At 39.3% G+C, this 288,358-nt stretch overlaps 6 protein-coding genes, 1 pseudogene and 3 gene segments (V, D, J or C); 2 read left to right on the forward strand and 8 right to left on the reverse strand.

The window, feature by feature from the left end:
• Positions 1–214, reverse strand: part of LOC127546380 (probable non-functional immunoglobulin kappa variable 6D-41) — a 571-nt gene extending 357 nt beyond the window's left edge. Inside the window, 1 exon segment of the V gene segment in view lies at positions 129–214. Within this exon segment, the coding sequence occupies positions 129–177 (49 nt within the window).
• A 4,748-nt stretch (positions 215–4,962) lies between these two features.
• LOC127546382 (immunoglobulin kappa variable 3-15-like) lies at positions 4,963–130,992 on the reverse strand. The segment is given in 3 exon segments: positions 4,963–5,200; positions 130,525–130,717; positions 130,935–130,992. Coding segments are annotated over 3 exon segments (480 nt in total).
• Positions 27,400–29,274, reverse strand: LOC127547529 (RNA polymerase-associated protein RTF1 homolog). Its single transcript, XM_051974453.1, has one exon. The coding sequence runs from the start codon at positions 29,257–29,259 to the stop codon at positions 27,415–27,417; it is 1,845 nt and encodes a 614-aa protein (XP_051830413.1). The 5' UTR covers positions 29,260–29,274; the 3' UTR covers positions 27,400–27,414.
• Positions 130,993–132,469: 1,477 nt separating the features above from the next.
• Positions 132,470–145,635, reverse strand: LOC127546383 (immunoglobulin kappa variable 3-11-like). The segment is given in 4 exon segments: positions 132,470–132,563; positions 144,153–144,462; positions 144,640–144,773; positions 145,577–145,635. Coding segments are annotated over 4 exon segments (597 nt in total).
• An 8,945-nt stretch (positions 145,636–154,580) lies between these two features.
• Positions 154,581–155,163, reverse strand: LOC127546384 (immunoglobulin kappa variable 3-11-like; annotated as a pseudogene).
• A 37,229-nt stretch (positions 155,164–192,392) lies between these two features.
• On the reverse strand, positions 192,393–192,710 carry LOC127546385 (vacuolar ATPase assembly integral membrane protein Vma21-like). Its single transcript, XM_051973520.1, has one exon. It carries the CDS (start codon positions 192,708–192,710, stop codon positions 192,393–192,395), a length of 318 nt encoding a protein of 105 aa, XP_051829480.1.
• Positions 192,711–213,564: 20,854 nt separating this feature from the next.
• Positions 213,565–224,940, reverse strand: LOC127547533 (zinc finger protein 184-like). Its single transcript, XM_051974454.1, has 5 exons — positions 224,792–224,940; positions 223,040–223,113; positions 221,008–221,134; positions 220,367–220,465; positions 213,565–217,712 (listed from the first exon to the last, which is right to left on the reverse strand). Exons 2-5 carry the CDS (start codon positions 223,070–223,072, stop codon positions 216,883–216,885), a joined length of 1,089 nt encoding a protein of 362 aa, XP_051830414.1. The 5' UTR covers positions 223,073–223,113; positions 224,792–224,940; the 3' UTR covers positions 213,565–216,882.
• Positions 224,941–229,533: 4,593 nt separating this feature from the next.
• LOC127547526 (zinc finger protein 883-like) lies at positions 229,534–245,568 on the forward strand. Of its 3 annotated transcripts, none has more exons than XM_051974445.1 (5): positions 229,534–231,030; positions 233,829–233,926; positions 238,255–238,381; positions 238,931–239,029; positions 242,055–245,568. In XM_051974445.1, exons 2-5 carry the CDS (start codon positions 233,894–233,896, stop codon positions 243,971–243,973), a joined length of 2,178 nt encoding a protein of 725 aa, XP_051830405.1. In that variant the 5' UTR covers positions 229,534–231,030; positions 233,829–233,893; the 3' UTR covers positions 243,974–245,568. The 3 variants fall into 3 exon arrangements, with proteins under 3 accessions (XP_051830405.1, XP_051830407.1, XP_051830406.1); XM_051974447.1 differs by lacking the exon at positions 242,055–245,568 and adding an exon at positions 240,008–240,900 and having other exon boundaries at positions 230,945–231,030; XM_051974446.1 differs by having other exon boundaries at positions 231,028–231,109.
• Positions 245,569–254,291: 8,723 nt separating this feature from the next.
• Positions 254,292–263,537, reverse strand: LOC127547524 (zinc finger protein 260-like). Its single transcript, XM_051974441.1, has 4 exons — positions 263,449–263,537; positions 259,894–260,020; positions 259,282–259,380; positions 254,292–257,321 (listed from the first exon to the last, which is right to left on the reverse strand). Exons 1-4 carry the CDS (start codon positions 263,479–263,481, stop codon positions 255,370–255,372), a joined length of 2,211 nt encoding a protein of 736 aa, XP_051830401.1. The 5' UTR covers positions 263,482–263,537; the 3' UTR covers positions 254,292–255,369.
• Positions 263,538–275,770: 12,233 nt separating this feature from the next.
• LOC127547528 (zinc finger protein 883-like) overlaps positions 275,771–288,358 on the forward strand; it is a 14,778-nt gene continuing 2,190 nt past the window's right edge. The window contains exons 1-5 of one of the 2 annotated variants that reach the window (XM_051974452.1): positions 275,771–277,052; positions 278,016–278,376; positions 282,387–282,478; positions 285,464–285,590; positions 286,110–286,205. In XM_051974452.1, coding sequence (XP_051830412.1) covers positions 278,343–278,376; positions 282,387–282,478; positions 285,464–285,590; positions 286,110–286,205 — 349 coding nt within the window. In that variant the 5' untranslated portion in view covers positions 275,771–277,052; positions 278,016–278,342. Of the gene's footprint in view, positions 277,053–278,015; positions 278,377–282,386; positions 282,479–285,463; positions 285,591–286,106; positions 286,206–288,358 lie in introns of both variants that reach the window. The other variant, XM_051974451.1, reaches the window with a different exon arrangement.

Raw genomic sequence — 288,358 nt, forward strand, 5'->3', positions numbered from 1 at the left:
CCTAGACTTTCTATTTAGAACGAACAAGGAAAAGGGAATAGGCCGAATCTCCTTCCTCTCTCCCAACCTCCCCCAGACACATCCCAGAGAAGGCCAGAAAGCAATAGAGCATGTGCAGGCTCCCTCACCTGAGATCCAGAGCAGCAGAGAGCAGAGGAGCTGAGCCTGGGCCCCCATCTCCTCTCCTGGCCTTGGATGCTACCGAGCAGAGACCTCACCCATGATCTGGCATTTATCTGGGTCTGAGCCTCTGGGGCTGTCCCTGGGGAAACATGCAAATCAACAGATGGGGCAGGGGGAAGTAGAAAGGCAGAATGATCTTAAGAGGGTTCCTTTAAATTAACTGGATTATTGACAATTTCATCTCATAAAAGACATTCTAATCCTGTCTTTTCCCTCAAAACAGTGGTGTCAGGCTAATGTTCCCTATCAGTTGTATAGTGACTTAGTTCGTTATCAATATTTTATTGTAATTTTTGTTAATTATGTTTACTTTTTTTAAAGCTTTTATTCATTTTAAACTTTAATACCTACAAAAACAAAAAAGGAACATTTTTTAATGTATGGGACACACCAGGAAAACGAGATTCAATACAACATGGATTTCTCTTCAACAGTTTCCCTTTTTTTGAAACTTTAATAAGCATTACACATTGTTTTCAAAGCTACCCGGTTTTTCTGCATTTTCTTTGAGTTTTCCTCTGTTCTCTGCTTAGCACTATGCATTTTTTCTTCTCTTTCCCTCCCCAACTCACCCTCCAGAAAGCTTCCATTAAACTTAAGTATATGTATGTAAGTGTATATATGTGTCAAACCACAAAATATGTATTTCTGTTTATCAGTTTTTTATCAGGATATGGATAACAGTGTCCTTTATAGATTCTTTGTTGTTGATATGGGTAAATGTCTTAGTTCAAAGTTTTCCCTAGAACACTATTGCTCTTACAGTGAACAATCTCCTCTTGCTTCTGGTCATGTCACTCCATCATTGAAAACAAGTCTTTCAATATTTTTCTAGAAACAGTATGATTGAGAAAAATATAGACTCATTTCTTATATCCCAGTAACTTTTCATCAAAATCTCTATCACAACTCAATGAGCCATAACCCAATTGTTGCGCATCCCAACTTCCAGTTCTTTCCCACCACAAAACAGCTATTACTATATTTTTGTATTTAATTTTAAAGTTCTTTTTTTCCTTTTCCCCTTTGTACCTTGCTCTACAGATCTAAGAGAAACATTGCTGCCTCAAAGTGTCTACACAGTTTTATAATTTCTTGGGAACACTTCCAGATTGCTGTCCAAAATTGTTGGATCGGTTTATTGTTCCACCAGTAGTAAGTCAGTGTTCCAATTTTTCCCAATTCCCTGTCTTCCAACATTTGTCATTTCCCTTTCACTCATGTTAGCCAAACTGAAAGGTATTTGCTGATACCTCCAAGTGGTTTTAATTTCTTTTACTGAAATTCTCTTCAGACTGAATTAGGGTATTTTGTTATATGACTGCATATATTTTTCTTACTTCAATGAAAAAATGCTTGTTCATATCTTTGACAACTTATCAATTTAGGAATTACTTATATTCTTCTAATTTGTTTTTTCCTTCACACTATTTCAGAATGCCAAAGTATATTTGCCTACAAGGTTATTGTACAGAGAGCACACACAAGACAAGATCACACAGAGAGATAAGACTGAGCAATACAAGGACATTGTAAAGGTCTCTGAAGATTTGTACAATCAATCGTGAGACATGAACAGGATCACATGGAAAGGCAGACTACATCAAAGAAGGCACTCTGCTCTATGAGCAAAGCAGTGTGGGGTAACTCAACTAGTGTGAAGTCTGATAATGTACCATCAGTGCGGTGCCAGACTTCAATACCAGCTTTCTCCTTCTGGAAGACATCTGATGATGTTACTAAAAATAGGATGCTACAAAGCATGGGAGAACACAGAGCTACTTCCCTCTGTTGATGACTGGGAAAGCAGGAGAGTATCATCCATTATCCAGACCCCACTCGAGAATGCCATCGTGAAAATGGCACACAACGTTGATGATGTTCTCTGAACAACCGCATTTTGTCATGATCTTTCATAGGGCCTCATGCCTGAAATACCAAAATCCTGGGTCAGATTGACAAACATGGTGTACAAACCTGTTCTGCTGCTGGCATTTCTTCTGCTAGTGTTGAGCTGAATTGCCCATTTCTTGGCCCTTTCTGGAAGACAATTGCTCTCAGGTATATGACCAGCTGCCAGGTGAAGAATTATCCCATTAAGGAGGACTCTGGTGGTAATCTTGATGGCGATGACTGAGAGAGAAGACCCTCTCTTCTTTCTGTCTCTGTCTCTGTATGTTTCTGTCTCTCTCTTTCTCTCTGTTTCTGCGTCTCTCTCTTTCTCTCTATCTCTCTGACTGTCATTTTGATCCTAACTATATAAGGGAAGATTTTATTGTGAATGCATTATTAAAGGTTGACGCACACTTGACTCAGGCAAGCATGTACTCTCTCCATCTTGGTTCTTTCTATCACTTCTTTCTCTTTCTCTCTCTTTTCATTTTTCCTCTGCTTTCTCTTTCCAAAATCCTACCAAGGGTAAATGTATCCATTTTCTATCCAGATTATACACACACACACACAAACACTCACATACTAACTACAAACTTGGGGAGTGATGTGGTGTTCTTTAAATCCCTTCACTTATTCTCTAAGGAAAGAGATCAGTTTGTATCTTGAAGAGAAAAAATAGTCACTAAGGTAGGGTAGAATCACAAATTTTACTCATTCCATGTAAGTAATTACACACCTTTCTTTATTCACCTAAAATGAGGTTTAGATACCTTAATCCAAACTTAAAACATTTATGAAAATGTATGTCTTCTTTAGTACTTGGCAACCTAACTCACCATATTTGTTCTCAGCAAATGCATATTTAGATACCATCTCCCCTGTTTCTTTTTTGTGGACACTCCCACTAATATTAACATTGCCCAATCTTGTTTGCTTCTTTTCCTTTCAGACCAATGGGAGAAGGGCTGAGTGGCAGTGAGTAAGAAAGAAGAATCAATCAAACCAGTGATATTCTTTTTTGACTTTTTAGGATTTTCAGTGCTCTTTAATTCTATTAATAAACCATATGGCCTTTAATAATAAAATTTTCAATTCTCTTAACCTGAAGGATTATTTGCTAAAGGAATGAAGTGACTTTGTCAAATCGGGGCTTGAGAAATTGAAGAAAGATTTTATATTTGTGTAATTTGGGGTATGTTCATGTAATCCTGGTAGACTTAAGTTGAATCTGAAGTGACTTGAATTACTGGTTCAGAGGAAGTATTTATGTTGTGAAATGAATGGAGTAGGCTTTTAGTATGTATCTGGACCACCATCTTATACCCAAGTCATATACTATACCACCTCAGCTGGTTCACTGATGCTAGAACAATGATGGAGTAATATTTTCCAGATGGAAACAGGGGAATGAGACAGGAATCGCTATGTTTATTATCAGGTGACCATTTACAGCTAGCACTCACCAATAATACCTTCATTACATAAATTAGCATCAAAACTCTAGATCAGGAAAGGAGCTGAGAGGCCATTTTGACCCAAACTTTCTCTGCTCCTCCTTCCTTCCTCCTGTTGAATTATTGCTGCTTGAGTATTCATTCTTCTACTCTCTTCTTTTGTTTTTAGTTTCCCCAGATCAAGCTTCATTCCAGGGATGAAGCATTCAGTTTTCTTTTGATGTTTTCTTTTCTTTTTTTCCATTTACATGATTGCTGTCCTTATATGTCAAGCTTTCCTAGTGGTGCTTAGAGAAGTCAGTGGAAAGGCATATGTCAGCAAAGGACAAATGGAAAGAACGAGTTCATAAGAAGGGATAGAATAAAGCACATCATCCCAAATGGAGGCTCACAAATACGGGAGGAGCCAAGAGAATGGGACAACTGTTGGATGATCCATATGCTCCACTGTGTCCTGATGATGTCCAGAAACATGGAGAAGAGCCCCATTGGTTTGACTGGTGTCTTCTCAGAGAACTTAGCAATGACAAAAGGGGTCTCATAGCATGAGCATACGTGGCAAAGTTCTCATCTGCAGAGCTGGAAGCCCCAGACGCCAGTGAGTGACTGACAGTCTGTGATGATCTCCTGGTGTTCTGTCTTAATAAAATCGCAGACAACAGAATCCAATAAACTAAATCCACAGAATAGCCGTGCCGGACATGTTTGTCTCTGTCCTCTCTGTCCATCCCTTCTCTGTCAGGAGCTGGGTAATTCCCTCCTAGGTCCCAAGCTGTTCTAGGCTTGCCCTGATTGGAGATCCCTTGGAATCCTGTTTTCCCTCCTGGGGATCCCATGGGAGAAAGGCCTGAGACAGGCTGGTGTCCAGGCAGAGGAGGCAGCCAGGATGGGGAAAAGGGCCAGAGGCCCAGAGACAGGAAGCTCTGGAGGAGCCAGGGAGGCTGAGCTTGGGGGAGGACCAACATGGGTCATGTTACAAGCAAGCATCCAAATGCATGTTACAAGGATGGGGAGAGACTTGTTCTGTACCAAAGCTTAGAAAGGTAAACAGAGAGTGAAGTGCAGAGAAGCCGAGTTTAGACTGAGTGTAACAATAGACTTCCTGTCACTGAGAACTATGTAGAAAGGTAATTGATGATATGGCACTGGAGGGAGAAATAACTACGTTTAAACTCAGGTCTTCCTGACAACATGACTATTCCCCAGAGCTTTGAACTCCCTCCAGGGGAACAGCCTCTCCCCCTGCACTGGAGTCTCAAATAAAGGCAATAAGAACATTGGGGAGGATTTGGAAAAGGAAATCTCAGGTTTGGGTCAGAGAAACCCACCTTTGGGGCACCATCTAATTATTTGTATTGTGTCACTCCATGGTTCTTGGCTGGGAAAGAAATCAAGGTCAGAGCTCATTACATCCCCAGCATCTTCCTCAGATCTAGAAACGTCCCCCTGAGGCAGCCCAGAGAAGCTGCCCCCAAACCAGCTGAGGGGAAGCAGAAGCCCCTGGGGCCCTGATGTCTCCCTCAGCATCTGCTGAGCAGGTTTTTGTTTGGGGCTGTATCACTGTGGGAGGATAGTTATGCCACTGCTGACAGTAATAGACTGCAGCGTCCTCAGCCTCCATGTTGCTGATTGTGAGGGAGAAATCTGTCCCAGAGCCACTGCCACTGAACCTGGCAGGGACTCCAGGCATCAGAGTGGAAGCATGTTTGATGATGTATTTAGGAGCCTGGCCTGGTTTCTGTTGGTACCAGTGCAGGTTGGTGCCAATGCTCTGACTGGCCCTGCAGGACATGGTGACTCTCTCTCCTGGAGATGCAGCCAGGGAGGCTGGAGACTGGGTCATCACAACGGCCCCTCGGGCATCTGGAATCACAAACACAAGAGAAACAGTGAGAACAGCGCCGGGCCATAGTCACAAAAACAGAAATGTCACTTCCATCAGAATACATCCTCAAACAGTATCATTGTTGAGGTATATAATGATCTCTTGGTTCTGCTCATTTCACTTAGCATCAGTTCATGTAAGTCTCGCCAGTCCTCTCTGTATTCATCCTGCTAGTCATTCCTTACAGAACAATAATATTCCATGACATGCATATACCACAATTTACCCAGCCATTCTCCAATTGATGGGCATCCATTCATTTTCCAGTTTCTAGCCACTACAAACAGGGCTGCCACAAACATTTTGGCACATACAGGTCCCTTTCCCTTCTTTAGTATCTCTTTGGGGTATAAGCCCAGTAGTAACACTGCTGGATCAAAGGGTATGTACAATTTGATAATTTTGGGGGCATAATTCCAGATTGCTCTCCAGAACGGTTGGATTCGTTCACAACTCCACCAACAATGCATCAGTGTCCCTGTTTTCCCGCATCCCCTCCAACATTCATCATTATTTTTTCCTGTTATTTTAGCCAATCTGACAGGTGTATAGTGGTATCTCAGAGTTGTCTTAATTTGCATTTCTCTGATCAATAGTGATTTGGAACACTCTTTCATATGAGTGGTAATAGTTTCAATTTCATCATCTGAAAATTATCTGTTCATATCCTTTGACCATTTATCAATTGGAGAATGGCTTGATTTCTTATAAATTAGGGTCAGTTCTCTATATATTTTGGAAATGAGGCCTTTATCAGAACCTTTAACTGTGAAGATGTTTTCCCAGTTTGTTGCTTCCCTTCTAATCTTGTTTGCATTAGTTTTGTTTGTACAAAGGCTTTTTAATTTGATATAATCAACATTTTCTATTTTGTGATCAGTAATGGTCTCTAGTTCATCTTTGGTCACAAATTTCTTTCGCCTCCACATGTCTGAGAGATAAACTATCCTATGTTCCTCTAATTTATTTATAATCTCATTCTTTATGCCTAGGTCATGGACCCATTTTGATGTCATCTTGGTATATGGTGTTAAGTGTGGGTCCATGCCTAATTTCTGCCATACTAATTTCCAGTTATCCCTGCAGTTTTTTTTTTTATCAAATAATGAATTCTTATCCCAAAAGTTAGGATCTTTGGGTTTGTCAAACACTAGATTACTATAGTTGACTATTCTGTCTTGTGAACCTACCTTTTCCACTGATCCACTAATCTATTTCTTAGCCAATACCAAATGGTTTTGGTGACTGCTGCTTTATAATATAATTTAAGATCAGGTACAGCTAGACCATCTTCATTTGATTTTTTTTTCATTCATTCCCTTGAGATTCTCGACTTTTTATTGTTTCATATGAATTTTGTTGTTATTTTTTCTAAGTCATTAAAATATTTTCTTGCAAGTCTGATTGGTATCGCACTAAATAAATAGATTAGTTTAGGGAATATTGTCATCTTTATTATATTTGCTCGGCCTATGCAAGAGCATTTAATATTTTTCCAATTATTTAAGTCTGACTTCATTTGTGTGGAAACTTTTTTGTAGTTTTGCTCATATAATTCCTGACTTTCCTTTGGTAGGTAGATTCCCAAATATTTTATGCTATCAACAGTTATTTTGAATGGAATTTTTCTTTGTATCTCTTGCTCTTGGATTTTGTTGGTGGTGTATAAAAATGCTGAGGATTTATGGGGATTTATTTTGTATACAGCTACTTCGCTAAAATTATGAATTATTTCTAATAGCTTTTTAGTAGAATCTCTGGGGTTCTCTAGGTATACCATCATATCATCTGCAAAGAGTGATAGTTTGGTTTCCTCATTGCCTACTCTAATTCCTTTAATATCTTTCTCAACTCTTATTGCTGAGGCTAGTGTTTCTAATATGATATTAAATAATAATGGTGATAATAGGCAACCTTGCTTCACTCCAGATATTACTGGAAAAGGTTCCAGTTTTTCCCCATTGCATATGATGCTTACTGATGGTTTTATATATATGCTCCTGACTATTTTAAGGAAAAGTCCATTTATTCCTATGCTCTCAAGTGTTTTTATTAGGAATGGATGTTGGATTTTATCAAATGCTTTTTCTGCATCTATTGAGATGATCATATGGTTTTTGTTTATTTGGTTATTGATATACTCAATTATGCTAATAGTTTTCCTAATATTGAACCAGCCCTGCATTCCTGGTATAAATCCTACTTGGTCATAGTGTATTATCCTGGGGATGATTTTCTGTAATCTTTTTGCTAATATTTTATTTAAGATTTTAGCATCAATATTCATTAGGGAGATTGGTCTATAATTTTCTTTCTCTGTTTTCAGCCTACCTGGTTTAGGTATCAGTACCATGTCTGTGTCATAGAAGGAGTTTGGTAGGACTCCTTCAATCCCTACTTTTTCAAATAGTTTATTTAGCATTGGAGTTAATTGATCTTTAAATGTTTGATAGAATTCAGATGTAAATCCATCTGGTCCTGGGGACTTTTTCTTAGGGAGTTGATTGATAGTTTGTTCTATTTCTTTTTCTGAGATAGGACTGTTTAGGATATTTACTTCTTCCTCTGTTAGTTTAGGCAAGCTATATTTTTGGAGGTATTCTTCTATTTCATTTAATTTGTCGAATTTATTGGCGTAAAGTTGGGCAAAGTAACTCCTAATTATTGCTCTAATTTCCTCTTCATTAGTGGTGAGTTCTCCCTTTTCATTTTTAAGACTAACAATTTGATTTTCCTCTTTCCTTTTTTGAATCAGATTTACTAAGGGTTTGTCTATTTTGTTGTTTTTTTCATAGAACCAACTCTTAGTTTTATTAATTAATTCAATAGTTTCTTTACTTTCAATTTTATTGATCTCTCCTTTTATTTTTAGAATTTCAAGTTTAGTGTTTGACTGGGGGTTTTTAATTTGTTCCTTTTCTAGCATTTTTAGTTGCAAGCCCAATTCATTGGCCTTCTCTTTCTCTATTTTATACAAATAGGCCTCTAGAGATATGAGATTTCCCCTTATTACCGCTTTGGCTGCATCCCATACATTTTGGTATGATGTCTCATTATTATCGTTTTCTTGGATGAAGTTATTAATTATGTCTATAATTTGCTGTTTCACCCAATCATTCTTTAGTATGAGATTATTTAGTTTCCAATTATTTTTTGGTCTACTTTCCCGTGGCTTTTTATTGAATGTAATTTTCAATGCATCGTGGTCTGAAAAGGATGCATTCACTATTTCTGCCTTACTGCATTTGAGTTTGAGGTTTTTATGTCCTAATATATGGTCAATTTTTGTATAAGTTCCATGAACTGCTGAAAAGAAGGTGTACTCCTTTCTGTCCCCATTACATTTTCTCCAGAGATCTATCATATCTAATTTTTCTAGTATTCTATTTATCTCTTTGACTTCTTTCTTATTTATTTTGTGGTTTGATTTATCTAATTCTGAGAGTGCAAGTTGAGATCTCCCACTATTATAGTTTTACTGTCTATTTCTTCTTGCAGCTCTCTTAATTTCTCTTTTAAGAATTTAGATGCTACACCACTTGGTGCATATATGCTTAATATAGATACTGCTTCATTATTCATTCTACCCTTTAGCAAGATATAGTGCCCTTCCTTATCTCTTTTGATTAGATCAATTTTTGCTTTAGCTTGATCTGAGATCAGGATGGCTACCCCTGCTTTTTTGACTTCACCTGAAGCATAGTAAATTTTGCTCCAATCTTTTACCTTTAACCTGCATGTATCTCCCCGCTTCAGGTGTGTTTTCTGTAAACAACATATTGTAGGATTCTGGCTTTTAATCCATTCGGCTAACTGCTTCCTCTTTATGGAGGAGTTTACCCCATTCACATTTATGGTTAGAATGACCAATACTGTATTACTTGCCATCTTGTTAACCCCGGTTTATGCTTTTTTCCCTTCTTACCCCCTTACCCCTTCCCAGTATTAAGCTTGTGAGCACCACTTGCTTCTCACAGCCCTCCCTTTTTTAGTATCCCTCCCCCCCTTAGAGTTCCTCCCCCTATCTTACCCCTTTCCCTCCTAGTTACCATATTCCCTTCCACTTAGCTTATTCCTTCCCTTTTCACTTTTCCCTTCTCACTTTTCAATGAGGTGGGAGAAGCTTCACCATAGATTGAATATGGCTAAATTTTTTTCTCTTAAAGCCAATTCTGAAAGCAGTAAAATACTCACTATATTCATCCCTCTCCATTCTTTATCTCAGATATAATAGGTTTTCTTTGCCTCTTCATGAAATGTAGTACCCCCACTTTCCCCTTTTTCTGGTACAATGTCCTTTACACATCTAGTTTCTAGAACAAGGTATATCTGTATTCTTTATACATCTTTATAGCCGAAATATAGTTCCCAAGATTAATCTTTACCTTTTTAGATTTCTCTTGAGTTCTGTACTTGTAGATAAAATTTTTTGTTAAGTTCTGGCTTTTTCATCAAAAATAGGTGAAATTCGCTTACTTCGTTGAATGTCCATCTTCTTCCCTGGAAAAAGATGCTCATTCTCGCTGGGTAAGTTATTTTTGGTTGCATCCCAAGTTCCTTAGCCTTTCGGAATATCATATTCCAGGCCCTTCAATCCTTTAATGTGGATGCTGCCAGATCCTGGGTGATCCTTATTGTGGCTCCTCGATACTTGAATTGGGTTTTTCTAGCTGCTTGCAGTATTTTTTCCTTCGCCTGAGGGTTCTGGCATTTGGCCACTATATTTCTTGGTGTTTTGATTTTAGGATCCCTTTCAGTGGGTGATCGATGAATCCTTTCAATGTTTATTTTTCCTCTGTTCCTATGACTTTTGGGCAGTTCTCTTTGATAATTTCCTGGAAAATAGTGTCCAGGCTCTTTTTTTCATCATACTTTTCTGGGAGTCCGATGATTCTCAGATTGTCTCTCCTGGATCTGTTTTCCAGGTCTGTTGTCTTCCCCAGAAGGTATTTCACATTCTTTTCCATTGTTTGATTTTTTTGGATTTGCTTGACTAATTCTTCTTGTCTCCTCGAGTCATTCAATTCCATTTGTTCGACCCTGATTTTCAGTGAAGTATTTTCTTCCCTCACTTTTTAAAAATCTTTTTCTAATTGTCCCATTGAGTTCTTTTGTTCTGTGGAATTTTTTTCCATTTCACCAATTTTGTTTTCCAGTTCACCAATCCTATTTTTCAAGGATTTTACTTCTTTATCCACTCTCTCTTTAACTGACTTCTCCAGGCTCTTTTGCCAAGCCTCCCTCTCCTTTTCCCAAGCTTCCCTCTCCTTTTCCCAAGCCTCACTCTGCTTTCCCCATTTGTCTTCTAGCTCCCTTGTGAGAGCCTTTTTAATTACTTCTATGAGGTTCATCTGTGCTGAGGAACAGACGATCTCCTCCTTTGGGGATTCACCTGGGGACTGCCTGTTTTTAGTCTCCTCAGGATTTAGAGTCTGCTCTCTATCTGTATAGAAGCTGTCAAGGGTTAAAGTCCTCTTCAGTTTCTTGCTCATTATGTCTAATAATAAGAGACAAACTACCAAAGGAAAATAGAAAAAACTGGAGTCTTTCTTTGGGGGAGGGGTTGGGTATGTTATCGAGCTTCCTCTACAGACTGAAGGAGGTAGCAGTGAGGCACTAGCAGGACTGTGTGTGCCTGTGCTCTGAGGTCCCAGAACGTGCTGAGTCACTGTGGGGAGGGGGGGGGGAAGAGGGGCGGGGGGGGGGGCGGCCTGGTCCCGAGAGACTCCAGCTGTTTGGGGTTGTATTCTTCAGCCCCGGTGTTTTTAGCTTCTCTGCTGGGCTGCTGACTTGCTGCCGGAGCAAAGTATCCAAACCTGTAGCGAAGCTCTCCCAGCAGAGACGGCTGCGATCACTCCCCACCCCCTCTCCAGTCTGCTCGCGTGCTCTCACTGCCGCTGCCCGCCACCTGCGCCCGATCTAAAACCGTCCCAGCCCTCAAGTAAAGACAGACCTTTCTTGGCGGATCTCAAGGATGGCTTCTCTTGGTAACTATTTGTGGGTTTTTTTTCAGTCAAGCATTAATTCAGAGGCTTGTAATGAAATGGATAGTGAGAGAAAACGCGGAGCTACACAGTTATGTGCCTCCTCTGTGCCATCTTAACCGGAAGAGGAAAATTAAATTCTTTATATTAATTCACAAACATATCCCAGCTTATTCTACTCAGTAAGACCACTTTTTAAGAAAAAAACTAAATTAGAAAGAGGGAACCATATTTATAGATAGTTTTTTTCAGCAAGATGTAGATGTAAACATAATTTGCACATTACAATGACTTTATTTTGACATAAATTTATTAGTATCTTTTCTTTTACATTGAATTATAGATTATATATCTCTGCTTGGTCTTATACTCAAAAGACTATGACAAATAATAAAAAATTAAAAAGAGTGAGGAACAGTTCAGTAAAACCGACAAACAAATTAACATAATATAACATAATAATAAAGAGGAAAAGATCCGATTTCTCAACTCCTTTCCTGGGTCAAGCAGGGTCATTGCAGGGATAAAGCATTTAGTTTGGTAGAAAGGATTTGTTTTCATTTACATCACTGCACTCCTTCTATGTCTTGTTTAATTAATGGTGCTTAGGGAAATCAATGGAAAGGCATCTGGGAAGGAAGAACAAATGGAAACAAAGAATTCTTAAGAAGGGGGAGAATACAGACTCATCCAGAATATGAGCTCACAGATCTGTCAGGTGGCAAAGCAGCTATTGGATGATCCATAGTCTCATGCTATGTGCTGAGGATGTGCAGAACAATGGAGAAGGACCCCACGGGCTTGGGTGGAGCCCTCTCAGTGAGCTTCAGAGCATGTGATAAAAGGGGTCTCACAACATGGGCGCCCATGGCTGAGTGGGCTTCTGCCCAGCTGGAAGGCCCAGACTCCGGTGAGTGTCTGACAGACTGTGATGCTCTCCTGATGTTCTGCCTCAGTGAAACAACAAGTAAACAGAGTCCAACAAAATGACTCTGCAGAGGAGCCGCACCTGATATGGGGCAGGGAGTGACGGCCTTCAAGTATCAAAAGGGCTGTGACAAGGAGGAGGGGGTGATTTCTTCTGCCTGATACCGAAGTACAGAAAGTGATGAAAGCGGGGACGGGGCAGAGAGGCCGAGTTTAGACTCAATCTAAGAACAGCCTCCCTGGCAGAGAGAACTACGTAGAAGGACAATTGATGATCCGGCCCTGGAGGCGCCATCGTAAGAATAATAGCTCAAAGTGTCAGGTGCAGTGAGAGGCACTTTACAGTCATCATCGCAAGTTATTCTCTCAACAACCCTAGAAGACTGAGACAAAGGTTAAGTGACGGGTCCAGAATCACACAACGGAAAAGGATCTCAGGGTGCAATGGAATTCAGGGCTTCCTGACAACGAGGCTCGATCCACCGCATCAATGAGCTCCCTTGGGGGTCCGGCCGCCCATACTAGACTTCTTCCAGAAAAGGCTACAAGAACACTGTTTGAAGATTTGGAAAGAGGACAGATGGTCACATATGGGTTAGACAAGCCCTACTTTGTGGGGGTGGGGGATTATTTGATTGTGTCACCTCATGATTCTTGGCTGGGAAAGGAATCAAGATCAGAACTCGTCACAGCCCCAGCATCTTCCTCTGAGACACAGAAACCTCCCCCTGAGGCAGCCTAGAGAAGCTGCCCCCATCCCAGCTTAGGGGAAGGAGAGGCCCCTGGGGCCCTGATGCCTCCTTGAGCAGCTGCTGGGGAGGTTTTTGTTTGGGGCTGTATCACTGTGGGAGGCCAGTTATGGTTATGCTGACAGTAATAGACTGCAGCGTCCTCAGCCTCCATGTTGCTGATTGTGAGGGAGAAATCTGTCCCAGACCCACTGCCATTGAACCGGGCAGGGACCCCCGACTGCAGGGTGGTTGCATACCTAATGAGGAGCCGAGGGGGCTGGCCTGGTTTCTGTTGGTACCAGTGTAGGTTGTTGCTAATACCCTGACTGGCCCTGCAGGACATGGTGACTCTCTCTCCTGGAGATGCAGCCAGGGAGGCTGGAGACTGGGTCAGCACAATGGCCCCTCGGGCATCTGGAATCACAAACACAAGAGAAACAGTGAGAACATTGCCAGGCCATATTCACAAAAAGAGAAATGTCTCTGACAATCAATGAAACCTTGAGGAGCTGGGCCCTGCCCCCATGACCCCGCACACAGACATATTTTCTCTCTGACCCCCCAAATCCCAAATTTCCCTAGAGCGACAAAAGACAGGCCTGTCTATGCTCTTCTTCACTCACCTGGGATCCAGAGCAATAGGAGAAATAGCATCTGAGCCTGGGACCCCATCTCCATGTGCCTGAGCTCTGAGCTGCCCAGCCCCTGCTTCCCCAGCTGCCGTTTTATAGTTGTCTCTGCAGGAGCTTCGTGGGCTGGGAGTGAGCTATGCAAAGCAGCCCAGGGAGGGAGGCTTCTGCTCAGAGGCAGGACCAATGATCTCCCCTCCTGGCTAGCCCAGAATCCTGAGCTGTATCAGGGGAGCAGTCCCCTTCTGGGACCTTGGGATGGGGATATCCTGGGAGATTAGTTCTTATTCTGTCCCCATGGACCTGAAATTATCAAAACTTCCAAGAAAACTCAAGACCAGTATGGTACCATCCTGGAAGAGATTCACATATATGACCCGTTACTTCAAAGGGGGTCACCCTGCCTTGTAGCCTGAATCGCCCCCCCCCATCCCTCATAATTCTTATGAGATTCCCCACCTGTTCACAGAAATAACTACATGTGAATGTCAGGAAGAACTTTGTAGCATTCCAATCAGTATAAAAGAAGGGAGTCATTTCCTTCTCCTGATATATATAATATTGGATTTCCCCCTCACTGCATGACTGGCAGAGCCACTGAAGGAAGTCCCTGCTACCAAAGTCCTTGGAAATGTCAACTGATTCAGCACCTGAAATGGATCTCATTTGATTAGAAGAAATGGCTTTAATGAAGAGAAATTACTATCACTTTTTCCTGTACCTGGAGAACTAAAGGACCTCTCCCTCCAACCTGCATTGAAATCTCCAACATGTGACAACTCCCCTCAGTCCTCTGTGAGCTCCTGGGGAGCGGGGACCAGCTTACTGTTGCCCTTGTGTCTCCGGTCCTTAGCACAAGGCTTGGCCCCTAACAAATGCCTAATCTGTATTTTTTCATTTATTAATTTATTCATTAATTAAATAGACTGTATAAGAAATCAAGATTTAGGTGGGCCGATAGGCCCCTCTTCACTAAGAGAAACTTTTCTTCCTCATTGCCTCCACTGTGGAGATCAGCTTTGGGAACTTTGGTATTTATATGAATTCCCATTCAAATAGAGTAGCCACAGGATCCTTTAGGAGGAATGGAAAGTGAACTGATGCTAAGTGAAATGAGCAGAACCAGGAGATCATTATATACTTCAACAATGATACTGTTTGAGGATGTATTCTGATGGAATCTCTTCGATAAAGAGAAGTAATTCAGTTTCAGTTGATCAAGGATGCACAGAAGCAGCTACCATGTTTCCCCAATAATAAGACACTGTCTTATTATTTTTTTTTGGACAGAAAAACCCCAGAGGGCTTATTTTCAGGGGAGGGCTTATTTTAATGAACATTGACAACAATTTTAATAAACAAGTAAATGTGAACAAAAAAAAGTACCTTTATTCAATAATGATCATGTCATCTTCTTCAACAACATCCTCATAAGTGTCCATACCCCGAATTCCATCCTGGATGTCTTGCGCCTCTATTTCCTTTGGAAGAAGTGGACCCAATCTGTCATGTCCAGCAATATAGCTCTCTTTAAGTGAACATGTCCTGTCCAGGTAACCTGCTCATAGTGCCTTGGCGACACAGCTGTCAGTAATTTTATCCCATGACTTCTTCACCCAAGTCACGGCTTCTTGCAGACAGGGCTTCACAAAGTTTCCACACTGATTTCTTTCCATTCTATTTTCAATATAGTCATTGACTTCCATGTGCAAATGGTCCTTGAATGGCTTGTTTATTACAATATCAAGGGTCTGGAGATAGGCAATCATTCCTGCAGGAATCATTACTCGATCTATTCTTCTCTCTGCAAGGAAGTTCTTCATTTCTTTAGTGCGATGAGTGCTGGCTGAGTTCTTCCCCTTTTATCCTCCATCATGCCCCCTCACTCCCTCTTACATACCGGGTTTTTATGTTGTCCTGACTCAGCTCTCCTCCGCGGCACTGCTCTCAATGGCGCCAGCAAGCAAATCACTGGGGAAGAACAGGATGTTTTGATCCAGCAGTGTTTCTACTGGGCTTATACCCCAAAGATACTAAGGAAGGGAAAGGGACCTGTATGTACCAAAATGTTTGTGGCAGCCCTGTTTGTAGTGGCTAGAAGCTGGAAATTGAATGGATGCCCATCAATTGGAGAATGGCTGGGTAAATTGTGGTATATGAATGTTATGGAATATTATTGTTCTGTAAAGAATGACCAGCAGGATGAATACAGAGAGGACTGGAGAGACTTACATGAACTGATGCTGAGTGAAATGAGCAGAACTAGGAGATCATTCTATACTTCAACAATGATACTGATTGAGGATGTATTCTGATGGAAGTGGATCTCTTCAATAAAGAGAGCTAATTCAGTTTCAATAGATCAAAGATGGACAGAAGCAGCTACACCCAAAGAAAGAACACTGGGAAATGAATATAAACTGCTTGCATTTTTGTTTTTCTTCCTGGGTTATTTCTACCTTCTGAATCCAATTCTCCCTGTGCAACAAGAGAACTGTTCAGTTCTGCAAACATATATTGTATCTAGGATATACTGTAACCTATTCAACATATAAAGGACTGCTTGCCATCTGAGGGAGGAGGTGGAGGGAGGGAGGGGAAAAATCGGAACAGAAGTGAATGCAAGGGATAATGCTGTAAAAAAATTACCCTGGTATGGGTTCTATCAATAAAAAGTTATTTAAAAAAAAAAAAAAGGAAGAACAGGATAATGTGCTCACTGCTGCAGCTCTGATTGGATGCAGCTTGGAACGCGGCTGTGCATTTCACCGGGGGGAAGAGGGGGGGAACGGTGCATACAGAGGGTACCGTAATGTAGCATGTAGTGTAGGGGATCACCTTCACTACAGTAGCAATCTCAATAGGCTTATTTTCGGGGGAGGGCTTATTATCGGGGAAACATGGTACACCCAAAGAAAGAAAACTAGGAAATGAATGTAAACTGTTTGCATTTTTGTTTTTCTTCCCGGGTTATTTCTACCTTCTGAATCCAATTCTCCCTGTGCAACAAGAAAACTGTTCGGTTCTGCCCACATATATTGTATTTAGGATATATTGTGACGTATTTAACATACAAAGGACTGTTTGCCATCTGGGGGAGGGGGTGGAGGAAGGGAGGGGAAAAATTGGAACAGAAGTGAGTGCAAGGGATAATGCTGTAAAAAATCACCCTGGCATGGGTTCTGTCAATAAAAAGTTATTATAAAACAAACAAACAAACAAAGAAACCACATAAAATAGAAAAAAGAAGAAGAATGTAAAGGCAGCTCAGTGCAAACAGACCAGTCTTAGTGACAGGAAGACCTGAGTTCAAATATGAAATCAGACTTTTAGTAGATGTGGGACATTGGGTATATCCCTTAACTCTGATGCTCCCTTTGCCTGAAAAAGGTCCACATGACTCCCAAGCTATAATTTGGTACAGAAGTGAAAGGAAATGTCTCTTCCCTAGCCAATCATGTTTCCCATCAGTCCCCAACACTGTCCCCAGACACATATAGAGGCTCTGCCCTTGCTGGATCCAGCAGGGCCAGCCCAGCTTCTCTCCATCCCTGCTCCTTCCCTCAGGGGTCACTGAGGCATGGTCACGGCTGTGCTGGGCAGCTGTCCCCCATTGCTCCTTCCCATCACTGTGTCCTGTCTCTATCCTCCCCTGCACACGGCCAGGCCGTGTTCTCAGCTCACAGGAAATAAAAGCCACTGCCACAGATGGGCCCTGAGCTCTGGCTGCAGCCCTTCTGCCCTCCACAGCCTGCGGGTGGTGTTTTCTCTTCTGCTCCAGAATCAGACCTTTTGCACTGCTGGGTATTGGAGTAAATAGTGAGGCTACATTGACAGATAAGACAGGTGGAGGTAGCTCATAGGAGATCCATTGTTAAAGGATAAATGACTTGGCAACAAGTGGCCTATCTGCTCTGACTGTGAGAGGATAATCAAGATTCACAGTCCTGTTGGGATTCTGGGAGATTGTATGGACAGAAAGTAATAGGAAAGCTTGGAACAGAGAGGGGCAATGGAAGGGGAGAAAACAGATGTTTTCTCATGCAGGAGTGTGCTAGTCCAGTGTAAGTACCATCCCACAACTACATGGAAAATAAAATCAAAACAGGAATTAGCCTTTTTCTCTGAGGTCGAAAAATCTTCCCCTGAGGCAGCCCAGAAAATCTGTATCCTAACTCAGGGGAAAAGGCTCAGTTATATCTTTCATCCAAAGTATTTAAAACTTCTCTATTCCACTAAAGGTCAGTTTTGTTCCCTGCATGATTAAATTTAAGATTGGCAGACTAAGATATTCCTGATTTTAATATTATTGCATTATGGAACATTGTTTTTCCAAGATCTTCTCTGGAGTTTACTAGATGCTACTAGTCTTTTGTGATATGGAGTCATTCCTTGTGCCTTGAAATGCTCCTTTCTGGGATTTTACCACATTTTTTTCTGTCCTATATATGACAAGAGTGTTAGGCATGGGGTTTCTGGAACTTTTCCCTTACCCTGTCATCTGAGCATAAGCCTACAGGGAATAAAATAGTTCTTCAATGAGATAGAAAACTGTCAAGTATTTTGGAGGAATAGAATAGAAATTAAATGATTAGCATATGAAAAGTGCTTTGCAAAAATTTAAATGCAACATAATTTCTCATTAATATTATTAATATTAAATTCAGATAGTTTAAGAGTCCTAGTTATGCTCATAGAGGCAACAGAACTAGGTTAAACACATTTCATAAGCCTCAAGACCAGTGATCTCTCTACCAGGAGATCCAGGCCATTGAGATCTCTTTCTAACTATTATCCACAGCTGAGATGTGGGGTGGGGGAAGGCAGTGAGAGATAGGAAGAGTTCAGGATGAATCCTAAGGTCAGACCCTTAAAGATTTTAAGGGCAGTTGTCGCCCTCTACAGCACTGAGACAAGTAGGAGAAGAGGAAGGTTGGGCCAGAGGGGAGACAAGTTTTGTTTTGGACATGTTGACTTTAAGATCTACTGGACTTCCAATTAAGTTGTCTGAAAGGCAGTAGGAGATACCAGTTTGGAGGGTGGCAGAGAGATAGGGACAGGAGAAGCAGGTTTCCAAATTGTCAGGAAAGCAACATGAATGAAATAAGTGGGAACTGTTGATATCACCTACTAAAGTGATACAGAGGGTGAAGAGAAGAGGGGCCAGGACAGATCCCTGAAGGGTACCAATACTCAGGGGACAGGATCTGGGAAAGGATCAAGAAAAGATGATGGAGAAACTCTGACCAATATAATGATCCAGACAATCATGTCTCCAGAGGAACAATGATGAAGTGCTCCACCCACCTTCTTTTTTAAAAAAACATTTAATAGATGTTTATTGTTTGCATTTGGAAATGTCTAGAGGAAAAATAAAATATCACATCCATTTGAAAGTATTCTCATTAAATAAGTGTTTCCAATGTTGATTTGTGTATTTTTTAATTGCAAGATCATCTTACTTCTTTTATTTTATTTTCTTTTATTTTATTTTAAAATAACTTTTTATTGATAGAAACCATGCCAGGATAATTTTTACAGCATTATCCCTTGCACTCAATTCTGTTCCGATTTTTCCCCTACCTCCCTCCACCCCCTCCCCCAGATGGCAAGTAGTCCTTTACATGTTAAATAGGTTACAGTATATCCTAGATACAATCCTGAATTGGATTCAGAAGGTATAAATAACCCGGAAAGAAAGACAAAAATGCAAGCAGTTTATATTCATTTCCCAGTATTTTTTCTTTGGGTGTAGCTGCTTCTGTCCATCCTTGATCAATTGAGACTGAATTAGCTCTCTTTATTGAAGAGATCCACTTCCATCAGAATACATCCTCAAACAGTATCACTGTTGAGGTATATAATGATCTGGTTCTGCTCATTTCACTCAACATCAGTTCATGTAAGTCTCGCCAGTCCTCTCTGTATTCATCCTGCTGGTCATTCCTTACAGAACAATAATATTCCATAACATTCATATACCACAATTTATTCAGCCATTCTCCAATTGATGGGCATCCATCCAATTTCCAGCTTCTAGCCACTACAAACAGGGCTGCCACAAACATTTTGGCACATACAGGTCTCTTTCCCTTCTTTAGTATCTCTTTGGGTATAAGCCCAGTAGAAACACTGCTGGATCAAAGGGGATACACAGTTTGATAACTTTTTGAGCATGGTTCCAAATTGTTCTCCAGAGTGGCTGGATGTGTTCACAATTCCACCAACAGTGTATTAGTGTCCCTGTTTTCCCACATCCCCTCCAACATTCCACATTATCTTTCCCTGTCATTCTAGCCAATCTGACAGGCGTGTAGTGGTATCTCAGAGTTGTCTTAATTGGCATTTCTCTGATTAATTATGACCTGGAGCATCTTTTCATATGTCTATAAATAGTTTTAATTTCTTCATCTGAGAATTGTCTGTTCATATCCTTTGACCATTTATCAATTGGAGAATGGCTTGATTTCTTATAAATTAGAGTCAGTTCTCTATATATTTTGAAAATGAGGCCTTTATCAGAACATTTGACTGTAAAAATGTTTTCCCAGTTTATTGTTTCCCTTCTAATCTTGTCGGCATTTGTTTTGTTTGTACAAAAACTTTTCAATTTGATATAATCAAAAATTTCCATTTTGTGGTCAATAGTGATCTCTAATTCTTCTTTGGTCATAAATTCCTCCCTCTTCCACAGGTCTGAGAGGTAAACTATCCTATACTCTTCCAATTTATTTATAATCTCATTCTTTATGCCTAGGTCATGAACCCATTTTGACCTTTTCTTGGTGTATGGTGTTAAGTGTGGGTCAATGCTTAGTTTCTGTCATACTAATTTCCAATTTTCCCAGCAATTTTTGTCAAATAATGCATTCTTATCCCCAAAACTGGTGTCTTTGGGTTTGTCAAACCCTAGATTATTAAAGTTATTGGCTGTTTTGTCCTTTGAACCTAACCTATTCCATTGATCAACTAGTCTATTTCTTAGCCAATACCAGATGGTTTCAGTAACTGCTGCTTTATAATATAATTTTAAATCTGGTACAGCTAGTTGGCTTAAGTCTCTCAAGCAGGGTCATTGCTGGGATAAAGCATTTAGTTTGGTAGAAAGGATTTGTTTTCATTCACATCACTGTACTCCTTCTATGTCTTGTTTAACTAGAGATGCTTAGGGAAGTCGATGGAAAGGCAGGTGGGAAGGGAAAATAAATGGAAACAAAGAATTCTTAAGAAGGGGGAGAATACAGACTCATCCGGAATAGAAGCTCCAAATATGTCAGGTGGCAAATGAATGGGGCAGCTGTTGCATGATCCATAGCCTCATACTCTGTGCTGATGACATGCGGAACAATGGAGAAAGACCCCATGGAATTGGCTGGAGCCCTCTCAGTGAGCTTAGAAAGGATGTGATCAAAGGGGTCTCAGCAGGGCGCCCATGGCTGAGTGGGCTTCTGCCCAGTTGGAAGGCCCGGACTCGGGTGAGTGTCTGACAGACCGTGACGCTCTCCTGATGTTCTGCCTCAGTGAAACCACAAATAAACAGAGTCCAACAACCAGCAGAGGAGCGGGGCCTGATATGGGGCAGGGAGTGACGGCCTTCAAGTATCAAAAGGGCTGTGACAAGAGGAGGGGGTGACTTCTTCTGCCTGATACCGAAGTATAGAAAGTGATGAAAGCGGGGACGGGGCAGAGAGGCCGAGTTTAGACTCAATCTAAGAACAGCCTCCCTGGCAGAGAGAACTACGTCCAAGTACAATTGATGATCCGGTCCTGGAGGCGCCGTCATAAGAATAATAGCTCAAAGTGTCAGGCGCAGTGAGAGGCACTTTACAGTCATCATCGCACGTGATTCTCTCAACAACCCTAGAAGACTGAGATAAAGGTTAAGTGACGTGTCCAGAATCAGACAATGGAAAGGATCTCAGGCTGCAATGGAATTCAGGGCTTCCTGACAATGAGGCTCGATCCACCGCATCAGTGAGCTCCCTTGGGGTCCGGCCGCCCATACTAGACTTCTTCCAGGAAAGGCTACACGAAGACTGTTTGAAGATTTGGAAAGAGGACAGACGATCACATATGGGTTAGACAAGTCCTACTTGGGATGGGAATTATATGGATTGTGTCACCTCATGATTCTTGGCTGGGAAAGGAATCAAGCTCAGAACTCATCACAGCCCCAGCATCTTCCTCTGAGACCCAGAAACCTCCCCCTGAGGCAGCCCAGAGAAGCTGCCCGGTCCCAGCTGAGGGGAAGGAGAAGCCCCCGGGGCCCTGATGACTCCTGGAGCAGCTGCTGGGCAGATTTTTGTCCGGGGCTGTATCACTGTGGGAGGAGAGTTATTCCACTTCTGACAGTAATAGACTGCAGTGTCCTCAGCCTCCATGTTGCTGATTGTGAGGGAGAAATCTGTCCCAGAGCCACTGCCACTGAATCAGGCAGGGACCCCAGTATGCAGCTTGTTTGCTGCATAAATTAGGAGCTTGGGAGCCTCCCCTGGCTTCTGTTGGTACCAATTTAAGTAATTACTAATACTGGAGATGGTCTTGCAGTTAATGGTGACCCTCTCTCCTGGAGACACTGACAAAAATTCTGGAGACTGAGTCACCACAATGGCCCCCCTGGAACCTGGAATCAAAAAGAAAAAACAGAACATGATCCATATGATTTCATTGTCCTGGACTTTCAGTTCAGGAAGAACAAGGAAAAGGGAATGGGCCGAATCTCCTTCCTCTCTCCCAACCTCCCCCAGACACATCTCAGAGAAGGCCAGAAAGCAATGGAGCATGTGCAGGCTCCCTCACCTGAGATCCAGAGCAGCAGAGAGCAGAGGAGCTGAGCCTGGGCCCCCATCTCCTCCCCTGGCCTTGGATGCTGCTGAGCAGAGACCTCACCCATGAGCTGGCATTTATCTGGGTCTGAGCCTCTGGGGCTGTCCCAGGGGAAACATGCAAATCAACAGATGGGGCAGGGGGAAGTAGAAAGGCAGAATGATCTTAAGAGCTTTCCTTTCAAGTAACTGGATTATTGACAATTTCATCTCATAAAAGACATTCTAATCCTGTCTATTCCCTCAAAACAGTGGTGTCAGGCTAATGTCCCCTATCAGTTGTGTATTGACTTCGTTATCAATTTTTTTTGTAATTTTTATTAATTATGTTTACTTTTTAAAAAGCTTTTATTCATTTTAAACTTTAATACATACAAAAACAAAAAAGGAACTTTTTTTTTGAAACTTTAATAAGCATTACACATTGTTTTCAAAGCTACCCGGTTTTTCTGCATTTTCTTTTGAGTTTTCCTCTGTTCTCTGCTTAGCACTGTGCATTTTTTCTTCTCCTTCCCTCCCCAATTCACCCTCCAGAAAGCTTCCATTAAACTTAAGTATATGTATGTAAGTGTATATATGTGTCAAACCACAAAAATATATATTTCTGTTTATCAGTTTTTTATCAGGATATGCATAACAGTGTCCTTTATAGATTCTTTGTTGTTGCTATGAGTAAATGTCTTAGTTCAAAGTTTTCCCTAGAAAACTATTGCTCTTGCAGTGGACAATCTCCTCTTGCTTCTGGTCATTTCCCTCCATCATTGAAAACAAGTCTTTCAATATTTTTCTAGAAACAGTATGATTGAGAAAAATATAGACTCATTTCTTATATCCCAGTACCTTTTCATCAAAATCTCTGTCACAACTCACTGAGCCATAACCCAATTGTTGCACATCCCAACTTCCAGTTCTTTCCCACCACAAAAACAGCTATTACGATATTTTTGTATTTAATTTTAAAGTTCTTTTTTTCCTTTTCCCCTTTGTACCTTGCTCTACACATCTAAGAGAAGCATTGCTGCCTCAAAGTGTCTACACAGTTTTATAACTTCTTGGGAACACTTCCAGATTGCTGTCCAAAACTGTTGGATCGGTTTATTGTTCCACCAGTAGTAAGTCAGTGTTCCAATTTTTCCCAATTCCCTGTCTTCCAACATTTGTCATTTCCCTTTCACTCATGTTAGCCAAACTGAAAGGTATTTGCTGATACCTCCAAGTGGTTTTAATTTCTTTTACTGAAATTCTCTTAACACTGAATTAGGATATTTTGTTATATGACTGCATATATTTTTCTTGCTTCAAAGAAAAAATGCCTGTTCATATCTTTGACAACTTATCAATTTAGGCATCAAACTGGATTCTCTGGCTGAGAATTGTAAAGGACCTGACATGTTAACTCTGTTACAGCTGTTCACTCTGGGGTTATCGGGGGGAGACTTGCTCTTGCCATATGAGTCCTTACATTTTTCTAGTTTTATTTTGGGTTGGTCAAAATTATGGGGCTAAGACTTTCTGGGTATCTAGAGGAAGGTGCTAATATTCAAAGGTTTGAATATTTAGGGGAGAGAGTATAAAATGTTATGCCACAGTTCTCTTTAACTGTCCTGACTCAGTTTCCCTGCACTAGTTTCCCTTGTCTCAGTTTCCTTAACTATTCTGTCTCAATCTCCTAAACTGTATAACTCCCCTCCCCCTCTGACCCATTAAGACTGAGGACTATTTCCTCTGAGGTTATAAATTAGCAAGATAAACAAGAGAGTAGACCTCTTGATTCTTTTCTGGTTCTGTTCTGGTCTGTTTGCTAGCAATCTGTGGTCTCAGAATAAAACCCGATGGGTTTAAAAGTTCTGAGACGGGTATTTTCTGGGATGCTGGAAAATGTCCTCTGGGTATGTGTTATATGTTTGTTTAATGTTCTAACTATGTAGTCTGTGTGATGTGTGTTCTATGTTCTGTGTGATTTGTCTGTCTGCTTTGTTAGTTAGAAAAAATTTTAAGAACAATGTTGCAACTGTGCTTAGTAAAATGGAGCTCCAAGTGTGTCTGTGTGTGTCTGTGTTAAAAGTTAGCAAGTTTGTAAAAGATTAGAATCCAGCCTCTATGTTGCAGACTTAGAAAATATCAAGAAGTTTGAAAAATCTTTTTCTCTCCTTCTCTCTCTGGCTGACTGCAGCAGCCTGTGAGAAAAAGAGAGAAAAGGGAGAGAAAGGAAGAAAAAAAAAGAATAAAAAATAGATTGAAAGGGATTTGAAAGTTCAGAAAGTTAAAATATGTATATAGAAGAGCAGTGTGCTAACATTTAAAGGAAAGAAGTTTGAATGGAATATCTAGGCATTCTCTGTGAAGGCAGAGAAAAGCACTAAATGGGCTTGGAAGTTCACAGAAGCCCCTTTGGATTCTGAAAGGGAAAAAGGGAATTCAAGGTGAAACAAACTTCTCTCCAGGGGTGGAGTCCTGGAAAAAGCCCCTAGTCTGTTTGCTGATTTAAGAGCTTTGTTAAGTTTTAAGAACAATGATTAAGGAGAATTTACTTTTGATTTTAAACTTTTTTAAGGAAAAGCCTACTAGAGTAAAGAACAATAAAATTCAAGCTTAGCCTGGCCTGGGCAATAAAAAGCTCTGGAGATAAGATGCTAATAGCTGTTAGAAGAAATGTGGCGGAAAAGAAAAAAAAAAAAACTTTTAAAAACAGCTGTGTTTAGTTTGATTCAGTTTGTTACCTTCTGAAATACTTTGAGTTATGGTTAATATAAGTTATACTTTAAATCCAGCTCGGCTGGACATGTGTGGGTTTTGTGGAGGTTTAGGCTATTCACTATAGTGTGAATCTTACAGGTTTTTGAAGGAAAAAGGAAAGAGGAGTGCAGGTGACTTAGGAAGGACTGATTTGTAGGGGAAATTAGAGGTTTGCATGGTTTTAAGAAGGTGAAAGGAAGACTTTTGGGAGTAGGTGAAGAGATGGGGGAGGGAGCCACCCACCCCCACTGCCTTCTCCAGTAAAGTATTACCAAAGGAGCTTCTGGTAGGAAAGTTCCTTAAGGAGAATGTTCAAGTATTTAGCCAGGGAGAAAGATCAAGTTGGAAATGGGTGGATTTGGGAAGAAACCTGATGTTGGGAAACTGATGGGCTAAATCTTGAAAAGGATCCCCATGTAGGAAATTGAGTAGGGAAGTTTTTTTCTAGGGGGCCAGGAGTGGGGGAAGGGTGGCCACATGGAATCCTCTCCTCCCCTCCCCTCTCTAAGTATGTTCCTGCCGTTTTTTTTTTTTCCTTATCTGATTACGGCCAGTGCAGCAAGCTGTGATTTTTAAGGACATGCTTACTTTTGGATTAATTGATTGACTATTTGTTTCTTGATACATAAATGTTTTCTTGGTTAAGAGACATAGTCATAAATGTGACCCATACTTTGGTAGGAATATTTCTAAAAGTTTAATTGCTATTTTAAGAAACTTCTTGAATTCTTTTATGTGGAATTGGGTCTTTTGTATAAGCTTTAATTGATTGTATTGGGTCATCCTGGGGTTATTTAAAGAGCCTCTGAAAATAATAGTTTTTTTCCTTGTCCTTTTGAAAATGTTTTTCTTATGGACAATATGCAATTTGGGATGTTTTTCTATGTATTGGGTATTTTAAAAGCAAAATGATTTGTATGTATAATGTTCACTCATGTAACATCTACCTGGATTTGATAATTGTTCTAAGTTGCGAACTTACTGAGACAAAATTTCTTTCTGTGATTACTATAAGGTTATCTGCTGAAGGTTGAGTTTTAACTGCTTATGTTATGTTATAGTTATGTTCTTGCATTTTTTCCTTCTGTAACTGATCTCTCTGATCAGAGCAATGGTCAATAGAACTGTTAATGCAATTCAATTATGTCATACCTTGCTATTTTCAGTCTGGTTATATGTAATCATTGTATCCTAAATGCTTGGGCAACTGAGTATTTCACCTGGTCATCTGTCTGTTACTGGATATTTGTGTTTTGTTTAAGGTTTCTACATGATAAGAGGACAGTTAATAATGGTCTGTAAGACTGCAGCCCTTTGCCTGGCCTATAAAGCACACTCATTTCTTCACATAGGAAACAATTTATTTTGGCCTCCTCATGTTTTGAAGCAATCTGGTGAACTGAGTCTTTCTATCTAAGACTGATCTAATCTTTCTTTGTTAGTGAAAAATTCTATTCTTTATATAAATACAAAAAGGGGGACCTGTGGGGAGCTGGCACTAATCTACAGGTGATAAAGCCACATTCCTAAGACTCCTCTAACCTTGAACAAACAGACATCTAGACGCCTCCTGGAGCTTCCCCATCATCAAAGGCCCCTGATCAACTCCTCTTTCACTCTTTGTCTAGGGTCCCCTCTGTGCTGAGTTTGCACAACCCCCATTCCCTTACAAACCACCATAAATACTTGTACTTTTGCCCACAATAAACGAGACTTGATCAGAAAGCCTGTCTTGTCTCCATTCTCCGCGTCTCTTGTCCCACCCTTTCTCTTCTTTCTTCTCGGGGCCTGCACACTCTGTCCAGCAGGCCTGGACAATTCTCCAATAGGCCAAGTAGTCAAAGGATATGAACCAAGAATTCTCCAAAGAAGAATTTCAAAGTATTCATAACCATATTTGGTGTTAAATGACTTAGGTCCAAGTTCTAACTCAATTATCACTTGTATGACCTTGAGCAAATCACATAACACAGTTTTCACATCAATCCACAGGTATTTATTAAATACTTATTATATGCCCAACAACATGCTAAGTGTTGGGGCTTCCAAGACAAAAGGGAAAGTACTTTTGTTCAATGAGGGAGATATAATATACATCTATAAGTGTTGGAATCTTTACGAATTGCTAACTCATCAGAGTTAATGTTTTGTCCTTTCCTTGACTTGTTCATCTCCTTGGAGCATCTGGTAATGCCCCAGAGCCATATTTTGCATTCAGCTGAGCAAGGATGGCAGCTTGAACAGCAGGGTCTCTGGAATTGGAGACAAGAGTTGGTTTGCACTGCCTCCTAGTGAAGGGGTCCATCTGTTGATTTTTCATGTTGTGACTTTCAGCCGCAAGGGCTTTCTCAGACTTGACAATGTTCCATTCCCGATTTCGTTGGTTGATGTAACTGATGACAGAAATAGTCTTTGTTCGTTGCCGATCTAGGGCCTCTGCCCTTTCCTCCAACTCATTCAGTTGATGTTGGATTTGTTTAGCCTTGTCTTGGTCTCCCAAATCTTCTGCCATGGCCTTCTCCTCCAGAAGCTGCATTTTTTTCATGGCATAGTTGGGTGGAGCTTTTCTGAATCTCTCTTTCTCTTTTACAATCTGGTCAATATCCCGATCATTGAATTTATAATTCAAAGCTTCTTTAATGGATACTTCCTTCCTGCTGATTTCATCCAAGGTAGGGAGCTGCATGCCAGCAGAAAACATCGCTTCTTTCCATTTCATAAATTCACTTTCTGTGAACTCTTGGTTTGAGACAAATTCCAAGCAGAATACTCGCTGGGCATTGCCATGCCTCAACTGCAATCCTTTATTTGTCCTAGTGCCACCCAACTGATAAACCTTGGCTGTTTCCACCACACCAGTGATCTCAGCAACCCGATAGACAGGTTTACTGTTGTGGTTCCCGATGCCAATTCGTACAAAACATCCTGTGACTGTCTTAGCAAAGAAAGGCATGTGACACCACCGTTCCAGCTTGTGCCGAGATAACCGCACTCGGTTCAACTCTCCAGGCAGAGAAACTGGCTGTGATTTTGGAGGAACCTTTTCCTTTTCCTCCTCTTCATCAGATGATGTCATCCTAGATGAACAATCTCTCTTCTCACTGAACTTCTCATCCTCCTCTTTCTCTTCATTGTCAGAGTAAACTCCACTTGTTTTTAGTGGCTGTTTTTTGGCAAGCAGCTCAGCTGTTCTAGTCTTCCGTTTTTCTCTCTCTGCTTTCAGTTCTTCCATGGCCTGAGATTTTTTGTCTAGTTTTTCATCCCGCTTGCAACGCCGCTGCTTATTATGGGACATGACCTGGGACTCTTGAATTTGTGTAAGTTTTTTCTTTTCTTGTTCTTGTTTTTTCTTTTTTTCTCTCTTTTCTTTCTTCTTGGCTGATTTTAATTTCTTCTTAATTTCAAACCTTCTCTTCAGCACCTCTCTCTTTTCTATCCTGTTAAACAGTTCCTGTTCCCTCTCCTTCTCTGTCATTTGTTCTAAACGGGCCCTATCTTCTTCATCTCCCATGAGGTCTTCTCCATATCCATCATGGAATTCCTCATCCTCAGAAGAAGAATCTGAATCTGAGCTGGAGGAGGAACTGTTACTGTCCAAGTCAAATACTTCAACTTCTTCAGGGGCTGAACTCTCAGCTGAGCTGTCTTTGTCAGAGCTAGCTGAGGAAGCAGCTTTTTTTGTCTGTTTTTTCATGGTTCCCTTCTTCTCTATCTTCCCACTTTTTCTTTTTTTCTTATTTTTTGAGCCTCCAGCTGTCCACTTATCATCACTGTCTGATGTTTCAGAGTCCAAAGAAGCTGCAGGCTGATTAGCAGGTTGCTCCTTCTCCTCAGAGTCACTACGTTTCCGTTTGGCTAGAGGCAAGAGCTCCTGATCCATGTTCTCATCACTGCAGCTGTCCTCCATGTACCAGTTGATCACAGCACGGCTTTTCCGCTTGTTGACCATGATGGCACCCCAGCTCCTGTGCTGGACACCGCCGCCCGGACTTCCCTCTTGCCCGCCAGCCATTGCAACCGCCACAAATGTTGTCTCTTTTTCTTTATAATATAATAGTTCTCTCTGCGAAAGAGCAGGTTTCTCAGGGGGTTTTCTGGAGGCAGCCTTAGTTGCAGATGAAAGTAACAATCACTCCAAAATGAATCCAGGTGATAAAAGTTCAGTTCTTTTATTGCCTCCTATATAGCCTGATTAGCTTAGAGGCCTCTCTCTCTGCTCGGTTCCAAGAGCTCCCTCCGAATGTCTCCAAATCCGGAGGTTTGTCCTTCAGCCTCTGCCTCCAGCCAGCACAAAGATGGAATGAATGTCTTGTCTCCTTCACTTGGGGCTGGGCAGCTTTCTGGCGAGTCTTTCAGACCAGCTTGGTCTCAGTGGGGGAAGTGCAGGAGCCCGGCCACCACAGTGGCAAGAGATTAAGATGAATCTGTGCCTCTGAAAGAGGGCTTCTCCTCAACTGAGCTGATGCTCCCTTCTCAATCTTCCGCTGAACTCTCAACTCGGAGCTCCTCTCTCCGTGTAATTCAGCTGAATTCTGCCCACTAGGCCTCTGCTTTCTTCTTATATACCAGAGAGGGAGGTGTTAATTCACAGAGTTACCAAGTTTACTTTGTGAATCGCCCAGACTTGTCACCTCCAAGGAGTAAAGGTGTGAACACAAGCATTGTACTAATTAGTTCTACTTAGTACCTTGCCTCAGGTTCTGGCCCAAAACATCAACTCTGATGAGTTAGCAGTTTGTAAAGATTCCAACATATAAGTATATCCATAACAAATGCAACATGGACACAAGGGGAGCTAAGAAGAGACTGAATTAGCACATAGAGAGATTAGAAAAGGCTTTATGTAGAAAATGCATTTGAGCTAAGTCACCAAGGAAACAAGAGATTCTAAGAGGTGTAGATGAAAAGGAAGTATATTTCAGAGATTGGGACAGCCAAAGCCAAATAGATTTTGACTGGGTGCTTAATTCTGTGAAGTTTCAGACTGCTCTGGGTCAACAGGGAAAGAGAGAGGGAGTAAAAGAGGTGTCTATATAATCCTAAACTACAGAACACTACTCAGCATTTTACCTCAACTTTATCTTTTCATTCAATATGTACAATGGACTCCAGACAGTAAAATATATGCTTAAAACTGAAATTTTCCTCAAAGTTCAAATTTTTATAAAAACAATTCACCAAAGTCTTGGCTATTTTCATCTAAGTTGTTTTAGGAGATTTAAATTCATTTGTGATCACATTCACTACCATATTAGATACAAAATCTCCCAGGAATCATGTTGAAATTTGTCCTAGAGCAAAATAATTCCCTATTTCTCCTCCCTTAGCTTTTTCTCATTAAATTTTGGAAACAAAAACAGAAGCAATTCGAAGTGATAGGAGTCTGGGGGTGAGGAATCAAGGGGAGATACTTACTCAGCATGCTTATTCATTTTCTCATTTTTTACGAATGCCATGAAGGCACAATTGACAATAACAGTGCATATGATGAACATGCTGAATAATGTGAACAATACTGTTAAGGAAGACATGAGATAACATGTAAAGAACGATAAACAGGAACACAGTCAGCTCAGCTCCCTTTAGTTCTTGCTCCTTTGTTCCCATGCAAGTTCTTCCTGGAAGCTCATGCGCTGTAAGGCACGGCTTAGGATAAGGAAGGTGTCAAGTCAGCCTGTCTGAGCTGACACTGCTTCGGTAAACACCTGTTCCCAATACATTTGGGGCTTGGACACAGGATCCAAACTCTGTCTAAGGATCTCAACTGTAATCGGGGTAAAAAGAGGAAAGTGGGAACCAGAGCTCATACACATACACAAATATGTGGTACAAGGAAAAGGAAGGAAGGAAGGGAAGAAGGAAGAAAAGAAGGGAGGGAGAGGGAAGGCAGTAGGGAAGAAGGAAGGAAGGGAGAGAAAGAGGGAGGGAGGGAGGGAGAAAAGGGTCCAAGATTAAGCTAATACCATAAGAGTGTGGTGCTTCCTTGTACTAATGAGAACTGTCTAATGAAATACTGAAAGTACATTCATTACTCTCTAAATCTTATACCCCAGGGCAAAGCTTTGATTAGTCTATCCTAATTTTAGTTTAGTTATTTGGCTAGCCCCTTGTTCTGAGTACCATGTCCATCTTGCTGGCATCCTACAAATGTCAGCCTGTAACATTCACCATGTGGTTAGCCATTCCTCATGTCTCACATGGTGTCACTGTTGGGGCCCTGTCTAAAGGCAAAGTCAATTCCACTAATTTTTCCCATTGTAATGTTCCCACTCCCTTATCCTCCTTATTCCCACAATCACTCTCCTGCCCATCTGATGGAATCTTTACAAACTGCTAACTCATTAGAGTTGATAGATTATTGAGCTGATCTTACAAGGAGATGTTTTGGGCCAGAACCTGAAACAAGGTACTAAGTAGAACTAATTGATACAATGCTTGTGTTTGTACCTTTACTCATTGGAGTTGACAAGTCTGGGAGACTCACAAAGTAAACTTGGTAACTCTGTGAATTAACACCTCCCTTGAAGCTCTTAGGGCCAGAGAGCACTATGGGAGAAACCTAAATCCCTCTCTCTCGCATCCCACAATTCCTCAAAGGGGCCAGTCAGGTGAGTTTTCAGAGGAAGAAGCTACGAGTGGAGAGTTCAGCTGAAGATTGAGAAGGCTCTCTCAGAGGCAAGACAGATTCAACTGTGCTGGCTCTGGAGGCTGAAGAAAACAGAGGCAGAAGCAAAGGACAAAGCAGCAAGAGCTCTATAATCTATCAACTCTAATGAGTTAGCAGTTTGTAAAGATTCCAACACTCATCTATCTGAGAACTGCACTTCCTCCCCTGGAATAATGAAAGCCCCCGTCTGCCTGTGTTCTCTTCTCTCATGCTTTCCACTAGCTTGATCCTCCTTCTCTTCATCAAACTCTATCTCTCCTTGGAATAAAAGAATTGAATTTCTAAAAAGCAAAAAATAATACTCTTCCTAAATCCAAAAAATTTCAGTGACCTCCAACAATCCTCCGGAAAAAATAAGGAGGATCCCATGGGCTAAAATTCTATAGAAAAAGTCAACCTAGAATGAACTTTTAAATATATAAGAGAAATAAATCTGATAAATAAAAATGAATAAAGCCTAATGCAGGTGCATGGGGAACTGATTAATTAACTTCATCTTCTAAAAGATGGGCATGGAAGGTGGAAACAAAGACAGAGAACATGGGACAAATATATGTCATGTGGACATGGCAGGATCTGTAAGAATAGTGTTAGAACTGCTAATGTCCAGAATGATCTAAGAAAAGAAGGTCATTTTTCTTTAACTATATCAGTGAAGAAAAAATCAAGGAAAGGATGGGACTCTCTGTTGAGATGGACAGGACAAGGACAACTATCAGAAAAAAAGCAGAGCTTCTCCATATTATTAATTTTTATTTTCTAAGCCAAAGAGAAAAATTATTGGAAGGGAAAAGACAGGGGAAAATAGCTAGGCAACTGATAGCCTAGAGCAGAGGCCACTCAAAATTCCCAGGTCCTCCCAGAATCCGATTACAATGTCACTGGGAATGGTTAACGAAATAAATCAAAATGCAATGGTAATTTGTGGTTTTCGAAATCAATATGCAGCTGCAGGGATCTGTTTCTCTTTGAGTTTGACACCACTGCTCTGTCCCACAGTTTGGGGAGTTGGCCCCAAGCTTACTTGACTTCATTTACAACTACTCTCCAGACTTCTTCAAAGCTGTCTCCTCCTCACCAACTGCCAAGGATTCCCTCTGCTCTCTGTTGTCTTCCTCCAGGAGAAAATCAGCTCTTTTAGGGAGAGATTGTCTTGTTTGTTTATATTGCTTAGCTCACTGTCTAGCACATGGTAAGAGCTTTTTTCATCTTCTCCCTCACTCTTTTTCTCCCTCTTCTCCCTCTTCTCCCTACTCCTTCCCTCCCTTTCTCTTCTCTCACTCCCCCTCTCTTCTTCCCTCTCTCCTTCTCTGTAAAAAAAAAATAATAATAACAACAACACCTAGATAAAAGATTATAGTTGTAAAGTTCAATTTTTAACCCAACTATAAAATTTTGTATTTGTAGAGTGTAAGATTTTATATTTATATTTATCTCATGATGTTTAGCTCAACATTCTGAATTGTCATGACCTTTTTGGACTGTGATAATTAACGCATGCCTTAGTGATGGCCCATAATTTTGCCTCATCTGCGAATTTTCTAAATATATCATCAATGCCTTTATCCAAGCTGCTGATCAGATGTTAACTAGCGCAGTGCTAAGGACAGATCCTTGGGATATTTCAGCAGAGCCCTCTTTGCAAGCTGATATCAAATCATTATTGGGAGCTAGCCAATCAATCAATTTTGATTCCACCAGGATAAAATATCATCTTGTTCACATCTCTTCCTCAAAAAAAAAAAAAAAAAGCTTAAGAGTCTTTGTCAAACACTTCAATGCAATTTATGTAAACTATATCTATAGCATTTCCCTGACTTAAAGCAATCTACTACTATTGTCACAAAAAAAGGAAATAACATTAATTGGATGTGATTTGTTTTTGATGAAGGTATATGGAATTTTGGTGATACCTTCTTTTCTAGATCTTCCATAACCATTGCCTTTAAAATTTGACCTATTTTATTCTGTGAAAATCAGAAACATTTGCCCTTTTGCCTATCCATGCTAAATCTACCATTTGGTACCAGTGCAGGTTGGTGCCAATGCTCTGACTGGCCCTGCAGGACATGGTGACTCTCTCTCCTGGAGATGCAGCCAGGGAGGCTGGAGACTGGGTCAGCACAACGGCCCCTCGGGCATCTGGAATCACAAACACAAGAGAAACAGTGAGAACAGCCCCCGGCCGTATTCACAAAAAGAGAAATGTCTCTGACAAAGAATGAAACCTTGAGGAGCTGGGTCCTGCCACATGATCCCAGCACACAGCCATGTTTTCTCTCTGACCCCCCAAGTCCCAATTTTCCCCAGAGCAACAAAAGACAGGCCTGTCTCTGCTCTTCCTCACTCACCTGGGATCCAGAACAACAGGAGAAAGAGCATCTGAGCCTGGGTCCCCATCTCTATGTGCCTGAGTCTGAGCTGCCCAGCCCCTGCCTCCCCAGCTGCCTTTTTATAGCTGTCTCAGCGCTTCCTGGGCTGGGAGTGAGCCATGCAAAACAGCCCAGGGAGGGAGGCTTCTGCTCAGAGGCAGGCCCAGTGATCTCACTGCCTAGGTAGCCCAGAATCCTGAGCTGTATCAGGGGAGCAGTCCCCTTCTGGGACCTTGGGATGGGGATATCCTGGGAGATTAGCTCTTATTCTGTCCCCATGGACCTGAAATTATCAAAACTTCCAAGAAAACTCAAGACCAGCATGATATCCTCCTGGAAGACATTCACATATATGACCACTCACTTCAAAGGGGGTCACCCTGCCTTGTAGCCTGAATCGCTCCCCCCCCCATCACACATAATTCTTATGAGATTCCCCACCTGTTCACAGAAATAACTACATGTGAATGTCAGGAAGAACTTTGTAGCATTTCAATCAATGTAACAGAAGGGAGTCAATTCCTAGACCTGATATATATAATATTGGATTTCCCCCACACTGCATGACTGGCAGAGCCACTGAAGGAAGTTCCTGCTACCAAAGTCCTTGGAAATGTCAACTGATTCAGCACCTGAAATGGATCTAGTTTGATTAGAAGAAATGGCTTTAATGGAGAGAAATTATCATCACTGTTTCCTGTACTTGGAGAACTAAAGGACCTCTCCCTCCAACCTGCACTGAAATCTCCGACATGTGACAACTCCCCTCAGTCCTCTGGGAGCTCCTGGGGAGCGGGGACCAGCTTACTGTTGCCCTTGTATCTCCGGTTCTTAGCACAAGGCTTGGCCCCTAACAAATGCCTAATCTGTATTTTTTCATTGATTAATTTATTCATTGGTTAAATAGACTGTATAAGAAACTAAGCTTTAGAGGGGCCCCTCTACACCAAGAGAAACTCCTTTTCTTCCTCATTGACCCCAATTTGGAGACCATCTCTGGGAACTTTGGAATTTGTATGAATTCCCATTCAAATAGAGTAGCCACTGGATCCTTTAAGAAGAATGGAAAGGCAGCTGCTGGGCAACTCAGTGCATACAGACCAGTCCTAGTGACAAGAAGACCTGCGTTCAAATATGACATCAGACTTTTAGTGGATGTGGGACACTGAGCATGTCCCTTAACTCTGATGCCCCCTTTGCCTGAAAAAAGCCCAATGATTCCCAAACTATAATTTGATACAGCAGTGAAAGGAAATGTCTCTTCCCTGGACCATCATGGTTCCCCCACCCTCCCCAGAGACACGTAGAGGCTCTGTCCTTGTCTGGATCCACCAGGGCCAGCCCAGCTTCTCTCCATCCCGGCTCCTTCCTTCAAGGGTCACTGAGGCATGGTCATAGCTGTGCTGGGCAGCTGTCCCCCATTGCTCCTTCCCATCACTGTGTCCTGTCTCTGCCCTCCCCTGCACATGGCCAGTCCCTGCCCTCAGCTCATAGGAAATAAGTCACTGTGCCACAGATGGGCCCTGAGCTCGGGCTGCAGCCCTTCTGCCCTCCACAGCCTGCGGGTGGTGTTTTCTCTTCTGCTCCAGAATCAGACCTTTTGCACTGCTGGGTATTGGGAAGAATAGTGAGGCTACATTTACAGATAAGACATGTGGAGGTAGCTCATAGGAGATCCATTGTTAAAGGATAAATGACTTGGCAACAAGTGGGCTATCTACTATGAGTGTGAGAGGAAAATCAACGTTCACCATCCAGTTGGGATTCTGGGAGATTGTAAGAACAGAAAGTAATAGGAAAGCTTGGAACAGAGAGGGGCAATGGAAGGGGAGAAAATAGGTGTATTCTCATGCAGGAGTGTGCTAGTCCAGTGAAATTACCATCCTATAACTACATGGAAAATAAAATCAAAACAAGGAATTAGCCTCTTTCTCTGAGGTCTGTAAAATCTTCCCTTGAGGCAGCCCAGAAAATCTGTATCCTAACTCAGGAGAAAAGACTCAGTTATATCTTTCATCCACAGTACTTAAAACTTCTCTATTCCATTAAAGGTCAGTTTTGTTCCCTGCATGATTAAATTTAAGATTGGCAGAATAAGATATTCCTGATTTTAATATTATTGCATTCCGGAACATTGTTTTTCCAAGATCTTCTCTGGAGTTTACTAGATGCTGCTAGTCTTTTGTGATATCGAGTCATTCCTTGTGCCTTAAAATGCCTCTTTCTAGCGTTTTGCCACATTTTTTTCTGTCTTATATATGACAAGAGTGTTAGGCATGGGGTTCCTGGAACTTTTCTCTTACCCTGCCACCTGAGTATAAGCCTACAGGGAATAAAACTGCTTTTTAATGAGATAGAAAACTGTCAAGTATTTTGGATGAATAGAAAAGAAATTAAATGATTAGCATATGAAAAGTGCTTTGCAAACATTAAAATACAATATAATTCCTCATTAATGTTATTATTAATATTAAATTTAGATAGTTTAAGAGCCTTGGTTATGATCATAGAGGCAACAGAACTAGACTGAACCCATTTCATAAGCCTCAAGACCAGTGATCTATTTATCAGGAGATCCAGGTCATTGAGATCTCTTTCTAACTATTAGCCACAGCTGAGATTTGGGGGTGGGAAAAAACCCTGAGAGATAGGAAGAGTTCGGGATGAATCCTAGGTCAGAGCCTTAAAGATTTTAAAGGCAGTTGTCGCCCTCTACAGCACTGAGACAAGTAGGAGAAGAGGAAGATTGAAGGGGGGAAGACATGTTTTGTTTTGGACATGTTGACTTTAAGAGCTACTGGACTTCCAATTAAGTTGTCTGAAAGGCAGTAGGAGATACCAGTTTGGAGGGTGGCAGAGAGAGAGGGACAGGAGAAGCAGCTTTCCAAATTGTCAGCAAAGCAACATGAATGAAATAAGTGGGAACTGATGATATCGCCTACTAAAGTGATCCAGAGGGTGAAGAGAAGAGGGGCCGGGAAAGATCCCTGAAGGGCACCAGTAGTCAGGGGACAGGATCTGGGAAAGGATCAAGAAAAGATGATGGAGAAACTCTGACCAATATAATGACCCAGACAATCATGTCTCCAGAGGAACAATGATGAAGTTCTCCACCCACCTTCTGACAGAGAAGTCATAGATGCGAGGGACAGAGACTTATGTTTCAGGGCACAACAATTCTGTGGATTCATTTTGTTGGATTCTGTTTATTTCTTACAAGGTTTTGTTTTTTTTCTCTTTCATTCTCTCAATTTTAATTGATGAAGAACAGTGAGACAGATGAGAAGCAAGTAGGTTTAGCAATAGTGGTGAAAGATTGGGGAAACAACATTTTAAAAAATGTCTTGAAGAGAAAGGAAGCACTTTGCAGTAGAGTAAAGAAACACAGAAGATTTAGAAAATGAAATATACGATTTATCATATACTTTTTTTAAAAATCAAAGTGTATGAAATGGAGAATCAGATTTTTATGCAGAATACTTTTTTTGTATGTTCTGTTGGGGTGAGTGGAAAGGTTCTTCTTTAAAGATTTAAAAAATTTTAAATTTAAATTTAAAAATGTTTTTTTGATTCTTTTTTTTTTTAAGCATGGCTCTTTATATATGGTCAGAGAGCTTCCAATGATTTGAATTCTTCCTTTGTCGACCAGGTCTCATTCAAAGAGGGTCGCTCAGGCACTGGTGAAGTCATGAACACTTTCATGTTTAAATCACACTTCTCTTCGCAATTCCATGTGGATTTATCAGGATATTCCCATTTTGTCCTTTCTCCCTGACCAAGTGGACATTCTCTATGTAGGGGATATGTCTTGTGTGGAATGTTATTTTTTTCCAAATAAGCTATATAAATATTTCTCTATGCCATGATATGACTACTTTACTTAATTTGATTTAATCATATAGATTTCTTTTTTATTTGCAAAATATTTGCATAGATAACTTTCATCATTCATCCTTGCAAAACTTTTTTTTCCAAATTTTTCCCTCCATTGCCTTACTCTCTCCCCTACACAGAAAGTTATCCAATATACATAAATATGTAATGTTAAAATTAAACTTTTTATAATAGTCCACAGACATATTCTACTCAGTAAGACCCCTTTTAAAGACAAAAACGAAATTAGAAAGACAGAACAATATAGGTAGTTTTTTTCAGCAAGATGTAGATGTATCCAAAATTTGCACATTATGACTGTATTTTGACTCGAATTTATTAATATCTTTTCTTTTACAATGAATTACTCACATATCTCTGCTTGGTCTTGCACTCAAAGGACTATGACAAATAATAAAAAATTAAAAGGAGTGGGGAACAGTTCAGTAAAACCTACAAGCAAATAACATAACACAACACAAAGAGGAGAAGATCCGATTTCTCAACTCCTTTCCTGGATCAAGCAGGGTCATTGCTGGGATAAAGCATTTAGTTTGGTCAGGAAGGTTTGGTTTTCATTCACCTCACTGCACTCCTTCTATGTCTTGTTTAACTAGAGGTGCTTAGGGAAGTCAATGGAAAGCAGGTGGGAAGGGAGAACAAATGGAAACAAAGAACTCTTAAGAAGGGGGAGAATACAGACACATCCAGAATATGAGCTCACAGATCTGTCAGGTGGCAAAAGAATGGGGCAGCTACTGGATGATCCATAGCCTCATTCTATGTGCTGAGAATGTGCAGAACCATGGAGAAAGACCCCACTGGCTTGGGTGGAGCCTTCTCAGTGAGCTTAGGAAGGATGTGATAAAAGGGGTCTCACAACATGGGCGCCCATGGCTGAGTGGGCTTCTGCCCAGCTGGAAGGCCCAGTCCTTGTCCGACAGACCGTGACCGACGGGTGATCTATCTTAGAGAAACCACAGATAAACAAACTGAATCCTCAGAGTAGTCAGGTCTGGGGTGTGTGTGTGTGTGTGTGTCCTTTTGGTCCATCTCTCCTCTGTCAGGAGGTGGATAACTCTTGTCTAGGTCCCAAGGTCTTCTACATTTGCCCTTGTCAGAGCTCCCCTGAAATCCTGCTTTCCCTCCTGGGTGCCCCGTGGGAGAATGGCCTGAGGCAGGCTGTGTCCAGGCAGAGGGAGGCAGCCAGGATGGGGAAAGGGCCAGAGGCCCAGAGCCAGGAAGCTCTGAAGGAGCCAGGGAGGCTGAGTTTGGGGGAGGAGCAACATGGGGCATGGAATAACTGCAAGCCTTCTGAGGGGCTGTGACAAGGATGGGGGTGGGATTTGTTCTGTCTGGTACCAAAGCCCAGAAATGAGAGCAAAGGGGGAAGGGGCAGAGAGGCCGAGTTTAGGCTCAATCTAAGAACAGCCTCCCTGGCAGAGAGAACTACGTCCAAGTACAATTGATGATCCGGTCCTGGAGGCGCCGACATAAGAATAATAGCTCAAAGTGTCAGGCGCAGTGAGAGGCACTTTACAGTCATCATCGCAAGTGATTCTCTCAACAACCCTAGAAGACTGAGACAAAGGTTAAGTGACGTGTCCAGAATCACACAACAGAAAAGGATCTCAGGCTGCAATGGAGTTCAGGGCTTCCTGACAACGAGGCTCGATCCAGCGCATCAATGAGTCCCTTGGGGGTCTGGCCGCCCATACTAGGCTTCTTCCAGAAAAGGCTACACAAAGACTGTTTGAAGATTTGGAAAGAGGAAAGACGATCACATATGGGTTAGACAAGCCCTACTTTGGGCTGGGAATTATTTGGACTGTGTCACCTCATGATTCTTGGCTGGGAAAGGAATCAAGCTCAGAACTCGTCACAGCCCCAGCATCTTCCTCTGAGACCCAGAAATCTCCCCCTGAGGCAGCCCAGAGAAGCTGCCCAGTCCCAGCTGAGGGGAAGGAGAAGCCCCCGGGGCCCTGATGCCTCCTTGAGCAGCTGCTGGGCAGGTTTTTGTTCGGGGCTGTATCACTGTGGGAGGCCAGTTATAGTATTGCTGACAGTAATAGACTGCAGCGTCCTCAGCCTCCATGTTGCTGATTGTGAGGGAGTAATCTGTCCCAGAGCCACTGCCACTGAACCGGGCAGGGACCCCAGTATGCAGGTTGTTTGCTGCATAAATTAGGAGCTTGGGAGCCTCCCCTGTCTTCTGTTGGTACCAATTTAAGCAATAACTAACACCCGAGCTGGTCTTGCAGCTAATGGTGACCTTCTCTCCTGGAGACACTGACAAAAATTCTGGCGACTGAGTCACCACAATGGCCCCCCTGGAACCTGGAATCAAAAAGAAAAGACAGAACATGATCCATATGACTTCATTGTCCTGGACTTTCAATTCAGAACGGACAAGGAAAAGGGAATAGGCCGAATCTCCTTCTTCTCTCCCAACCTCCCCCAGACACATCCCAGAGATGGCCAGAAAGCAATGGAGGATGTGCAGGATCCCTCACCTGAGATCCAGAGCAGCAAAGAGCAGAGGAGCTGAGCCTGGGCCCCCATCTCCTCCCCTGGCCTTGGATGCTGCTGAACAGAGACCTCACCCATGAGCTGGCATTTATCTGGGTCTAAGGATCTGGGGCTGTCCCTGGGGAGACATGCAAATCAACAGATGGGGCAGGGGGAAGTAGAAAGGCAGAATGATCTTAAGAGCTTTCCTTTCAAGTAACTGGATTATTGACAATTTCATCTCATAAGAGACATTCTAATCCTGTCTCTTCCCCCAAAACAGTGGTGTCAGGCTAATGTCCCCTATCAGTTGTATAGTGACTTAGTTCATTATCAATATTTTATTGTAATTTTTGTTAATTATGTTTACTTTTTTAAAAGCTTTTATTCATTTTAAACTTTAATGCCTACAAAAACAAAAAAGGAACATTTTTTAATGTATGGGACACACCTGGAAAACAAGATTCAATACAACATGAATTTTCCTTCAACAATTTCCCTTTTTTTGAAACTATAATAAGCATTACACATTGTTTTCAAAGCTACCCCGTTTTTCTGCATTTTCTTCTGAGTTTTCCTCTGTTCTGCTTAGCACTATGCATTTTTTCTTCTCCTTCGCTCCCTAACTCACCCTCCAGAAAGCTTCCATTAAACTTAAGCATATGTATGTAAGTGTATATATGTGTCAAACCACAAAATATGTATTTCTGTTTATCAGTTTTTTATCAGGATATGGATAACAGTGTCCTTTATAGATTCTTTGTTGTTGATATGAGTAAATGTCTTAGTTCAAAGTTTTCCCTATTGCTCTTACAGTGGACAATCTCCTCTTGCTTCTGGTCATTTCACTCCATCATTGAAAACAAGTCTTTCAATATTTTTCTAGAAACAGTATGATTCTAGAAAAATATAGACTCATTTCTTATATCCCAGTAACTTTTCATTAAAATCTCTGTCACAACTCACTGAGCCATAACCCAATTGTTGCGCATCCCAACTTCCTGTTCTTTCCCACCACAAAAACAGCTATTACTATATTTTTGTATTTAATTTTAAAGTTAAAGTTTTTTCCTTTTCCCCTTTGTACCTTGCTCTACAGATCTAAGAGAAGCATTGCTGCCTCAAAGTGTCTACACAGTTTTATAACTTCTTGGGAACACTTCCAGATTGCTGTCTAAAACTGTTGGATCGGTTTATTGTTCCACCAGTAGTAAATCAGTGTTCCAATTTTTCCCAATTCCCTGTCTTCCAACATTTGTCATTTCCCTTTCACTCATGTTAGCCAAACTGAAAGGTATTTGCTGATACCTCAAAGTTGTTTAATTTCTTTTACTGAAATTCTCTTCATACTGAATTAGGGTATTTTGTTATATGACTGCATATATTTTTCTTGCTTCAATGAAAAAAATGTCTGTTCATATCTTTGACAACTTATCAATTTAGGAATTACTTATATTCTTCTAATTTGTTTTTTCCTTCACACTATTTCAGAATGCCAAAGTATATTTGCCTGCAAGCTTATTGTACAGAGAGCACACACAAGACAAGAGCACAAGAGAGATAAGACTGAGCAATACAAGGACATTCTAAAGGTCTCTGAAGATTTGTACAATCAATTGTGAGACATGAACAGGATCACATGGAAAGGCAGACTACATCAAAGAACGCACTCTGCTCTATGAGCAAAGCAGTGTGGGGTAACTCAACTAGTGTGAAGTCTGATAATGTACCATCAGTGCGGTGCCAGACTTCAATACCAGCTTTCTCCTTCTGGAAGACATCTGATGACGTTACTAAAAATAGGATGCTACAAAGCATGGGAGAACACAGAGCTACTTCCCTCTGTTGATGACTGGGAAGGCAGGAGAGTATCATCCATTATCCAGACCCCACTCGAGAATGCCATCGTGAAAATGGCACACAAGGTTGATGACGTTCTCTGAACAACCGCATTTTGTCATGATCTTTCATAGGGCCTCATGCCTGAAATACCAAAATCCTGGGTCAGATTGACAAACATGGTGTACAAACCTGTTCTGCTGCTGGCATTTCTTCTGCTAGTGTTGAGCTGAATTGCCCATTTCTTGGCCCTTTCTGGAAGACAATTGCTCTCAGGTAGATGACCAGCTGCCAGGTGAAGAATTATCCCATTGAGGAGGACTCTGGTGGTAATCTTGATGGCGATGACTGAGAGAGAAGACCCTCTCTTCTTTCTGTCTCTGTCTCTGTATGTTTCTGTCTCTCTCTTTCTCTCTATCTCTATGTCTCTCTCTTTCTCTCTATCTCTCTGACTGTCATTTGGATCCTAACTATATAAGGGAAGATATTATTGTGAATGCATTATTAAAGGTTAACACACACTTGTCTTAGGCAAGCATGTACTCTCTCCATCTTGGTTCTTTCTATCACTTCTTTCTCTTTCTCTCTCTTTTCATTTTTCCTCTGCTTTCTCTTTCCAAAATCCTACCAAGGGTAAATGTATCCATTTTCTATCCAGATTATACACATACACATAAACACACACATACTAACTACAAACTTGGGGAGTCATGTGGTGTTCTTTAAATCCCTTCACTTATTCTCTAACGAAAGAGATCAGTCTGTATCTTAAAGAGAAAAAATAGTCACTAAGGTATGGTAGAAACATAAATTTTTACTCATTCCATGCAAGTAATTACACACCTTTTCTTATTCACCTAAAATGAGGTTTAGATACCTTAATCCAAACTTAAAACATTTATGAAAATGTATGTCTTCTTTAGTACTTGGCAACCTAACTCACCATATTTGTTCTCAGCAAATGCATATTTAGATACCATCTCCCCTGTTTCTTTTTTGTAGACACTCCCACTAATATTAGCATTGCCCAATCTTGTTTGCTTCTTTTCCTTTCAGACCAATGGGAGAAGGGTTGAGTGGCAGTGAGTAAGAAAGAAGAATCAATCAAACCTGTAATATTATTTTTTGACTTTCTAGGATTTTCAGTGCTCTCTAATCCTATCAATAAACCGTATGGCCTTTAATAATAAAAGTTTTAATTCTCTTAACCTGAAGGATTATTTGCTAAAGGAATGGAGGGAGTTTGTCAAATAGGGGCTTGAGAAATTGAAGAAAGATTTTATATTTGTGTAATTTGGGGTATGTTCATGTAATCCTGGTAGACTTAAGTTGAATCTGAAGTGACCTGAATTACTGGTTCAGAGGAAGTACTTGTGTTGTAGAAATGAATGGAGTAGGCTTTTAGTATGTATCTGGACCACCATCTTATACCCAAGTCATATGCTATACCACCTCAGCTGGTTCACTGTGGCTAGAACAATGACGGCATAACATTTTCCAGATAGAAACAGGGGAATGAGACAGGAATCGCTATGTTTATTACCAGGTGCATCATTTACAACTAGCACTCACCAATAATACCTTCATTACACAATTAGCATCAAAACTCTAGATCAGGAAAGGAGCTGAGAGGCCATTTTGACCCAAGCTTTCACTGCTCCTCCTTCCTTCCTCCTGTTGAATTATTGCTGCTTGAGTATTCATTCTTCTACTCACTTCTTTTATTTTTAGTTTATCTAGATCAAACTTCATTCCAGGGATGAAGCATTCAGTTTTCTTTTGATATTTTCTTTTCTTTTTTTCCATTTACATCATTGCTGTCCTTATATGTCAAGCTTTCCTAGTGGTGCTTAGAGAAGTCAGTGGGGAGGCATATGTCAGCAAAGGACAAATGGAAAGAACGAGTTCATAAGAAGGGATAGAATAAAGCACATCATCCAAAATGTAGGTTCACAAATACGGGAGGAGCCAAGAGAATGGGACAACTGTTGGATGATCCATATGCTCCACTGTGTCCTGATGATGTCCAGAAACATGGAGAAGAGCCCCATTGGTTTGACTGGAGTCTTCCCAGAGAACTTAGCAATGACAAAAGGGATCTCATAGCATGAGCATACTTGACAAAGTTCTCATCTGCAGAGCTGGAAGCCCCAGACGGCAGTGAGTGACTGACAGTCTGTGATGATCTTCTGGTGTTCTGTTGTAATAAAATCGCAGATAACAGAATCCAATAAACTAAATCCACAGAATAGTCGTGCCAGACATGTTTGTCTCTGTCCTCTGTGTCCATCCCTTCTCTGTCAGGAGCTGAGTAATTTCCTCCTAGATCCCAAGCTGTTCTAGGCTTGCCCTGGTTTGAGAACCCTTAGATCCTGTTTTCCCTCCTGGGGATCCCATGGGAGAAAGGCCTGAGGCAGGCTGGTGTCCAGGCAGAGGAGGCAGCCAGGATGGGGAAAGGGCCAGAGGCCCAGGTACAGGAAGCTCTGAAGGAGCCAGGGAGGCTGAGCTTGGGGGAGGACCAACATGGGTCATGTTACAAGCAAGCATCCAAATGCATGTTACAAGGATTGGGGTGAGACTTGTTCTGTACCAAAGCTCAAAAAGGTAAACAGAGAGTGAAATGCAGAGAGGCTGAGTTTAGACTGAATCTAAGAATAGACTGCAAGAAAACAGATGTTTTCTCATTCAGAAGTGTGCTAGTCCAGTGAAATTACCATCCCATAACTATATGGAAAATAAATTCAAAACAGGAATTAGCCTCTTTCTCTGAGGGCTGAAAAATCTTCCCCTGAGGCAGCCCAGAAAATCTGCATCCTAACTCAGGAGAAAAGACTCAGTTATATCTTTCATCCAAAGTACTTAAAACTTCTGTATTGGAATCCTAGTGTTAACTCAACTTGAAACAAGGTGATAACTCAAGGGAGATGTTAGAATCCTAGTGTTAACTCAATGGAATTACACAATGCTTGTGTTCACACCTTTAGAGAGCTCATATAATCAAGAACTATTTAAGTACTCATTGGAGTTCACAAGTATGGGAGATTCACAAAGATAACTTTGTAAATTTGTGAACTCACACCTCCCTTAATCCCGCCTCCAAAAGGAGTCAACCTTTGGGAAATCGTATATACAGAATCTCTTAGAGCTTCAAGTTAGTGAGTTCGGAACATTGCCAAGAGTCAGAGAGAGAGAAGCATTCTGGGAGATTGAGAGCCAGGAGCACTCTGGGAGATACAGAAGCCCACAGACCTTCTCTCAGAGGAAAGACAGATTCATTCCATCTTTCACCTTCATGCTGGCTGGCGGCTGAAGAAAGCAGAGGCAAAGGACAATTGCAAGAGCTCTTGGAACCAAGCAGAAAAATAGGCCTTTAAGAAAACTAACTGGGCTATTTTGGAAGGAGAAAATAAACATTTGAACTTTTATCACCTGGCTGAGTTTGGGTGATTATTAGTTTTAACTGAAACCAAGGCTGCCTCCAGAAAACCTCCTCAAGAAACCGGCTCCCAGAGAGAACCATTATATTATTATATTTTAAAGAAGAAAAACCCCACATTTTGGCACTGGAACAGGGACTTGAATCCTGGACCCTTAGTTAACTTTGTGAATCTCCCATACTTGTGAACTCCAATAAATACTTAAATACTTCTTGATTATATGAGCTCTCTAAATGTGTGAACACAAGCATTATATCAATTCCATTGAGTTAACACTAGGATTCTAACATCTCCCTTGAGTTATCATCTTGTTTCAAGTTGAGTTAACACTAGGAAGCCAACACTTCTCTATTCCATTAAAGATCAGTTTTGTTCCCTGCATGATTAAATTCAAGAATGGCAGAGTAAGATATTCCTGATTTTAATATTATTGCATTATGGAACATTGTTTTTCCAAAATCTTCTCTGGAGTTTACTAGATGCTGCTAGTCTTTTGTGATATGGAGTTATTCCTTGTGCTTTGAAATGCTTCTTTCTGGAGTATTACCACATTTTTTTCTGTCCTATATATGACAAGAGTTTTAGGCATGAAGTTCCTGGAACTTTTCTCTTATCCTTCCATCTGAGTATAATCATACAGGGAACAAAATAGTTCTTTAATGAGATAGAAAACTGTCAGGTATTTTGGATGAATAGAATAGAAATTAAATGATAAGCATATGAAAAGTGCTTTGCAAACATTAAAATACAATATAATTTCTAATTAATATTATTATGAATATTAAATTTAGATAGTTTAAGAGCCTTGGTTATGATCATAGAGGCAACAGAACTAGACTGAACCCATTTCATAAGCCTCAAGACCAGTGATCTATCTACCAGGAGATCCAGGCCATTGAGATCTCTTTCTGTTAGCCACAGCTGAGTTGTGGGGTGGGGGAAGGCCCTGAGAGATAGGAAGAATTCAGGATGAATCCTAGGTCAGAGCCTTAAAGATTTTAAAGGCAGTTGTTGCCCTCTACAGCACTGACACAAGTAGGAGAAGAGGAAGGTTGGCAGGGTTGGGGGAGACAAGTTTTGTTTTGGACATGTTGACTTTACAATCTACTGGACTTCCAATTAAGTTGTCTGAAAGGCAGTAGGAGATACCAGTTTGGAGGGTGGCAGAGAGAGATAGGGACAGGAGAAGCAGATTTGTAAATTGTCAGCAAAGCAACATGAATGAAATAAGTGGGAACTGATGATATCACCTACTAAAGTGATACAGAGGGTGAAGAGAAGAGGGGCCAAGACAGATCCCTGAAGGGCACCAGTAGTCAAGTATTTGCTCTCCCTTGCCATACTCCCTCCCCTAGACAGCAAGTTATCTAATATACACATTTATGTAATGTTAAAATTAAATTCTTTATATTAATTAACAAACATGTCCCAGCTTATTCTACTCAGTAAGACCCCTTTTTAAGACAAAACCTAAATTAGAAAGAAAAATATAGGTAGTTATTTTTCAGCAAGATGTAGATGTATCCAAAATTAGCACATTATGGCTGTATTTTGACTTAAATTTATTAATATCTTTTCTTTTTTACATTGAATTACAGATAAATCTCTGCTTGGTCTTATACTCAAAGGACTATGACAAATAATAAAAAATAAAAAGAAGTGGGGAACAGTTCAGTAAAACCGACAAGCAAATTAACATAATACAACACAAGGAGAAGATCCTATTTATTAGCTCTTTTCCCCAGTCAAGCAGGGTCATTGCTGGGATAAAGCATTTAGTTTGGTCAAGAAGGTTTGGTTTTCATTCACATCACTGCACTCCTTTTATGTCTTGATTAACTAGAGCTGTTTAAGGGAGTCAATGGAAAGGCTGGTGGGAAGGAAGAAAAAAAGAGAAACAAAGAATTCTTAAGAAGGGGAAGAATACAGACTCATCCAGAATAGAAGCTCACAGATTTGTCAGGTGGCAAAAGAATGGGGCAGCTATTGGATGATCCATAACCTCATGCTATGTGCTGAGAATGTGCAGAACAATGGAGAAGGACCTAAAGGGCTTGGGTGGAGCCCTCTCAGTGAGCTTAGGAAGGATGTGATAAAAAGGGGTCTCAGCATGGGCGCCCATGGCTGAGTTGGCATCTGCCCAGTTGGAAGGCCCAGACTCCAGTGAGTGTCTGACAGACTGTGACGCTCTCCTGATGTTCTGCCTCAGTGAAACCACAAATAAACAAAGTCCAACAAAATGACTCTGCAGAGGAGCCGGGCCTGATATGGGGCAGGGAGTGACGGCCTTCAAGTATCAAAAGGGCTGTGACAAGGAGGAGGGGGTGACTTCTTCTGTCTGATACCAAAGTACAGAAAGTGATGAAAGGGGGGAAGGGGCAGAGAGGCCGAGTTTAGACTCAATCTAAGAACAGCCTCCCTGGCAGAGAGAACTACGTCCAAGTACAATTGATGATCCGGTCCTGGAGGCGCCGACATAAGAATAATAGCTCAAAGTGTCAGGCGCAGTGAGAGGCACTTTACAGTCATCATCGCACGTGATTCTCTCAACAACCCTAGAAGACTGAGACAAAGGTTAAGTGACGTGTCCAGAATCACACAACGGAAAAGGATCTCAGGCTGCAATGGAATTCAGGGCTTCCTAACAATGAGGCTCGATCCACCGCATCAATGAGTCCCTTGGGGGTCAGGCCGCCCATACTAGGCTTCTTCCAGGAACGGCTACAGGAACACTGAAGATTTGGAAAGAGAACAGACGATCACATATGGGTTAGACAAGCCCTACTTGGGATGGGAATTATTTGGACTGTGTCACCTCATGATTCTTGGCTGGGAAATGAATCAATCTCGGAACTCATCACAGCCCCAGCATCTTCCTCTGAGACCTAGAAAGCTCCCCCTGAGGCAGCGCAGAGAAGCTGCCCAGTCCCAGCTGAGGGGAAGGAGAAGCCCCTGGGGCCCTGATGCCTCCTTGAGCAGCTGCTGGGCAGGTTTTTGTTCGGGGCTGTATCACTGTGGGAGGATAGTAATTACTCAGACAGTGATAGACTGCAGCATCCTCAGCCTCCATGTTGCTGATTGTGAGGGAAAAATCTGTCCCAGAGCCACTGCCACTGAACCGGGCAGGGACCCCGGATGCCAGCCTCTTAGACAAGTAGATGAGGAGCCTGGGGGCCTGGCCTGGTTTCTGTTGGTACCAGTTCAGGTAAGTGCTAATACCCTGACTGGCCCTGCAGGACATGGTGACTCTCTCTCCTGGAGACGCAGCCAGGGAGGCTGGAGACTGGGTCACCATAATGGCCCCTCGGGCATCTGGAATCAGAAACACAAGAGAAACAGTGAGAACAGCCCCGGGCCATAGTCACAAAAAGAGAAATGTCTCTGACAAAGAATGAAACCTTGAGGAGCTGTGCCCTGCCACATGATCCCAGCAAACAGCCATATTTTCTCTCTGACCCTCAAAATCCCAAATTTCCCCAGAGCGACAAAAGACAGGCCTGTCTCTGCTCTTCCTCACTCACCTGGGATCCAGAACAACAGGAGAAAGAACATCTGAGCCTGGGACCCCATCTCCATGTGCCTGAGTCTGAGCTAAGCAGTCCCTTCCTCCCCAGCTGCCTCTTTATAGCTGCTCTCAGCAGGAACTTCCTGGGCTGGGAGTGAGCCATGCAAAACAGCCCAGGGAGGGAGGCTGCTGCTCAGAGGCAGACCCAGTGATCTCACTGCCTAGGTAGTCCAGAATCCTGAGCTGTATCAGGGGAGCAGTCCCCTTCTGGGACCTTGGGATGGGGATATCCTGGGAGATTAGCTCTTATTCTGTCCCCATGGACCTGAAATTATCAAAATTTCCAAGAAAACTCAAGACCAGTATGGTACCATCCTGATGACATTCACATATATGACCACTCACTTCAAAGGGGGTCATCCTGCCTTGTAGCCTGAATTGCTCCCCCCCTCCATCACACATAATTCTTATGAGATTCCCACCAGTTCACAGAAATAACTACATGTGAATGTCAGGAAGAACTTTGTAGCATTTCAATCAATATAACAGAAGCGAGTCATTTCCTAGTCCTGATATATATATATATATATATATATATATATATAATATTGGATTTCCCCCTCACTGCATGACTGGCAGAGCCACTGAAGGAAGTTCCTGCTACCAAAGTCCTTGAAAATGTCAACTGATTCCGCACCTGAAATTGATCTGGTTTGATTAGAAGAAATGGCTTTAATGGAGAGAAATTATCATCACTTTTTCCTGTACTTGGAGAACTAAAGGACCTTTCCCTCCAACCTGCATTGAAATCTCCAACATGTGACAACTCCCCTCAGTCCTCTGTGAGCTCCTGGGGAGCGGGGACCAGCTTACTGTTGCCCTTGTGTCTCCGGTTCTTGGCCCATAACAAATGATGAATCTGTATTTTTTTCATGTATTAATTTATTCATTGATTAAATAGACTGTATAATCAAAAGTATACTTCATATGGAATTAGATGTATAGTTTTCATGGTCTTTTAATTTATTTGTCTCTCTGTGTGCGTGTGTCTGTGTGTGTGTGTGTGTGTGTGTGCACAAGTGTGTGCACATATGCACCCATTTGGGAGAGAGGAAAGTAGAATCTTCAATGACCATATGAGATATTTAAAATATGTAGAATGAAGAATTTCTGAATAAAGATTATAAAATCCTGTAATACTAAATAAATAAATAAATAGACTGTATAAGAAACTAAGCTCTAGAGGGGCCCCTCTACATCAAGAGAAACTTCTTTTTCTTCCTCAATGGCTCCACACAGATCATCTTTGGAATTTGTTTTTTTTTTTAATTTTTATTTAATAATTACTTTATATTGACACTCGTTTCTGTTCCGATTTTTTTCCCTCCCTCCCTCCACCCCCTCCCCTAGATGGCAAGCAGTCCTTTATATGTTGGATATGTTGCAGTATATCCTAGATACAATATATGTTTGCAGAACCGAACAGTTCTCTTGTTGCACAGGGAGAATTGGATTCAGAAGGTATAAATAACCTGGGAAGAAAAACAAAAATGCAGATAGTTCACATTCGTTTCCCAGTGTTCTTTCTTTGGGTGTAGCTGCTTTTGTCTGTCATTTATCAATTGAAACTCAGGTCTCTTTGTCAAAGAAATCCACTTCCATCAAAATATGTCCTCATACAATATCGTTGTCGAAGTGTATAATGATCTCCTGGTTCTGCTCATTTCACTTAGCATCAATTCATGTAAGTCTCGCCAGTCCTCTCTGTATTCATCCTGCTGGTCATTTCTTACAGAACAATAATATTCCATAACATTCATATACCACAATTTACCCAACCATTCTCCAATTGATGGGCATCCATTCATTTTCCAGTTTCTAGCCACTACAAACAGGGCTGCCACAAACATTTTGGCACATACAGGTCCCTTTCCCTTCTTTAGTATTTCTTTGGGATATAAGCCCAATAGAAACACTGCTGGATCAAAGGGTATGCACAATTTGATAACTTTTTGGGCATAATTCCAGATTGCTCTGCAGAATGGTTGGATTCGTTCACAACTCCACCAACAATGCATCAGTGTCCCAGTTTTCCCGCATCCCCTCCAACATTCATCATTATTTTTTCCTGTCATCTTAGCCAATCTGACAGGTGTGTAGTGGTATCTCAGAGTTGTCTTAATTTGCATTTCTCTGATCAATAATGATTTGGAACACTCTTTCATATGAGTGGTAATAGTTTCAATTTCATCCTCTGAAAATTGTCTGTTCATATCCTTTGACCATTTATCAATTGGAGAATGGCTTGATTTCTTATAAATTTGAGTCAGTTCTCTATATATTTTGGAAATGAGGCCTTTATCAGAACCTTTAACTGTGAAGATGTTTTCCCAGTTTGTTGCTTCCCTTCTAATCTTGTTTGCATTCGTTTTATTTGTACAAAGGCTTTTTAATTGTATGTAATCAAAATTTTCTATTTTGTGATCAGTAATGGTCTCTAGTTCATCTTTGGTCACAAATTTCTTTCTCCTCCACAAGTCTGAGAGATAAACTATCCTATGTTCCTCTAATTTATTTATAATCTCATTCTTTATGCCTAGGTCATGGACCCATTTTGATCTTATCTTGGTATATGGTGTTAAGTGTGGGTCCATGCCTAATTTCTGCCATACTAATTTCCAGTTATCCCAGCGTTTTTATCAAATAATGAATTCTTATCCCAGAAGTTAGGGTCTTTGGGTCTGTCAAACACTAGATAGCTATAGTTGACTATTCAGTCTTGTGAACCTAACCTTTTCCACTAATCTATTTGTTAAACAATACCAAATGGTTTTGGTGACTGCTGCTTTATAATATAATTTTAGATCAGGTACAGCTAGGCCACCTTCATTTGAATTTTTTTTCATTAATTCCCTTGAGATTCTCGACTTTTTATTGTTCCATATGAATTTGGTTGTTATTTTTTCTAGATCATTAAAATATTTTCTTGGAAGTCTGATTGGTATAGCACTAAATAAATAGATTAGTTTAGGGAGTGTCATCTTTATTATATTTGCTCGGCCAATCCAAGAGCACTTAATATTTTTCCAATTATTTAAGTCTGACTTTATTTGTGTGGAGACTTTTTTATAATTTTGCTCATATAATTCCTGACTTTCCTTTGGTAGATAGATTCCCAAATATTTTATAGTATCAATAGTTATTCTGAATGGAATTTCTCTTTGTATCTCTTGCTGTTGGGTTTTGTTGGTGATGTATAAAAATGCTGAGGATTTATGGGGGGATTTATTTTGTAGCCAGCTACTTTGCTAAAATTATGAATTATTTCTAATAGCTTTTTAGTAGAATCTCTGGGGTTCTCTAGGTATACCATCATATCATCTGCAAAGAGTGATAGTTTGGTTTCCTCATTGCCTACTCTAATTCCTTTAATATCTTTCTCGACTCTTATTGCCGAGGCTAGTGTTTCTAATATGATATTAAATAATAATGGTGATAATGGGCAACCTTGCTTCACTCCAGATCTTACTGGAAAAGGTTCCAGTTTTTCCCCATTGCATATGATGCTTACTGAAGGTTTTAAATATATGCTCCTGACTATTTTAAGGAAAAGTCCATTTATTCCTATGCTCTCAAGTGTTTTTATTAGGAATGGATGTTGGATTTTATCAAATGCTTTTTCTGCATCTATTGAGATGATCATATGGTTTTTGTTTATTTGGTTATTGATATAGTCAATTATGCTAATAGTTTTCCTAATATTGAACCAGCCCTGCATTCCTGGTATAAATCCTACTTGGTCATAGTGTATTATCCTGGGGTTGATTTTCTGTAATCTTTTTGCTAATATTTTATTTAAGATTTTAGCATCAATATCCATTAGGGAGATTGGTCTATAATTTTCTTTCTCTGTTTTCAGCCTACCTGGTTTAGGTATCAGTACCATGTCTGTGTCATAAAAGGAGTTTGGTAGGACTCCTTCAATCCCTACTTTTTCAAATAGTTTATTTAGCATTGGAGTTAATTGATCTTTAAATGTTTGATCGAATACAGATGTAAATCCATCTGGTCCTGGGGATTTTTTCTTAGGGAGTTGATTGATAGTTTGTTCTATTTCTTTTTCTGAGATAGGACTGTTTAGGATATTTACTTCTTCCTCTGTTAGTTTAGGCAAGCTATATTTTTGGAGGTATTCTTCTATTTCATTTAATTTGTCGAATTTATTGGCGTAAAGTTGGGCAAAGTAACTCCTAATTATTGCTCTAATTTCCTCTTCGTTAGTGGTGAGTTCTCCCTTTTCATTTTTAAGACTAACAATTTGATTTTCCTCTTTCCTTTTTTTTTAATCAGATTTACTAAGGGTTTGTCTATTTTGTTGTTTTTTTCATAGAACCAACTCTTAGTTTTATTAATTAATTCAATAGTTTTTTTTACTTTCAATTTTATTGATCTCTCCTTTTATTTTTAGAATTTCAAGTTTAGTGTTTGACTGGGAGTTTTTAATTTGTTCCTTTTCTAGCATTTTTAGTTGTAAGCCCAAATCATTGGCCTTCTCTTTCTCTATTTTATACAAATAGGCCTCTAGAGATATGAGATTCCCCTTATTACCGCTTTGGCTGCATCCCATACATTTTGGTATGATGTTTCATTATTATCGTTTTCTTGGATGAAGTTATTAATTATGTCTATAATTTGCTGTTTCACCCAATCATTCTTTAGTATGAGATTATTTAGTTTCCAATTTTTTTTGGTCTACTTTCCCGTGGCTTTTTATTGAATGTAATTTTCAATGCATCGTGGTCTGAAAAGGATGCATTCACTATTTCTGCCTTACTGCATTTGAGTTTGAGGTTTTTATGTCCTAATATATGGTCAATTTTTGTATAAGTTCCATGAACTGCTGAAAAGAAGGTGTACTCCTTTCTGTCCCCATTACATTTTCTCCAGAGATCTATCATATCTAATTTTTCTAGTATTCTATTTATCTCTTTGACTTCTTTCTTATTTATTTTGTGGTTTGATTTATCTAATTCTGAGAGTGCAAGGTTGAGATCTCCCACTATTATAGTTTTACTGTCTATTTCTTCTTGCAGCTCTCTTAATTTCTCTTTTAAGAATTTAGATGCTACACCACTTGGTGCATATATGTTTAATATAGATACTGCTTCATTATTCATTCTACCCTTTAGCAAGATATAGTGCCCTTCCTTATCTCTTTTGATTAGATCAATTTTTGCTTTAGCTTGATCTGAGATCAGGATGGCTACCCCTGCTTTTTTGACTTCACCTGAAGCATAGTAGATTTTGCTCCAATCTTTTACCTTTAATCTGCATGTATCTCCCAGCTTCAGGTGAGTTTTCTGTAAACAACATATTGTAGGATTCTGGCTTTTAATCCATTCGGCTAACCGCTTCCTCTTTATGGAGGAGTTTACCCCGTTCACATTTATGGTTAAAATGACCATTTCTGTACTACTTGCCATCTTGTTAACCCCGGTTTATGCTTTTTTTCCCTTCTTACCCCCTTACCCCTTCCCAGTATTAAGCTTGTGAGCACCATTTGCTTCTCACAGCCCTCCCTTTTTTAGTATCCCTCCCCCCCCCTTAGAGTTCCTCCCCCTATCTTACCCCTTTCCCTCCTAGTTACCATATTCCCTTCCACTTAGCTTATTCCTTCCCTTTTCACTTTTCCCTTCTCACTTTTCAATGAGGTGGGAGAAGTTTCACCATAGATTGAATATATCTAAATTTTTTTCTCTTAAAGCCAATTCTGAAAGCAGTAAAATACTCACTATATTCATCCCTCTCCATTCTTTATCTCAGATATAATAGGTTTTCTTTGCCTCTTCATGAAATGTAGTACCCCCACTTTCCCATTTTTCTGGTACAATGTCCTTTCCACATCTAGTTTCTAGAACAAGGTATATCTGTATTCTTTATATATCTTTATAACCGAAATATAGTTCTCAAGATTAATCTTTACCTTTTTAGATTTCTCTTGAGTTCTGTACTTGTAGATAAAATTTTTTGTTAAGTTCTGGCTTTTTCATCAAAAATAGGTGAAATTCGCTTACTTCGTTGAATGTCCATCTTCTTCTCTGGAAAAAGATGCTCATTCTCGCTGGGTAAGTTATTTTTGGTTGCATCCCAAGTTCCTTAGCCTTTCGGAATATCATATTCCAGGCCCTTCAATCCTTTAATGTGGATGCTGCTAGATCCTGGGTGATCCTTATTGTGGCTCCTCGATAACTTGAATTGGGTTTTTCTAGCCACTTGCAATATTTTTTCCTTTGTCTGAGGGTTCTGGCATTTGGCCACTATATTTCTTGGTGTTTTGATTTTAGGATCCCTTTCAGTAGGGGATTGATGAATTCTTTCAATGTCTATTTTACCCTCTGTTTCTATGACTTCTGGACAGTTCTCTTTGATAATTTCCTGGAAAATAGTGTCCAGGCTCTTTTTTTCATCATACTTTTCTGGGAGTCCGATGATTCTCAGATTGTCTCTCCTGGATCTGTTTTCCAGGTCTGTTGTCTTCCCCAGAAGGTATTTCACATTCTTTTCCATTGTTTGATTTTTTTGGATTTGCTTGACTGATTCTTCTTGTCTCCTCGAGTCATTCAATTCCAATTGTTCAATTCTGATTTTCAGTGAAGTATTTTCTTCACTCACTTTTTAAAGATCTTTTTCTAATTGTCCAATTGAGTTCTTTTGTTCTGTGGAATTTTTTTCCATTTCGCCAATTTTGTTTTCCAGTTCACCAATCCTATTTTTCAAGGATTTGATTTCTTTATCCACTCTCTCTTTAAGTGACTTCTCCAGGCTCTTTTGCCAAGTCTCCCTCTCCTTTTGCAAAGCCTCCCTCTCCTTTTCCCATTTTTCTTCTAGCTCCCTTGTGAGAGACTTTTTAATTTTCTCCATGAGATTCATCTGTGCTGAGGAACAGATGATCTCCTCCTTTGGGGATTCACGTGGGGACTGTTTGTTTTTAGTCTCCTCAGGATTTGGAGTCTGCTCTTTATCTGTATAGAAGCTGTCAAGGGTTAAAGTCTCTTTCAGTTTCTTGCTCATTCTGTCTAATAATCAAAGACAAATTATCAAAGAAACAGAAGAAAAAAACCCTTGAATGGAGGCTGCTTTCTTTGGGGGAGGGGCAGGGTAGCCATGAGGCACTGGCCCTACTGTGCTGCGCCTGTGCTCTGAGATCTGAGAGCGAGCTGAGACACTGTGGGGGAGGGGTGGCCAGTTCAAGGATTTTACTTCTTTATCCACTCTCTCTTTAACTGACTTCTTCAGGCTCTTTTGCCAAGCCTCCCTCTCCTTTTGCCAAGCCTCCCTCTCCTTTTGCCAAGCCTCCCTCTCCTTTTGCCAAGCTTCCCTCTCCTTTTGCCAAGCCTCACTCTGCTTTTCCCATTTTTCTTCTAGCTCCCTTGTGAGAGACTTTTTAATCACTTCTATGAGGTTCATCTGTGCTGAAGAACAGATGATCTCCTCCTTTGGGGATTCACCTGGAGATTGTCTGTTTTTAGTCTCCTCAGGATTTAGAGTCTGCTCTCTATCTGTAAAGAAGCTGTCAAGGGTTAAAGTCCTCTTCAATTTTTTGCTCATTATGTCAAAGGATCAAAGACAAACTAGCAAAAAGAAAAAAGAAATCACCCGTAATTTGGCATCTGCTTTTTGGGGGGAGGGGCTGGGTGGTGTTACCGAGCTTCCTCTACAGACTGTGGGGGCAGCAGTGAGGCACTAGCAGGACTGTGTTGCGCGTGCGCTCTGAGATCCCAAAGCGTGCTGAGTCACTGTGGGGGGGGAAGGGGGGGGCGGCCAGGTCCCGAGAGACTCCAGCTGTTTGGGGTTGTATTCTTCGCCCCATGTTTTTAGCTTCTCTGCTGGGCTGCTGACTTGCTGCTGGAGCAAAGTATCCAAACCTGTAGCGAAGCTCTCCCCGCAGAGACAGCTGCAATCACTCCCCACCCCCTCTCCACTCTGCTCCCGTGCTCTCACTGCCGCTGCCCGCCACCTGCACCCAGTCTAAAACCGCCCCAGCCCTCCAGTAAAAACAGACCTTTCTTGGCGAATCTCAAGGATGGCTTCTCTTGGTAACTATTTGTGGGTTTTTTTTTCAGTCAAGCATGAATTCAGAGGCTTGTAATGAAATGGATAGTGAGAGAAAACGCGGAGCTTATGCAGCAGTGTGCCTCCTCTGTGCCATCTTAACCGGAAGAGGAAAATTAAATTCTTTATATTAATTCTCAAACATATCCCAGCTTATTCTACTCAGTAAGACCACTTTTTAAGAAAAAAACTAAATTAGAAAGAGGGAACCATATTTATAGATAGTTTTTTCAGCAAGATGTAGATGTAAACATAATTTGCACATTACAATGACTTTATTTTGACATAAATTTATTAGTATCTTTTCTTTTACATTGAATTATAGATATATCTCTGCTTGGTCTTATACTCAAAAGACTATGACAAATAATAAAAAATTAAAAAGAGTGGGGAACAGTTCAGTAAAACCGACAAACAAATTAACATAATATAACACAAAGAGGAAAAGATCCGATTTCTCAATTTCTTTCCCGGTCAAGCAGGGTCATTGCAGGGATAAAGCATTTAGTTTGGTAGAAAGGATTTGTTTTCATTTACATCACTGCACTCCTTCTATGTCTTGTTTAATTAATGGTGCTTAGGGAAATCAATGGAAAGGCATCTGGGAAGGAAGACCAAATGGAAACAAAGAATTCGTAAGAAGGTGGAGAATACAGACTCATCCAGAATATGAGCTCACAGATCTGTCAGGTGGCAAAAGAATGGGGCAGCTATTGGATGATCCATAGTCTCATGCTATGTGCTGAGGATGTGCAGAACAATGGAGAAGGACCCCACGGGCTTGGGTGGAGCTCTCTCAGTGAGCTTAGGAAGGATGTGATAAAAAGGGGTCTCAGCATGGCGCCCATGGCTGAGTGGGCTTCTGCCCAGCTGGAAGGCCCGGACTCCGGTGAGTGTCTGACAGACTGTGACACTCCCCTGATGTTCTGCCTCAGTGAAACAACAAATAAACAGAGTCCAACAAAATGACTCTGCAGAGGAGCCGGGGCCTGATATGGGGCAGGGAGTGACGGCCTTCAAGTATCAAAAGGGCTGTGACAAGGAGGAGGGGGTGACTTCTTCTTCCTGATACCGAAGTACAGAAAGTGATGAAAGCGGGGACGGGGCAGAGAGGCCGAGTTTAGACTCAATCTAAGAACAGCCTCCCTGGCAGAGAGAACTACGTAGAAGGACAATTGATGATCCGGTCCTGGAGGCGCCGTCATAAGAATAATAGCTCAAAGTGTCAGGCGCAGTGAGAGGCACTTTACAGTCATCATCGCAAGTGATTCTCTCAACAACCCTAGAAGACTGAGACAAAGATTAAGTGACGGGTCCAGAATCACACAACGGAAAAGGATCTCAGGGTGCATCCTGACAATGAGGCTCGATCCACCGCATCAATGAGCTCCCTTGGGGGTCCGGCCGCCCATTCTAGACTTCTTCCAGAAAAGGCTACAAGAACACTGTTTGAAGATTTGGAAAGAGGACAGATGGTCACATATGGGTTAGACAAGCCCTACTTTGTGTGTGTGGGGGGGGATTATTTGATTGGGTCACCTCATGATTCTTGGCTGGGAAAGGAATCAAGATCAGAACTCGTCACAGCCCCAGCATCTTCCTCTGAGACACAGAAACCTCCCCCTGAGGCAGCCCAGAGAAGCTGCCCCCATCCCAGCTTAGGGGAAGGAGAGGCCCCTGGGGCCCTGATGCCTCCTTGAGCAGCTGCTGGGGAGGTTTTTGTTTGGGGCTATATCATTGTGGGAGGCCAGTTATGGTTATGCTGACAGTAATAGACTGCAGCGTCATCAGCCTCCATGTTGCTGATTGTGAGGGAGAAATCTGTCCCAGAGCCACTGCCACTGAACCGGGCAGGGACCCCCGACTGCAGGGTGGTTGCATACCTAATGAGGAGCCGAGGGGGCTGGCCTGGTTTCTGTTGGTACCAGTGTAGGTTGGTGCTAATACCCTGACTGGCCCTGCAGGACATGGTGACTCTCTCTCCTGGAGATGAAGCCAGGGAGGCTGGAGACTGGGTCAGCACAATGGCCCCTCGGGCATCTGGAATCAGAAACACAAGAGAAACAGTGAGAACAGCTCCGGGCCATATTCACAAAAAGAGAAATGTCTCTGACAATCAATGAAACCTTGAGGAGCTGGCCCCTGCCCCCATGACCCCGCACACAGACATATTTTCTCTCTGACCCACAAAATCCCAAATTTCCCTAGAGCGACAAAAGACAGGCCTGTCTATGCTCTTCTTCACTCACCTGGGAGCCAGAACAACAGGAGAAAGAGCATCTGAGCCTGGGACCCCATCTCCATGTGCCTGAGTCTGAGCTGCCCAGCCCCTGTCTCCTCAGCTGCCTTTTTAGAGCTGCTCTCAGCAGGAGCTTCCTGGGCTGGGAGTGAGCCATGCAAAACAGCCCAGGGAGGGAGGCTTCTGCTCAGAGGCAGGCCCAGTGATCTCACTGCCTAGGTAGTCCAGAATCCTGAGCTGTATCAGGGGAGCAGTCCCCTTCTGGGACCTTGGGATGGGGATATCCTGGGAGATTAGCTCTTATTCTGTCCCCATGGACCTGAAATTATCAAAACTTCCAAGAAAACTCAAGACCAGTATGGTACCATCCTGATGACATTCACATATATGACGAGTCACTTCAAAGGGGGTCACCCTGCCTTGTAGCCTGAATCACCCCCCCATCCCTCATAATTCTTATGAGATTCCCCACCTGTTCACAGAAATAACTACATGTGATTGTCAGGAAGAACTTTGTAGCATTCCAATCAGTATAACTGAAGGGAGTCATTTCCTTCTCCTGATATATATAATATTGGATTTCCTCCTCACTGCATGACTGGCAGAGCCACTGAAGGAAGTCCCTGCTACCAAAGTCCTTGGAAATGTCAACTGATTCAGCACCTGAAATGGATCTCATTTGATTAGAAGAAATGGCTTTAATGGAGAGAAATTATCATCACTTTTTCCTGTACTTAGAGAACTAAATGACCTTTCCCTCCAACCTGCATTGAAATCTCCAACATGTGACAACTCCCCTCAGTCCTCTGTGAGCTCCTGGGGAGCGGGGACCAGCTTACTGTTGCCCTTGTGTCTCTGGTCCTTAGCACAAGGCTTGGGCACCTAATAAATGCCTAATCTGTATTTTTTCATTTATTAATTTATTCATTGATTAAATAGACTGTATAAGAAATCAAGATTTAGAGGGGCCCCTCTACATCAAGAGAAACTTCTTTTTCTTCCTCATTGACCCCACTGTGGAGATCATCTTTGGGAACTTTGGAATTTATATGAATTCCCATTCAAATAGAGTAGCCACAGGATCCTTTAGGAAGAATGGAAAGTGAACTGATGCTAAGTGAAATGAGCAGAACCAGGAGATCATTATATACTTCAACAATGATACTGTTTGAGGATGTATTCTGATGGAATCTCTTCGATAAAGAGAAGTAATTCAGTTTCAGTTGATCAAGGATGCACAGAAGCAGCTACCATGTTTCCCCAATAATAAGACACTGTCTTATTATTTTTTTGGACAGAAAACTGCCAGAGGGCTTATTTTCAGGGGAGGGCTTATTTTAATGAACATTGACAACAATTTTAATAAACAAGTAAATGTGAACAAAAAAAAGTACCTTTATTCAATAATGATCATGTCATCTTCTTCAACAACATCCTCATAAGTGTCCATACCCCGAATTCCATCCTGGATGTCTTGCGCCTCTATTTCCTTTGGAAGAAGTGGACCCAATCTGTCATGTCCAGCAATATAGCTCTCTTTAAGTGAACATGTCCTGTCCAGGTAACCTGCTCATAGTGCCTTGGCGACACAGCTGTCAGTAATTTTATCCCATGACTTCTTCACCCAAGTCATGGCTTCTTGCAGACAGGGCTTCACAAAGTTTCCACACTGATTTCTTTCCATTCTATTTTCAATATAGTCATTGACTTCCATGTGCAAATGGTCCTTGAATGGCTTGTTTATTGCAATATCAAGGGTCTGGAGATAGGCAATCATTCCTGCAGGAATCATTACTTGATCTATTCTTCTCTCTGCAAGGAAGTTCTTCATTTCTTTAGTGCGATGAGTGCTGGCTGAGTTCTTCCCCTTTTATCCTCCATCATGCCCCCTCACTCCCGCTTACATACCGGGTTTTTATGTTGTCCTGCCTCCGCTCTCCTCCACAGCACTGCTCTCAATGGCGCCAGCAAGCAAATCACTGGGGAAGAACAGGATGTTTTAATCCGGCAGTGTTTCTACTGGGCTTATACCCCAAGAGATACTAAAGAAGGGAAAGGGACCTGTATGTGCCAAAATGTTTGTGGCAGCCCTGTTTGTAGTGGCTAGAAGCTGGAAATTGAATGGATGCCCATCAATTGGAGAATGGCTGGGTAAATTGTGGTATATGAATGTTATGGAATATTATTGTTCTGTAAGGAATGCCCAGCAGGATGAATACATAGAGGACTGGTGAGACTTACATGAACTGATGCTGAGTTAAATGAGCAGAACCAGGAGATCATTCTATACCTCAACAGTGATACTGTTTGAGGATCTATTCTGATGGAAGTGGATCTCTTTGATAAAGAGAGCTAATTCAGTCTCAATTGATCAAAGATGGACAGAAGCAGCTACACCCAAAGAAAGAACACTGGGAAATGAATGTAAACTGCTTGCATTTTTGTTTTTCTTCCCGGGTTATTTCTACCTTCTGAATCCAATTCTCCCTGTGCAACAAGAAAATTGTTCGGTTCTGCACACATATATTGTATCTAGGATATACTGTAACCTATTCAACATATAAAGGACTGCTTGCCATCTGGGGGAGGGGGTGGAGGGAGGAAGGGGAAAAATCGGAACAGAAGTGAATGCAAGGGATAATGCTGTAAAAAAATTACCCTGGTATGGGTTCTATCAATAAAAAGTTATTTAAAAAAAAAAAAAAAAAAAAAGGAAGAACAGGATAACGCGCTTACTGCTGCAGCTCTGATTGGATGCAGCTCGGAACGCGGCTGTGCATTTCACCGGGGGGAAAAGGGGGGGGGGGAACGGTGCATATAGAGGGTACCGTAATGTAGCATGTAGCATAGGGGATCACCTTCACTACAGTAGCAATCTCAATAGGGCTTATTTTCGGGGGAAGGCTTATTATCGGGGAAACATGGTACACCCAAAGAAAGAAAACTGGGAAATGAATGTAAACTGTTTGCATTTTTGTTTTTCTTCCCGGGTTATTTATACCTTCTGAATCCAATTCTCCCTGTGCAACAAGAAAACTGTTCGGTTCCGCACACATATATTGTATTTAGGATATATTGTGACATATTTAACATATAAAGGACTGTTTGCCATCTGGGGGAGGGGGTGGAGGAAGGGAGGGGAAAAATCGGAACAGAAGCGAGTGCAAGGGATAATGCTGTAAAAAATTACCCTGGCATGGATTCTGTCAATAAAAAGTCATTAAAAAAAAAACAAACAAACAAAGAAACCACATAAAATAGAAAAAAGAAGAAGAATGTAAAGGCAGCTCAGTGCAAACAGACCAGTCTTAGTGACAGGAAGACCTGAGTTCAAATATGAAATCAGACTTTTAGTAGATGTGGGACATTGGGCATATCCCTTAACTCTGATGCTCCCTTTGCCTGAAAAAGGTCCACATGACTCCCAAGCTATAATTTGGTACAGAAGTGAAAGGAAATGTCTCTTCCCTAGCCAATCATATTACCCATCAGTCCCCAACACTGTCCCCAGACACATATAGAGGCCAGCAGGGCCAGCCTAGCTTCTCTCCATCCCTGCTCCTTCCCTCAGGGGTCACTGAGGCATGGTCACGGCTGTGCTGGGCAGCTGTCCCCCATTGCTCCTTCCCATCACTGTGTCCTGTCTCTATCCTCCCCTGCACACGGCCAGGCCGTGTTCTCAGCTCACAGGAAATAAAAGCCACTGCCACAGATGGGCCCTGAGCTCTGGCTGCAGCCCTTCTGCCCTCCACAGCCTGCGGGTGGTATTTTCTCTTCTGCTCCAGAATCAGACCTTTTGCACTGCTGGGTATTGGGGAAAATAGTGAGGCCACATTGACAGATAAGACAGGTGGAGGTAGCTCTTAGGAGATCCATTGTTAAAGGATAAATGACTTGGCAACAAGTGGCCTTTCTACTATGAGTGTGAGAGGATAATCAAGATTCACAGTCCTGTTGGGATTCTGGGAGATTGTATGGACAGAAAATAATAGGAAAGCTTGGAACAGAGAGGGGCAATGGAAGGGGAGAAAACAGATGTTTTCTCATGCAGGAGTGTGCTATTCCAGTGTAAGTACCATCCCACAACTACATGGAAAATAAAATCAAAACAGGAATTAGCCTTTTTCTCTGAGGTCGAAAAATCTTCCCGTGAGGCAGCCCAGAAAAATCTGTATCCTAACTCAGGGAAAAGGCTCAGTTATATCTTTCATCCAAAGTATTTAAAACTCCTTTATTCCACTAAAGGTCAGTTTTGTTCCCTGCATGATTAAATTTAAGATTGGCAGACTAAGATATTCCTGATTTTAATATTATTGCATTATGGAACATTGTTTTTCCAAGATCTTCTCTGGAGTTTACTAGATGCTACTAGTCTTTTGTGATATGGAGTCATTCCTTGTGCCTTGAAGTGCTCCTTTCTGGGATTTTACCACATTTTTTTTGTCCTATATATGACAAGAGTGTTAGGCATGAGGTTCCTGGAACTTTTCTCTTACCCTGTCATCTGAGCATAAACATACAGAGAATAAAATAGCTCTTTAATGAGATAGAAAACTGTCAAGTATTTTGGAGGAATAGAATAGAAATTAAATGATAAGCATATGAAAAGTGCTTTGCAAAAATTTAAATGCAACATAATTTCTCATTAATATTATTAATATTAAATTCAGATAGTTTAAGAGTCCTAGTTATGCTCATAGAGGCAACAGAACTAGGTTAAACACATTTCATAAGCCTCAAGACCAGTGATCTCTCTACCAGGAGATCCAGGTCATTGAGATCTCTTTCTAACTATTAGCCACAGATGAGATGTGGGGTGGGGGAAGGCTCAGAGATAGGAAGAGTTCAGGATGAATCCTAAGTCAGAGTCTTAAAGAGTTTAAAGGTAGTTGTCATCCTCTACATCACTGAGACAAGTAGGAGAAGAGGAAGGTTGGGGAGAGGGGTGAGACAAGATTTGTTTTGGACATGTTGACTTTAAGATCTACTGGACTTCCAATTAAGTTGTCTGAAGTGCACTAGGAGATATCAGTTTGGAGGGTGGCAGAGAGATAGGGACAGGAGAAGCAGATTTCCAAATTGTCAGGAAAGCAACATGAATGAAATAGGTGGGAACTGTTGATATCACCTACTAAAGTGATACAGAGGGTGAAGAGAAGAGGGGCCAGGACAGATCCCTGAAGGGTACCAGTACTCAGGGGACAGGATCTGGGAAAGGATCAAGAAAAGATGATGGAGAAACTCTGACCAATATAATGACCCAGACAATCATGTCTCCAGAGGAACAATGATGAAGTGCTCCACCCACCTTCTTTTTTTAAAAAAACATTCAATAGATGTTTATTGTTTGCATTTGGAAATGTCTAGAGGAAAAATAAAATATCACATCCATTTGAAAGTATTCTCATTAAATAAGTGTTTCCAATGTTGATTTGTGTATTTTTTAATTGCAAGATCATCTTACTTCTTTTCTTTTATTTTATTTTATTTTAAAATAACTTTTTATTGATAGAAACCATGCCAGGTTAATTTTTTACAGCATTATCCCTTGCACTCAATTCTGTTCCGATTTTTCCCCTCCCTCCCTCCACCCCCTCCCCCAGATGGCAAGTAGTCCTTTACATGTTAAATAGGTTACAGTATATCCTAGATACAATATATGTGTGCAGAACCGAACAGTTCTCTTGTTGCACAGGGAGAATTGGATTCAGAAGGTATAAATAACCCGGGAAGAAAGACAAAAATGCAAGCAGTTTATATTCATTTCCCAGTATTCTTTCTTTGGGTGTAGCTGCTTCTGTCCATCCTTGATCAATTGAGACTGAATTAGCTCTCTTTATCAAAGAGATCCACTTCCATCAGAATAGATCCTCAAACAGTATCACTGTTGAGGTATATAATGATCTCCTGGTTCTGCTCATTTCATTCAGCATCAGTTCATGTAAGTCTCGCCAGTCCTCTCTGTATTCATCCTGCTGGGCATTCCTTACAAAATAGTAATATTCCATAACATTCATATACTATAATTTACCCAGCCATTCTCCAATTGATGGGCATCCATCCAATTTCCAGCTTCTAGCCACTGCAAAGAGAGCTGCCACAAATATTTTGGCACATACAGGTCCCTTTCCCTTCTTTAGTATCTCTTTGGGGTATAAGCCCAGTAGAAACACTGCTGGATCAAAGGGGATACACAGTTTGATAACTTTTTGAGCATGGTTCCAAATTGTTCTCCAGAGTGGCTGGATGTGTTCACAATTCCACCAATAATGTATCAGTATCCCTGTTTTCCCACATCCCCTCTAACATTCCACATTATCTTTCCCTGTCATTCTAGCCAATCTGACAGGTGTGTAGTGGTATCTCAGAGTTGTCTTAATTTGCATTTCTCTGATTAATTATGACCTGGAGCATCTTTTCATATGTCTACAAATAGTTTTAATTTCTTTGTCTGAGAATTGTCTGTTCACATCCTTTGACCATTTATCAATTGGAGAATGGCTTGATTTCTTATAAATTAGAGTCAGTTCTCTATATATTTTGGAAATGAGGCCTTTATCAGAACATTTGACTGTAAAAATGTTTTCCCAGTTTATTGTTACCCTTCTAATCTTGCCTGCATTTGTTTTGTTTGTACAAAAACTTTTCAATTTGATATAATCAAAAATTTCCATTTTGTGGTCAATAGTGATCTCTAGTTCTTCTTTGGTCATAAATTTCTCCCTTTTCCACAGGTCTGAGAGGTAAACTATCCTATGCTCTTCCAAATTATTTATCATCTCATTCTTTATGCCTAAGTCATGAACCCATTTTGACCTTATCTTGGTGTACGGTGTTAAGTGTGGGTCAATGCCTAGTTTCTGCCATACTAATTTCCAATTTTCCCAGCAATTTTTGTCAAATAATGCATTCTTATCCCCAAAACTGGTGTCTTTGGGTTTGTCAAACCCTAGATTATTAAATTTATTGGCTGTTTTATCCTTTGAACCTAACCTATTCCATTGATCAACTAGTCTATTTCTTAGCCAGTACCAGATAGTTTCAGTAACTGCTGCTTTATAATATAATTTTAAATCTGGTACAGCTAGTTGGCTTAAGTCTCTCAAGCAGGGTCATTGCTGGGATAAAGCATTTAGTTTGGTAGAAAGGATTTGTTTTCATTCACATCACTGTACTCCTTCTATGTCTTGTTTAACTAGAGATGCTTAGGGAAGTCAATGGAAATGCAGGTGGGAAGGGAGAACAAATAGAAACAAAGAATTCTTAAGAAGGGGGAGAATACAGACTCATCAGGAATAGAAGCTCCAAATATGTCAGGTGGTAAAAGAATGGGGCAGCTGTTGGATGATCCATAGCCTCATGCTATGTGCTGATGACATGCGGAACAATGGAGAAGGACCCCACTGGCTTGGCTGGAGCCCTCTCAGTGAGCTTAGGAAGGATGTGATAAAAAGGGGTCTCAGCATGGGCGCCCATGGCTGAGTGGGCTTCTGCCCAGCTGGAAGGCCTGGACTCTGGTGACTGTCTGACAGACCATGATGCTCCCCTGATGTTCTGCCTCAGTGAAACCACAAATAAACAGTCCAACAAACTGAATCTGCAGAGGAGCTGCACCTGATATGGGGCAGGGAGTGACGGCCTTCAAGTATCAAAAGGGCTGTGACAAGGAGGAGGGGGTGACTTCTTCTGCCTGATATCGAAGTACAGAAAGTGATGAAAATGGGGACGGGGCAGAGAGGCCGAGTTTAGACTCAATCTAAGAACAGCCTCCCTGGCAGAGAGAACTACGTCCAAGTACAATTGATGATCCGGTCCTGGACGCGCCATCGTAAGAATAATAGCTCAAAGTGTCAGGCACAGTGAGAGGCACTTTACAGTCATCATCGCACGTGATTCTCTCAACAACCCTAAAGACTGAGACAAAGGTTAAGTGACGTGTCCAGAATCACACAACGGAAAAGGATCTCAGGCTGCAATGGAATTCAGGGCTTCCTGACAATGAGACTCGATCCACCACATCAATGAGCTCCCTTGGGAGTCCGGCCGCCCATACTAGGCTTCTTCCAGGAAAGGCTACAAGAACACTGAAGATTTGGAAAGAGGACAGACGATCACATATGGGTTAGACAAACCCTACTTAGGATGGGAATTATTTGGACTGTGTCACCTCATGATTCTTGGCTGGGAAAAGACTCAAGCTGGGAACTTATCACAACCCCAGCATCTCCCTCTGAGACCTAGAAGCCTCCCCCTGAGGCAGCCCAGAGAAGCTGCCCCCATCCCAGCTTAGGGGAAGGAGAAGCCCCCGGGGCCCTGATGCCTCCTTGAGCAGCTGCTGGGCAGGTTTTTGTTCGAGGCTGTATCACTGTGGGAGCATAGTAATTGCCATACTGACAGTAATAGACAGCAGCGTCCTCAACCTCCATGTTGCTGATTGTGAGGGAGAAATCTGTCTCAGAGCCACTGCCACTGAACCGGGCAGGGACCCCAGGATGTAGTTTGTTTGTATAATGAATTAGGAGCTTGGGAGCCTCCCCCTGGCTTCTGTTGGTACCAATTTAATTGATTACTAACACTCGAGCTGGTCTTGCAGCTAATGGTGACTTTCTCTCCTGGAGACACTAACAAAAATTCTGGAGACTGAGTCACCACAATGGCCCCCGTGGAACCTGGAATGAAAAAAAAAGACAGAACATGATCCATATAATTTCATTGTCCTGGACTTTCGATTCAGAACGAACAAGGAAAAGGGAATAGGCCGAATCTCCTTCCTCTCTCCCAACCTCCCCCAGACACATCTCAGAGAAGGCCAGAAAGCAATGGAGCATGTGCAGGATCCCTCACCTGAGATCCAGAGCAGCAGAGAGCAGAGGAGCTGAGCCTGGGCCCCCATCTCCTCCCCTGGCCTTGGATGCTGCTGAGCAGAGACCTCACCCATGAGCTGGCATTTATCTGGGTCTGAGCCTCTGGGGCTGTCCCTGGGGAAACATGCAAATCAACAGATGGGGCAGGGGGAAGTAGAAAGGCAGAATGATCTTAAGAGCTTTCCTTTCAAGTAACTGGATTATTGACAATTTCATCTCATAAAAGACGTTCTAATCCTATCTCTTCCCTCAAAACAGTGGTGTCAGTCTAATGTTCCCTATCAGTTGTATAGTGACTTAGTTCGTTATCAATATTTTATTGTAATTTTTGTTAATTATGTTTACTTTTTTTTAAAGCTTTTATTCATTTTAAACTTTAATACCTACAAAAACAAAAAAGGAACATTTTTTAAGTATGGGACACACCAGGAAAACGAGATTCAATACAACATGGATTTCTCTTCAACAGTTTCCCTTTTTTTGAAACTTTAATAAGCATTACACATTGTTTTCAAAGCTACCCGGTTTTTCTGCATTTTCTTTTGAGTTTTCCTCTGTTCTCTGCTTAGCACTATGCATTTTTTCTTCTCCTTCCCTCCCCAACTCACCCTCCAGAAAGCTTCCATTAAACTTAAGTATATGTATGTAAGTGTATATATGTGTCAAACCACAAAATATGTATTTCTGTTTATCAGTTTTTTTATCAGGATATGGATAACAGTGTCCTTTATAGATTCTTTGTTGTTGATATGAGTAAATGTCTTAAGGTTCAAAGTTTTCCCTAGAACACTATTTCTCTTACAGTGGACAATCTCCTCTTGCTTCTGGTCATTTCACTCCATCATTGAAAACAAGTCTTTCAATATTTTTCTAGAAACAGTATGATTGAGAAAAATATAGACTCATTTCTTATATCCCATAACTTTTCATCAAAATCTCTATCACAACTCAATGAGCCATAACCCAATTGTTGCGCATCCCAACTTCCAGTTCTTTCCCACCACAAAAACAGCTATTACTATATTTTTGCATTTAATTTTAAAGTTCTTTTTTTCCTTTTCCCCTTTGTACCTTGCTCTACAGATCTAAGAGAAGCATTGCTGCCTCAAAGTGTCTACACAGTTTTATAACTTCTTGGGAACACTTCCAGATTGCTGTCCAAAATTGTTGGATCGGTTTATTGTTCCACCAGTAGTAAGTCAGTGTTCCAATTTTTCCCTACTCCCTGTCTTCCAACATTTGTCATTTCCCTTTCACTCATGTTAGCCAAACTGAAAGGTATTTGCTGATACTTCCAAGTGGTTTTAATTTCTTTTACTGAAATTCTCTTCATACTGAATTAGGGTATTTTGTTTTATGACTGCATATATTTTTCTTGCTTCAATGAAAAAATGCTTGTTCATATCTTTAACAATTTATCATTTTAGGAATTACTTACATTTCTCTAACTTGTTTTTTCCTTCACACTATTTCAGAATGCCAAAGTATATTTGCCTACAAGGTTATTGTACAGAGAGCACACACAAGACAAGAGCACACAGAGAGATAAGACTGAGCAATACAAGGACATTGTAAAGGTCTCTGAAGATTTGTACAATCAATCATGAGACACGGACAGGATCACATGGAAAGGCAGACTACATCAAAGAACGTACTCTGCTCTATGAGCAAAGCAGTGGGGAGTAGCTCGACTAGTATGAAGTCTGATAATGTACCATCAGTGCGGTGCCAGACTTCAATACCAGCTTTCTCCTTCTTGAAGACATCTGATGACTTACTAAAAATAGGATGCTACAAAGCATGGGAGAACACAGAGCTACTTCCCTCTGTTGATGACTGGGAAGGCAGGAGAGTATCATCCATTATCCAGACCCCACTCGAGAATGCCATGGTGAAAATGGCACACAACGTTGATGATGTTCTCTGAACAACCAGATTTTGTCATGATCTTTCATAGGGCCTCATGCCTGACAAACCAAAATCCTTGGTCAGATTGACAAACATGGTGTACAAACCTGTTCTGCTGCTGGCATTTCTTCTGCTAGTGTTGAGCTGAATTGCCCATTTCTTGGCCCATCCTGGAAGACAATTGCTCTCAGGTAGATGACCAACTGCCAGGTGAAGAATTATCCCATTAAGGAGGACTCTGGTGGTAGTCTTGATGGCGATGACTGAGAGAGAAGACCCTCTCTTCTTTCTGTCTCTGTCTCTGTCTGTTTCTGTCTCTCTTTCTCTCTGTCTCTGTGTCTCCCTCTTTCTCTCTATCTCTCTGACTGTCATTTTGATCCTAACTATATAAGGGAAGATATTACTGTGAATGCATTATTAAACGTTGATACACACTTGACTCAGGCAAGCATGTACTCTCTCAATCTTGGTTCTTTCTATCACTTTTTTCTCTTTCTCTCTCTTTTCATTTTTCCTCTGCTTTCTCTTTCCAAAATCCTACCAAGGGTAAATGTATCCATTTTCTATCCAGATTATACACATACACATAAACACACACATACTAACTACAAACTTGGGGAATCATGTGGTGTTCTTTAAATCCCTTCACTTCGGGACTTCCTGGGCGGAGCCAAGATGGTGGAGCAGGCACACAAGACTCTCTAAACTCCTCTCCTTACCCTCATAACAAACTATTTAATCCAGCCTCAAAAATAACTCTTCACTGCTTAAATTCATGAAGATAAGAAGCACTACAACTTACCAGCCAATCTGGAAGCTCGCCAGGAAAGGTTTGTCCTGAGGAGCCAGGAACAGACTAGCACAGGCAGGGAGAGGCTAGGGTCCTGAGCAGACCAGGGGCGGGGGTGATCTCTGTGGCTAGAGAAGTTATAGAGATGACTCTGCTATAGGCTAACTGCTCTGCCTTGATTACAAAGCAGTAAACTGACAGAGAAATTAAAGCCTAAAACAGGGGGTCCTCTAAAAAATGCCAGAACCTAACGAGATCTGGCTGTAACCTCTCAAACCCGGAAGTGACTCAGGCAGACTGTAAGGCAGCCCTGCAGCCACGTCCTGCAGTTCGGGGCTTTTGCAGGGGCAGTTATTAATCTGCACGACAGGGGGGCACAGCCTGGGCAGCCTCTAATCGTCAGTGTGGGGGGCTCAGCCTGGGGCAATAGAAGCTCCCCAGCTGACTGCGCTTCCTGGGGCAGACACTTCCAGTCCCTGCAAATCCATTCACTGCTCAGCTGCTAATACCCACAGCCCCAGGGCAGGGTTTGGCTTGGGGCTGTGAACCTCTCACTGCTAAGTGTCTAGCCCCAGGGCAGTCATTATCTCACACAGCTGAGGTTCTTTGAAAGGCACTTTCCCAGCCTGGCCCTGCAGGCCTGAGTTACTTGCAGGTGGGGAACTCTTTCCCAGAGCACTCCAAGTACCTCGCTGCTTTTTGTAGCCGGTTGGCAGGACAGCTACCCGTCCATATACCTTTCACTGCTCTGCAGAGGAAGCTAGTAATCTCCTGGCTCTGAAGGCAGACCTTACAGGCTTTAACAAAATGAGTAAAAAAATCAAAAGAACGATTGATAGTTTCTACACAGAAAGAGAACAGCTTTTCAACCCTGAAGAGACTAATAGCAGACAGTCTCCAGACGATTGTTGGTCTCCAATACAAAAGGCTGTCCTAGAAGAGACTATTAAAAACCTTAAAAGAGAGCTAGAAGAGAAATGGGGAAAGACACATAGCTCACTAAAAGAAAAAATTTAATAAAGTGGAAAAAGAAAACAACTTCCTGAAATGTGAATTGGAAAAGGTAAAAAACAGAGTTTGCGAATTGGAAAAAGAAAATGACTCATTAAAAAAAAATAGTGAAATGGAAAAAAATTCCATAGAGCAAAACAACTCAATTGGGCATATACAAGAAGAAGTTAAAAAAGCTAATGAAGAAAATAACGCACTAAAAATTAGAACTGAACAAATAGAAATGACTAATTCATTGAGACATCAAGAATCAGCCAAGCAAAACCAAAAAAATGAAAGATTGGAAAAAAATGTCAAATATTTACTTGGAAAAACAACAGACCTGGAAAATAGATCTAGGAGAAATAACCTGAGGACAATCGGACTACCAGAAAATTATGATGAAAAAAAAGAGCCTAGATACTATTTTGCAGGAAATCATCAAAGAGAACTGCCCAGAAGTAATAGAACCGGAAGGGAAAATAGGCATTGAAAGAATTCATCGAACACCTTCTGAAAAAGACCCTAAAATAAAGACTCCAAGGAATATTGTGGCCAAACTTCAGAATTTCCAGACTAAAGAAAAAATTTTACAAGCAGCCAAGAAAAAACAGTTCAAACACCGAGATGCCACAATAAGGGTCACACAAGATCTGGCTGCCTCAACATTAAAGGATCGAAGGGCCTGGAATCAGATATTCTGAAAGGCAAAAGAACTTGGAATGCAGCCAAGAATAAACTACCCAGCTAAGCTGAGTATTTTTTTCCACGGAAGAAGATGGACATTTAATGAAATAGAGGAATTCCGTCTGTTTCTAAGGAAAAAACCAGACTTAAACAAAAAATTTGATCGTCAACAACAGGAATCAAGAGAAGTAGAAAAAGGTAAAAGGAACTCTTGAGAACTGTATTTCTGTTGTGATTATACATAAAAACCATATGTATAATTTGATTTTACCGATATAACATAAAAAAGGGAAGTAGAAATGGAAAGAGGATAGTGTCAGAAAAAGGAAAGAAGGGAGATAAAAAGAGGGAAACTACATGCAACAATGAGGCAAAGTAAACCTGTCGTATATGAGGGAACTTAGAGAGGAGGAGGAACATTGTGTGAATCCTACTCTCATCAGAGTTGGCTCAAAGAGGAAACAATTGACATATTTGTTTTACACAGATTCTTCTCTCACTTCATTAAAAAGTGGGAGAGGAAAAGGGAGAAGGAAAAAGAGTAATAAGGGAAGGGTACAAGAAAGGGGAAGGGATTCAAAGGGAGGAGGGAGGGATACTAAAGAGGGAGAGCTGCGCGACATTAGTGGGACCAATAGGGAAGAAGGGAAGTAGGGCAAGAAAAAGAAAAGTATAATCTGGGGATATTAGGATTGCAGGAAATGCAGAATTGGTTATTTTAACTGCAAATGTGAATGGGATGAACTCTCCCATAAAGAGGAGGCGGATAGCAGACTGGATCAAAAGTCAGAACCCTACAAACTGTTGTTTACAGGAAACACATTTAAAACAAGGATATACATACAGACTAAAGGTAAAAGGCTGGAACAGAATCTATTATGCTTCAGGTGTAGTCAAAAAAGCAGGGGTAGCCATCCTTATCTCAGATCAAGCAAAAGCAAAGATTGATCTAATTAAAAGAGATAAGGAAGGAAATTATATCTTGCTTAAGGGTACTATAGACAATGAAGCAATATCAGTATTAAACATATATGCACCAAGTGATATAGCATCTAACTTCCTTAAAGAGAAGCTAGGAGAGTTGCGAGAAGAAATAGACAGCAAAACTATAATAGTGGGAGATCTCAATCTTGCACTCTCAGATTTAGATAAATCAAACCACAAAACAAATAAGAAAGAAATTAAAGAGGTAAATAGAATATTAAAAAAATTAGGTATGATAGATCTCTGGAGAAAACTGAATGGTGACAGAAAGGAGTATACTTTCTTCTCAGCAGTTCATGGAATCCACACAAAAATTGACCATATATTAAGACATAAAGACCTCAAAATTAAATGCAGGAAGGCAGAAATAGTAAATGCTTTCTTTTCAGATCACAATGCAATAAAAACTACATTCAACAAAAACTTAGGTGTAAATAGACCAAAAAGTAATTGGAAACTAAATAATCTCATCTTAAAGAATGATTGGGTGAAACAGCAAATTATAGACACAATTAATAATTTCACTCAAGATAATGACAACAATGAGACATCATATCAAAATTTATGGGATGCAGCCAAAGCAGTAATACGGGGAAATTTTATATCTTTAGAGGCTTACTTGAATAAAATAGAAAAAAGAGAAGATCAATGAATTGGGCCTGGAACTTAAAAAGTTAGAAAAAGACCAAATTAAAAACCCTCAATCAGTTACTAAGCTTGAAATTCTAAAATTAAAAGGAGAAATTAATAATATAGAAAGTAAAAAAACTGTTGAACTAATAAATAAAACTAAGAGTTGGTTTTATGAAAAAACCAATAAAATTGATAAACCTTTGGTAAATCTGATTAGAAAAAGGAGAGAGGGAAATCAAATTGGCAGCCTTAAAAATGAAAAAGGAGAACTTACCACTGATGAAGAGGAAATTAAAGAAATAATAAGGGGTTACATTGCCCAACTTTATGCCAATAAATTTGATAACCTAAGCGAAATGGATGACTACCTCCAAAAATATAGACTTCACAGATTATCAGAGGAGGAAGTAAATTGCTTAAATAGTCCCATTTCAGAAAAAGAAATAGAACAAGCTATTAATCAACTCCCTAAAAAAAAAAATCCCCAGGACCAGATGGATTTACATGTGAATTCTACCAAACACTCAAAGAACAATTAGCCCTAATGCTTTATAAACTATTTGAAAAAATAGGGAATGAAGGAGTCCTACCAAACTCCTTTTATGACACAGACATGGTACTGATACCTAAACCAGGTAGGTTGAAAACAGAGAAAGAAAATTATAGACCAATCTCCCTAATGAATATTGATGCTAAAATCTTAAATAAGATATTAGCAAAGAGACTACAGAAAATCATCCCCAGGATAATACATCATGATCAAGTAGGATTTATACCAGGAATGAAGGGCTGGTTCAATATTAGGAAAACTATCAATATAATTGGCCATATTAATAATCAAATTAACAAAAACCATATGATCATCTCAATAGATGCAGAAAAAGCATTTGATAAAATCCAACATCCATTCCTATAAAAAACTCTTGAGAGTATAGGAATAAATGGACTTTTCCTTAAAATAATCAGTAGCATCTATTTAAAACCAGCAATAAGCATCATATGTAACGGGGACAAACTGCAACCATTCCCAATAAGATCAGGAGTAAAACAAGGTTGCCCACTATCTATTTAATATCGTATTAGAAATGCTAGCTTTGGCAATAAGAGTTGAGAAAGAGATTAAAGGAATAAGAATAGGCAATGAGGAAACCAAATTATCACTCTTTGCTGATGATATAATGGTATACTTAGAGAACCCCAGAGATTCTACCAAAAAGTTATTAGAAACAATCTACACCTTCAGCAAAGTTGCAGGATATAAAATAAACCCACATAAGTCATCAGCATTCTTATATATCACTAACAAAACCCAACAGTTAGAGTTACAAAAAGAAATTCCATTTAAAGTAACTACTGATTGTATAAAATATTTAGGAATCTATCTGCCAAGGGAAAATCAGAAACTTTATGAGCAAAACTACAAAACACTTTCCATACAAATTAAGTCTGATCTCACCAACTGGAAAAATATTAAATGCTCTTGGATTGGGCGAGCAAATATAATAAAGATAACAATACTACTTAAATTAATCTACTTATTTAGCAAATGCATATTTAGATACCATCTCCCCTGTTTCTTTTTTGTGGACACTCCCATTAATATTAGCATTGCCCAATCTTGTTTGCTTCTTTTCCTTTCAGACCAATGGAAGAAGGACTGAGTGGCAGTGAGTAAGAAAGATGAATCAATCAAACCCGTAATATTGTTTTTTGACTTTCTAGGATTTTCAGTGCTCTTTAACTCTATTAATAAACCATATGGCCTTTAATAATAAAATTTTCAATTCTCTTAACCTGAAGGATTATTTGCTAAAGGAATGAAGTGACTTTGTCAAATCAGGGCTTGAGAAATTGAAGAAAGATTTTATATTTGTGTAATTTGGGGGTATGTTCATGTAATCCTGGTAGACTTAAGTTGAATCTGAAGTGACCTGAATTACTGTTCAGAGGAAGTACTTGTGTTGTGAAATGAATGGAGTAGGCTTTTAGTATGTATCTGGACCAACATCTTATACCCAAGTCATATGCTATACTACCTCAGCTGGTTAACTGATGCTAGAACAATGATGGCGTAATATTTTCCAGATGGAAACAGGGGAATGAGATAGGAATCGCTATGTTTATTATCAGGTGCACCATTTACAACTAGCACTCACCAATAATACCTTCATTTCATAATTAGCATCAAAACTCTAGATCAGGAAAGGAGCTGAGAGGCCATTTTGACCCAAGCTTTCTCTGTTCCTCCTTCCTTCCTCCTGTTGAATTATTTCTGCTTGAGTATTCATTTTTCTACTCTCTTCTTTTGTTTTTGGTTTCCCCAGATCAAGCTTCATTCCAGGGATGAAGCATTTAGTTTTCTTTTGATGTTTTCTTTTCTTTTTTTTTGTTTACATCATTGCTGCCCTTATATGTCATGCTTTCCTAGTGGTGCTTAGAGAAGTCAGTGGAGAGGCATATGTCAGCAAAGGACAAATGCAAAGAACGAGTTCATAAAAAGGAATAGAATAAAGCACATCATCCAAAATGTAGGTTCACAAATATGGAGGAGCCAAGAGAATGGGACAACTGTTGGATGATCCATATGCTCCACTGTGTCCTGATGATGTCCAGGAACATGGAGAAGCGCACCATTGGTTTGAACGGACTCTTCCCAGAGAACTTAGGAATGTCAAAAGGGGTCTCATAGCATGAGCATACGTGGCAAAGTTCTCATCTGCAGAGCTGGAAGCCCCAGACGGCAGTGAGTGACTGACAGTCTGTGATGATCTCCTGGTGTTCTGTTGTAATAAAATCGCAGATAACAGAATCCAATAAACTAAATCCACAGAATAGCCATGCCGGACATGTTTGTCTCTGTCCTCTGTGTCCATCCCTTCTCTGTCAGACCTGGGTAATTCCCTGCTAGGTCCCAAGCTGTTCTAGGCTTGCCCTGGTTGGAGATCCCTTGGAATCCTGTTTTCCCTCCTGCGGAGCCCATGGGAGAAAGGCCTGAGGCAGGCTGGTGTCCAGGCAAAGGAGGCAGCCAGGATGGGGAAAGGGCCAGCGGCCCAGAGGCAGGAAGGTTGTCTGAAGGAACTATGGAAACTGAGCTTGGGGAGGACCAACATGGGGCATGTTACAAGCAAGCATCCAAATGGATGTACAAGGATGGGGGAGAGACTTGTTCTGTACCAAAGCTTAGAAAGGTAAACAGAGAGTGAAGTGCAGAGAGGCCGAGTTTAGACTGAGCGTAAGAATAGACTTCCTGACACTGAGAACTATGTAGAAACATAATTGATGATATGGCACTGGAGGGAGAAATAACTGCATTTGAACTCAGATCTTCCTGACAACATGACTATTCCCCAGAGCTTTGAACTCCCTCCAGGGGAACAGCCTCTCCCCCTGCACTGGAGTCTCAAATAAAGGCAATAAGAACACTTGGGGAGGATTTGGAAAAGGAAATCCCAGGTTTGGGTCAGAGAAACCTACCTTTGGGGCACCATCTAATTATTTGTATTGTGTCACTCCGTGGTTCTTGGCTGGGAAAGAAATCAAGGTCAGACCTTGTCACAGCCCCAGCAGCTTCCTCTGAGACCTAGAAGCCTCTCTCTGAGGCAGCCCAGAGAAGCTGCCCCCAAATGAGCTGAGGGGAAGGAGACACTCCTGGGACCCTGATGTCTCCCTCAGCATCTGCTGAGCAGGTTTTTGTTTGGGGCTGTAGCACTGTGGGAGCAGAGCTACCACCCTGCTGACAGTAATAGACTGCAGCGTCCTCAGCCTCCATGTTGCTGATTGTGAGGGAGAAATCTGTCCCAGAGCCACTGCCACTGAACCGGGCAGGGACCCCGGGCATCAGAGTGGAAACATTTTTGATGATGTATTTTGGAGGCTGGCCTGGTTTCTGTTGGTACCAGTGTAGGTTGTTGCCGATGCTCTGACTGGCCCTGCAGGACATGGTGACTCTCTCTCCTGGAGATGCAGCCAGGGAGGCTGGAGACTGGGTCATCACAATGGCCCCTCGGGCATCTGGAATCATAAACACAAGAGAAACAGTGAGAACAGCTCCGGGCCATAGTCACAAAAAGAGAAATGTCTCTGACAATGAATGAAACCTTGAGGAGCTGTGCCCTGCCACATGATCCCAGCACACAGCCATGTTTTCTCTCTGACCCCCCAAATCCCAATTTTCCCCAGAGCGACAAAAGACAGGCTGTCCTACCCTTCCTCACTCACCTGGGATGCAGAGCAACAGGAGAAATAGCATCTGAGCCTGGGACCCCATCTCCATGTGCCTGAGCTCTGAGCTAAGCAGCCCCTTCCTGCCCAGCTGCCTTTTTATAGCTGCTCTCAGCAGGAAGCTCCTGGGCTGGGAGTGAGCCATGCAAAACAGCCCAGGGAGGGAGGCTGCTGCTCAGAGGCAGACCCAGTGATCTCACTGCCTAGGTAGTCCAGAATCCTGAGCTGTATCAGGGGAGCAGTCCCCTTCTGGGACCTTGGGATGGGGATATCCTGGGAGATTAGCTCTTATTCTGTCCCCATGGACCTGAAATTATCAAAATTTCCAAGAAAACTCAAGACAGTATGGTACCATCCTGGAAGACATTCACATATATGACTAATCACTTCAAAGGGGGTCACCCTGCCTTGTAGCCTGAATCGCTCCCCTCCCCATCACACATAATTCTTATGAGATTCCCCACCTGTTCACAGAAATAACTACATGTGATTGTCAGGAAGAACTTTGTAGCATTCCAGTCAATGTAACAGAAGGGAATCATTTCCTAGTCCTGATATATATATAATATTGGATTTCCCCCTCACTGCATGACTGGCAGAGCCACTGAAGGAAGTCCCTGCTACCAAAGTCCTTGGAAATGTCAACTGATTCAGCACCTGAAATTGATCTGGTTTGATTAGAAGAAATGGCTTTAATGGAGAGAAATTATCATCACTTTTTCCTGTACTTGGAGAACTAAAGGACCTTTCCCTCCAACCTGCATTGAAATCTCTGACATGTGACAACTCCCCTCCAACCTCTGTGAGCTCCTGGGGAGTGGGGACCAGCTTACTGTTGCCCTTGTGTCTCTGGTTCTTAGCACAAGGCTTGGCCCCTAACAAATGCCTAATCTGTATTTTTTCATTGATTAATTTATTCATTGATTAAATAGAGTGTATAAGAAACTAAGCTTTAGAGGGGCCCCTCTACACCAAGAGAAACTCCTTTTCTTCCTCATTGACCCCACTGTGGAGACCATCTCTGGGAACTTTGGAATTTGTATGAATTCCCAATCAAGTAGAGTAGCCACTGGATCCTTTAGGAAGAATGGAAAGGCAGCTATTGGGCAGCTCAGTGCATACAGACCAGTGCTAGTGACAAGAAGACCTGAGTTCAAATATCACATCAGCCGTTTAGTAGATGTGGGACACTGGGCATGTCCCTGAACTCTGATGCCCTCTTTGCCTGAAAAAAAGCCCAATGATTCCCAAGCTATAATTTGATACAGCAGTGAAAGGACATGTCTCTTCCCTGGATCATCATGGTTCCCCCACCCTCCCCAGAGACACCTAGAGGCTCTGTCCTTGTCTGGATCCACCAGGGCCAGCCCAGCTTCTCTCCATCCCAGCTCCTTCTTCAGGGGTCACTAAGGCATGGTCACGGCTGTGCTGGGCAGCTGTCTCCCATTGCTCCTTCCCATCACTGTGTCCTGTCTCTGCCCTCCCCTGCACACGCCCAGTCCCTGCCCTCAGCTCATAGGAAATAAGTCACTGCCCCACAGATGGGCCCTGAGCTCTGGCTGCAGCCCTTCTGCCCTCCACAGCCTGCGAGTAGTATTTTCTCTTCTCCTCCAGAATCAGACCTTTTGCACTGCTGGGTATTGGGAAGAATAGTGAGGCTACATTTACAGATAAGACATGTGGAGGTAGCTTATAGGAGATCCATTGTTAAAGGATAAATGACTTGGCAACAAGTGGGCTATCTACTATGAGTGTGAGAGGAAAATCAACATTCACCATCCAGTTGGGATTCTGGGAGATTGTAAGAACAGAAAGTAATAGGAAAGCTTGGAACAGAGAGGGGCAATGAAAGGGGAGAAAATAGATGTATTCTCATGCAGGAGTGTGCTAGTCCAGTAAAATTACCATCCCATAACTTCATGGAAAATAAAATCAAAACAAGGAATTAGCCTCTTTCTCTGAGGTCTGTAAAATCTTCCCTTGAGGCAGGGCAGAAAATCTGTATCCTAACTCAGGAGAAAAGACTCAGTTATATCTTTCATCCACAGTACTTAAAACTTCTCTATTCCATTAAAGGTCAGTTTTGTTCCCTGTGTGATTAAATTTAAGATTGGCAGAATAAAAAATTCCTGATTTTAATATTATTTCATTATGGAATATTGTTTTTCCAAGATCTTCTCTGGAGTTTACTAGATGCTACTAGTCTTTTGTGATATTGAGTCATTCCTTGTGCCTTGAAATGCTTCTTTCTAGGGTTTTACCACATTTTTTCCTGTCCTATATATGACAAGAGTTGTAGACATGAGGTTCCTGGAACTTTTCTCTTATCCTGCCATCTGATTATAAGTATATAGGGAATAAAATAGCTCTTTAATGAGATAGAAAACTGTCAGGTATTTCGGATGAATAGAAAAGAAATTCAATGATTAGCACATGAAAAGTGCTTTGCAAACATTAAAATACAATATAATTTCTCATTAATATTATTATTAATATTAAATTTAGATAGTTTAAGAGCCCTAATTATGATCATAGAGGCAACAGAACAAGACTGAACCCATTTCTTAAGCCTCAAGACCAGTGATCTCTCTACCAGGAGATCCAGGCCATTAAGATCTCTTTCTAACTATTAGCCACAGCTGAGATGTGGGGTGGAGGGCAGTGGGTGAGGGGAAGAGTTCAGGATGAATCCTAGGTCAGAGTCTTAAAGATTTTAAAGGCAGTTGTTGCCCTCTACAACACTGACACAAGTAGGAGAAGAGGAAGGTTGAGGGGAGGGGAGGGACAAGTTTTGTTTTGGATATGTTGACTTTAAGATCTACTGGACTTCCAATTGAGCTGTCTGAAGTGCAGTAGGAGATACCAGTTTGGAGGGTGTCAGAGAGATAGGGACAGGAGAAGCAGATTTGTAAATTGTCAGCAAAGCAACATGAATGAAATAAGTGGGAACTGTTGATATCACCTACTAAAGTGATACAGAGAGTGAAGAGAAGAGGGGCCAAAACAGATCCCTGAAGGGCACCAGTACTCAGGGGACAGGATCTGGGAAAGGATCAAGAAAAGATGATGGAGAAACTCTGACCAATATAATGACCCAGACAATCATGTCTCCAGAGGAACAATGATGAAGTGTCCCACGCACCTTCTGACAGAGAAGTCATAGACACAAGGGACAAAGACAGGGCACATCAATTCTGTGGATTCATTTTGTTGGATTCTGTTTATTTCTTACAAGGTTTTGGTTTTTTTCTCTTTCATTCTCTCAGTTTTAAGTGATGGAGAACAGCGAGACAGGTCAGAAGCAAGTAGATTTAGCAATAGTGATGAAACATTGGGGAAACAACATTTTAAAAAATGTCCTGAAAAGAAAGGAAGCACTTTACAATAGAGTAAAGAAACACAGAAGATTTAGACAATGAAATATACAGTTTATCATATACTTTTTTTAAGTCAAAGTGTATGAAATGGAGAATCAGATTTTCATGCAGAATACTTTTTGTATGTTCTATTTGGGTAAATGGAAATGTTCTTTAAAGATTTTTTAAAAATTTAAATTTAAATTTAAAAAAATTTTAATTCTTTTTTTGTAAGCATGGCCCTTTGTATATAGTTGGAGAGCTTGCATTGATTTGAATTTTTCCTTTGTCGACCACGTCTCACATTCAAAGAGGGTCCCTCAGGTACTGATGGAGTCAAGAACACTTTCATGTTTAAATCACACTTCTCTTCCCAATTCCATGTGGACTTACCTAGGCATTCCTATTTGGTGCTTTCTCCCTGAGCACGTGGACATTCTCTATGTAGGGGAGATGTCTTGTGTGGAATGTTAATTTTTCCAACTAAGCTCTATAAATATTTCTCTATGCCATGATATGACTACTTTACTTAATTTGATTTAATTATATAGATTTCTTTTTTATTTGCAAAATATTTGCATAGATAACTTTCATCATTCATCCTTGCAAAACTTTATTTTCCAAATTTTTCCCTCCGTTGCCTTACTCCCTCCCCTACCCAAAAAGTTATCTAATATACATAGATATGTAATGTTAAAATTAAACATTTTATATTAGTCCACAGACATATTCTACTCAGTAAGACCCCTTTTAAAGCCAAAAACTAAATTAGAAAGAGAGAATAATATTTATAGGTAGTTTTTTTTTTTAGCAAGATGTAGATGTATCCAAAATTTGCACATTGTGATTGTATTTTGACTTAAATTTATTAATATCTTTTCTTTTACAATGAATTACTCATATATCTCTGCTTGGTCTTGTACTCAAAGGACTATGACAAATAATAAAAAATTAAAAGGAGTGGGGAACAGTTCAGTAAAACCTACAAGCAAATAACATAACACAACACAAAGAGGAGAAGATCCGATTTTTCAACTCCTTTCCTGGATCAAGCAGGGTCATTGCTGGGATAAAGCATTTAGTTTGGTCAGGAAGGTTTGGTTTTCATTCACATCACTGCACTCCTTCTATGTCTTGTTTAACTAGTGGTGCCTAGAGAAATCAATGGAAAGGCAGGTAGGAAGGAAAAACAAATAGAAACAAAGAATTCTTAAGAAGGGGGAGAATACAGACTCATCCAGAATATGAGCTCACAGATCTGTCAGGTGGCAAAAGAATGGGGCAGCTATTGGATGATCCATAGCCTCATGCTATGTGCTGAGGATGTGCAGAACAATGGAGAAGGACCCCACGGGCTTGGGTGAAGCCCTTTCAGTGAGCTTCAGAGCATGTGATAAAAGGGGTCTCACAACATGGGCGCCCATGGCTGAGTGGGCTTCTGCCCAGCTGGGAGGCCCAGTCCTCGTCTGACAGACCGTGAAAGACGGGTGATCTATCTTAGAGAAACCACAAATATACAAACAGAATCCTCAGAGTCTGGTAAGTACCAGGCACGGTGAGAGGCACTTTACGGTCTGATCTCACTTGATTCAACAAAGGATCTCAGGCTGCAATGGAATTCAGGGCTGCCTGACAATGAGGCTCGATCCACCGCATCAATGAGCTCCCTTGGGGAGCTACTAAACTTCTTCCAGAAAAGGCTACATGAAGACTGTTTGAAGATTTGGAAAGAGGACAGACGATCACATATTGGTTAGACAAGCCCTACTTGGGCTGGGAATTATTATGTGATTGTGTCACCTCATGATTCTTGGCTGGGAAAGGAATCAAACTCAGAACTCATCACCGCCACTTGGTGAGGATTTGGAAAAGGAAATCTCAACTTTGGGTTAGAGAAACCCACCTTTGGGGCACCATCTAATTTTTTATATTGTGCCACTCCATGTTTCTTGGCTGGGAAAGAAATCAAGGTCAGAGCTCATTACATCCCCAGCATTTTCCTCTGAGATCTAGAAAACTCCCCCTGAGGCAGCCCAGAGAAGCTGCCCCCAAACCAGCTGAGGGGAAGGAGACACTCCTGGGACCCTGATGTCTCCCTCAGCAGCTGCAGGGCAGGTTTTTGTTCGGGGCTGTATCACTGTGGGAGGATAGCTACTACTCTGCAAACAGTAATAGACTGCAGCGTCCTCAGCCTCCATCGTGCTGATTGTGAGGGAGAAATCTGTCCCAGACCCACTGCCACTGAACCGGGCAGGAACTCCAGGCATCAGAGTGGAAGCATATTTGATGATGTATTTAGGAGACTGGCCTGGTTTCTGTTGGTACCAGTGTATGCTGGTGCCGATGCTCTGACTGGCCCTGCAGGACATGGTGACTCTCTCTCCTGGAGACGCAGCCAAGGAGGCTGGAGACTGGGTCAGCACAATGGCCGCTCGGGCATCTGGAATCAAACACAAAAGAAACAGTGAGAACAGCGCCAGGCCACAGTCACAAAAAGAGAAATGTCTCTGACAATGAATGAAACCTTGAGGAGCTGGATCCTGCCCCCACGATCCCAGCAAACAGCCATGTTTTCTCTCTGACCCCCCAAATCCCATTCCTTCTCAATTTTCCCCAGAGGGACAAAAGACAGGCTTGTCTCTGCTCTTCCTCAATCACCTGGGATCCAGAACAACAGGAGAAAAAGCATCTGAGCCTGGGACCCCATCTCTATGTGCCTGAGCTCTGAGCTGCCCAGCCCCTGCCTCCCCAGCTGCCTTTTTAGAGCTGCTCTCAGCAGGAGCTTCCTGGGCTGGGAGTGAGCCATGCAAAACAGCCCAGGGAGGGAGGCTTCTGCTCAGAGGCAGGTACAAAGATCTCACTTCCTAGGTAGTCCAGAAACTTGAGCTGTATTAGGGGAGTAGTTCCCTTCTGGGATCTTGAAATGGGGATATCGCAGTGGGATTAGATCTGATTCTGTCTGATACTGAAATTATTAAAATTTCCAAGAAAACCCAAGACCAGTATGGTACCATCCTGGAAGAGATTCACGTATGTGACCAATCACTTCAATCACTACACCCTGCCTTGTAGCCTGAATCACTCCCACCCCCACACCCCATCACTCATAATTCTTATGAGATTCTCCACCAGTTCACAGAAATAACTACATGTGATTGTCAGGAAGAATTTTGTAAGCATTCAAGTCGGTATCACAGAAGGGAGTCATTTCCTAGTCCTGATATATATAATATTGGATTTCCCCCTCACTGCATGATTGGCAGAGACACTGAAGGAAGTTCCTCTACCAAAGTCCTTGGAAATTCAGCTCCTGGAATTGATCTGGTTTGATTAGAAGAAATGGCTTTAATGAAGAGAAATTACCATCACTTTTTCCTGTACTTGGAGAACTAAAGGACCTTTCCCTCCAACCTGCATTGAAATCTCCAACATGTGACAATTCCCCTCAGTCCTCTGTGAGCTCCTGGGGAGCGGGGACCAGCTTACTGTTGCCCTTGTGTCTCTGGTTCTTAGCACAAGGCTTGGCCCCTAACAAATGCCTAATTTGTATTTTTTTCATTTATTAATTTATTCATTTGTTAAATAGACTGCATAAGAAACTAAGCTTTAGAGGGGCCCCTCTACACTAAGAGAAACTTCTTTTTCTTCCTCATTGACCCCACTGTGGAGACCATCTCTGGGAACATTGGAATTTGTATGAATTCCCATTCAAGTAGAGTAGCCAGTGGATCCCTTAGGAAGAACGGAAAGGCAGCTGCTGGGTAGCTCAGTGCATACAGACCAGTCCTAGTGACAGGAAGACCTGAGTTCAAATATGACTTCAGACTTTTAGTAGATATGGGACATTGGGCATGTCCCTTAACTCTGATGCCCCCTTTGCCTGAAAAAAGCCCAATGATTCCCAAGCTATAATTTGATACAGAAGTGAAAGGAAATATCTCTGCCCTGGTATCATCATGGTTCCCCCATCCTCCTCCGAGACACCTAGAGGCTCCGTCCTTGTCTGGATCCAACAGGGCCAGCCCAGCTACTCTCCATCCCTGCTCCTTCCCTCAGGGGTCACTGAGGCATGGTCATGGCTATGCTGGGCAGCTGTCCCCCATTGCTCCTTCCCATCACTGTGTCCTGTCTCTGCCCTCCCCTGCACACAGCCAGTCCCTGCCCTCAGGTCATAGGAAATAAGTCACTGCCCCACAGATGGGCCCTGAGCTCTGGTTGCAGCCCTTCTGCCCTCCACAGCCTGCGGGTGATATTTTCTCTTCTGTTATGGGAGATTCACAAAGTTAACTTTGTAAGTTTGTGAACTCACACCTCCCTTAATCCCTGCCTCCAGAAAGAGGAGTCAATCTTTGGGAAATCATATATATAGAATCTCTTAGAGCTTCAAGTTAGTGAGTTCGGAACATTGCCAAGAGTCAGAGAGAGAGGAGCACTCTGGGAGATTAAGAGCCAGGAGCACTCTGGGTGATACAGAAGCCCACAAACCCTCTCTCAGAGGCAAGACAGATTCATTCCATCTTCCACCTTCGTGCTGGCTGGAGGCTGAAGGGAACAGAGGCAAAGACAATTAATTGCAAGAGCTCTTGGAACCAAGCAGAAAAATAGACCTCTAAGAAAACTAACCAGGCTATTTTGGAAGGAGAAAATAAATGTTTGAACTTTTAGCACCTGGCTGCGTTTGGATAATTATTAATTTTAACCGAAACTAAGGTTGCCTCCAGAAAACCTCCCCAAGAAACTGGCTCCCAGAAAGAACCATTATATTATTATATTTTAAAGAAGAAAAACCCCACCTTTTGGCGCTGGAACAGGGACTTTAAGCCTGGGACCCTTAGTTAACTTTGTGAATCTCCCATACTTGTGAACTCCAATAAGTACTTAAATACTCTGTGAACACAAGCATTGTATCAATTCCATTGAGTTAACACTAGGATTCTAACATCTCCCTTGAGTTATCACCTTGTTTCAAGATGAGTTAACACTAGGAATCCAATACTTCTCCAAGATCTTCTCTGGTGTTTACTAGATGCCACTAGTCTTTTGTGATATTGAGTCATTCCTTGTGCCTTGAAATGCTTCTTTCTGGGGTTTTACCACATTTTTTTTGTCCTCTATATGACAAGAGTTTTAGGCATGAAGTTCCTGGAACTTTTCTCTTACCCTGCCATCTGAGTATAATCATACAGGGAACAAAATAGTTCGTTAATGAGATAGAAAACTGTCAGGTATTTCAGATGAATAATAGAAATTAAATGATAAGCATATGAAAAGTGATTTGCAAACAGTAAAATACAATATAATTTCTCATTAATATTATTATTAATATTAAACTTAGATAGTTTAAGAGCCTTGGTTATGATCCTAGAGGCAACAGAACAAGACTGAACCCATTTCATAAGCCTCAAGACCACTGATCTATCTACCAGGAGATCCAGGCCATTGAGATCTCTTTCTAACTATTAGCCACAGCTGAGATATGGGGTAGGGGAAGGCCCTGAGAGATAGGAAGAGTTCAGAATGAATCCTAAGTCAGTACCTTAAAGATTTTAAAGGCAGTTGTCGCCCTCTACAGCACTGAGACAAGTAGGAGAAGAGGAAGGTTGGAGTGAGGGGGGAGACAAGTTTTGTTTTGCACATGTTGACTTTAAGATCTACTGGATTTCCAATTAAGTTGTCTGAAAGGCAGTAGGAGATATCAGTTTGGAGGGTGGCAGAGAGAGGGACAGGAGAAGCAGATTTGTAAATTGTCAGCAAAGTAACATGAATTAAATAAGTGGGAACTGATGATATCACCTACTAAAGTGATACAGAGGGTGAAGAGAAGAGGGGCCAGGACAGATGCCTGAAGGGCACCACCAGTCAGGGAACAGGATCTGGGCAAGGAAAGATGATGGAGAAACTCTGACCAATATAATGACCCAGACAATCATGTCTCCAGAGGAACAATGATGAAGTTCTCCACCCACCTTCTGACAGAGAAGTCATAGACAAGAGGGACAGAGACTTATGTTTCAGGGCACAAAATTCTGTGGATTCTTTTTGTTGGATTCTGTTTATTTCTTACAAGGTTATTGGTTTTTTTTTTTTCCTCATTCATTTTCTCAGTTTTAATTGATGGAGAGCAGTGATACAGGTCAAAAACAAGTAGTTTAGCAATAGTGATGAAACACTGGGGAAACAACATTTTTAAAAATGTCCTAAAGAGAAAAGGAGGCACTTTGCAGTGGAGTAAAGAAACACAGAAGATTTAGAAAATGAAATATACTATTTAACATATACTTTTTTAAGTCAAAGTGTATGATATGGAGAATCAGATTTTCATGCAGAATACTTTTTTGCATGTTCTGTTGGGGTGAATGGAAATGTTCTTCTTTAAAGATTTAAAAAAAATTTATATTAGAAAAAAGTTTTTTAAAATTATTTTTTTTAAAGTATGGCCCTTTGTATATGGTCAGAAAGCTTCCATTGGTTTGAATTCTTCCTTTGTCGACCAGGTCTCATATTCAAAGAGGGTCAGTCAAGTGCTGGTGGAATAATGAACACTTTTATCTTTAAATCACACTTCTCTTCTCTTCCCAATTCCGTGTGGACTTATCTAGACATTCCCATTTGGTCCTTTCTCCCTGAGCACGTGGACATTCTCTATGTAGGGGAGATGTCTTTTGTGGAATGTTATTTTTTCCAAATAAGGAGATACCAGTTTAGTAACTGGTATCTCCTACTGCACTTCAGACAACTTAATTGGAAGTCCAGTAGATCTTAAAATAAATACTTCTCTATGCCATGATATGACTACTTTACTTAATTTGATTTAATTATATACATAGATTTCTTTTTTATTAAGACTTTTTATTTGCAAAACATTTGCGTAGATAATTTTCAACTTTCATCCTTGCAAAACTGTGTTTTCCAAATTTTTCCTTCCCTTGCCCTACAACCTGCCCTACACAGAAAGTTATCTAAGATATATATCTATGTAATTATAATGTTCTTCTCTTTTCTCAAATATATGATCGTTTTCTCTTGTAACAGGTTTCTTGGGGAGGTTTTCTGGAGACAGCCTTAGTTTCAGTTCAAAGTAATAATTACCTCAAATGCAGCCAGCTGTTAAAGTAGTTTATTGTCTCTTCCAAAATAGCCCAGTTTTCCTTGGTTCTGAGAGCTCTTGTTGCTAGTCCTTTGCTTCTAGCTCAACTCTGACTCCTAGCTTCTCAATCTCCAAACTGAACACCTGCTTTCTCGATCTCTTCAATTGACCCCTCCACTGACTCTGCTCCTTTTAGGCTCTTTTAGAGGTGTAAACTCAAAGGTTGACTCCTCCTCTGAGAGTGGGATTATGGGAGGTGTAATTTGTCAGTCTCCCAGATTTGTGAACTCTAATGTGTGAACCAATTTCCTAAGCACTGTTTCTATCAATTCCAGTGAGTTAACACCTTATTTCAAGTTCTGGCTCATAACATGTAATGTTAAAATTAAACTTTTTATATTAATTCAAAAACATATCCCAGCTTATTCTACTCAGTAAAATCTCATTTAAAGATAAAAACTAAATTAGAAAGAGGAAACAATATTTATAGGTAGTTTTTTTTTCAGCAAAATGTAGATGTATCATAATTTGTACATTATAATGACTTTATTTTGTCTTGAATTTATTAATATTCAATTCATACTCAAAGGACTTTGACAAATAATAAAAAATAAAAAGAAGTGGGAAAGAGTTCAGTAAAACCTACAAGCATATTAACATAATACAACACAAAGAGGAGAAGTTCCCATTGATCAATTCCTTTCCCCAGTCAAGCATGGTCATTGCTGGGGTAAAGCATTTAGTTTGGTCAGAAACTTTTTCATTCATATCACTGTACTCCTTCTAAGTCTTGTTTAACTAGAGGTGCTTAGGGAAGTCAATGGAAAGGCATCTGGGAAAGAAGAACAAATGGAAACAAAGAATTCTTAAGAAGGGGGAGAATTCAGAATCATCCAGAATATAAGCTCCAAATATGTCAGGTGGCAAAAGAATGGGGCAGCTATTGGATGATCCATAGGCTCCACTGTGTCCTGATGATGTGCAAAACAATGGAGAAGGATCCCATTGGCTTGGGTGGAGCTCTCTCAGTGAGCTTAGGAAGGATGTGATAAAAGGGGTCTCACAACATGGGCATGTATGGCTGAGTGGGCTTCTGCCCAGCTGGAAGGCCCAATCCTTGTCTGACAGACCCTGACAGACGGGTGATCTATTTTAGAGAAACCACAGATAAACACAGTCCAACAAACTGAATCCTCAGAGTAGCCAGGTCTGGGGTGTGTGTGTGTGTGTGTGTGTGTGTGTGTGTGTGTGTGTGTGTGTGTATCCTTTTGGTCCATCTCCCCTCTGTCAGGAAGTGGATAACTCTTGTCTAGATCCCAAGGTCTTTTACATTTGTCTTGGTCAGAGCTCCCCTGGAATCCTGCTTTCCCTCCTGGCTGCCCCATGGGAGAATGGCCCGAGGCAGGCCGGTGTCCAGGCAGAGGGAGGCAGCCAGGATGGGGAAAGGGCCAGAGGCCCAGAGACGGGAAGCTCTGAAGGAGCCAGGGGAGGCTGAGTTTAGGGGAGGAGCAACATGGGGCATGGAATAACTGCAAGCCTTCTGAGGGGCTGTGACAAGGATGGGGGTGGGACTTGTTCTGTCTGGTACCAAAGCCCAGAAATGAGAGCAAAGGGGGAAAGGTGCAGAGAGGCCGAGTTTAGACTCAGTCTAAGAACAGCCTCCCTGGCAGAGAACTACGTCCAAGTACAATTGATGATCCGGTCCTAGAGGCGCCAACATAAGAATAATAGCTCAAAGTGTCAGGCGCAGTGAGAGGCACTTTACAGTCATGATCGCACGTGATTCTCTCAACAACCCTAGAAGACTGAGACAAAGGTTAAGTGACGGGTCCAGAATCACACAACGGAAAAGGATCTCAGGCTGCAATGGAATTCAGGGCTTCCTGACAACGAGGCTCGATCCACCGCATCAATGAGCTCCCTTGGGGTCCGGCTGCCCATACTAGGCTTCTTCCAGGAACGGCTACAGGAACACTGAAGATTTGGAAAGAGGACGGACGATCACATATGGGTTAGACAAGCCCTACTTGGGGTGGGAATTATTTGGATTGTGTCACTTCATGATTCTTGGCTGGGAAAGGAATCAAGATCTGAACTCATCACAGCCCCAGCATCTTCCTCTGAGACCTAGAAACCTCCCCCTGAGGCAGCGCAGAGAAGCTGCCCAGTCTCAGCTGAGGGGAAGGAGAAGCCCCTGGGGCCCTGATGCCTCCTTGAGCAGCTGCTGGGCAGGTTTATGTTCGGGGCTGTATCACTGTGGGAGGCCAGTTATATCTCTGCTGACAGTAATAGACTGCAGCGTCCTCAGCCTCCACTCTGCTGATTGTGAGGGAGAAATCTGTCCCAGAGCCACTGCCACTGAACCGGGCAGGGACCCCGGACTGCAGGGTGGTTGCGTACCTAATGAGGAGCCGAGGGGCCTGGCCTGGTTTCTGTTGGTACCAGTGCAGGTAATTGCTAATACCCTGACTGGCCCTGCAGGACATGGTGACTCTCTCTCCTGGAGACGCAGCCAGGGAGGCTGGAGACTGGGTCAGCACAACGGCCCCTCGGGCATCTGGAATCAAACACAAGAGAAACAGTGAGAACAGCGCCGGGCCGTATTCCCAGCAGGAGAATCTCTCTGACTGTGGTGAATTTAACTTTCAGGACTGGGTCCTGCCCACCCCCAACCCCTCCACCCCCAATTCCAGCACACATCCCTATTTTCTCTCTGACCCTCAGAATCCCACCCCTTCCCAGTTCTGCCCAGAGAGACAAAAGGCAGGTTTATCTCTGCTCTTCCTCACTCACCTGGGAGCCAGAACAACAGGAGAAAGAGCATCTGAGCCTGGGACCCCATCTCCATGTGCCTGAGCTCTGAGCTGCCCAGCCCCTGCCTCCCCAGCTGCCTTTTTATAGTTGTCTCAGCAGGGAGCTTCCTGTGCTGGGGAGCCATGCAAAACAGCCCAGGGAGGGAGGCTTCTGCTCAAAGGCAGGACCCAGTGATCTTCCCTCCTGGCTAGCCCAGAACCCTGAGTTGTATCAGTGCAACAATCTCCTTCTGAGACCCTGGGATAGGGATATTCCAGCAGGGTTAGACCCTACCCTATTCTCATGAGCCCTGAAAACCTCCAAGATGCCAAAAAATCTCAGGAGCAGAGGGAGACCTACCCAGAAGAGATTCACATATATGGTCAGTGATTTCAAGGGGGTTGCCCTGCATTGTAGTTTGAAATGCCCCCCATAATTGATAATTCTTGTGAAATTCCTCCCCAGTTCACAGAAATAATTATGTGTGATTGTCAGGGAGATCTTTGTAGGCATTCAAGTCAGAATAACACCAGAAAGTCGTTTCCTAGGGTTGATATATATAATATTGTATTCTCCTCCCACCCCAGCCATTGTATAATTGGTACAGCTACTGCAGAAAGTTTCTGCTACCAAAGTTCTTGGAAATGTCAAATGATTCAGCCTCAAATATTGATCTGCTTTGACAAGAAGAAAATGCATTAATGAAGAGAAATTACCATCACTTTTTTCAGGGCTTGGAGAACTTCAAGTCCTTTGCCTCCAACCTTCAGCTGAAATCTCTAATAAGTGACATCTCCCCCTATTTCTCTGTGAGTTCCTGGGGAGCAGAGGCCCCCTTATCGTTCCCCTAATGTCTCCAGCTCTTAGAATAACAAATGCCTAATCTATATTTTTTTTTCATTTTTTATTCATTGATTAAATAGACTGTATAAGAAACCAAGCTTTAGGTGGGCCCCTGAACATTAAGAAAAACTCCTTTTTTTTCTTCATTGACTCCACACAGATGATCTGGGAACTTTGGGATATGAATTCCTATTCAAACAGAGTAGCCACAGGATCCTTTAGGAAGAATGGAAAGGCAGCTGCTGGGCAGCTCAGTGGATAGAGCACCAGTCCTAGAGACAGGAGGACCTGAGTTCAACTATGGCACCAGCTATTTACTAGCTGTGTGACCCTGTATGTTACTTAACGCTCTTGCCCCCCCTTACCCACAAAATGTCTTATGGTCACATGATTCCCAAGTTATAATTTGATGAAGAAGTGAAAAAAATGCTCTTTAAAAACCATAATATTTCCTATTAGTCTCCCAGCCCCCTCCCCAGAGATACATCCAGGCTTTGCCCTTACCATTGCCCCCAAAAGCTAGCCCAGCCATTCTCCATCCTGGCTCCTTCTTAGGCCCCTCAGAGGTCACTGGGGTGTGGTCTTGATTGTGCTAGGCAGCTGTCCCCCATTGTTTCTCCCCATCATTGTTTTCAGTCTCTGCCTTCCCATGTATGTGGTCAATCCCTGTCCTCAGCTCACAGGAAATAAAAGTCACTATTCCACAGATGGACACTGGCCCCAGGCTCCAGCCCATCTTCCCTCCGCAGCCTCTGGGTGATATTTTCTCTCCTGCTCCAGGATCAGAGCTATTGCACTACTGGATATTGGGAAGAACAGAGAGGCTGCATATACAAAGAAGACATGCCCCAGTAAGAGTGTTTCCATTATTTTGAGATCTTCCCTTGTCAACAAAGCCTGACTATGGATGGCCACATAGTGCAATGGATAGAGTGCTAGACTTAGAATCAGGAGGTTCTGAATTCAAATCTAGCCTTTAACACTTAGTGTCTGTGAAACCCTGGGCAAGTCATTTATACTATGTCTATTTCAGCTTCCTCTGCTCTAAAACCAACCAATGAAACAGTTTTGTCACATAAAGGAGAACAAAAGAGTCCAGTGTCTAAAAAACAATATTTAATTTTCTTGCCAAGTAAAAATGCTAAAACTTAAGGGTAATGCCAGTTTGGAATATAACTTCATTTGCTGGGTTTTATAAGGAATTATAAGTGGAATTACCCCATTGTTGATGTTCTCATTCTATATACATATTTTGGGAAAGAAACACAGAGCCCAAGACAAAAAGGCTGAGAGACAAGGACAGAGAAACAGAGAAGGGGTAAGAGAGGAGAGGTAAATAGAGGGAGAAAAAGTGGGAAGAGGGTGAGAGAGAAGGAGAGGGAGAGGAAGACACAGAAAGAGGGGAAGGGAGAGAGACAGGCAGACACGAAAGAGTTAGACAGACAGACAGATGGAGACCAAGAGACAGAAACAGAGACCGAGAGAGACAGAGAGAGAGAGAGAGAGAGAGAGAAAGAGAGAGAGAGAGAGAGAGAGAAAGGGAGGAAGAAAGGAAGGAAGGAAGGAAGGAAGGAAGGAAGGAAGGAAGGAAGGAAGGAAGGAAGGAAGGAAGGAAGGAAAGAAAGAAAGAAAGAAAGAAGGAAGGAAGGAAAGAAGGAAGGAATGGAGAGGAGAGAGGCAGAGAGAGTGAGAAGCATATTAAAGAAAAAAAAACACATCAAGACACTATTTTAAGGGATAAAAACAAAGAAAAGAAGAAGGAGGAGGAGGAGGTAAATTTTAATCCCCTCATTTAAGATGTGAGGAAACTGCCAAGAAGAAAATTGTCCTTGTCTTATAAGGGTCTTCAGTCCAGTACTTCTAAGTTACAGTCCCCCAGTTTTCTCTCTGCCCCACACTGGAGATAGAATGTCTTATATAGAAAATCATACACAGAGCTGCTTGGCTAATAAAATTAATATGCAATAATCCTTGATATATTGGTTTGAACCAGATTCTGAAAAACCAAATAACTGTGTTTTTCTAAGAGATGTTTGGAGAAAGCAAGAAGGCACAAGGTAGGGAGAATATTTATTATTAAAAATTAGATCTTATCTTCAAATTTTGAGTTCTTTTTTTAAAATTCAGAACCTCATGCATATGGAATCAGAAAGGTTCAATTACTTTGAAAACTTCTTCTGTCAACCTGGCCTCATATGTAAACTGGGTTTTGCAGATGCTGTTAGAATCATGGACTCTTGTATCTTGACAAAATATTTCTCTTTCAAAATCCCTATAGATTTATTCTGACTTCACATTTAATTATTTCACTCTTATCATTTAGATAGTATCTGTGTGCAGGACAGAGCAAGTGGGGGAAGTTATTTTTTTTCCAAAAATGGTATACATGCATTTATAAATTCCATAATATTTATGTTTTCCTCAATTTTGATTGTAATTTTTATGTTAGGTTAATGTTTCTATTAAAAATCTTAGATTGATTCACAAAGAGATCTCTGCCCATTCTTCTACTCAACAATACCATTCTTAAAAAAAAAAAAAGGAAAAAAATAAGGGTCAGAGTTATGACTAAATTTTATTTTCAATTAAATTTATTTATATAGTTTCTTTTTACATTAGTTTATAGATATATCTCTGAAAGCATCTATGTGCTAAGTATATAATAAGTACTATGAAATAAAAGTAAGAGAGAAAATTTCAATGAAACCAACCAGCAAATTAATGGAATGTAACACAAAGTAAGGAAGATCCAATTTATCAGTTTCTCTCACAGATCAAATTTGGCCATTGAAGGTATGAAGCCTTTCATTTTTTTCCAATTTTCCTTTTTTCATTTACAGACTGAGGGTCCTTATATTTCTTGTTTTTCTAATGATGCTTAGAGAAGTCAAAGGAGAGGTATATGGCATGAAAGAATAGATGGAAACAAAGAATTCTTAGGAAGGGGTAAAATAAAGTTCATCTCCAAAATGTAAGCTCACAAATATGGCAGTTGGTAAGAGAATGGGACAACTGTTGGATGGCTATTTGCTCCACTCTGCACTGATGACATTCAGAGAAATGGAAAAGAGCCCCATTAATTTTGGGGGAAACCCAGAGAATTTAGCAAGGACATGACAAAAGTGGTCCCACAGCATGGATGTGCACAGCTGTGTTGGCATCAGAGCTGGAAGACCCAGACTCCAGTGAGTGTCTGACAGACTATGATGTTCTCCTGATGTTCTGCCTTAGTCAAACCACAAATAAACAGAGTCCAACAAACTGAATCTGCAGAGTAGTGGTGTCTGAAGCATGTGTCCTTTCTGTTCATCCCTCTTTTGTCAGGAGGTCATAACTTCCTCCTAGGTTCCAAGCTGTTCTAGCCTTGCCCTGGTCAGAGCTCCTTTGGAATCCTGCTTTTCCTCCCGGGTGCTCCATGGGAGAATGGACAGGCTGGTGTCCAGGTACAGGGAGGCAGCCAGGATAGGGAAAGGGCCAGAGGCCCAGAGACAGAAAGGTTGTCTAAAGGAAAGTGGGGGCTTAGCTTGAGGGCGGCCCAAATGGGGTGTGTAGTTACTATCTGCAAGCATTCAAAGGGATGTCACAAGGAAAAGGATTTGACTTGTTCTGCATGGTACCAAAACTCCAAAATGTTAGCAAAGCAAGGGAGGTGCAGAGAGGCCAAGTTTAGATTTTACCAAAGAACAGGCTCCCTGGCAATGAGAAAAGGATAACAATCCAGTTCTGGAGGCAATAATAATAATAGCAGCTAACATTCCTACTCTTACTAAGTGCCAGGCACACTACTCAGAAGTTCACAATAATTTTTTTCACAGGATGATCCCCTTACCTCCCTTGGAGGCAGCTACTATTGTGAAATCCATTTTACAGATCAGAAAATAACAATGAAAGTTAAGTGACTTGCTCAGTATCATACAACTAGAAGTGACTGATTTTAACTCAGGCCTTCCCGACCATGTGCCTGGCTCCACCTACTGCTCCCATAGTGGTTAGTCCCCTTGCAGTGGAAGTCTCTTAGCAAAGTCTATAAGAGCATTTCTTTTTTTTTTTTAATTTAATAATAACTTTACATTGACAGAACCCATGCCAGGGTAATTTTTTACAACATTATCCCTTGCACTCGCTTATGTTTCGTTTTTTCCTCTCCCTCCCTCCACCCCCCCCCCAAGATGGCAAGCAGTCCTATATATGTTAAATATGTTGCAGTATATCCTAGATACAATACATATTTGCAGAACCAAACAGTTCTCCTGTTGCACAGGGAGAATTGGATTCAGAAGGTAAAAATAACTTGGGAAGAAAATCAAAAATGCAAATAGTTCACATTCGTTTCCCAGTGTTCCTTCTTTGGGTGTAGCTGTTTCTGTCCATCATTTATCCATTGAAACTCAGTTAGGTCTCTTTGTCATAGAAATCCACTTCCATCAGAATACATCTTCATACAATATTGTTGTCGAAGTGTATAATGATCTCCTGGTTCTGCTCATCTCACTTAGCATCAGTCCATGTAGGTCTCTCCAAGCCTCTCTGTATTCATCCTGCTGGTCATTCCTTACAGAGCAATAATATTCCATAACATTCATATACCACAATTTACCCAGCCATTCTCCAATTGATGGGCATCCATTCATTTTCCAATTTCTAGCCACTACAAACAGGGCTGCTACAAACATTTTGGCACATACAGGTCCCTTTCCCTTTTTTAGTATCTCTTTGGGGTATAAGCCCAATAGAAACACTGCTGGATCAAAGGGTATGCACAGTTTGATAACTTTTTGGGCATAATTCCAGATTGCTCTCCAGAATGGCTGGATTCATTCACAACTCCACCAACAATGCATCAGTGTCCCCGTTTTCCCGCATCCCCTCCAACATTCATCATTATTTTTTCCTGTCATCTTAGCCAATCTGACAGGTGTGTAGTGATATCTCAGAGTTGTCTTAATTTGCATTTCTCTGATCAATAGTGATTTGGAACACTCTATAAGAGCATTTCTTATGGATTTGGAAAGGAGACTCTTGGTCAGGTATAGGGTAGAGAAACTCACTTTTGTGTTGTGAAATAATTATTTAGATTGTGTCACACCTTTATTAGTGACTGGGAAAGAAATCAAGATCAGAACTTGTCACAGCCCCAGCATCTTCCTCTAAGATTTAGAAACCTCCCCTCAGAGGCAGCCCAGACAAATTATCCCTATCCCAGCTGAGGGCAAGAGAAGCCCCAGTGATAGTGATACTTCCCTCAGCAGCTGCTAAGCATGTGTTTGTTCAACATTATCATTTTGGGAGGAGAGATATAGTACTGCAGACAGTAATAGACTGCTGTGTCCTCAGCCTCCATTCTGCTGATTGTGAGAGAATAATCTGTCCCAGACCCACTGTCACTTAACCAGGCAGGGACCACAGTATGCAGGTTGGTTGAACGATAATTTAGAAGTGTGGGAACCTCCCGTGTCTTCTCTTAGTACCAGTTCAAAAAATCATCAGCATATGAACTGGTCTTACAGTTAATGGTGACTATCTCTCCTGGACACTGGCAAAAATTCTGGAGATTGAGTCACCACAATGGCCCCCTCGGAACATGGAATAAAAAAGAAAAGACAGAACATGATCCATATTATTTCATCGTCCTGGATGCTCAAATCAAAATGAACAAGCAGAGGTGAATAGGCCAAATTTCTTTCCTCTCTCTTAATCTCCCCAGACACATCCCAGAGATGGCCAGATAACAATGTAGCATGTGCAGGATCCCTCTCCTGTGATCCAGAGCAACAGAGAGCAAAGGAGCTGAACCTGAGATTCCATCTCCTGCTCTAGTCTGATGCTGATGAACCGAGACCTCACCCATGATCTGGCATATATCTGGTCTAAGTAACTGTGGCTTTCCTTGGGGAAACATGCAAATCAACAGATGTGGGTAAGGGGAAGTAGAAAGGCAGAATGATCTTAAGAGCTTTCCTTTCAAGTAACTGGATTATTGATAATTTCAACTCTTATAAAAGACATGATAATCCAGTCTATTTCCCAAAACAGTGGTGTCAGGCTGAAGTCTCCTGTTGGCTGCGTATGGATTTAGTTTTGTTATCAATGTTTCATTGTAACTTTTGTTAATTTTTTTCTTTTTTAAGCTTTTATTCATTTTGAATTTTAATCCATAGAGAAACAAAAAAGGAACATTTTTATGTGTCTGTGTGTCTAGAGACACACCATGAAAACAGGATTCAATACAACATGAATTTTGTCACATTGTTTCCTTTGTTTGAAATGACAATAAATATTACACTTTCTTTAATTTTTTTTGCCTTTTCTTCTGAGTTTTCTTTTGTTCTTTGTTTCACACTTTGCATTTTTCTCTTTGTTTCTTCTTTAATTCACCCTACAGAAAGCTACCTTTAAATATAATTAGGAATATGTTAAGTATATATTTATGTCAAATCACACTATACATATTTATGATTATCAGTTATTTTCTGTATATGAATAATGTCTTCTTTTATAGATTCTTTGTTGTTGATATGAGTATTCATAATACTCAAAATTATCTTAGTTGTTCAAAGTTTTCCCTAGAACCCTATTGCTCTTACAGTGAACAAAATTGTCTTGCTTCTTGTCATTTCACTCTTCATCATTTCAAACAAGTCTTTTAATATTTTTCTAGAATTTCTAGAATTACCCGACCCATCATTTCTTATAGCACAGTAACATTCCACCAGAATCATCTAGCACAACATGCTGAGCCATGATCCAGTCACTAGGCATCTTCTCAACACCATGAAGATGGCTGCTACTATATTTTAGTATTTCATTTTAAAGTTCTTTTCCTTTTCCCCTTATTATTTTGATAATGTAAATAAATATGATAATAAAAGTGAAATGGATGAATATTTTTTAAAATATAAATTACCCAGATTAACAGAGGAGGAAACAAAAATGTAAATAATCCCATTTTGGAAAAATAAATTGAACAAGATATTAATCAACTCCCTCCCAAAAAATCTCCAGGACCACATCGATTTACATGTGAATTCTATTAAACACTTAAAGAACAATTAATTCCAATAATATGCAAACTCTTTTGAAAAATAGGGAAAGACAGAATCCTACCAAATTCTTTTTAGGACACAGATGTGGAGCTGATACCTAAACTAGGTAGGGTCAAAACAGAGAAAAAAATTATAGACCAATTTCCCTAATGAATATTGATGCAAAAATCTTAAACAACATATTAGTAAAGAGATTACAGCAAGTTATCCATAGGATAATACACCATGACCAAGTAGGATTTATGCCAGGAATGAAGGGCTGGTTCAATATTAGGAAAACCATTAGCATAATTGACTATATCAATAACCAAACTAACAAAAATCATATGGTTTTCTCAATAGATGCAGAAACAGCATTTGACAAAATCTAACACCTATTTCTATTAAAAATACTAGAGAGTATAGGAATAAATGGAGTTTTCCTTAAAATGATCAATAGCATCTGGTTAAAGCTATGAGCAATCATCAGATTTAATGGGATAAACTAGAACCCACTCCCAGAAAGATCAGGGGTGAAACAAGGTTGCCTCTTATCACCATTACTATTCAATATTGCATTAGAAATGCTATCTGTGGCAATAAGAGAAGAAAAAGAGATTAAATTAATTAGAATGAGTAAGGAGAAAAGCAAATTGCCACTCTTTGCAGATGATATGATGGCATACTTAGAATGCCAATTAGAAACAATTCACAACTTTAGTAAAGTTGCAGGATACAAAATAAATTCACATAAATCATCAGCATTTTTACATATTACCAACAAAGTCCAGCAGCAAGAAATACAAAGAGAAATTCCATATAAACTATTTGGAGTCTACCTTCCAAGGCAAAGTCAGGAACTATGTGAATACAACTACAAAACACTTTCCACACAAATAAAGTCACATCTAATCTCTTGGAAAAATATCAAGTGCTCATGGATAGACTGAGCTAATATAATAAAAATGACAATACTACCTAAATTAATCTATTTATTCAGTGCCATACTAATCAAATAACCAAGAAATTACTTCACACAGCTAGAAAAAAATAATAGCAAAATTCATCTGAAAGAACAAAAGGTCAAGAATTTTAAGGGAATTAATGAAACAAAATGCAAATGTAATTTGCCTAGCCGTACCAGACCTAAAACTATATTATAAAGTAATGGTCATCAAAACCATAGAGTAGTCAATCAATGGAATAGGTTAGGTTCACAGGACAAAATAGTCAATTACTATAATAATTTAGTGTTTTACAAACCCAAAGACCCCCAGCTTTTGAAATAAGAACCTACTATTTCCCAAAAACTGTTGGGAAAATTGGAAACTATTATGGCAGAAAATAGGCACTGTTACCCATATCTGCACCCTATACCAAAATACGATTAAAATAAATTTGTGATTTAGACAAAAAAGAATGATATTATAAGCAAATTAGAAGAACAAGGGATAGTTTAACTCTCAGATCAGTGGAGAATGAAGGAATTTATAAACAAAGAAGAACATGAGTACATTATTGAATGCAAAATGGATAATTTTGATTATATTAAGTTGAAAAGTATTTGTGCAAACAAAACCAAAGCAGACAAAATTAGAAGGGAAGCAATGAACTGGCCTCATTTCTAAAATATATTGAGAATTGGCTAATATTTATGAGAATTCAAGCCATTCTCCAATTGATAAATGGCCAAAAGATATGAACAGGCAATTTTCAGATGAAGAAATTAAAACCATTTCTAGTCTTATAAAGGTGCTCTAAATCATTATTGATCAGAGAAATACAAATTAAGACAACTCTGAAGTACCACTACAAACCTCTCAGATTGGGTAAAATGACAGGAAAAATAATGACGAGTGTTGGAGGGGATGTGGGAAAACTGTGAACTGATTCAATGATTCTGGAGAGCAATTTAGAACTATGCCAAAAGGTCTATCAAGCTGTGCATACCCTTTGATCCAGCAATTTTTCTACTGGGCTTGTAATCTAAAGAGATCATAAAGGATGGAAAGGGACCCACATGTGCAAAAATGTTTGTGGCAGCCCTTTTTTGTAGTGACAAGAAACTGAAAACTGAGTTATGGTACATGAATGTTATGGAATATTAATGTTCTATAAGAAATGATCAGCAGGATGATTTCAGAAAGACCTGGAGAGACTTAGATGAATTGATGCCAAGTGAAATGTGCAGAACCAGGTGATCATTATACATGGCAACAACAAGATTATATAATGATCAATTCTGATGGATGTGGCTCTTTTCAACAGTGAGGTGATTCAGACATTCCAATTGTCTTGGGAAGAAGAGAGCCATCTGCACCCAAAGAGTGGACAGTGGAAACTGATTGTGGATCACAAAATAGTATTTTCACTCTTTGTTGTTATTTGCCTACATTTTGTTTCTTTCTCAATTTTTTTCCTTTTTGATCTGATTTTTCTTGTACAGCATGATATTTGTGGAAATATATATATATATATATATATATATATACATACATACGTACATACACACACACACACACACACACACACACACATATATATAGGAATTGCATGTGTTTAGCATATATTGGATCACTTGCTGACTGGGGGAGGGGATGGGGACAAGGGAGGGAAAAAATTAGAACATAGGGTTCTATAGGGATGAATGTCAAAAATTATCCATGTAGAATGCTATGGAATACTATTGTACTGTAAGAAAAGACCAACAGGATGATTTCAGAGAGGCTTGGAGAGACTTAAATGAACTGATGCAAAGTGAAATGAGCAGAACCAGAAGATCATTATACACAGCAATAATAGGACTATATGATGATCAATTCTGACTGACTTGCCTCTCTTCAACATTGAGATGATTCGGACCAGTTCCACTTGTGCAGTGATGAAGAGTACACCCAGAGAGAGAACCATGGGAACAGAGGGTGAAACACAGCATAGTATTCTCACTCTCTCTGTTATTATTTGCTTCCATTTTGTTTCTTTTTTCTCAGTTTTTCTTTTTCTTCCTTCCTGATCTGATTTTTCTTGCACAGCTAGATGTGAATATGTATACACATATTGGATCTGGCATGTATTTCAGCATATTTGGCATGTATTGGACTGCCTGCCGGGTAGGGGAGGGGATGAGGGGAAGAAGGGGAAAATTTGCAGCAGGGGATTATACAGGGGTCAATGTTGGAAAAATTATCCATGCACATGCTTTGTGAATAAAAAGCTTTAACAAAAAAAAGAAAATTATCCATGTATATATTTTGAAAATAAGCTATAAGTTTTTAAAAAGTGTATGTAAAACAAAAACCCCATATCTTGAATATTTTGATTTCAGATAATTTTATTGTTTCTTTTGTATTTTAATTATATTTACTTGCAACTATATCCTTGATACCTGTTCAGGTCAGCAACATCTCCCTCATCAAAAAGATTTTTAAAAGAATTGAGAAAAAACAAGTTAGTAAAAACCAAACTGTGCACACTTCTCACATCATATGTAAAATATTATAAGACACTAAAGAAATCTTGTTTCCCAAAGCTAGAGAAATTAAACAGTTGGTGAAAAATATAATCAGTGTTGCACTAAAAAATATTAAGATAGCTTTAAGGAAAAGTTGTAGGATACACTTTTATATGTAATTATCATCATTAGCAGTTTTTTCCTCACTTTCTCAAGTCTGATCAATCAACAAAATATTAAATCAAGCACTGATTTTGAGTATTTGCTGATATTTTTGATGGAAATATTCACAAGGAAAATTTAATAACCACCTTGGTTAAAGTGGGTTCATCAGAGACCTGAATTTAACCAAGCTCTATATCCCTTTTGGTGTTAGGAGAGATAGCCCAGCCTGTTTTTGTCCTAAATTCTGCCCTCCCTCCTAACTCTCTTCCTCAATCAAGTTATTGTTGGTGCCCTGGGAATTATTCTGCACTTCTATTTCACAAGAATGGATTTAGCCATTGGATCATACCTTTCCATACCAGTCATGAATTTTACAGAGAGGCATTTGCAAAGAAACCACAATCAAATTATGCAATTTTTATACTAATTGTGGAGTAATTCTAGGAAACTTGAAAAATCTCTTTAGAGTAAATCAAGGTATAATCAGCTACTCATTGACTTTAGTTCAAAATTATGAATCATGGAAAATGGTGGATCAGAATGAGCAGGAAGAAGGAATGAAATATATCAGGGCTATAGACCACTTAGAATCCTCATACCTCTAGAACTTTCCTATTGTCTTTGAAACATGGTAAGCCCTAAATAAAGTCCTCCTAATAAGATATTGATCGTATTTTCCTGGACAGGAAATTATTTATAACTTATTTAAGAATCATTCCTTTATGTGTTTCCTGTTGTCACACTGCTGATTTGTCTGATGAAAGGTGAGACATACATTTCAAACATTCCATCTTGATATATTTAGACAAGTTAATGATACTAAAAATTAGTGGCAGAAAATTTCAAAGACTTTAGATACAATGATTTCTACACTGATAATATTCTACTATATAGTCTATTGCAATGTATACATTAATTACTATGTTGCTGTATGTGTACAACATTGTATACAACAATGCACAACTACCACAATGATAAAGTTCAACCAATGGAACTCTATTATCATATAAAGATGATCCAAAGAGTTGAAATAGTTTCTAAAAACTGGGGAAATGTGCGACTGACTTGTCAAGTGGAAAAAGCTGGAAATGAAGGGCATTACCAGTATTGAATATAATTTCATTTGCAAAATTTTCTAAGAAGAATTATAAGTGCAATCACCTCATTGATCATGTTTTCATAACATATATGTGTGTATGAGTGTGTGTATACACACACACACAATATAAATACATATATATGTATATATGTATATACATATCTATAGAGAGAGAGACAGAGAGACAGAGAGAGACAGAGAAAGAGACACAAAGAGAAAGAGAAAGAGGCTTAAAAAGAAAGAGAAAAGAAGAGAGAGGTCTATTGAAAGGCTGTGTCTTTCAATTTCAGTGGTTCAGTTAATTTCAATTTCAATTTCAGTGGTTCAAATCCACTTCCTCTAATTTCAAATCCTCCACTCTCCCTTCTGTCCTGCATGAATATTGAATGCCTTGAACAGGAAATTATAAGCAGACCAGCCTCACAAGAATATAGAATTCATAAAACATATTATTGTGCAATAATCCTTGATTAACAGATTAGAACCAAGTTGTGAATAACCATATGAATGCATTCTCTTGGTGGGAAGTGGGAGATGGGTATGAAAAAAGGAAGGAAGAAAAAGGAAAGGAGAATAATTACTTTTTAAAAAACAGATTCTATCATATTATGTTCTTGGATGGTTGCATGTTACACTGGTGTGATTATGTTGCCAAGTGAAGTGGGGAAGGGCCTAGCCCATTAGATTGATCCCATGAAATGAATTAATGTGAGGACATGAAGAGAAGGGTAGAATAGGAACAATTGATTCATAAACTATGAACATGTTGTAAGCACCTAATATGTGGCAGCCATTGTGCTATGTACTAGAGATTGAAAAGGATCAAAAACACATTCTGTTCTCGGGGATCTTGCAGTCTAGTAGGGGAGACAACATGCAAACAAATATACACCAACTAAGCTATATACAGAGTAAATTGAAAATATTTGAAAGAGGGAATGCCATAGAATTAAGAGAAATCATCAGAGGCTTCCAGTAGAAAATGGGATTTTAGTTAAAAGTCAAATGAAGCCAGGGTGGTCAGTATTCAGAGAGGAGGAAAGAAAGGGATCCAGGGATGGTGGGGTAGAAATAGAAAATAATCAGAAGTAAGAGATGGAGACTCCGTTTGGTGGAATAGTCAGATGGTTGTCATTGTTAGGGATGTCACTACATAGAAAAGTTTATTGTGGGGAGAGAGAGGCAGAGAGAAGACTGGAAAGGTAGGAGAGGGCTGATTTAGAAAGAGCTTTGAATGCCAAACAGAGCATTTTGTATTCAATGCTGAAGGCAATAAGGGAACCCCTGAAATTTATTGACATGGGGAGAAGTAAGAAAGAGTGATGATAACAGATCTGCACTTTAGGAAAATCACTGGAGTTCCTGAATAGTGAATGGACATGGCTGAGTTGTCATGTATAGAGCTGGAGGGGACAGATTCCATTCTATATTGACCATGTCCTGAAAAAAGATAACAATAGCCAATGGGAACCTGTTTTAGTACAGTGTGCTATATTCTACTGCAGGCAAGTCAGTTCTGGAATAATTTGGGTGGTATTATTTCCCCAACTCAAGATGCCCCATTGTAGAAGGAATCAAGGAAATCTGGAATTCCACAGAAATTGTTAGGGTAGGAAAAGAAGTGGAGGCCATTTTGGTAAAGAGCAGTGGGAGGAACCAGAGGTATCTGATATGTAGAACACACATGAAACAACAGAATAGAACAAAGGGCAACTTTCAAGTATTCTAAGATTTATCCCATGATAGAGGTTTATGGCTTGTTCTGCTTGACCCCAGTGGCAGCAACTCATAAAATGGAGAGGAGGTAAAGAGAAACAGATTAACATTTGAAGTAAGAACAAAGTAGCCATAAAAGAAAACAAACCTTTATTAAGCATCTATTTTTTTCAGCCAAGGAATTTGAAACAGGGTTTCATGTAGAATATATTGTCAGTGAGTTCTATTGGAGTGTGTGGAAATAATCTTTCTTATTTTCTAATTTGGAATTCTTCTTAAAATATGGCCTTAAGTATATGGAGACAGAGTTTTTCCACTATTTTGAAAATTTCCTTTGTCAAGCAGATTTCATATACAAAAAGGGTGATTCGGATTTTATTGGAATCATGAACACTTATAGGTTTTAATTACATTTCTCTTCCAAAATCCATATAGACTTATCCTGACACTCTTATTTTGTTCTTTCTCTCTAAGCATTTAGGCAGTCTCTTTTTCTGTGTGTTTATCTCTTTTTGTGGGAAGGGAATGTTATTTTTTCCAGAAAAAGTATACAACTACTTATATATTTTATAATATAACTTCTTTCCCTATTTTGATTCTTAACTTTTAAATTTTTATCTTAAAATTTTAATATTAATTCACCAAAAAAAATTTCAGCTATTCTATTCAATAAGACCCCTTATAAAATACAAACTAATAAAAAAGAATGGACAATGTTTTTAGTTTTGTTCCTTTTTTTGATAAGGAAGGAGATATACCCATATATTCCTTTTTGCGACTACTTTATTTTGACTTAAATTTTATATCTTTTATTTTATATAAATTTACAGATATATTTCTATTTGCTACTACACTCAAAGTATAATTAAGAAATAGTAGAAAATAAAAAATAAGGGGGAATAGTTCAGTAAAAACAACCATAAAATCAAAACGATACAATATAAAACAGGGAAAGTCCAATTATTCAACTCCTCTTCAGGTCAAGTTGGTTATTCCAAGAATCAGTTTTATTCTGATAATTTTGTTTTTATTTATATTACTGCATTCTTTATATTTATTGTTTTCTTAATGGTGCTTAGAGAAGCCAGTGGAGAGGCATATAGCAGAGAAGAAGAAATGGAAACAAAAAATTCTTAAGAAGGCAGAGAATAGAGTGCATCATCCAAATGTAGGCTCACAAATATAGCAGGTGGCAAGAGAATGGGACAACTATTGAATGATCCACGTGCTCCACTGATGATGATGTCCTGATGACATCCAAAACAATGGAGAAGGACGCCATTGGCTTGGGCAGATTTCTCACAATAAGCTTAAGAAAGATTTGACCAAATAGTATGGGCATGCAAGGCTGAGTTGGTATCTGCAGAACTGGAAGGCCCAGACCCCAGTGAGTGTCTGACAGACTGTGATGCTTTCTGCCTCTGTGAAACCACAAAACAGAGTCCAACAAACTGAATCCACAGAGTATCCATGTTTCACACATGTGTCTCTGTCCCTTGTGTCCCTCCCTTCTCTATCAAGAGGTCAGTAACTCCCTCCTAGGTCCCAAGCTATTCTAGGCTTGCCCTGGATCAACTCCTCTGGAATCCTGCTTTCCCTCCTGGATGCCCCATGGGAGAATGGCCTGAGGCAGGCTGGTGTGCAGGCAGAGCAAGAAGCCAGGAGGGTAAAAGGGCCAGAGGCCCAGAGGCAGGAAGGTTGTCTGAAGGAACCAGGGGAGGCTGAGCTTGGAGGAGGACCAACATAGGGTTTATAGTAACTGTCTGCAAGCATTCAACGGGATGTGCCAAGGATGGAGTGGGACTTGTTCTGCCTGGTATCAAAACCCAGAAAGGTGAGCAGAGGGGCTGAATTCAGCCTAAGGATAGTCTGGCAATGAGAGCAATGTAGAAGGGTAATTGATGAGTCAGGACTGGAGGTATTAATAAAAATAATATCTAACCTTTCTCTAGTGCTCACTAAGTACCACACACGCTTTAGGCACTTTGCAATGATTATTTCACTTCATCCTCAACACAACCCTAGGAGATAGGATAGATGCCCTTGTCATCCCCACAATGCAGATAAGAAAAGGGAGGGAAAGGTTAATGACTTGCTCAGCATCACACAGCAAGGAAGTCTCTGAGAATGGATTTGAACTCCTCTTCCTGACAACATGCCTGGCCCTCCTCACTTCACCATGTAAGGCTCTGGAGGGCCAATCTCTCTGCACTGGAGGTCAACAAGCAAAGACTATAAGAACATTTGGTGAAGATTGGCAAAGGGGACTCTTGCTCAGGTCTGGGTCAAAAGAGCCCACACTTGGGTGTCATTCAGTTATTTAGATCGTGTCACTCCATGATTCTTGGCTGAACTCCCTATAGCCCCAGCATCTTCCTCTGAGACCTAGAAACCATCCCCCCCAAGACCCCAGACAAGCTGTTCCCTTCCTAGCTGAGGGGAAGGAGAGGCCCCAGGGACACTGATGTCTCTTTCAGCAGCTGCTGGGCGAGTTTTTATTCGGGGCTGTATCACTGTGGGAGGAGAGCTATAGTCTTGCTGACAGTAACAGACTGCAGCGTCCTCAGCCTCCACGTTGCTGATTGTGAGGGAGAAATCTGTCCCAGAGCCACTGCCACTGAACCGAGAAGGGACTCCTGGGTACAGGTTGGTTGCATAATAAATAAGGAGCTTGGGAGCCTCCCCTGGTTTCTGTTGGTACCAGTGTAGCTTGTTGCTAATACCCTGACTGGCCCTGCAGGACATGGTGACTCTCTCTCCTGGAGACGCAGCCAGGGAGGCTGGAGACTGCGTCAGCACAACGGCCCCTTGGGCATCTGGAATCACAAACAAGAGAGAAATAGTGAGAACGGCCCCGGGCCATATTCCCAGAAGGCGAAATCTTTCTAACTGGTGAATTAAACCTTCTGGGATGAGTCCTGTTCCATGATCACCAGTGCAGAGCCACATTTGCTCTCTGATCCTCCCTGTACTGTCAAAGGGACAAAAGTCAGGCTTGTCTCTGCTCTTCTTCACTCACCTGGGATCCAGAACAACAGGACAAGGAACATCTGAGCCGGGGACCCCATCTCCATGTACCTGAGTCTGAGCTGCCCAGCACCTGTCTCCCCAGCTGCCTTTTTTATAGCTGCTCTCAGCAGGAGCTTCCTGGGCTGGGAGTAAGCCATGCAAAACAGCCCAGGGAGGGAGGCTTCTGCTCAAAGGCAGGGCCAGTGATCTCTGGTTCAGAACCCTGAGTTCTATTAGTTCAGCTGTTTCCTTCTGGGACCCTGGGATGGGGATATCCCAATGGGGTTAGATCCTACCTTGTCCCCATGAATCGTGAAAATCTCAGAGATACCACGAAAGCTCAGGACCAGAGTGGGACCCGCCTGGAAGAGACTCACATATGTGGTCGGTGACTGCAGTGAGTTACTCTCCATTCTAGCCTGAAGCACTGCCAATCATTCTTGATTCTTATTACACTCCCCACTAGGGAGAGCTTTGTAGGCATTTGAATCAGTATAACAGAGGGAGTCATTCTTACTGTTGATATCAATGCTGCTGGATTATTTTCCTGCTGTTGAAGAATGTTCCTGTTATTAAAGTCAGAAAATGATCTGGTTTGAGTAGAAGAAATGACATTAATGAAGAAGAATTACTCTCACTTTGCTCCTGTACCCATATAACTAGAAGACCTTTCCCTCCAAACTGAAATCCTCAATATGTGACATCTCTTACCATTGCTCTGTGAGTTCCTGGGTAGCAGGGAGCACCTTACTCTTCCCCTAGTGTCTCCAGCTTTTAACAGAGAGATGGCTGATAATTAAGACCTAATCAGTAATTGTTTAATTAGTGTCATTCATTAAAATGACACTAGAAGGAAAAACGCTTTGGATGGGCCCCTAATTTTGTTTGTACTTTGTATGGAAGAGAACCATGACATCAGGGAGGTGATATCTTGACATGCAAGTGAATTGGACTTAAGTGAGGGAAGGCTGTGCAAAATCACCTGCCTCACTTTCCCCTCCAGAACTATCTGGGTCCAGTGGCCAGGTATAAAATAAGATGACTGGAGGTGACTATATACACTAAAGAAAATCCTTTTTTCCTTCTGATTGACTCTACACAGATGATCTGGGAACTTTGGGATGTGAATTCCCATGCAAATAGAGTAACCACAGGATCCTTTAGAAGGCACCTGGTGCCATCGGGAAGTAGTGCAGTAGATAGAGCACCAACCCTGAAGACAAGAGCACCTGAGTTAAAATATGACACCAGCTATTGACTACATATATGATCCTAGGCAAGTCACTTAACCCTGACTGATTACAAAAATTGTGGGGAGGGAGAAAACCTCTAATATCACATTACTAAAATGTCTTACAAAACTGAAAGCAAACTTCTCTCCCCTTGGACTACGATGCTCCCCATCAGTCAGCAGGCCCTTCTCCAGAGGGGCCTATAGGCTCTGCCTTGTCTGGGCCCCCAGGACCCATCTTTCCATCATTTTCTTAAGTCTGGATGATCAACAAAACAATAAACCAAGTACTTATTTGGAGTATTTAATGGTTTTTGAAGTGGAAATATTCACACTGAAAATTCAACAACCAGGTCACACTGCCCTGTTTAATTCAGTTTAGGTTCCACCCTGAATATAATTTCTGTTCTATACCCCTTTGGAGGGTAGGAGAGATTGCTCATTCTCCTTTTGTCCTAGAATCTTCCATCCCTTGAAAACTTCTCCTTCGGGCTGGTACCCCAAGAATAACTCTGCAATTAATAATAGCTTTAGGTAGGTTTAGCTTTCAAAGATTCCACATCCCAAGTAAGTATTGCATTGGCAATAATAAGAAATTCATTACAGAAAATTCACAAATTATCTTGGATAAATGGTTTTAAGTACAACATTGCACAAATGATCTTGCTTTAAGATCTTGCTTGATTAAGATCAACAACCAAAGATTTGGGACATAGAAATGTAATAAATGTTATGAAATATTGTCCATAGTAAAACATGTTTTTTAAGATGACTTCAATACAACTAATTAAATTAGCCTTATCACAATGACAAAGTTTACCAGGACTCATATAAATAAGATTTCATTTCATTTTCAATTGTTTCCCTTTTTTCTCCTCGAATTTAAACCTATCTTGATGTAAAAACCAATCATTAGAAATCATTTCTATGTTACAAGCTCATAAATTCCCCGTAAACTCATTCCTTGTTTGGGGAAAATATAATTCAAACAAGTTCTTTTCCCAGAGCTGATGGACTTGGTAACAAAATGGTTTTAAGAAGTCTAGCAAGTTTACAAATCCCAAAGAAAGAGGCCCAGTTTCTTCCTGTCAATCCCGGTTATCCCTGTGGGCTTTCTTCTTTGATATTTACTGCTCACATTTTGTGAAGGGGAGGAACAAGTAGCTCTAAGATGTAAAACCAGTCCAGACCTGATGATTTGCTCACAAAATGTTTTTTTAAGTTCTTTTTTTTAATATTTTATTTTATTTTATTTAATAATAACTATATATTGACAGAATCCATGCCAGGGTAATTTTTTTACAACATTATCCGTTGCACTCATTTCTGTTCCTATTTTTCCCCTCCCTTCCTCCACCCCCTCCCCTAGATGGCAAGTAGTCCTATATATCACAAAATGGTTTTAAGAAATACACTTTCCAGAAGCTTTTAGTTATTCTGTTTATATTCAGGTTACTGGATGAAAAGCCAGATTTTACTTCTACAGTTTCAGAACACAGTCTATCACAAAAATGAGTAGGAATAACACACACACATATACCAATTTTTAAAACTTATTTTAAAATAATAAATATTTAACTTTTAGTCTGTGGGATTCCCAATATTCTAACTAGATGTTCCAATCCTGATTCACACAAACCTTTTTTCTTTCTGTGTGTCAGGAAGGAATTAAGTGCCAATTTTTAGTTCAGAGTGAATCATGCTTTTATGCATGTAAATGCAGAGTGGTTTGCAACTGGAGTTTTTAGTGGCAGCAAACTGCTTTTCTGTTTTCAATAGTTCCAAAATTCTCAAATCAAATTCACAGTGATTATTCTAATCCAATACTTCTCCTACTTGCTTTTACTTGAAAAAACAAGACAAACTTTAAAATTCAGAATATAGGCTAAATAATTTTGGATGAGATTTCATAGAATTTTTTATAGCATGTGTTCAGCAGAGCTGACAGAATCTTAAACGTAGCTTACACAATTTTACCAATGGCACAATATATAATTTAGATGGCAACATCATACTTTAAAATAAATGATATTTAAATAAAAATGACATAAACATATGACCCCATTAGGCTGAGTAAGTTACCATAGAGAACATTTGCTTAAAGGCCTAATTTTAGGCTTAAAATCAAATCAAATACAAATTTAAATCTCTGGTAGCAATACCTCAATATTAAAGATTATTGCACACTATTTCTAAAATCTTATGCCCAGATAAACAATTAAATTCCCAGTTTCCGCATGCATCAGTTAAAAGTGATACTAATCTTAAACAACTGAGAATCAGATTTCTGATTTAAATGCATGCGAATTTGTTATATTTTTGAGAAAAAATTTTTCCCGTTTGTGAATCAGGAGAAATATTAAATATGCCAGTTTTTATTTCTAAAGGTATAGGCCTTCACCCCCTTAAGCTATCTGATGTTCAAATTTGTTCTCCTGGATTCCCCAAAATTTTAAGGTGATAGTAAACTGAGAAATGTGATGGCAGCTGAAAGCTAAGAGACAAAAGCTAGAAGTTTTTCCAAATGACTCCTGGGATAAAATTGCAATGGCTCAGGTTTCCCCATAGGCCATTAAAAAAAATTTAGGATTCTCTTTTCTTTATTCCACTTATCCATTGACCCCCACTGCAATTAAGGATAGAGGGAAGGGGGGAGAATAGAAAGATTCTTAAAGTGGCAGGTCCTGTTTGGTGAGCCCTTTCAGATACTGCCCTGATTTGATCTCCCATGTAAGGAAAAAAAGAAGAAAGGAAAGAAAGGAAAGAAAGAAAAGAAAGAAAGAAAAGAAAGAAAGGAAAGAAAGAAGGAAGGAAGGAAGGAAGGAAGGAAGGAAGGAAGGAAGGAAGGAAGGAAGGAAGGAAGGAAGGAAAGAAGGAAAGAAAGAAAGAAAGAAAGAAAGAGAGAAAAAGAGAGAGAGAAAGAAAGAAAGAGAGAAAGAAAGAAAAGAAAGAAAGAAGAAAGAAAGAAAGAAAGAAAAGAAAGAAAGAAAGAAAGAAAGAAAGAAAGAAAGAAAGAAAGAGAGAGAGAGAGAAGAGGGAGAGAGGGAGGGAGGGAAGAAGGAAGGAGAGAGAGAAGAGAGAGAGAGAGAGAGAGAGAGAGAGAGAGAGAGAGAGAGAGAGAGAGAGAGAGAGAACCTTCTAAATACACGATGTCCCTTAGGGAGGATTTTAGGACCCTGAGGGTCAAGGACACAGGGAGTCCTTATATACAGAGAAGTTGTGAGTGCAGAGGCCAGGATTCAGGAGCTTTTGGATGATTGAGAACATTAGGACAGTGGGTTTTCCAGGGTTGTAGAGTCCTGAGAATTTGCACAACTAGTGCAAGATGAAATTGTTTGTCCAAGGTCTTGGAAGGGGCTGAGCTACAGGTTCACATGCCATTACTTTAACTTCAGATCTTCCACTGTCCCACACTGTAGATGGAATGTTGTTGAGGTTACAAGGTATATTTATTTTTCAATAGTATTTTAGTTTTCCAAATACACATAAAGATAGGTTTAAACTTCCATTTTTGTAAAACTCTGTGTTACATTTTTTCTCCTTCTCTTCCTTACCTCTTCCCTCCCCGAGACAGCAAGCAATTTGATAAAGGTTAGATATTTGCAATCCTTTTAAATATATTTCAATATTTGCAATGTTATGCAAGAAAATTCAGACTAAAAGGGAAAACAGCACTAGAAACAAACAAACAAATGAAGGTGAAAAAACTATGCTTCACTCCACGTTAAATATCCATAGTTTTTTCTCTAAATGGCATTTTTCATTCCAAATTTATTGGAACTGTACTAAATAACCACATTGTTGAGAAGAACCAAATCCTGTGGTCTTTTAAAAATATTTTTTGAAATTCTAAACTTAAACACAAATTTAAAAAAGAAAAAAGAAAAACACTGTCAGATACAGAGTAGAATATAGGAGAGGATTCAATATAAAAAAAATAAATTTCTATATCACAAAACTATATAATAAAACTAAATAATAAATACTACATATTTTTCCAAAGCAGCCCACATTTTCTTTGCGTCTTTGTTGATTTTTTTTTGTTCTCTGCTGTGCACTTTTTCCTTCACTTTTCCATTCCTTTGCCCTCTTCCCTAAAAAAGGCTACAATTACACGTAGACATTTATAAACAGATACATTCTTGGACATATAAATGAGTTCTTATTTTGTTTATTTCCATTTGTCCTTCATTTCTTTGAGGGTGAGTAGCATCTTGTGTCATAGGTTCAAGTCTTTTCATGTTTTTCTAAATCACCCAACTCATCATTTCTTATATAATATTCCAATCCAATCATATCCTAGCTAAGAGATTGATTGTGAAAGTTTTCCCTCAATTTTCTGCAGTCCTGCTCTTTATTACATAGGTTTTGTTTATATGAAAAAATTATAACTTAAAATGATTAAAATTATCCTTTTTATACTTAAAAATGATCTCCCTTATAATTTATGATATTATATTGGCAAATTTGCTTTCTTTACGTCTTTTTCTCCCTGGATTTTTAGAAGTTTCTGACCTAGGAGGCAGCTAGGAGGTGCACCAGCTCTGAAATCATAAGGATCTGAGTTCAAACCTGTACTCAGATGCTTAACACGCCCTACCTGTGTGACCCTGGGTAAGTCACATAACCCCAATTGCCTCAGCCAAAAAAAAAGTCCCTGACCTTTTGCTCTCCAAATGAACTTTGCTATTATTTTATATAAATCAGTAAAATAACTTTTTAAATAATTTAATTGGGATAACATTATCCTTTCGTTTATGCTTTTTTTGGGATAAAGATCCAGTAGTGATATCAGTGAATCAAAAGATGTGCGCAGTTTTACAATCCTTTGACCATAGTTTCAAATTGCTCTCCCAGAATGCAATCCAGAATAGGATCGTTTCAGAATGCCAACAAGAATGCATTAGTGTCCCAGTTTTCCCTCATGTTCAGCAGCATTTATCATTATACAGAATAGAAAACTGAGTCAGAGTTTAAGTGTAACATCCAGCATCACACAATTAAGAAGTATCTGAAACTGGATTTGAACTCAGTTCTGACAACTTGCCTGGCTCTATCCACTGCAGCACCTAAGTCTCTGGATAGCTAGTCCCACTGCACTGGAAGATTTCAAGCAAAACACTAGGTGAGGATTGGGAAAGGGGATTCTATGGGATAGAAAAGCCCCACCCTTTGGCTTACTTCTAACTTCGGATTATGCCAGTCCATGATCCTTGGCTGGAAAAGAAAACCAAGGTCAGAACTTGTAACAGCCCCAGCATCTTCCTCTGAGACCTGGAAACTCCCCCCTCCCCCCCCAAGGTGGCCCAGACAAGCTGTCCCAGTCCCAGCTGAGGAGAAGAAGCTCCTGGGAAACTGATGCCTCCTTGAGCAGCTGCTGGGCAGGTTTTTGTTCCGGGCTGTAGCACTGTGAGAGGATAGCTATTACCTTGCTGACAGTGATAGACTGCAGTATCCTCAGCATCCACTTTGCTGATTGTGAGGAAGAAATCTGTCCCAGAGCCACTGCCACTGAACCGGGCAGGGACCCCGGACTGCAGGGTGTTTGCATAAGTAATGAGGAGCCGAGAGGCCTGACCGGCTTTCTGTTGGTACCAGTGCAGATAATTGCTAATATCTTCACTGGCCTTGCAGGACATGGTGATTCTCTCTCTTGGAGACCCAGCCAGAGAGACTGGAGACTGAGTCATTACAGTGGCCCCTCGGGCATCTGGAATCAGAAACACAAGCGAAATAGTGAGAACGCCAGGCCATATTCCTAGCAGAAGAAATTCTCTGCCATTGTGGTGAATTAAACCTTGAGGGCTGAGTCCTGCCCACAAGATCTCAGGGCAGAGCCACATTTTTCTCTCTGACCCTCAGAATCCCACCCCTTCCCAGTCCTGTTCAAAAGGACAAAAGACAGGTTTATCGCTGTTCTTCCTCTCTCACCTGGGATCCAGAGCAACAGGAGAAAGAGCATCTGAGCCTAGGACCCCATCCTCATGTGCCTGAGCTCTGAGCTGCCCAGCCCCTTCCTCCCCAGCTGCCTTTTTATAGCTGCTCTCAGCAGGGAGCTTTCTGGGCTGGGAGTGAGCCATGCAAAACAGCCTAGAGCAGGAGGCTTCTGCTCAGAGGCAGGTGCCAGTGATCTCCCCTCCTGACTAGCCTAGAACCCTAAGCTTTATTAGTGCAGCAGTCCCCTTCCGGGATTCTGAGCTGGGGATGTTCCCATGGAGTTAAATCTTACTCTATCCTCATAAGCTCTGAAATTCTCAAAGATGCCAAGAAAATTCAGGACTGGAGTAGGACCAAACTGAAAGAGATTCACATATGTGATCAGGAATTTGGTTTAATTCATTTTAAATTGTTTAATTAATTTAATGGCATATATTATATTCAAAAAATAGCACTATAAGAAAACAAGCTTTGGATGGACCCCCCAAAAATAAGGAAAACCTCTTTCCCTCCTCATTTACTTTATGAGATGATGGGAGAACTTTGGGATATGAATTTCCATGCAAATAGAATAGCTACAGAATCCTTTAGAAAGTACCTAGTGGAGGGGGTTTAGCAGGTGGCACTGTGGACCCCAATTAGGAGTTCAAATGTGACCTCAGACATTTACTGGCTGTGTGACCCTGGGCAAGTCACTTAATCCTAACTGATTAAAATTTTTTTTTTAAAAACTCCTAAGGTCCCATGATTGCCAACCAAGAATTGGATATAGAAGTGTAAGGAAAATTCTCTCCCATAGACAATACCATTTCCCATCAACCCATAGCTTCTTTTTTTTTAATTTAAATTTTATTTTATTTAATAATAACTTTGTATTGACAGAATCCATGCCAGGGTAATTTTTTACAACATTATCCCTTGCACTCGCTTATGTTTCGTTTTTTCCCCTCCCTCCCTCCACCCCCCCCCAAGATGGCAAGCAGTCCTATATATGTTAAATATGTTGCATTATATCCTAGATACAATACATATTTGCAGAACCGAACAGTTCTCCTGTTGCACAGGGAGAACTGGATTCAGAAACCCCATAGCTTCTTTCTGGAGACATCCATAGACTCAGCCACCAACTGGTCTTGCAGGACCAGCCCATATTCTCTGCTCCTTCCCAGACTCCTTAGGGGTCACTAAGCCAGAGTCATGGAGTGCTCAGCAGCTGTCCCTCATTTCCCCTGCCCATCACTCTTTAGTCTCTGTATCACTCCCATCCCTCTGCACCCGTCCAGTCCTTATCCACAGCTGATAGGCAATGAGAGTCACTGTCCCACAGATGGACACTGGTGCCGGGCTCCAGCTCTTCTGCCCTCTGCAGCTTCCGGATAGTATTTTCTCTCCTGCTCCAGGATCAGATCTATTGCACTGCTGGATAATGGGAAGAACAGAGAGGTTGTTTTTGAACCTTCCCTTGATAACCAAGTCTCACTGTAGATAAGCAGGGAGTACAATGGATAGTATATTGGACCTGGAATCAGGAGGGTCTGAATTTAAATTCAGCCTCCAACACTTAGATGTGAAAACCTGGAGAAGTCCCTCATGGTGTCGATTTCAGTTTCCTCATCTCTAAATTGGATATAAAAATACCCCTCACCTACTAGTGTGGTTGTGTGCCTGAAAAGAGTCAATACTTTTAAATAAGCATTTTCCAAACATTAAGGTGCTTTATAAATTTCATTGATGTAATTGTTATTTCCAAACAATTGCACATAAAAGAACAAACTCCATATCAGGGATATATTATTTATTTTGATTTCTGAAAATTTTATTATTTTCTTTTGTTTTTAACCAGATTTATTTACAGCTATATCCCTCTTAACTCAGGTAAGCAAGATCTCCCTTGTCACAAAGATTTTTTTTTATTTATTTATTTTGCTAAGGCAATTGGAGTTAAGTGACTTGCCTAGGATCATATAACTAGGAAGTGTTGTGTCTGAGGCCAGATTTGAACTCAAATTCACCTGACTTCAGGGCTGGTGCTCTCTCCACTGCACCACTTAGCTGCCCCTGTCACAAAGATTTTAAAAAGAAAGGAGAAAAAAGTTGACCAAAACCAAATGGTGTCCACTTCTCTCACCATATGTAATATATTATAAAGAATCTAAAGAAATATTGGTTTTATTACTAGAAAAATTGGCAGGTTGATGATAACTATCATCAGTGTTATGCTGAAAATGCTTACTAACTAGTTTTAAGAAAAAGTAATAGATTATACTTTCCATTTAATTCGCAAAGAGCATCACAATCAAATTATTGCAGTTTACTAACTTTTGTTGTGAAGAAGAAATATAGAGCAATTCTAGCAAACATAAGAATTCTCTCTAAAGTTAATCAATATATCCAAAGGCATTCATTGACTTCAATTCAAAATTGGAAATCACTTAAAATGGTGAAAAATATTTGGATAAAGAAGAAAGAAAGCGCTTAATACTTCCTAGCTGTGTGACCCCAAGCAATGACCCCAAGCAACTCACTTAATTCCAATTGCCTCGGCAAAAAAAAGAAAGAATGAAATATAACAGGTATATAGATCACAAAGAATCCTCATACATCTAGAGCTTTTAAATTTTATATTGTCATATTTCTATGAAAAGACTTCTTTTTTTCTGGGCAATTAACAATGAAGTTATTAATGACTAGCACTTATGACTAGCAAATAATAAAAAGGGTCAGTGTCACTTTGGCATCAAAAACACATTGAAGGACATTGAATTCTTACAAATCCTTTGAAAAGGAGATATATTTGAAGGTGGAAATCAACTCTGATGTGTTAACAATCAATGGGGGGATGGATATATTAATGAGGAAGTAACCAAAAAGTTTTCAGCTCCTGCAGAGAATGAGACCTAATCATAAGATCCAGTCATCACCAGCAAGCTGAGCAAAAGAAACTGTCTCTACCCACTAATTGGCTTTCCTCTTCATTAGCTGCCCCTTCAATTCTTTTTTATTATAGCTTTTTATTTTCAAATGTATACATAGATAATTTTTGACATTCACGTTTATAAAACCCTGTGCTCTAATTTTTCCCTCCCTTTTCTCCCTCCCCCAAGTTGGCAAGTGATCCAATATGTGCTGAACATGTGCAATTCCTCTATACGTATTTCCACAAATATCATACCACACAAAAAAAATCAAATCAAAAGGGGAAAAATGAGATAAAACAAAATACAAACAAAGAACAACAAAAATGTGGTCCATTCGGTTCCCACAGTCCTCTCTCTGGGAGCAGATGGCTTTCTCCATCACAAGACCATTGGAACTGGCCTGAATCACCTCACTGTTGACAAGAGCCATGTTCATCAGAATTGATCATTATATAATCTTGCTGTTGCCGTATATAATGATCTCCTGATTCTTCTCATTTCACTCAGCATCAATTCGTGTAAGTCTTTCCAAACCTCTATGAAATTATCCTGCTGAAAACTAGGTTTATTTGTTTTCAGGTAGTTGACCAATTTTCAGGTGAAGAATTAACTTATTAAGGAAGACTCTGGTGGGAATCTTGTTGACAGTGATTAAGAGGGAGGACCCTGTGCCCTTTTCCCTCGTGAATATCACAGGATAACCTATTTATTTTTTCTTTAAAAATAGACAATCAAGGCATATTTGAATTTCTGTTGGGTGGTCTCTTCTTGTCATACGTAACCTAGTAGATTGCAGTCAGCTTTTGTAATTGCTCAGCTGGAACAGAATCAGCACAGGAGAGGACCCTAATGAGGTCCTTGTCTTCAGCTGGAAGTTCAGTTGGAAAAGAGATTGACTTCAACCTGAGGTCACCAGTCGAAGGCTTCCACATTATTTGAAAAGAGTTTGTTGAGAACACTATGGAAGCATGCTGTTCTTCAAATACCTTCACCTCCTCCAAGGAGAGAGATCAGCCAATATCTGAAAAAGAGAAAACAGTCACTAAACTGTGTTACAAACAGAAAATCCACCCATTCCTTACATTTCACTGCACAACTGTCCCTTCTTTCCTAATATGGAGTATTGGTAGCTCAACCCTAACTTATAAGATTTATAACCAATTACCTCTTCTTTATAACTTGACAACCAACTCACCCTTTTTATTCTCAGCAACTGCATGTTCACACACCTCTTCCTCTTTCTTTTTTTTTTTTTGCAAGTTCCCATTAATTTTAAAATTACTCAATCCCATTTTCTTCTATTCCCCTCAGATCAGTGAGAGAATGGCTGAAGGCCAAGAAGTGAAGATGATAACTCAACCAAACCTGTAACAATAATAATTTTTATGACCTGCTTATACATCCTGTGCCCTCTAATTCCCATAATTCACATGGCCTTTAATAATGAATTTTTCAATATTTTTATATGGGATGGAATGATAGTTGAAGATGCTGCTTTTATTCTATGGGTAGTTCAAAAGACAGTGCCAGAATTCAAAGAACTTACAATCAAATGGGAGAATAGTAGAACCAAACTATCTATATACACATAGACAGATGACCTTTGGGTGTCATCCAATTATTTAGATTGTGTCACTCCATGATTCTTGGCTGAACCTGTCATAGTCCCAGCATCTTCCTCTGAAACCAAGAAACTTCCCCCCCAAAGCAACCCAGACAAGCTGCCCCCGACCCATCTGAGGGGAAGAAGATGTTCCTGGGACACTGATGCCCCTTCAGCAGCTGCTGGGCAGGTTTATGTTCAGAGCTGTAGCACTGTGAGAGGAAAGCTATTACTTTGCTGACAATAGTAAGCTGCAGTGTCCTCAGCCTCCATGTTGCTGATTGTGAGGGAGAAATCGGTCTTAGAGCCACTGCCACTGAACCGGGCAGGGACCCCAGATAGCAGGGTGAACACATGTCAAATCATGAGCAAAGGGGCCTGGCCTGGTTTCTGTTGGTACCAGTGTAGGATGATACCAATGTTCTGACTGGCCCTGTAGGACATGGTGACTCCCTCTCCTTGAGTCCCAGACAGGGAAGCTAGAGATTGGGTCAGCACAACGGCCCCTTGGGCATCTGGAATCACAAACACAAAAGACACAGTGAGAACAATGCCAGGCCATATTCCCAGTAGGAGAAATCTCCTAAACTTTCAGGGCTGGATCCTGCCCCCATGATCCCAGCACACAGCCATATTTTCTCTCTGACCTGCAAAATCCCAATTTTCCCCAGAGCGACAAAAGACAGGCCTGTCTCTGATCTTCCTCACTCACCTGGGATCCAGAGCAACAGGAGAAAGAACGTCTGAGCCTGGGACCCCATCTCCATGTGCCTGAGCTCTGAGCTGTCCAGCACCTGCTTCCCCAGCTGCCTTTTTAGAGCTGCTCTCAACAGGGAGCTTCCTGTGCTGGGAGAGAGCCATGCAAAACAGCCCAACGAGGGAGGCTTCTGCTCTGAGGCAGGTCCAGTGATCTCCCCTCCTGGCTAGCCCAGAACCCTAACCTGTATCCCTGCAGCAGTTCCTTCTGAGACCCTGGGATAGGGTTAGCCCAATGGGGTTAGATCTTACCCTGTCTTTATGAGTCCTGAAAACCTCAGAGATGCAGATAAAGCTCAGGACCAGAACTGTCCAGCCCAGAAGAGATTCACATATGTGGTCAGTAGCTTCAACAGGATTCCCCTCCACTATAGCCTCAAGCACCTGCCCATCACTTATGATTCTTATTACACTCCCCACCAATTCACAGAGATTGCTTTGAGTATGTGATTATCAGGGAGAGCTTTGTAGGCATTCGAGTCAGTACAACTGAAGAGAGTCATTCCTAGTCTTGATATCAATACTGCTGGATTGCTTTCCCATCTGCATAATTAAAAGGGCTACTGAAGAATGTTCCTGCTATCAGAGTCCTTGGAAATTGTGAATGGTTCAGCATCAGAAAGTGATCTGGTTTAAGGAGAAGAAATGACATCAGTGAAGAGGAATTACAATCATTTTGCCTTTCCCTTCAATCTGCAGCTGAAATCTCCAATATGTGAAATCTCCCCCATTGTTCTATGAATTCCTGGGGAGCAGGGAGCACCTTACTGTTCCCCTAGCATCTCCAGCTTTAGGGAGATTGGTCTGTAATTTTTTTTCTATTGGTTTAGATATCAATACCATATTTATGTCATAGAAGGAATTTGGCAGGACTCCTTATTTACCTATTTTTCCAAATAGTTTGGAATTAAATGTTATTTAAATGTTTAGTAATAGTAATTATTTATTAGTTCAATAGTTTTCTTACTTTCAGTTTTATTAATCTTGTCTTTTATTTTCAGAATTTTTAATTTGGTATTTAATTGGGGGCTTACAATTTGTTTTTTTTCTACCTTTTTAAGTTTCATGTTCAATTCATTGATATTGTCATTGTTTATTTTATTCATGTAAACATCTAAGAGATAGAAAATTTCCTCTAAGAACTTCTTTGGCTGGGAGAAGTTTTTTTCCCCAAAAAAAAAGGCATACAAGTATTTATAAATTCTATATGACTACTTTCCTACTTTTGATTTTTAAAAATTTTTACTTTTAGGTTAATTTTCCTAATTAATTTAATTTCATTCACAAGCAAATGCCACCCCATTCTTCTACTCAGTAATACTACTCTTAAAACAAAACCAAAGGAAGACAAGAGGAGGCATTATGTTTAGTTTTTTTCCCCTCTCAGAAACAGGTAGATTCATCCATAAATTCCATCCAAAAATTTATTTGACTTAAATTTATTTATATCTTTTTACCTTAATTTATGGAACTATCTATGTATATATCTATAATCAAAGATATTTAACAAAGATTATAAAATAAAGAATAGTGGGCAAGACTTCAGTAAGAAGAACAATTAAATCAACAATAACATAAAGTAGGGAAGGTCCAATTTGCCATCTCTTCTCACAGATCAACCTTGGCCATTTCAGGGATAAAGCATTTCATTTTGTTCTGATGCTTCTATTTCCATTTACATCTATCAGAGTCCTTATCTCTTGTTTTCCTAATGGTGCTCACAGAAGTCAATGGAAAATGATCATTCTATATAGTTCTCATTGCCAGGGAGTCTGTCCTAAATTCGATCTCTCTGCTCACATTTCTGTGCTTTGTTACTGGCCAGAACAAGTTGCGCCCTTACCCTTATAACAGCCCTTTTGACACTTGCATGTAGTTACTACATGCCCCATGTTGGTCCTTCTCCAAGCTAAACATGTCTCTTTTCTCCAGTTACCTTCCTGTCTCTGGGTCTCTGGTCCTTCTCCCGGACACCAGCCTGTCTGAAACCATTCTCCAAAGGGACACTAAGGAGGAAATAATAAATGGCAGGAAGAATAAATGGAAACAAAGAATTCTTAGGAAGGGATAGAATAAATTCTATCATCAAAAATGTGACCTCAGAAGTATGGCAGATGGCAAGAGAATAGGACAACTATTAGATGATCCCGTGCTTCTCGCTGTTATGATGATGTCCAGAATAACTGAGAAGGGCCCCTTTGGTTTGGGTGGAGCCCTCCCAGAGAACTTGGCAAGGACATGACAAAAGGGCTCTCAGTGTGGGTGTCCATGGCTGAGCTGGCATTTGCAGAGCTGGAAAGCCCAGACCCCAGTGAGTGTGACAGACCATGATGCTCCCCTGATGTTCTTCCCCAAGGATACCACAAATAAACAGAGTCCAACAAACTGAATCTGCAGAGGAGCCGTGCTTGACATGTGTATCTCTGGCCTTTGTGTCATCCCTTCTCTGTCAGGAGATAGGTAACTCCCTCCTAGGCTCCAAGCTCTTCTAGGCTTGCCCTGGATCAGCTCCCCTGGAATCCTGCTTTGCCTCCTGGCTGCCCCATGGGAGAATGGCCTGAGACAGGCTGGTGTCCAGGCAGAGGGAGGCAGCCAGGAAGGGGAAAGGGCCAGAGGCCCAGAGACAGGAAGGTTGAAGGAAGCAGCTGGGTTAGCCTGGGAGAGCACCAACATGGGGCTTGTAGTACCTGCCTGCAAGCATTTAAAGGGCTGTGACAAGGATGGGGCAGGACTTGTTCTGTCTGGTACCAAAGCCCAGAAATGTGAGCAAAGGGGGGAAGGTGCAGAGAGACCCGGTTTAGACTTAAACTAAGACCAGACTCCCTGGCAGTGAGGACTATATAAAAGAGTAATGATCTAATACTGCAGACAGTGGTAATTATAACAACTACCATTCCTACAATGCTTACTAAGTGCCGGCCACACTGCTGAGCGCTTCACAATCACTTCCTCCCTTGATCCTCACAACCGTCCTAGGAGGCAGCTTCTGTAGTGATCTCCATTTTTTGCCTTTAAGAAAATTGAAACAAAGGTTAAGTGACTTGTCCAACATCATACAGCTACAGTTAAGAAGTGGCTGATTTCAACTCAAGCCTTCCTGACCACGTGCCTGGCTATGTCCCTTGCTGCCGTGTTAGTTAGTCCCCCTGCACCGGAGGTCTCCTAGCAAAGAGCATTTCTAAGCATTTGGAAAGGGGATGTTTGGTCAGGCATGGGATAGAAAAGCCCACTTTGGGATGTGACCTAATTATTTAAGCCACAACACTTTTTTAATCAAGGTCAGAACTCCTCAGAGCCACAACTTCTTCCTCTGAGACCTAGAAACCTCCCTCCCCCGGGCAGCCCAGCCAAGCTGTACCTGTCCCAACTGACAGGAAGGAGACACCCCCCTGGCACACTGATGCTCCCTCAGCAGCTGCTGGGCAGGTTTTTGTTCGAAGCTGTATCACTGTGAGAGGATAGCTATAGTCCTGCTGACAGTAATAGACGGCAGCGTCCTCAGTCTCCACGTTGCTGATTGTGAGGGAGAAATCTGTCCCAGAGCCACTGCCACTGAACCGGGCAGGGATCCCAGTATGCAGGTTGGCTGTATAATAAATTAGGGGCTTGGGAGCCTCTCCTGGCTTCTGTTGGAACCAATTTAAATTATAAGCAACACCAGAGCTGGTCTTACAATTAATGGTGACTTTCTCTCCTGGAGACACTGACAAAAATTCTGGGGACTGAGTCACCACAATGGCCCCTCTGGAACCTGGAATAAAAAATAAAAGACAGAACATGATCCAAATGACTTCACTGTCCTGGACTTTCAATTCAGAATGATCAAGCACAGGGGATGGACCAAATCTTCTTCCTCTCTTCCAATTTCCCCCAGAATATCCTAGAGATGGGCAAATAGCCATGTAGCATGTGCAGGATCCCTCACCTGAGATCCAGAGCAGCAGAGAGCAGAGGAGCTGAGCCTGGGCCCCCATCTCCTTTCCTATCCTTGGATGCTGCTGAACAGAGACTCTGATCATGGTCTGGCATTTATCTGGGTCTAAGCAGCTATAGCTGTCCCTGGAGAAACATGCAAATCACCAGTTAGGGTAGCAGAGAGAGCCTAGAAAAACAAAATGATTTTAAGAGCTTTCCTTCCAAGCCTCAGGAATATCAGTAAGTTTAACTCAAAAAGAAATTTTGTTTCTGTCCATTTCTCAAAAGAGTGATGTTAGGCCAAAGTTTCCTGTGGGACGTGTATTGACTTAGATTTGACATATAATGTTATCAATGTTTTGTTATAATTTTTGTTCATTACATTTTTCTTTTTTAAGCTTTTATTCATTTTGAACTTTAATACATAGAGACACAAAAAAGGACATTTCCATGTACAAAGCACAACATAAAAAAGAAGATCCAATTTAAAAACCATGAATTTTTATTTTACTGTTTCCTTGTTTTGGACTATGTAATAAGTATTACACATTGTCTTCAAAGCTACCTTGTTTTTTCTGTCTTTTTTTATAAGTTTTTTTTCTACTTTTGCACCTTTTTATCACTCTTTCCCTGTCCTTCCTAAATAACATTATTATTAAATGTAATTATGTGTATGTAAGAGTATATTTAAATTTGTCAAACCACACTATATATATTTCTGTTTATCAGTTCTTTCTTTGGATGTGGATAACATCTTCCTTTAAAAGTCTTTTGTAGTTGGCATGAGTATAATATTCAATCTGTTCTTAGAGCACTATTGCTTTTACAACAGACCATATTGTCTTACTTCTGGTCATTTCACTCTTCATAATTTAAGACAGAATCCTAGGGGGCATCTGGGTAAGTAAGGATCCATAAAAATGATAAAGACAATCAAGTCTCCAGGAAATCTATGAGGAAGTGTTCCTGGCTGAAAAGTGATGGATACAAGGTACCCAGATGTAAATTTTAGGGCACAGTTACTTTGTGAATTAATTCTGTTTATTTCTTACAAGGTTGTTTTTTTCTCTTTCATCCCATCATTTTTAATGGGTGGGAAATGGGAAGAGAGGTCATAGGTAAGCAAAGTTAGCAATAGGGATAAAAAGGGGGAAATAACAATTTTAAATGCCCTAAAGAGATCAGAAGGCATTTTAGAAGAAAGTACATAAAAACAGGACATATAGAAAGTTAAGTGTGTGATTTATCATATACTTTTTTTCAATTCAAAGAGTTTGAAAGGAAGATTCAGAGTTTCATGTAGATTATATTATTGTGTATTCTGTTGTGGTGGATAGAAATCATGCTCCTTATGTTCAAGTTTATATTTCTTTTTTTAAAGCATAATCCTCCTAATAAGATGGAAAAGGACAGTGACATATATTGGAGAGAATATGGGGAAATGGTACATTAATTGTTGGTGGAATTGTGATGATTCAACTAGTCTATAGAGTGATTTGGAACTATGTCCAAAAGTCTATAAAACCATGCATACCCTTTGAACTAACCTAATACTACTAGGCATGTATTCCAAAAGAGGAAATACGAAAGCAGGAAAAGAAAAAGACCTATATGAATAAGAATATTTAGAACAGCTCTTTTTCCAAGGCAAAAATTTGGAAATTGAGGGAATGCCCATCAACTGGAAAATGGCTGGATAAATGGTGGTAAGTGATTAAGATGGAATACTTTGGTACTATATGAAATGATAAGCAGGATATTTACAGAAAAACCTGGAAAATTTATATGAGCTCATGCAAAGTAAAATGTACTATGCACAAAGTAACAGCAATAATATGATTATCAGTTGTGAGTGACTGTTATTCTCAACAATACAAAGATCCAAGACAACTCTGAAGGATTTATAATGAAAAATGATATCCATATTTAGAGAAAGAACTTATTGTGTCTGAATACAGAGAGAAACAAACTTATTAAATTTTATTCTTCTTCACTTCTTTTGGGGGGTGAGGATTATATGTTTTCCTTCACAACATGACTTTTATGGAAATGTTTTGCATTAACTTCATATGTGCCTTCTCAATAAGAGGAGTAGGAATGAGGAGGGAGGATAGGAGAGAATTTGGAACTCAAAGTTTTAAAAACAAGTATGAAAAAAATTGTTTTACATGTAACTGGGGGGAAGAATGAAATATTAAATTGACACACACACAATAAGGATATCTCTGTGTATATGCAGAGAGCTTCCCTTACTTTGAACCAGGCTTCACATTATATGTATAATATGTATGATATATATAAATCACTCAAAGACTGTTGGAATCATGAATACTTGCATCCTTAAATCACATTTCTCTTTCAAACACTCTATAAACTTATCCTGACATTCTCATTTGTTTCTTTCTCCCATAGCATTTAGGCAATGTCTGTGTGTGGGAGCAGGGTAAATATAGGATTTTTTTCCAAAGATATTAGAATTACTTATAAATTTTACTATATGGTAATTTTGCTTATTTTGAGTTTTAAAATTATTTTTACATTAATTTTTATACTAAACTTTTTAATATTAATTCAATAGCAATTCCCATCTAGTTCTTCTAAGGCTCCTATAAAAATAAAAACTAAAGAAAAATTGTGGTCAACTTTTAAATTTTTTTCTAGGAGGACATAATTATATTCATAAATTCTACATTATTAAGTACTTTATTTTGACTTAAATATATTTATATCTTTTTCTTTTTATATCCATTTACACATGTATCCCTGGGTGTTCCTATACACAAGTGAATATAACAAATCCTAAAAAATAAAAAATAGGGGGATATAGTTCAATAAAAATCAACAAGTAACTCCACATATTATAATACAAAGTAGGAAAGAGCCAATTTCTCAACTCCTCTCCCAGGTCAAACTTAGTCATTGCAGGGATGAAGTATTAAGTTTTGCTGTGCTGTTTTTGTTTCCATTTGCATCACTGAAGTCCTTATATTTTGTATTTTGTTGTGGTGATTAGAGAAGTCAAAGAAGAGGCACGTGACAGAGAAAAACAAATGGTAACAAAAAAATTCTTAAGAAGGGGAGAATAAAATATGTTACCCAAAATGTGAGCTCGCAAATGTGGCAGGAAGCAAGAGAAGGGGACAACTGATGGATGATCCATGTGCTCCACTGTCTCTGATGATGTCTAGAAAAAATAAGAAGGGCCCCGATGGATTGGGTGGAGCCCTCAAGGTGAACTTAGGAAGAACATGACAAAAGGGGTCTCACAGCATGGTGTGCATGGCTGAGCTGGAAGGCCCAGACTCCGTGAGTGTCGGACAGACTGTGATGCTCTGCTGATGTTCTGCCTCAATGAAACCACAAATAAACAGCATCCAACAAACTGAATCCGCAGAGTAGCCACACCTGACGTGTGTGTCTCTGTCCTTTGTGTCCATCCCTTTTCTGCCAGGAGGTGAGTAACTCACTTCCCCCTCGGTCCCAAGGTGTTCTAGGATTGTCCTAATCTGATTCCCCTGGAATCCTGCTTTCCCCCCTGGCTGCCCCATGGGAGAATGGCCCGAGACAGGCTGTGACTAGGCACAGGAGGCAGCCAGGATGGGGGAAGGGCCAGAGGCCCAGAGACAGGAAGGTTGTCTGAAGGAACCAGGGAGGCTGAGCTTGGGGGACGACCAAGATGGGGCTTGTAGTACCTGCCTGCAAGCATTCGAGGGGATGTGACAAGGATAGGGTGGGACTTGTTCTGTCTGATACCAAACCATAGAGAGGTGAACAAAATGGGGAAAGTGCAGAGGGCTGACTTTAGGCTTAACCTAAGAATAGACTCCCTGGAAAGGAGAACTATGTATCAGGACAATTGATGATCCAGTCCTGGCTGTAGTAACAATAGTGATAGTTAACATTTAAAAATTTTATATTGAACTTTTTATATTAATTCAATAGCAACTCCCATCTAATTCTTCTAAGATTCCTATGAAAATAAAAACCAAAGAAGCTGTGTTCAGCTTTTCATTTTTTTTTCAATGAGAACATAATTATATCCATAAATTCCACATTATAAGTACTTTATTTTGATTTAAATACATTTATATCTTTTCTTTTTACATTGTGCTTAATGAGTTCCAGGTGCAATTCTCAGCACTTTTCCATTATTACTTGATCCCGATAATAACCCTAGGAGTTAGTGCAATTATGATCTCCATTTTAGAAATGAGAAAAACAAAGCAAACAGATTAAGTTGCCCAGCATCACCCAACAAGGAAGTGTCTGGAGCTGGATTTGAACTCAGCCTTCTTCCCAATATGCCTGGCTCCATCCACTGCCTCCTGGGTCACTAGTCCTCCTGCATTGGAGGTCTTAAAGCAAAGGGTATAGAACTCTTCTTAAAGATTTGGAAAGGGGACCCTCAGTCAGGTATGGAATGGAGAAGCCCACCCTTAAGTGTCATCTAGTTATTTAGTGTCTCTCCATGATTCTTGGCTGAACTCTCACAGCCCCAGCACCTTCCTCTGAGACCTAGAAACCTCTCCCCAGGAGCCCAGACAAGCTGCCCCAGTCGCAGCTGAGAGGAAGGAAAACCCCTGGGGCAGTGATACCTCACCGAGCAGCTGCTGGAAAGGTTTTTGTTCAGGGCTGTATAACTGTGGGAGTATAGTAACTACTCTGACAGTGATAGACTGCAGCATCCTCAGCCTCCATGTTGCTGATTGTGAAGGAGAAATCTGTTCCAGAGCCACTGCCACTGAACCGGGCAGGGACCCCGGATGCCAGACTGTCAGCATAGTAGATGAGGAGCCGAGGGGCCTGGCCTGGTTTCTGTTGGTACCAGTACATGCTGGAACCAATGTTCTGACTGGCCCTGCAGGACATGGTGACTCTATCTCCTGGAGACTCAGCCAGGGAGGCTGGAGACTGGGTCAGCACAACGTCCCCTCGGGCATCTGGAATCACAAACACAAGAGAAACAGTGAGAACAACCCCAGAACATATTCCCAGCAGGAGAAATCTCTCTGACTGTAGTGAATTAAACTTCTGCTGCTGGGATCGGCTCCCATAATTACCAGCACAGAGCTACATTTTCTCTCTTGAGAGAATCCCATCCCTTCCCAGTTCTGCCCAGAGGGACAAAAAACAGCCTTTCTGCTTTTCCTCACTCACCTGGGATCCAGAGCAACAGGACAAGGAGCATCTGAGCCTGGGACCCCATCTCTATGTGCCTGAGCTCTGAGCTGCCCAGCCCCTGCCTCCCCAGCTGCCTTTTTAGAGCTGCTCTCAGCAGGAGCTTCCTGGGATGGAGTGAGCCATGCAAAGCAGCCCAGGGAGGGAGGCTTCTGCTCAGAGACTAGTCTAGAACCCTGAGCTGTACCAGTGCAGCAATTTCCCTTTGGGATGCTGGGATGGGGATATTCTAGTGGGGTCAGAATCTATTCGGTCCCATGTGCCCTGAAAACCTCAGAGAAGCCAAGAATGCAGAGAACCAGAAGGGAACAAACATATGTAGTGTGACTTCAAGGAGGTTACCCTGTGTTCTAACTTGAAATACCCACCCATCACTTATGATCCTTATTCCACTCCTCACTAGTTCAGAGTGATGGCTATGGCTGTCTGATCATAAGGGAAGACTTTGTAGTCATTCACGTCAGTACTAGAGAAGTATTATTTATAATATTATTTAGTATTATTTATTATTATAAATACTAGTATTTATTTATTTAGTATTATTTATAAATACTGTTCAATTTTTTCCTCATAAAGTCCCTGCTACCAAAGTCCTGGTAAATGGCAAATAATTCAACATCAGAAATTGATGTGGTTTCATTAGAAATTATATTACTGCAAAGGAATTCTCCTCACTTTATTGTTGTACTTGGAGAACTCCAAGCCCTTTCCCTTCAACCTGCAACAGAAATCTCCAATAGGTGACGTCTTCTCCTATTGCTCTATGAGATCCTGGGGAGCAGAGATCACCTTAGTGTTCCCTTATGTCCCCAGTTCAGCACAGGGTTTGGCTCATAATAAATATCTAACTTGTTTTTTAAATTAATTTAATTAATTTTACAATTTATTTTATTAATTCATTAAAATAGAACTATAAGACCCCAAGCTTTAGATGGGCCCTATACACTAAGGTAAACTCCTTTTTCCTCCTCACTGACTCCACACAGATGATTTGGGAACTTTGATATATGATTTCCCAAGAAAACTAAATAACCACAGGATCCTTTAAAAAGTACCTGTGGCTGCTGCTGGGTGAACCAGTGGGCGGAACATTGCCCTGCTGTCAGGAGGGGAATTCAAATGTGCCAGTAGCACTAGCTACTGTGACCCTAGCCAAGTCTCTTAACCTTGACTGTCTTCTTCCTCCTCCCATCCCCCAAAAAGAAACAAAGAAATAAGCAACCAGAAAGCCCCTGAGGTCACAAGACTCATAAACTATGATTTATAGAAGTGAAAGGAAACTTTCCTTCCCATCAGTCCTCCCATAGACACCTACAGGCTCTGCCTTTGCCCGGCCCCTCTAGGGCTAGCCCAGCTTCTCTCCATCCCTGGTCCTTCCCGGACCTTCAGGGGTCACTGAGGCATGGCCAGGGATGTGCTCGGCAGCTGTCCCCCATTGCACCATCCCAGTATCCCACCTCTGTCCGCCCCCTGCACAAGGTCAGTCCCTATCCTCAGCTCACCGACAATGAGTATCACTGTCCCACAGATGGACCCTGGATCCTGCCTCCTGGCTCCACAGCCTCCGGGTAGTATCTTCCCCCCTGTTTCAGGATCAGATCTATTGCACTGCAAGGTATTGGGAAGAATAGGGGGGGCTGCATTTAGATGACACATGTGCCCCCAGACAAGAGTGCTACCATTTTTTTTAACCTTTCCTTGTCAACCCATCCTGACTAGAGATGGCCAGGGAATGCAGTGGATAACACACTAAACCTCGAATCCAGAGCGTCTAAATTCAAATCCAGCTTCTAAGACTTAGTAGTTGTGAAACCCTGGAAAAATCACTTATACTGTGTCTATTTCAGCTTCCTCATCTATAAGTTGGGTATAACAAAAGCACCTTCTTCCCATTGTAGTTGTGTCAATAAAAAGATTTAATACTTTTAAAACTTTCCAAACTTTAAAGCATTTTATAAATACCATTATTGTTGTTGTTGTTTTCATTATTATTGTTTCTAAAGTGGGGGCACATAAGGCAACAAACTCTATATCTTGAATTATTTTATTTATTTTTCACTGTAGTATGCTTTCTAGAGCCCCCAAATTGGGGTGCCAAAATATACCGTCCAGACTAGCTTTCTGGAGGATCTCAGGATCAGACCAAGTCCTTGGTCTTAGTGGAGGAGTAAAGGAGACAGGAGACTCACAAAAATGGTCCATTTATCTCAAGTTCTCTCAGCCCTTAAATACCTTAGTATGATTACATCACCACAGCACACTGTGCAAGTGCTAACTATGAGCACCCTGCTATTGATATGTAACTGCCTCTTTACTGTAAGTATCCCTTGCTTCAAGTAGAACAGAGGTGCTTACACCCTCCTTGACTTTTCAGGAAGGATAAGATGCCCCAAGGGGAGATGGGGAGCCAAAGCAGACATTGTCAGCAGGTTCCCTCTGGGCTGAAGGGTCTTATGCCTTACCCAGAGTTCCCCCACTATCTGCACCCATCAACATTTCACTTCTGATAACTTTACTGCTTTCTTAGGAAAGGAAGGAAGGAAGGAAGGAAGGAAGGAAGGAAGGAAGGAAGGAAGGAAGGAAGGAAGGAAGGAAGGAAGGAAGGAAGGAAGGAAGGAAGGAAGGAAGGAAGAAGGAAGGAAAGAAGGAAAAGAGGCAGAAAGAGAGCAGATTAAAGAAAAAATCACATCAGGACACTTTTATGGGATAAAACAGATGGAAAAAAGAAGGAAGAGCAAGAGGTAAATTTCAGTCATCTCATTTTATAGGTGAGGAAACTGCCAAGATGAAAAATGTATCCTAGTCTAGTAAGAGGCTATGATACTAGTTCCAGCTCAGTTCTTTTAAGTTACAAACTTCCACTTTTCTCTTTGCTGTACATTAGAGATAGAATACCATATATAGAAATTTATACATGGAGCTGCTTGACTAGTAAGAGTAATGTGCAATAATCCTTGATATATAGGTTTGAACCAGAAAAACCAAATAAATGAGTTTTTCCGGGTGAGGCCTGGGAGATGTTTGGAGAAACAAAGGAGAGAGAAAGTAGGGAGAGTACTTATTATTAAAAAATAGATTTTATGTTCAACTTTTGAATTCATTTAAAAAAACATAACCCTATGCATATGAAGGCAGAGAGTTTTCATTACTTTGAGATATGTGGGTCATGCAGGTGCTGTTGGAATCATGGACACTTAAATCTTGACAATATATTTCTTTTACAAACTCATTATAGACTTATTCTGACTTCCCATTTGGTTCTTTCATATAAACTATCTGTGTGTGGGACAGGGCATGTGGGGGAAGTTATTATTTTTCCAAAAGAGGTATACAGGTATCTATAAATTTTATAATATGAATACTTTCTTCATTTTGATTTTTAAAAATTTTATTTTTAGATTAATTTTTCTATTAAACATTTTATATTGATTCACAAACAAATCCCAGCCCATTCTCCCACTCAAGTATAGCACTCTTACAAAGAAAACAAAAGAAAAGGAAGAAAAAAATTATGACTAATTTTATATTAATTAAATTTACTTATATCTTTTTCCTTTTATTTCTAGATATATTTCTCCATGCAGGAATATAACAAATACTATAAAATAAAAAGAAAAAACAGTTAAGTGAAACCAACCAGTAAATTAATGGAATATAACACAAATAGGGAAGGCACAATTTCTTTATTTAATTTAATTTTTTTTTTATTTTTAATAAAGCTTTTTATTTTCAGAACATATGCATGGATAATTTTACAACATTGACCTTTGCATAGCCTTATGTTTCAGATTTTCTCCTCCTTCACCCTATCCCCTCCCCTAGATGACAAGCAGTTCAAAAAATGTAAAACATGTTGAAATATATGCTAAATCCAATTTGTATAAACATACTTATACATTATCTTGCTGTACAAGAGAAATCAGATCAAAAAAAAAAGTAAATGAGTAAGAAAACAAAATGGAAGTGAACATCAAAAAGAGTGAGAATGTTATGTTGTGATCCACGTTCAGTTGTCACAGTCCTCTCTCTGGGTGTAGATGGCTCTCTTCATCACAAGATCATGAACTAGTACCAGTCTCATTGTTGGAAAGAGTCACATTCGTCAGAACTGATCGTCATATAATATAGACGTTGTCATGTACAATGATCTCCTGGTTCTGCTCACCCTTAGCATCAGTTCATGTAACTCTCTCCAAGATTCTCTGAAATCATCCTGCTTGTTGGTTATTACAGAACAATAATAACATCTATATACCATAACTTATTCTGCCATTCTCCAATTGATGGGCATCCACTCAGTTTCCAGTTTCTTGACACTAAAAAAAGGGCTGACACAAACATTTTTGCATATGTGGAATAAAGTTATTATAAATATTCATAATGCTAAAAAAAAGTCTTAGTTGTTCAAAGTTGTACTTTAAACACCATTGCTCTTACAGTGGACAATATTCTCTTACTTCTGGTCATTTCATTCTTAATTTCAAACATATGTTTTTCTAGAATCACTCAACTCATCATTTCTTATAGCAGTAACATTCCCAAAATCATCTCTCACAACTTGCTGAGCCATTACCCAGTCATTGGGCATCTCCTCACTTCCAGTTCTTTGACCCCACAAAGACAGCTGCTACTATATTTTAATATTCTAAAGTTCTCTCCCTTTTCCTATTGTTATCTTGGTAAAAAAATGTAAAAGAGGTATAGTTGGCTCAAAATGTCAACACAGTTTTATAATTTCTTGGGCACACTTCCAGATCGCTGTCCAAAATAAATGGATCAATTTATTGTCTCACCAGTAGTAAATCAGTGTCCCAATTATTCCCGTTCCTTACCCTCCAACATTTGTCATTTTCCTTTTTATCATGTTAGCCACTCTGAAAGGTTTTTGCTGATATCTCAAAGTTGTTTTAATTTGTACTTCTCTTAATCAGGAGTGAATTAAAGCATTTTTGTCATATGATTGATTATCATATTTTATAGCTTTATTGAAAAATGCCTCTTCATATCTTTGACAGTTTATCATTTGAGGAATTACTTATATTCTTATAAATTTGTCTTTTTAAATTATTAATAGTATTTATTGGCTAGAATTATAGAGCAAACCTCAATTTACTTATCTGTAAAATGAAGGTATGAAATTAGATTATCCCTAGGGTCTTTAAAATTTTTTTTTTAATTTTAAACTTAAATACTACATGAGAAAGGAAAAAGAAGAGCCTTGCCATGTATACTGCAGTCCATTCAGTATAAAACAATAAATTTTCATGACAAGAAAATTTATATAATAAATACTACAAAGTATTTTTCAAAGTAACTCATGTTCCAACCATTCTGGAGAGCAATTTGGAACTATGCTCAAAAAGTTATCAAACTGTTCATACCCTTTGATCCAGCAGTGTTTCTACCGGACTTTTACCCCAAAGAGATACTAAAGAAAGGAAAGGGACCTGTATGTGCCGAAATGTTTGTGGCAGCCCTGTTTGTAGTGGCTAGAAGCTGGAAAATGAATGGATGCCCATCAATTGGAGAATGGTTGGGTAAATTGTGGTATATGAATGTTATGGAATATTATTGTTCTGTAAGAAATGACCAGAAGGATGAATACAGACAGGACTGGTGAGACTTACATGAACTGATGCTAAGTGAAATGAGCAGAACCAGGAGATCATTTTATACTTCAACAACGATACTGTTTGAGGATGTATTCTGATGGAAGTGGATCTCTTCAATAAAGAGACCTAATTCAGTTTCAATTGATCAAGGATGGACAGAAGCAGCTACCCCCAAAGAAAGAACACTGGGAAATTAATATAAACTGCTTGCATTTTTGTTTTTCTTCCCGGGTTATTTATACTTTCTGAATCCAATTCTCCCTGTGCAACAAGAAAACTGGTTCTGCATACATATATTGTATCTAGGATATACTGTAACCTATTCAACATGTAAAGGACTGCTTGCCCGGGAGGGGGTAGTGGGAGGGAGGGGAAAAATCGGAACAGAAGTGAATGCAAGGGATAATGTTGTAAAAAAAAATTACCCTGGCATGGGTTCTGTCAATAAAAAGTTATTTTAAAAAAAAGGCCTAGACCTATTCAACTACTAGTTTATAAATCTAATACTCATTTCCAGGAGATTATGAAGTATTAGTCAAGTCTTTCAGAGCATATTTCAAGTTCTGTAGCAGTTGCCGTGATTCATTCCTTTGCCTTTGCTTTTTGAAAATGTGAATCAGATTCTTTCTACATTTGCTAGAGATTTGGTGTGGATTTACTCAGTAAGTATGACTTGAAGTCTCCATGCTACCTAACTCATACCCTTATCCCATCATTTACAAATGATTCATCATAGTTATGTGATCTTGAATAAGATACACATTTTTGCAATAAAACCTTAACTAGACATCAAAAAAAAAGTAATTCATGTTTTATTTGCTTCCTTGTGATTTTTTTTTTGCCCTTTACTGTGTGATTTTTATTTTATTTTTTCCTCTTCTTTTCATCTTCTCCCCTAAAGGAGACTACAGTTATACATAGAGTTTTACAAACACACATATACATATACATATACACTCATACACATATAAGTAAAACCATACTGTGCCCATTTCCACTTGTCATCTGTTTCTCAGAGGCTGGGTAGCATCTTCCTTTATAGGTTCAAGTCTTTCCATGTTTCTAAATCAACCAGCTCATCATTTCCTACACCACAGCTATATTCCAACTCAATCTCATCTGATCTGAGAGAATGACTGTGAACATTTCCCCCTCAATTTTCTTCAGTCCTTCTATTCTATTTTATTTATACTACAAAATTTTAACTCAAAATAGTTGAAAATATCCTTTTTATACTTCAACAATGATCTCCCTTACAATATAGATTATGGTCTTATAGTGCTGAATCTACTTCCTTTTTATCTTTTATTCCTGGCTTCTTTGAGATTCATGACCTTGTGCTCTTTCAAATAAACTTTGTTATTATTAGTAAAATAATTTTTAAATTAGTAATTATTTTAAAATATTTATCATAATGTTCCTGAAAGGGACTTATCATTAAATTTAAATTTTGAAACTGCTATCCATTTCTTTTTATGATGAATTTATGGTAAATTAAATAGTTTGCCCCAGTCATATTCTAATCTATAATTACTTGTATATTTTCCTCTTTCTTGGTTTTCCTTAGTATCTATAGTTCTCCCTCTATTTACCCTATCTCCTCACTTCTCTGTTTTACTTACCTACTTACCTTGTCCTCCTATTCCTTAACCTGAGCACTCCTCTAAAAGTCTCTCCCTTATCCCCCTGCCCCCATCTCCTGGACGTCCATATATAAATAAATATATATATGTGTGTGTGTGTGTGTGTGTGTGTGTGTGTGTGTGTGGTGTATGTGTGTGTGTACACTCATGTGTATATACACACATATAAGTATGTCTATACAAATTATTTGTATTTGTGTATTATATGTGTGTAGACTTTATATAAATATACATATACATATATACACACATGCACATACCCCACACATATATACATCTATATTTACCCCTTTAACCCATTCCTAATGAGAGTAAGGTTCTAGCAATACCTGCCCTCCCCCCCAGTAACCTTTTCAGTTGTTTTTCAGAGGAGATGTTTCACTTTCTTTTGTATTTTAATATTCTTTTGATTTTGTTTTATGATTTCTTGGTGTCTTAGATGATCATCAGTTTCCCTTTGCCAATTCTGGTTTTCAAGAATTTATCTTTTTCCTTAAGTTTTTGATTATCTACTTCAAGTTGATTGACTTTCTTTTCATACTTTTATTTTTTTGGATTGTACATATTTTTTTCAATTTTTCTTCATTTCTCTTACCTGATTTTTAAAGTCCTTTTTGAGCTTTTCTGGGAACTCTTTTTGTACTGGGGTCAATTTGACATTTTTTTAATTGAAGAGGAATGATTTTTTAGCTCCATTATCTTCCTGTGAATGTTTCTCGTCCTCTCCTGTCTTCCCTCCCTCCTTCCCTCCCTCCATCTCATCTCCCCCTCTCCCTCTCTCTCTCCTTCCCTTTCTCCCTCTCCCTTTCCCTCTTTCTCCCTCCTCTATCTCTCTCTGTCTGTCTTCTATCTCTGTAATTATAATACTAATTTATGTAAGGAAGATATTATTGCTGATGTATTACTAAAGGTTGAAGTACACCTGGCTCAGGCATGTATGCAATCTATCAACTTTGGTTCTTTCCATCACTTCTTCCTCTATATCTCTCTTTTCATTTTTCCTCTCCTTTTCTTCCTAATAGCCTAACAAGGATTGGTGTATCCATTTTCTGTCACAAATGGTACACACACACACGTGCACACACACACACACACACACACACATTATTCACTTGAGGAATAGCATGGTGTTCTTTAAATCCCTTCATCTTCTTCTTCAAGGAGAGAGATCAGCTTGTATCTTGAAGAGAGAAAACAATAGATTAGCTATTGTGGAAACATAAATTTCACCCATTCCATGTCAGTAACTGCACAACTTTCCTTATTCACCTATTATGAGGTATTGATAGCTTAATCCCAACTTAAAATATTGATAAGAAATTATCTTTTCTTTTTAACTTGACAAACCACTTACCTTCTTTATTCTCAGGAAATGCATATTCAGATACTATCTCCCCTATTTCCTTTTTGGGGGAGAAGCTCCCACTAAATATTAACATTACTCAATCTTGTTTGCTTCTTTTCCCTTCAGATCAGTGGGAGAAAGGCTGAAGGGCAGTGAGGGAGAAAGATAAATCAACCTTACCTGAATAACAATTTTTGTGACTTTATAGGATTAACTGTGCTCTCTAACTCTATTTATAAACCATATGGCCTTTAATAATGAATTTTTCAATTCTCTGAATGTGAAAGTTTATTGACTAAAGGAATGAAGGAAGTGCATCAGATAGGATCTCGAGAAGTTGAAGATTTTGTATTTGTCTGATTTGGGGCATGTTCATGTAATTCTGGCAGACTTAAGTTGAAATTGAAGTGACTGAATTACTGATTCAGAATACTTGTGTTGGGAAACGAATGGAACAGACTTATTAATATGTATCTGGACTACCATCTGGTGGCCAAATCATATACCACACCACCTCAGCTGATCAACTATTGCTAGAACAATGATGACATAATATTTTCCAGGGGGAATAGAAGAATGAGACAGAAAATGTTATGTTTATTATCAGGTGCACCTCTTATTACTAACATCCACCAACAGTAACTTCATTATATAAATTAACATCATAATTCTAGATGAGAAAAGGAGCTCAGAAACCATGTTGATCCAAGCTCTTATACTGTTCCTATCTCCTTCCGCCTGATGAGTTATTCCTGCTTGGATATTCATTACTCCACTCTCTTCTTTCATTTTTAATTCCTGATATCAAGATACTACTTGCCTCTTTGTTACTTCCTTGTATTGTTTCCTATATGATTAAACTCAAGTTTGCAGAATGAGTTATTCTTGGTTTTCTCTTATTTTCTGGGATCTTCTATGGTTTTTTTCTAGGAGTTGCTAAGTCTTGTGTGATATCAAGCCATTCATTATGACTTGAAATGCTTCTTTTCTGGAGCTTTGTCATTTTTTCATATTTATGATATGAATTTTAGACATGAGATTCCTTGTACTTTCCCTTATCCTGAAGACCTGAATATATTCTTGAAGGGAACAAAATGAATCTTCAGTGGAATAGAGGACTGTCAGATATTTTGAATGAAGAGACACAATTGAATAGAAATTAAATGATTAAATTTCTGAGAAGTGCTTTGCAAACTCCAAAACATTTTATAAATTCTAATTATCATTAGTAAATCTTGATAGAGTGTTAGAGAGAAACTATTTCATAAGCCTAAAGGCAGTAATCTATCCACCATGAAATCCAACCATTGAGTTTTCTTTGAAAAGCTACATTCTGGAAAGAGTTTCTATCACTCTGAAGCCATGTTGACCTACAGAGGAAGAAAAGAACTAACAGTCCAGAAGGGACTCGAGTGGCTTCAATGCAGCCAAAAAAAACCCATTTGGGGAATAAGGAAGGCTTTGAATTCCAAACAGAAATAGTAATGTTTGATGCTGAAGGGCACAGGGAGCCACTGGAATTTATTGATTAGGAAGAGTGACATAGTTAGATGTGAACTTTAGAAATTTAGAATTAAGATTTAATTTAGAAAATTAGACAATTTAGAAAAATCACTGTAGTGACTGAATGGAAGATATTTAGAGTGGGGAGAGGAAGGAGGCAAGCAGCAGCCCCTAGCAGCTCTGGCCAGGACTGAGAGGCCTGCATCAGGAGGCTAGCAATGTAAGAGGAGAGAAGAGAGCACATCTGAGAAATATTGCAAAGGAAAAATTGATAGGTTTTAGCAACAAGTCAGATGTGAGGTGTGGGGAGGCAGTAAGAGATAGGGAGGAAAATAGGGTTAGTGCCTAAGTTAGTGCCTTAGGGATTTCAAAGGTAGATGTTGTCCTCCACAGAATTGGGAAAAGTAGAGGGAGCGTAAGGTTGAATGTGAAATTTCTCTTTTGGACATGTTGACTTTAGGATGTCTCAAGATTTGCAATTAAGACTGAAAGACAGTTGCAGATGCCAGCTTGGAGGGGTTAGAGAAATAGGGGCAGGAGAGGTAGATCTCCTGAATTGTCAGCAAAATGATTATAATTAAATTCATTGTAGTTAATGATGTCACCAAGTGTAATGATATAGAGGGAGAGGAGGAAAGGAGTTAGGACAGAACCTTGAGGGGAACCCACAATTAAAGGGCATGATCTGGGTAAGGATCCAGTAAAGATGAGAGAAAAAACTCTAACCAACATAATGACTAAGGCAATCATGTCTCCAGAGAACCAATGATGAAGTGTATTATCCACTTCCTGGCAGAGAAATGATGGACACAAGGAAAAGAGACATATTTCAAGGCACAGTTATGGGGATATTCTGTTGGACTCTGTTTTTATTTTACAATTTTCTTGGTTTTATCTCTTTCTGTTTTAATTGTTGAGGGATGAAGAGAAAGTTGGTAAGTAATGTTGGCAATAGTAAAGGAAAAATTGGGGGAAAATAACATTTTTTAAATGCCCTGAAGATGATAGAAAGTATTTGAGAAGGGTATAGAAAGGCAGGACATGAAGAAAATGAAATAAATGATTTGTCATATGTTTTCAAGCAAAGGCTATGAAATGGAGATTCAGAGTTTCGTGTTTAATACATTTTTTGTATACAATGTTATGGTATGTGAAAATTGTCTTCCCCCTCACCCTTTAATAGTATGTTTACACATATGTGTGTGTGTGTCTATGAATGTGTGTGTGTGTGTGTGTGTGTGTGTGTGTGTAAAATCTTTTTTCTAAATCCAAAGGAATATAACAAATAGTTAAAAAATGTAGGGGAGAAAAGTTCAATAAAAATGAAAAAATAAATCAATACCCCATAATACAAATCAGGTAAGAGCAAATTTCTCAACTTCTCTCCCACATCAAACTTAATTGTTGCAGGATTGAGACATTTATGTTTTTTGCTACATTTTTATTTGCATTTACATCATTACAGCATTTCTATTTTACAAGTTCCCTTTTTTGGACAATGTAATAAGTATAGCACATTGTTTTCAAAGCTTCCTTTTTTTTTCATTTTCTTCCGTTTTTTGTTTTGTTTTGTTTTGTTTTCTACTCTGTACCTGTACATTACACTCTAAATAGAGTTGTCATTAAACATAAATCCTTATATGTCTTATTTTCCAGTGGTGCTTGGAAATGTCAATGGAGAGTCATATGTCAAAAAAAGAATATATGGAAAAAAAATTCTTAAGAAGGGGGAGAATAAAGTCCATCGCTCAAAATGTAAGCTCAGAAATATGGTAGTTGGCAAGAGAATGGGACAACTGTTGGATGAACCACATGATGCATTATATACTGATGACATCCAGAACAATGGACAAGGGCTCCCCTGGTTTGGGTGGAGCTCTCCACATGAACTTAGGAAGGATGTGAAAAATGGAATCTCATGGTACGGGCATGCATGAGTGAGTTGGTACCTGCAGAGCTGGAAGGCCCAGACTCCAGTGAGTATCTGACAGACTGCAATGCTTTCCTGGTGTTCTGCTATCCTTCATCCACAGAGTAGCCATGCCTGACATGGTTCTGTCCTTTGGGTCCATCCCTTCTTTGTCAGGAGTTGGTAACTCCCTTCTAGGTCTCAAGGTGTTCTAGGTTTGTCCTGGCCAGAGCTCCCCTGGAATCCTGCTTTCCTTCCTGGGTGCCCATTAGAAAATGGTCTGAAACAGGCTGGTGTCCATGAAGAGTGAGACCGCCAGGATGGGGAAAGGGCCAGAGACCAAGAGACAGGAAGGCTGCCTGGAGGAAGCAGAAAGGCTTAGCTTGGGGAAGGACCAACATGGGGCATGGAGTACTTGCCTGCAAGCATCCAAAGGGGTGTAACATGGGACTTTTTCTGTCTGGCACCAAAGCCCAGAAATGTGAGCAGAGAAGGGAAGGTGCAGAGAGGTCGGGTTTAGACTCAATCTAAGAGGAGACTCCTTGGCAGTGAGAACTATGTAGAAGTGCAACGATCCAGTGTTATAGATAGTGGTAATTATAACAACTACCATTCCTACAATGCTTACTAAGTGCCGGCCACACTGCTGAGCTCTTCACAATCACTTTCTCACTTGATCCTCCCAATCACCCTAGGAGGCAGCTGCTAATGTGATCCCCGTTTTAGACAAGAAAATTGAAACAAAGATTGTGACTTACATCATACAGCTTGGAAGTAGCTGATTTGAATTCAGCCCTTCCCGACAACATACCTGGCTCCATCCATTTCTCCCATAGTAACTAGTCCCCCCACACTGGAGATCTCCTAGCAAAGGCTATAAAAAGCCTATAAAAGGGCATATAAAATCCCCTTTGGAAAGGGGATGTTTGGTCAGGTATGAGGTAGAGAAATCCATTTTGGGAATATGAGCTAGTTATTTAGATTGTGTCAATTCTTTATTAGTGACTGGAAAAGAAATGAAGGTCAGAACTTGTCACAGGCCCAGCATCTTCCTCTGAGACATGTAACCACTCCCTCTCCCAGGCAGACCAAACAAGCTGCCCCCATCCCTGCTCTGGGGAAAGAGAAGCCCCTGGAGCACTGATGCTTCCCCTAGCAGCTGCTGGACAGGTTTTTGTTTGGGGCTGTATCACTGTGAGAGGCCAGCTATAGTCCTGCTGGCAGTAATAGACTGCAGCGTCCTCAGTCTCCACTTTACTGATTGTGAGGGAGTAATCTGTGCCAGATCCACTGCCACTGAACCGGGCAGGGACCCCAGTATGCAGGTTGTTTGTATAATAAATTAGGAGCTTGGGAGCCTCCCCTGGCTTCTGTTGGTACCAATCTAAATCATTACTAACACCCGAGCTGGTCTTGCAGCTAAGGGTGACCCTCTCTCCTGGAGACACTGACAAAAATTCTGGAGACTGAGTCACCACAATGGCCCCCCTGGAACCTGGAATAAAAAAAAAAAAGACAGAACATGATCCATATGATTTCATTGTCCTGGACTTTCAATTCAGAAAGATGAAGCAGAGGGGAATAGGCTGAATCTTCTGTGTCTCTCCCATACTCCCCCAGACACATCCCAGAGATGGCCAGAAAGCAATGGAGCATGTGCAGGATCCCTCACCTGAGATCCAGAGCAGCAGAGAGCAGAGGAGCTGAGCCTGGGCCCCCATCTCCTCCCCTGGCCTTGGATACTGCTGAGCAGAGACCTCACCCATAAGCTGGCATTTATCTGGGTCTAAGGATCTGGGGCTGTCCCTGGGGAAACATGCAAATCAACAGATGGGGCAGGGGGAAGTAGAAAGGCAGAATAATCTTAAGAGGTTTCTTGTCAAGCATTAAAAATATCAATGTTTAACTCACAAAAGAAATTGTAGTTCTGTCTATTCCTCAAAAGTATGGTGTCAGAACAAAGTTCCCTATGGGTTATATGCTGATTTAGATTTGAAATATGTTATCAATGTTTTGTTGTAATTTTTCTTAATTACATTTTTCTTTTTCTAAGCTTTTATTCATTTTGAACTTTAATACAGAGAAACACAAAAAGGAATATTTCCATGGACAGAGCACAGCATAAAAAAAGATTTAATATAAAAACATGAATTTCTATTTTACAAGTTCCCTTTTTTGGACAATGTAATAAGTATAGCACATTGTTTTCAAAGCTTCCTTTTTTTTTCATTTTCTTCCGTTTTTTGTTTTGTTTTGTTTTGTTTTCTACTCTGTACCTGTACATTACACTCTAAATAGAGTTGCCATTAAACATAAATATGTGTATGTAAGTACATATTGATATATATTAAACTATTCTATACAAATTTCTGGTCTTCAGTTCTTTCTCTGGCTGTGGATAACATCTGCCTTTAAAGGTCCTTTGTAGTTGATATCAGTATTTATATTATCATCATTTCTCAGTTGTGCAAAGTTGTTCTTAGAATACTATTGCTGTTGTCGTGGACAATATTCTCTTGCTTCTTGTCATTTCCTTCTTCATAGTTTCATACAAGAATCACCCAACTCATCATTTCTTACAGCACAGCAGTATTCCATCCTGATCTTACATGACAATTTGTTCAGCTGTTCCACAGTTGATTGGTTTCTCCTCAGCTTCCAGTTCCATGTCACCAGAAAGAGAACTGCTATTTTTAAATATTTAAATTCTTTTCTTTTACCTAAATAACTTGGTTAACATATCTAAGAGAAGTATTGCTGGTTCAAAGGATATACACAGTTTTCGGAATTGTTGGTCTTCAAAATTGTTGGGTCATATTATGGTTTCGCCAACAGGAAATCAGTGTCCCAATTTTTCTACAATCTCTTCAACACTTGTCATTTCCCCGTCCATCATATTGGCCGATATGATAAGTGCCTGATGAGATCTCATTTGTATTAATTTGTATTTTTCTAATCAGAAGTTTTTAGAGCATTTTTGTCATAGACTATGTATAGTTTTTTCTTTACTTTACTGAACTGTCTATTCATATCTTTTGACTATTTATCAATTGGGGAATTACTCATACTCATAAATTTGTTTTTAACTGACAATAGTATTTATTAGCTAGAATTATAGAAAGGATCATGATTTACATGTCTGCAAAATTAAGGAGTTGAATTAGATTATCCTTGGGATCTTTTTAAATGAATTTTTAAAAATTTAAACAAATACAAAGTGAAAAAAAAAACCATTGCCATGTATACAGCAGACATTAGGAGAGAATTCAATACAAGACAATAAATTTCTATATCAAGAAAATCTATATTATAAATAGTCCATTTTTTTTCAAAGTAGAATGTGTTTTCTTTGTTTCCTTGCTGATTTTCTTTTATTCTTTCCTGTGTACCTTTTACTTTATTTTTTTATCTTCCTTACCCCACTCCTCTGAAGTAGGTTACAATTAAACACAGGTATCTATAAACATACACATACATCCTCATACACATTAATACATACATGCTAAAAACCATACTATTATTATTTCCACTTGTCATCTGTTTCTTAAAGCCTGAGTAGAATCTTCCTTCATAGATCAAAGTGTTTCCATGTTTCTAAATCAACCTGCTCATCATTTCTTACATCATATTAGTATTCCAACCCAATTCCATTGTGTCTGAGAGATTGTCTGTAAAAGTTTTCCTCCTAATTTTCTGCAATCCTTTTATCCTAGACTACAGAATTATTATTATGCTGTGAAATTAAATTAAATTTAATTAAATTTAAATTAATTAATTAAATTTAATTTAAAATAATTGAAATTATCCTTTTTATATTTCAACAATGATCTTCCTTATAATTCCTGACCTGATACTAAGTGAGAGGAGCAGAATCAGGAAAATATTGTCCACAACAATAGCAATGTTTTTCAATGATCAACTTTCATAGACATAGATCTTCTCAGCAATAAATTGATCCAAAACAATTCCAAAGGAATCATGATGGAAAATGCTATTTACATTGAAAGAAAGAACTATGGAGTCTGAATCCAGATTGAAGCACATTATTTTACCTTTTTTTTCTTTTTCATAGTTTTGCCCTTTTGTTCAGATTCTTCTTTCAGAACATAACTGATGTGGAAATATGTTTAATATGACTGTATATTTAAAACCTGTATCAAAGTACTTGGTGTCTGGGGGAGGAAGGAAAGAAGGAAAAGAGGGAGAAAATATGGAGCTCAAAATCTCATAAAAGTGAATGTTGAAAACTATCTTTGCTTGTAATTGGAAAAAAATACTATAGATTGGAAAAAATAAATGAGCAAATGCATTTTTCTAAAAGAAGAAAACAGGAAAATTAGGAGGGGCTAGGTTATGAAAAATATTGAATGACATATAGAACGTTGTTGTTTGATTCTGGAGGCAAAAGAGAGCCACTGGAATTTATGAGTAAGAAGACTGACCAGTCAGACAGGAGCATGAGGAAAAATCACTGTGGTAATTGAATTGAGGATGAATTCGAGAAGGATAGAGAGGAGGAGTTAAGCAGTATCCCTAGCACCTCTGGTCACAATCTGGGCCTAAAAAGATGAGGGCTTTCACTAAGATGGTGACAATGTCAAGGGATTCAAGGTCATATATCTGAGAAATGTTGGCAAGGGGATTGGTTTTTAACAACTGCTTAGATGTTGGATAGAGGGAGGTAGTGAGAGATAGTAAAGTGTCCAAGGTGACTTTTAGGTGAAAGCCTAAGGGATTTCAAAGATAGTTGTTGCCCTCTACAAGACTGGGAAAAATAGAGGACAGTGAATGTGAAGGGAGAACGTTGTATTTTGGACATGTTCAGTTTAAGATGAATCCAGGACTTCCAATTATTATGTTTGAACGGCAGTTGGAAATACTATCTTGGAAGATGGCAGACAGATGGGAGCAGGAAAGGTAGATTTGTGAATTGTCAACAAATCAATGGTAATTAAATCCATTGGAGCTAATGATGTCACCAAGTATTATAGAGAGAGAAGAGAAAAGGAAATAATTCAGAACCTTGAGGAGCACCTACAGTTAGAGGGTATGGGTAAGCATAAGGATCCAGCAAAGATAACAAAGAATATTTTGATTAGTATAATAACCAAGGCAATCATGTTTCCAGAAAATCAATGATGAAATGTGTCACCCACCTCCTGGAAGAGAAGTGATATTTTGTTCACTGGATTTTTTTTTCCACTTCACAAATTCTGTTTTTCAAGAGTTGGGTTTTTTTTTTTCCATTTTGCCAAATCTTTTTTAAGGAGTTTTATTCATAAAATTTCTGTGTTTCCCTTTTCAAACTCTCCTGCGAAGCTTTCATTCCTTTCCCCATTTTCCTTCTAACTCTCTTTTAAAGTCCTTTTTGAATTCTTTTGAGAGGGCCTTTTGAGTTGGAGACCAGCTTTTTTACCCTTTGAAGCTTCATCTGAAGCTGTTTTGCCTTTAGTATCCTCAGGATTTAAGGTCTGTTCTTCTCTGATATCATCTAAGGTCAGAGATCTTCTTGCTTTTTTGCTCATTTTTAAAGATTGAGTTTTGCTCTGTAGTTGCTAGTCTGCTGATCTGTTGACTTCTGGACCAGGACAGAGCAGCCAATGCTGCTACATTTTGTCTAAGAGCCTTCCAGTAGATTTTCCCCAGGGAATTTCTCTGCATTGTGACCTTGTATTGTGCTTTTGTTGGGCCATTTGCACCCCTGCCCAATTTAGCAGACCTTTTCTGAAGTTCTTCTAAGTCACTCCAACTCCAGTTCAAAGGCTTGATCTGGTATTAATCTGAGGGACATAAAAAACTTGTCTATTCTCTACCATCTTGTCTCTGTCTCCCCCCACCCCCCATCAAAAATACCATAAAAAAGCAAAATTTTAAAATACCTCTTAAAATAAAAACTAAAGAAAAAAAGGGCAGTATTATTTTTTTCAACAAGGGCATAGTCACCCATAAGTTACATATTATAATTACTTTACTTTGACTTAAATTTATATTCTTTCCTTTTACCACAACTGTTCCACTGTGACCTGATGATATCCACCAAAATGGAGAAAGGCTCCATAGTCTGGGGGGAGTCCTCCCAGAGAACTTAGCAAAAATATCACAAAAGAGGTCCCACAGCATGGACATGCATGGCTAGGTTCTCATCTGCAGAGTTGGAAGGCTCAGACTCCGTGAGTGACAGACTGCAACGCCTTCATGGTGTTGTCTCAGTGAAACCACAAATAAACAGAGTCCAACAAACTGAATCTGCAGGGTAGTTGTGCCTGACATGTGTCAGGTTTGGGTCCATCCCTTCTCTGTCAGGTCTGAAACTTCCTTTCTCCTAGGTCCTAAGCTGTTCTAGGCTTGTCCTAGTCAGATCTCCCCTGGAATCCTGCTTTCCCTCCTGGGTGCCTCATGGGAGAATAGCCTGAGGCAGGCTGGTGTCCAGGCAGAGAGAGGCAGCCAGGATGGGGAAAGAGCCAGAAGCCAAGAAGAACAAAGGTTGTCTGAAGGAACCAGGGAGGCTTAGGTTGTAGGAGACCCGACATGGGGCATGGAGTAACTGCCTTCAAGTATTCAAAGGGATGTGACATTCAAAGGGATGGAGTGTGACTTGTTCTGCCTGATACCAAAACACAGAGAGGTGAGCAAAAAGGGAAGATGCAGAGAGATTGACTTTAACCTTAATTTAAGAACAGACTCCCTGGCAATGAGAACTATGTAGCAGGACAATTGATGAACCAGTCCTGGAGCTAGTAATAATGATGATAACAGCTAACATTCCTAAAATGTTTACTAAGAGCCAACACACAATTAGGAAATAGCTGAATCTGGATCTGAACTCGGGACTTCCTTACAACATGACTCTATCCATTACAGCACTAATTCCTCTGTAGCTAATCCCCCTACACTGATGGGGTTCAAACAAAGACTAAAACAGATGTGGATTTGAAAGGGGGACTGATGGTCAGGGGTTAGATAGCCACTTCTGGGGTGTGAAGCCATTGTTTGGCTTGTGTCACTCCATGATTGTTCTCCAGCTCTGTGGGTGATAACTGAGCCATGTACATCCATACTGTGAGACCCCTTTGCTCACCTCTTCCTCAGAGACCTAGAAACCCCCAAGGCAGCCCAGACTAGCTGGCCCAGTCCCAAATGAGGGGAAGGAGATGCCCCTGGGGCACTGATGGCTTCCTCAGCAGCTGCTGGACCTTTATGGTTCCCCTGGTGTTTCCAGGTTTTAGCTCAGGGTTTGACCCATAATAAGAGCCTAATTAGAATTGTTTAATTCTTTTTTACTCGTTTAATTAATTAAATGGCATTCATTAAATTCACTAAAATGGCATATGAAATTAAGCTTTGGATGGCCCCTAAACCATAAGGAAAACCCCCTTTTCTTTTTCACTTACTTTATAAAGATGATCTGGGAACTTAGGAATATGAATTCCCATGGAAACAGAATAGCCACAGGCTCCTTTAGAAAGGACTGGGGAGGTCGGTGGGTGACAATGTGGATAGAAAACAGGTTGTGGAGTCTGGAGGACTTGAATTCAAATATAACCTCAGCCATTTATTATTGTCTAACTGTGGGCATATACTATAACCCTGACTGACTCCAAAAATTAAAATTTAAAAGGCTCTAAAGTCACATGATTCCCAACCTAGAATTGGATATAAAAGTATGAGGAAACTTCTCTCCTGTAGATTATGACATTCCACATCAGTTGGCAGCCTCCTCCCCAGAGATACCTATGGGTTCTGACCTTGCCCTGCCCCTCTCCATCCCTAGTCCTTCCTGGGCCCCTCAGGGGTCACTAGGGCAGGATCATGGCTGTGCTCAGGTGCTCCTCCCCATGACCATGTCCTGTCTCTGTCTCCCCTGCATCCTTCGCACAGCCAGTCCTGGTCCTCAGTTCCCAGGAAATGAGAATCACTGTCCCACAAGCGAGACCCTGGCCCTTGGCTCCAGTCCTTCTGCTCTCCACAACCTCCAAGTGGTATTTTCTGTCCTGCTGCAGGATCAGATCTATTGCACTACTGGATATTGCAAAGAGCAGAGAGGTTGCAATTACAGATGAAACATATGCCCCCTAGACAAGTGTGTTTCCATCATTTTAGAATCTTCCCTTGTCAATTAAACCTGACTAGGGATGACCAGCTAGTGCAGTAGATAGCATTCTGAACCTGATATCAGGAGGGTCTGAATTTAAATCTAGTCTCTAACACTTAGTACAGTGTTAGTACTAACACCTGAAGAAATCACTAGTCCTGTGTTTATTTCAGTTTCTTCATCTCTTCATTCAGCATAAAAATACCCCTCATTCCCAAGTGTGGTTGTGTGCCTGAAAAGGGTTAATACTTTAAAAGCACTTTCCAAACTTTAAAGCACTTCATTAATGTCATTGCTTTTGTTATTTACAAAGAAGTGCACACCAAGTAATACATTCCATATCATGAATATATTGTTTATTTTGACTTCTAATAATTTTGTTTTCTTTTATTTTTTTAAATCATATTTACTTACAAATATCTCTCTCATCTCCTCAGGTCACCAAGATCTTCCTTGTCATAAAGATTTTAAAAAGAAAGGAGAAAAAGCAATTCAGCAAAAGCAAACAGTGCACACTTCTCACATCATATGTAATATATTATAAATTACTAAAGAAACATCATTTCTAGGACTGGAGAAATTGGAAGGATGATGACAAATATAATCAGTATATGATGAAAATGCTTACTAACTAGCATTATGAAAAAGCTAAGGGATAGACTTTCACATTTAATCTTCATTATGACCACTTTTCTTAGATCTAGACAGTCAATATACAATAAATTAAGCATCAATTTATAGAATTTGCTGGTATTTGAGCTGGAAATCTTCACTGAATATTTAATAACCAATTTATGAGACCCAGTTAAAATTGGCTTCCTCACAGTCCTGACTATAAATTTTCGCTCTATATTCCTTTTGGTGTTAAGACAGAGTGCCCATACTCCTTTTGTTCTAAATTCTGCCCTGCTTCTTAATGCTCTCCCTCAGCTGTTGGTACCCTAGAGATAATTCTGCACTTTTATTTCATAAAAAGGAGCTGGTCATCTTTCCATGGCAGTGGCATAGAACTTACAGAGGGCATGTACAAAGAGCATCACAAACTACTGCAATTTATCTAATACAGTTATTGTAGAGAAGAAATGTAGATCAATTGTAGCAAACCTGAGAAGCCTCTCTAAAGTAATTCAATATTTATGGGTCTTCATTAACTTCAATTCAAAATTAGAAATCACTTAAAATGTTTAAAAAATGTGGATCAGAAAGAAGAAATAAAATAGAACAGGATTGTAGACTATGCAGAATTTTCATGCCTCTAGAGCTTGAGAAAAGATTTAATAACAAGTGAACATGATAAGCCCCATCATTATTTATTTTTTAAATTAAATTTTGTATATTTATTTGTTAAAAAAAAAACTCAGCAAGTTCTTTTACTCAGTATTATACCCTGCTTTAAAACACAAACTAAGAAAAGAAAGAGGCAGCAATGTGGTAGGTTCTTTTTTTTCCAATAAGGAAGTAGATTCATGGACAGATTCCTTTTTATTACTAGTTTATTTTGAGATATTTTAATATATTTCTTTTTACATTAATTAACAAATGTGTCTCTGCCATCTACTAAACTCAAAGGAGTGTAACAAATAATATGAAATAAAATACAAGAGGGAACAGTTTAGTAAAATCAACCAATAAGTCAACACAATGTATTACAGAGAAGGGAAAGTTCAATTTCTCAATTCTTTCCCCAGGTCAAGCTTGGTCATTGAAGGGATGATGCATTCAGTTTTTGGTGATGTTTTTGTTTTCATTTACATCATTGCAGTCCTTATACGTCTCATTTTTCTAGAGTTCTTAGAGAAGTGGATGGAAAGTCATATAGCAGTGAAAAACAAATGGAGAGAGAGAATGAATAAGAAGAAATGGAATAAAGTACATCATCCAAAATGTAAATTCACAAACATGACAGGTGGCAAGAGAAAGTGACAATTGTTGGATGATCCATATGTTCCATTGTGTCCTAATGATGTCCACAACATTGGAGAAGAGCCTTGTTATCTTGGGTAGAGTCCCTGCAGTGAACTTAGGAAAGACATGACAAGAGGGTTCTCACATAGGAGTATAAATGGATGAGTTGTCATCTGCAAAGTTGGAAGGCCCAAACTCCAGTCATTGTATGAGACAGACTGTGATGCTCTCGGGGAGCTCTGCCTTAGTGAAACCACAAATAAACAAAGACAAATAAACTAAATCCGCAAAGAAGCTGTGCTTGACATGTAGATCTCCAGCCTTTGTTTCTATCCTTTCTCTGTTAGGAGATGGATAACTCACTTCCTGTTAGATCCAAAGTTGTTCTAGGCTTGCCCTGGTCAGAGCTCCCCTGGAACCTGCTTTCCCTCCTGGGTGCTCTGTTAAGGACTGCACCTAAGTAAGGGGAGGTCAGCTCTCCAAAAGCCCCCACAGCTGTGAATTATAGCACATTTGAAGGAATTGCAAATCAGTCTTTACTGAAGTAGATATTGCTTGTGAATTAGGAATGAACTAAATCGGAGGCAAGAGGGAAAAACACCTGCCTCTCAGTCTCCTTGTATCATTATCATCCTCTCACATGAAGGGATCTATTCTGCTGGACAAAATTAGATCCCCAATAGCCACTAGCAGGTGGCTCCCCTAACAATGCCCCATTGGAGAATGACATGAGGCAGGCCGGTGCCCAGGCAGAGGGAGGCAGCCAGGATGGGGAAAGGGCCAGAGGCCCAGAGACAGGAAGGTTGTTTGAAGGAGCCAGGAAGGCTGAGCTTGGGGAAGGATCAACATGGGGCTTGTAGTATTTGCCTGCTAGCATTCAAGGGGATGTGACAAGGATGGGGATAAGATTTATTCTGCCTGATACCAAAGCACAGAAATATGAACAAAGTGAGGAGAAGCAGAGAAGCAGACTTTAGGCTTAACCTAAAAACAGTCTCCCTGACAATGAGAACTATGGAGAAAGATAACTGATAATCTAGTACTGAGGGTAATTATAATGATAATAATTAACATTTCTCTAGTACTAAGTGCCACACACTACAAAGCACTTTATAATCATTATCTCACTTGATCTACATACATCTAGGAGATGGATCTTATTATGATTCCCATTTTGCAGATAATAAAATTGGACCAAAGATTAAGTGACTTGCCCAAAATCACATAGCAAGGAAATGCCTGAGAATGGATTTGAACTCAGTTCTTCCTCACCACATTTATCTATCCATTGCATCACCTAATTGTCTAGATAGCTAGTCCCTTTGTATTGGAAGCCTTCAAGTAAATGCTATAAGAACACTTGGTGAGGATTGGGAAAGGGACTCTTGGTCAGGTCTAGGTTAGAGAAGCCCCACTTTGGGTCTCATGTGTCACTCCATGATTGTTGGTTGGGATAAAAATCAAGACTGGAACTCCTCATAGCTCCAGCATTTTCCTCTGAAACCTAGAAATCTCCCCCCTGAGGTAGCCCAGACCAGCTGTCCTCATCCCAGCTGAGGAGGAGACAACCCCTAGGGTGATGATGCATCCCCAGCAGCTGTTGAGCAGGTTTTTGTTCAGAGCTGTAGCACTGTGGAAGGATTACTATAACTTTGATGACAATAGTAAGCTCCAGCATCTTCAGCTTCCAGATTGCTGATTGTGAGGGAGAATTCTGTTCCAGAACCACTACCGCTGAACCGAGAAGGGACTTCTGGGTACAGGTTGGTTGCATAATAAATAAGGAGCTTGGGAGCCTCCCCTGGTTTCTGTTGGTACCAGTTCAGGTAATAGCTAATACCCTGACTGGCCCGGCAGGACATGTCTCTCTCCTGGAGTCCCAGACAGGGAGGCTGGAGACTGGGTCAGCACAATGGCACCTTGGGCATCTGGAATCACCAACACGAGAAATAGTGAGAAAGCCAGTTTATTTTCACAGCAGGAGAAATCTCTCTGACACCGTGGTGAATTAAATCTTCAAGGCTGGGTCCCGCCCCATGATCCCCAGTGCAGAGTCATAGTTTCCTCTGACCCCCAGAATCCTACCCCTTCCTAATCTTGCCCAGTCTGATAAAATATATGGTTCTCTGCTCTTCCTCACTCACCTGGGATCCAGAACAACAGGAGAAAGAGCATCTGAGCCTGGTACCCCATCTCCATGTGCCTGAGCTCTGAGCTGCCCAGCACCTTCCTCCCCAGCTGTCTTTTTATAGCTGCTCTCAGCAGGGAGCTTCCTGTGCTGGGAGAGAGCCATGCAAAACAGCCCAGGGAGGGAGGTTTCTGCTCAGAAGCAGGTCCAATGATCTCCCCTCCTGGCTAGTCCAGAACCCTGAGCTGTGTCACTGCAGCAGTCCCCTTCTGTGATACTGGGATGGGGATAATCCAGTGGGATTAGAACCTAATCTGTCTCCAAGAGCCCTGAAAACCTTAGAGAAGGCAAGAAAATCAGGATCATAGGAGGACCAACCTGGAAGAGATTCACATATGTGGTCAGTGACTTCAAAGGTCACCCTCCATTCCAGCCTTGAAGCATCCACCCACCAGTCATGATTCTTATCTTCCTCCCCACTAGTTCACAGAGATTGCTATGACTGTCTGATCATCAGGGAAGAATTTATAACATTCAACTCAGTAAAACACAAGGAAGTCATTTCCTGTACCATTGTACTTTTTTCTCCACAGCACAATTACCTCAGATACAGGGGAAAGTTCCTGCTACCAAAGTCTTTGGAAATTACAAATGATTCAGCATCAGGAATAGATCTGGTTTGATTCAAAGAAATTACATTAATGATGAATCCACATCACTTTACTGCTGTACTCAGAGAACTCCAAGGTCTTTCCCTCCAATTGGCAGCTGAAATCTCCTGTAGATGGCATCTTTCCCCATTCCTCTGTGAGCTCCTAGGAAGCAGGGACCACTTTACTGTTCCCCTAGCATTTCCAACTCTTAGCGCAGGTTTGGCCTATAATAAATGCCAGATCTCTATTTTTAAGTCATTAATTTATTCATTCATTAAAATATCAGCATAAGATACCAAGCTTTGGATTGACCCCTAAATAGTAAGAAAAAAAAACCCTCTTTTCTTCCTCGTTTATTTCACAGAGATGATCTGGGAATCTTGAGATATGAATTCCTATGCAAATGGAATAGCCACAGGATCCTTTAGAAAACATTTGGGGTGGAGGAGAGTAGATGGCACTGTGGACAGAGCACCTGGAGTCAAGAAGATCTGAGTTTAAATGTGACCTCAGCCACTTACTAGCTGTGTGATCCTTGGCAAGTCACTCAAACCTCCAAAAATTAATAATAAAATAAAAATAAAAAGCCTTTTAGGGGCTTTTTATTTTTATAAGGTCATATGATTTGCAAACTAGAATTGGATGTAGAAGTGAAAGAAAATTTCTTTCCCTCAGACCAAATTGTTCCCCTTCCATCAGCAGCCCTCTTCCTAAAGATACCTACAGGCTCTGCCTTTGCCCAGCCCCCTAAGGCTAACCCACATTCTCTCCATCCCTCTTCCTCTCCCTACCTCTCAGGGGTCACTGGGGCAAAGTCGTGGCTGTGCTCAGAAGTTGTCCCCCATTGCTCTTCCCCATCACTGTGTCCTGTCTCTGAACCACCCTTGCACACAAGGGCCAATCCTTGCTCTCACCTCATAGACAAGGAGCATTGCTGTCCCACAGACAGACTTCAGCCCTCCTGTCCTTAGCAGCCTCCAGATGGCATTTTCTTTCTCACTTCAGGATCAGATCTATTCCACAACTGGGTTATTGGAAAGAATAGAGAGACTGCATTTACAGAATAAAAATGTGCCCCCAGAAAGGAGTGGTTCCATCACTTTGAAATCTTCCCTTGTCAATTAAGCTCGACTAGGGATGATCAGCTGGGGTACTGGATAATGCACTGGACCTGGGATCAGGAAGCCCTGAAATCAAATCCAGCCTCTAACATTTAGTAATTGTGAATCCCTGCACAAGTCATATATCATCTATTTCACCTTTCTCACTCCCCCTACCCACTAGTATGATTGTGTGCCTTTAAAAAGTTGATACTTTTTTAAAAGACTTTACAAACTTTAAAGCATTTAAATGTCATTGATACAATTGTTGTTATTTCCAAACAATTGCACATAAAAGTATAAAATCCACATCATGATTATTTTGTTTATTTTGACTTCTGAAAATTTTACTGTTTTATTTCACTTTTAATCAGATTTATTTACTACTATATTCCTCTTACCTCTTCAGGTCAGTAAGATATCCCTTGTCACACACATTTTTTAAAAGGAAGAAAAAAAAGCTCAACAAAACCAAACGATGTACATGTATCACATTATATGTAATATATTATAATACTCTAAAGAAACATTGTTTCTTATAACTAGAGAAATTGAAAAGTTGATGATAAGTATAATCAGTGTAATGCTGAAAAATGCTTACTAATTAGCTTTAAGAAAAAGTAGTAGGATACACTTTCACATTTAATTAACAAAGTACAACACACAAACTCATGCAAATTAAGTATTGTTGTGTAGAAAAAATGGAGAGCAATTCTAGCAAATCTGAGAAGTCTCTCTAAAATAAATCAATATTTATTAAGGTATTCATTGGCTTCAATTCAAAATTGAAAATCACTTAAAATGGTAAAAATATGTGGATCAAGAAGGAATGAAAATAAAACATGATTTTATACCACAATCCTCAGTGGTTTTCAAAGTATGGTCTAGAGAAGCCTGGGGATCTCCAGATAAACAAAAATGCTTTAGAGAGTTCCTCAATAATTTTTAATAGGATAAAGATACTGAAAACAAAAGTTTGAGAATCACTGCCTAGAGCTTTCATATTATCTTCAGAAAATGCTTTGTAGGAGGTGGACATGGTATGCCCCAAATAAGAGAGTAATCATATTGTCCAGGACAGGAAATTATTCATTACTAATGTAAGGCCCGTTCCTCTATTAAGATTTTTATATAGTCAGACTACTGATTTGTTTCAGCAACAATGAAAAGTGAGACATGCATTTTAAAATAATTCTACCTTGACACATTTAAAAACATCGTAATACTTTAAAATAGGATGTCAGAAAGCGGCAGAGGAATGAATTAGAATGACTTAATATGAAAGTTTAACCAGCAAAACTCTTTTGTCATATGAAGGAGACCAAAAGAGCTTCAAATGCAAGGGAAATACCAAGCTTGAAATACAATTTCATTTGCAGAATTTTCTTTAAAATAGTTAAAAATGGAATCACTCTATTGATGTGCTCATTATATATGTGTGTATTTACATACATATATGCATATGTATATATTTATACATATATACATATTTATACACATATCTACATTATCTATATATACATATATAACATGTATATTTTAATTTATATACATATATTTAATTTATTTACTTTTATTATTGTATGTATAATATAATACATATATTAATAATATATTATATATAATATACATATGTTAATATAATATATTAATATATATACATTTATATACAGAGAGACACACAGAGAGGAAAGAGAGAGACAAGCAAAGACACAGAGAGAAACACAAAAACAGAGAAAAAGCAGATTAAGGGAAAAAAACACCTCAAAATAACATATTAAGGAATGAAAAATAGATGAAGAGAAGAAAGAGGGGAGGGAGGCAGAGTTAAATTTCAGCCCTCTCATTTTAGAGAAAAGAAAACTGACATGATGAACATTTTTTTCCTAAGTCTAGTGAGTCTATTCTACTGATTCAAAAACAGTTGCATTAACTTCTAATACCTCACTCTGTCCCCATGAGCCCTGAAAACCTCAGAGAAGCCAAGAAAGTCAGAACCTGAGTGGAACCAGCCTGGAAGAGATTCACATATGTGGTCAGTGACTTCAAGGGGGTCACCCTCCATTCTAGCCTGAAGCATCTGTCCATCACTCCAGATTCTTATCTTTCTTCTCACTTGTTCACAGAGATTGCTAATGACTTTCTGATCATCATGGAGGGATATACATACATACATACATATATATATATATGACAAAAGGGAGCCATTTCCTAATGCTGATAATCAATACTGCTGGATTGTTTTCCCCAAAATGCACAATTCCCATGGCTACAGGAGAAAGTTCCAGCTACCAAAGTGCTTGGAAATGACAATTCAACATCAGGAATTGATCTGGTTTGATTAGAAGAAATTACATTAATAAAAAAGGACTGCAATCACTTTACTGTTGTACTTGGAAAACTCCAATGCTTTTCTCTCCAACCTGCAGTTGAAATCTCCAATAAGTGATTTCTCCCCCCATTACTCTGTTCCTGGGAAAGAGAGAGCATTTTACTGTTCCCCTAAGGTCTCCAGCTCTTAGCACAGAGTTTGGCCCTCAATAAGTGCCTAATCAGTATTTTGCAATTCATTAATTTATTCATTCATTAAAATGTATGTATAAGAAACTAACTTTAGGGTTGGGGGAAGGGAGGGAGAAAAAAATTGGAATACAAGGTTGCACAAGGATGAATATTAAAAGCTATCTATGCATGTGTTTTGAAAATAAAAAGCTTTTTATAAAAAGTAAATAAAAGAAACCAAAGTTTGAATGAGTCCCTAAATAATAGGGAAAACTCCTTTTTCTGCCTCATTTACTTCACAGGGATGATCTGGGAACTTTGAGATATGAATTCCTGTGCAAATGGAATAGCCACAGGATCTTTCAGAAACACATGGAGAGGTCGGTAGGTGATTTTGTTGATCTGACTCAATATGTGGAGGCAGGAGGACCTGAGTTCAAATGGGACCTCAGCCATTTACTAGTTGTATGACCCTGGACAAACCACTTAACCTGTGATTCCAAAAAAATTCTTAGAAAAAATCCCTAAGATCATATGATTCATAACTTATAATTTGATAGAGAAGTGAAAGGAAACTTCTCTCCCATAGAATATACTGTTCCCCATCAATTGGCTGCCTCCTCCCCGGGAACACCTATAGTGTGTTCCTTGCCACCACCCCCCACTTTGGGCTAATATAGTTTCTCTCCATCATTGCTCCTTTCCCAGCTCCTCAGAGGTCACTGGGGCAGGGTCATGGCTGTGCTCAACAGCTGTCCCCCATTTCTCCTCCTCATCACTATGTCCTGTCTCTGTCCCTTACTACATATAGCCAAACCCTGAACTCAGCTCACAGGCAATGAGAATCACAGGTGAACACTTGTCCCTGGCTCTAGCCCTTCTGCCATCCGCGGCCTCCTGATTGTATTTTCTCTCCTATCCCAGGATCAGTTCTATTGCACTGTTGAATACTGGGAAGAACAGAGAGGTTGGAGTTGGACTAGAATTAGGAAACTCTGAATTCAGATACATCCTCCAATACTCACTAGTTGTGAAACCCTAGAGAAGTCATTTATAGTGTATCTATTTTGGCTTCCTCATTTCTAAATTAGGCATAAAAATGCCACCCACCTCCCCACAGTGCTTGAGTGGTTAAAAAAAGTTAATTTAAAATATATATATATTGCAAACTTTAAAGCACAGTCTAAATGCCACTATTGTTGGTGTTCTTGTTATTATTTTTCCCAGCAAGTGAACATAAAAGGTCAAACTCCATATAATAAATATTTTATTAATTTTACTTCTGATCATTTCATAATTTCTTTTGTTTTTATTCATATTTATTTACAAATATATCTTTGTCACCTCCTCAAGTCTACAAGACTTCCCTTGTCACAAAGATTTTTTTAAAATTAAAAAAAAAACACTTCAGTAAAACCAAAAAGTGCACAATTCTGACATCATATGTAATAAAAGGCACTAAAAATTGCATTGTTCCCCAAGGCTTGAGAAATAGGAAGCTTGATGATAAATATAATCAATCTTGTACTGATAAATGTTTAAAATGTAGATTAAAAAACACATTTTCACATTTAATCTTCAGTCAATACTTTTTTATCTCTCTCTCATGAACATGGATTTAGAATTCATAAAGGAAAATAATGTGTAATAATCCCTGATTAATAGGTCAGAATCAGATTGTAAAAAGCCAAATAAATGAGTTCTCTCAGTGGGGAGTATGGGGATAGGTATGGAGGAAAAAGGAGGGGAAAGAGAAAGAAGAATTTTTTAAATATATATTTATCTTTATTGACAAGATGAGCAATATAGGATCAATAAAATCCTGAATCCATTAATATATAGTAAGTATCTCATATATGTTAGGCACTGTGCTAAACACTAAAGATTCAAAATGAGGTAAAAGACCCCCATGCCCTCAAGATGCTTACAATCTACTGGAGAAGATAGCATACAAATAAATATATAAAAAAGCAAGCTATATGCAGGACATAATTGAGTAAAAATTAAATAAAAATATGAAAAGTAGTTTGCAAATCTCAAAGGGTTATATTAGCTTTAGTTGTTTTTATTATTAATTTGGAGATATTAAGAATCTTGTTTATGATCATAGAAACAAGAGAGCTACACTGAAACCATTTCATTTGCCTAAAAGGCAGTAATCAGTCTATCAGGAGATCCAGTCCACTGAGTTCTCTTTCAAAATATACTTTCCAGAAAGAAAGGCTGTCACTTAGGAACTCGTATTGACTTAACAGAGGAAGGAAAGAACTAACATTCCAGAAGAAACTCAATGTGAATTCAATGTAGCCAATAGTTCATATAAGAAATAAGGAGAGATGAGGATGCTGAAAAGGGGGATAAAAAGTGGGGGAAGAGATGAAGGTAATGAAGCAAGAAAGTTTAAAACAGCTACAGTGAATGTTTGAGAGCAGTAAGGGCTGTGTTTTGATGTAAGATGGAATAATATTTGAAGATGGTGCCTCTGTTTTATGGGTAGGAGGCTTAGAAGGGGAGAGACCCAGACTCCTAGGGAACTATCATCGTCCAAGCCATTCATTCTTTAGCAATTACAAAATATAAGACAAAATATAAAAGAAAGCTGAAAAGAGGAAGAGAGGTAGAAGGAGGAGATGAAATTTTTTTAAAGTGCAGATTTCAGCTTAGAGAGGAATAAAGACCTGGTAGAGCTGGGAGCTTTCCTTAACTGAAGGTTCTGAGAGGTGCCATCCAATGTCAAGAAGAGGCCCCCTGGGGCAGTAGCTAATTCCAATGTCTAAATTTCAGGGCTGGAGGGAGCTTTAAGGATGAAGAGGTTTCTGGACCATGGGAGAGAATATTTGCAGTCCAGGTTAGAGAGTCTTTAAACTTTGTGAAAGTATACTTACAAGGACTGGTAATCAGATTCTGGTGAAAGGAAAGGCTCATAGGAATAATGTGAATCTTAATTAATGTGGGGAACAAGAAAGAGTCAGTGTGAAATTACTGAGATGAAACAAGACAGTTTCCAGTCACTGCATTTCCCCAGCTCATCTTCTTTCAAGCATGGACAGAAAGCCTGCTCTTGGTCACAGCTGCTAGGGAACAAGCCCAAGCTGGAAAAGCTAAGCTGCATGGAGGTTTTTGTTGTGCCTTGTATCACTGTGGGAGGGCTGCTATAGTCCTGCTGACAGTGATAGACTGCCGCATCCTCAGCCTCCATTTTGCTGATTGTGAGGGAGAAATCTGTCCCAGATCCACTGCCACTGAACCGGGCAGGGACCCCAGTTTGCAGGTTGGTTGAATGATAAATTAGGAGCTTGGGAGCCTCTCCTGGCTTCTGTTGGTACCAATCTAATTCTGTACCAACATTTGAACTGGTCTTACAATTCATGGTGACTCTCTCTCCTGGAGACACTGACAAAAAGTTGGGAGACTGAGTCACCACAATGGCCCCTCTAGAACCTGGAATAAAAAAGAAAAGACAGAACATGATCCATATTTCATTGTCCTGGACTTTCAACTCAGAATGAGCAAGAAAAAGTGAATAGATCAAATTTTCTTCTCCTCTCCCAACTTCCCCTAGACACATTCTAGAAATGACCAAATAGACACATAACATGTGCAGGATCCTTCACCTGAAATCCAGAGCAATAGAGAGCAGAGGAACTGAGCCTGGTACCCCATCTCTTCCCCTGGTCTTGGATATTGCTGAACAGAGACCTCACCCATGATCTGGCATTTATCTGGATTTAAGCATCTGGGACTGTCCCTGGGGAAACATGCAAATCGATGCAAGGAGGAGGAAGTAAATAAGATTCAGTTTTACACTGTTAGTAAAAATCCAAAGAGGTTTTATGGTTCCCCGAAGGCCATTTATGAGGCAAAAACCTATAGCCATCCCAAATACTCTGTGCTCATGGAATCACATTGATTGGTGATAAGAACATAAACTTGGAGAAATAGGCTAAATGCTTCCATAGTGTTCTCAAAAAACTGTCATCAGTCAGTACTGAAGACATTTGCCATTTAGATGAGGTTGATGTCATTATTGTGGCTGCCAATAAATTCCATACAATTTTAATTATAGCTGCAGTGTATTTGAATTAGTTTTTTCTTGTTTCTTGCAAAATTTTCTCTCTGATGTAGGGATTTCAAAGTTTGACAATAATATTCTGATGTGTTGTCCACAAAGGATCTCCCTGAGGTAGTGATCAGTGAGTTTTTTTTTTTCTATTTCTACTTCCCATTCATGTACTATCACTCCAGGACAATTTTCTTGGATTATTTCTTGCATTATTGTGTCAAGATTCTCTTTTTGGTCATAACTTTAAAGCAATTCAATTATTCTTAAGACTTTCTCTTTTTGATCTGTTCTACAGATCTGTTGTCTTTCTTATAAGATTTTTTCACATTCTATTCTATTTTTTCATTCTTTATATTCTGTTTTATTATTCCTTGGTCTCAGAAGTTCACTGGCTTCTTCTTGCCCAATTCTAATTTTCAAAGAGTTATTTTCATCTTTGAGACCCCTGCATCTCCTTTTCTAGTTGGTTAACTTTTTTTCCATAATCTTGTTTTTCTTGGATTTTTTTTTAGTTTTTTCTTTAATATCTCTCATTTGATTTTTAATTTTTTTGAGTTCTTCTATAAATTCTCTCTGGGCAGGGAACTATTTCATGTTACTCTATGTGGTAGAAGCTTTTTTTTTTACTTTAATGTCCTCCTCTGAAGATGAACCCAGATCTTCCCTGTTCACATAGTAAATTTTTATGATGAGATTCTTTTTTCTTTGCCAGTTCATTTTTTTAACAATAGTAAGTATTTAATTTTGGGATGGAGGGACGATACCTCTGGCCTTACTTCAGCTCTCCTTTCTGATCTGGAATCCCAAACCAAGAGCTCTCCCCTGCAGCCAGGAGCTTCCCTGCCCTATTGCTTCTGCACTCCCGAATGCTGGTTCCTTCTTCCTCAAAACCCCATCTCCACAGCACAATGGGGCTTGATGTTCTTAATCAGCTGAGATTCACTCAATCTTCCCACACTCAAATCCTGATTCCACAAATAATCTAGGAAGTGAAAGTTTCTGTGGTTTCTCATAAGTCTACAGCCACATCCACCTCACCCTATGGCTCCCTGCTTAATGTTTCTGTGGAGCTAGCCTGGAGGTGTTTGCACTTCACATGAGTTAATCTCCAGCCAGAGAGTCTTTCTTCAGATCGTCTAGGACCCCAATTCTGGCCTAAATCTTGATTTTTCACTAGTCCATGTTTGCCCTGAGGATTAATTTTGTTCTATTTGTGGGGGAGATCTGCAAGCCTTGAAATTTACCAAGCTAATCAACTATCTTCCTAGTATCCTCTCCCATCAAATATATGCTGAGGGAATAGCTACCTGTAACCCCCATGACCTTCATTTTTTTATCCAAGACTCCATGTTCCTGAAATGCTTCCTTGTTACTTCTGGTAGTGACATTGGTGCCTCCATGAATCTCGACAAGTGGGTCATTGTTGTGTTGTTTGATTAGAATTGATTAGAGGTTTTTTCTTCCTATGATGTTGCTATATATATGTATCATTTTTAGAGGACATTTTCTTCCTCTTCAGAAGATCTGTGTATGTCTGTCTGTTTCTCATTATGATTCTAATTTATATAATGAAGATATTGTTTTTGATGCAATATTAAAGGATGCATTTAGGAATAAAAGTCATTTCCCTTGGCTCATGCATGTATGTACTGCTTTTCCTATGTCACTCCTATGTCTCTCTTCCACTTTTCCTTTCCTTTTACTCTCCAACATCCTAACAAGGGTCAGTGCTTGCATCTTCTATCAAAGATTACACACATAAACACACAGACACACACACACAGAGAGAGAGAGAGAGAGAGAGAGAGAGAGACCCCTACTTTGTTCCCTACTAAGCCCTGAGTCCATTACTTTTGGAAACATTTCATTCTTCCTACTAACTTGGAGTATGTCAAGATTTTCTTCAAATCCCTTCATCTTCTTCTCTAAGGAAAGAGACAAGCTTATATCTGGAAAAGAGAAAATAGTCACTTAAGGCGAGGTAAAAATATAAATTTGTCTCATCCCATCTAAGTCACAGCACAACTTTCCCTATTCTCCTAAGAAGGAGTATCGATAGCTCAACTCTTAATTAACACATTTGTAACTAATAATCTCCTCTTTATAACTTGACAACCCAACTCAACTTCTTCAGTCTCAACAATTGCATATGCGCACAACTTGCCCCCTATTTTTTTTTTATGGATGCTCCCACTAATTTAATTACTCAATCCTGTTTGCTTCTTTTCCATTCAGAGTAGTGTGAAAAGGGTTGAGGGGTAGGAATAAGAAAAGAATATCAACCTGACCTTTAAGAATAATGTATCATTTTATGGCTTGCTTGGATTTCCTGTGCCCTCTGACTCTATTAATAATTTTTCAATTCTCTGAACTTGAAGGGTTATTGATGAAAGGATTGACGTGAGCCCATCAAATGGTGGTTTGAGCAATTGAGGAAGATTTTGTATCTGTGTAATTTGGGGTTATGTTCATATTATTCTGGTAGACTTAAATTGAAACTGAAGATTGTGAGGAACAGCCTGTGTTGAAAAATGAATGGAGTAGACTATTAATGTGTATCTGGAGCACCACCTGGTGGCCAAATCATGTACTATAATGAGCTGATTAACAGTTGATAAGAGTCCTGATAGTCAGCTATTCTCTAAAACCAATAGAGAATATGGGAATGAATCAAGAGTTTGTTACTTAGTATACGCTTTAATATTGCATGTAGCAATCAACAACAATATTTTAATTTCATAAATTATCATTGTAATTTTAGAGCTGGGATTCCAGAAAGAATTTTTGGCTGGATGGAGATTATGTATTAGGTTGGGTGAACATCACATCCCTACTGAAGCCTAAAGGCAGAAAGAAGAGATGCTATAGCACCCTAAACCAAATGCAATTTTCTTCAGTCTTGGCACTAAGCCCACAGATATGCTGTTAAAAATAAATTACCTTATGTTACAATAGAAATATGCATTCCCACTTTGTTGCACAGATTCTCCACATTTTCTGAAGTGACTTTTAAACCTCCCAACTTTTCTAATGGAAGAGGTACATTTGCATGTTTCATTACCATATATTCTCACCTGGGACTAAGAGTAGAAGATGGAGTAACTGGGATGGGATGCTGTGCTTAAGCCCATCACTAGGAAAATGACCTCCTTATAACTCTGGCAGCTCTATTTGCAAAACTTTGCAAAATAAGTGGCATAAGTAGGAGCCTTGCTATTTTGAACAATGCTAGCCTCCCTAAGTCCTACTAAAGTATGTGGTCCTAGGTGGGAAATTGTTTTTCCTTTGAAGAAAATTCCATCATCCCTAAGACACTAAGGTCATGTGCACCAAGAAACCAAAGAAAGATATAGCATCATGGGGTCAAAGATTTAGACATTAAAAATACTTTTGAAATTATCTAATCCAACATTTTCATTTTACAGAGAATGAAATTAAGTATTAAAGAGGTTGAATGGTTAGTAAACATTTATTAATCATCTATCAAGTATCAGGCACTATTCTAAGTGTTGAAGAAACAATACAAAAAAAAAGTACCTGACTTCAAGGAGCTTATATTCTTTTTTAATTTTTTTTAATTTTCCCCCAATTATATGTTAAAACATTTTTAAACAATTAGGTTTTTAAAAAGTTTTTAGTTCTAAATTCTATCCCTCCTTCCCTTCCTATTCCTTTCCTAAAATAGTAAGCAATCAGATAGAGATAATACATTTGCAATCATATAAAACATTTCCAAATTAGTCATTTTGTACAAGAAAACTCAATTAAAAGAAAAAAATGAAAGAAAGAGAGTGAAAAATAGTCTGTTTCAGTTCGGATTCAAATAATATCAGTTCTTTCTCTGGAGGCAAATACTAATGAAGCATACTTCATTAATTCTCTGGGGTTTTCTTGGATCATTGTATTGCTGAGAATAGATAAATCATTGTATTATTGAGAATATGTAAGTCATTCATAGTTCTTCATCAAACAATATTGCTGTCATCCTGTATAAGGTTCTCCTAAGTTTTGTTAACTTCCCTTTGCATCAATTCATGTAAAATTTTCCAGGTTTTTCTGAAATCATTCTACTTGCCATTTATTATAACACAATATTCCAATAACAATCATGTACCACAATTTGTTTAGTCAGATAGCCCTTCTATTTCTAATTCTTTACCACCATAAGAAGGGCTGCTATAAATATTTTGTACAAAGAGATACTTTTCCCTTTTGTGGAAGTATTTGAAATATAACCCTAGCAGTGATACTGCTCAATCAAAGAGTATGCACAGTTTTATAGCCCTTTGGGTGTAGTTCCAAATTGCTCTCCAGAATGGTTGGCTCAGTCCATAACTTTACCAATAATATATTAGTGTACCAGTTTTTCCACATCCTCTCCAACAACCATCATTTTGCTTTCTTGTTATATTAGTCAATCTTATAGATATGAGGTGATCCCTTAGAGTTGTTTTAATTTGCATTTCTCTGCTCAATAGAAATTTAGGTCATTTTTTCATGTGACTATAAATAGCTTTGATTTCTTTGTCTGAAAACTGCCTGTTCATATCCTTTGACTATTTACCAATTTGGGAATGACTTGTATTTTTATAAATTAGACTTATTTCTCTATAAATATGAGAAATGAAGCCTTTATCAGAAATTCTTCCTGCAATTTTTCCTCCAGTTTTCTGCTTTCCTTATAATTTTGGTTGCATTAATTTTGTTTCTGCAGAAAACTTTTTAATTGTATATAATGAAAATGATCCATTTTATATTTTTGTTGCTCTCTGTCTCTTGTTTGGTCATAAATCCTTCCCTTATCTACAGATCGGGCAGATAAATTATTCTATACTCTCCTTATTTGGTTATGGTATCACCTTTTATGTGTAAATCCTGTATCCATTTTGACTTTATCTTGGTATACAGCATGACATGATAAATCTATATTTAGATTCTGCCATACAGTTTTCCAGTTTTCCCAAAAGTTTTTGTGAAATAATGAGTTTTGTTCCACAAGTTTAGATCTTTGGGTTTATCACATACCAGACTATTGTGATCATTTACTACAAAATAATTTGCACCTAATATTTTCCACTCATCTCTTTATTGCATTATATAGTTGCTACAAGTTCTGGACTCATGTAGACTAAAACCAACCAAATAGGGGGCCTGATATTAAAAAGAGAAGCTGGGTTTCTTCTTAAACTTTCTGCCTTAGTGAACTCCCATCCCACAACAAAACTCTGGGAAAAACTTACTAAATATAACTTAGAGAATTCTCCAAAGATAAGTGGTCAAAGGACATGACCAGGCAGTTTCAGAAAAAGAATGTTCATTCATTTCAGTTGTGTCCAACTCTGTGTAACCCCAATTGGGGTTTTCTTGGCAAAGATACTGGAGTGGTTTTCCATTTCCTTCTCTGGCTCAGGTTCCTGAGGCAAACAGGGTTGAGTGACCTTTCCAGGGTCACACAGCTAGTATCTAAGCTTGGATTTGGACTCCTGACACCAAGCCTAGTGCTCTATCTACAGCATTATCAAGCTACCAATAGTCACATTAAAAAAATGCTCTAAGTCATTATTGATTAGAAAAATGCAAATTAAACATCTGAAATATCAAAAAGGAAATGATGAATGATAGAAGAGATGTGGAAAAATTGGAACACTAAAGCAGTATTGGTAGAGTTGTAAATTGGTCCTATCTCTTGAACCTTGATTACATTTACACAGAGCCATAGTTCTCTCATCTAAACAATTCTCATAACAACTGATGGAAAAGGATGAACAGCAGGAACAATGGCAATTCATTCACCAGCCACACTAGAGACATTTAAGATAAGAAAGATTATAGTCCTGCTGACAGTAATAATTAGCATTATCTTCTGCCTTCACACCCAGACCTAGTGCCACAGAACTACTCAGAGACCCTAAGGACTACCACTGAAGCATGTTAAATGAGTAATCTTGGGACTTGGTCAGGTTTCTGTTGATAGCACTGTATGGTTGTCAGTTATACTCTCACTGGTCTTGCAGGTGATAGTGATCTCTCTCTCTTTTGGGGACCCAGACAAGAAGTATGGGGAATGAGTTACCAAAACTTGGATACCAGAGTTGAGAAATAACATAAAATGGTGTATGAATATAGTGATATATTATTGTTCTATAAGAAATAATGAGCAGGCTGATTTCAGAAAAACCTGGACAGAATTCCATGAACGAAGTGAATAAAATCAAGAAAACATTGTACACAGTAATAACAAGATTATGTGACCAACTATGATGGACTTCGCTCTTTTCAACAATGAAGTGATTCAAGGCAATTCCAATAGACTTGTGATGGAAAGAGCCACCTGTATCCAGAGAATTATGGATATTGAATGAGGATCAAAGCATAGCATCTTCACCTAGTTGTTTGTGTCCTTGGCTTTTTCCTCCCATTTTTTCCCTTTTGAGCTGATTTTTCTTGCATTGTACCACAAACGTGGAAATATGTTTAGAAAAATTGAACATCCATGGGGAGGAGGAAGAGAGAAGGGAAGGAGAAAAATTTGGAACACAAGGTTTTGCAAAGATAAAGGTTGAAAACTAGCTTTGAAGGTATTTGAGAAAATAAAATACCATTAAAATAAAAAAGAGAAATATCATAAAAACTTCAGAGTAGAAAATTTTCAGAACAAAAGCTTTATTAAATATCATTTTAGACATAGAAAGAGCATTGTTCTGGAATCAAAGAATTAAGATTAAATCCCACCTCTAACATTAATACTGGTGTGATCTTGAGAAAGTTACTTAACTCATATAGAACTCAGTTTCTTCATGCATAAAGTGAGATGATTGAACTAAATGACTTATAAGGTCTCTATTGCCTCTAAATCCATAATTTTTACATTATGTAAAATCAGTACACACCAACATGTATTCTTATCACTTAACTTTTTCTCTCAATCACATCCAGTTATAAACTCCTTATTCCATTTCTTCATATCCCAAGCCAAGAGAAAACCTATAAACTCTCTTGTAGATACTTGGGTCCATCTCAAAAACCAAGAAACAATAGTCCCTACTTGTCTCATTTTATGAGGATGAGCAGAAGGACTATATTGATGCTGGTTAGGTTTCTCTGTCACCTATTCTTTCCTTCTACTTCGCTCAGCCTTCATCCAGAACACCAGCAAGCCCAAGAATCTGGCCTGGGACAATATCTTGCAGAATTTGAACTATAGGAGATTGATTAACAAACCTCTATTACTAAAATGTCCTCTTTATTCCACCTTTGAAAAGGAACTATCTTTGAGGGAGGAAATTATGCAAAGTAGCTACAATCATGCAAAGGAGTCAAAATGTAAAGAGAATCAGATTGAGAGGCCTCCTAACCACAGCACTTATTATTAGATACTGACTTGTCTAGAAACATGTTTCAAGTTTCAGCAAGAAAGAAACCAAGCTTCCTCTTGTGGCCAGAAAGCTAAGTTACAGTTCTTCTGAAAAGGCAAGTGTCAGAATTTTCATGGTCTGTCACCCATTCTTCTCACCCAACATTTGGTTTTCAGGAGAACAGAGATCCCACTAGGAAACCTGAATTCCCATGCCATAGTAGTACCCTTCTCTGTTGCAAAGAAAGGTGTACATCCCAACAGATCCTCCCCATCCAGACTGATAATCTGGGCCTTCCCCTAGATCCCTAAATTAAATGAACACTTTAGCCAGGAAAGTCAAGAAATCAATCCTTATTGACAATATGATTCCAAGGCTTCCTGCCTTGGAACTTTAGATCCCTGACATTAACAAGTGCAAAGCACACAGTAAGGGATTAATGTCTGTTTACTAATTGACTGGACTCACTCCCTATCTCATGTTTCTGAAAATGGAGATCATCTCAAGTCCAGATATTTGTATATATTTTTAAGGTTTTTGAAGCACTTTAATGCATTATTCTATTTAAGTCTCATAGTAGTTCTGTATGGTAGGTCCTATAAACATGTGTGGATAAATCTTTCATGGACTTCTAGTCCAATCCATGCCTGAATAAGTATCCTCTCCACAAAAACTTGGGCTAAGTTAAAGGATCTTAACTTTTAGGGAGTCATGAACCCCTAAGGCAGTCTTGGTGAAACTAATGTATCTCTTTTCAAAATCTTGCTTTTAAATGCATAAAAGAAAATACATGAGATTACAAAAAACAATTATGTTTAAATATATTGATCAAAATTTTTAAAAATAAATTCATTAACTCCAGGTTAAGAACTTCCATCCTTGCAATTCTCTTAGACTCATAGATCTAAATCAGTGGAGAAAAAACTTTCACACCAGAGAGAGATCACACTGAAAAAATGCTTCATTTCCCTTCTAGCTCTGTATCTGACTCTTCAGACTTCAATACCATAATCTTATGGATATTTTTTCTCCTACCCACTTACCTCTTTTCAATTCTCTTTTATATGTTGTCTTTCACCATTAGAAAGTAAGCTTCTTGAGGGTAGAGTTTGCCTTTCTTTTGCTTTATTTATATCCCCAGGACTTAGCACAGTGTTTGACACATATTTTAACTTGTCTGCTTGACATAGTGTACCAGAAACTAGCAGAAATCTGTTGACTGGGCCTGAAAGGAAAGGAACTTAGTCATTGATAGACAAATCAGATAGTCCATGAGACAGGCAATGTCAAGACCATCCACTAGATGCAGGCCCTCTCAAGGGCCTATGATTCTGAATCACATAGAATTCGTTTTTGATAACTTTTTGTCAAATTGAATAGAATTGAACTGAAAACAACTTTAAATTGCTTCGGTTATTTCAACCCAACATATCACATCTGATTTAATTTATATTACCCTGGCTAATTCTTTTGCATTAGAATTTTTTTAATATTTTTGATGTGAGGAAAATATAGGAAATCTAAATGTAAGTTAGTCACAGGGCAGATGATATTAATGGAATTGCCCACAGTTTAATACCCTATTATTACAATAATAACAATGACAATGATAGTGATAAAATTTATTTAATACTTTAAGGCTTGAAAAGTGGTTTGCAAATGTTGTTTCACTTGATCCTCGGGACTACCATGAGAAATGGGTGCTATTATCATCTTATTTTGCAAATGAGGAAACTGAGTCAGAAAGAGGCTAAATGAGTTTGTACAAGGTCACAGACACTAGTTGTATGACCTTGGGAAAATCAGTTAATTCTGTTTGCCTCAGTTTCCTCATCTTTAAAATGATGTGAAGAAGGAAATGGCAAACCATTCCAGTATCATTGCCAACAAAACCCTAAATAGAGATACAAAGAGTCAAACATGATTGAAATGACTGCATAACAACAAAAAGCCATAAAGTTTGTTTTGGTTTGGACAAGTGTAAATAATGTAATCAGCAGTTTCCATATCCTGACTGGCTCTGTCTAAAAATACCTCATGGAAACTGGGCCCAAAAGGCTATAAAACTGCATACCCTTTGATTCAAGAATACTAATGTTAGGTCTACATCCCAAAGACATCCAAAAAATAGAAAAGGGCTTATTTGTACAAAAATATTTCTAGCAGCTTTTTTTTTTGTGATGGCTAAGAAGTAGAAATCAAAGGTAAACCCATCAACTGTGGAATGGCTAAACAAGCTGTCATATATGACTGTAAAGGAATATTAATGTGCTATAAGAAATGACAAGCAGGATGATTTCAGAAAAACTTAGAAAGACTTACATGAACTGCTACAGTTCACTTCAGTGAACAGAATCAGAATTGTTCATAGTAACACTAATATTGTTCAATGAAGAATTGTGATAAAGTAGCTATTCTCAGCAATCTAACAATCCAAGATAACTCCAAAGGACTGGTGAAATTTACTATCTGCTTCTGGAGAAAGAAAAAATTTCAGAGAGGCCTGGAGAAACTTATATGAGCTGATGCTAAGTAAAATGAGCAGAACCAGGAGGAGATCATTATACACTTCAACAACAATACTATATGATGATCAGTTCTGGAGGACGTGGCTCTCTTCAACAATGAGATGATCCAAACCAGTTCCAATTGTTCAGGAATGAAGAGAACCAACTACATCTAGCAAAAAGAACTATGGGAAATGAGTATGGACCACAACATAGCATTTCCAGTTCTTTTGTTATTGTCTGCTTGCATTTTTGTTTTCCTTCTCAGATTATTTTTAACCTTCTTTCTAAATCTGATTTTTCTTGTGCAGGAAGATAACTGTATAAATATGTATACATATATGTATTTAACATATACTTTAACATATACTGGTCTACCTGTCATCTAGGGATGAAGGGGTGGAGGAAGAAGGGGAAAAGTTAAAATAGAAAGTTTTGCAAAGGTCAATGTTGAAAATTTACCCATGCATATGTTTTGTGGATAAAAAGCTATAATAAAAAAAATTGTCACAGAACATTCATGAAACATTTTTGTGGAGAAAATATATCCTATTCTATGTCTTATGAATACTGAATGTTGAGTACCTTCCTACTCCCCCTCTTTGGAGAGATACTACACATTAATCAAACCTAACTGAATCTATGTGATTCTCACCAGGGCTCTGAGGTCAAGTCAGAGCATCTGAAAAAAAAAAAAAAGAACTTAATCCTCTCTTTAGGGGCCAGACTATCTCAGCCTTAACCTTATTCATAGATGGATTTTCAGAGCTGGAAGCCTATTAGTAGACATTTTTTAAAATACTTATAAGTGGACATGATCTTGCAACTTTCTGAGAGTTATTGAGTCAGGCAGCAGACAATAAGATCTTCTTGGAACTACTCAAGGTATCAGCACCAATAAGAGGTACAGCATGCAAATTCATAGACCCATAGATCTAGATCCTGAAGGATCTTAGAAGTGACTTCATCTTTGCATCTTCAGCTTAACAAGGTCATAGAGGTGAAATGGCCCAGTCAATACATAGGAACCATCTTCTGATTCTAAAGCCTATTGCATTTCCATTACATTATGCTGCCTCTCCTGGATTTCCAGAATTTAAAAAAAAAGCAAACTTCTTTAAAATTGTTTGAACTTGGACAAACTGCAAATCCTATGACAGTCTCAACAATTTGACTCCTAATCTTTGACAGTACCCCACTTATCTCTGCATTATCTGATTAATATTGGTCTCTCACTCACTTCAGAACCTTGGACAGCAGCAGCCTGCGATCAAGTCAGTCAAATATTTAAGTGCATACTATGAGCGAGGTTCGGAGCTAGTAACTCACCTAGGCAGGCCTTCAGATTGTCTCCTTCATTTTCAAATATACTAACTTTGCTATGGTGAAGATTAAACTTCTTTTGTCTATTTCCTGGGATTTTACTGCCAGTCCTATCTTGGAGGACAATGATGAAATGTGCCAAAGATGTGCCCAAAACAATGATAATAGTCCAGTGAATACTCTCAATGTGGATAGCCCAACCATTCCTGCCCAACTTGTAGTATTCTTATCCATGTCATCCTATACATTTTCCAGAGGGTTGCACCCAATGTATTGAAAGTTATTTCTATTATTTGAATGATTTTGAAATATAGCTAGTCATATAGCCATCAAGTATCAGAGATGGGATTCTATAGCTGACCACAATTCTAGCATTTTCTCCCCAATTGGTTTCTCCAACAAATATTTAGAAATAAAATCTTTCTCTCTCTTCTCTCTCTCTCTCTCTCTCTCTCTCTCTCTCTCTCTCTCTCTCTCTCTCTCTCTCTCTCTCTCTCTCTTAGATAATGAAACTGGAATTCATATAGATAAATTAGCTTGTCTCTAGTCATATAGCTATTAAGTAGCAGAGATGGGATTCTAACATAAGTCCAGCTGACTACAATTCTGATATTTTCTTCCCAATTGTTTTCTTCAACACATGCTTAGAAATAAAATAGGAGGAGTGTTTGTTCTGTGGAATTGATAATTTCAAAAGTGTTTGTCATTGAAACACAACTTATCTTATTTAAATTCAATGCAACAAATGTTTATTATGTTTTTCCTACAGCTTATGAAAGTCAAAGAAAAGTGACTTTTTTGGTCTTTTACTGACTCACACAGGGTTTTGATCTCATGAAATTCTTGTAAATTGCACAAACTGAGCAAGTAAAATTTTCTGTCCTCAGTCCAGCAGGTGATAGTATATAGTCACCAATGAAAAAATCTCAGGTTTCTATATGGGGTTTATGAAGGGTCTGTTTAGTTTGTACTCTCTCAAGTTTACCCAGTTTTCAAGCTTTTCCAAAAATAAAAACATAGTTCCATGTAAAATTAAATAGTTTAATGATAAAAACCAAAATTAATTATAATGTTTCATTAGAGGAACGTTTAAAGAAACAAAAGATATATAGTCATATGTATATTTTTCTTGATTATTGACTCTTTTTTATTCTTGACCCTAATAACTTAAAACCTCATACAGGTTGACCAGATTAGCATGGCATCTCTGATAATATAATGCATGACAAATAATGATGATGATGATGATAACTGGCATTTGTATAACAATCTAAGGTTTGCAAGACAATATATATTAAATATATATATAATCCTATTTGATCTTCACAATGATATTGTGAAGTAAATGCTATCCTAATTTTACAGATGAGGAAGTAATCTAAGAAGCTTAGTAACTTAACCAGGATCACATGGCTAACAAGTGCCTGAGGAAGTATTTGAGCTAAGCCAAATCTAACACATTATCCATTAAGTAACCTAGTGTCCTATATAATAGTAAATTGCTAAATGTTATTCAATTTTTTGTAAATTAACCCTCAACAACTGCACTTAAACAGAATTGATGAAATGGTGAAATAATCCACAAAGTCTAGCACACATTATATACTATATCATTTATCATATTGCCAAAAGCTAAGAAGGAACTCTAAATCTAGAAATATAATCACTAAGCTTTTAACTTTGTCATAAAGTTAATTGCAGATGAGGCAAAATTAATTGCCTCATAGTTAAGATTCAGAAACAATCCTTAATAATTTTCATTGTGTCCTAATGATCAGGAAATTATATCAAATGTGAAACAAAAGGACAGCTGAGGAGCTGATGAATAAAGGCATTGGTGACATTTTCTATGGAAGTCAAAAGAGGGCATTTTATGAAGCAACTAAACATAGAAAGAGGCAGCTGGGTTATATAGTAGATAAGAGTGCCAGTCCGAGTTCAGTTCTGGCCTTAGCCTCTTACTAGTTATGTGACTAAGCAAGTCACTAACCCCATTTGCTTTAGTTTCCTCACCTGTAATATGAGCTGGAGATGGAAATGGCAAATCATTCAGTATCTTTGCAAATGGTATCACAAAGAGAAGGAAATGGCTGAAAAACAATTGAAACAACAACAAACATAGAAAAGGAAATTGTATCCATACAAATATATACCTTATTCTACATATACACTGCACACTACCACTAAATAAGCTCCTGTAGAAAAGACAATTTCCTTTTGTTTGTATACCAAAAGAGCTTGAGCCTTTTCTTTTCTGATGGTCAGTGAGGCAAGAATTTCTATAAAACGGGGTTGGGAGAGAAGTAACACCAATAACCTGCCCTCATTAGTCAATCCAATATTTGCCCTTGGACACAAGGCATTGTTTCTTGTCTTCCTGTTATGTAAATTCTTATTGTTAAGTAGGTTAAAAGAGTAATAAATATGAGAGATGGAATGTCAATCAGTTAACTAGCATTTATTAGAGTCTCACTGTGCAAGACACTGTGACAGATACAGGAAAGAACCCAAATGAAACTGTATGAACTTTAGAATTTAAAAGAGGCAATATAAATCCAATATCTGATCATAGGAATCAGCTAGCCCTAAGAAGTAATCTGCTTGACCCAGTTCAATAGTTAATTGCCTTGGTGGCTTTGTCATCCTGTTCTGTAAGCTAGGTTGCATTTCATCCATTATCTGTCATACTTGAAAATTAACTCAGAGGTAGAAAAAGAAATGTTTTATAGTAACCCCTATAAGTTTGAGTTTATTTTCTCATAAGACCACTGAGTTTCATATTCGGTTATCATTTACTTTTTTGCTATACATTTTCTTTGAATTTCCTCTATTATAGAAAATGAATGGTCTTTGTTTATGGGTAATATCTAGAAGCTATCAGTAGGCTAAGTTATGTTGGATCTAGTCACTGACAATTAAGAATATTAGAATGGGTGGTAAGCACAGTGACATTAAAAAAAATTTCCCCAAAAATATTGTTACCTCTAGAACCCTAACAGGAATCAGTACCAAGCTCCAGTGCCACAAGTGAAAACATGGCTGATATGCAGTTCCATCTGAAACAGTTTGATGACTGTGGATAAACAGTGCCTTAGGAGAGATTTGCTTTAGGAGACATTATTGAACTATGTATAAGTCTGGAGATCAAAATGAACCAAGAGTTCACCAGCCAGGATGGAAAAATGAGAAAAGGTATAAAAAGGAAAGGAGTTGGATTGTGAAGCAGATTAAGTCTAACATAGGAGACACTTAACATAAATGCTTTTTGTATTGAAATGAATTCAAATTGATAATAATTTTCAGTTGTTCATCTTAACTGCTCCTTGTCATGTTAGTCAAGAACTTATTATATTGTGTAGAAATCACTAGCACTAAAAATTTCTGTGATTTGGAAGAAAATGATACTGTGGATTGATAGATTCACCAGGATCTGAGACTTTGGAGAAAAGATACAATCCATTCTATGTAACAGGATCACATTTAAAATACCACAAATATTCAAGAAATATTTATGGTTTTTAAAGTCTTCCAAAGTAAAAAAAAATTCTCAAATTTCTTTTGAAATTCAAGAAAATCTATTATTTGGATCACTCATTTTAATACCTTAAATTTAATCTCCTTGCTTTGTTAATTTTTTAACTTTCAAATTATACATTAAGTTCCAAAGAACAGAAATCATGTCTTAAATTGCTTCATTTCCTCCTAAGTGACCAATATAGTGCTATGCTCAGAATGAATATATATAATAAATGCTTATTGATTTAAAAAACATTTCTCTTCTGAAAACTCTTTATATACATATCAATTCACAGTGTTGAAGATTTAGTGAAGCAACTTTTAGTCCATATTCAGTGCAAATGAAATTTCTTTAAATGAAAAATTTTGGGGGATTCTAAATATTCTGTTCTTCTAAGAATTCACAAAACCCCAAGTTCTGTGTTTGGGATCAATAGTCAATTTCTATACGTGTTTAGGTGTCTTTGGAAAAATTAATTTGCAACTGGTCAAATCATTCTAGAAAACAATTTGAAATTATGTGAGAAAAGTCTGGCATGTCTTAGGTACTTAATAAATGCTTGTTGAATAATTAAGCTCTGTGTTATACCTTTTGACTCAGAGATTCCACAACCAGGCATGTATATCTCAGAAAGTCAATTAATTGATTAATCAACAAGCATTAACTTCTTTTTTATTCTGTTCCAGGAACTATACTAAGTAGAGATTATAAAGAAAAACAGTGTTTCCTCTTTCCAAGAAGCTTAGCCTCTAAAAGAGCAAATAACTATTTCATAGATAAATACAAATGGCATAAGGAGTAGATCAAAGATAACAGAGAAGAAGGCACTAGCAGCTTGGGAAAACAGAAGAAGCCTCCTCTAGAAGGTAGTATTTGAACTAAGTTTTGAAGGAAGCTAGGAAGTCTAAAAAGCAGAAGTGAGTGTTGGGAGAGTAGGAGTGGGAGTGGAGTAGAACAGTCTGAGCAAAAGGGACAGCAAGTGGGAGACAGAGTACCATATACAAGGATCAAATAAGTATGGTCAAAGATAGAGCTTATTGATGAGAATAATATGTGAGAATACTGAAAAGACCAGTTTATGAAGATTTTTAAGTGCCGAACAGAGAAATTTATATATTATGCTAAGATTGCGAAGAATAATAGGAATTAGTTGGGAGTTATCAAATAGGAAGGTGACATTTTCAAAGCCATGCTTTAGGAAAATCAATTTGACTGCTGTGTTAAGGATATTCTCTAATGTATTTGAAGCAGGGAGAACAATTAGAAAGTTTTTTTTCAATATTCTAGGCAACAGAAAAAGACCTAAATTAATAGTGGTGGATATGAGTAGAGGGAGAATCCTATGAGAAATGCTGTCGAAGTAGAAATCAAACAATTTAACAAGGGATTCAATATATAGGGTAAATGAGAGTGAGGAATCAAGGAGGCCACCAAGGTTGAAAAATTAAAGGTTTTGGAGGATGATTGTGTCTTCAAGAAATAGCAAAGTTAGCATCACTCAGGAGAACCTGAGTTCAAATCTGATCTCAGACATTTAATATTTCCTAGCTGTGTGACCCTGGGCAAGTCACTTAACTGCAACTGTCTCAGCAAAAGAAAGAAAGAAAGAAAGAAAGAAAGAAAGAAAGAAAGAAAGAAAGAAAGAAAGAAAGAAAGAAAGAAAGAAAGAAAGAAAGAAAGAAAGAAAGAAAGAAAGAAAAAGAAATAGCAAAGTTAGGAAGAGGGGTGATTTGGAGTAGAAACACAATGAGTTCTGTTTCTGCCTGTCCTATGACCTCTAATAATAATAGGGACTATTATCCTAAATTAGTTTTCCCTAAATTAAAATTTTATTCTTTTTAGTCCCTTATTATTGTTCATTCATGTTACCTCTTTATGTTTTTTCTTAATTCTTATATCTGCATTGTAAGGTTTCTCTACAGTTATTGTGTTTTCATCAGGAATGCTTGGAAATCCTGTTATTCTGCTAAAGGTACATTTTTCTTTTGCAGTCAATATTCAGAGTAATCTGAGCCTGTTTCTTCTTATTTAAGCAAACAGAATCTCTAGCCCATTTGACTTTTAATCAGCTTGATTTGGTTAGGCTGGGACATAATTATAAACTGACTGGGATGTTCAGTGTTATCCTTCCAAATTAAGTGGTAACAATATCAGAAACTGTTTCTTATATTTCTTTGTTTCTTAAAAAGCTCCCTGCCATAATCAAAAGGTCTTCATCAATTTTTTTTTGAGTTACTGGGAAATGACTAGGAAAATTAAGTAGGAAAATTTCCCTGATTCCTGAATAATTCAAGAAGAATTTTCTATGTGACCTTAACTTCCATAAAAATGAAAATAAACCAGTGATATAGTATCCAAAGTGTGGGTATTCTACTTCCTCCCCCTATAGGACATAACCAAAAAAACCCCCAAAAAAACAGGTGTCATGCCCTTAGAGCAAAAGGTCTGAGCTGACAAGGAGGTTCCTGTTTGGGTCTGTATCACTGTGGGAGGGCGGCTGTAGTGCTGCTGACAGTAATAAACTCCAGCATCTTCAGCTTCTACTCCTTGGATGGTCAAGAAGAAGTACAGTCTGGAGCCACTTCCTTGAAATCTAGTTGGAGCCCCAGAAGCCAATGCAGAAGCGCCGAAGATAAGGAGCTTTGGTGCTTGTCCAGGCTTCTGCTGGTACCAGGCCATGGAGGTGCCCACCCCAAAGTTGGCTCTGCAGTGGAGAGTGATATGGTCTCCTGGTGGCACTACCATAGTCTGTGGAGATTGAGTCACTATAAACTGTTCCCTGGAATCTGGATGAAATATTCCATTAAGTTAGCACAAAATATTCCTTTTATATAATGCTGGAGAATAAACAGATCTAGGAACAAATTATTACATGTTTAGCCTTGGCATGAACTAATTTATAGCTAGACTGTTTATATAAGTACTTCAGCATCAGGGCACAGAGATAATGTGTGGGACCCAGCTATTAGGACACAGGGACAAATGTGAGATCACAGGACAATACCACTCTGGAGGGCTGATCAAACTAGACATTTTTTGACAGAGGCATTATTGATGGTGAGTATCTATATGAGATAAGAGAAAGCCCTGGATGATATCTTATGTGGCAGTCAAGAGATAAAGATCATTTCTGTCTAAATCCCGACTGCTTCCAATCATGCAGATTAGACATCTGTGCCCCAGTTTCCCATCTATTAATTAGTTGCTATAATTCTTGCCCTGTTTCTATTTCTCAGATTAGTACTGGAGGGTTCCTACCTTGGATGGAAAACATCAGGAGCCAGAGGAGCTGAGCCAAAGAGCTCCTCTCAAAGCTTCCAAAAGACATGCTATCCCAGATCTTCCAGCAGAGGGGTGGCAATGAATTATCTGATTGCCCCTAACTTTGAGCCAACCTACTTGAGGCTTAAATAGGCACTAGAGCTAGGTAGAATCAGTTTGCATATTCTAACCCAGAACTGCCTCTAAGATAATAAGATCATAGGGACCCAAGAGTCCATCTAGTCCAACTCTCTCTTTTTACAAATAAGAAAATCCAAAGTCACACAAATAATAAATAGTAAAACTGAGAATCTAACCATATCTAATTCCATGTCTTCACTCTACTCAGTGGAACCTGAGTAAAGACAAAAGTATTACAACTCAGTGCAGAAAACAGCTGTTACACTGTCCCTACAATATCTGAACATCAGTAATTCCTGTTATTTGGGGAGAAATGAAATTATTTTCCACTCATAGTAACAACCTAGAATTTCACTTTGCTAAAAGGGGAGAGTAATATCAGCTCCAAATTCAGGAATGAGATATTAGGAGATCCCAGAATGACTGCATAACTCTGAAAAGGGGGGCTCTTAAAAGTCCTTGTGAGCAGATCAGTAGATTGTGTCCTGGTCCCTTCTCTCTAAGAAGTGGTATTAGTTTCTTTCAGCAAACATCTGAATAGAGGTACTGATCTTTAGAAAGGAAGGAAGCAACAGACAGGGCAGGAGATTGCCATTCATTCAGATTCAGGATCTGGTTCCCAAGAACTTGAAGGAACTAAGCAAAGAGACTGAGGCTTTCATGTAGGTAAGAACCAAGAGATTTGTGGATATCCTGGAATAGCTCATGCTACCCACGTGAGGGGAAGTACTCAGCATTTCTCTGAGTAGATGGTGAGGATGGAATACTGAGTGCAGTGATTTGAAAGTGGCAAGAGTTCATCTGGGAAGAGAAAGGGAAAAGTCTCTCTTGGCCATGTAGTTAGAGCTAGAAACAGCCCAGGAAGAGTTTAAGAGGTCCTGAAAAAGACCTTTCAGGAGATGTTTGTTTTTCAGTTATATCTGACTCTTCATGACCTTATTTGAGATTTGCTTGGCAGAAATATTGGAATAGTTTGCCATTTCCTTTTACAGATAAAGAAACTGAGGCAAACAGAGTTAAGTGTCTTGCCTAGAGTCCCATAGATAGTATCTGAGACCAGATTTGCATTCATGAAGATGAATCTTTCAGATTCCAAGCCCAGCATTCTAATCACTGTATTACCTCGGACTTTAGGGACGACATATAATGATATGGCCCTTATCCAGGAGAGGATATGATCATATACTGCGGTTTGACCCTTCAGGAAGCATCTGGTATGTGGGGTAAGACCAAAAAAAGTCACAGGGGAAGTTTGTATTCCTAGGGGAGAGCAGTTGCCATACTTCTGACCAGACCTTAACTGACAATTTAGGCATTATATTAAATACTTTGCAAATATTACCCCTTTTTGATGCTGAAGATGAGATTGAGCAAGGAAAGAAATGCTACCAGAAGCCCCTACATTTCCCACCTGAAACAAAGCCTCAGAAGCCCCACCTAGCTCATAGACCTGCTTCTGACCATAAATTGCCATGTCTTCATTATCCATGTGGCTGCTTAGAGCCAATCTCGCAGGCTTGTGATTTGGGGGAATTAAACATTCTATAGTTTCATCCTTTCCCCCACTTCCCACCCTAGTGACTCTGGCATAAAGTAACCTTCCTGGCATCCCCACTCCAATGCGTGGTTTAATTAGACCCTGTCCTCTGTCACTTTGTAAACTGGGGAGGAATCTGCTGAGTTGAAGGATTTGGAGGTTTGTGTAAGAGGCCAGAGTACTCTGGGGAAGTGAGGAGGGAGATATGATTATAGTTTATTATGTGGTCAAAGTATTTAAGCTTCATCTTCAGTATTTTGATCTTCCAATGAACAACCTAAATTGATTTAAATATTGAATAATTTGATCTTCTGACTATCCAAGGGACTCTCAAAAGTCTATTCCAGCACAATTCAAAAGTGGTGATTCTGTGGTACTTGGCTTTCCTCACAGACCAAGTCTCACAGCTTTATGTTGCTATTGGAAAAACCATGGTTTTGACCATATGGAAGTATGAGTATCCTCAGTCTTCACAGTAGTGATAGTGAAAGTGAATTCTGTCCCAGGACAGTTGCCACTCACTTTGGCAGAATGGCAACATATGGTTTAGAAAACTCTTAGGTAAGGAGCTGAGGAGACCCTACTGATACCAATTTAACCACTTGCCAATGCCAGCACTGATCCTGCAGTTGATAATAACTTTGATGGAGCTACAGACGGGAAGGCTTGGCACAAAAGCTGCCCATGATCCTCGGTTGGAAAAAATTGAGAGAGAAGTATATTCTCTAGAAGCCATGAACACCATGGGCAATCCTGTTCCCCAAGGGTGGTGAGGCTATTGCTGAAATGTAATTCCCAATAGAGAAGGAACCCCACACTTCTTTAGTCGTGGAAGCTCCTGTTTCATCTGGAGGAAGGAATATTTATTCCCAGAGAACTAGAAGACAGAGGAGCTGACTTTCAGCAAGCACTGAGACCTTAGAAAATGTAGCCACAGAGCTCTGAGTACAAAGACAGAGACAGAGAGTTACAATACTCCTCAGAGTCAACCCTTGGGTACGTATATGCAAATGAACTCCAGTCTAAATGGAATAATTTGTTCTTTGGAAGAAAAGCTATTATCTGGACACCCTACTAAGAAGCAGAGATATCACCTTGCTAAAAAAAAGTTCCATAAGGTCAAAGTTATGGTTTTTCCAGTAGAAATGTAAGGCTGTGAGAGATGGACTATAAGGAAAACTGAGCCCCACAGAATCACCACCTTTGAATTGTGCTGGAATAGACTTTTGAGAGTCCCTTGGATAGTCAGAAAATCAAATCATTCAATACTTAAATCAATTCAGGCTATTCATTGGAAGGTCAAATACTGAAAATGAAGCCTTGACTACATAATGAAAAAACAGGACTCATTGGAAAAGATCCTGGTGTTAAGAATGATTGTAGGCAAAAGGAAAAGGGGATGACAGAGAATAAGATGGAGAGAGAGTGAAATAATGAACATGAACTTGGGCAGACTTTGAGATAAGGGAGGATAGAAGAGTCTGGTTTGGTATGGTCCATGGTGTCACAAATAGTAGGCACAACTGAACAATAGCCACAATCCCTGCTGTGAGACTGACTGATATGCTCATATCTTATAGCTGAAGTATAGCTATAACTGTATCTTTTTCTCACCCATCTAGTACCTGTAAAGTTGACTTTTTGAACCTGTCTCAAGCAGGCTAGAATAATAATAGTTACTCATAGGCCAGACCTTACTGGTGTTTATCACAGAAGCTCCATTTTCCATCTGGGCCAGTTTTCCCTTCTATGGTTGCACCCTCTTCCCTCCAAGAAATAAATTGTTATATCTAAAAGAGGGGATATGGCAGGGCTTGGGTCAAAATTAAGAGATGTGAACAAAGTAGGTTTATGGGCACTGAAAGGGAGTAGGAGGGAGATGATCTGAATGGATGGAGTGGCCATTACAATGTGTGGGAGCCACCACCAAAAAAATTTCCCTACCAGCTGACAGCTGACAAGAGAACTTTTCATTTCTCAATTAAGGGGAACTTCTTATGGGAGGAGATAAATTGTCAATTAAAGTATTATGTAAAGGGAAAAGGTTTTGTTGGAGAAAGCTTAAGATTTATGTGGGAGAAAGATGAGGGGGGGGATCACTTGATAATGATCTTAGAAATTGGAGAAATTGGAGCATTCTAAGTAATTTGGTTTGGAAAGGAGGAAGATCTGGATTTAGAGTTTAGAAAGTGATGATTGGACCCTCTCTTAATAGGTAAGAACTAAACATTATTTTAAAATGGTTTGTCTCCAGACCCTAGCCATAGGCAATTCCAGGTTAGGACAGGACTGCTCACTGAGTCTTGGGGAGATTGTACAACCTGTTCTATAGGGCTTAAAAAGGGGGAAAAAAAGGTAAACACTCACATTGTTGCCTTCTTATAAGACAAGTATAATTGTAGAGTCCTCAAGAGTGCCCTTTCTCTAGTTAGAATTGTACCCCTCATTAAAAACAATGCATTCTTCATTAAAAACAAATGCATCTTCAGTCTCTGAAATTTCCTAGAAAGATCATGGGGCCCTGGATTTAGAGCTGAAAGGAATTTCAATGGTCATCTACTCCAACCCCTTAAATTTACAGAAAAGGAAGTAAGTGGTTTACCATTGGTCATACAATTAATATATATCAGAGGTAACAAATTCTGACTAGAGTGTGAGAATGGAAAGCATTACAAATTGCAGGAATATTACTTCTCTTTCTCATCTTTAATTTGTGGGCAACTGCTTTATGGAATATGGAGAAACGTTTACCCTAAAAATCAGACTCAAACTGAAACACAGGTGAGCTCTTCTTTCATGAAGGGTTTTGGGGTCTTGTCACCCTATTGTCTTCCCAAGTCCTAACAATAGAGACAATTAGGGGGCAATTTCTAACTCCTTCCTTTTATGAAACTATTCATATCTGGGCATCTGGCTCAGACTCCTGAAGATCTCAGATTAAGAAAACCAGTAATTGATGTCTTCTCTCCACATTACCACATGACTACCATGAAGAACATGATACTACATCAATCCCAAGAATCAGAATTTGGTTTCAATGGACGCAGTCAAGAATGATAGGGACCAAGGAATACCCAGAAATGAGCAGCAAACCATTTTTTTCCCACTGTGTGGTATTTGCATAGTGAAAAGAACATAGCTGTGAAGTCTGAGTTCAAATGCTACCTACTCTCCTTATAATCACTGCAATTCCCCTGGGCCTCAGCTTCCTCATCTGTAAAATAAAGGACTAAAATGATCTCTATATTCCTTAAATACTAGATCTATGATCCTTGATGCTGTGGCCCCTTACTCTGTTATTTTACATATTTTAAGACCAAGTCCCACAATGAAGTGGCTTAATTATTTCTTCTTAGTTTCTTTGACTGGAAATTAGAGCAAGTGACTATGAGAAGGCAGCAATACTTTCACTGGATGATTCATGGTCTCAACAGTAGGATTTGTGATGAATTAAGCCCAAAGCATAATATTCCCCACATATTAAAGAATATATTCTATAAACAAATAATAAGTTGATTGAAACAGCCAAACACAGTAATCTTCCATGATGTTGCCAAACAATTTATTTTAAAGATAACAACATTTAGAGAAAGATACAGACATATGCACACCTAAATACAATGTCTCTACTACACACAATAAATAGTATCTCTCACTAATCTTTATAATTTTACTATAATTTCTTCCTCTTTTCCCTTTAAGTTTGAGAGAAATAAACCTTTAGCTCCTCCTTTTACTACTTGCTTTTCTTCTAAAATACCAAGCTTTTTAAATGCAGGAACTCAGCCGAGAAGGTAGCTGCTAGGCAGGCATGATTTAAAGAGTACCTGAAACATTGCCATTCTCAAAAAAATTTGGCATCTGTAGGCAATCCTTTTTTCATAATTCATCCATGTTCTTTCATCCTTCTTTCAGGCTTGTCCAAACTTCTCATGTATCTTTCATAGATGATCCAACCAATGTGCAGCCCTTCCTCTGATTCTCTATAGATCTTGTGAGTTCCCATATATCACTTGAGTTATCCATATGTTTTCTCATCCTAAGTACAACAGAAGCTTTTTCTGGGCTAGTCCCAGTTTCAATGCATTTGGAGCTACATGTTGTGCACAAGCCATCACTAGTAGCATAGTACAAACAATTCGCTACTGCCATGCATCTTTCCTCTGCCTGTTTAATTATCCTTAACTCACTCTTTTGAGAATTTTGTTTTCATAATCATATCTCTGAAGAAATATAGCGTTAAAGAATTGGGTTTTCACAAGAGTGCAGTTTGGATCACTAAAAGCAAAGCATTACACAATTTACTACATATAATTCAATCTAATCTTTCCCTATGAGATTCTGGATCCAGCTCATTGCCTATCAAACATAATGGACTAGATAGTCGAACTGCCCTTCCAGCATCATGACTTAATTTGAGAAATGTTCATTTTTCATACACTTTGTTTTTCCACATTAGATGCACTAAGATCTTTCATATATCTGGATATTTCACTGTCAGTCAGCCAGCTAACAAGCATTTGAATGCTTCCTAGGTGCCAGGCAGTGTGTTAAATAGTAAGAGTATTCCTGAGCTTGCTGTAAGTCACTTGTAAATAGGAACATTTGCAGAACTTTGTCTTCAATAAGAAATCCTTTCATTTAGACTCTGTGCATATTGAATTGTGTTTATTCTACCATACTGAACCACTCAACTGATGCTACCTATAAATAAAACTAGAAGCTGTAACAAAGCCACAATAAAGTAAAAAAATAGCTGATAGGTCTCCTTCAGAGAAGTAAATAGGTAAAGTGTTCAAATTCTTTTCATCACACTCCAAGGCAACAATTTTATGTTTACTTGATTATCTCACCTTGCTATTTTCACAAGTTTCACAGACTACAGCAAAGATGAATAAAGCTATATACCAATAAAATTTGTAGAGAAAAGGGGAGAAAATGTTTTTCAAAGAACTTAATGAGATTCTCTCGACTAAATCAACAATTTTGATGCCAAAGTAGGGGATGTGAAGATGATAAAACCTGCATTAGAGAATGTGACTGAGGATCAAGAAATGAAAGAGGTCAAAGACTTGTAGACTACTCAGAAGGCTTGCATCAATAGATCATAAATATTTTCAACACGTGTACCAAATATCTAACATATCTTAAAAGACAGGAAACTATGAGTCCACTGTAGCAGTTATTTTGAATCAGCTGATATTATACAATCAGATCAATTACTGATTAAAGCAAAGATTTAAAAAAGCATCAAATTGGGGAGGGGGAGAGGAGTAAAACCAGGAAACAGACAAAAGAGATGACTTTTATCACCATTTCCTAAAAAAGTTATAATTATACTTATTCTGAAATAATTATACTGAATAGTTAGTTGTCACAACAAGGAGACCAAAAGAGCTCAGAAACTGCTGCAAATGGCAAATATTCAACTTTGCAAAGTAGAGCCACAGCAGTAATCTATAATGTGACAGAAGAGCAGTATTATTTTTTATTAATGCTGTTTATTTACAAAGCATATGCATGGGTAATTTTTTCAATATTGACCCTTGCATAATCTTTTGTTGCAAATTTTCCCCTTCTTCCCTTCACCCACTCCCCTAGCTGACAGGTAGTCTAGTACACATTAAATAAGTTGAAATACATGTTAGATCCAATATGTGTATACATACTTATACAGTTATCTTGTTGCACAAGAAAAATCAGATCAAGGAAGAAAAAGAAAAACTGAGAAAAAAAACCCAAAATACAAGCAAATAACAACAGAGAGAGTGAGAATGCTATGCTGTGTTCCACACTCTGTTCCCATGGTTTTCTCTCTGGATGTGGATGGCTCTCTTTATCACTTCACAAGTGGAAGTGAAGACCTGTTACTGCTGCATAAGACAAGCAAAATCTGTAAATGAGTTCCAAAGAGCCTGCTCGGAGATATCTATCTATCTAGCTATCTATCTATCTATCTATATCTATCTATCTATTAATATGGATAGATAGATAGATACATATATGTTAGATTATATCAAGAGCAACTAGCTAAAAACCAGAAAGACATCCAATAGAGATGAAATAAAACATATTGTTCAGTGGCTGTATAATGACTGATTCTTAGAAGGGAAAAAAGTGGACCTGTCACAGTTGGACTCTTAATCCCCTCAGGACCAGATCTACTAAGGAGGTGGCAGTGTCACTTAAAACGCTGAAATTGGGGAGAATAAATATACTTGGCCCAATTTACAAAGAAGTTAATATATGTTGAAGATGGCATGTTTTTTTAATCACTCCATTTAAATTTAGTAGATGGGGAAACTGAGAGTCAGAATACTGAAGTAAAACTTCATCTAATTAGTGATTGAGCTAGGATTCAAATCCAAGGCTTCTGAGTCTGAAGCTGGTACTCTTTCCATTACCTCCAGTATAGCTTTGAAATGATAGTATAGATTCTGAAGAGTACAGACTCCAAATATAGGGCAGAGTCAAGTCCCATCTTGATCTGAGAACAGTGACTACTTTGGACATAAGCTTCCAGATAAAATAGGCCCAGGGAGATGAGAGAAGGCTGTAATGGGGTCTGTAAAGATACAACAGAGAGCATTATTATCAGTAATAATCTTCAAAATCTTCAGCTTTCAAGCTTCTGATTTTGATCATGAAATCTCTCCCACATCTGCTACCACTGGATTAGGCTAGACTTCCCAGAGTACAGAGTGGAAACTAAATAACTGAAGAACTAAAGAGTTTTTCTTGGTATCCACTGGTACCAAGATAAGCAGGTGTTTTTATCCCAGAATATGACGAGTCTTTGACGGGCATTGAAGAGGAAGGCAACTCTCTCTCCTGGTGCCATAGACAGGCAAAATGGAGACGTAGTCAGCACAATATCCACGACTGAGTCTGAAATGAGTGATGAGATACACATTTAAAGTCATAATAAAGTCAATACAGTATACATTCACTTCTCAAACTTTCCCTTTGTTTTATCACACCAAATATATGCTGTTATTTCATCACTACCTTCATTTTCTAATTCCTATCCAATCCTATATTTTCTTCTACTGATAGAGAAATTATGAATCACTCTTAGAAACTAATGCTCCTCTCTACTTTCTGCCCCAACTTCTTAAGCATTACAAAGTGGTGGGCACATCCATCTTCCTATCTGGGTGACTCTTAGTCATCTGTGAAGTAGAAATATTAACAACCAGCACCTACCTCACAGAGTGGTTGTGACAAATGACTTGGTTATATAAATTGATCTGCAAACCTAAAAGTGTTATTATAAATGAAAGCTATTGGTTATGGGTATTATTTTGTGGCTAAGGCAGTGAAACCTTGCAGAAATCAAATAATTTTCGAGCAGTCTCACTGCATGGGACAGAGGAAAAGAGGTTGGATTTTGAATCAAGGGGCCTGGATTTGAATCTCCACTCTGTTAACTACTACTTGGATGACCCTGGACAATTCACTTCACCTTTCAGTTTCCTCATCTATGAAATTAAGGGATGGGCCTAGAAGCTCTCCAAATATATGATCCTAAGTGGAGGTAAGAATTGAATTCAAAATTTCCTAATTCAGGGGTGTGCTATTTTTCTGTTAAGCCTGGATGTTTCAAGAGGATTACTAACTAGGTGATTAAAATCATCTGGTTTGGGATTTTTTGTGCTCAACACAAAAACCATAACTATACCTGTCATGCATGTGTATGTGTATGTAATATTTATGTGTGTAGATGTGTTGCATGTGTACAATTTTTTCATGTTGTCTCTCCCAGTGGATTGAAGGTTTTTGCCTTTCTTTGTATCCTCCTCCATTAAATCAGTGATTAATAAATGCCTTTTGACTGAGTCACACCTAGGAAATGTATCATCCTTCTGCTAGATAAGGCTTACATGGTATTTTCCCCCTGCCTGTGTCAGTACCTCCCATTTACATTGACATATATATATGAAGGCAGTATCTTTGTGCATGTGTGAGGATTTATCTTTCTATTTACAGTTGTTTTCATGTTGTCTCCCCATTAGAAGGTGGGCTCCTTGAGGATAGGACCCTGTTTGTGCCTTTCTTTATAGCCAGTGCTCAGCACAGTGCCAGTAGGCTCTTAATGTTTGTTGACTGACACATTGGTGGAATGACTGTGGTGAATATAATAAGAAAATCAATTTACAAATGGAATACCTGAAATAAATAATACTGGAATTCTTCTAAGTTAATACTAAAGTCAGTTGACTAATTTATCATAGTGAAAACTGTATCAAGAATCTTATTCAAGGCTAACTCACAGGACGCTTTACCTGTTTGTTTCACTGTAAGGAAGAAGAGCAAGCCTCTGGCTCTAGCCCAGCCACCCTCCCCTCCCCCTTGGCTCCTCTGCCTTTCTCTCTCCCTCTCCCATTCGCTCTTCCTTTCTCCCCCCCCCTCTCCTTTTCCCTTCCCCCTCTCCCACTCTTCCTCTGCAATTTCATCTGTTGCCATGGTAATTGCTCTCCCGGCTACACTATTGACTCCTGAATCTCCATCCTTGACGTCATTCCCCCTCCCCGTCCTTCCCCCAAGCTCCAAACTCATCCATATTAAGGTGCCTCAAATTCAATTCCTTCCTATTCATGAAATACTTCGGTCCCGAAATGTTCGAAGCACTTAACAATAAGGGTGGGGGGGAGGCTATGATTTACCAACTCTGCCCCTTTTCACCCAAGATATCTTCCTGAAAAAATCAACATGATATTGAATTATTAAAAACAGCGTGCTGTACACTAAAGTCTAATTTAGGGGCTGCTAGGTGGAGCAATGGATAGAGCACCAACCCTGACGTTTGGAGGACTTGAATTCAAATCTGGTCTTAGACACAACACTTCCTAGCTGTGTGATTCTGGGCAAGTCACTTTAACCCCAATTGCCTCAGGGGGAAAAAAATCTACTCTAACTCGGTGGATGGGATTCTATGTAATGGGACCCGCAGATTCCTTTCAATACTCCCAAATTAGGACCTCATTTCTAGTCAAAATCAGCATCGTTTTAGCCCAACTCGTTTCCTTAAAGGCGTGGACTCTGCCAGCAGACTTAAAAACGTCCCAAACTCATCATCAGTTGTAAAACGTTCAGCTCCATTCACCCCACTCCCTCCCCATCCCACCCAGCTTTCTCTCCCCGCCACAGTGGACGAAGCATAAAGTGGGATGACCTAATGGCAAACACGCTTACCTCCTCAAACACTCATGGGTCAGGTGGAAAGCAGAGGCCCCCACCATCGGCCCTTCCCCGAAGCCCAAGCCCCGGATCTTTTCGCGGGGGCCCCCTCCCCAGCTGGGGGGCTGGGGATAGGAGGCCATCGGGGCGGGGCCGCCGTCCTATGCTAGCTTGCTGGCCTCCTGCCACTGCTGGATACCGTCGTTCCAGGCCATGTAGACGAAGAGGACCAGCACCCCATGCACCGAGAAGATGGCCACGATCCCCGAATAGAAGTAGCTATCGATGGTAGACAAGCCCAGCAAGCCTTCGAAAAGGTACGTCTTAGACGCGGAGTAGAAACAGATCGGCAAGGAGATCAATGCGGCCGTGATGAGCAACAGATTCCACAGCTTGGCCAGGACCGCAGGCCCCTTGCCCAGGCCGGGTGGCTCCAGCATCTGCAGGGCCCGCAGCTTCTTCTCGTCCATGGGTTCCATGTCGAGCTCAGGCTGGACAGCGACTTGCAGACTCCTTGGCCACACCGAAGCCGAGGGGCCGCGGCGCCGTCAGGGGACCCTGCTTTGCTCCAGCCTCTCAGCCCCAACGCTGGATTCTGGAGCTCATGTGACTCGGGGACAGTGGGGGGCTAAAAAGGGCTTGCTGTCACATGTGTCTCCCCGGGACCCCTGGCCACGCCCCCTCCTAGTTCGCCGATGGAAATGCGTCGCTTTTACGACGTCTGTCTCTGCTCTCCCTACCTTTGCAATAACGTCACTTGTTGCCAAGGCTCTGAGCATCATTAGCTCCACACAGCTGGACACCCGGATCCCAGCCCCCAGCCCTGCCCTCCCTACTTTTCCTGCGTCATCAGCTGCCTGTAAAGCATCACTACCTGTTGTGTCACTGGCCTCTTCAACTTAATTCGTACTAAATCAAAAGAGACACTTAACTCAGTAATAGATACAGACGTCATGGAAGCAGTCACAGCCCAGACTCTTACAAGAATAGAAACACTGAGAGACACACAGGTGCAAATATGGGCTGCTTCTAGGGTCCAGAGCCATCAGAACTTCAGGATGGGTCAAATAGCTTTTACTTTCTGACACTCCTTTCATCATCCATTTCCTCTCCCTTATAACTGCTATGACAGAGATTTTTAACTTTTTGTGTCACAGATGACACAAACCTCAGGCTCAAGAATACTGTGAAAGGCAATATGCATTATATGGCAACTACCGTATGTGCCAGGAACTCTATAAATATTATCTTATCTGATCCTCACAATCCCTTGAAAGGCATGTGCTATTATTATCCCTACTTTACAATTGAGGGAACTGAGGCAGGTAGAAGTCATGTGATCTGCCCGAGATCACACAACTAATTAGTGTCTCACATCACATTTGAATTCTGGTCTTCCCACTGCTCTCTCTACATTCTCTGCTTTCTCTGGGTGTGACAGTTCCAGTTTAAAATGATGGTTTTAAGTGCCCAAATTACAGAAATCCAATTATCTTGAAATCATCCATTAAATTTTTAAATAGAATTTCTCCAATTCTAGATTAAGACGCTTTGTATTAATAGAAATGAAATATGAGCAATCCCAGGGTAGAAGTTCTTAACTTTTGTGTCCTATACTCACTTTGGCAGTCTAGTAAAACCTAGGGACCTTTTCCCAGAAAAAAAAAGCCTTGAAATCACTGATGGAAGTGTTAGCTTTTTATTAAAGGTAAGAAAAACCAAGAAGAATTTGTTTTCTTACTCAAATTCAAGGACTCCCTAAAATTAAAAAAAAACTGACTTCCCAAGTACAAGTAGGAACTACATATATTTTGTGGAAGATTCAGTTAGTTCAACAGTAATTTGAAAAAGATCTGAAGATTATAGAGGTCTTGTGGAGCCAATACAAGTCAATACCAATAAGGCAGCCAAGAAAGTCAATTTGCTTGCATTGACAAGCAGAGCTTCCAAGAATAAAAAATAATCTTTCTGGATTCTGTCTTGGTCAGATCACAATTGAAATATTTTAGGAAGGATATTGATAATGTGGGGAACATCCAGAGAAGGTAATCAGCAGGGTAAAGGACCTCAAATTCATTGCATTAAATTCAACAAACATTTATTGACAGCCTATCACATTCCAGACACTGTGCTTGGGGATACAAAACCAAAAACAAAACTCCCTTTCTTAAGGATCTTATATTTTACTGCACAGAGAAGAGGTGAAGTGCCTGCTGTGTATCAGGCACTGTGCTAAATGCTTTATATTAGTTCACAACTTTTTGTACATTTTATAATTGCAGAAACTGAGGGGAAGATAAATTAAGTGACTCAGTCACACTGCTATGTCTTCCTGACTCTAGCTCTAAAGTTCTATTAGAAGGAAAGAGAAATGGAAGGAATGGAAGGGAGAAGAGAAAGAGCAGGAGAAAGGGAAGGGAAGAAAGGCAAAGCAAGACAAGGCACGGGAAAACAAAGGAAAGGAAGGAAAGGCAAGACAAGGCAAGAGAAGGAAAGGCAATTCCTCCATGTGCCTGGAGCATCTTGCTTCCCCAGCCCCCTGGCTTCAGCTCCTCTCCTGGAACGTAGATATCTTTGCCTCATCCCCATAGCTCTGTTATAATGTCTTAGGGTGTCCTTCTCCTTCCCAGATCTTACCTCTTCTTTCACCTCTTTGGCCCCATTTCTTCCACCTTTGCTCTCCCACCAGGATTCAAGATTTCTTTACTTCCTTTTGTACATGTTGTTTCCCTTGAGAAACACCTTACTGGCAGAGACTGTTTTATTTTGCACTTGTGATCCATACCACGTAACATAGCACTTAACCATTTGTGCCTAATAAATATTTATTAATTGATTCCTTCCTCCGCAGAAGTATCTAAAAAGATCACAAAATCCTCCCAAATTTAACCTCTGAAGCACCATGAGCTACAACACTCCCTAACCAGCCAGATTTCCTTCCTTGCACTCTTTCTCTCTATATCTGTATCTTCATCTACAAAATAAAGGAGACTGAGCAGGAAGATTTCCAGGTTCCACACCAGCTCTATACCTGTGGTCCTGTATTCCAACCTATACCTGTGGAATGCTGGAAGCTAGGGTCCAGAGAAACTCTGCAATGAGAATAAGAAGGCTCAGACCTTGGACTCTGAAAGAAGTCATTGCTTCCTTGGATTAAAGAAAGAAGCACAGAAAATTCCTCCTACAGAAGAAAGCCTAGTGTGTTGCTGAAAATATCATTTGCAGCTTCCCAGGGGCTGATGGATGCTGATGGAACAATAGGAAGGCTGATCACCTGGCAGTGACCCCAGAAACCAAGTAGGATGTACCCATAGGATGGAGCTGGAGTCTGAAACCATCAGCTCCTATACCCTTCCTGGCCCTGTAACCCAGATAGTGATTGTCTCTCCTGAAGATAATGATAAGGAAGCTGGAGAATGAGTAAAAAGTGTCTGCTATGTCTAAATGGAGAAAAAAAGCAGAAATGTTTGCCATCAGTGGACAAACGAAACCTAGTGAAAATTAGTGGAATGTAACTATAAATGTCATTTTTCTGTTTAATGATAGTCTTTTCATTTACATAGACTAGAACATACCCATAAACAAGTTAGGAGGAAAAATATTATGATTTCTCTTTTATAAAGATTTCTGAGTGAGGTCATTTATTCAGGATCACAGTTAGTGTCAGACACCAAGCATCCTTTTAATTCCTTCCTCAGCCAGGAGCCAGGACCAGGTGATGACATCATTTCCAAACTCCAACTCCTTCCTGATGCTGATGGTGCCCAGGGGAATGATTAGGGGCCTTAATGGAAGAAAGGGGACTCAGGATTATGGATTTAGAACTGACTGGAACTTTAAAGTCCAATTATTCTAACCTTTTCATCACTTATAAATGGGAAATAAATGAATTTTGTGAGAATTAAATGAAACAAAATATCTAAAATGCTTTTGCAAACTTGAAAGAACTACATAAATGTTAAGTTATTCTATGACTCATGGTAAAAGTGGGATACAGAAAATCAAAATTATTTACTCAAGGTCACGCAGGTGGTGAGTAACACAGCTAGGATTGAAATGCAAGTTCTCTGATTGCAGGCCAGATTTTTTTCATTGCCCCAGAAGGGTCTGAATTCAGGACTGCACAGCTGATTTGTATCTCACTGGACAATTCCCTTCTGCAGTATCCCGATCAGAAGAGAGCTAGACATTTATCGTCCCAAGGAGAGCCTTTCCCCCATTTCAAATCACCATCATCCATTTGTATTCCATTCTCCCTAAAGCTCAGAAGGGGGGTAGCAATGAGAGTTCATGTTCTGGGAATAAACAAGGCTACTTATCCTCCACATCTACCTGATCAACCATTCCCTTCCCCATTCCCCTGCCTCTCCTTTTCATGCCCCCCCCCCTTTCCTCTTCAGTGATCTTGACAACAGCCTTGGGAAAACAGCCTGCCTTTCTGTCTTGCAGGGTACCATGACAACGACCTTGCTCAGGAGTCCAAGATTTTATAAGCCCATAGCCTCTATTCAGTTCTATAATTACAGCCATATTGAGCAGACTGAGAGTGAAATTTTATAGAGGCTTGCCACTGCTCTGGGATTTGTTTTCTTCCTCTGTGAAAGGAGGGAATTGAGTGGGATTATCTAAAGACAGTGGTGTCAAACTCAAGTAGAAATAAGATCAAGAAATAAATCAATTACACCTGAGAATCCTTTATTTAGAAAACTACATATTTACCTATTAGTTATGTTTTTTAGTTTGTTAGTCAAATACATTTTAATCTGATTTGGGAGTGTTGTGGGCTGCAGTGGAGAGGAAAGGGGATCATGGGCAGTTAGGGTAACTCTAATCCTAATTTTAAGATTCTCTCCCTTCCTACCACAGGGTGTTTGACAGCTCCAAATTAAAGTCTCTTCTAGTTTTAAACCTGGCATCTTATATCTGAACATGGAGAAGCTTTATACTGAAAAGGTAAGGAAAAGAGCTAGATATTCAGACTTGGAGTTCTTAAATTAGAGAGATTTTTACAGCATCTGTTAACTCGGGATGATGGAAAAATCACCTCTTTATTTTCAATAACCTCTCATGGAAATTTAACATTTCCTTTAATTATAAATGTAGTTACTACCAAAGCATAATCTTAGAGGAAGATGGTCTGTAAATTTCACCAGTGATGTCCATGACACAAAAATGGTAAGAATCTCACTTCTAGGAAGTGAGCTATGAGCAATAAGAATAAGAGAAATATATTGGAACAAATTTCAAGAACAGAGAGGGCAGTAAAAACTGTGGCCTGAGATATCTATAGACAAAATATAGAAAGTGTGTACAAAGAAATAAGAAAGATGAGCTAGAAACTGCCCCACTCCGACCTTCAAGTAGCTGGCAAAGTAGTCATTCATCAAAAGAGGGAATTTTAAGAGGAATAGGAAGCATTGGCAACTGGGAAGCAGAGGGATAGGAAAGAAGGAGAAAGGAAAGCTTCCTGTGGAAGTTAGCACTTGAATGTATTCTTTAAGGAAATGAGGGTTTCCAAGATGACAATTGAGATGGGAGACAAAGAGAGCATCAAGTGAACAACAAATAGGCCAGTATGGTCAGACCATACAGTAGGTAAAACATACCGGGTTATGTAAACAGCAGCTGCCCGGGTGTGGGTATTTACAAGAAAAGACTCCTTGGAATGAAAGAGGGTTCATAGAAATCACCATAACCTTCTCTAATCAATAGGTAGGGAATGTCTTCTTACTACCTATTCTCTGCTATTTCATAAAAAAATCCCTGTCAATTCTTCCTTGTTATTAGTGCTGGATTTAAGGGATCAGAATGACATGAATTTGAATCCCATCTCAGACATGCACTACCTGTGTAACCCTAAAAAATTTGAGCCTGTTTTTTTCTTTTGTAAGATGTGGATAATAGTAGCACATATCTAAGAAGGTGATTGTGAGGTAAAATGTGATTTAAAAAAAAAAGCACTTTGTAAGTCTTAAATAACTACAAACACTAGTTGCTATTATTAAGATTACAAAAGAAAAATCATTGTTAAATCATTAGAGGGTCAACTTTCTTATAGCAAGCCATGTGGCTTGAAGAATGATATGAATATATACATCTCTAGTATCCCCTTTCCCACCCTTCTCCAAAGGCGACTTCAATTTCTGAAAGAAAGGAAAGCAGGAATATAGGATAAAATTAGATTTAACTGCTCCCTTATACATTGTTTATCTAGGGAATGTAATTTTAAGGTTCAAGCTAAACTCCTGATGGTTATGTCTTAAAGAGGAAGAAGGACCCCAAGATTTATATCCAAGGATTGACTCTATAACCACCAATTCCACAATGAATAAACAAAGCAAAAAGCAAAGAGATCCAAGCTGACAGAAAACAAAAATCAGGGAAATTATACCTATAAAATATATATATGAGAAAATGCAAATTTGAAGGAGCTTTTCAATTGGGACAGAGATATCTCAGCTCAATCAAGAAATTCCCAGCTTTTACGTTCAATTAACATAGTTATGCAGATGATTCCTCCATCTATACATTCAACCTGAATCCTTCATCAGTACTTTTTTGGATATCTCAAAATGACTCATTCACCTCAAATTCAACATGTCCAAAGGAAAATCCATTATCTTTTCCCCACAATCCTCCTCCTTTTCTAAATTTCCTTGTTCTAGCCAAGAGTACCACCACCCACTCACCTCTGCTGGAAACTTCGCCATCAACTTCAACTCCTTACCCATACTCACTCCCTAAATCCATCCTATTGCCCTATCATGTCCTTTCTATCTTTCATATCCGTTCTTCTTTCTTCACTCACAGAGCTTCCACCTTGGAACAAATCCTCATTATGGTCTCCCTCTCTCAAGGCCTCTCCCTACTCTCTCTTCTCCATTAAACTATCAGTATTCTTTCTAAGGCACAAATCTGACCATGAAGATAGAAGAAGGCAGAGGAGGGGCTCCTTATTACCTCCAAAATCAAATGTAAAGCTTCTCTTTGGTTTTGAAGTCCTTCACAATCTGACCCTTTCCTATCTTGCCAGCCTTTACCCATTTTGCTCCCTTTAACCTACTCTACAATCTGGGGGCACTGACTTCAATCTCCCTTTCATGGGCTGTCCCCCGTGACTAAAATGCTCTCTTGGTCATCACCTGCTGGCTTCCTCCAAAACTACACTCACACACTACCTTCTGCAGGCTCCCACAATTCTTGCTGCTAGTACCTTCCCCCGAAAATATCCCCAATTTACCATATGTACATCATATGTACAATTTAGGGCTTATTGTATCCCCCATTAAGATAAATAAACTTTTTGGCAAGGATGGAATTTGTGTGTTCTTTTATCCCTGGTGCTTAGAATAATACCTGGCACAAGGTAAACATTTAAATGCTTCTTAATTGACATAGAGAAGGGTATTTAATAAAGTTGTACATGCAACAGTTTCTAATTGTCAAAAATCTTATTTTTTCTGCTAGTGGAATATTCATGGTGCTTCCTTTAGGCATATGTAGCTTTCTAATATTCCTAATATAGTTAGGTGGCTCCATAATGCATAGGACATCTGGAGCTCAGGAAGACCCATCTTCAATATTCAAATCCAGCCTCATACACGGATTAGTCGTGTGACTCTGGGCAAGTTACTGATTGATTTAATAGATATATTTAAGTTTTGTTCCCACCTCGTTCACATCTCTGATTGATTATTCCCCCAGACAAAGGTATTCATAGATACAATATTTTCTCACTTTAAATGGGTTTGGATAATTTATTTTTTGACTCAACATTCATTCCCTCTTACAATATCTAATGAGTTAACCTGCAGGAGTTTCAGAAACAAAAAAAATATAGGTGTTGAGGGAGAGGGTGGAGATGGAATAGCTTAGCTAGCTTCAGACCAAGAGTTTACTATAGTATAGTTTGGGGTTTGAACTTCTACAATTCTAGCACAGGACTAACTTTGTTAGCTTAGAATCCCATTAAAACTGTCTCATCTTGTTATGAGGCAAACATTTTAATTTAAGAAATGCAAGGCCTGATAAGAAAGAATCTTTGAAAGTGAGCTCAGTTCCCTCAACTGGAAAATGAACCATAAAAATAAAGTGCTAAAATAGTCCAGTATCTCTACCAAGAAAACCCCAAATGGGGACACGGGGAGTTGAACACAACTAAAAAACAACAAATCTTTCTAAAAGATTATTTGTAATTTTGAAGCCCCCTTTCCTTAGACACTACTGCCATCTAGTGAAATTTCTAAGAATCCAATTCCCCCATTCTGCCCCTGGCCAAGAAAAATAGGAAGGGAAGAGGCTAAAACTAAGACCCAGAAAGAGATGTATATTCTACATATGACTAACTTTGGTCAAGAGTAAAATCTCCCTCAGAGATTTACTAGCTATGTGAACCTGAGCAGGTCATTTAACTTCTCTACAAAATGGGAATAATAATAGCAGCTGCCTCTCAGGTTTTTTGTAAGGATCAAATGAGGGTTATATATTAATATGTTCTGCAAACCTTCAAACACTATCAAATGATAGCTCGTATTATTAAAGCTTATAGGTGCGACCTGCCTCTTCAACCAATCCAAACACACTTTCTATGCAGTGTCATTTCAATTCATCCAATCTCTCAAGGATTTTCTGATTCTAGTCTAAGTTTGATTCATTTAAATGATTGATTTAATAGACGTATTAAAGCTTTGTTCCCACCTAGTTCACATCTCTAATTGATTATTCCCCCAGACAAAGGTATTCATAGATACAATATTTTCTCACTTTAAATGGGTTTGGGTAATTTATTTTTTGACTCAACGTTCATTCCATCTTACAATATCTGATGCGTTAACCTGCAGGAGTTTCAAAAACAAAAAATCCAGGTGTTGAGGGAGAGGGTAGAGATGGAATAGCTTAGCTAGCTTCAGACCAAGAGTTTACCATAGTATAGTTTGGGGTTTGAACTTCTACAATTCTAGCACAGGACTAACTTTGTTAGCTTAGAATCCCATTAAAACTGTCTCATCTTGTTATGAGGCAAACATTTTAATTTAAGAAACGCAAGGCCTGATAAGAAAGAATCTTTGAAAGTGAGCTATAAAAAAGACTCAATGGACATCATTAGGAGGATGGCTATCCTTCAGAAGCTGACAAGAATGGCAGCTATTAGGAATAAAGCAAGACAACTGAGAACTGTGGTGGAAGAAGAGAATTGTTGCCAGGACAACAAAAATTCAGCGTGGGCAGGCCTTTGAGGTCAGTGGCTCCCCAAAGCTTAGACTGAGATGGTGCAGAGTTTTTATGCAATGATGTTATCATGAAAGTAATCAACAGTCAAGGTGAGATCTCCCAGACAATTTGTGCAAGTGATACTTGGGAGGGGAAAATAGAATGACTGATTCTGAGCATGACTCTAATAAAATGGTAAATCTGAAGCCTGATGCTCTGTTCCTCAGTAGTGATGGGAGGGGTAAAGCTAATCATCTCCCCTACCATAAAGCTGATTCTTATAACTGATAGCTAGGGCTGGGTGAAATAGTAAAGCAGTAAAGCAGGAATTGACATTCATTTCTTCTATATAATTCTCAAACCTTGAAAACTAAACTGGAAATGAGGTGGAGGGGGCAGAAGGGAGGAGGGAGCCAGATGGACCTTATATAAGAAGCTAAGGGAGCTCAGTGTTTCTGTTGATGACAATGGAAGTAACCTAAGCCCACAATGACGACTTTGGGAGAGATGGCAACTGTCTCCTGGAGCATTAGCACTATCTGCGGGAGTCAGAATCCCCAGAAGAAAAACACTGTACTGATTACTGTACTGATTAACTGACTCTAAAAAAGAATCAAAAGTGCTATTTCCATGCAACAGGCAAGGAAAGACTGCATCCAATTCCTCCTGTGCAACAAGAGAACTATTCAGTCTGCACATATATATTGTATCTAGGATATACTGTGACATATTTAACATGTAATAGGACTGCTTGCCATCTGGGGGAGGGGGTGGAGGGAGGGAGGGAAAAAGTTGGAACAGAAATGAGTGCAAGAGATAATGTTGTAAAGAAATTTCTTTCAAAATAAAAAAAAAATTGACTGATTGACCTAGAGGGGCTGGCCCTAAATGAAGAAATAAAAAAAGCTTTAATCCTAATTTAATAATTAGTTGTTAATATAAAAACACTAATAATGATTTCTCTCAGCCTTGAACTTGTTTTGTATCTCCACTATTTAACACAATGTTTGAAGCACATAGTAAAGTACTAAATAAATATTTATTAATTGATTATTGAAAAAAAACAAGCAAGGAAAGAAAGTTGAGAGACATTGATAAGATTCTGCAAGATTCTGTATAAGGAATCTTTGGTGAAACTGAACAATATGGTCAAAAACAGAATATGGAGATGGTTTTAATCTTTGGTTAACTTAGCATATGCATTATATACATACATATTATATACACATCTATGTATATATGTGTAAAACGTTTGTGTATATGTGTGTCTGTATAAGTGTGTGTGTATACATACATATTTGCATATATATACATACATGGGTATGGTTATCAAACACAGGGGGAGCATCAATAGAAATATAAAGAGAGAAGGAGGTATAATGATCAGGGACCCACTAGCATCTCAATAATTACAAAAGTTTCTATAGTTTAGAAAAGAAAAGAAAAGGCCTATACCTGGAGTCAAGAAAAAGCTTAATTCAAATCCTGCCTCTGGTACTTACTAGCTGTATGATATTGGGCAAACAATTAAATAGCCACTTTACATGACTATTCAGAGCGTCCAATGGGGCTGCTAGGTGGTGCAATGGGTAGAACACTGGGCTTGGAGTCAGGAGACCAAGTGATCTCTTCATCTTGCAAGAAAGGTCTTTAATCTTAAAACAAGGAAGGATGCAGCTGGTTCTCTGATATACAGTATCTGAGTAGCTTAGCAAGGATTTTGTCTGGATCTGGATGGGGAGTGTGGAGGAATGTAAGTAGTTCCCAGTTAATACTGGAAGATGACAGTGAGTTATCCTAGGATTCCATCTGATGGTGTCAAGAGTCAAATCGGTCCCACAACAATGGTCCCTGAACCCCATGGTTAGGGTGCTGAAGGTGAGACTGTTAGACCATAGAGAGTTTGGCTTCTATTGGAAATAAGGATTGGTGGTATCGCGGATATAGTTGGGAAATTCAGGAAGGGAATATGGAATGGGGGAGAAAAGAGAATGGCTTGATTTTTGATATATTGACCTTGAGGTGACAACAAAACTTCCCTATGGAGATGTTCAATAGGCAGTCGAAAATACTGCCATGGAACTCAGAGCTAGATATAAGTTAGGTAATAATCAATAGAGACGTGGTATCTAAAGCCAGAAGAGGAAAAGAACTCTCTAAATGAGAGAGTATACATAGAAAGAAAAGCAACAGTTGAGAAATCATCTGCCCTAGACATGGACAAACGACGAGCCCTGGACCTTTATCCTGACCATCATAGTGAGAACCTATCATTCTGATGGATGTTGGGCCAAGATCATAAGAACATAGGTTTACAGATGGAAGGGACCTTAGAGGTCACTGAGTCCAACCCCTTCGTTTTAAAAAGGAGGAAAATGAGATCCAGAAAGGAAAAATGACAGGCTAGGAGTAATTAAGGAACAGTGACTGATCCTAAACTTCCACACAGACTGGAGTAGAAGAGTCAGAAAGATTGAATAACTAGGGCTTCTCTCTTGGGCTCAGGCAGAATAAAGGTAAAAAAAGGAGCATCACAGAATGCCCAAAGGGTCCCCATGATAAAGGGTCTCCAGAATAGCAGGCCAGCCCCCAGCACTATGGAGAAGCAGCAAAAACTGGAGTGACTCAGGCCATACCGCAGCCTAAACCCATCAAACAGGATCCGTAACAAGACATGTAGGATTGATTAGACATTAGGGAGAGCAAGTTCTGAGGGGCCATGACCTGACCTCTTTGGAAAGGATTTAAATGGACAAATAAAATCAAGTCAACAAGCATTTATTTAAAAGTTTAGGATGTGTCAGGCATTGTGCTGAATGCTGAGGACTAAAAAAAGCAAAAACAGCTCTGGACAAACCCAGTCTAATGGGGAGGTAACACATAAACAAGTTACAATATATAATATATTTTATATATAACATAAACAGAATAAACTGGAGATAACCACAAGGGGAAGAGATCATTAGAATTGTGTGGGATCAAGAACGTCTACTTATAGAAGGTGGGATTTAACTTGGGACTTGAAGGAAGCCCAGGAAGCCAAAAGGCTGAGAAGAGGAGGGAGCAAATTCCAAGCACAGGACATAGTCCCCGCATCAGGAGAAGGAATTTGTTTTGTTCAAGGAAATGACACTGGACCACTGTATTTGGAGAATAAGATATAAAAAAACTAGAAAAGTAGGGAGGGATTGGGTCAAGAAGGGTTTTAAAGCTAAAGAGATGGTTTCATATTTGGTGATTTGATTTTGAGGTAACAGAATCTGTCTGTCAATTCCAGGCACTGTGCTCAGTGCTAGGGATGCAAAGAAAGAAAAAACAAAAATAATAAAAAGAGCTTCTGCTCTCAAGAAGCTCATATCTATGAATGGGAAGAGGTTGGGAAGGTGTGTGATGTCTAAAGATTAGAAAATATTAATTTGACATCCAAAGGGAGAAGGGACTGCAGGGGGAAGGAACTTGAGCCAGCAGACTATTGGAGTAGTTCAAGGATAAGTAGATTAAGGTCTGCACCAAGGGGGTGAGAGTCAAAAAAAAAAAAAAAAAAAAAAAGAAGTGTTATACCAGAGATAGTGTGAATGTAGACTTAGCAGCCGATTATATTGGGGGTCAGGGGGAGAAAGAGTGAGGTGTTAAGCTGTCTAGGTTACAGAGAAGATACTGCAGCAAACTTCCATCCCTACCTCGACAGGATGAAGCCATACACTGAAGTACTTCTGAACTTTAGAATAAGTTAGGATATTCATTGATTTAATAATACCTTTCATTTCCTGAAACATGTTTCATCATCAGATCTCTGGAATCATGGAATTATTGACTTTGTGGATCATTGTATTAATCACAATTCTTAACTTTCAAAATTATTTTTTATAATTTTGTTTCCTGTGGGTACACACACACACACACACACACACACACACACACACACACACTTTTTTTTTCTGGCTCTGCTCATTTCATTCTTATTTACAGCACTTTGTAAAAGTCCTCAAAATTGTGCATTTTTATAATATTGCTCTGTAATAGAAATTGTTCTTATTTCATTCTACATCAATTAACATAATTCTTTGCAAGTTTTTTTGAAACCATTATTTCCTCATTTCTTAGAGCATCATACTCCTTAATCATTCATATACTGTGATTTATTCAGCTCTTTCTGAGTCACTGGGCATCCTTTTAGCTTCCACGTTTTTATGATGACAAAAAGAGCTGTTATAAATAATTTTGTACATTATCATTCTGTTCCTTTTTCTCTGATCTCTTTGCAATAGATCTTATGATATTTAGAATGCTGATACATGGCAACCCAACCGAACTATACAGAGAACTCTTAAAGGAGCACCATTTGCCCAAGTAATAAGGGCACTGAATATATTTTATACAATGTTATAGAACTTATAAGAAAGTGTGAAGTACTAAATAAAGGGATGAAGATAAAAATAAAATTTTATCCAGTTTTTAAAAAATTAACAGATAATGTGGAACATTTTAAATTTCCTAAGAAAAATTTTAAGGATTTGGGAAGTAATTATTATCTGATTATAAAACCTCCCACAAAGGGAAGCTAGATGATGCAGTGGATAGAGTGCCAGCCCTGAAGTCAGTAGGACCTGAATCCAAATTTGGTCTCAGACACTTAACACTTCCTAGCTCTGTGACCCTGGGCAAGTCACTTAATCCCAAATGCCTCAGCAAAAAAAAAAGAAAAGAAAAGAAAAGCAGGAAAACTTGAAGAAACAAATGTCATTACTAGGATGGAGAAAGGGTGTTGTTATTGTTGTTTCATCATTTCAGTCTTGTCACACTTTTCTGTGACACCATTTGGGAATTTTCTTAGCAAAGACACTGGAGTGGTTTGCCATTTCATTCTGTAGCTCATTTTACAGATGAGAAAACTGAGGCAAACAGGGTTAAATGACTTGCTCAAGGTCACAAAACTAGTGAATGCCTCAATCTGGATTTGAATTCACTAAGAGGACTCTTTCTAACTATACCTGTATCAGTGTCTCCCATGCCATACAATCAATTCTAAAGTTGTTTTTTTTAATAACTTTTTATTGACAGAACCCATGCCAGGGTAATTTTTTACAACATTATCCCTTCCTGTATGTGCCAAAATGTTTGTAGCAGCCCTGTTTGTAGTGGCTAGAAACTGGAAATTGAATGGATGCCCATCAGTTGGAGAATGGCTGGGTAAATTGTGGTATATGAATGTTATGGAATATTATTGTTCTGTAAGGAATGACCAGCAGGATGAATACAGAGAGGACTGGCGAGACTTACATGAACTGATGCTAAGTGAAATGAGCAGAACCAGGAGATCATTATACACTTCGACAACGATATTGTATGAGGATGTATTCTGATGGAAGTGGATTTCTTTGACAAAGAGACCTAACTCCATTTCAATTGATAAATGATGGACAGAAGCAGCTACACCCAAAGAAAGAATACTGGGAAACGAATGTGAACTATCTGCATTTTTGTTTTTCTTCCCGAGTTATTTTTACCTTCTGAATCCAATTCTCCCTGTGCAACAAGATAACTGTTCAGTTCTGCAAACATATATTGTATCTAGGATATACTGCAACATATCTAACATATATAAGACTGTTTGCCATCTAGGGGAGGGGATGGAGGGAGGGAGGGGGAAAATCGGAACAGAAACGAGTGCAAGGGATAATGTTGTAAAAAAAAATTACCCTGGCATGGATTCTGTCAATATAAAGTAATTATTAAATAAAATAAAATATTAAAAAAAAACATTATCCCTTGCACTCACTTCTGTTCCAATTTTTCCCCTCCCTCCCTCCACCCCCTCTCCCAGATGGCAAGCAATCCTATACATGTTAAATAGGTTACAATTCTAAAGTTCTTAAGAGTGAACTTGTATCGCTTTTCTGACCACTTTGTAGGAGCTTGCCATGTGTGAATTCTCCATAAAAGAATCACTAGTAGTTAGAGGAATGAATATTAAATATTAAACCTTACTGAGATATTACCTCACACTGATCAGATTTGATAAAATGACAGAAAACAAAAACTACAGTGGTGGAAGGGATGTGAAAAACAGGTACGTCGATGCACTGTTGAAGGAGCTATGGTCTAGTCCAACCATTCTGGAAAGGAATTTGGAATTATGCCCCAAAGGTTATTAAACAAACAGGGTATACCTTTTGATCCAACAGTATTGCTACTAAGGCTTGTGACCCCAAAGTGATCAAAGAAAGGATCCATGTGAGCAAAAATAGTTATAGCAGATCTCTTTGCTATGGCAAAGAATTAGAAACTGAGGAAATGCCTATCAGTTGAGGAATGCCTTAACAAGTTGTAGTTATTGTGTTATAAGAAATAATAAAAAGGATGATTTCAGAAAAACCTGTGAAGATCTCTATGAATTGATACAAAGCGAACTGAGTATAATCAAGAGAATGTTCTAAATAATAAGATCAATATTGTGAAGATAATAGAGACATTTGAAAGTACTTGAGTAACTCTGATCACCAAAATAACTCACCAAAATTCCAAAGGATTCATGATGAAACATGTTATCCATCCCCAGAGAAAGAACTAATAAAGTTTGAATGCGGATCAAAGAATACTATTTTTCACTTTTTTTTTCATTTTCCCCATTTTTTCTAAGTCTTCTTTTACAACATATTTAATATGGAAATATTTTGCTTGATTGTACACATATAACTTATTTACCTAACTACTTAACCATTTCAGGGGAGGTAGGGGAGAAAATTTGGAACTAAATCTTTTTTTACATTAATGCTTAAATTTGTCTTTACATATAATTGGAAAAAATACTATTTTTAAATTTCAGTATTAAATTTACAATATTATTAAATTTCTATTTAAAATTAGTATTTTATTTTAAATATCAATTTTCAACAATATCAGCCCACATTTGTATCATAGAAAGAATTTAGAGGAATCTCTTCTATTTTTACAAAAAGCTTATATAACATTGGAAATGTTCTTTGAATGTGTTCAAATAATTTACTCCTATATTCAAATAATACAATGCATTTATAGTTTATTCAATATCTATAATTTCCAATGCTAGGTTATATAAATAATCTATTTCCTATTTTCTTGATGTAGATATTTCATAATTATTCATCAATTTCATCTACCTTAGCAGTTTTATTAACTTATTAATTTTATTAATTTGCAATTGGGCAAAAGTTTTTGATGGTTTCTTTTATTTAATCTTCTATTGTTGAAAATACTTCCCCCTCATTTTGGATACAATTCAATTTTCCTCTTATTAATCAGATTAGTAATTGTTTCTTTTTTTAAAGGAAGATCCTAGTTTTATCAGTTCAGTAGTTTATTTTTTGCTTTCAAATTTATTTATTGCTTTGATTTTCAAGATTTCTATTATGTTGTTAGATTAAGAGGGATTAGGTTTTATTGTTTTCCAATTCTTTGATTTTTTTCTCTCTATTGCTGATGAATGCATTTGGAAATATAAATTTTTTCCTCAATACAGTTTAGCTACACCAAAAAAAAAATTGGTATGACATTCATCATTTTATAAGATGAAATTTTTTATTGCTTCTATTATTGTTCTTTTACTTACCAGTTCCTTAGGATTCAATTGTTTAAGTTTAAATTGATTTAAGTCTTTTCTTCAAAGTCAAATATTTAAATATAATTTTTTTATCATACTATGGTCAAGAATCTCTATATAAGTAATGAAAGATAAGGGAGTTTAATAGCATTCAAAATTCAAATTATATTATAGAGCACTAATTATCAAAACTATTTAGTAATGGTTTAAAGAAAGATCAAAATGGAAGAAATAAAGTATACAATATTCAAAATCAACCAACAAAGCAACATAAAGCTTTCTAACCCAAAAGATTCCAAACCTTGGGATAAGTATACACTATGTGACAAAAATTGAAAAACAGGTTGGCAAATGTCACATCATGTACAAAGATAAATGTCCAAATGGACATGACTTACATATAAAAGTCACATCAAGAAAAGAATTAATGAGCACACTAGGAATAGAGAAGATCTCAGAAGATATAATGGGCAATTTTTTATTTAATAAAATTTTAAAGATGTTGTACAACCAAAGCTATATATTAAAAGTTAGAAGCAAAATATATAAAGGACTCATATCTAAGATATATAAGGAACTGATTGAAATGTTAATGAATGGAAGTTATTTCCCCAATAAATAAATGGCTAAAAGATATGAAGAGGAAGTTTTTAAATAAAGAACTCCAAACCATAAAAACCACAAGGAAAAAATATTACAAATCATTTGAAACACTGACTTTCTACTTCATAATAATCAGACTGGCAAAACTGGTCCCCCAACCACCAAAAAAGGAAAAGAAAAATTAGTTTGGGGGTAAAGGGTAAACAGGTACATTAAGTAGTTTAGATATTCTGGATAGCAATTTGGAAATGATTTCCAAAAATGTCACTTAATTGTGCAAGCCATTGACTTGGTATCATTATTAGGCTTATTCTCCAAAGAAATTAAAGAACTAGAAATTAAGGTGTCCATCAAAATAGATTGCTCAAATTTTAAGATAAATAGTATGTTGAGTAGTAAGAAATTTTAAAGGGCATGGTTTCAATAAAATCTGAGACAACTTATATGAACTAATATAGTGCAAATGAAAAGAATAATTTATTCAATAACTACAAATAAAAATGCTTTTAAGGACTTGAGAATGCCAGTCAATGCAAGGAACAACCATAATTCCAGAAGACTGATGATTTCATTAGTCATGCTATCTATCTGCTGGTAGAAGTAATGGAATCATGATGTAGAATGAAACATATATTTTAAAACATAGCCAATGTGAGAAACTGTTTTGCTTGACTATGTCTAATTGCTACAAGGTTTTCTCTTTTCCAAAAGGAAATGGAAGTTGGAACTGGGAGAAAGGAGGTTATGAAAAGCAGTACTGTTGATTTCACTCAAAAGATAGAGGAAAAACAGAAAAAGGGGTGGAAGAGAGTAGGAAGAGAGTCTTTAAATCATTTTTAAGATGAAGAGAAGAGAATCAAAAACCAGAAGGAAATCAAACAAGCAGATCTTTAACAGTTACATATTGAACCTGTCATACATAAAAGAAAAACAAGTTGCATGTAATTGAAAGTCTTCAGTACTAGATACCATCTTCCTTTTCTGATATACTATATACATAAATGCTCAACTTATTTTTATTAATCTGTTATAAAAAAATAAAGGATTTTAAAATGCCCTACCCTTTTCTCTCAACTTCCTACAAACAGTTTTTGTGATATTAACGTCAAAGATTTTCTGACCTGTATGTGCCAAAATGTTTGTAGCAGCCCTGTTTGTAGTGGCTAGAAGCTGGAAAATGAAAGGATGTCCATCAATTGGAGAATGGCTGAGTAAATTGTGGTATATGAACATTATGGAATATTATTGTTCTGTAAGGAATGAATACAGAGAGGACTGGCGAGACTTACATGAACTGATGCTAAGTGAAATGAGCAGAACCAGGAGATCATTATATACCTCAACAACGATACTGTTTGAGGATGTATTCTGATGGAAGTGGACCTCTTCGATAAAGAGAGCCTTAATTGATCAAAGATGGACAGAAGCAGCTACACCCAGAGAAAGAACACTGGAAATGAATATAAACTGCTTGCATTTATGTTTTTCCTCCCGGGTTATTTATACCTTCTGAATTCAATTCTCTCTGTGCAACAAGAAAACTGTTTGGTTCTGCACACATATGTTGTATCTAGGATATACTGCAACCCATTCAACATGTAAAGGACTCTTGCCATCTCGGGGAAGGGGTGGAGGGAGGGAGGGGTAAAATTGGAACAGAAATGAATGCAAGGGATAATGCTGTAAAAATTACCCTGGCATGCGTCCTATCAATAAAAAATTATTTAAAAAAAAAAAAAAAGATTTTCTGAGCTGATGCTTCAAATAGAGGGTAAAAAGCATTATAGTAAGACCAATTGAAGGAATCACATTGTGCATTAGTTTGATGCAGGAATAAAGATTAAATATCCTTTTTGAGTACTCCTGATTAATAATATTCTCCTTTTTTAGTTTTTCATTCCTGACACTGCACTTTTTTTTGTTTTTAAGGTATTGACTATGATATCTTTTTCATCCCTTCTTTCTCTCCCTCTATAGGGCTCGGGAAGCATTAAACTTTGTTCAAAAAGGCACATTTTTATAATTAAACTTTTAACATGAAAATGTCAACCAACATAAACCTGAGCTGCTTTTGGATTTTACTGAATATTCAGAACTAAGAAAGAGCATGGGTTTTGAATTTTGCCTTTCAAGAGATAACTAAGCTTATTTGTTAATTGGGAACTATCATTGGGTCCAGATCCTCAACCCAAAGGAGAAACCAGGGATAAACTGATAGACTTTGGCAGAGAAGTCAACATCAAGATACTTCCAACAAAACTCAAGCTAAAAATTTCATAAGTCAGCCAAGTCAATGAGTCATCATTTTGTCCCCTAGTTTCAAAAAAGCCCTGAATCTGTGAAGGGAAAGGACAGAAGTTGCTGGAAAATTGAACAACAGGTGAAATTCTAGGCAAGCTCATACAGACCTTTCACTGCATGGGAATAATTATGGCTTCACTTCACTGTGTGACCTAGTGATTATACACACACATCATCCATTACCATGTTAAACAGATCTTATCTTAAGAGCATCATCTTATATCCTCAGCTTTCTCTTAACATTTCACAAATATTCTATTCCACATTTATGACTAAGAAAAATTCTGTGGTCAAGAAATGTATGCACAATGAAAAATAAAAACTCAATAAGTAAATCCTATTTACTGTGTCAACATATGCTTTCACCTGATATAGGATAAATTTCTTCTTGGAAATATATAATTATAATCTTTGACCCATAGCATTTTTTAAAATGTGTTGATATGTTTTAACACAATATTTTTTTTTTACTTTTTTTTCCCTGAGGCAATTGGGGTTAAGTCACTTGCCCAGAGTCATACAGATAGGAAGTGTTAGGTGTCTGAGGTCAAATTTGAATTCAGGTCCTCCTGACTTCAGGACTGGTATTCTATCCACTGGGCCACCTAGCTGCCCCAACACAATACTTCATAACAAATAGCCAAACAAACCTCCTTACAAAATACAGGTCTCTAAAAACAATTAGTTTATCAACTGCTAAGAGAACAAAGGGCTTTGCATGGTACTAATATTGATCATTATATTTCACCAGAGATTTGCTACTTCTCCATATTAATATTACATTGTTGTTATAAATTTGGATTTTTATAGAGATATTTTGCTTTTTGTTTTTGTTAGCTTCTTTTTCCTAATACAGTTAATAATACATATGCCAATTCAAGTCAAAGCTATTTCTGTTAGGGTCTTTGGGTTTCTGGAAGAATAAGATACATTCTGGTATAGGCTTCAAGTCAACCAGATTAATGGGGTTTCAAAATAGAAATTTACTCAGCTTGTTTACTCTAATTTATACACAAAAAGGAATCCTACTTTTGCTCTTAAAATTTCTGTCCTAGGAGTTCCTTCCAATACTAACCAAGTCATGCTAGAGTCTTTTCAGGATTTAGTCTACAGAATCCTTTATTAACATTACTCAATTAGTCATTCAGCCTCTTACTTTTCCTGTTAAATCATCTAAAGCCATGTTGGATTTAGCCATTTTTCCCAATTCCTAGATTTTTCCTGTATCATTTTGCTTCTATCATCTAAAGTCTGTCCGCTTATGGTTTTTCTACTGGAGTAGTTTTCTAATCTAATCACTAAAACCAACTTAAAGAATCAAAGAGTTAGGAAGGATCTCAGAGACTTATATAGTATAATTTGAATCTGAAGAAGAACATTCTCTGTAACATCTGACAAGTGACATTTACCACTTAAAACTATTAGTGGTAGGAAAACCACTAAGTCATAAAGCAGTCTAATGCAGTTTTTTGACAGGTCTGAATGATTATCTGTAATATATTACCTTTCCCTCCCAAGGTAGTCCCACCTCAGAAAATCAACACTGGGTTTCAGTCAACTAGATTATCAGCACCCTCTCAAAAACATAGCTTGCCTGTTCCAAAAAGCAATTTTACTTCACCAGACATAAAACAGAATAATTCAAAATTAAAAGTATTTAATCTAACAGCGTGACAAATAAAGTAATAAAATATCCCCTGCCCACATGGAGTACATTTTCCCACCGATTATCAGAACAGATGAAAAGAACATATATGAAGAGTACATACATGACATAGGAACAAAGATGGAAGAGGCATGTAAAAGGAAACATATCAGAAACTGATATAGCCATGGCACATGTGTGACTGGGGTGATGTACTTCCAAATTGCAGTACGAATAATGTCTTCTGATGACATTAATGAACTGTTTTCTCCTAGATGCTCTGGCTATCCTTCTCCATGCATTATACAACCTTTGCTAGAGGAATCATTTTAACTTTCCAGTGCTGCCTCTAAAATAATTCATAATTTACTGAGCTATACTCTGCTTCTTCTACAGGGCTTTAGGCATTAAGTGCTACCTCCTATTCTCCGTTTCTATCTACTGTAATATAATATTTAAATTGTCTTTCCTCATAAAGGGCAGGCTGATTTTTGTGATGCGTATTTAAAATCACCCAGAGTCAGGAATTCAGGTTAAGGAAAAATCTACAATCTTTATTCTCAGTAGAGGTGAAGAAGGATTGCGATAGCAATATGGGCAGCTGCGACAGGAAGCCAGCTAGCAGAGGGGGATTGGAGGTGAAGGGCGGTCACGATAGTAATGAGAGCAGCTGTGTCAAGATGCCAGCCAGCAGTCTCTCTTTCCGCTTCCCTTCTCGGCCCCGCTGCCTCCACCCACCAAAATCGTCATTTCCTATATAACACATCAGGACTTGCACAAAGAGTGGGCGGGGGCCATTCTTTCTCAAGCATATATATTAATAGAATATGGTCCAATTACTATTTAGTCTCACGTGCTTGGGACCTCAGTGCATCAACTCGAGCCTCAGCCTATTACAGCTTTTGGTGCATATTTTGGAATTATGACATATTACATCCGTCTGGGGAACTGACATACACCATAAAATACCCCCAAGTCTTCTCTTTGGAATACCATACTCTGGTGCCAATTTCCAACTCATGGTACTGGGTATTATCTATCTTTGAGTTAAAACATTCCTTATAACTCCCATTATGTTCTAGATCCTGAGCTCATTTACTTAAAAAGCATTTCTTAAATACTTACACTAACATCCCATAGGAGTTTTGTATAGGTTAGAACATTATGGTCCACTTTATATTTAAGAACTTCAATCAGTAGCATGTAACTGAAACTAGGAATTGGAACAAAAGCTAAGTGAAATACATAGGTCTCACAATTCTGCCTTATTATACATTAACTGCCACTTTTCAGTTAAACTCAAGCTTTCCAGGCCTCTCTGGACTTAATAAAGACTTGAAATCTGCCTCTTTATAACTTTTGTCAATCTAGATTAAAGTAGAAGATATAATTCACTATTTTATGTGAATTCATTCTGACTTTCCCTTTGCCTCTCAGAATATTATTCTCAAAGAAGGCACATTAATTTTTCAGAATTCTGCCTCTTCTCACCTCCAATCTCTATCCTTACTTTAGTTACCCTGAAAGGGTTTCTCTCCAATATGAATTCACTGATACACAATAATACTCTTACTTTTTTGGAACACTTCCCCAATTTCCTGAAGTTCAAATGGGGTTTTCTCTAGTAAAAATTATCTGATGTTTAACTAGCAATGGGCTAAACCTGAAAATCTCCCTATGTTGCTTATCTTCAAAGGGTTCCTCGACTATGGATTTTATTATGTACAATAAAGTCTGGACCACAAACTCTGCTACATTCATTACAATCAAAAAGTTGATGTTAAGATTTCTACCCCATCTGAAAACTTTTTGACATTCATCACACTGGAAAGATTTCTCTTAAGCATGAAAGATATTTAATTTCGTGTTAGGCTTTGATTATTGGTGAAAGTTTTCCTATATAACTAAAATTCAAAGATAATCTCATTGATAATTCTTATATGAATTAAGGCTTCCCTTCCAATTAAAGGCTTATCCACATTCATTACATACTTAAGGTTTCTCTCCAGTATGAACTTTCTTTATTTAATATACATTAAGGTTTCCTTTTGTGGCAAAGACTTTCTTACATTCATTGCAGAAAAAGGTTTTCTCTCCATTATGAGTCATTTCTTATATTGACAGCACTTCATCACTATGAAATATAGACGGGAATTTAGATTTTCATAATTTACATAATTCATAATATTCATAAAATTCATAATATTTACAGGGTTTCCTCTAGTGTGGATTTTTAAATATATTTAATATTTGCCCTTCTTGTTAAAAGCTATTTATAACATTATATTCAATGTGTTTTTCCAAATATGAGTTATTTTATGTGTAATATTTTTTCCACCTAGTTAAAGGCTTCCCTCATGAGTTCTTGAATGTCTATTAAGTTTTCCTTTCTGAATGAAGGTTTTCCCACATTCATTACATTCATAGGGTCTCTCCCTAGTATGATATACTTGATGGTAAATTAGGCTTTGTTGATTAGTGAAGGCTTTTCCACATTCATTACATTCATAGGGTTTCTCTCCAGTATGAATTCTTTTATGTCTTTTAAGACTTCCATTCTGTCTGAAGGCTTTTCCACAATCACTACATTCAAAGGGTTTCTCTCCAGTATGAATTTTTTTATGTATATTCAGATTTCCCTTGAGGTTGAATGCTTTCCCACATTCATTACATACATAGGGTTTTTCTCCAGTATGAACTTTCTTATGTATGTTAAGGTTTCCTCTTGTGGCAAAGACTTTCTTACATTCATTGCACTGAAATGTTTTCTCCCCAGTATGAGTTGTTTGGTGATGAATTAGGCTTTGGTGATTGGTGAAAGCTTTTCCACAATCATTACATTTATAAGGTTTCTCTCCTGTATGGATTCTCATATGTCTTTTAAGATTTCCCATCACAATAAAGGCTTTTCCACATTGATTACATATGTAGGGTTTCTCTCCAGTATGAATTCTCTTATGTCGATTAAGGTTTGCCCTCTGTGTAAATGCTTTCTCACATTCACTACACTGAAAAATTTTCTCTCCAGGATGAAATATTTGATGATAAGTTAGGCTTTGATAATTAGTGAATGCTTTCCCACATTCATTACATACATAGGGTTTCTCTCCAGTATGAATTCTCTTATGTGATTTTAGACTTCCATTCCACCTGAAGGCTTTCCCACATTCATTGCATATGTATGGTTTCTCACCAGTATGAATTCTCTTGTGTTTATTAAACTCTTTCCTTAGCATGAAAGCTTTCCCACATTCATTACATTCAAAAGGCATCTCACCTGAATGAAATCTCTTATGATTTATAAAGTTTCCCTTCAGATGAAAGCCTTTCCACACTCATTACATATATGTGGCTTCTCTCCAGTATGCATTTTCTTATGTACCCTAAGGGATATGGGGTACCTGAAGCCTTTCCCACATACATTACATTTCAGATGTTTTTCTCTAATATGACTTAATTTATGTGTCTTAAGAAGTCCTCTTCGGCTAAAGCCTTTACCACATTCATTGCATTTATGGGATTTCTCACGAGTATGAATTTTCTGATGTTGCTTAAGGGATGAATGGTATCTGAAGCCTCTCCCACAGGTATTACATTCAAAATGTTTCTCTCCAGTATGAATTAGTTTGTGTGCATTAAGACTTCCTTTCTTGCTGAAGGCTTTGTTACATTCATTACATTTATGGGCTTTCCCCCGAGGGTGGGCTCTCTGGTAATGAATAACATTTGACTGATAACTAAAGGGCTTCTTGCATTTACTATACTTAAGTTTCGTCCCAATGGAGATTGTCTTAGGTTTAAGTGAGTCAAAAAACTTCTTCATATTCTTTACAAGTGTACTGTATGTAGGAAGATTTTCTCTTATGCAAACTCTCCGTTGTGGAACAACAACTGATCCCAGATTGAGTTTTTTTCCAAAAATATTACGTTCACGAACAGATTCACTAGTGAATACCTCCTGAGACTGTATTTCTTGGTTTTCTTTTTGTCTTTCTAACCTGACATCACCATTCCAACCTTCTCCCAATGTGTAATGCCAAGGGCTTTCCTTTATGAATCTCTCTTTCGATGACTGTTCCATAAAACTATTCTGCTTTACAGTTGACTCCTTGGTTTCACATTTTGTCTTCTGACTAGAAGAATCTGAAAATAACAAAAACATGTCAATACTCATCTTTCTCCACACTAGGAATTTTAGAAAACTCTGATCAAAATAAAGATATGTGTGCTGTGCTCTAAACTACATCTTTTCCTTCAATATAGAAACTTTATATATATATAGAATAGAACAGAACAATAATTGCTACCAGGAAATTTAAACCAAAAATAGTTTTAAACCAAAAACAAATGTGAGTTAGATAAGAGTACAACTCAGTGAATTTGTAGCTGCTCAAATAACCTTACCCTAAAAATATGGAGCTCACTGTCTAGGCAAGTTATTTAAAGTTTCAATTTTTCAGGAAATTCTTTAAGCCTTAGGAGCAGCAGAGAAGGAGCCAATATGCAGTGGTAAATATAGTTTCTTCACCCTATTCCTTATTCAATATTTTTATCCAAAAATTTAATGAAATCATAGAGAGCACTTTTTTCTTTTGTGAGGCAATGGGAATTAAGTGACTTGTCCAGGGTCTCAAAGGTAAAAAGTATTAAATGTCTGAGGCTGGATTTGAACTTTGATGGTCCTGACTCCAAGGCCAGTGTACTATGCCTTCTAGTTGTCCCATAAAAAACACTACTACCAGTACTGCTGAAGACACAAGTTTATGTGAGATACCTAATATTATTAGATGAAAAAAATCAAAATATAAAAAAAAAATCAAAAGCATAAAACAATGGGATAGTACAAATAATATATAATTCAATAAGGACAAATGCGAATGTCTACACTCAGAATTCAACTGTAGAAATACAGGATTATAGAAATATGGTTGAGTGGCCAGGAAATTTTAGTTGACCCTACGCTGAAAATGGACCAACAGTAAACACCAATTAAGGTTATCCTAATGCTGTTCTTATGGACAAGTGGAGGGATTAGCTAGATAGTAAAAAAGGAAGATAACATGACTGGTTCAATAAGGAGTCATTAACATCTAGATGTAAACATGTTAAGAGTTCCCTAAAAGAGTACCTGAGGGAGCTACTACTGAATTTAATAATAGGCAATTTGAAACCAGCATGATTATATCTATAACAATTGAGTTTTATGCAGAGATTATGTCACATTCTGTATTCTTCTAATATTCTTGCCATTCCTCAATCTGTTATCCAAGTCAAATCATTGCTCTACTATTATCCCTCAAAAGCATTTCCTATTTAGCAATCCATTCACTATACCACTATCACTCATTCTCAAGGAAACATGCATTGACTTCCAGACCATTCTTCCAGCTTTTTCCAGACTTCAGTCCAGGCCTAAACATCTTCTTCAAGCCATCTTTGTCTACATCCATCTTCTCCTCTATACTAACACAATTTTTAAATGACAGCACACCACAATATTCTAGTTAAGATAGAGAATGATGGGACTTCCACAGAATCTTTGAGTTGAAAATATCCCAATATTCACCTAGTAAAACCTACAAAACTGAAGGTCCCATAGACATCATCCCCCAAAAGTATCATTAACAGCTAGTTATAATTGAAATGTGGCACAGAGTAGAACAAGATTAAAATTTGAAAAAATATCCTTAGAAGATAGGGAAAAAAAACAACAGGAAAAACTACTGGATATAAAAGAACAAGAGAGCAAGCCTTAGCTGGAGTCCTTGTTTCTACATCTACTGGGCAAGCAATCATGGACAGTAAGAAACCTCCCTGAGTTTCAACAGCTTCAATGATAAAATGCAGATAATAATACATACATGACTTATCTCAAAAGTCAGAGAAGTACATGGCAAGACAGGAAATTACATATATGTAAACAAACTCTGGATATTATCACAAAATGAAAAGGAGAAAGAACTTTAAAGATCATTTTCCATAACGCAGTGAGACAGAAGCTAGATTGTAGCATTTCAAGGAAAAGACATGATGGTGAAGGTGGGGAATTGGAGGAGGGGGTAGAATTTTAAAAGTGAAATTACATGACCACTCCTAGGTCCAAGACATGGAGGCTATAGACTGGCCAGCTCTTAGCAGAGGGAGAAATGAAAAAAGACAAAGGAAGGAAAGGAGAGATTAGAGGGTAAGGGGGAGAGAAGAAAATAAGAAAGATAGGAAGGGAAGTGAGGAGATAAGAGAAGGAGAATGGGGGGAAAAGATTGCAGATGAAATGTTGGTAGTGATGAGGTCTCATATAGAAAAGAGATTAAAAAGTCCAAGGTATATAAATAAAACAAGTAATGAGATCAATGAAAGAATTTTGCTATATTTAAGTGGACTTATACTTGTGTGTACATACATATATGCATATATATTTATATACATACATATATATATGCATATACAATTAGACATATATGAAAATTAAAAGGTTTGAAAAGAGAAACTAAAAATGCAAAAAAAAAAATAATAAATTTAGGAGAGGGCAGAAAACTATGGATCTAGAGTACAAGTAGAGGGGTTAGTATCAGAAAAAGAAAAATCTTTCTCAAAGATATAATAGGGGAATAAGTAATAAGTGAAAGGAGGTCAGCAAAGAGAAAGATGAGTTCATGGGAGAAAACTTAAATGAAATAGAAAGCACACTCCTCCAAAGACCTAAGAACCCTTAAGGAGAGCTCCCTGTCCAGCAGGGACCAATGACCATTTGTGATGGTGCTCACAGTGTTTTCCATCTTAATTCTTCACTTACTCACCTAGAAAAGTGCTAATCAAGACTCCTCCTTCTGTCATCCATGGTGCTTTCATTCTTTCCAACTGGGAAATAACATCTGGTATGGAAAGAGGAACACCTCCTTGGGAGGGAATAAAAGGAGAGTAAGGAGGTCAGAGATAGAATTCAATCTTGCCTTCATTCTCACTAGGGAATAGAGGGCATGCAAGGCAAGACCAGATGGAGTACTAAGGACTCCTGAAGTCTCCATATTGTATTATCAGAAAGTATGAGAGAATGTGTCACCAGCTCAAAGGAAATGACTATTCTAATATATTCTTAGCCTAAAGAGAATGCAAACTGGTGACATCTTCCAAGTATCTACACTGGTTCTTTGGGGGGTAATTCAATGATCTGAATGAACAGCCAGTAATAGAGGTATGCAGCCCTAAGGGAAGCCCACTAAAGCTACTGATGATTTCCCATTATCCAACACATTTTTCACTTAAGTAAAAAGAAGATATACCAGTGATTCTGAGTACTAAACACCTGTGAAGACACTCCCCGTCATGTGCATTCAGGACGTTATCCCTTCTCATGCAGAGGGTATCAGTCAGCCAAGAGAAAATGAGAGGACAATCCAAGGGAAGTTAATAAGTCTGTCTGGGGGAGAGCAGATCTTACCAAGGGAGATAAAATTCTCATAGATCTCCAGCATCACATCCCAGTACATGTCCTTCTGAGAAGGTTCCAAGAGCCCCCATTCCTCCCAGGTGAAATCCACAGCCACATCCTGGAACGTCAGTGGGATCTGAAATAGCAAACAAGAACCTGCTCATTGGGGATCAAACTTATGGAGAGTAAGAGGAAGACATGAAGTTAGCAGAAGGTAAAATTGGCACTGTTCCTCAAAGCACAATTTTAATATTTCTGGAGAAATGACTTACTGGATGCACCATTTTATACTAGACTCTATTATAGAAAAGTTTCCTGCTCAAAGTCAGCCTTATAAATGAGCACACACACACACACACACACACACACACACACACACACACTAGTTTAAAAAGCCACACCCACCCTACCCTGAAACTTTGTCCCAAAAGACTGAGGGGAAAAAATTTTAAAAAACAAAAAAAAAAAGACTCAGGAATGTGCTATAAGAAATGACAAATATATTTCACATAAATAGAGAAAGATCTGTAAGAAGTGATATAAAGTATTTAGGGAATAATGAAAAAATAATATTCACAATTACAACAGTTAAGTGAATGAAAACAACTTAAAATGGCAACAACAATCAGATCAAAAATAGCACAGTTAGTAGAAAGTGATGGATGTATGGTAGGAAAGCCTGCAATCACATACAAGCTCTGCCAATGACTACCTATGAAACCCTTGCCAAATCCCAACCTGTCTGAATATGCTTTCTCATATACAAAATGAGGCACTTGAACTAGACAGATGACATGGAACGTCCTCTCCAGCTCCAAACTGATGAACCTGGACATCACTGATATAAAATTTATATTATGTTACTTTTAAAAACAGATTATTGATGCGGCATTTATTAACTATCAGTCAAAAACATTTATCAAGAGCCTACTACATCCTAGATACTGTGCTAAGCACTGGGGAAAGACACATAGAAAGTCAAAAAACAAACTCCCTGCTTTCACAGAGCCCACAGTCTAATAGAAGAGACAACCTATAAGAGTTATGTACAAACAAGTTATATACAGCTTAAAGGGATTAGTAAAGGCTTCTCTAGATGCTAACATTTTAGCTAGGAATTAAGGAGCCCAAAGAAACTAGGAAGTAGGAACAAGAAAGGAGAGGATTACAAGCATAGAGAGTGCATCTAGTTCAAGAAATGGCAAGGCAGCTTGGTTCACTGGATCATAAAATATATATTGAAAATACAAGAGGTAAAAAGATTGGAAAGAGAAGGGAGCAGGTTAGGAGAGGAAGGGCTCTGAATGCCAAGCAAGATTTTATAGTTGATTCCTGAAGGTTACAGAGAATCACTGCACTTTATTGATCAGGGGAGTGATGTAATCAGATCTGGGCTTTAGGAAGATATTTAGGAGGATGATTTGTGACAGGTACATCAACCAGTGGCCTATTGCAGTAATTTAGATGTAAGGTAATGAGGGCTTGGACTAGGGTGATTGCAATGGTAATCATTCTTAATTATTTCACTTTTATGTATTCTGGATTTATACATCATAGAAGAATCAAATGGGAGTGATATGGGGCTGGGTATCAAGGTAAAATTTATCAACACAATCATTTTTTTAAATTGTCTCTGGTAAATAAGTCTTGCTGACTCAGTAAAACTATCTGAGGACATGAACTAAGTTTTATGCTTCTTTACCTCAAAAAATTTAGGTCAGTACTGGCTCCATAATAAGTTGAACAAATGAATGAATGTTCAAAGGAGAGATCAGCTCTTAGCAAATGCCCTTTCCCCTCACAATGTATCATCAGTTAACATCGGCAAAATTGACAAAAACTGAAGTTCAAGTTCAAGCCCCTAGAACTAGCAAAAAACATGAAAAAGAGAAGGTAGAGGGAAAAGTATGACATTTCAGGGGAGACACACACAGACACAGAGAGAGATAGAAAGATACAATCTCAGAGAGAAAGAGAGAGAGAGACAGAGACAGAGAGAGAGAGAGAGGAAGGGAGGGAGGGAGGGAGAATCTTAACTCACCTGGGATCTGGCTGTTGGGAGTACAGAAGTCATCCCTCCTCCTTACTTTTTCTCTTTTGGAGAAGAGCAGAGCACTGAGAAGCCAGAAATGAATGACAAAAAAAGAATCAGGAGGGAGATTAATCCTACCTACGCAACCAAGCATGAGGGAGCTGTCATAAGTGTTACCAAATAAAATGAGCAGAAGCAGCTGATGGTGCCTCAGTGGAAAACAGCAACTCAGCCACCTAGCCTCACTCACCAAGCCACTGAGAGTCACGGGAGAGGTGGTTTTGGGAGCCATTCTCAGGGTAAACAACATGAGAGGTGCCAAAGGACTGGGCAAGGGCAAAGGTTATCCCAGTTTTCAAAAATGGAAAATTTATATATTACAGAGCAGCGAGATTGATTGATTTCTAGCACAATTCTAGCCCCTGCCAAGAAACAGTCTGACTTTAATGAGCATTAAGAACTATTATATTATTAAAAACTATTAATTTAATAATCGATAATCACGAATGGCTAATTATCATTCTGCTTCTTTGGGAGCACAATGAATTTAATGACTACTAAGGAGAGACATGTAGAAGAGGGAGCAGGGATCCTGAGGGGCAGCAGGGCCTCCTCAAGCACAGCTTCTATGAGATTAATCTCCATTCTTTGGGAGGGATGAGGACTAGCCGGGGAGATCCTGCTCCAGCACGGCCCCCTTGGCAGCCTCTGACCATCCTGCTCCTACATCACCTACAGCCCCGCCTCCACTCACACAGCCACTGCCCCGCGCAGGCTCCTGCCTCTTCTCTCGGCACTCTCACACAGAGGGATTCTCCCAAAGCCTGTTCTCCCGTCTCTCCCCTGCTCCATAAGCTCCCGTGGCTCCCTACTGCCCCCAGAATCCAATACGATGTCCTCTGATATTTCTCAGACATTTCTAGGTTCTTCCCCCTGCTCTGGATTCTCTGGCTGTTCCTCTCCCACAACCCTCCATCCCCCAGCCCTGGGAGTCTCAGCCTGGCCACCCCCCCAGGCTCTCCCAGCTCCTCCTGAGTCTCAGCTGCAATCCCGCCTTCTGTAGGAGACCTTGCCCTGCCCCCTCCTTCCCATGGAGACGACCTCTCACACCCTCTGCAAGCCCCTGCCGCGGGTGAGCACAGAATCCGTTGCTCTGCCTTTGCTAGTCTCTGCGCTACTTGGTTAGGTGTAGGCAGCCCGCAAAGCAACACACGGACCCCTGCGGTGCCGCTAGGAAATGTATGAATGAAACAGACAATGAAATTGTCAGAATCGGCCCGTTCCAGCAGCTCCTGCACCTTGCTCTGCGCAGGCACCTGGGGACTGACCCGCTGCTCCCACGCCCAGCAGCAGGGCTCCTGCCTTTCCTAGGACCCCATCCTGAGCCGCGCACACCGGCAGTGCCTAATCAATGCAGGCTGGTAACTGATCGATGCCGGTGGCCTGCCCCCTCTCTCCCTTGGGACTCGGTCTTGGACAGCTCTTCTCTTTCGGTGGTTCCCTTGTCGCCTCTGCAAGAGGACCCCCTTCTTCTCTCCAGGGCCAGCCTCCCCCATCCTTTGGGGGGCGGGTCTTGGGTTGGACTCCCGGCTCCCTGTGGTCCTTCTTCAATCCCACTCCAGCCCGTTCAGTCCCTGCGCGCGAGCGCGCGCACAACATACACACACACACACACACACAAACACAATCACTTTCAAGCAGTCATACTTCCACACTAGCCCCTACAGAAACTCATTTTCATGCCTGGGTGCAGACACTTACACTTTCGCACGCGCGCGAACACACTCAGATGCTTCAGCACGTGCGTCCGAGCCAAAGCTAATCCATCTCTACTACCTCGCCCCCTCTCACTCCCTCGCAGGGAAGGCCCCCCAAATAAGTGCTCAAGGCTCCGAACCCGGCCGCTTCCGAACCCGAGGTACGCCTGCGCAGATTCCGACTGGAACTACAATTCCTAGCATGCCTTGCGACTTGGTCCGGGTAAGGCCGAGACCTCGGGGATCAAGGGCCCTCCTCGAAAAGGATTCTGGGAAATGTAGTTAGGAGGTGGAACTGGAGGCAAGCTTCAAGAACCTGAGACTTCCGACAGCTTGGTGAGTAGGGCAAGGAGGAGGAGGGAGCATTAGTGGCCTGGAAGGAGATAGGGCACTTTGGGAGAGAGCGGGCGGTGAGAAATAGAGGAGAAATCCAAGAGATAAGGCAAAAAAAAGAATTGAGGGATAGACAGAGAGACTACAGACGCGGGTAGACAGAGGACGGGGCAAGAGAGAGAAAAAAAAAGGAGGAGAGGAAGGATAGACAGATGAGAGAGGAGAAAAGAGAGTCAGAAAGAGAATGGAACCAGGATAGTCAGAATCTTGGAGAATCCTCATGCTCTTTGTCTAGGGGTGTGTCATTACAAGATAGAAACATTTATAAACACATAAAAGAACGTGTGTATCTTTACAACACTATATGTTTGTATACCTATGTAGCTATAGACACACACACACTGTTAGTGCCTCAGTTCAAAAGCTGTCCCACTTGTCTATTTTTCTTGGAGCTCTGTACTCTTTTTTTACATTTAAAAATTCTTACTGACACTTTTGTCCTGCATTGCTACTACCTCCTCTCTCCTTTAACAATTCTATCCGATTTTACCACTATTTTAAAAAATTCTCCTTAACCTAGTTGGTATGTCACACAGCTGTTTTTCTTTATCACGTTTTAAGCCATTGTATAAGCTTGTTCTCCTGGTTTTGTTTACTTCCATCTGCATAAAATCTTACAGGTTTTTCCACATTTCTCTGAATCCATCCATTTCCTAAGTTTTTGGTAGAATGTTAATATTCTGTTGATGCACACCTCCAATCCTCAGTCACTGATGCTGAAACTAACAGATCCCTAGAGCTATGGGATTCTGAATTGCATTAAGTCTATAATCAACATGGGAAACCTCAGCCCATCCCCACAAGTAACCACCAAGTTATTTAAGGAAGGCTGATCCTGGCCAGATCAGAAAACAGAGCAGATCAAAATTTCCCTGGTTCCTGTACTTCTATCCTGAATGACATAGAGAAACTCAGTCCTTAAAAAAAATTATATTTATATACTATAATTTGTTCAGTCATTTCCAAGTTAATGGATATCCCCTATGGTTCTAATTCTTTATTACTGCAAAAGAACTGCTGTGAATATTTTTGTCCCCAGAATTCTTTCTCTCTTTGGGACATATACCAAGCAGTGTTTATTTTTTCTTCTTTATTTCCAAAAGGACCAATGGCATCCCAGGGTAATGTAACTCACTTGTGAATTGGATTTAAGTGAGGCAGAGTTGCATAGTCTTCAGCCTCACTCTTCCACAGTCATCAAAGTCTGGTGGCAGGATGACAGACAATGATCCAGGATGTAGTGGATGACCTTGGATGCCTAATCAAACTCTACACATTCCTCAGTGTCTCCTTCAGCCTCCTTCGTGGCCATTGGAATAAAGTGTTCTCATCTGTCCATTCCAACAGGGGAAGCTTTCACATGCTTCAGGTAGACATTACCCTAAATCACTGACAGGTATACAGCCTTTTGATTACTCTCAACCTATTTTAGCTAGTCTGCTGAAATGGTTTTATTGAGGTATGGCCACTATATACATTACAGTTTCTTGAAGCCACAAATGAAAACCAGTGAGACATGTTGGTGGGCATCAAAGGTAAAGAAGCAGTCTTGGAAAGGGCTTGGCAGCCTTCACAGCAGAGGTGCTGATCCTTCCAGGACACCCCATAGTAGTAATAGTGTCTCCTGGTCAGAGTGCATATGTAATTAATGATTTTGGATACAATTTCACACTGCTTTCTATAATAACACCTAGATATACCCCCTAAGTGTGTATAGTATACAGTTTCCTAGCTGTGTTGTCTTTTTTCTTAAATTAAGACTGTTTTCATCTCTATTTCTACCCAGTTTGATTAGAATGTTTACAACAGCATGAGGTAAGCCTGCAAGACAAATATGAACCCCTACCATGCCAGTAAAAGTTTTAATAGACAATTGGGTGAAGAGAAATTGAAGCTTGATTAATAAAGAGAAGTGTAATGAGAAAGCAATGTTAGGACAATTATTTGGGCAGAAGTAATTTCTGTCCTCATGGTCTTTCAAAAATCAGCAATCACATTCACCATTGTATTTTGAAAGAGCTGGCAGTCTGATCTGAGCATGGTGTCTTGAACTCAAGAACATCTTAGCTCTTGTTATCACTGGAGACATTAATTTGGGGGTCTGAACTCCCCATTAGCTTTGGTTCTGTTCCTTCCATTCCAAAACTTGTTCTCCTATGCAAAGAAAAATATCAAGGAATGTGCATTTTTGCCTTTTTTGCTCTGATCTCCACCCCACATAGTGGTTATGTGCCTTCTTTTAAGTCTCTTTTCCTCGATTTAATTTAGTGATCTCCAGCTATTTCCTTCATCTTATCAACTTTCTCTGCCCTCATCTCATTTCTCAGAACCACTTTCTCAAGACTCAAAAATAATAAAGTGATTAAGTGGGAGAGCAGGTTCCATAGTTAAGAATTACTTGCACACTGAACGAGTTTCTCAAAGGAAAAGGTTTTGTTGTCATATAAAGCATGATAAGACCCAAGTAGCATCAGGAGACTGATTGGTCTAAAGGAGGTAGTTTTGTTGTCATATAAAGCATGATAAGACCCAAGCAGCATCAGAAGACTGATTGGTCTAAAGGAGGTACTCCAAGATGGATATTTTATAAGGAAAGAGGGGTGGAGAGAGGAAGATGTTTACACTTTGCTCATTGGTTAGACCCGCTCCAGAGAAATGATTATTTCTTAACCACTGACCAAATTTTGAGAAAAAACAAGGAATAGATACATGAAGCAGGACCCAAGCTTCCTGGCATCCGGTCAAGTAGGACCCAAGATCCTTCCGTGTGTGTGTGTGTGTGTGTGTGTGTGTGTGTGTGTGTGTGTGTATGATTAACCATGTCCTGTTTACCACTACCCAAGCCCTCTGTACCTATTCTAGTGGGCAACAACTCGTTTTTCTTCCCCTGCCCTTAACTACAAACAGAGGCCTTGCCGAAACTCATTCCAGGAATACCAGTCCTACAAACACTGCGTATGTATGATGATCACAAGACAGGGTTGAATTGACTCAACAAGAAGCTCTAAAACTGACTGTCAGAAGGTCCCAGAGATGCTGGTCTACATTATTCCCCACTCTGTCCAATTACCACTTCCCATCGAAGCCATGGCATTGGCTTGGGTACACAGACTTCATCCAAACACACACATACCACACAGTCAATCTGACTAGTACCAGCCTCTAACCTGGGGTTGTCAAAGTCACACAATGCAGGATGGAGACAGGAGAGTCAGGACACAAGAAGATTAATTTCAGAGTGAGGGAAATGAGGTTTGCAAACAGAATGTCAAGGGAAGCCTAAAAAACTTTCTCTCTCAATGAGAAAGCCTCTTTGAACTTTTGCTTCTGAACCCTGCCCCAGGCAAACAGGATAACCACCTTCATTCTGTTATCCTGAGAGACTACCCTCATTGATAACACTCACTACTAATTAAGTTCTCTATAGAGGTAAATAGATACCCATTCAATTCTAAAATTTTCCATTGTTTCAATTGTCCCAAGCTCTAGGATCTGTCCATAAAACTAAGTAACATCAACAAACTGTCAGTGCAAAATCTCCTGATTGTACTAGGGGCTCTTCTCCACTAAGAGAGAGTCTCTTAGTGATAGTCAGAAATAAATTTTCCTATTCTGTGCCACAGATAACTTGGGTTAGTGAATTCTTGTCAAGAGGACTCTGCCTTTCTTGTTTTCCTCCTTCTCCAAGCTGAAGTTCAAATCCCATCATTAAGAAGGAGGATTTAACATGCAGTGCTTTATATACAGAAAAACCACAAGTGATCTGGACCATTAGATAATCATTTTTGGGAGAGACAGCATAGCATCCCTGGGTCTTTGGAGAATAGTTTCCAAGTTGATTGTCTCAACTTGGATTAATCTAGGTTCAGAATAGAAGATGGGTACAAATTTATTACTGCTCAGAACCTTGATTTAAATAAGACTAGGAAACTCAGCATAAAAGTAACACACAATTAACGAACACAGTGACCATTATAACAAACAAACAACATACACCACACATCATCACCATTCTGAGGAAGCATCAACATCTGAATTCTATGGTTGCAAAGACTTATAGCCACAGGTATTCAGATTCTAGTGTGGGAAGTTTATACAAGACTTCCTAGCCCAGATCCTCAAAGTCCCTTTCCATTAAACAGTTTTTATAGGCTGAGAACAAAGAAGGCTCTATGCTAAATATGCTCATTTAATTCCAAACTCTTGGACTAGCAAGATACTTCATCACAAGAGACCCACCTAGGAGAACATTTGTCTTTTCCTTTAGGGGGATTATGTTTTCCTCAGGAACTGTAATGTTGGAGAAACTGAGCAAGATAGAGATTAGAGAGTATTTAATAATTTATTAAATGGAGAGATATACCGGAACCAATGGATCCATGTGGTTTGGTCCCAGGGCTGAATGAGACTATCCTCTCCAAGAATCCAGCAAACAATGTGGGTTCTCAAAGACAAATATACATGTGGCTCAGACTGAGGCAGGGGCGGAATCAGGGTGCTGAGAGCTGGAATGGGTTTCTGACAGGGAGGGGGGGCCTCCAGAGATGAGATGACATAATGGGGGGGGCACCCTGGCATCTTGATAAGACAGTATCTGATATTCTAATAGCTTGGGATGGGGAGAGGCATTCAGATATTTAAACATAAGATCTTTTATCCTTATCAAGTACTCTGATAAAGAGGGAGGGGAGGCTTTGCAGGACTGAACTTTTAGCTGGAGCAGAGAAACTGAGTCAGGACTTGGTCAGGATAATTAGGGAGACTGAGAACTGTGGCACGACAGAGCTGGCCTGGTTTCCAGGGTAAACACAGGCCTGCCGTAAAGGACATTCATTCATTAAGGCACCAGAACCTTCTTGAATTTCCTGGGATTCTATCAGTTAATTCCGAGCCGGTTCCAAAGTTCTTAGCAAACAAATTTACACAAAGGCTTGCCAGGAACTAATTCACTGAGACTCCTCACTCAGATTCCTTGCAAACTGGCAGGGACAGGAGTGCAGTATCTGCTTCAATTCACCGGGCAGACACAAGAAACAGGGATTACGAGTTTGTCTAGGGAGCCGATGGATGGCTTTAGGCTGCGCCACCTTGGCTCTCGGGTCCCTGAGAGGTAGCTGGGCATAAATCTCACAGCGAAAACCGGGTGCTGCTCAAAGCATTTCACTTTGCCAGCGTGAGATAATGCAGAGAATGAGTGCCCATCCTCTCCTGTCTTCCTGGTAGGAATCCCCCCAAGGGAAAGTGTAGACCCCCCAAGTCAGCAGGCAGCCCCGTGCGCCCTTTCACCCCACACCTGGAGACGTTGTTTTCTTTTTGTGAGTAAGAAGCTGACTAAGATGAAAGCCGGCAAGTTTCTGTTTATGTGGTTTATGTTATGTTATGTGGTTTATGTGGGAGCCGTGCGGCGCCTCCCCCTGTGCCAGGAACTTCTCCCACCACTGCACCACCTCGGGGCTACTACCCGGCCCCCACCGCTGCGCCTCCGGACGCGCCCACTCAGCCCTCGCCCCGCATCACTGAAGCACCCACTTCGTCTCCAAAGGCTGCTCTGCTACCGGGGAGGGGCGCCAATGCAGAACCAGTCCCTTCGAGCCCCTTCCCCGAGTTTTCCGAGAAATGAATGAGAAAGACCGGAGCGGCATCCATTTCCCAGAATCTATCTGGAAAAATCCTCTCCAACCCGGTCCGTGGGTCTCCCCGGTTTCCAGCCGACGCAGACCGCCCCCCCACCCGGAGGCATAGTGGGAATTGTAGTTTCTGGTAGATTCCGCGCAGGCGCTGTACTCGGGTGAGGAAGCGGCCGGGTTATCCGCGACCGGAGCACTAGGCGATCCTTCTCGCTGCTGGCGGGTGAGGGGAGGGGAGGGGGAAGGACCAGATTGCCAGCGTTCTTGCGGAAGTAGGCGAGGCTGTGTTCTGACCGAAAAGGGTGTGTGTGTGAAAATGAGTTTTATTTTGCACTCAGGTGGAAGTGCGTTTGTTGTGCGTGTGGGTGAGTGCGCCCGTATACATGCCTCTGTCATGCGTATGTCATGCCATACATGCACCCATGTACGTAGGGGCGCTCCCGCAGGAAACCTTTCTGTGCGTGAGCGCTCCTGAATGCGAAAGTGTGTAAATGTGTGTGTGTGTGTGTGAAAGTGAGCATGGGCAGGAGCCCGACGGGCAGGGGCGGGAGAAGGGAAAGAGGGGGCCAGGAGTCCAACCAAAGACCAGACTGGCCCTGGAGAGGAGCTGGGGTCCTCTTGCAGGGGTGACAGTGGAGCCCCCTAGAAACAAAGAGGACCTCTCAAGCTTGAGCTCCGGAAAGGCCGGCCAGGATAGATCAGTCCATCAGCCAGCATTGATTAGACGCCGCCTGTGTGCGTGACTGGGTTGGGCTGAGGGTCTGAGAGGCTGAGGAGCTCCCCTGCTGGGCGTGGGAGCAGCGGGTCAGTCCCCAGGTGCCTGCGCAGAGCAAGGTGCAGGAGCTGCTGGAACGGGCCGATTCTGACAATTTCATTGTCTGTTTCATTCGTACATTTCCTAGCGGCACCGCAGGGGTCCGTGTGTTGCTTTGCGGGCTGCCTACACCTAACCAAGTGGTGCAGAGACTAGTAAAGGCAAAGGATTCCGTGCTCACCCGCGGCAGGGGCTTGCAGAGGGTGTGAGAGGTCGTCTCCATGAGAAGGAGGGGGCAGGGCAAGGTCTCCTACAGAAGGCGGGATTGCAGCTGAGACTCAGGAGGAGCTGGGAGAGCTTGGGGGGGCTGGCCAGGCTGAGACTCCCAGGGCTGGGGGATGGAGGGTTGTGGGAGAGGAACAGCCAGAGAATCCAGAGCAGGGGGAAGAACCTAGAAATGCCTGAGAAATATCAGAGGACATCGTATTGGATTCTGGGGGCAGTAGGGAGCCACGGGAGCTTATGGAGCAGGGGAGGGACGGGAGAACAGGCTTTGGGAGAATCCCTCTGTGTGAGAGTGCCCAGAGAAGAGGCAGGAGCCTGCGCGGGGCAGTGGCTGTGTGAGTGGGGGCGGGGCTGTAGGAATGAGATGGGGAGAGAAATGTGAGATTTCACAGGAGGTGAGAGGTGAGGGAGGGGGAGCCCAGAATAACCTCAGAGTTTAAGCCTGAATGATGGGACAGGAAGAAGGAAACTGAGGATTGGGAGGAACCTCAGGGGAGAGAGACTGAATTCTGGCTTGGACAGGCTGAGTTTGGTGTAGCACATCTGCAGAGCCAGGAAGCATCGGCTTCAACATGATGGTGACAACTCGGGAGTTAACGAGGTCACCAAGCCAGGCCCTGTGGAGGGGGCGCAGCTCAGGGCGCTCCTGTGCCTGGGGGATCCCCCGTGTCTGTGGCAGCGCCCAGAAGAAGACTGGGGAGGGGTCATGAACACCTGGGGAGGGGAGAGTGACCAGGAGGAGAAGGTGAGCAGGGTGGTCAGAGGCTCCCGGGTAATGTTGTAGCCAAGGGGGCTGTGCTGGAGCAAGATCTCCCCGGCTAGTCCTCATCCCACCCAAAGAATGGGCATTAATAGAAGCTGTGCTCGAGGAGGCCCTGCTGCCCCTCAGGATCCCTGCTCCCTCTTCTACATGTCTCCTGGTAGTTCTCAATAGTCATTAAATTTATTGTCCTCCCTAATAAGCAGAATGATAATTAGCCATTCGTCATTATTGATTATTAAATTAATAGTTTTTAATAATATAATAGTTCTTAATGCTCATTAAAGTCAGACTGTTTCTTGGCAGGGTCTTGTGCTAGAAGTCAGCCAAGCTCGCTGGCCTGTAGTATATAAATTTTCCATTTTTGAAAACTGGGATAACCTTTGCCCTTGCCCAGTCCTTGGCATCTCTCATGTTGTTTACCCTGAGAATGGCTCCCAAAACCACCTCTCCCGTGACTCTCAGTGGCTTGGTGAGTGAGGCTAGGTGGCTGAGTTGTCATTTTCCACAGAGGCACCATCAGCTGCTTCTGCTCATTTGCTACTTTTGAATCTTTTCCAAGTGAGTGAATTTATTTTAACCAAAGTTCACACTAGGAAGGAAGGAAGAGGCAACCCCTGTAAAAATAAAAAATAAAAAACAAACAACACACACACACACACAAAATAAAAATCCAAAATAGTATCCAAAGATAATATATCCAAAATATTTAATGATATGTTTTAAAACCAACCAGATATAGAAAGAAAGCTGTTCATCTTTGACCTAGGTTAGGAATAATCTCTCATCTTTAAGAGGCTTTTAGAGTAATTACCGGACAGGAAGTTACCCATACTTCCAGTTATACTTTGGGTGATTTGAGCACTATAATTTCCTAAGGAAGGGAAAAGGGAAGTTGGGGAGAGAATCTGATTGATGCTAGCTGAGTTCAGATATATTCTCAAGGAAAGGAACTTGTCCTTCATGTTCTTGGCTGCATCTTAGGATCTCAGTAGCACAGATGATCCAAGGGACAAAATCTGTGATTTGTTCGTGGCCTGAATTTCTGATTCAATCCTTTAATTCACGTATTTTTCTCTGGTTTCTCATGCACACAGCCCAGCTGAATGGTCCTCCCTCTGTAATAACAACGGGCATGTGGAGAGAAGGGAAATTACCCCTAAAAGATTTAGGGAAACAAAGCAGTACTGTTCACCATCCTGATTTCTTTCTCCTCCTTCAGTTCTGCCTTCTTAGTGAGTGCTCTGCTCTTCCCCAAGAAAGAACAATTCCCCGAGAAAGAAGGAAATGACTTCAGTGCTCCTAACAGCCCAATCCCAGGTGAGTTAGGCCTTTTTTTCCCCCTCTCCTGAAATGCCATCTTTTTTTCAACGTGTAGCGCCTTCTCTTTACCTTGTCTTTGATCAAGTTGCATCTAGGATCTGAACCTCAGTTCTTGTCCATTGAAGACTGGTGGGATTCTTCCAGATGATAGAATATATAGCGAGATCTTTAGAATTGGAAAGAATAGTCTAATACCCTAATTTGATAGATGAGGAAGCTGAGGCACAGGTGACAGATGGATTATTTTACTCAAGTTCATGGGTCTTAGAATACCCTTAGAATATCCTGCTTACTCAGTGTTTTTACTCTGACTGCCCCTTTGATTACTCACTTATTGGTATGTTCAATCCAGTATGTAGTCGGTGTTGAGCTAAATAAGCCTAAAACCTAATTCCTGTCATCAAATAGTCTATTGAGGCAGCAGGATATACTCACCAGAAGCAATTTTTTTTAAAGTTTTGATACATTACGCAAAACTTCATTTTATTGTTGTCTGTATCCCCTATATTGTACAGTTCCAGAAAACTAATAGGTGAAACACAATAAATGAGTGATTCTGGCTGGGAAGATTTCATATTGTAAAACCTTGATAGTTTTGTGTTTGTTGAAAGCAAGGATGAGGGCACAAATTATAAATTAGCATGAAACCTAATTCCTGTCATCAAATAGTCTATTGAGGCAGCAGGATATACTCACCAGAAGTAATTTTTTGTAAGTTTTGATACATTACGCAAAACTTCATTTTATTGTTGTCTGTATCCTCTATATTGTACAGTTCCAGAAAACTTACAGGTGAAACACGATAAATGAGTGACTCTGGCTGGGAAGGTTTCATATTATAAAACCTTGATAGTTTTGTGTTTGTCGAAAGCAAGGATGAGGGCACAGATTATAAATTAGCATGCTGATGTAGCATATTAGTATATAAATTAATAGCATTTCATTGATTTAGAGCTGGAAGGGATATCCCATGCCATCCATCTAGTCCAAATACCTCTTTTTATAGATGACAAAACAGGACCAGAAAGGTTGTGATTTGGCAAAGATCACAGGTAGTAATTGGCAACATAATTTTTCTTTTGAAAAATTTTTGCTAATATCCTTTCTCACTTATGTGTTAGAATCAGGGGATTGTAATATGCACAGAAATTTCACAAGTATATCTTCTCTTAGAGTCACAGATCTGAAGCTAGAAGAGACCTCAGAGGCTATGAATTCCAGGCCTCTCACTTTACATTTGAGAAAACTGAGGGTCAGGGAGGACAAGTGCCTTGTTCAAGACCACACAGGTATCATAAGTCTCAGAAGTAGGATTTGAATACAGGTGGTCTGATTTCAAAGCAATTGCTCCTTCCACAGTACTTCTCTCCCTTTTTTTATTCTATACATATGCATTTTGTTTGAGCAAAAGCATTTTATTCTCATGGAATTGAAATAATTTGTTTTGCCTTTTTTAACATTGTCTTTGAAGTATCTGGTTATAAACTCATGCCCTAACCTTTTGACTAGTGCTGTTCTCTCTCCCCTGTACCCTAAGGAGTTCAGAGGCAGAAAGAGCGTACTCCATCTGCCCCAATGTTGCCCTTTTTGTGGTAGAGAAGAACTAAAGGCAGCATGAATTCTTATCAGTTGGGAAGTGGTTGAATAAATTGTGATGTTTAAATATAAAGTGAGGTTGTGCCCTGAGCCATAATGAGCATGAAGGTTTCAGAGCAACGTTGGAAGAGGTGTGTGAATTGAAACAAATTGAGGAACAGAATTTGAAAGTTGGAAGAAATGATCCCATCTAGTCTCACTCATTCACCAGATTGTGAATTGACTCCTACAGAATGGGAACCTTTTATTTATTTATTTTTTTTTTGGTCTGTCTTTGTGTTCTGAGCACTTAGCACAGTGACTGGCATATAGTAGATATTTGATAAATGCTTGTTGGTGGGAATGGACAAAATAAATGTCCACTATAATAAAACTGAACAGGGGTTATTCAACTTCTGTTTCAAGATACGACACAAACAATTCACTGTCACTCAGTGGTAGTTTCTCTTTTGTGTGGCTCTGATTATTAGAATGCTTTTCTTGATTTGAATCCTAATATATTTAAATCCATTGTACCTCATTTTTACCTTTTTGAGAGAAACAATATGAGATTGATTCTTCTTGCAGAGAATCAACCTTCAAATTTTTGTTGTTATTTGAGTCATTTTTCAGTTATGTCAGACTTTTTGTGTCCCATTTGGAGTTTTCTTGGCAAAGAAAATGGAGTGATTTGCATTTCCTTTTTCACCTTATTTTATAGATGAGACAAATAGGGTTAAGTGATGGGCCCAGGGCTTCCCAGCTAGTAAGTGTTTGAGGCTAAATTTGAACTGAGGAAGATGAGGCCTCTTGACTTTAGACCCAGTATTGTACCTATTGTACCACTTAGCTGCTCAGTTCTGACTAATGCACATATTAGCTAGGAGTTAGCTTTTCTTCTAATCTAGGTGATTAGAACAGAGTCACCTAATCTTTTCTACATCAAAGAGTAAGAAATTATCTATACATTATCACTTGTAAGCTCACTGTTACAGTGCATCTCTCCTCTCAACCACAAATGTCACATCAGTCTTGATGTCTGGAGTTGTTGATCTCTTCCAGGATATTTTCAATGACTTGAACCACCTTCCATGGGCAATAGTAAGGTTGTGGAACCCTCTGACCTTCAGAGCTCCAAGGCCACCTAGACAAGCAGATCTGGCTTTTCTACAGTATTGGTGGCCAGTTTACCATGGAACAATTGAAACAACATTATCCCATCCTGTGACCTACAATGCTGCCCAAGTGGGATGGGAGAAGCTTGATGGGGCTTCTTTGCCTTCTGTGGTAGCCCTTTCGCCAATAGTCTTAAGATAACTGTTATCAGAGTCCATATTTCTGTACCTTGGGCCTTGAATCCTGCCTCTTCCCTAGACTGGTGCTGACCATCTACCCCATTCACTCCACTGCCTCACACTGGAAAAGTGGCCTTCCTGGCAGGTATTTTCCTGGAACCAACCCTCCCCCTGCTCTGACTTCCCCATCACTGTCTCAGGGGGACACATCTCTCTTTCCAGCTTCTTTTACTGCTTTTTATTAAATAAGAATTTCAGAATTGTAAAAAATAATAATAAAAAGAAAATTTCTTAGGTTTCTTCCATAAATATCCTCAACAAACTAGATGAGTATTCAGAGTGCCTGAATAATCAAGCATCCTAATTATAGCTAATATTTGCAAGATGTTTTAAAGTTTGTAAATCACTTTACAGATGTAATTTCATTTATTCCTAGATAAATCACTTTCGGTGCTCCAGGAAGCTCTTTAGGACAATACATTTCAGATATGGTAGAACCTGCTGTGGCAAAGGAAGTGAAATCAGGGCTGTGACACACAGTCCTATTCTTCAACTGTTATCACTTTCTGGTAGAATACTATTCTTATCCCCATTTTACAGATGAGAAAGATGTTGTCAGTTCTCTTTCTCGTGAATGAAAGTATCATTCTGAAGCTTTCCACTAGATGAAATATGGGCCCGAGTCAATAGCCAGGTGAGGGGTGACTGACAAGAGACTAGTTTACCAAGATTTGATGATATTTGGTATATTTATAAGTCATTGTAAATGTGTGATTTTCCTTTTACCATCACAGGTTTTGATGTGTTGGGGGGGGGGGGTGTTGTGGGTTGGGCCAGCCTCAGGCCAATGCCCTGGTGGTTTAGATTTGACATGAACACAAAGGGAGACTCTCTTTGGCCTTTCATGAAGCAGTTAACAAAAGCAAGGTTATTTAGCCTTAGAAGGAGAAGAATATTCAGAAAGGATGGGCATCCAGGGTTCAACTGATTGATGTGCCCATCTGTTCCACCAGCCAAGCATTACAGAAAGTGCCTGGACTTTCTCAAAAGGTAGTTTGGTACTCAGGGGACTGGGAGGTGATGTCAGCAGCCTAAGCCTTTCATCCCTTGGGCCAATCAATTCTCTAGGTTGGTCTCAATACCTTTTAGGGAAAAACTGATTTGGGTGGAAGCAGAGGTTAGGAAATTATTCCAGTGACAGGAATTTGCAGGCATGATTCACTTTGGGCTCAGTGTGGGAGCTCATATGTAAGGCCAATTTTTAGCAGGAAACTTTTCTATAATATTGAGTCTAGTATAAAATGATGCATCAAGTAAGTCATTTCTCCAGAAATATTAAAATTGTGCTCAGGGTTTTGAGAAACATATCTAACTTTACCTTCTGCTAACTTCATGTCTTCTTATTTCCTATGAAGGCTGGCCCCAAATGAGCAGGTGTCTTGTCTGCTATTTCAGATCCCACTAACGTTCCAGGATGTGGCTGTGGACTTCACCTGGGAGGAATGGGGGCTCTTGGAACCTTCTCAGAAGGACATGTACTGGGATGTGATGCTGGAGAACTATGAGAATTTTGTCTCTCTTGGTAAGGTCAGCTCTCCTCCAGACATACTTATAAACTTCCCTTCATTTCCTTGTGGCTAATTGATATCTGAAGTACTTCCTTTCTCATGAAGGGATAATGTTGTGAATGCATGTGATGGGGATTGTCTTCACAGGTGTTTGGTACCTAGAGTCACTACTTAAGTGAAAAGTGTTTGTATTGTATAATAGAACATCATCAGTAGCTTTAGTGGGCTACCCTTAGGGCTACATACTTCTATTACTGGCTGTTCATTCAAATCTATGAATTGCCCTCTAAGAGCTAGTGTAGATACTTGGAAGATGTCACCAGTTTGCATTCTCTTAGTTAAGAGTGTTTTAGAATAGAGAGAGTCATTTCCTTTGAGCTGGTGATCCATTCCCTCATAATTTCTCATAATACAATATGGAGACTTCAAGAGTTCTTTGTACTTCATCTGATCTTGCCTTGCATGCCCTTTATTCCCTAGTGAGAAAGAGGGCAAGATTGAATTCTGAGTTCTATTCTGACTTCCTCACTCTTCCTTTATCTCCTTCCCCCCCTCTCCCCAAGGAGGTGTTCCTCTTTCCATACCAGATGTAATTTCCCAGATGGAAAGAATAGAAGCTCCATGGAAGGCAGAGGGAGGAATCCTGATTAGTACTTTCCTAGGTGAGTAAGTGAAGAATTAACAAGTGGAAAACACTGTGAGCAACATCACAGATGGTCATTGGTCCCTGCTGGACAGGGAGCTCTCCTTAAGGGTTCTTAGGTCTTTGCAGAAGTGCTTTTTCTATTTCATTTGAGTTTTCTCCCGTGAACTCATCTTTCACTTAAAATATTATTTTTCTGATCATCTTCCACTCATTCTTAATCACTTTGAGAAAATTTTTTCTTTTTTTTCTAATGCTAACCCTTACCTTATACTCAGAATCCCATAATTTCCTCTCCTCCTGTTTAGTTTTTCTTTACAACTTTAACACCTCTTTTCAGAACTGCTTTTCTGGAATTAACAATGTGCATAATCCTTTCTTTTTTTCATCTCCTTCATCTCTTTCCCCCTCGTTCTCCTATTCCTCTTTCACTCTTTCTACTCCCTTTCATCCTTGTCATCTTCTTTCTTTCCCTCTTATCTCTTACATTTCCTCTTATAGAGGGTGCTACATCCACATTGTCTGGACATCTCCAGACATCTACATCAACTTTCCAAACATCTCCATTTTTAAATATCCTCTTCCCCTAGAAGACCCAGTTGGAATTTGATTAGGTGAAGAAAGGAATGAAGCATTTTTGATAGGGAAGAATGATATAAAAAGCAATCCAGGCAATAGTGACAATTTGACTGGAGCTTATGATGCCCTGTGGGTTTCCTTCAGTGTTTCCTTGGGGAATTGACTATATTGTATGGGTGGAGATAATAATAATTATTGGAAAGGGAAATGCTATGATGAAGTTTATGTTTTGGGAAAATCATAATGTCATCTGTGAAGGGGTTAGTTTGGAAGAGGAAATAACTGTGGACATTTGAATGGCTGAGTAACTCAGTTGTGAGATGAAAGCCATAAATATGATCCTAAGCCACTTCTGACAATCCTTTGTTATTTTCTGACTTTTATACTTACTCCTATCTCCTTTCCTCTTTCCCTTCAGTAACCCTCTCCATCTCCCAGGCACACACTTCTAGATGAACTCTGCCCTCTCCTTCCAGAAGTGAATACTCCAGATGTTGGTATCCTCAGGACAGAGTAGAATCAGGATATCACTTCCCTTGCATGGGACCCCAAGCCACTTTGTATACCCTAAAATCACATTAGCTGGTTTGCTAGTGTGTCAGGGTAAAATATCGTGAAATTCACCTGAATTGTCCTTAAATCACATTAAGTGCTCTAACTGTCAAATCAAACCACTGACATGCTGTGATACTATATAATATGCTCCAATCCATTAAAATCCACTTTTTTAAAGTGAACTTTGATGAGAGAGCCCTTTCTCCTTTAACTTGTGTTTCTGATGTTTTGTGACCCAAGTGTAGGACTTTATATATAACATCATGAGCTTAAGCTTATTATATAGAACTTAACATTTTAGTCTGTCAGGACCTTTAGTCATCCTAACCTATATTCCATAGTATTAAGTAGTCTCACTAGCTTTTGATTATTCACACATATGATAAACCTGCCATTTGTGTTTTTTCCAAATCATGATTAAAATGTTTAATGCAGAGTCCCTTTGGTAATTTTAGGGAATTCTTTCCAGGCTGACATCTAGATAATAATGATTCCTCATTGGGTCTTTTCACACTACCTTATTTGTCTACCTTATTTTACTGTTGTCTGGCCGATACTTCTCCATGTTCATAAGAATAACTTGAGAATATCAAAAATCATTGCTTATTGGTGGTCCGTATTTACCCTGGGGTCAACTAAAAATCCCAGGCCTTTTGAATTTACTACTCAACTATGTATCTATAATCTTCCATTTGTACAGTCAATGTCTTGAATACAGGAATATGCATTTATTAAATAGCAAATTGTTTTTTTCTAGCCCATCTCCTTGAGTTTTTTTTAAATCCTAATTCTTATTAACTACCTCACATACCTTCATTTCAGCAATATTGGTAAGAATACTCTCTTTGATTTCATTAGTTTTTTTATATTGAATAAGGATAAGGTAGAGAAACTACCAATGCATGTTGGTCCCTTCTGGGCTTCTTCTAGACTGTGTGAGTTTCCTAGAACACAGAAATTAAATGACTTGCCTAGATAACATATACCAGAGAGGAAATTGATCCTGGGTCTTTCAGATTCTCAAACTACCAAGGTAGAATGCCTCTCTTTGTGTAAATGAGAGTATCTTCTGTTGTTTGATCAAAAATGATGAATGGGGAAAGGCTAGATCCACAGTTCTCCCGCATAAAACAAAAAGAAACATATTGCAGATTCACAACAAATCCATATTTAAGACTTTGGGAAAGGTTATTTGAGCATCTACAAATTCACTGAATTGTACTCTCATCTAACCCGCATTTGTTTAATCTATTCAACTATCTCCTGAGATATGAGTTTTTCCAAATAGGTTGTGAAATCTAGCTACCTTAATGCCTACAGTAATTCCTCATCCACCGGCTCACTCATAAAAATTTTAGTTTGCATAATCTCTTTTTATTGAATTTATGTTTTAATGTAGGAATCAACACTTTTTTCCTTAAGCAATTACAAATCATTGGTCATCTAGTCGGTTTATTCCTGTATTTTCCTGGAAATTATCTCGTAGTTTATCAGAAACTGGTTTCTAGAATGAAAATATTTATTTCTAACCACATAAAGAGCTCCATAAGGGGAGATTATTTGCATTCTACATGAGGAAAAATTTTTGATTGTGACATCAGTTTAGATTGACAGAAGGGAAACCAAAAGATGCAGTCTTGAGAAATTAGCTCCTTAGCAGCTAGGTGTACTGTAACTATTTCCTTGCCAGCTTTTGATCATTCACACATTTGATACACCTACTATCTGTGTTTTCTTCCAAGTCACTGATTAAAATGTTAAATTCAGAGCCTAGGATAGATCCTTTTGGTTGGGCTTAAAATTCGCTGGTAGCAATGATTATTCTGCTTTTTCCATACTAGTTAACTTTAAGTAAAAAGACTTTCCAGGCAGGGAGAAAATGGATATTGACATGTTTTTGTTGTTTTCAGATTCCCTTAGTCAGAAGACAAGATGTGAAACCAAGGAGACAACTGGGAAGCAGGATATTTTTTTGGGAGAACTATTTAAAGAGAAATTTGTAAAGGAAGGGCCCTGGCATTCCATATGGGGAGAAACTTGGGATTGTGGTGACAGGTTAGATAGGCAGAAAGGAAACCAAGAAACACAGTCTCAGGAGGTAATAATCCTTAATGAATCTGTTCATGAATATAATATATTTAGGAGAAAGCTCAACCTGGGGTCAGTTGTTATTCCACAACAGAGAGTTCATGTAGGAGAAAGTCTTCCTAAATACAGCACACTTGGAAGGAGTTTAAAGCAGTTTTTTGACCCACTTAAACCTAAAAGAATCTCCATTGGGAAGAAACTCAAGTATAGTAAATGCAAGAAGCCCTTCAGTTATAAGTCAAACCTTATTTATTACCATAGAACCTACCCTCAGGGGAAACCCCATAAATGTAATGAATGTAACAAAGCCTTCAGCAAGAAAGGAAGCCTTAGTGCACATAAACTAATTCATACTGGAGAGAAACGGTTTGAATGTAGTGCCTGTGGAAGAGGCTTCAGATATCATTCATCTCTTAAACAACATCAAATAATTCATACTGGTGAGAAACCCTATAAATGCAGTGAATGTGGGAAAGGCTTTAGCCAAAGAGGAATCCTTAAGACACATAAAATCAGTCATACTAGAGAAAACCACTTGGAATGTAATGTATGTGGGAAAGGCTTTAGATATCGTGCATCCCTTAGAGTACATAAGAAAATTCATACTGGAGAGAAGCCACATATATGTAATGAGTGTGGGAAAGCCTTCAGCCTGAAGGGAAATCTTAGAACGCATAAGAGATTTCATACAGGTGAGATGCCTTTTGAATGTAATGAATGTGGGAAAGCCTTCATCCTGAGAAGAGATCTCAACAAACACAAGAGAATTCATACTGGTGAGAAACCCTATGTATGTAACGAATGTGGGAAAGCCTTCAGATGGAATGGAAGTCTTAAATCACATAAGAGAATTCATACTGGAGAGAAACCCTATGTATGTAATGAATGTGGGAAAGCATTCACCAATTATCAAAGTCTAACTCATCATCAAATATTTCATACTGGAAAGAAAACCTTTCAGTGTAATGAATGTGACAAAGCTTTCACTCAGAGAGCAAACCTTAATAGACATAAAAGAATTCATACTGGAGAGAAACCTTATATATGTAATGAATGTGGAAAGGCTTTTATTGTCATGGGAAATCTTAAAAGACATATGAGAATCCATACAGGAGAGAAACCTTATAAATGTAATGAATGTGGAAAAGCATTCACCAATCATCAAAGCCTAATTCATCATCAAATATTTCATACAGGAGAGAAAACTTTTCAGTGTAATGAATGTGAGAAAGCCTTCACCACAAAGGGAAATCTTAATATACATAAGAGGGTTCATACTGGAGAGAAACCATATGTATGTAATGAATGTGGTAAGTCATTTAATGTGAAGAGAACCCTGACTATGCATAAAATAACTCATACTGGAGAGAAACCCTATGAATGTAATGAATGTGGGAAAGCATTTAGCCAGAAAGGAAGTCTTAAAAGACATAAGAGAATCCATACTGGGGAGAAACCCTATAAATGTAATGAATGTGGAAAGGCTTTTACCAATCAACAAAGTTTAACTTACCATCAAGTCTGTCATACCAGGGAGAGACCTTTTCAGTGTAATGAATGTGGGAAAACCTTCATCCAGAAAGGTAAACTTAATAGACATTCCATAACTCATAAGGGAATGAAACTCTACATCTGTAATGAATGTGGAAAAGCCTTTAACCAGATGGGAAATCTTAATACACATAAAATAACTCATAGTGGAGAAATACAATTTGAATTACTTAATGCTAGGAAGCCATAAAATACATAAAAGAATCTATATAAATAAATAAATGTGAAAGTCTTCAAGTATTATCAAAGCCTAAATTACCATCAATATTTCATACTGATGAGAAAGCATTTCTCTATAATGTTTAAAAGCAAGTAAAAGGAAACTTAATTCATGTAAGAGAATTCATTCAGTGAGTTGGCTGTTCTATTTATTTAGTATGGGAAAACCGACCAAAATTCAAGATCCATTTCATTTCATATTCAAGGAAAACCATTCCAGTGTGATAATTGTACTCAAAGAACCTCAGAATTCTTAGTGGAGACAAATGTCAATTCAAACATTACTGTGCATAATGAAATTCATAAAACCTCCCCTGTCCCCTTTGAATAAAAACAGGAAAATATTCAGGTTCAGGCCATATCAGATAATTTGTACTGAAGTAATGTCCATTTAAATTTAAGAAAACTGAGAAAGTCTTTAGAAAAAGTACAGCATGTTCAGGTATATTGAATGGGTACTCATCTATAAATGAATTAAAATTCATTCAGAGACAAACTCTTTTAAGATAACTGACAGTAACCTTACCATAAGTCAAAAGAGTGGTTGATACCAAGGGAGCAGAGTTCTGAGAGCCTAATATACTTTCTTAGAAAACTATTCAGAGAGGCAGGGAGAGTCAAGATGAATTCATATAGAAGATAGATTAACTTACTCTACTTTTACCTAAAGAGATGAAAAAGTAGACGTTGTAAAGAGGCAGATTTCAGTTAATTATATGTAAGGAGGCCTGAAAAGTTTTGAGTCTAAGTGGAAAGCAGCAATTAGGCATAAAAATTAATGATGGGATTGTGTGACCTACATGTTTCGACTGAGTCTCATTTTAGCCTTCGGTTTGAGTTGAGTTGCATGCTATTCATAGAAGATCTTAAATATAAGATTGTCCTAAAGCCCCAGTCACTACATAGTCCCATAGAAGCTTAAGAGCCATTGTTTAAGATGATGCTTTTTGAGGACGTAGATTTATGATCAGCAACATAATAGGAGTTATGAGGGATGGTCTAACCCAAAGTCAAATCATGATGAGAGCCATGGGTTTACAGTTGGCATCAGACAATTGGAGTCAAAAGAAAAGACAACTTCAGAGGGCATCTAATTGGCTTTTATTAGTTCCCCAGACAAATGTCATGTATATAATAATTCCAAGTTGTGCAATAAGAATATTAGCCTGCTCCTTATAAATTAAGAACTTCTAAACATTGCACTTCAATTAAGAATAGAGAGCAGAAGGGTATCCCTTAATGCTGGAACCCCTGCACAGTCTAGCTCAATAAACATGAAATCATCAGAAGCAACACAATAGAGTTGAAATGTGACCATCACCAGAAAACAGAGATGCATTGTCCCAGTCATACATGTGCTGTGGCTACATCTGTACCTGATTTTTTTCCCTTAACATGTGTTCCTTTGTGTGTGCCTTCCATTTGTCTTCCCAGCCCATGTGAGTACTATGTGAATATTATTTCCAACCGTTTTTGTAACTTGTGGGATATGCACCCCATGTATATGTGAGGTACATTTTGTTGCTTTCTTTACTATGCAATTTGATTAAATTTTATTTTGAATTAGTGTGTCTTATGTTTGTCTGATAAAGGTAAACACATTTGTTGGAACATGTGAGCTGTGTTTTCAAGTAAGCATTCATTCATAGATAAATTCAAATTTGGGGAAGATTTTCTAGTGGGCTACACTGAAAGAGGAAGTTATTGTATTAAGGGAAAGCATGACAATAGACCCAGCTAAAGGCAGAGTAGACTTCTTCAGGAGTTAATAGTTTCCCTAACACTAGTGGTCCTAAATGGTAGATGGAAGATCCAGATGATCTTCCATCATAGTTAGCTAAGTGCAAAAGCTGCCATTTATATAGCACTTTATGGTTTTGAAATATTATTTGAAATAAGTATCTCATACACAAACAATCTAGGGATGTAGGTGCTTTAATTATCTCCATTTTACAGATGAAGAGACTGAAGCAGATATTTCAGGTGACTTGTCCAGGATCACAGCTTGTGTCTCAGGTGGAAATTGAAGTTGGATTTCCTGGCTCAGGGACATACATTGTGTTATCCACTATTTTTTTTTTTATTTCTCAAGATATAACAGAAGCTACTATGTAGGTACAATAAAGGGACTACATACCCTATAAAATCTTTCCCAACTTAGATTCTTTTATTTGACTTCAAGTGGTTAGACTAGGAAAATATGCTAGTAGGAAAGTCCTAAGGGCAAAGACAATATACGATTGAAACAAAGTAGGATGGGAAAATTGGGAGAATGAGTGAAACCCAATATAGAGAAAGATGATTTAGAGGGAGAAGTGAATAACTAGCTTAATGTCCATAATTCCAAAAAAGATTAATAAGAGATTCTATAGACATCCTCAAAAGATTCTAGTCATGACTTGGTCCTGAAGGGGACCTTCAGACTACAACTTTCAACCAAGAGTCAAACTGGTAATTCTTTTTATTTTGTTGTTGTTATTATAAGTTAGACTAGATGTCTATGAATGTTGTTTCTCTATTTTCAAATCCCATGAATTGATTATGAACCTAACCAGAAGATCTTAAAGGAAATAATGTTGATGAAGTAGTGTGTAGATATATTCTATAGTAGGAAAGGAAGAAAAAAAAAACAATCTATGATAATAATATAAAGTAAAATGGTTAGGTAACAAGTTAGTAAAATATAGAAGTATTAATACTACATGTTTGGTTAAAGGCCCTTCTCCCCAATTTGTTTTTGAATCATATCAGTTGTGTCCAATTCATTATGATTTCATTTGGGGTTTTCTTGGCAAAGATACCAGAGTGATTTGTCATTTCTTTCTCTAGGTTATTTATATAGACAAAAAATTGAAGCAAACGGTTAAAAGTTTTGCCTAGGGTTACACAGTAAATGTCTGAGGCTAGATTTGAACTCAGATTAGCTTTCCTGAATTTAGACTAGATGCACCACCTAGCTACCCTTCCTTTTTGTTAGCAATTGATACATTAGCAATTGATAAACTATTTTGTAGGGAGGTTTATTTGACTTATGAAGGATGTTATATCAATTTTTTTTTTAAAAATGTCATGGATCAAATACTGCAAGATATCCTTTAAAAAGAAAACAGACCTCCTACATCAAGTGAAAACATATGTGAGACAGTAAGTAGGATTTCATTTTACATTATACTTAAACATTATACATTAAATTTAAACTTTATATTGTACTTAAATATCTCGATCTAGCATTTTTTGATCATACATATTGAATTGAATATTTGTGAAATGATAGGAGAAAGGTGGGAATGTAGGGTAACACAGTTAAGATGGTATTTGTAGAATATGGTAAGTGATGAATGTGTGTATGTAATTGCTAGGTCATAGTGGGAAAGGAAGCATGATTATCCCCATCTCTTTAAGGGCCTAAGAAATTTCCTATCCACATAGAGATTTCCAGCAATTTGTGTCTTTTTCCTTGACAAAGTCAAGGCTTTCTCAAAAAAAAAAAAAAAAAGTAGACCAAAATGATTACCCCTACTACCTTTATTCGTGGCTTTTTTTTAAGCTTGAATTTCACTGGAGTCCCTCAGTATCAGCTTCTTTTCGACATGTGTTAAGTTCTTCACCTTACCCTTAGGTCCTGTCCTTCAGTGTAGTCCTACTGAACAAATAGGCTTTTGTCTTCTGAAAGGAAAAGTCCATTTCATATTTTCTTAGTTCTAGAAGACCTGAGTTCTAACTAAAATTCAAAGGCAGTTGAGATTTATGTTAGCCAACATTTTCATCATCTTAAAAGCTTAGTTATACAAAGTGTGCCTTTTGTACAAAGTCTAATGCTTCTAGACTCTAGTGCATAATGCACTGGGCTGTGGAGGAAGAGAAAAGAAGGGAAGAAAATGATGTCAGTGTTGATACATTCAAAAACAAGAAACCAACAAGTATAATGCCAGTGGTGAAAGGCTGGAGAAATAATTTTTAAATCAGAAAATAACAACAATCAGGAATAATATAAGAAACAATTTGCCCCAAGATAATGCATAATATTAATTAGTGGGATTTACCATAACTATATGCTTTTTAGTCTGATCACAAAATCTGGGGCACAAATATGACAAATTTATGGTTTAAGAAGTAGAAAGGGGTAGTAAATTTATTTTTTTGTTTATTGTGTTATTTAAAACTTTGAACTTAATAAAAAGCAAATAAATTGAGCATTTCTGTATAACTAGTGGTCCAGAAAAAAATTATTGTATATAGAAATGGTACCCTCAATTATGTACAGCTTGCTTTTCTTTTTAACAATATAATAAATTCAACATGTAACTTTCAAAATCCTTCAGTCTGTCTTTCAATCTATCTGCCTTCCATTTTTTTCTTTGCATTTTAAAATGCTTTAATAACATCTCCCCTTTCCCTACTTCTTTTTCTTGTCTATTCCTTTTATTTTGGGGAGAAAGAGGATGAGGAACCTGTTTTTCATCATATCTTTTTAACTGAACAAATTGTTCTCATTTTATCCACTTCACTGATTTATACAAGTCTTCCCAGGTTTCTTTGAAACCATGATTTTTTTTCATTTCTTTCACCTCCATAGAATTCCATTAACTTCACATTCGACCATTAACCACTTGGTGGATATGTCCGTAATTTCTAGTTCTTTTATTTCTTTGACGAATAAGCCCAATGTTGCCAGGTCAAAAGGCTAACAAAAGTTAGTGACATTTTGGGCATATTCCAAATTGTTTTCCAGAATGCCTAAGTCAGTTCATGACTCAAACAACAATGCATTGCTGTACCTATTTTCCCAAAGTTTCTTGAACAATTTTCATTTTCCTTTATCAACTTTGCCAATCTGATGGTTGTGAGATAGAGCTTCCATATTGTTTCAAAGAATGATTTGGAACATTTTTTGATAGAGATTTTGTAGCTTGGATTTCTTTTTCTAAAAATTGTCTTCATATTTTTTGACCATTTATCTATTAGGGAATGGTTTTTGTTTTCACACACACACGAATCAATCCTTTTTATATCTTGAATTATGAGACTTATCAGAGAAATTTTTTCCAGAGATTTCTTTTCTTTCCCCCATTATCTCCAACACAATTTTAATATGTTGGTTTTGTTTATGCAAAAGTTTTTTTTTTAATTCCATGCAATCAAAATTGTGACTTCTGTGATCTCTGTCATTTAGTCATTAAATCTTTCCTTGATGTGACCTTTTATATCTAACCCATATCCATTTGGAGCTTAGTTTTTTGGTGGAGTTTGGCTGAGATAATTGGGGTTAAGTGACTTGGCCAGGATCACATAGCTAGGAAGTGTAAAGGATCTGAAGCCAGTTTTGACTCAGGTCCTCCTGACTTCAGTGCTCTATCCACTGCTCCACCTACTGCCTCAGGAGCTTAGTTTTAAATACAGTGTGAGGTATTTTTCTGTACCTAACTTCTCCAAGCTTGCTTTCTAGTTGATATCAAATAATGAATCTTTCTCCAGAGATTTTGCATATTTTGTATCAAACACTGTGCTACTATGTTCATTTGCTTTGTACGTAATATTTAAGCTGTTCCGTTGACTGACCTCTATTGTGTAACTTTTTATCAAATTATTTTAACAATTCCTTCTTTGTAGTATAGTTTTGACATTTTATACTATGCTAGCCTTTATTCCTTTCCATTCTTCCTGGGTGAAATTCTTGACTACCATATGATAAAATTTATATTTAACAAATAGACTTTGAAGAATGGATTAAAATCAACTAAAGACTAAATAATTTAATTCTAAAGAACTGATGAGTCAAAGAACTGGAAATGGAAATTTTTTGGAAATTTAACTAGAAAAATTTGACTAATAACTTGATAATTAGACAACATGCTAAAAACTTTGTAGATGTGGCTAAATTGATCTTTATGGGAAAATCCACATTCCTAAACAGGTTCATCAACAAGAGAAAGAAAGAACATATTAGGAAACTGGGCATGCAACTAAAAAAAAAAAAAAGCAAAGAGAAAAGCAATAACTTAAAAAAAAACCTTTAAAATATTAACTAAACAACAAAATAGAAATCTCAAATTTCAAAAAATAAATAAAGCACTTTGGGGTGATTTTGTACATGCCTTCCACCTATGGGCTTGCTTTAATTTACAGTTTCCTCGGCATTCTGGCAGTCTTTTTTGTGTGGTCCTGGACTAAGTGGAAAAGATTATAGATGCTTCTATTTACTTTTTGTGGTTGAGTCATTTCAGTAACGTGTGACTCTTCATGATCCCACTTGAAGTTTTCTTCAAGTAATGGAGTGGTTTGCCATTTCCTTCTGCAGCTTATTTTACAAATGAATAACTGAAACAAATAGGGTTAAATGACTTACCCAGGGTCACATAACCTTTAAGTATCCTGAGTGTCATTTGAGCCAATAATGAAGAGTATCCTGATTTCAAGTCTGGTGCTCTATCCACTGTACTACCATTATCCTGATTTAAAAAAAAAATCTAATATAATTAATTTACTCAAGTGTTTGTCAGAAAATTTAGCTTCTAACATTCTCTATAGGGGCAGCTAGGTGGCGCAGTAGATAGAATACCAGCCCTAAAGTCAGGAGGACCTGAGTTCAAATGTGACATCAGACACTTAATACTTCCTAGCTGTGTGATCCTGGGCAAGTCACTTAAACCCAATTGCCTCAGCAAAAACAAACAACTAAACAAACAACAACAACAACAACAACAAAAAAAAAAAAAACATTCTCTATAGCTGTCTTTTCCACCAAGAAGTGGGTTCTCAGTCCTTCTCTATGGAAGAGACTATACTTCCAAGGGAGAGAAAGTACTGAAAATATCGCAAAGAGAAAGCAGATAGCAGCATTTCCATAATTTTATGATATTCTATATTCTCTCTCTTTGTGATGTAGCAGTAGAAGATGAAATGACTGAGAAAAACCAAAGTTTAATCTTCTGAGCATGTTGATTTATTAAGCATGCATACCAATTATCCAAAAAACTAGGACAAGGTAGGTCTCTTCTTCAACTTAGAACTGTACCCAAATACAAGGAGAACAATTCAATAAGACCATAAATTAAAAGGAAACACTGAAGCATTAGATCATTTGATTTCTAATTGGAGGAAAGATTAGGAATTTGGGAGAGAGTGAACAGGTGCAATTCCCTGAAATCAGAAAAGGAGCTGAGGCACTTCTTCCCATCTCCAGATATCTCTAAACAATCAAAGGAATATGGAAACAATAACTGATTGATCAGTATAAGGGTTGCTTAATTGAGTTTCTGGTCAGCATAACCTAGGACTTGGATTAAGGGTCCCTAAGCTGCAAGGAGAGGTAGTCCAGTTTTTCAGTCTCAAAAGGCTAGGTTTAAACAATGCAATAAAGTTTTCTCACAAATGAATAAATTTCCCCCTACACACACACACACACACACACACACACACACACACACACACACACAGGGCAGAATTTAGACTAATCCCATAATTGGGTAGAAAGGGAACTGGGATAGCTCCAGAAATGAATCACAAGATGGAGTCAGCATGATTTAGTCAATTCACACAATTAACCACCTGGTGTCCTAATTGCTTCAAGTCCCTCAGTAGACAATCACTTTTAACTCAAGTCCCTATTCATGAAGGAGTAATAATAAGACCCAGCAAGGAGCCAGAACATTTGTATCGCTCCATAAGGAGATAGGTCCCAATAAGAGATTCTCATGGTTATCCATTAATTAGCATTGCTAATCTTAACTTAAATTCCTTGTTTCCACTGTTTATACATTTGGAGCTGTCTCTAGGTATATTTAATAGTTTATTTTCTCATCTCTTTTACTTCTGATACTTAGTCTGCTTAGGTAGACCACACCATTTCTTCTATTTCTTTGATTTCCTTTCATTGCATTTGGGCTGGATTTCTTATTGGTTTCAACCATTTCCTTTCTTTTTTTCTAGTAGAATATATAGGGAAATTACCCTCTTTTGCTACTTACTTAGCTCTTGGACCTCTAAGGAAGATAACAATAAGTATATTTGTATTTCAAAACTGGAAGTTCACTATTTCCGACTGTCTGCATTTCCAGTATAACATGTTACCATCAAGGGGAATGGATGTGGAGAGAAAGTGAAGGGAGCTTTTCCACAGCTGAAGCTGAGGCATCTCCTTATCTCCTCTCCAAACAGTTCCTTCTCAGAGGGATAAGCTAGAACTCCATGATCTCTTTAATTTATCAAATTCATTCCTTCTCATATCATTCAATTCCTGGCACTTTGGAAAATTTCCCAGCCTATCAAAATAAACAAGGAAAATTTTACCTTAATTATTAGAGGGGTACTGTCTACTGAAGCAAGTTAAAACTAAGCAAGGTGCAAATTGTACACTCTCAATTTGATCATTGCATTACTGAACTTTGGACCATATGGCTCAATTTTCCTTTTATAGAACATGATTAAGAAAATACGTACACATATATCTTTTCCTTTCTCCTTCCTTTCCACATATAGTATGTTGTTTACTACCATTTCCTCTTTAGTAGTAACTGGATCATTTAAAACTAAAAATATGAGCTGCTAAGAATTCTAGCACATTTTGTCTTGCTATTGTTCTCCAGTAGATATCATTTCTTCCCATAGTGGCTATAATAAAATAATAATAGTACTTTGAAGACTAGAGTATGTGAGTGAAAAAAAACAGAATCAGGAAAATATTGTACACAGCAACAGCAGAACTGTGCAATGATCAGCTACAACAGACTTGGTTCTCAGTGATTCAGTGATTCAAGGCAATTCCAATAAACTTTGGATGAAAAATGCCATCTGAATCCAGAGAAAGACACATGGAGTCTGAATGTAAATCAACACATGCTATGTTCAATTTTTTTCCCTTCTTTTTTTTTTCCTCATTAAAAAGGAAAAACCCTTTTAATCTGATTTTTCTCTCCCAGCATGATTCATAAGGAAACATGTAAATAAAGAATGTATATGTGCAACTCCTTTAAAAATGTTGGTTTTTACATGTACTTGTGGAAAATAAAAATAAAATTAGAGGAAAAAAAATTGAAATGCCCAGAGGGAAAAAAAGGCAGAATAAAATCAGAACAAGAGTACTAAAAGTACTTTTTTTTTTTTTTTTGCCTCAGAGCCGAAGGCAACCCCTTTCCCAGCAGCAGAGAAAAATATAATTGGTTAATATTTAACAAAATAAATATACAGCATAGCTGATGTTAATTTCTTTTTCTAAGTCACTATGTCATCTCCATTTGATTTGGATACCATTGCCTTATAGTGACCATTCTGAATGATTCTTCTGGCACCTTCTATTACTGCAGTAATTCAAGCACTTGAAAGTTTCTTTTCTACAAGGGTTTCTATTTCTATTTTCTTTTTAATAGTATTTTTCCAAATACAGGCAAAGATCATTTTCAACATTCACTTTTGCAAAACTTTGTTTTACAACTCTTTCTCTTCCTCCACCCCTGTCCTGTCTCCAAGATAGGAAGCAATCTAATATAGTATCTATTTTTTTTTTTCTGCTAAGGCAATGGGGGTCAATTAACTTGCCCAGGGTCACACAGGTGGGAAATGTTAAGTGTCTGAGGTCACATTTAAACTTAGGTCCTCCTGATTTTAGGTCTAGTACTCTACTGCACCACCTATCTGCCCCTATTTCTATTTTCAAAGGTTGACTTATAAAAGGTCAGCAACTTATCAAAGGTTAGATATGCCCAAACAACCATCTGGTGTGTCTAATTTTTTTCAGAGGCCCTTTTTTTTTCGGCTTGGGTTTTTGTATGAAATTTTATTGTTATGAGAAAAGTATCACCTTCATCAACAATAGTATTGGTATTAAATCAGCAACTAATCAATGATCAAACCAAAGTCAGTATCTACTTTGTTTTCTTTTGTTCTTTACAAGTATTACCTCATTTAATCCAAGTTACATGTATTTCAAGATTTAAGGATCTCATTTGATATAAATTAGGAAGGGCCTAGAAATTATCTGTTCCAACTCATTCTTGAATAGGAATATGCTCTGTAACATCTGACAAGTAATTATCCAACAACTACTTAAAATTATCAGTGGTAAGGAATCCACTTAGCCCCAGGAGCAGTCTATTCCACTTCTAAACAATTCTATTGTCAAGATTTTCTCTAATATTTCCCTTGTACGTGTACATGTACATGGAACAGAGAGGCTTTCAAGTCTTTTTTTGTGTATGAAAGGAAGAAAGGTATATATGTTCTAATAAAGGCCCAAAAAACCTTTTTCCTAGGTTCGAGGGACCCTATGGATCAGTATTCATTCTGAAGACACATTTTTAAAAAGATATTTAATTAAATAGTATAGTAAATGTTGTAATAAGATACCCCCATGCACACATGAGGTTTTCCCATAGGTTACCACAATTGCAATTGGGAAGTATAAGCAGAAAACATATAACAGCATCAATAATAATAAATAAATAAATAAATAGCATGTATATAGTTACATATTATGTGCCAGGTACTGTGTTAAACACTTTACAATTAGTATCTCTTTTGATCCTCATAGCAACCCTGGGAGGTGGGTACAATTATTATCCACATTTTACAAATGAAAAGACTGAGGCAGACAGAGAATAAACAATTCCTAGGGTAAGACCATTAGTAAGTATCTGAGGCTGGATTTGAACTCACGTTTTCCTGAGCATAGACTCACCACTCTGTCCACACATATGACCAAGAAACACATAAACGACACATGTAGTAAATATTTGTCTAGGGAATACATTAAAGGAAATACATGAAGTACTGGTGTGAACATGGCATAAATAAGGTTGGAGCAACGCACATCTCCAATATTATAGAATGGCCGATGCCTTCTGATAATTTAAACCAAACTGTTCTCTGTTGGATGCCCTCCACCATGCACCACACCACCCCCATTGATTATCGTTTCAAACCTGGACTGTATTGTTTCTGACACCTTATTGTTACTGAGTATACTCTGAATTTAAGCCCTAATCACTACTTAATGTTCTGCTCCCATCTCCTGGGGTGCAGATTTCAGAAGCCTTTCCCTGGCAAGGTCAGGCTGATGCTCTTGTAAGGAGTGCACAGCTTGGGATTAACACACCACAATCATCTAGGGAACTAATAAAAGCCACTTGAATTCACACAGATTTAAATGTTTTCTTTTGAATACTGGAGTCTAATGATGATTTTAAGTCCATGGTGGTAGTTAACTACATGATATGGGGTTTAAAAAAACTCCTTACCACCCCCATTATAACCTTAATCATTACCCTGTCCCTGAATAAGCATTTCTTATACAATGGTCCCCAAGCTCCAATTGGAGTTATGTGGCAGAATGAGATTTTAAGGCTCATCTTCCTCCTAAGATCCACTAAGTTATTAATTATGTTCAGAATGTTTCTCTATAGTTATTTTATGTGTCTTAGGGTTTCCCTTTAGGTTAAATGTTCTTTCACATTTATAACAGATATTGAGTTTTGTTTCTGTTTCTGTAATTGCATCTTTATTAAGTTTTCCTTTCCGGATGAAGGCTTTCCCACATTTACTACACTGAAAGGGTCTTTCCCGATTATGATGGTAAGTTAGGCTTTCTTGATTGGTGAAGGCTTTCCCACAATCATTACATTTATATGGTTTCTCTCCAGTATGGATTCTTTTATGTCTCTTAAGGCTTCCCTTCTGGCGGAAGGCTTTCCCACATTCATTACATTCAAAGGGTTTCTCCCCAGTGTGAGTTATTTTATGCAAAGTTAGGGATCTCTTCACACTGAATGATTTCTCACATTCATTACATACGTAAGGTTTCTCTCCAGTATGAACTCTCTTGTGTATAATAAGGTTTGCTCTTGTCGTAAAGGCTTTGTCACATTCGTTGCACTGAAATGTTTTTTTCCCAGTATGAAATACCTGATGATTATTTAGGCTTTGATGACTGGTGAAAGCTTTCCCACATTCACTACATTTATAGGGTTTCTCTCCAGTATGAATTCTCATATGTCTTTTAAGGTTTTCCATTGCAATAAAAGCTTTCCCACATTGATTGCATATGTAGGGTTTTTCTCCAGAATGAGATCTCTTATGTCGTTTAAGATTTGCTTTATGGGTAAAGACCTTCCCACATTCATCACATTGAAAAGTTTTATCTCCAGCATGAAATAGTTGGTGACGAATTAAGCTTTGATGATCAGTATATGCTTTCCCACATTCATCACATTTATAGGGTTTCTCTCCAGTATGAGTCCTTTTATGTGTTTTAAGATTTGTACACCACCTGAAGGCTTTTCCGCATTCATTACATATATAGGGTTTCTCTGCACTATGAACTCTCTTATGTCTATTGAGAGCTCTCCTCAGGATAAATGCCCTTCCACATTCATTGCATTCAAAAGACATCTCACCTGTATGGATTCTTTCATGACTTTTAAGATTTCCCTTAAGGCTAAAGGCTTTTCCACATTCACTACAGATGTAAGGTTTTTCTCCACTATGTAATTTCTTATGTACCCTCAGAGATGCACGGTATCTGAAGCCCTTCCCACATAGATTACATTCCAAATGGTTTTCTCTAGTATGACTTATTTGATGTGTCTTAAGGATTCCCCTTTGCCTAAAGCATTTCCCACATTCATTACATTTATAGGGTTTCTCATTGGCATGCATTCTCTGATGTCGCATAAGACATGAGTAGTATCTGAAAGTTCTCCCACATGTATTGCATTTCAATTGTCTGTCTTTAGTATGAATTATCTTATGTTTATTAAGGATCCCTTTCTTACTGAAGGCTTTCCCACAATCATCACATCTATAGGGTTTCACTCCACTGTGATTTCTTTGATGAACAGTAACGCTGTTGAAATTTATGTTATATTCATTACACTTATGAAGTTTCCCTTGAACATGTTTTCTGTGGTAATGAATAATATTTGTCTGGCAACTGAAGGGCTTTTTGAATTTACTATCCTTACAAAGTTTCTTCCCAATGGAAATTCTCTTATGTTTAAATGGATCTAAAACCTGTTTTAAGTTCTTTCCAAATGTATCATATTTATAGATACTTTCTCCTATAGAAACTTTCTGTTGAGGAATGACAGCTGATCCCAGGATGAGGTTTTTCCCAAATATATTACATTCAGTAGAAGATTCATTAGTGATTTTTTCCTCCGTAGTCTGTTTCTCTTGCTTTTCCTTCTGCCTATCTAAGTCAACATCAGGAGCATAAGTTTCTTCCAAAGTAGATTGCCAGGGGCTGTACTTTGTAAGCATTCCTTGGAATGGTTCTCTCTTTAGAGTTGGCTCCTTGGTTTCACATCTTGTCTTCTGATTAAGAGAATCTGAAAGCAACATAAATGTGTAAATAACCTTTATTCTCTATGGTGGAAGAAAACAAAGGGATTTATACTAAGACTACATTATCTTTTCCTTTAAAAATAATCATGATTAGCCTTGAAAAATTTACACAGTCATTGTTATCAGGAAACTGAAGCCCAACATAATTAAGGAAATACTGTATCAGAGTAACTAGCTGCCCAGATTTAATAAATTATATTCCACAGTACTGAAAGCATTTATAAATGTCATCAGAATATCCTTATTCATGAAATTTAGGGATAATGTCTCCATCTTCAGAAAGAAGAAACAAATTAATTTTGTAAACTCAGGATTAATAATCTTCACGATAATCTGCAGATAAATTCAGGGAAAAGCCTCTCAAGCCAATAACCACTTAGGAATAAAGCATTTGCCATGCCAACCAAACTACCAAAATATTATTTTAAAGATCTAGAAAAAATAATAATATATTTCATTTACAAGAACAAATGCTCAAAAATCTAAAGGGAATTTTTTTTTTAAGTGGCAAGGAAGGAAGTCTATACTACAAAGCAAAAATCATCAAAACTATTTGGTACTGGTTACAAGTTAATCAGTAAAACTAATGAGATATGCAACACAGTGAAACAAATAAACCTAGTAAATCTAAATACCTCAATACTATCTTGTCCAAAAAAACTTTCACATGACTGTCAACATTTCATTTCATCAAAAAACTGACTACTCTGGGAGGATCTCATGTCTTCCTTCTTCTTTCTTCTCACACACTATAATATAGCTCCTCTTAAAAGGCCTAAGGAAAGCTCCCTGACCAGAAGCTTTACTCACCAGCTAGGATGATGTTTGCTGTGTTTCCCATCTGTTTAGTTTTCATTCACTTACCTAGGAAAGTGCTAATCAGGAGTTACTAGAGTAAGAACTCACTATTTTGGGGGAAAAATACCAAGCTGGAAAAACTAGAAAGCAGTCTGAGCAGAAACTAGGTTTAGAATATTCTACACCCAGGTTAAGTTCCAAATGGATATAAAAATTCAATATAAAAGGTCATGTTTTAAAACAAATTTGAGAAGACAGGAATAAATTATTTTTCCTCTCTGTGGATAGGGGAAGAGTCCATGACCATACAGGGAATTAAAAAGAGGATCATTGAAGATAAAACATACAATTTTAATTAGATAAATTTTGCATAAACAAAACCAATGCAGGTACAATTAGAAGATCATTAGCAAAAAAATTTTGCTGCTTTTTTCTCTTCCAAACAACACTTTACAATATGTTCTCCAACATCACATCCCAAAATATGTCCTTCTGAAAAGGTTCCAAGAGCCCCCATTCCTCCCAGCACTAATGTCATCATACCACTTCCCTGCTTTAAAAAATAAAACAAAACAAAAAACAACCTGCTATATTACCCCAATGTACTTAAGTTAAAGGATAATTCAGTTCCTCAAGGAAGTTGCACAAGGATTCCACAAAACATATGCTCCAATCAAACTCTTGCATAGCTTGCCTTTCACATGATAGTTCTCCAGCCAAGAATGCCTTCTCCCTTCCCTCTCTATTTACACAAATTCCAACTGCCTCCTCTGCATAGTTACCCAATTCTTAATAAAGTTTTACTAAATCACTCATTCTTAAATACCTGTTCTTTTGAACTCTCAAAATACTCCTACTGCTAATACTATATTGCATATACTCAGGCTACTTTTTGAGAAAACCTATTGCTTTTGAAAATCTATACTATCTTGTCCAAAAAAACTTTCACATGGCTGTCAACATTTCATTTCATCAAAAAACTGACTACTCTGGGAGGATCTCATGTCTTCCTTCTTCTTTCTTCTCACACACTATAATATAGCTCCTCTTAAAAGGCCTAAGGAAAGCTCCCTGACCAGAAGCTTTACTCACCAGCTAGAATGATGTTTGCTGTGTTTCCCATCTGTTTATTTTTCATTCACTTACCTAGGAAAGTGCTAATCAGGACTCCTCTCTCTGCCATCCATGGTGCTTCTATTCTTTCCATATGAGAAATCACATTTGGTATGGAAATAGGAATGCCTCCTTATTGGAAAATAAATGATAAAGTGTTTAGATCAGAGAGAAAATTCAGAATTCTCTTGCTTATCAGAGAATTAGAAGCCTGTTATCATGACTCGGATGGCTGCACATGTTCCCACAAAACATGGGGGATGGATCACTGACTCGGAGAAAATTATATTATCTCAATCTTTTCTAAGAAGATACAGACATTTTAGGTCTTCAAAGATCTATACTGGATCTTTGAGGGAGACTCCATGACTAGAATGAACAGCCAAGTTGTGAAAGTTCCACCTTAGGGGAAGCCCCATAAAAGTGCTGATTTCTCATCATACAACGCAAACACCTTTCATTTAAATACAGAGAGAAGATACACCAGTGACTCTGGACACCAAAAACCTGTGAAGTCACTCCCCACCCCAGTCAAGACATCTCTCCATGAGAAGGGTAGCCCTTCAGGCATCGGTTAGTCAAGAGGAAATGAAAGAACAATAAAAGGGAAATTAATAATTCTGTCTAGGGGAGAGCTGACCTTACCAAGGGAGACAAAATTCTCATAGTTCTCCAGCATTACATCCCAGTACATGTCCTTCTGAGAAGGTGCCAAGAGCCTCCATTCCTCCCAGGTGAAGTCCACGGCCACATCTTGGAATGTCAGTGGTAGCTGAAATAGCAAACAAGAACCTGCTCACTTGGGGAACAAACTCATGGAGAATAAGAAGAAGACATGAAGTTGACAAAAAGTAAAGTTAGCACTGATCCTCAAAGCATTAAAGGTTTTAAATATTCCATTTTTACTATTTTTGAAGAGCTCACTTATTTGTTACTTCACATTACACAAACTCAATATTATAAAAAAGTTTGCCACTCAAAGACAGCCTTACAAATGAGCTTTCATACTGAACCCAAAGTGAATCATCCATATTACTTGAAACTCCCAAACTGCACAACTGATGAAATCAAATGAGAACAATCATATCACTAGCTTCCTTCAGGATTTGAAATATTTCAAGTATAATCAGGTCTGTGCTGAACACACATTAGTTAGTTAAGCATTGGTCAGCTACTTGATTCTAATTTATCATCTAACCATCCTGAGTGTCACAATTTAGGAGTTGAGGCCAATATTGTCCTGTTAATTAATAGAAATAAAAATAATAAAAATCTGCAACTTCTACCTTATTCTCACTTGTAAAATGAGCATAAAAATAACACCTGCTTTATGGACTTGTGAGAATCAAGAGCAAGGGATGGTACTGGCCTGTTATTTTGCTCCTATGAGGAGCTCCCTTGCAGGAAAATTTCCTGTATCAATGTAAATCAATATTTTTTTTGTAACTAAAATTGCCTTAGAGAAAGTTCCCCCTGAGTACTGAGTGGTTAAGCAAGTTATCCAGGAGGCCTAGATTGCTTTGACTATCACCTCTCTTGGTCTAGCCAGAAGCATCAGGTCTTTCCCAGAAGTCCACCATGTTTCTTGCCATACAGTTCCTTCTAATAATATGCACTGTGTATTCTGTTCTTCTTGTTCTGCCCTCAAGTTGCCTTTGTGAATCTAAAATATCTCAGATGAAAAACCTGCCTGAGTGCTGAGAGGCCAACAAGTGTGATTGGTGAGTCATATTTGATATCTGGAAGTTTATGAAAAATGGGAGATACTGAGATAATAACAAATACTGTCCTGATTCACCCCAAATAAGAAAAGAACAGAATCTGCAAAGTAAAGGACATACTGTAAATATGTAATAAAGACTTGTGCTATAAGTTGGTTAATTTTACTAAACTTTTCCTCCCTTTTTTAATTTTTTATTATAAGGGATAACTCTATGAGGAGGGCTGACTGAGATACAAGGGGAAATATAAGCAATATAGAAAAAAAGGTACCAAGAAAAATTCAATTTAAAAAATCAGAGAAAATGAGAAAGCAACCACAAGATTATAGAAAGGCAAATATTATCCTGATTTACAAGGGTATACACATATAACCGAAAGCTATTCCCCAATACAAGAAGCCAAAGGATATAAAGTTCTCAAAAAAAAAAAAAAATTAGAAACTTAACAATTATATGAAAGATTTTTCAAATCACAAATAATAACAGGAATGCAAATTAAAACAATCCTGAGATTTTACCTTCCATCCTGCAAACTGACAAAGAAAGCAAAAGCTGGGAATCGTTAAAAAAACAAAACAAAACTGGGGAAGAGCTGGGGAAGATAGGCACACTGGTTCATTGCTAGTGAAACTGTGAATCAGTACAACTATTTTGGAAAGCAATTTGGACTAAAATATATATAACTGTTGAGCCAGAGATTCCATTATTAGGCTTATCCAAAGGAAGTCATTAATTAGAAGTCCCCATCTACACCACAATATTTAAAATAGAATGTTTGTGATAGCAAAGATCTGGAAACAAAATAGATGCCCATAGATAGGGAAATGGTTAAACAAATTATGGAACATGAATATAATGGAATATAACTTCTCTAAGACATAAAAAAATGTAATGAATAGAGGGAAGTGTGGAATGATCTACACAAATTGATGCAATGAAATGGTGCCAAAAAACCAATGCACATGTATACACTCCAATAATATGTCCAATAAACAATATATACAATAATATAAATTGATACAAGCATAAAAAAGGATGTTAAACTATTAAATAGAAAATTTTTCTATAGCTAGAAAAAAAGAGGCATGAGAACACAATCCCAACCCTTTGCAGAGACAGAGAAATATTGGACATTGCCCATACTTACAGACTTTTTTGATGTAATGGTTATGCTGATTTTTTTTCAGACCTCTCTTTACATTTTAAAATAATAATATTTGCTATAAGGGATGGCTCTTTGGGAGGGAAATGGATACAGGATTATAGTTATGTAAAAAAACAATGATATCAATCTAAATTTACTTTTTCAAAAAAGCTTTGATGAAATCCAGGTAACCTCTATCTAGGCATTACCTTCATTCATCTATTAGATTAGTATCAATACTCCTTCTCTCTATTCACAAGATTATCAGCTTAGTTCAGGTCCCTATTATTTCTTGCCTATATTACTGCCAGTGGCCTCCTCATCAAGTCTCTTCTCACTCTAGTCCATCCTACATATTGAGAACATCGGAATGGTCATTTCCTATACTTGGAAATTATAATTCTTACAAGCCAGGTGAAGATCCCATTATTTTTTTTTAATTAAAGCTTTTTAATTTTCAAAAGATATGCATGGATAATTTTTCAATATTAACCTTTGCAAAATCTTGTGTTCCAATTTTTCCTTCCCTTCTTCCCACCTTCTCCCCTAGATAGCAAGTAATCTAATATATGTTAAACATGGTAAAAAAAAATATGTTAAATCCAATATATGCATATATTTATACAATTATTTTGCTGCACAAGAAAAATCAAATCAAAAAGGGAAAAAATGAGAAAGAAAATGAAATGCACATAAACAACAACAAAATGAGAGGGTGCTATATTGTGATCCACATTTAGTTCCCCTAGTCCTCTCTCTGGGTGTAGATGGCTCTTTTCATCACAAGATCATTGGAACTGGTCTGGATCATCTCATTGTTGAGAAGAGCCACCTCCATCAAAATTCAGCCACTGAGGTCCCTTTCAACTCTCAAATTCTGTTATTTTTTGACTTGCATCAATTCATACAAGTCTCCCAATGTTTCTCCAAGATCTTCATACTTATCATGGCTTGTAGGACAATATACCTTCATACACCACAATTTATTCAGTCATTTCTCCCTAAAAAGAACCCACCTGGTTTCCTTCTATCTCTAAGTCAATTGATACATAGTGGACAATATCACTACTAACTTACAAAATAAATACACTCCTACTTAGAAGAAAATGCTAAAGGATAAGATTTCATGAATTATGAAATTAAGAGTTGGATTACATTCCTCTTAGCTCAAAAAGAATCTATGAACTCTATAATTTGTCAGAAATTGCTAGTCTTTGAGGGTACTTAAATGAGTTAAGGCCCCTGCAATCACAAGACAGAGGACAAGGGAGAGAGAAGTATCCATACTTTGAGAATAGAGATAGCATTTCAGGAAAGAGAAAGTCTTTAACTCACCTGGGACCCAGCTGTTAGGAGAACAGAAGTCATTTCTTCTCCTCCTAGTTTTGCCTTTCTTGGAGAAGAACAGTACTGAAAAACCAGACTTGAAGAGAAAGAAGGAAATCAGAAGAGACCCTCCAACCTAATTGTTTCCAAACTAATAGAATACACACACACACACACACACACACACACACACACACACACACACACACCCTATCATCCTTACAGAAAGAGGATCAATAATTACATCAATTGTTTACAGACCAAATTGTTAAGAATCCACCACAAAATACTTTTGTGAACAAACTAATTTCTCTAGGATTTTTGTATCAGTTCACGACAACTTGAGCAAAGGGAAGTTTTTAAGAAGTCCAGACAAGAGTCCCATTTCTGACTCCAAAGTAGCCACAACATCAGATACTTTCCCCTTTTCCTTTTTTCTCTCTTTTGTCCCATCAACCAATTACAATGGTAAACTCTCAAAGAATAAATCTGGAAGTAGAGGTAACAGATAACACCTGGCTCCCCTACCAATAATTACTCCAAACCCCCTGAAAAGTGAAAAAGATAAAGATACAACTTTTCCTGTGCAAAAAGAAAAAGCTGAGGGTGGGGGGAATCTCTGGAAGTATCTTATCACTACTTTAATCTGGATAAAAAATTATGACAATACCAGAAACCTCCCCCCTGCATCCAGGTGTCAAAAACATCCTGCATTAGACATATCTCTGCCATATTGGTTTTCTCCTTTTGCTCTCATTTTGATTTAATACCTCATCATTCATTTAGAGATGCCTTTGCCACGACACAGCTAATACAGTGAGAAGAAGCTGATCAGTTGTTTTCAAAATTTCTGGAACTTTCTCTCTCACCCAGACTAAAATATCTTATCTCATTGTTAAAATAGCAAGCGACCTGTTTCGCCCACATGCTGAAGTTCTGAAGTTGAAGCTGAAGAAAATAAGAGGGAAGCTTGGAGAGGTGCCAGGAAACTGGACAGGGGTAAATGGCTTCCCAAGTTTCAGAAAAATTTAAAAGAAGTGAATCTACAAACTCTAGATCCCCAAGCTTGACCTTAATTCCTTGCAAAATTCTGGAAGGTCTTCAGGGAACGGTTAGGAGGCAGAAAAGTTGAAGAATCAGCGGGGTTTCATCCAGAAAAGGTTACACTAGGACTAGCTTCATTTCTTTTGATGTCTCCTAGAAGTGTGAGTGAGGATGCTACAGAGTTCGCTGTCACCGCAGTCCTGTTCCCTGGGGTTCTGTCCTAGATGGGTCCCCTTCTCTCTCTATCCGGCTCTTGGGAAACCAAACCCACCAATTGGGGATACAAAAAACATAAACTCATCACTCCCTTAAGTCCCTAAAGGGCCCTCAACTCCTCTCCCCCGTCAGCCTCCACATCATTTGGGGTGCCAAGTCTTGGGTTCAAATTTCCAGTCCCACACTTGTAGGCATGAGGCCTCCACTGCCTTTTCCTACATCCTTCTCCCTCTCTCCGTCCCAGAGGGAGGCTCCTCGCGCTCCCCAACACCATGAACACACCATCCACGCATGACCGCACATCTACACACTTCTGCACACGTACACCCCTGCACACACGCACACACAGATACACATGCACCTGCACACATGCACAGTACACTTCTGCACACGGACGCCATCGCGCGCACACATGTTGTATCCATGCACGGACACGCCTCTGCACACAAACATATGTACTCCTCCATACGTGCACGGACACACCTGTGCACACGTACTCCCCTGCACACACGCACACACACATGCACGGTACACTTCTGCACACGGACGCCATCGCGCGCACACATGTTGTATCCATGCACAGACACGCCTCTGCACACAAACATATGTACTCCTCCATACGTGCACGGACACACCTGTGCACACATACACCCCTGCACACACGCACACACACATGCACGGTACACTTCTGCACACAGACGCCATCGCGCGCACACATACACATACACACTGTTGTATCCATGCACGGACACGCCTCTGCACACAAACATACGTACTCCTCCATACGTGCACGGACACACCTGTGCACACGTACACCCCTGCACACAGGCACACACAGATACACACGCACCTGCACAGATGCACGGTACACTTCTGCACACGGACGCCACCGCGCGCACACATGTTGTATCCATGCACGGACACGCCTCTGCACACAAACATACGTACTCCTCCATACGTGCACGGACACACCTGTGCACACGTACATACCCCTGGATACATGCACGCGCACATCCCTGCCCAGAGACACTTGCACACAAGCACAGCCCAGCACGCACTAACAGGAACTTTACAAACACACACATGCACACACCTACACATATATACATTCCCTGACTCACCCACTGGCACAAAGGCCCGCCAAGAACTAAAAGCTGGAAAAATCAAACCCTTTCTCTGCTTCATTTCAAGAACTGCGAATGCGCAGATCGCCTTGAACTACATTTCCCACAATTCACCAGGATCCAGCCAATCAGAACTAGTAAACGCTAAATCCGCGTAGAACTTTTATCTTGGGATGTGAGGCTGGAAAATGGCCGTCAGTGGGCGCCTTCTGCGCAGGCGTTCCTTGTTCAGAAAGTCTTGCCTGAGAATTGACTAATCACGTCTCCGCGAAAGTTGGCAGCTTTATAAACATAAATTAAGGGAAGGTTAGGTTTTTAGTGTGGTTGTTTTTTAATTTTGGTGTGGGTCATGTGATAATGAAGAAACCTACACGTCAAAAGTAAAAGACAGTTTCGGCTGCGCAGCCAATAGAAAGACACTTCCCCACCACGTGGCAAGCCTTGTCAAATGTCTGCGCATGTGTCACTTCTGTCCCACCCACCCCCGCTCCTACGCCCCCAGTGGCCAGTGACCCCTGCTTAGGTGACACCGCCTGGGTTTTCTGGGCATGCGGCAAATTCTGCTTTAGAGCTGAGTTGCCATTGTGGTTCTCTGAAACGTTACATTTTAAATTAGGAAAATATTTAAATTTTTTTAAAGGGAAGAGAGGGGAGATTTTTTTGTTTTGTTTTTGTTTTTAACTAGAAACAAAACAAAAACTGCTTGGTTCCAAGAGCTCTCTCCAAATGTCTTTAAATCCAAAGGTCTGGTCCTTCAGCCTCTGCCTCTGCTTTTCTTCAGCCTCCAGCCAGCTCCAGTCTTCATGTCATTCCAGTGAAATCTCGACTTGTAGCATCTTCCTCTGAAGAACTCTCCGACTGGCCCCTTGGCCTATTTATGCCCCTTCCAGAGAGAGGGATTATGGGTAGTTCTACTTAGTACCTTGTTTCAGGTTCTGCCCAAAACATCTTCTTGTAAGATTAGATCAACTCTAATTAGTTAGCAGTTAGTAAGGATTCCAACATCTCCCCCTTTCTTTTGTTTTAAAACATAGGGGGTTTCTGAGGGGGTACACATAAATCCATCAATATGGGCCAGAACTTTGTAACAGATATACATGGTATACATAAATCCATCAATATGGGAGGCATTATACATAATTTACATAAGCACATAGCAATATAACACAGGTTAGTAGTAATGTAACAACATGAATCAACCTGAAGATTTACACATGTCCATAAGTCCTAGAAATAGTCCATAAGCAATCCATTGTCCATTAGTTCATGTGCCAGGAATCTAATAATTCCTGTAAGCTCTGAAGTACTGCAAAAAGTCTCATCAACAATTTTTCATCTCAGGGAACCCAATGATTTCTGAAGATTTTAAGAATCCTTTTGACAGTCTCATTGTCAGCTATCTGATTCTTTCTTCATCTGTGGAAATATAAGCAGATCCTCTTCCCCAAGCAGTTAATCTAATTCCCTTCTATTTACCAAGTTTGGGATTTCTCCTCATCATCTGGTAATTACATTGGAGCTGTTTGCATTGGATATTGTCTTGTTGTCTTAAAAGGCCTGTATTATTCCCAACTGTAATCCTGATTGCTTTTCTGTTGGTTGATGACATCAGAGTTCTGAATTTCTAAAGTCTCTCTGGGTGTAACCTCAGCTGCTATTATGCCCCACCTGTCCTTTGATTGATACTTTGGAGCTGGGCCTTGCCTCTCATTCTTCTGGGTCAATATACATTTAGAGGCCCAGTGAAAGCCTCGGTTACATTTTGGACATGGGGTTTTGGATTTTCTCTCACCCTGTCTTCTCACTTTATCTCCATTTCTACATTGGGCTCTTAGATGTCCAATTTTTCCGCACTGAAAACATCGACGAGTTTCTCTATAATTCCTTTGCCAAGAAGGACCTTGTCTTTCCATGTTCATCATAGTCTGGGTATAATAAGCATTTTGCCCACTGTGGCACAGCATCTAATGATCTCCTCTAAAGAAGCATTTTTGTCTAGCCCCCATATAATTCTCTTGCAAACCTCATTGGCATTTTCCTTAGCCAAATGTCTAGTCATTATTTCTGTGGCTGCATTATTTCCAATGGTTCTTATTACAGCTGTTTGTAAACGTCCCACAAAATCTGCAAAAGGTTCATTGGGACCTTGCTCTATTTTTGTGAAAGCATTATTTCCATCTTTCTGTCCAGGGAGAGAATTCCAAGCTTTTATTGCAGCCTTAGAAATTTGCTCATACACTGTTATGGGATAATAAATCTGTTCTGAACTCTCTGCATACTGACCTTCACCAGCTAGTTGGTCAAAAGCAACTTGTACAATAGCTCCTGTTTGCCTATTGCGTTGGGCTTGAATCCTACATAATTCATGAAACTCCGAAAGCCACAATAAATTTTGTCCCGGTTCTAGACAAGTTTTCGTTATGGATTTCCAGTCATTCGGGGTTAGGATTTCATAAGACAAATTATCTAGTAACATCTTCACATAAGATGATGTAGCCCCATAAAGAGTGCAACCCTTTTTCAAATCTTTAATTTTTCCCAAATTAAAAGCAGTGTATTTTCTCTCTTTTTGACCTGAGGAGTTGAGCTCTTCAATCACAGGATATGCATTTATAAAATCAGATATATCTTCTCCTTCATTTTTTGCCTTAATTAATGTTTTTTCTAATCTTGTTAAATTCTGCTTTACAGGAGAAGCTGACTGTGTTTCTGTCTCTCTCCCTCCCCCTTGTTCCACCCATGAAGGGTTAATTGCGGAGGGAGGGTCATGAGATGTGGAATCACCTAATTCCTCCTGCTGTGAAGTATCATACTCAGAATTGTCCACTTGAATCCGGATCAGAGCTTTTCCACTGAAATCCACTGAGGGGTCTGTTTAAAATAAGGAGCAGAAGCAAAATGTATTGGCAAACTAACTCACATGCAGATTCTCTTTTAGCGACTAGAGAGGGGAAGAGCAGAGTTCAAATCCTGCCTGCTAGACACTAGCCATGCCCTTGAATGCCTCCAAGCTTGGAGTCCACGGAATCATCTAGCTACTCGATTAAATAATACCGATATTTGATACAAGTACCCAGTAGCACAAGGTCTAAGCGGCTATGTCAAGAGATATTTATTAAGCAACTATATATGCTGAATTCGGTGCTAAGTGTTTAATGGTGGTATTATGGGGAAATTGTATTTTTTATTTCCTTTCATTTGTTTTCTCATTCAGGGTTCAATTCTATTCCTCCAGCAATTTTAAGCTAACCAGTAACCAGTCTTCTATTAATATTAACTTTGTATCTGACCCAAAGTTGATTGATAGAATAATATAAAAGGAGACTGATAGTTAAGTAATATCAAAACCAAGTGGCAGACCATCCTAGTTCTTTAAAAGGAAAAATTAAATAAGAGAAATTAGACAATAAAATTACAATGGAGATATCTAAAATGAGTAGAATTTTAGTTATGACAGAACGAAATGGAAAGGACATATCTCAACTGTACATGTTATCTTGACAAAAACTGACCATGTATTAGGCCATAAAAAACAAATGCAGAAAAATAAGAATATTAAATCTACCCTTTTCAGATTATAATGCAATAAAATTATATTCAATAAAGTACCTTGAAAGCATAGATTAAAAACTAATTGGAAACTAAATAATCCTTAAAAAATGAATGAGACAAAAAAACAAATCATAGAAACAATAATTTCATTAAAAATAATAACAGTGAGCCAACATACCAAAATATGTGAGATTGCTTAGGGGAAATTGTATATCTCTAACTTTAAATTATTTTTTAAGAGAAAAAACAAGTCAATGAATTAGGAATTCAATTTTTAAAAAAAGGAACAAATGAAAAATCCTGAAAAATCAAAGGAAAGATTAACAAAATTGAAAGTAAAAGAAAAACATTGAACTGATAGAGCCTGGTTTTATTTTTAAAAAATAATAAAGGAGATAAAATTATTTTTTTAAAGAAAAAAAAAACTAAATTACCAGTACCAAAAATCAAAAGAGGGAATGCTACCACCAATAAAGATAAAATTAAAGCAATTTAAGAAGCTTTTTTGTAATGCTGGAGAAACTGAGGCAAGAGAAAGATTAGAGAGTTTTTAATATTTGGATTTCTGAGAGGGAGAGATTTTCTGGGACCAAAGGATCCATTTTGGTCTCAGGGCTAATGTCTTAAAGCATTCAGCAAAGGCATCAGTATCAATATCAGCCTCATCATGAGCAAGGAATGTGAGATTCCAATGAATTATATGTTTCCAGAGATCAGGATAGACAAAGGCAAGAGTTAGATCAGAACACTGAGTGGGAATTTCCAAGAAGAGACCATCAATTGAGTTCTGACACGGCTGGGTGTAAGGACCATAAATTCTGATAAACTGGGAGGATGCCAATTAGTTATCTGAGATAGGACATCTGGAATTTTATCTTTTGGAATGCCAGAGTGGCCAGATCTCTACAACTCTAATTATCTCAGCCCTAATGAGCAGGAAAGGGCGGGGGGTGCATTCAGGGGGATTGAGGCAGAACAAATCAAGGAACTGAGGCAGAACAATTCAAGGAAATTGAGGCAGGACAACTAAAGGGAATCATGGCACAACATTTTGCCCAATTATATACCAATAAAACTGACCATCTAAGAAAAATGGGTATATATTTACAAAAATATAAATTTTTCAGATTAAGACAAAGACATGCAATACTTAAATCTTAGAAAAATAGATTGAATATGATAAATGAGCTTCTTAAGAAAAAATCCCCAGAAAAAGATAGATACAAATGATTTCTGCCAAACATATAACAATAAATTTTTATGCTATATGAACTATATGGAAAAAATACATAAAAGAGTCCTACCATATTCCCTTTAAATCAAAAATATGGTTTTGATGCCTAAACCAAAGATAGCAAAAACAGAGAAAGAAAATTGTAGACTACTATCCCTATTGAATATTGATGCAAAAATATTAAATAACATACTAGCAAAGACATTACAACAATATGCCACAAAGATCAGACATTATGACCATGTGGGTTTTTTACCAAGAAGAGAAGACTAGTGCAATATTAGGAAAATTCTCAACATGATTGACTGTATCAAACACAACCCCGCCCCCCCTAAAAAAAATTCATATGATTATATCAATAGATACAGAAAAAGCTCTTGACAAAATACAACACTTTAATATTTAAAGTACTGCGGAGCATTGGAGTAAATTGATCTTTTCTTGAAAAAAGTAAAATCTAATCTAAAAAAACAAGAATAAGCATAAAATGTAATGAAGATAAACTAATATCCTTCTCTGTAAGATTGAGGTGAAGTAAAAGTATCCATTATCACCATTATTATTCAATAATGTAATAGCAATGCTAGCCATAACAATAAGACAAGGAAAAGAAATGGAAGGACTAAGAATAGGCAATGAGGAAACAAAACCATCACTCTTTGTGAATAATAATATGGAACACTTAGAGAACCTTAAGAGAACCAACTAAAAAACTAGTTCACAGAATTAATAACTTTGGCAAAGTTTCAGGATATAAAATAAGTCTACACAAATTGCTAGCATTTTTATATATTATCAACCAAATCCAGTGAGAAGAGATGGAAAAATTCCATTTAAAATAAATGGAGAAGATCTAAAGTACTAGGGAGTCTATCTGCCAAGGCAAATATTGAGACCAAATGAACACAATTACAAAACACTTTTCACATAAATACAGATCTAAACAAATGGAGAAATATTAATTGCTCATGGGTAGACTGAGCCAATATAATAAATGTAACAATTCTACATAAATTAATTCATTTATTCAATGCCATAACAAATATTTCATATCATATACCAAAATAAAGTCAGAGTGGGTACATGAAATTCCTAAAGAGTGATATCATATTCAAATTAGGAGCACATGTAAAATTTACCTGTCAGATCTACGAATGAGGGGAAAATTTGACCAAACAAGTGAGAGAGAGGATTATGGGAAATATAATGGGTAATTTTATTATGTGAAATTTAGGTTTTTGCAGAAACAAAACCAATGAAGCTAAAACTAAAAAGAAAGCAGGACATTAGGAGAAAATGTTCACAGCAACTTTCTCAAGTATATAAGGAGCTAAATCAAATTTATAAAAATAAGAGTCATTTTCCAATTGATATGGTAAAATGATATGAACAGGAAGTTTTCAGACAAAGAAATCAAAGCTAATCAAGTCATATAAAAATACTCTAAATTACCATCGATTAGAGAAATACAAATTAAAACAACTTGATCCTCACACCTATCAGATTGGCTAATATAAAAAAGAAAAATGACAACTGCTGAAGAGATGTGGAAAAATTGGGACAGTAATGCATTGTTGATAGAATTGTGAACTGATCCAACCATTCTAGAGAACAATTTGGCTTTATGCCCAAAGAGCTATGAAACTGTGCCCACCCTTTGAACTATCAATACTACTACTAAGTCTGTATCCCAAAGAAATCAAAGGAAAGACACTTATAAAGACAAAAAATATTTATAACAGCTCTATTTGTGATAGCAAAGAATTGGAAATTAAGGGTATGTCCATCGATTGGGGAATGGCTGAACAAGTTGTGATAGAATACTATTGTGGTATAAGAAATGATGAGAGGCATGGTTTCAGAAAAACATGGGAAGTCTTTTTTTTTTTTTTTCAGAATCTCTTTACTTCTAATACCTCTTCAAAACAGAAATTATGCACCAAAGATGGAATAACATTATTATTTTTTTTGGTTGGCTGTTGCCCTTCATTCTTTTTTTTTTAATAATAACTTTTTATTGACAGAACCCATGCCAGAGTAATTTTTTACAGCATTATCCCTTGCACTCACTTCTGTTCCAATTTTTCTCCTCTTTCCCTCCACCCCCTCCCCCAGATGGCAAGCAGTGCTTTACATGTTAAATAGGTTAGAGTATATCCTAGATACAATATATATTTGCAGAACCAAACAGTTCTCTTGTTGCACAGGGAGAATTGGATTCAGAAGGTATAAATAACCCGGGAAGAAAAACAAAAATGCAAGCAGTTTATATTCATTTCCCAGTGTTCTTTCTTTGGGTGTAGCTGCTTCTGTCCGTCCTTGATCAATTGAAACTGAATTAACTCTCTTTATCGAAGAGATCCACTTCCATCAGAATACATCCCCAAACAGTATCGTTGTTGAGGTATATAATGATCTCCTGGTTCTGCTCATTTCACTTAGCATCAGTTCATGTAAGTCTCTCCAGTCCTCTCTGTATTCATCCTGCTGATCATTTCTTACAGAACAATAATATCCCATAGCGTTCATATACCACAATTTACTCAACCATTCTCCAATTGATGGGCATCCATTCATTTTCCAGCTTCTAGCCACTACAAACAGGGCTGCCACAAACATTTTGACACATACAGGTCCCTTTCCCTTCTCTCCACTTTAGTCTTGGTAGTATGGATGATATCTTGATTCATGCAAAAATTGGATTTAAATGAGCCAGAATTATACAGTCATTAGAATCACTCTCTTCCAGACTTAATTTCAGTACAGTGGCAGGACATCTTGACTCTTCAAGAGGCAATGGAATTTGAGGAGGACAGTTATATAACTGAACCTGTGTTTTAGGAAAATCACTTTAGTGACTGAATGGAAGATGGATTGGAGTGAGGATGAAGAAGAGGCCCCCAAAATCAAAAACTCTTTGAAGGAGAAAATCTCCTTCAACTCTGCCTCAGTAAGGGACTCTGTCCGAGGGAAATAAGACAAACAGTTTCATTCTGTTATCTAGATGGGATTGATTCAGTCCTGAGCAAAGGTCTTTTGGCAGATGGACCTCCGTAGCTCATTCAGCTGCCAGGACTTTCTGTCCACCGAGAATTGCATTCTCAGTGCAAAATTCCATTTTCCAATAGGTCTGTCACTACAGAAGTCAGTCTCTTGGTAAACTGATTTCTATCCAACAATAAATTTTCATTTTGCAATTAATAATTCAGGAATGAGTTAATTCTTTCACTCCTAAAACCTGTGGCTGATTTAAAGGGGATTCTTAACAACTCTCTTATAGCCACTAATCTAGACCACTCAAAACAGCATAAGGAGAACGGCATTGCTCTATACAGTTGCTGTTCATTTGTTTCTTGCATCTGACTTATTATGATCCCATTTGGGGTTTTGTTGGCAAAGATATTGGAGTGATTTGTCATTTCTTACTATAGCTCATTTTACAGATGAGGAACAGAAGCAAACAGGGTTAAATGATTTCCCTAACGTCACATAACTAGAAAATGTCTGAGAACAGATTTGAACTCAGGCAGAGGAGTCTCGTGACTCCAGGCCTGACATTGCAGACCCTCTCTTCCAAGGATGGTTTAGAGAGGAAAATAATGAGATCTCTTTTGGACATATCAATTTTACAATATCTACTGGATATCCAGTTCAAGAAAGGCAGTTGGAGATGCAAGATTGGGGGACAAGCAGAAAGACTGAGGCAGGATAAGTAGATTTAAGAATCATCAGCACAAGAATTGGTAATTAAATCTATGGGAACTGATGAGATCACCAAGTAAAATAGCGTAGAGGGTAAAGAAAAGAGAGCTCAGTATAGAATTAGAGGCTGTGATCTGAAAGAGGATCCAGCCAAGGAGACAGAGAAAAAATAATTAGGGAGTAGTAAAACCAGGAGAGAATCATGTCCAGAAACGAGAGAAGAAAGTATCAAAGAGTATCAAGGATCAAAGGTATCAAGGGTTGCAGTGAAGTCAAGGAGAATGAGGATTGAGAAAAGGCCACTGGATTTGGCAACTAAAAAGATCATTAGTAACTTTGGAGAGACTAAAAGTTTAGTGAAATAATAAGGTTGGATGACAATGTACAAGCAGAAAGTGAGAAGAAAGACTGATGCCAAACACCAGTTTAGAATATATACTTGTTTGTAAAATCTTATGAAGATAAATAATTACGAGCATTACTCCCTCATAAAGTCCCTTGTTTTGAAGGACAAAAAGAGTTCAAAAAAAGCTTAACAAGATATCTAACTAAAAAAAGGTTACCACAAAGACATTCAAGGATGAAGACCAAAAGATTACAAGCAAAAGAAAAATGAATAGGCAATGGTTCTCATACCAATGGTTCTCATAATGGTATGAGAAGCACTGATGGGAATTAGGAGATTTAGAGGCTAACTTCTAGTTATCAATGTTATTTTAAAATTTATATTGTTTTGAAAAATTCATAGAATAATCTCTATTCAAATAAAAGCCAAAGGGCTTTGGCAAAAACGATGTAGCGATTGTTTGATCCTAGCTAATATTTTTAAAAAAATAAATTATGCATCAAAAATAATCTGAGATTCTTAAAATTTTTAAAATGGTACTTAATTTTTTAATGTTAAGACAATTTTCAATATTAATTTTTGAAAGATTTTAAGTTCCAAACTTTCCTCCTTCCCTCCTTTTTCTTTCCCCTTACCAAGACAGCAAAGTAATCTGACATATATACATGCAATTACGTAAAACATCTTTCCATGTTAGACATGTTGTGAAAGAAGAAACAGAACAAAAAAAAAATTCAATGGAAATAATTTGCATTCAGATTTCAACAGTTCTTTCTCTGGATATGGATAGCATTTTCCATCATGGATCTTTTGAAATTATCGAGATCAGGGATGGGAAAATCAGGTACTTTATTTTTTCTGCTAAGAGTAACTTGGATATTTATAATATTATTTGCAGGTCATACAAACTTATCAACTTAAAAACTCAAGTAATGAGAGGTTCTTTAGCTCATCATCACTTGTGGTTGCCTCACCAGGGGAAGATCAAATGATTTCAAAGGCCTTTAAAAGGCTCACTGGGCTGGACATTACTCCCCCCTCTCTTAGATCATTGATTGGCTGAGAAAAGATAAATCAATCATAGTCGATCATTATACAATAGTACTGTTACTGTATATCATATTCCCCTGGTCCCGCTCTTCACTCTGCATCAATTCATGTAAGTCTTTCCAGGTTTTTTAAAAATTTGCCTGCTCATCATTTCTAATAACACAATAAATAGTATTCCATTACATTCTTAAACCACAATTTGTTCAGCCATACCCTCAATTTCTAATTCATTGTCACAAAAATGAGCTGCTATATTTTTGTAAAAGTTGGTCCTTTTCCCTTATTTAATGATTTCTATCAAGAAGTTTCATTTTCATGCTCTTGGTGTTTCAGTGCCTTGATAAGAATTCTGAAGTCTTTCAAAGTTGATTTTCTCTGTGATAGTAACACTATACGAGCTATTACCTCATCTCTGCTTGGCTCACTTGGCTCTGCAGCATTTTAAAGCGACTTTCCTAAACCTGACCAAGTTCCTTCCCCTGTCACTCCTACCCGACGGCTCTGGGTTCCAGCTCCTTCGTCCGAGTCCACCTAGACATTATCTCCCCCATTAGACTGTAAGTTCCCAGAGTGCGGGAACTGCTTTGGCCATTTCTGCCTGTAGACTGACTCAATTTCAGAGATTTTGAATCCTCAATCATTTAAATGCAAACCTGTTTTTGTTGGCTGGGAGCCAAGGACCGTATTTCACATAAACAACTTTTCAAATGCAAGTTTATTCTTTTCTTTCTTTGCATCAGGAAATGTTTGTGGTTGTGGATAATGGTAAACTCATTAAAAATAAAAACAAAGAAAAAAAAAAGAGAGAGAGAGAGACCTTAACATAGAACCAAAGAGGCCATAGCTTGCCAGGGGGCCCAAGTTCAAAGGCTGCAACCACAGGGGTCTCTTAGCGGAAAGATGCTGGTGACGTTATAGTGAGTCACGCGTACGTTCTCGCGAGGTTTCGGCTAAATTAGGACAAAGCTTCTAGATTCTAGGCCGCAATCCCGTCCCTTGCTTCGACCTCTTATGGAAAGCATAAATCTAAGTGTGCGATTTTCACTCTCTACGTCCATTTTTTTCAAGTTCGGGGAACTCCGGAGTTGGAATGAGGAGGAAGGGGGTAGAATAGAAGAGTAAAGGAATGACCCTCAAAGGAGCCGACTGCGAGGACTTCAACTCCCGGAAGCCTATAGGTGTATATAGCACGCGCGCGGGCCCTCGGACTGCTTCCTACACCGGGGAATTATGGGAATCGTAGTTCATGGCTAAGCCTACGCAGGCGCAGTTTTCAGGGGCGCTTCATTTCATCCCTTTGTTTTTAGTACTCGGAGGAGCTGGACATCAGCAGGCGAGCCAGTGGGTGAGAGTGCGCGTGAGTGTTTATGCGCGTGAGTGTGTGTGTGCGTGCGCGTGTGTTCGGCGGCGAGGGCGGGGTAGCGCGGGGTGTGTATGTTTCGAGGGGGCGGGGCGGGGCCGCGGGCATGGACTGAGTCTCCCTTCCCCTTCAGTCTTCTCACTCCTGGACCATGGGTTCGAATTCTGCCTCTGCCTCTGCCTCGCCTTACCCATGAGACCTTAGGGGAGTCACCTCAGCTCAGCCTCATTTTCCCCAAGTGTAAAGTGGGGGTAACAGCCGTACTTCTCAGGCTTGTCATGAGGGTCATTTAAAGTGACGTTTGTCAAAAGTGTTTAGTCCCTCCATTTGTGGTTGTTCTGCCTCTCTGCAATCCCTTTGGGGGTTTTCTTGGCGGAGATCCCCAGGCGTTTGCCCTTTGCTTCTCCAGCCTATTGGACAGAGGAGGAAAGTGAGGCAGACAGGGCATGTGTGCCCACTCCCCTCCGCCGTTCCCCTCTCCCTATTCGCAGGGAATGCTCCCCAGCTCCCCTTCCTTCCTGCCCCCTCCGGACCCCCCTCCTCCACCCTGCCCCCTCCGGGACCCCCCTCCGGACCCCCCTCCTCCACCCTGCCCCCTCCGGGATCCCCCTCCGGGACCCCCCTCCTCCACCCTGCCCCCTCCGGGACCCCCCTCCGGGACCCCCCTCCTCCACCCTGCCCCCTCCGGACCCCCCTCCGGGACCCCCCTCCTCCTTCCTGCCCCCTCCGGGATCCCCCTCCGCCCTGCTCCCCGGGCCCCCCTCCCCTACTCCAGCACATACATAGGTAACACTAGTTACTTCAGCCTAGGTAGCCCGTTGGCCCAAACGCCGCCCCCTCTTCCTGACGCCTTCCTTCCCACCCGGGCCCTTCGAGAGAGGAGGGAAGTGTTTCCAGTCCCTCCTTTCCATGCCCGGGGTTGCGGATTACCCGCATTCGCTATTTCAGGATCTCCTCCGCGACGCGAACCTGAGCCGATGGAGTCCGGCCGCAGGCATGCCCAGGGCCCGGGATGAGCGGCTGCCTTCCTGCCCGCACCTCTTCCCGGCCTGGACCCCGCAGTTCTGCATGGAGTCTGCAGACGGCCCCCCCGGAGCCCCTGCCCCCTGCCCTGTAGGGAAGTGAAGGCGCCGGAGGATGCCGCAGTCCCTCCCGGGATACCCCCCCGCGGAGCCTCCTCACCGGCGCTGGTCCAGCCCCGCCTGCGGGAGCCGCTGAGGCCCCAGGAATTGGGCCGGGAGACCCAGAGTGGGAAAAGCCATCGGAGACCTTGCTATGGAGGGGCTGGGCTTGAGGTTTCGGCGGAGAGGTGAGAAGTCGGGGCACCCAGCATGGGGGCGAGCAAGGGGAAGGCTCCTCAGGAGGGAGTGTGCTTGGCAGTGGGGGGACAAGGGATCGACCTGTAGATGCAGCCCCGGTGCTCTCCCTGCGCCCAGACCACGGGAGAAGTGGGCCCGGTTTCCAATCTGGGAAGCGAGGCTGTCGCCTTTGGGGGAGGGGGAAGAGGCTTCCCTGACTCCTGGTAAACAGCACAGCTCCTTCAAGAATGGCTGGAGAACATGTGGGAAGCCAGCAGGGCTTCATCCAGAGCACTGTCAGGGAGGGAAGTTCCTCAGATCTGTTTGCTGAGATCTAAGTGAAACATTTGACAAAGTAATAGCTTGCCATTCTTGTGGAGGGGATGGGAAGATGCTGATTAAATAATGCCGTTGAAGCGGGTCAGATGGCCAGACTCAAAGAGCTGTCAGTTACTGCTCCGGGAGGGCTTCAGGGGAGGTCAGCCCATGATGGTTCCACCTGAGCTTGGCCCTGAGCTGTTGAACATTTTTATCAGAGGTTTAGATAAAGGCATGTTCTTCACACATGTAGGACCCACAAAGCTGAGAGGGACAGCTAGCGTTCAGAGGACGGAATCAGGATCCAAATAAACCTCAAGAGTTGGGAGCACTGGACTGAGCCCAAGAAAAGGAAACTCAGTGAGGATAAATGCAGGGTCTTGTGCTTGGGTTTAAAACAGTTTCACCAGTTCTCAGCGATGGCAGCTTGGCTAGTGAATTTTGTGAAAGCAATTGAGGTTTATTGGACTGCAAACTCCTAAGCAGTGGTCAATGTGATATGGCACCCCAAGAGCCAATGGGAAAAGACGCAGAATTTCCAGAAAGCGGGAGGTGAGAGAGTCTGTCCTGTCCCACCTTAGTCAGACTCCATCTAGAGGATTGTCTTCAGTTCTAAGTTTCATTGTTTAAGAAGAACGGTGGTCTGGGGTGACTGGGTGGTATAATAGGTAGGGCACTAGCCCTATAGTCTGGAGCTCCTGAGTTCAAATTCGGTCCCAGACACTTAACACTTACTAGATGTGTGACCTTGGCAAGTCACTTAACCCTGAATATCTTGCAAAAAAAAGAAAAAAAGGATGGTGATAAGTAGAAGGGGACCTCCATAAGGGCAAACAGATTGGTGAAGGGTTTGGATTCATATCATGAAGAATCAGCTGAAAGAACTGGAGAAGGGAAGATTCAGAGAGGCCATACTGTCTGTCTTAGGTATCTGAAGGACTGTGTCACAAAAGACTCAGTTTGTCCCCAGAGCAAGTTGTAGGCAGGCCGATTTGGGCTTCCTAGAGCTCTCCAAATGCTGAATGGGCTACTAGTAGAAGTGATGGGCTCTCCTTCCTTGGAGGCCTTGCAGCAGATGTCAGCTTTATTGCGGCATGTGTGCTTTCTAGACACAGATTGGCTCTTTAATCTCTCAAGCTCTTTCAGCTCTCAAAGGCTGTGATGGAGAGGTCTCAGTTTATAGTGAGAAAATGGCTCTTTTCCACTTTCCTCTAGGTGAGACTGCAGGTTTTTAGAAGGCACTTTCCAGAGAAATTAAGAGAAAATGAGGCAAAAACTCTGATACTTCAAAACATAGAAAGGGGTGTGACATCTTGTTTGTCTACTGGCTTCAGAGATTTTTAGCTAATTCTCCACTAAAACTTTCTTTCCCCCTATCTCCCACCCCCGTAGCATAGTTAATTTTTTAAAAAAAAGTATACAAGTATTTATTAAGCACTTAGTATGTTCCAGACACTAAAACAATTAGACCACAAACATTTATTAAGCACTTGCTCTGTGCCAGATACTAAAGCAATTTGTCTACAAGCATTTATTTTTTTTTATTTTTTAATAGCTTTTTATTTACAAGTCATATGCATGGGTAATTTTACAGCACTGACAATTGCCAAACCTACAGGCATTTATTAAGCACTTGCTATATCCCAGATACTGGAGTGCATCCACATTGAGTCTTCTAGTTTTCTCTCATGTCACTAGATGTGGCTTTGTGTTCTGACGTGGGCCCTGGTCTTTCAGATCTAATTCTCTCATGTAACATTACTGATCCCTTGCAGCTTTCTGTCACCTACACATTTAATAAGCATGTCATCTAAATTATTGATAAAAATGTTCCATGGGATTAGGATAATCCTGGGGTGGCCGAGGAGTTACAATAGGGGCTCTTTCTTAGTTGACGTTGGTCATTAGTCCTTGGGAGCTGTGATTCAACCAGTTCTGAAGCTTCCCTTCCCTGCTGCCAGCCAGCACAGTTCCATCGTGTCCACAAATCATCACTTTTTTTAAGCGCCAAGTATGTGCTACACATTGTGCTAATCACAGGGATTAAGGAGGTTCATGACATCAGGGAGATGACATGCAAGTGAATTGGATTTTAGCGAGAGAGGATTGAGCCAGGTCACCTGCCTCACTTTCCCCTCCAGAGCCATCTGGGTCCAGTGGCCAAACACAGATCTAGATGAGTGGACATGGCCCTCCACAAGGATTACAGATAACAAGCAGAAAGTCAGTCAGGAAGCTTCCATGCCAGTGGGTGAGGAGAGCACATGAAAAGGAGCTGAAGACTAGGAGAGGGCAGGAGGGACACGCACAGGGAACATGGTGGAGAAAGCTCAGAGACCTGGGAAGACAGTGGAGAAAGGAATGAAAGCATGGCTGCCCTAGCATGTTCCTTCAGATGGAGCTCCTTAGAGGAGCCCACCAATCCAGGAAGGGTCACAGGGGCAGAGTAGATTTCATTACCTTTGTTTTTATCCCTGAGAGAATTTTTCAGTTTTTTTGCTGCAATACAAGTATCCCTCAGCCTTCATAGCATGAGTGACAGCTCTGTCAAAACCAAAGTGATGTGGTTTTGACGTGACATCACCAAATCTCCCATTTCTGACACTGAGCAGCTCATTCCCTACCTGAGCCTGCTTCTCCATTAGTTGACTGTGGGATTCCAAGTCGATGGCCTCTGACGTCCCTTCTCAGTCCATGACCCCCTGCTCCTAGCTGCAAGGTTCATGTGTTGATCCGGATCTGACCTTGCTGTCATTAGGCATTAGCCTAATCTGTCTTTTATATGACAGCTCTTCAGATACTTAAAGACAGGATGCACACCTTGCCGCCCAAGCCTTCTCCTTTCCAGATTAAACAGCCTTCATTCTCTGGACTGGTCTTCACATGGCATAATTTTGAGCCTCTTCTTTATCTGGGAATCTCAGACTTTGAAGGAACCTCAGAATCAGTTTTGTCAAACCAATACACAAACAGGAATCCCATCTTCTCTCCTGTGGACCTTATCCATGTTCTCTTATTAACATCCTTATCAGTGTCTCTGCTTACCAATATCCTTCCTCAAATATGATGCTTGGAATGGAACATGATACTACATATGTGGTTTGATCAGGACAGAAGCCTCTCATCTTTCTCATTCTAGGTGCTTTATCAATATATAACATTTATACAATATTTTAAATCAGTAGAAAATCTGTGTTAAAAAGAAGCTTCAGGAATACTTGTAACTCTCCTTCCTGGGATGGCTCCATGGAAATTCAAATTAATAGAATAAGAAGAGAATTTACCAAGAATCCATTCAACCTTTTTTTTTAAGAACCAAGAAAAGACCCCAAATATATATGTCTACATATATATATATATATCTTGTGTCAACATGTATTGTGTCTATGTGTGTATGTATATACAAAACACCCTTCTCTATGGTATATGTATATAGCTGAAAATCCTGTGATTGATACTGTGAATGATTTATGGTTATTTTTTGTAGCCATTGAACCATTTTTTCATTCACCTGTTTTATCCAGCCCAGATCTCCATCCTGTCCACAAAAGTAGCATGAATTAAACTGCACCCCTGGCACTTTCTCAATTGACTAGCTAAGCAACCACAAAATGGAGCTGTGCTCACTTCCACAATATTTATGGCAGGGGGGCATTAGGAAGGCCAGGTTGGCCCCTTCTGTAACTTCTTCCTCCTCCCTCAGGCTTGTCTTCTCAAGACTCTGCCCTTCCCCAAGGAAATAGAATTACCAAGGCAAAAGGAACAGCTTCCAGGTTCTCGCCAGCCAAATCCCAGGTGAGTTAGGATGTCCTGTTTTTCCTAAGATTCCATATCATTTCTCAAAGTGTGGATGCATCTCTTTCCCTTTTTCTTCATCTTCTTTCCTCACCCTGTTCACATCAATGGGCCTTACCTCAATCTGTTCTCCCACAGAATATTCTGCTTCTTCTTATAGATGTCGAAGTAGAGTTAGAAGCTACCTTGGAGCCATCCATTCTAATATGCCCAGTTGTCAGAGAAAATAATCTCAGCAAGGTCAGGTTCCATCCCCAAGATCACACAGTTAATAATAACAGAGCTCAGATTCAAATCCTGGTAACAGCCCTTCAGATCCAGTATTGTTTGCGGTGTACAAGCTGTTCTTCCTGTGCTAATGTCAGGACACGTTAATGTCAAGGATAGGAAGGAATTCTCCATGCTGAGGATCACAAAGCAGGTAAAAACTTCCTAGACCTTCCCATATGGACCTGTGCGCTCAGGCCTCCCCTTTCTCCACTTTGGGTCTTTCTGTAGCCTCCTATTTCCTTGACCTTAACTCCATCATTCTCTTCCATGATGCTAGCCAAGCCAGGCTTGCTGTCTCCACTTTGGGGCTGGTCTTGTTTTGGTAGAAGAGTTACTTTCATAAGGTCTGCCTTTGTCCAAGAGGTATGAGCCTCATGTAATTGCTGTACAGATCGACAGTGGGGATCGAGCAGGGTCCCTGGAGGATCAAGAGAGTGAGAGGGAGGAGTGGGAAGGCAGCTGGCACTCCAGCCTTTCAGTTCTCCAGGGGGAGCCAGTTGTTAAATTATCTGCCTTGATCCCCTCACGTGTGTCAGTCTCTAGCTGTTGTTCCCTTAGGGTTGAGGTGGCCCATATGTTTCCCCAAGGAACCAGAGATTAGATGCAGCATATCTGGACAGGTGGAACGTGTGCCTTCTGACGTTAGCAGCCACAGCTCAGTGTAGTTCTACAGAAACTTCCCTGTGAAGGTCTCACAGGACATTCGTTCTTTCAGTCATTCATGACATTCATTCATCAATGGACATTTATTAAGTACCTGCTGTGTACCAAGCACTGGGCTAGATGCTGGATGAACTGCATTTTCAGTATTGAGGGAATTTTTACATTGACAAGGAAGTGCCTCAGAAGCTGCTGCAGGTTTGACCAAAGGAATAAATGGTGTTGGAGAGGAAGGGCGCAGCCAATGCCTCCAAGGGCACAGACCGAGCAGTCTGGGCCAGGTCTTGTATCTGAACGGCCAGCATCATCTCCTGACCCAGGATCTTCCAGAAGGATCCTCTGGGAGATGGGACATTTGGGCTGAGGATCCCATGTTGTCCTGAGGTGTCAGGGAGTATAAAGAGAACAGATCCAAAGGGGTCAGACGGGAAGTCAGTGATTTTTTAAGAGTCATAGGTCTTTAGTGAATCAGAGAGAAGGGGCAAAGGAAAGTGTTTCCGACCACTTGATCTTTCCTCCTTCCATTTGTGACCAGGACTCAGCCAGGACGGGATCACATCACAATTTAAGAACTCAGATTCTTTGTGAGCTTCTGAGGCTGAGCATTCCCACTTTGTGAGAGTGTAGGATTTATCATCGAAGGACCTGGCTTCAAATCCTGCCCCAGGCCCTTACTGTGGCACTCTGGGCACGTCACTGAATTTTTCCATGCCCCGGCTTCCTTATCTAGAAAATGAAGGGTCTTGATTCATGGGCCTGTGTGGTCCTTTTGAGTTCTCCATCTGTGCTCCTGTGGCATATCCTACAAATCTGAGCTTCCCGGAGCAAGGGTTTGGGCCCGGATCCTGGGAGACCCAGAAGGTCCTAGCCTGGGTCACACCCACAGTAGCAAGGATTCCCAGTGGTGAAAAAAGGGGCCAGGCATGAAGGTGGGGGCTTCAGTGCCTCATGGGCCTCCTATTCTCAGAAGCAGGGCAAGTCCACCTGGGAGTCGTATCCCCACTGACACTGTGGGGAGCACAGACATGCAGGAGGAGGGAGCCACATCTCATGCTCTCCCTTCCCCTGAGCATGGGTCCTCTTGGGAGGTGTGTGTACCACATGGGGGCATCTCTCTAGGAGTCTTTCCCCTACTTCTGAAAGGTGGTTATGTTACAGGGCTGGGAGCCGAGGTCTGGGGTGGGATGCACAGGTCAGTGTCTGCAACCCCAGTAGTATCAGTGGCCAGGAGGCTCTGTGCCCTCATTTTCCCATTGATGGACATTTATGTACGTCTCACTGCCCAGTTAGAGACTATGGTAGGGCTATGGAGGCAGACTTTCTGCTCCCTGCTGATAAATAAACTAATATATTTCATTATTGCTTTAAAGTAGCCCAACTGGTACATCTATAAGTTGGAGATTAATTTGGCCTGGAACAGTAAGGGACCTGAATTTGTATGGGAACTGCCATTTGGGTCTCCTGTGGGATTAGACTGTGCTTCCTGCTCTCAGTGTTCCTAGAGTGCATTTGCAGTGGGAAGAGCAGGGTTCAGCCAGAGTGCTCTTTGGTACCCTCAGAGTGTGGTGGGAGAGATCGAGGATGGCCCCCTGGGGAGGGTTTTAGGAAGAGGTTAGAGAGTGCTCACAATCTGGGCAGCATGCATGGCTTGTGATGTGCATTATGGGAGAAGTGAATTCTGAAGTGAGGCAGTCACAGGTTCACATGAGTATGATTGGTGATGAGTTTGTTCTATGTGAACCAGGCTTATCCTTTGGCTATTTGTCTATTGAAGAGTAATTATTGCCTTCCTAAACTTATATTCCCTATAAGTCTATCACTTTTCCATCATAAAAGTCCTTACTTTACTCCTGAATTTGCTAGGTAAAATTATTTAAACAGTATAGAATATAGTTTAAAGGGATAGCAGAGTCCTTGGGTGCTTAGGAAATATTTGATATGAAATACTGAAAAACTTTATTGCTGTGAGAACCCGCCCCTCTGCATTCTGCTGGCTTCATGTTTCTCCCCATGGAGGACCGGGCCCTGGGTGAGCAGCATGTTTTACCATTTCAGAAATCACTGACCTTCCAAGATGTGGCAGTGGACTTCTCCCAGGAGGAATGGGGGCTGTTGGAGCCTGCTCAGAAGGACATGTACAGGGACGTGATGTTGGAGAACTATGAGAACTTCATCTCCCTTGGTACAGATGGCTTCTTTCTCATGAATTATTATATATCTTTTGTACTTGTCTTTGTATTTTTTCTTCCTAAAGGCTGAACTGAGTTCTGATTGGTTGTAAAGAAAGATTCTCATAAATACATTTAAAATGGAGACAATCCTAAATTCTCTGATATCAGAGAGTCTTTCCCTGTGAGACTCTGACCAGCCTCTTGATGCTGCTCCTGAAGACACGATTTCCTGCCTGCCTTTTCTCTAGGTCAGATATTCTCCGCCAGAGTCCCACAGAAGGGCCCTGAAAGCATGCAGGAGAGGTTCCTGTCTCTTTAGCAGGGAATGTGTTAAAATAAAGAATAAATGCATGTTCTGAGCACAAGATGAAACCAATTCTGACCACCATGCTTCCAAAAAATATACAGTATAACTTTGCAAGATCCTTGATACCATGCTCTGGATCTTGTGATGTACCTTCTCTTGCCTAAAAAAAAAAAATGCTGTGATGAAATCTTCAGCATATCCCCATTTCTTTTGCATTCAGCAGGGCTTCCCATTTCCAAACCCAGCATGATTTCCCAGTTGGAGAGAGGAGAAGCTCCTTGGATTGCAGAGGGAAGAGTTTCATTGAACACTTACTTGGGTGAGTAAATAAAAACCAGGCTGAGAAACTCTCTGGAAACACTGGGTGGAGCCTTCTGGCTCTTCTCTGTAGCAGATTCTTTTCTGGCACAGATACCCTCATCCTTCCCCACAGTCTCAGAGAAACAGGGCCCCCTCTCTGGTCCACACACTACATCCCATCCTTTTCCTTCCCTCTCATTTTAGTGTCTTTCTCTTCTCTGCCCATAATATCTACTTCTTCAGAGCTTCTTTTCCTCTTTCCTGTCAGAATAAGTCTGACCTTTATTAAGAAAAATCTAAAAACAAACTTTTGCTCAGCCCTGATAGAATATAAGCTCCTCAAGAGTAAGAATTGCCCAGTATTTGTGGCCTGCTGGCTGTTTGGTGGTTGTCCCTTGTTCTGGAGGAAGACCAGCAGGACATCACTGGTTTAGTGATCAGCTGTGGCTGATCAGGCCAGTGGGAGCTCGGAGTGCCAGGCCACAGGTCACATACAAACAGTCAGTGCTTACTAATGCTTTGTGTCTTTATATTAGTGGCCACCAAACCTTCTTGGGTCAAGTAGCTTGAGATTGGCTAAAATCCCCAAATCTAAGATCTTCTTCCAAATCCTAGTCCTGTTATTGAAGAATTGATATTTTAAATTTAAATGCAGAAAGATACATTTATGTTTATAAAATTTATGTTTGTTGTATCTGTTCTGGCAAAAGTTTTAAGAAGTCTTCATCTATCATCCACTATTTTAATATTGAAATATTACTATTAATATTAAGTAAAATGAGATAATGTATCAAGTTCTTTGCAAATGTTACAACAACTTGCAAATATTAGACACTCCTAATTCTGTTACAAACAAGATTAACAATATTTCTTTTTGATTTGGACTTGCCATTTAATCAAGGAAGGGAGTTCCTGGTGAAATAATGTCTTCTATCAGTTCAAATGAACAGCTTCTTTGCAACTTACACTCTCAGAGAATTGCTAGAGGTTAATTAGCTTCCCCAGGGTCACATAGCCAGCCTATGATAGAGGTTCTCTTAACTCTGTGTCAGTTCATACAAGCTAGGTTTTCCTAGGTTTTCCTTGATCATCCCCTTCAGTATTTCCTATAGCACAACGGTACTCCATTACATTTTCAATGATTTATTCAGCTGTTCCTCAATTGATGGACACCCTTTAATTTCTACTTCTTTGACACTACAGAAAGAGGTGCTGGAAGTATTGTGGTACATGTGGAACATGTGGTACATGGTTTTCTTCTTTCTTTTGTGATATAGGAGTATTATTGTTGGTACAGAGGAAATGCACAATTTAAGTTACTCACCAGAAGGGCTTTACCAGTTCAGAACTCCACCAGCCCTATATTAGTATGCTTGTGTTCCCCCAGCCCCTCTCACATTGATCATTTTTTTCTTGCTCTAATTTTCATTTCTCTGATCACTAATAATTTGAAGCATTTTTAATGACTATTGATAACATATATTTATTCATTTGAAAACTTCCTTTCATATCATTTGACCTAGTCACTTGATTTCTGCATTTCTTATACCTCAGGTAAGAAGAAATAAACTTGTTTTTGCATCATCTCTTCCTATGAAATTGATTTGAAATCCCATGGGTGTCAAAGAAGAAAGACTATACATGCTAACATATCCATAGCATTAATTTTGTAAAACTTTGCCAAGAAACTAAAAGTGGGTGTACTTCAGTTGGGGAACAGTAGAAAAAAATATGTTTTGAGAGTACAAAGGAATATTATTTTTATGTTGTAAGAAATGACAAGACAAATTCAATATAAACTGACACACAATGAAGTAAGTAGAACCAGGAAGAAAATATACATGGTATGTGTAATAATGTAAATGAAATGAGCATTAAAAGGAAGTCGGCATCATAGTAAGCGTAATGCTCAATCTTGGTTCCAGAGACTAGATAAGAATCCTACCTCTCTGCTCTAAGTAAAGAGGCAGGAACAGCATGTTGCATTACACTTTCAGATTTGTTGTGTGTCAGCTGATTTTGCTTCACTTTTTTTCTTTATTATAAAGGAGGATTCAATTTGTGTGTGGTAATTGGGAAGGGGGTTGAGGGCGGGTACATTTCCAAAAGTGTCTGTGTTGTTAAAAAAAAAAAAAAGCTATGAAACTTATTTTTAAAAATTTGTCCTGAATA

This window comes from Antechinus flavipes, chromosome 2 (genome assembly GCF_016432865.1).
Source record: "Antechinus flavipes isolate AdamAnt ecotype Samford, QLD, Australia chromosome 2, AdamAnt_v2, whole genome shotgun sequence".
NCBI lineage: Eukaryota > Metazoa > Chordata > Mammalia > Dasyuromorphia > Dasyuridae > Antechinus > Antechinus flavipes.

Excerpts from the sequence above, each read along its gene's own strand:
- LOC127546385 (XM_051973520.1), bottom strand. The coding sequence starts at position 192,710 with ATGGAACCCATGGACGAGAAGAAGCTGCGGGCCCTGCAGATGCTGGAG.
- LOC127547533 (XM_051974454.1), bottom strand. The coding sequence starts at position 223,072 with ATGACTTCTGTACTCCCAACAGCCAGATCCCAG. Across the intron at positions 221,135-223,039 it reads TCCCAACAGCCAGATCCCAG|ATCCCACTGACGTTCCAGGA; the intron begins GTGAGTTAAGAT and ends TTGCTATTTCAG. Across the intron at positions 217,713-220,366 it reads CTTGATTAGCACTTTTCTAG|ATTCTTCTAGTCAGAAGACA; the intron begins GTGAGTAAGTGA and ends TGTTATTTTCAG.
- LOC127547529 (XM_051974453.1), bottom strand. The coding sequence starts at position 29,259 with ATGGCTGGCGGGCAAGAGGGAAGTCCGGGCGGCGGTGTCCAGCACAGG.
- LOC127547526 (XM_051974445.1), top strand. The coding sequence starts at position 233,894 with ATGACTTCAGTGCTCCTAACAGCCCAATCCCAG. Across the intron at positions 233,927-238,254 it reads TCCTAACAGCCCAATCCCAG|ATCCCACTAACGTTCCAGGA; the intron begins GTGAGTTAGGCC and ends CTGCTATTTCAG. Across the intron at positions 238,382-238,930 it reads TGAGAATTTTGTCTCTCTTG|GAGGTGTTCCTCTTTCCATA; the intron begins GTAAGGTCAGCT and ends CCTCTCCCCAAG.
- LOC127547524 (XM_051974441.1), bottom strand. The coding sequence starts at position 263,481 with ATGACTTCTGTTCTCCTAACAGCTGGGTCCCAG. Across the intron at positions 259,381-259,893 it reads TGAGAATTTTGTCTCCCTTG|GAGGCATTCCTATTTCCATA; the intron begins GTAAGGTCAGCT and ends TTTTCCAATAAG. Across the intron at positions 257,322-259,281 it reads CCTGATTAGCACTTTCCTAG|ATTCTCTTAATCAGAAGACA; the intron begins GTAAGTGAATGA and ends TGTTGCTTTCAG.